The sequence below is a fragment of the Cavia porcellus genome, unplaced genomic scaffold, assembly GCF_034190915.1.
Source record: "Cavia porcellus strain 051 isolate PalLab524CR breed Dunkin Hartley unplaced genomic scaffold, mCavPor4.1 scaffold_3, whole genome shotgun sequence".
Taxonomy (NCBI): Eukaryota; Metazoa; Chordata; class Mammalia; order Rodentia; family Caviidae; genus Cavia; species Cavia porcellus.
The window spans coordinates 85,596,199-85,884,556 of NW_026947486.1; the positions used below are offsets into that span (position 1 = coordinate 85,596,199).

General features: G+C 35.5%; 1 protein-coding gene and 1 non-coding gene across 10 annotated transcripts; both read left to right on the top strand.

The window, feature by feature from the left end:
• The first annotated feature begins 29,377 nt into the window (after positions 1 to 29,377).
• Stag2 (STAG2 cohesin complex component) lies at positions 29,378 to 200,646 on the top strand. Of its 9 annotated transcripts, XM_063246372.1 has the most exons (35): positions 29,623 to 30,128; positions 79,548 to 79,691; positions 83,867 to 83,945; positions 87,923 to 88,087; positions 94,460 to 94,556; positions 98,619 to 98,695; positions 100,672 to 100,876; positions 104,550 to 104,701; positions 107,685 to 107,758; positions 109,024 to 109,147; positions 109,962 to 110,060; positions 110,144 to 110,223; positions 119,529 to 119,636; positions 121,231 to 121,342; positions 124,820 to 124,937; positions 125,296 to 125,399; positions 126,745 to 126,837; positions 126,959 to 127,048; positions 127,753 to 127,956; positions 129,540 to 129,610; positions 130,020 to 130,107; positions 130,200 to 130,280; positions 132,131 to 132,223; positions 134,298 to 134,472; positions 141,248 to 141,387; positions 142,760 to 142,861; positions 145,508 to 145,656; positions 147,044 to 147,172; positions 149,885 to 150,108; positions 152,732 to 152,921; positions 153,012 to 153,122; positions 156,217 to 156,343; positions 157,667 to 157,744; positions 195,408 to 195,462; positions 195,571 to 200,646. In XM_063246372.1, exons 2-34 carry the CDS (start codon positions 79,648 to 79,650, stop codon positions 195,423 to 195,425), a joined length of 3,801 nt encoding a protein of 1,266 aa, XP_063102442.1. In that variant the 5' UTR covers positions 29,623 to 30,128; positions 79,548 to 79,647; the 3' UTR covers positions 195,426 to 195,462; positions 195,571 to 200,646. The 9 variants fall into 9 exon arrangements, with proteins under 9 accessions (XP_063102439.1, XP_063102442.1, XP_063102443.1 ...); XM_063246369.1 differs by lacking the exons at positions 29,623 to 30,128; positions 195,408 to 195,462; positions 195,571 to 200,646 and adding exons at positions 29,378 to 29,528; positions 162,226 to 164,147; XM_063246373.1 differs by lacking the exons at positions 195,408 to 195,462; positions 195,571 to 200,646 and adding an exon at positions 167,283 to 167,486.
• On the top strand, positions 188,424 to 188,610 carry LOC111755578 (U2 spliceosomal RNA). Its single transcript, XR_002790130.1, has one exon. It is a non-coding gene; the product is annotated as a U2 spliceosomal RNA (small nuclear RNA).
• Positions 200,647 to 288,358: the final 87,712 nt, after the last annotated feature.

The window sequence follows — 288,358 nt, forward strand, 5'->3', positions numbered from 1 at the left end:
GTTTTGTTTGTTTGTTTTGGTTTTCTTTCCTCCCAGCATGAGGAATGAAACCCAGGGTCTTCTTACTGAATTACACCCCCAGCCTTTTTTATTTTCTGTTTTTGAACATGGTCTGGTTAAATTGCCCAACAACTTGTGATCTTCCTGCCTCTGAGGGTGCTGGGATTGCAGTTATGTGTCACCATGCCTGGCCCCACAAACGTTTTATTGTTTTGCCATTTGAGGAGGAAACAACAGAATGTAGTATCCCACTTCATTACAAGAAAAATAACATTAAGCTTATCTCCCCTAATGAACTGGGATCTTTAGGGAATTATTTTGTAGTGCTGGGAATATAAACCCAGGGTCTCTGGCATGGTAGGCAAGCACTCTACTGCTGAGCCATACCCCCAACACCCTTCAGTGACATCTTTTATTATTATGACATCTTAATGTTCAAAGGACAACATACTTTAAGATGGCTCCAGAGAATCTGAATGTTTGTTCCAAGATGGAATATGAAACAGAAAGTGAAACTGTGAATATAAATCAAGTCTTTTTCTTCAGCGAGGTTTGAATTTTGTCCTTTATCAAGTTGACAGCTCTGATATATGAATCTCAGGCAAAAAAAGTTTGTTCTTTCGCCTTAGTTCCAAAGTTCTGTCTAAATTACCTGGAGCAAAGTGCTATTCTCATATAGAAAGTACTACTTGACACAGTGTCCATTGCTAAGGGCCTTCAGTGACTATCACCAAATTAGAACTTTACCAGAGTTGGTTAATTTTGCTCTTTTACTCTACTAGTAGGAAATATTTTTTTCTTTAAACAGAGTAAGAAACACAAGAGGGCTTTTGCCCTTCTTGAAATCCTGTAGCACTGCATATGTTTCTCACTCTAAGTGTAGAAAACTTTTAAAAAGTGTCTATTTATATAACATTTTGAAGTGGCAGTATTTAAGAAATGGAGGACAGATTAGTAGTTGCCCTGGATTTGTGAGGGTGGATGGAGGGAGGCAGGTGTGTTTATAAAACAGTAATAAGCAGATTTTTTGTGGTACTGGAATTGTTCAGAATCTTGATTGGTGTAGATACATGTATTGTTTACTAAATCAATATAAGAATAAAATTGATAAAAATTTAAAATTACATATAAATGTACATACACATGCATGTATACATATAAACAGGAATGATGTAGAACTGAATAAAACCAGTGAATTTTATCAATGTTGATAAACTATACTTTTGCAAGATGTTATTGAGTTAGGATAGAAATAAAGATATGTAGAAGGAAGACAAATTCAATTTTGTCTTCTTTTTTTAAAGCGCTGGGTCAGATCCCTGCTCAGCTCTGCACTGGGCATTGTTAATCATTTAAGGAGTGTCTGTATTACATAGTTTATTAGTCCTAAATTTATCTAGCCTATCTCATTCCTCTTTAAGATTGAGGACACCAAGAGTAACTAAAGTAATTTTCCGAATTTATAGAGGTACCCGACTGCCAGCTTTTTCTAGCTCCAGATCCCCAGAGCAATGCCTAGACATATCCAGTCTGTCTAAACCCACAATCACCTCAACTGCAAGAAAAGTAGAGCCTCACAGACCACCCCATGCTGAATCACCTTCCTTATGCAGGAGCAATTACTCCAGGGCAGGACCAAGGCTGCCTCCCTCCCAAGCAAAGAGAGTTATCTCATGGGAAATGAACTGCCCTCCAGCCAGAAGGATTCGTGGAGAGCTATGAAACCAGAACTGACACAATGATGGATCTGACCCTGGCCCACCCTAGCTCATGCATAAAAAGCAGCATTGTGCTTTTGTGAGTAGGCCAGTCGTGATCCACTGCATCGTGATCCGCTGCATCGGTGTGCCCCTGTTACTTGAGCTGGAGTCCTTTCTCAGTCTCCTCCTTACTTTCTAAATCTGCCTAACAAGTCTGCCTATGCATCACATTGCCTTTTCTATGACAAGAGTTAGAAAACTACTGGGCAGGTCAAGTCGAGAGCCCATCTCCTCTTTGCAGGACCTCTTTGGACCCAGTTTGGAGATTTTATCATTAGAGCAAACTGGGAAAAGTGTGCAAAGTGTTCCTCTATATTGCCTCTGAAACTGTAGGCAAATCTAAGTTATCTCAAAAGAATTTCTATTTTTAAAAAAAATTAGCCTATATTTTTCTAGGCTCTGCTCAAATAGCAGAGGCACAGAGGCAAAATGCCTCACAGCTTAAACAAAGAGAAGAAAACTGGACCTTAAGGGAGGAGCTGGCCTCTGAGAGTGAGTGACCCAGTGCCAAAGTTCGGTAAACGAAGAAAGAAGAAAAAAGGTCTTTGGTTAGGCGTAACTTTTGCAGGTAAAAGATGTAGGTTACCAGTTAGTAAAAAAGGAAGCTGAGTAGTTCTTTTCTCCTCCTTTTGCCTCCTCCTGCTTCTCCTCTTCCTCCTCCTCTTCTTCTTCCTCTCTCTCTCTCTTCTTCCCTCTCTGCCACTGAGTTATACACCCACTCCTTTCTTTTTAAACTTGGCCTAAGTTGCAAGAGTGGTATAGTGATCACATACCTGTAATACCCGCTACTTGGGAGACTGAGACAGGAGGATTGTACATTTTTGGCCAAACTGGTCAACTTAGCAAGACTTTTGTCTCAACATAAAAAATAAAAGGACTGGGGATGTAGCTCAGTGTAGGGTGCTCCTTTGTTTGATCCTCAGTACCACAAAAAGGTGGGGGGGATGGCTAAAGCTATAGCTTAGTGGTAGAGTCCCACGATGTGTGGAGCCCTTGATTGAATCCCGTGTGCCAAAAAGTAGTTGCAAAAAGGAGATATGAACTTTTAGCTAGGCATGGTGGTATACGTGTAACCCCAGAGCTCAGGAGGCTGAGACAGGACGGTCACCATGCTTTTGAAGCCATTTTGGCTTCATAGTGAGTTCAAGGCCAACCTGAACTACATAATAAGATACTGTCTCAGAATACCAAAAGAAGTAAATAAATAATAAAAAATAAAGACATGAACTTTAAAGACAACTGAGCTTTTATTTAATTATGTATGTATGTATTTATTTCCTGAGGACTGTGCCTTGGCCTCTCACTGAGCTACATCCCTAGCCCTATTAATTTTTTTTTTTTTTATTTTGAGGCAGGGTCTCACTAAATGCCCTGGCTAGGCTTGAACTTGTAATCCTCTTGCTTCAGCTCCCAGAATGCTGGGATTACAGGTGAGTAGTATTATACCCAGAGAACCACACTTCGTAATACTTATTTAATTGCTTATTTTAGAATTGCGCCTTTATGAATATTTGTGTGAAAGCCATGCTGACATTTGGACAGAATTTTGCCTTAATTCAGGCACTGTCACCACAAAATTAATGGTTTTAATTTGTATTGAGAAACAAATAAGTCTTATAAAGGTTAAATCTTCATCCTTAGAGGATCAAGTGACAAGAAATGTTGTAGATAGGGGCTTATTCTAGAAATGAAGATATATTAAGTCTGTGTGTTGAATACATATTTGAAGCAAAAGGAAGAAGAAGAAAGAAGAGTAGAAGGAGGAGGAAGAGAAGGATCAAATAGGAACAACACGCAATGAGAAAGATGACTTACAACCTTTGATGTTCTCTGTTAGGTAATTATTATCCTGAGGGAAGAAAAGAAGAAAAACCTGCTTAGCCCATCTTTTCAAATATTGAAACTTTCTCCAATTAAATTATTCTGTGTGCATCAACAATGAGGTGATTTTTATAGAATTAAACACCTTGATATAGAACTGAAAAGAATTTTGAGTCAGATTTCTTGGCTAGCATGCAAAAGACCTGGGTCTCATCGCCAGCACTGCAGGGGGTAAAATGGATCAAAGTCAAATCTCTGCTGAGATTTTCTGAGTATCTTAGTGGTATAATATGCAAAACTAGGGGTGACTGACTAGTGAATAACACATATTCTGAAAGTCCAACCGAAGCAGTTAATTTTGTACAAACCCAAGCTCATTGTCCCACAAAGTCAAAGAATGAAATCATGGAAAAAAGTGAAAATAGGAGAGTGTTTACTGGAAATAAGAAGACATATGCCTTCTGGATTTTCATTCAGGAAGGCATTCTGCAAGTGAAATGACCACCGCACTCCCTTTGTTTTGGCCTATATAGATAAGCAGAAGGAAGGAACTTGTTTTAAACAGGTGGCTCTGTGAGTTTTAGGGTTTAAAGAAAATTAGTTCTTTAAATAGCTGAGTTTAAAGGACACCAAGTTTAAATACAAGAAAACAAGTTGTCTTGTATTTTGAAGTTTGTCTAGCGCAGAGGTTAGGGAGGAGCTGTCAATAATTCAGCACACTCGGTCTAAGAAACTTCTTCCTGGGAGGAAGATCCCTTATCCATCCATTTTATTTTACTTTTCATCTTTCTTCCCGTGTTTTCTTTTACAGTTCTAAGCTTGACTAGTTGCATGAGTTGAATTCTCTCTTAACTTGGCATGCATGTTATTTTTTATTTATCCACCAACTACCTTAGCTGTCCTTTTACTGACTGTGTACTTATAGGCTAATTCAACTGTCTCTTACGTTCTAATACACGACTATTGTACACATATTTCTGGGAAATAAAAGATTTGGGGGGAATGTTGGGGATTTACCACAGGACATTCACACTGAACTAAGTCCTCAGATCCTTTTTTATTTTTTATTTTCAGACAGTATCTTACTTAAGTTGTTAATTTGCTTAGGTTGGGCTTGAACTTGTGATCCTCCTGCTTCAGTCTCACACAATGCTGGGATTGCAAGCATATGCTACCATAGCTGGCTCAATATTCTTTTTAAATTTTTTTGTTTGTTTTTTGAGGAAAGGTCTTGTTGTGTTGCCTAGATTGGCCATGAATGCCTGAGCTCAAATGACCTACCTGCTTCAGCCTCCCAAGTAGCTGGATCAACAGGCATGTACCATTGTGGCAGGCTAATTAGTATTCTTTTATACCATATCCTGAAGTCACAACCAGATGATATTTTCTACCCCACGAAGACTTGAGGATATTATTCAACAAGAATAATGTCCTGGAAACAGAGTTGGGGATTTCAATACCAGCCTGGAAAAGGACAAGCTCACAGCCTTAACCTACCATTTCAGAAACAATGAAGAATCCTTATGGAAGTGCTTCCTGTTAGTATAAACTGTCTTACAGTAGTGTTTATATCCCTCCTTCCTCTCTGGGGCCCATTACTGTCATTTCCTACTGCCTGGAAATCTCATCAGACAGACTATAAAGTTCTAGAAGGTAAGATCTGCGGTTTACTTTTCTTTCTTCTTTTTTTGTTATTTTTAAGACATGGCATAGTTATGTAATTCGGTGGCCTTGAACTCACTGTGTAGCTCAGGCTGGCCTTGAACTCACAGCAATCCTCCTGCTTCTGTCTTTGGAGTTCTGAGTGCTAGAATTACAGGCGTGCACCACCACATGTGGCTTAAGTAGGTTTTAGAGAAAATGGTTCACAAATAAAAGGAACAGCCAGACATGGCGGTACATGCCTAGCTCAAAGCTATAGGAAAACTCATTCTTTTTCTTTTTCTTTCATTCTGTTCTGGTGTTGAGGTTTGAACCCAAGGCTTTGCACACGCTATATGTGTGCTCTGTCACTGAGCTACATTCCCAGCCCCCCATCTAAAAAATGGAAATTATCAATTAATTAATTCAATGAAAGGAATACTACAACAGGGTTCCTGTATGATGTTCTCAGGTGCCATATAGACAAAGCTCATTATGAAATTAGCATTGGGAACAGAACTCTGCTCTTCTAGCCTTAAATCCTGTTTACCCTTTTATCAACTACTTTCTGCTATGAACCTTCTATTTTTTTTTTTTTTTTTTTGGTACTAGGAATTAAACCCAGGGTACACTACCACTGACCTACATCTCCCAGCATTTTTTATTTTCTTTTTCTTTTTATTATTTATTTATTTATTCTTGGTGCCGGGATCAACCTCAAGACCTTGCGTTTGCCAAGCAGGCACTTACACCGCTGAGCAAAACCCCCAGCCTCCTTATTTTTATTTTGAGGCAGAATCTTGCTGGGTTACCCAGGCTATTCTCAAACTTGTGATCTTCCTGCCTCAGCCTTCTCAGTTGCTTGGACTACAAGCATGTGCCACCACATGGGGGTTGTTGTTCCTTTAACCACACCATACCATTTGCTACTCCTGAGACAGTGGTATACTTTGCCCTACTGCAGCTGTATTCACAATATTCCCTCTGCTTGGACAGCTCTTTCTTCTATTACCTTCCTGGAGAATTACTATTCACCTGTCCCTTATTAGCTTGTTTCACTTAGTCTACAGTTGTGTAACAAACTTCTTAAAACAACTGATTGACATGTTTTGAAATTTTGTTTTAGTTTGTTCTTTTTCTATTTGAAATAAAATGAAGTTGGAAAAAATAAAAAGAAAGAAAAAGTTACTTTGTTATTTCCTAAGATTCTATAGTTTGGTTGGCAGTTCTGCTAGTCCTGGTTTGGCTCAGTCATGTGACTACAGTTAACTGCTGGGCACAGCTGAGATACTGTCACAGCTGGGCCTATGTCTTCACATGGCCTGTTTCTAGCCAGGTGGCCTGGACTTCTTTACATGGAAGTTGTGTTCTAAGGGAAAAGCAGAAGCTGGAAAAGCCTGACTTGCTCTCGGAAATCCTGGACGTCATATCTGCTACATTTTATTGGTTAAAGGAAGTTACATGGTCAGCCAAGATTCAAGGAAAGGAGAAAGAGACTCCACCTATTTCCTGGAGACTGGCAAAATCGCTCTACAAAGGGGTGTGGACACAAAGAGGAATAACTTATTGGGAGCCATTTTTATGACATTTACATGGCTGGAATGTCACCTCTTTGTTCATTATTTTTGATATGCATAAACACACTCGCGTTTTTCTCATTACTTGTACCTGTGCCTGTTTCGCTTGCTATACTCTGGCATGCTCCTGACAGCCAAACACCTAGACGAGGGAAGAGTTTAGGAAAATAGGTACTGTCTAAAGTGCAGCTTTTGGCAATCTGATGTGGGGAAACCAGTAATTGGAAGATGAATCTGGAAATACAATTTGGAGCCACATCATGGAGAGCCTTGAATACCAAGCTTAGGAATTTGGATTTATTTTACTACCACCTAAGAGTAAGACAGAAACATAGTCTCTCCCCAAGCTGCATCTCTTATGTTTCCTGTCCACATGAACTGCAGAAGTAGGTACCCATGTTCTCCAACTACTTCATTTATCCAAAAGGCTTCCAATTTGTACTTAGTACAATTTCTGAATATATCTTGATTCTCATTCTTCCATTTATACTGGCACAGCTTTGGTTGGGGGTCTTGCACTGCTCCTCTATTACCATCATCTTTTTTTTTTTTGTACCAGGGATCAAACTCACAACCTCGTGCTTGCCAGGCAGGCGCTTATGCCACTGAGCTAAACCCCCAGTCTCCATTGTCTCCTAACAGGTTTCCCCAATATTGGTCTTGGCCTCTTGTCCACACTCCATACCTCCACCCAAATCATCCACCAGTGTTGTCGCTCTCAACATAAGCTCTCATGGATTCCTGTCACTCTCAAGAAAAGCTTCCAAGATTTTAGTAATAATTACAAGAGCCCTTCATGATTTGGCTCCCACAGAATCTCTCTACACTACCCCTTCTCCTGCCCTTTATACTTCAATAACACTAGACTTAGCATAGTTCCTCAATTCATGCTGTGATGCCTGTGTCCTGGTGTCTTTACCCATACTAGACTCTCAAAAATTGTTGCTTCTTTCTCTGGCTGGATAACTCTTAGTTTTCTGTCAAGACTCAATTGTTAGGTACATTTCCCTGACACCCTCTCAGTCTAGGTCAGGCTATCCTTGAACTCAGTATGTAGCCTCACCTGGCCTTAACCCATGGCAGTCCTCCTGCCTCCACCTCCCAAGTGCTGGGATGACAGGTGTCTGCCACCATACTTGGGTAGGTACTCATTTTTTGTGCTGCCATAGCACTTAATGCTTATTGCTGTCGTATTAATAATAGTTAATAGCACTGAGGAGGTTGGCTGTAGGAGGACTGTGTGTTCCAGGCCAGCCTGAGATACATAGCAAGACATTGTTTCAAAAACCAAATAATAATAATGATGATAATGATACTTTTGTTTTTGTTTTTGATTTCAGAGATATGCTCTCACTATGTAGCCCAGGCTGACCTGAAACTCACAGTGATCCTTGTGCCTTGGCATCTCCAGTTCCGGGATTAAAGGTGTGCACCACCACGCCCAGTTAATAATGATAGTTATTGATCACTCATGTGAATAACTCAATTTTCATACCAACTGCATGAGGTATATTCTTATGGTGGCTACTAGCAAGTGATAGCCGGGATGTGAGCATTGGTGCCTGGACCTGTTCCTGAAACCATTATATTACACTCTCATTCAAGTATAGCACTTATTGTGACATACTGTAACTACCAATTAATGTGTAAGTCTCCTCCTGTGAATTTCCGTGAGACTAGGAATTATATACATATTTTTTGGTGCTGAGAATCAATCAAAACCAGGTGCTTACACATGGTATGAAAGTGCATTACCCTCAGGCCCACATACATTTTTTAATCTCCAGAACCTAACATCTACCTGTCCATATACCGATGAATAGACAGATAAATGAGTGAGTGAATGACTTTTGAAATTTATGGGAGATTACTTTTGATCCATTGTTTAGTAATTTTCTGAAGATAAAGATTCCTACAGAATTGGGTGCATTCTTGAAAAAGATTCAAATTATATTAAGAAAAAGAACAGAAGGCTGCTCACAGGTGATAAACGTTCTGTTTACTGATGTCTGTCAGTAAATGAAAAAATGCAAAGAAAATCATTTTATGTTTCAAGAGAATGTATATGACAATGGAGTGAAAAAGGCTCTAGATAATAGCGAGACTTCCTTCAACTCCTCAGTAAGGCCAGAGATGAAAAGAAATCTGTTAAGAGAATATGACTTGTGTCTAGACGTCCCCAAAGCCTCATACAGGTGGGGCTTTTTAAGAAGTGGCTAGATCTAGAGTGTGTGAGTGGTTCACAGTGCAACGCTAGGATTAATGGTGCTAGGATTAAGGGTTGGTGATTACTAAATCAGTCCACTGATTGGTTTGGCACTGCCCTAATTTCAGTAGCCTGGATACAATTTATGGGACAGAAAAAGGCTAGTCTTGTTCCCTTGCTTGCTTGCTTGCTTTGCTATCTTCTGCCCCCCATGAACTGTTTCTCCTATGAAAAGCCTTTCTGCCATTCCACCATGCCTTGGAGCCAGCTGATTATGGACTGAAGCCTCTACAAACTGTGAGCTAAATAAAGCTTTCCCCATTAACTTTGGATGTCAAGTATTTTGTCTCAATAACGAGAGAAAAGTAACTAAGATAGAGAAACTAGAGAGGGACACAATTGCATGAGGTAGATATTTTTTTAATGAGGTAGATTTTTACACATGCCATAAAAACATATAAACTCGGGGCAGGCCTGGTGGTGCATGCCTGTGATCAGGAGGCTGAGGTAGGAGAATTGCTGTGAATTTGAGCCCAGCCTAGGCTACTTACTGAGTTCAAGGCCAAGCTAAACTACGTAGTGAGACTGTGTCTCAAAACATCATATGAGTATAAGTGCATAAGAGTAGTTCAATGGTGTAGTGCTTTCATGTATTACATTTATCATTAATTCTATCTTTAAAAATAAAAGTATGTCTACCCTGCATTTATTTCCATTAATATATAGTGAAAAAGAGACGTTAAATGATTGCTCTGGTCTTCTTCTTTCGCTACCCCATATGCAATATGCAGGGAAGTTGTAAAGACAAATGCAGCATTATAACATAACAGTAATGAGAGCTCCTTGTTAGGACACAGAAATTTAAGGCTTTACAGTTCTTGATTTATTTCCTTCTCACCTTTTTTTCTCAGATCATCCACACCAAAGGAGTGAGCTCCCACATACTGAGGAGTAGAGAGAAGGCACCAAACTGCTTATAAATGTGGTAATTAACCCCAGGCTACTTTCAAGGTTTGAGGATGTGCCAAAAGTTGTCTGACCCCCAGAGTCTGGATTAAATGTTGCTTTGCAGACCATTAAGAATCAATGCTTTAGAAACCTAATTTATGGACACGGTAGTTAAACAGCAACATTTGCAGTGGAAATTTCCTCTAACCCCCAAGTTAAAGGATGGAAATAATTATTCTGGACAAGAAAAAGGTACCTTGAAATATGTAAGAGGAACACAATACAAAGAGGATAAACCTTAACATAAATATTTATAAAATCCCGGGTTCCCTTGACTTTTTCTGAGGAAAGACACACTGACATGAAATCTATTTGGGTGATTTTCTGCTTTACTACATGGGTAAAAAAGAAAATTTTCTTTCTGCTATCAAATGTGGGTCCTTTGATTACTTGTTTTGTTTGTTGTTTATCATGTGTGGGATGAAAGTTAGAAGCTCACTGATGCTGGCAAATGCTCTACCACTGAGCTTTACCTACACTCCTTCCACAGTATTTCAACTTAATTTTATTTTGGTACCGAGGATGAACTCACAGTCTTGCACTTGTCAGGCAGGTGCTTTTGCTGCTGAGCTATATCCCTGGCCCCTCACAGCATTTTTAAATTAAGAAAAAATGACTGTATCTGAGATTTTAGGAGGTCTTGTGTAACTACTTGAATATCTGTACACAAAAAGACTGACTAGTCTCTGTTCTGTTTTCTACTGCAACAATTTTTTGACCTTTAAATTAAATGTTGTAGGGCCAGGGATTTAGCTTAGCAGCATAAGTGCCTGCCTGGCAAGTGCGAGGTTGTGAGTTCAATCCCCGGTACCAAAAAAAAATTAAATGTTGTATTAGTTGTGACACCAAATGCCCTATTATTTAATACAATTATGTACCTTATCAAATTTGGTAGTTTATTGGGATACTTCTGAAAGCTGTTTCCACAATCCTTTTTTCTGATTAAATATGACTTTCTTTAAGCATGTAATGTACACATATAAAACAACAATATTGAATTTAAGTAATTCCAAAATGGTTATATGCTTTTTTTTGGTTGGAATTTGGACACAGTCTCTCAAGAGGCTTTATAGGTGGTGCTTATATGAAAGTATGCTAATAATATTTTATTATGAGATTTTCATTATATTTATCTTATGTAGAATCTAATTTTTCTTAGACTCTGTCACTGAGCTTTTATTAAACATCCTAGTGCATTTCAACTGAAATGAAAAAGGATTTCTGAACATCTTAGAATCTTTATTTTTCATTTTTTGTATAAATATTTAAAATTGTAATCTGAATCGTTCCTTATATTTTAGATTCAAGACAAATACACTGGATTTATATTATACTTTCCATTTTCTTCTTTTTACAATTTTCTGATTTTTAAAATCATTAAATATCTTACATATACAGAATAATATAATAAATCATCACCCAACCTTGTCAAATTTTAAGTTTCCCATATTTACAGATCTTTTTTTTAAAGCAAATAAGACTTGACAAACACAAAAGAGCTTCCTGCCCCCCTTCATTTCCCGTTTCTCTTTCTTGGTAGTCCCAATGGTTGATTTGATGCCTTGATTTCTATGCAGGTTTTTGTACTTTTATAATATACACATCTATCTTCAGCCTGCATATAAGATTTTTCTTTTTTTTAAGATTAGTTTACATACCTTAAGGTTTATATAAATGGTATCATACAATATGTAATATAGGCCATACACATGTATTCATAAGTATACACATATATGAATAAGAACATGAATATTGGAGCCAAAACTGGTTTGGACTATATCCTGTACATATTACTAGCTGTGAGACCTCCAGGAAATTAGTTCTCTCAATATTTCATTTTCTTACCTATAAAATAAGAATTCATACTAGAACTTATAAGGTTGCTTTAAGGGTTAAATGAGTTGGTACATTAGCTTTTTATATACTGTGCCTTGCATTTTTTACATAATATGTTGGTTTTAACCATGTTGATACATATACCATTAATTTATTTTCATTATTATGTAGCATTCCATGAATACACCAAAATATATTTACTCACTCTTTTGTAATGAGCTTTTAGGTAGATTGTTTCCATTACAACGTAGCACAGTTAGGCTGGGATATAGCCCAGTGTTAGAGCACTTGCCCAGCGTGTGAAGCTCTGCATTTCACCCCTAGCCCTGAAAAAAGAGAAAAAATTGGACCAGGGACATAACTCAGTGATAGAGTACTTGCCTAGCATGCACAAGATTCCTGGTTTAATCTTTGGCACTGAACATAAAAAAAAGCTAGGGAGGTGGGAATATAGCTCAGAGGCACAGTGCCTGCCTGGCCAAGTGTGAGGTCCCGAGTTTGATTCCTGGTAACCCCCCACCTAAAAAACTGGGTATGATGTGCATACCTATAATCCCAAACTTCTGAGAAGCCAAGGCAGGAGGATTGAAAATTGAGAGCAGCCTAAGCAATTTAGCAACTTACAGAGACCCTGTCTCAAAATAAAATGTTAAAAAAAAGGTCCTAAAATGTAGCTTAGCGTGAAGGCCCTGGATTCAGTCCCCAGTAACACACACACACATACACACAAACACACAAGCACCACAAAACATTGCAAAGTCACACAACAAACATACACACAGTTCAAAAACCCACAACTATTACAAAAGTGCTATTGCAATTAACATCTTTGTACATGCTTTCATGTGCATAAATATGAGAAAACTTCTCTAGAGTTGTTGATCTTTAATTAAATGTTTCTAAAAATACTTTTACAAATTATGGCTCTGATTTCTTTTTCACAGGCAAAGGAACTATGTCTCATCCATTCCAATGTTTTCAAAATCAGTACTTTTTGTGACTCTAAACATTTGCAACTAAACTCTTTAGCATCAAAATCATGATTTGATTGAAGTAATGATGTTATGACAATACTTGCTTTGTTAATTTTTATTGTATTTTACTTTTAATATACTGCTATCTGCAGATCGAAGGAACAGAACCTGAATTCCAATCAAACACCATCCCATTTTAATATTATGTATAAAAAATCTAATTAATCACTGGACTTCAAAGGTTTTTTTTAGCTTTATCACAACAGTTGTAACAAATGTCTTTTCAAACTTTGCTTTGTTACTTCTTGGGAATATAAAATTGAATTTGCCAAGTGGGCATTTTATTGGTCTTAACTTGCTCAATGGTAGGCCGTAAACCTCAAGTATGTTTCAACAACTCAGAAAGAAATAAAGGCCCCAGTTTTTTTTTTAAAACAAATCTCTAATGATTGGGATCTTAGACTACAAATGTCATTAAGTTTCATCTAGTAGTCTTACTGAAAAATGTAATATTCAAAATTTCTGCCATGGATGTAACTCATTGGCACAGTGCTGGCCTGGCAAGTGAGAGGTCCTGAGTTCGAGAGCTAGTACCAGAACAAAATATGGTAAGGCAGTTACTGATTGATTGATTTAGCAATGCTGCAAATTGGTAGACAAGCATTCTGTCACCAAGTTTTACCCTTCAACCACTAAACTGTTATTTTTTTAAAAATAAGGACAAACGACTTCTGATCAGCTATAGTCTTTGCTGTTTCTTACATTATTAATTAATATAATTTTCCTTTAAGAATATTGAATTAGTTTACAGTGTTTTACTCTGTAAGATGATTTCAAATTGATTCTCAAAATGGTCTATAAACCACATTTAAATCTGAAAGAATAAAACTTCAGTAGACACCAAGGCTGAGCTCATATTATAATTTGGCATTTAGACATTTGGGTATTTCACTATCTTCTGTGGACTATTTACTCTCACTATTGGTAGCCAGCTCTTCGTTTACATCTCTAAGAAAATACATGTCAGGTTTTATAGCTTTGTGAATAAATAAAAACAACTTTGAAAAAAGGCACTATTTGAAAGACATTCTGGGGCTGGAGATTTAGCTCAGCGGCATAAGCACCTGCCTTGCAAGTAGGCAGTCGGGAGTTTGATCTCCGGCACCGATAAAAAGAAAAAAGACAAAAAAAAAAAAAAAAAAAAAAAAAAAAAAGACATTCCAAATGAAAGGATATATCAAGTATTTATTGGTCACCAAGGTTTTTTATTGACTATTGTGTTATGCGGATGTTCCTAATCATGAAAGAAGCATGCCCAGTAAATTTGGCCAGGGAGGAAAGAAAAAACTGTGATCTCATACCTAAATCTGGTCTGGAAAATGTGTTGAGTAGTGGTGTAGAAAAAAAGACTAGGACTTGGGGATAGAAGGCTGGGTGCTGCTCCTAACTCTACTCCTGAACATTGTATCTGGGGAAGTTAATCACTTAATTCTCCATTTGTCTCTGAAAAAAGAACGGGTTGGTCTGGATGCTCTTTTATCTGTCCTATGCACAGTTCTATGAGCTGGAAGGGACCAATGTGGAAGGTAATATTCTAGCGACCTTGTAGGCAACATGATGCTTCACAAAGGAGTCAGATGCATGTAGAGCAAGCAGTCTGTTTGGGCACAGTTATATTGCTGTTCACTTCCAGTGTACAATAAATAACTACAAAGTTAAGAGATTGTATATATTTACTTAGATTCTTTTTTTTTTTTTTTTTTTTGTCTTTTTCGTTTTTATCGGTACCAGGGATCGAACTCACGACTGCCTGCTTGCAAGGCAGGCGCTTGTGCTGCTGAGCTAAATCCCCCGCCCCTATTTAAATTCTTTGTAAGTTTGAAAAAAGAACTTTCACGTGATTCAAAAAAAGGCATATTTTAATTTTTATTTTATACACTTGCAGCACATAATGTTTACATCCATGTGTGGAGTTGGTACATGTACACAAGACATCTTAATTCCTTTTTCATCCCCTTTCCTTCCCCTCCCTCCAACCTCCCTCATCTCTTGATCCCCTTCCTTTTTAGAAATATCACCCTGCTTCCTATCATCTATGTTTTACTTTGCTCTGTATATTTTGGGTTTCTTATATAAGAGCAACCATGCAGTATTCAAGCTTGTGGTTTTATTATTTACTTCACTTAACATGATGGTCTCACTGGGCCTGGTGGTACATGGCTATAATCCCAACACTCAGGAGGCTGAGGCAGGTAGATCATTGAAAGTTCAAGGTGGCATGGGCTGTAGTGAATTTAAGGCCAGTATAAATTACATAGTGAGTCCTTGTTTCAAAAAAAAAAAGACAAAACATTACAGTCTCAGTGTACACTCATTTTCCTACAAATGACTCAAGTTTATCTTTATGGCATTGGAGTACTCCATGGTGTGTAAATAGCATTTTCTTTATCCATTTATCTGTTGGTGGACATATAGGCTCCTTCCTAATATATAATAATAATTATTACTAGGTGTGTAATAACACAAAGGCTTTTTTAATATATCAAATCAGTTTAAAAGCAAAATAGAAGGGCTGAGGATGTAGCTTGGTGGTAGAGAGTGTGCCTAGGAGGCACCAGGCCATGGGTTCAATCCCCAGCACCACAAAAAAGCAAAATAGAATAGCCCATCAATTATAACACAAAATTAAGCCATGCATGGTGGTGGACTCCTGTACTTTCAGTTACTCAAGAGGCTGAGGCAAAAGGACCCAAAGTTGGACTATAGCCTGAGTAACTGTATTGGTCAGCACTTACTTGAGAAACAGATTTAATACAAGACATATAAATAGGGGCTGGAGGTTTAGCTCAGCGGCATAAGTGCCTGCCTTGGAAGCAGGCAGTCGTGAGTTCAATCCCCGTACCGATTAAAAGGAAAAAGAGAAAAAAAAAAAAAGACATATAAATATATAAGAATTTACAAGATTGGCTTACAGTGGCTGCCTTTGGAGTCAGGTGTGGAACAAAAGGTCCACACCTGACTCCACACTGGAGATTGGAAGGATCTAGTCAAAGGCTGGAGCTCACTGCACTGTTCTGTGCAAGTCCGTGTCAGATGGCTGAAGGTCTGTGCTGGAAGCCAGGAGATGATGCCCAAGGTGAAGGAAAAGACTGGCGCTCCTCTGAAGAAACAGAAGACAGCTTGCCCTCCTCTTTTCGCATTATACCACTCAGGAGACAAATCGCACTAGGGTAGATCTTCTGTTTTCAGTAAATCCCCTCAGCTACACCCAGGACTATGCTGATCCAGTTTAGCTGGGTGTTTCTTACTTAAACTGACACAATCAGTAAACTACCACCGGAATTTTTAAAGACCCTGTCTCAAAATAAAATTTAAAAACAAGGGCTATTCTGTAATCCCAGTTTTCAGGTGGCTGAGGCAGGAGGATCACCATGCATTCCAGGCCAGCCTGGACTACATAGTGAGTTCAAGGCCTGGCTGAACTACATAGTAAGACTCTGCTTCAAAAAATACAAAATAAATAAAAACAGTGGCTAGAAATGCAGCTCAGTGGTAGAGCACCCCTAGCTTCAATTCTCAGTTTTAGATTTAAAAAAAAAAAACATAAAGAAGATTTGTACTGTTGTATTTGGGGATTGAACCTGGGTCATACACATGCTAGGCAAGTGCTCTAAAACTAAGCTACATTTCTAGAAGTTTCAATTTTTTTTCTGTGTTGCTAGGGTTTGAATTCAGAACCTCTAGGGCTCAGGATACAGCTCAGTGTTAGAGTACTCGCTTTGTATGCAAGGGCCCTGGGTTCAACCTCTGAAAAAAAGAAAAAAGAAAGAAAAAATGAATTCAGAGCATCTGCATTATGCTACACCTCTACTCTCCCTCCCCTTGATTTTTGAGACAAGGTCTTGTTAAATTGTCCACTCTGGGCTTCAGTTTGTGCTGTTTCTGCTTCAGCCTCCCAGAGTGCTGGTATGGAGACAGAGTCTCACTAAATTACTCAGGCTTGCCTAGAACTTATGATACTCCTGCAGCCATCTGGACAGTTGGGATAATAGTGGCGAGCCAGTTTGCCTGACTAAATTTATATCTTTATTTTTAAACCATTTGAGAGTAAGTTATAGGCTTAACCCTTCATACTTAAATACATGTGTACATGAGTGTGAGTCTGTGTGTGTGTGTGTGTGTGTTTGTGTGTGTGTGTGTGTGTGTGTGTGTGTGTGTGTGTGTATGTGTTGAGACAGTGTCTCAATATGTTGCCCAGGCTGGTGTAGAACTCTAGAACTCCTGGGCTCAAGTGATCCTCTGCCTCAACCTCCTGAACAGTAGCTGGGACTAGAGGTGTGCCACCATGCCTGGATCAGGGTGTATATCTTAAATATAAAGACATGCTAACTGGGTGGGATGGCATATACCCATAATTCCAGCATTCTGGGAAACTGAGGCAGGAGGATTACAAATTCTAGTTCAGCCTGAGCAATTTTTTTTTATTTTTTATTTTTGGACTAGTCAAGTGCAGTAGTGAGAAGAGGGGAAAGAGTAGAACAAGGAGTTCAATCTGTACTGACTGTGAACAATCAATTGAGATAACTCACTACCTTCGGACCAGCCCAGCCTGAGCAATTTAATGATTTAGCAAATCCCTGCTTCAAAATAAAAATAAATACCTGGGCGTGGTGGTGCATGTCTGTAATCCCAGCATTGGGGAGGCTGAGGCAGGAGGATCACTGTGAGTTCAAGGCCAGCCTACACTACACAGGGAGACCTTGTCTCAATAAATAAATAAATAAATCAAGCAAGCAAGCAAGCAAACTAGACATGGAGGAACATGCCAGTAATTCCAGCATTTGGAGGCTAAGGCAGGAAGATTTCTGTGAGTTCAAGCCAGTTTGGGTTCAAAGCTAGCCTGAACAACATACCGAGACCCTTTCTCAAAAAAAAAAAAAACCATGCAAAAATAAATAAAAAGAAATAGAAAAGGGGTGAGGATGTAGCTCAGTGTAAAGGCCCTGGCTTCACTCCAGTAAGGCAAAAGAAAGAAAGAAAGAAAGAAAGAAAGAAAGAAAGAAAGAAAGAAAGAAAGAAAGAAAAGGTAGACAGGCATCCTTCTACATAATCACAAAATAGTAGTTAAAATCAAGAATACAATCTACTAGATCTTATTTAAGTTTTCCCAATTGTCCCCATAATGCCCTAAATAGCTTTTAAAAAATGTTTGGTACAAAGTATAATCCAGCATTTTCTACAGTTTGGGGATAAGATGTATTTTCTCTGGGGTGTCTATCTCTAACCCTCTTCTACTTTGCAGATATCCACTCATACTCTCTTCACACCTCTTTATCTTTTCACAAGCAGTTCTAACATTAATTTCTAGTGTCTAACATTAGAAGTGCTATCAGCATATAACAGTAAACTTGCTACCAATGACAGACATCAAATGCTGACAGTGGTTCTAGTGTTTGAAATTAAGTTAATGTCGGTAGTTACTAGTAACAAATACTGCACTTTAAATTCAAGTAGTAGCTGTTTTTGTTAATGTCCTTCCTATTAAGATGACCTTGGCTATCTAAGTTTGCATGTGTGCCAATAAAAAAGCGTCTCATTGAAAGTTCTGCACAAAGCTAATTTTTACCATGCCCCTTTCAGCAATGTAGGGAAATCGTAAAAATGTGTTTATCTTTAGTGTGGGATCTATTATTCTGCCAACAATGCCTTTGCTACCAACATGATTGCTATTTCTGTTAAAAAATACTAATACCCAGTAGCAGTTCCACAACAGAAACAAACAAAATTAAAAATAATAATCATGGAATGTGTATGGGTTTAAAATTTTAAATGTCTTCTGAATACACTAAAAAATCCTGCATCACAACTGTACTTTTAAAGTAGCTGGTGAGCCTGAGCTGATATGTCTCCATGTGACTTTGTAAGTATTCTTTGTTGTTTATTAAAGGTTGACTGACACTCAAACAATAATGCAAATATCTCCACAAGCAAAACCCATGATAGGTTTAACCACTTAATACACATAACTAGGACCAGTATAAGCATTAGGTGGTGAGAAAATTGGCTGCTAATAGTAATCAATTATTTTGGCTAGTATTTCTCAAACAATTTAGACAGAAAGGTTTTCTCCCTCTTGAAATGTCCAGATAGTTACAAATTCTGCATATGCTTTTATTGAGTTGTGGCCATCAAATGAATGAAGGATGAAGGCCGTGCATCTACCGTATATGCAAAAGGAAAAAAGAAAGAAAAACAGCACACCTGAATGAGTTATCAAATAAAGAAAATATGAAAATGTCTGTAATTCTTTCCCTTTTCTGGTACTAGCCATGGAACTCAGGGCTTCATGCATGCCAGACAAGCTTTCTACCACTGAGTCACACCCATGGCCCTATAATTTTCATCTCTACCTCTTTTCAAAAGTATACAGGGGAGATTCTCTTTACTATTATTTTATTATTTAGATTTTTCAGACAGCGCCTTGCTATGTGATTCAGGGAAACCTCACCTCATTGTCTAGTCCAGGCTGGTTTCAAACTCTTGAATATTCTTCTCCACAGGCTGCTGAGTGCTAGGATTACAGGTGTTTGCCACCATACGAGGCTTGACAAGGGAGATATTAAAAGATCTTTGTGTTTCAAACAAGGTTATACGTAATTAAATGTGTATCCCAAAAACATCATCCTTAAGGTGCATTTTACAAATTTCAGGCCATTCTAAAACAAAGTATTATTCTAAAGCATTTCAGGCCATTCTAAAGCAAAGTTGATATTTCTCTGTAATTCAGCATTGACCTTAACATAAATTACAGGGAGTAAATGGATATGTCTTCAAACTTGACTTATTTTGTAACAAGAGCAGAAAATAAAGCTCCTACCTGACAGCCTAAAACTCTTCTTTCTCTTTTCCCCTTCCAACTCTTACTGGTTTAACTCTGTGGTATTAGAGTAACTAGAGTATTCTGGAAAATTTGTTATGATTTAAATACAAATAATAAGTGCTAATTGGTACCTGCTAGGGAAAATTCTGAGTAATGTATTTATAGTTAGGAACCTCAAACGAAGAATGTTTCTTTATTGCATAGTCTTTTAAATGATAAGTTTGCAACTCTGGTTAAATAAACAACTAGTATTTCTTACATTATATTTCACACCATATGTATACATGAAACTAGGGATGTAGATGTAAATGCATCTGAGGAATACATATGATGTATGTCTGAGCTTTGTCAAAATGTATAAAGATATGTAACTTTAATGCATACAAGGTAATGAGTAAGTGCTCTTTTTTCAATATGCATTACATTTAGACTTTAAACATATAAGATGATCAAAACTTTATGATATTGCTGCTCTTTGTATTTAGTACAATTCAGTCCTACTACTTTTTTTTTCCTTTGGAGACAAAGTCTCTCTATGTAGTTCAGGCTGGCCTTGAACTTGTGATCCTCCTGCCTCAGCCTCCCAAGTGCTGGGATTATAGGCACGCACCACCATGCTTAGCAGTCTTGCCAATCTTTAAAATTTGCTCTATACCAGTGCCAGTGCTAAGTGGTGAAAGAACTTTGACTAAACAAGCATTTGTTACTGTTTAAATGAGATAAACTAGTATACTGGATAATAAATCTATTAGTGGTCACTAACACTGTTTCCTAAATTTGCACATCTAATGCTATCCCCTTCAATTCTTGTCAGTGATGTTATTCTATGTAGACTATTAAAAGATTCTAAATTTCCCCTAACAAGGAAAAACTAAACAGTATATGGTGGCACATGCTTGTAATTCCAGCACTTTGAGAGGCTAAGGCACAAGGATCAGAAATCAGAGACCAGTTTAGGTAATTTGTAACTTAGCATGACCCTGTCTCAAAAAGAAAAATAGATAAAAAGGGATGGGGATGTAGTTCCGTGTGAAGGCCCTGGGTTCAGTCATCAGTACTGCAAGGAAAAAAAAAGTAACAGCTAGGTTAATATGCAACAGAATTCTAGGCAGCTATATTGATTATTGTTGATTTCTTTGTATGTTAAATGGATTGACATTCCATACAACCCTTCTAAAATACAAAGTTTGGCTGGACATGGCGGTACACACATGTAGTCCTAGCACTTAGGAGGCTAGGCAGGAGTTATTGCTGTGAGTGTGAGGCCAGTCTGGGCTACTTGAGTTCAAGGCCAGCCTAAAAACGTAGGAAGAACCTGTCCCAAAACAAAACAACCAAAAAAGCAAAGTTTAAGTAAAAAACTTATATAGATATCCTCCAAACTAAAATGGTAATAATAGACTTTTTCAGGGTTGTGTTCCTGGTTGTTTTATGACTATCATCTTTGAGCAAATATAGTAAGGAGAGGCTGAAGATCATGGTACAATAATGCCTCTCATCATGTCTGAAAGTTCTGTATATCATAGAAATAACTAGATTGTTTTGTCAGTTGCTAAAAATTTTCCTCAATCTTTTAACCGTACAGTAATTATTCTAAGGCACTTTTGTTGTCTTTTTTGTTGTTTTGGTTTTTTGAGGCAGAATCTCACTATGTAATGTAGGTTGGCCTTGAACTTCCTTAGGTAGCCCAGGATGGCCTCAGACTCACGGTAATCTCCCTGCCGCAGCCTCCTGAGTGCTATGATTATAGGCATGTGCCATCACACCTGGCATTCTAAGGCTTTTTGTCATCCACAGTTTTGGTATTTGCAACTAGATTCATCAGAAAAACTTTAACGTGTACTTTTTGATGGAAGTAGACTTCTTTTTTTGGGGGGGGGGTGGTACCAGGGATTGAACTCACCACCTTGTGCTTGCCAGACAGGTGCTTATACTGTTGAGCTAAATCCCCAGCCTGAAAGTAGACTTCTTAATCATGTTTCTTGATTCAGGACTAGTATACTAACAGCACTTATTTTTGCTGTTATTGTTTTTGTTTTACATTTTCCTTATAAAACATTATCTGTTAACTTTCTGTAGACACATGACTTATAACAAACTAAACAGTGCTTCAAAATTATAATTATCACTCATAAGATAGACAGTTTAGGACACTGTTTGGCTTTCCATACCTTTGTCCACATTCCTCTCTGGGCAATGCACTTTATCTTTTGTTTATTTAATGATTACTGTGTTTGTTAACTCCTACCTTCCTTTTAGGAATCCTGCCTACATTCTCATTTGTTTGTATGTCCTTTGTTAATCTTTTTTTTTGTTTTGAGTTTTTTTAGTTTGTGTTTGTTTGTTGAACTAATAGTAAGACCATGTCTCAAAAAACAAATTCACCCCTCAATAGTATAGCTATATTTCAAGTGCTCGATAACTATGTATGGTTACCATACGAGACTATGAATGGTTGCTGAGCCAGGATTGCCGTGAGTTCAAGGCCAGCCTGAACTAATAATAAGACCATGTTTCAAAAAATAAATTCATCCCTCAATATCATAGCTATAATTTCAAGTGCTCAATATCTATGTATGGTTGCCATACTACACTACAGGTTACAGACACTGCCATCATTGCAAAAAGTAGTAATAGTACTGATCTAGATAATTATTTCTTCCCTCATTTCAATTATATATATATATATATATATATTTTTTCCACCATGTTCTAAAATTTGTGTAGTCATAGTGGTCATTACCAAAACACAATTAGTATTATGTATATTATTTGTAAGGTATTTTCCTTCAGAAAAAACTTCAAAGTGAGATGCAGCTGAGTGTGGTGACATATGTCTGTACTGTCAGTTTGACCTCAGGCCGAGCAATTTAGGGACTTTGCCAAGACCCTGTCTCAAAGTTTTGAAAGGGGCTCTGGGGGATACAGCTCATTATGCAAGCCGTGGGTCCAATCCCAGTACTGAGAAAAAGAAGAGAGAGACTCAGGCATGGTACACAGGCCTGTAATTCTACCATTCAGGAAATTGACAAAGGAAGATCTTGCATTTGAGGTCAGCCTGAATGACATAGGAACATTGTCTCAAAAAACCATAACCAAACCAAAACCAAAACTAAAACCGAAAAACCCCAAATGAAATGAAACATAACAAAAATAAACAAAAGATAAGAGAGTATTTCTACATTAAGGACTACAAAAAGGATTTATGGAGACATTCTCATTTAAACTGAGCATTTAAGGTTGGAGAGAATTGGAATGAATGGGGCAAACCTTGGGAAAGCAGAGAAAACAGCAAGAGTATAAATCAAAGGTGGAAAAATCCATACAAAAGACCAAGTTATTTAGTTTGCTTAGAATGCATGGCATAAGGCTGGGAGTAAAGGTCAGTAGCCCTGGGTTAGGGTCTCCAGCACTAGGGGGTGGGGGTGGATGGTGTACAGCATCTGGTATACCTGTAGCCCTTGAACAAATACTTTTCAGGCACTATCTTATTTAAGGCTCTATGCTAAGCATAGGGGATACAACAGTCAACTATATAATTACCCCATCAGAGTTCAGTTAGGAGGGTTGATTTGGATACAAGTGTTAAAGGCATGGAAATCTCCCCTAAAGAGCTTATACTTGGATCTCCAGGTCATCACTACTTAAAGTGTGGAATTTAGATCCAGCAGCATAGGCATGTCCTGGAAGTTTGTTAGAAATTCAGGCTTATATAGGCATAAAACGGCTAAGATGATTACACAACTAATTCTATTAGTTCTTGGAAAAGAAAAGTTAATACTCATATGATTAGATCAATTTTGCATGTCTTTATCTTGTAATCTAAGCAACTCTTTTGAAAGTAACAATATCCAATAATACAACCATTGTTAAAATCCTGTCATCTTGTTTTGAAAGCCTTTTTGTTATTGTTTTGGTTTTTGTTGTCTTGTTGTTTGTAAGTCTGTTGTTCGTTTTTCTTTCTTTTTTTTTGGTACTGGGGATTGAACTCACAACCTTGTGCTTACCAAGCAAGCACTTGAACTGTTGAGCTAAATCCCCAGCTCTTTTCCTTAAAATTAAAATAAAGGAAAAGGAATTTAGTCTCAGATCCCACCCTAGCCCCAAACTTACCAGATAAGCTTTTGCATGTTAGCAACATCCCCAGATGATTCTTATGCTCATAACTGTTAGAGGTGTATTAATGTATGCCAACTGAGCCAATATAAAAGTATGTATGTAAACAAATGAGTCAGAGTGAGAGAGTAAATAAGGGAACAAGTAAGCATAAAAGTATCGTAGTAACCTAATGAGTATTGGACTGGACGAGAAAAGCTGGATGTGGGACTTTTATTGCAGTTCACATGAAAAGTGGAAGGGGTTGAATGTAAGAGATACTGAATCTTTAGGAAGAATATACCTTCAGTTCCATTAATTCATATAGGAAATATTACACATTATCCAAAGTAAAAAAAAATGACAAATTCAGTAATGTGTTAGGATGTCTTAAAAAAAGTACCAATTATTTGTTTTAGACAAGTCCTATTGGTATGTCTATTTCCTGTTGACACTGCAGGTCCAAGGTCTAGTCCAGAGTACTACAGTGTTAGGCTTTACTCATATAGGTTCATGTAAGAGTGATGACAGAGATCTTGAGAATAAAGTCATTATATCCAAGATCATAAAAAGTTGAATTTTAAACTAGAAATTCTTTATTTTTTTGAGATAAGGTCTATGTTGCCCAGGCTGGCATGTAACTCTTGATCTTCCTGCTTCAGCCTCCTCGATAGCAGGAATTACAGGTGTGCCAGTATGCCTGGATGAATTTTTTTTTTTAGGTACTGAGGATGGTACCTGGGGCCTTTGCACTGAGCTGTATCTCTAGCATGTAATAATATTTTTAAACTTTGAGACTAAATCACTATTTAGTTTCTTTGAGACTAAATTGCCCAAGTGGAGCTCAAATTTGGTGTTACTCCTACCTCAGCTTCCCAGTGTTGGGATTACAGGTGTGTGTCAACATTGATGGATTGAGATTTTCTTTTGTTCTTTTGAGACAGGATCTCTTGCTATGCAGCTCATTACTGATCTTGATCTCTCTTACGTAGCATATGCTGGCCTAGAATCTGAGTGCTGGTAGTACATGTGTGTGTCACCATGCCTACATTGGGATTTTTTCTTTTATTAGCAGTGTTACTATTATTTTTGAGACAGGGCCTGGCTCTGCCTAGGTGGTCTGGGCTCTAAATCATCTTCATGCCTCAGATTCTTGAGTAATTGGGCACACTACTATGTCCTGCTGAATTTTATTTCGTTATAACTTTTTATCCTGAAATAGTTCAGGATGTACAGCAGATGCAAATACAGTAGAGAATTTCTGTGTACCCTTTACACACTGCTCAATAACTATCACCATTACACATTGACACACCCAGGAAAGCAACACAATACTATCAACTCTTGTACAGCCCTTATTTGAATGTCACCAATTTTTAAGCGTGTGTCTGAGTCATTTTTCTTCTTTCTGTGACACAATATCTGGCACCTACAATTCAGAGGAGGAGAGGTTTATTTTGCATTACAGCTCGTAAAGCTTTGTCCATAGATGGCTGGCTCCGAGGCAGAATTACATGGTAGAAGGCTGGGCAGAGGAAACTACTACCTCATGGCATCCAGAAAGCAGAGAACCTGGAGGGTGGAGCTGGGGAGGGAAACTGCACCTTCCAGGCCAGGCTCCCAGCACTCCCCACCCCTTCTGACCAGACCCCAGCTCCCAATAGCAAGCTGGCTGCAAGCCCCCATGACCTAATCACCTTCTAAAAGCCTTGCCTCTGAGGGAACCGGGCTCATGGGGGAATCTAGATGGAAATTATAACAGTGTGCGTATGTGTGGGTCTATGAAATTTTATTACACGTGTAGATCTCGTAATCATCACAATTAGGGCATACAACTATTCAGTTAGCACAAAGAAACTCCCCTATGTTACCCCTTACCAGTCATTCCTTTTCTTCAACCCTAATTTTTGTCAACTACAGATCTGTTTTCCCTAACTATGATTTGCCAGCTTGAGAATACTACATTATAATAGGACACTGTACAACTGTCCTATTATAGTGTACAACTTTTTGGAGTTCAGGTTTTTTCAGACTGGGGCAGCCCCTTAGTGGGTGAGGCCATGCTTATTTTCTTGGTGGCAAGTGACGTTGAGGACTGCATATATATATATGGGGTACTGGGGATGGAACTCATGATCTTGCACTTACTAGGCCAGTGTTAAGCCACTGAGCTAAATCCTTGGCTCTGCACACATATTTTTAAATTTAAACTTGGGGTTTGAACTCAGGGCCTTTGCACACAGCTATATATCACCCGCTTCCCCCCCCCACTTTGTGTTTGAGACAGAATTGGCTAAGTTGCCTAGGTTTGGCTAGAACTTGTTATCCTGCTGCCTTCCAGAGTGCTGGCGTTATAGGTGTGTGCCTCTATACCCTGTCAATTTTGTATATTGGCCATCTGTATTTCTTCTCCAGTAAATTGACTGTTGTCCATTTTTCTACTGGAATTTAAAATTGTATCTTGTGGACTTGCTAGTTGTTCATATAGTGTGGAAATTGGCATTTTTCATTGATGCAGCAAATATCTTCTTATAGTTTATAGATTTATGATATTTTAGCATATTACTTTTGAGACAAAGTTTTGCTATGTAGTGCAGGCTGGCCTTGAACTCACTTATGTATCCCAGGGTGACCTAGAAGTCATGGTGATCCTCCTGCCTCAGTCTCCCAAATGTTGGGATTACAGGCATGTGCTACCACATCCAGCATTGTGTATAATTAAAAAAAAAACTTTGTGGACTCAAATTTATCCAAGTTTTTGCTTCATGTTCAGAATGTTACTAGAAAATACAAAATTATAGGTATGCTGTCCAGAGTACGAGACTACTGTATTTGCAAAACCTAATTTATAATCAGAAGTTTGCTCCATTTGCACTGTCAGAACAAAGAGAATTATGGGGTGTTTTACACAAACTAGATAAACCAGGAGGATTATCTGTTATACGATGGGTTGTAAATTTCTAGTGATCAGAATATTTTTGCATAAAATAGTATCTTGCCCTTTGCAGTTTCAAATGTTCCTATTTTAACCATTCCACTTTTCTATTCCAGTATTTATTAGGCACTCAAAGCATCTGCCATTTCAATATTCTCATGAAAGCCATGTTACAAATAATTAAGGTTTTACTAGTGAAATGTTTCATTTAATGGCACTTTTTCCACTTTGCCCTCAGATTTGAAGGGTGAACTCATGTTTTTATGAAATAAAATCCACTTCTTATGATAGGAGCCATATAACATCATGAGCTAAACATATTGATGGTACACACATACACACAGTGGGGCCTCAGTACTTTCTAGGAGGTGCAATGAATACCAAGACAAACAGTTTTGGCTGGAAAGGGTAGCAAGTCAGGGGGCAATGGACAGGGAAAAGTCCCAGCTGTGTGTCTAGTATCAAACAAAGATGAATACTGGGATATAATGTTCATGTCCAAATGCTTCAGTGCCAAACTAGAGATTTAAAGCAATCAAATACCAAGGAATGATTGTGCACACACATGTGTGCAACCCCCCCCCCATATATTTACTGGGGATTGAATCCAAGGCCTGAAGCATGCATGCTATGTAACGGCTCTACTACAGAGCTATAGCGCCAGCCTTTTTTCAATTTTAAGAGGTCTCCTTAAATTGACCAGGCTGTCTTCAAACTTGCTGTTCTGCTTCAGCTGGGAGAGCAGCTGGGATTACAGGTGTACACCACCACACTGGGATTCAATGAATTGCTTTGGATGTGCTCTAGTAAAAATAAAAGGGGCTACTGCGAAACATTAAATATCACTACAAATTTGCCACATAATTAATTTCAGATGTTATGTCAGTTACACTTAATCATTTTCAGTGGCATTTTCACAACATGAAATCCAGTTTACTAAACAGGAACTTTTCAATTTTGTTTAAAGAATAAAATCGTTTTAAAGTTTCAGTTGCTATATAATCAACTAACACCATATAGTTGTAAAACTAATGAGAAACTACCACCTACAATAAATGTGATGTTTGGGGCAGAAAACCATTTTCAGCTAATACTAAGTCAGGAAAAAAATAAAACAGGAAATCATTTAATATCAGTTCATAGTGAACTGCAACAACTAAAGTAAAATTAATCTAAAAAGACACGGTATACACTCCAACTTTTCTATTACTTTGATTCAAATTTTGTATCAACTTATGTATAACTCTGTAGAACTTTCACTACTGACCGTTTAATGTTCTAGCTGCATTATGCTGTAATTTGAACCTATTAAAACAGTACAATACTCTACCAAAGATGAGTCTATAACAGAAATGGAAAAATTTTTTTGAATAGTAATAGTAGTACAGCTTTAGCGCTAAGTAAAAATGTCTCACTTCATTTCTTGCTACTTGTTTAGATTTTTCTATTTAACTTTTGTTGTTCCACTGATTAAATACACCATAATTCTGTTTTTAAATTTGCAGAAAAAAAAACCCCAAAAAGCACAGAGAATGAGAGAAACTAAGAAAGACGTGAAGAAATGGAATTTAAGGACTGAAATAATCTCTATATTACATTAGGAATGCTTTAGTATCATTATCAGGTGAAATCTAACACGGAGCTTGTACTGTTTCTTCTTTGTCTTATTAAATACATTTTATTCACTTTCTTCTAAATGAAATAGTGTAACAGTAGAGAAATATGTTAAAACAAGAAACGGAAATGAGTTTTAAACAAAATTCTCTGTGTCAGGAACTTCTGGAATAGTCCTGGAGATAGTGAACAGGTCACTTTTTCCTGTCCTAGGAAAAGTGGCGCTTGCGAGGGTCAGGCCCTCCCGAGCTCTCCCTTCCCAGAGTACAGAGTTCTTAGCAGTCAAAGGTCCAGCACGCTGGACTCACACAAACAACAAAAAGCAAAGGCGACAGACTTCAGTTACTGGGGGTCAAAGGAGCGGAAGGGGCCCCTTGCTACTTCAAACACCGTGGGGAGAGGGCTGGTTAAAGGAAGCCGAATTCCTAGCGCTGGGGCGATCTCCCGCCCGCCCGCCCGCCCTCCCCCGATTTCCAGGAAGGGAGTGCGTGTGTGGGGGAGGCGCGAAAGGCCGGCCAGGTCCCAGCGCTCCTCTGCCCTTTGCTATTTCCCTGCACTCTGCTCTGCTCTGTCCCTCCTCCAGCGCGGGGAGCCCTCCGAGGAGAGCTTAGCCGGGCCAAGTGGTCCAGTCCCCTAAGTCTGTTAAGACCCTGAAAGAGATCACGTTTTTTTCAGCATAAAACTAGTGTGAGTTGCGAAGGTGGGGGAAAAAACATTATATATATATATATTTCTCTTCCAGGGCTGACTTCCTTATATCAGGTTCGTTTTCTCTAAACAAAAAATACACAAAACAAAAAGCGACCAAAAATCTCGAGCCACGTCTAATCGTTTAGGGTCAGGTGCCAGAGTTCTGGAAGTTAGGTCCTGTGGCCCGAAAGGGTCCTACCGGAGCGTCGCGAGGGTCCGGGGGCACTCGGGTCGCAGGCCCGTCGCTGGGGCGTGTCGGAGGAGGGGACTGGGAAGGGTGATGCCCCACTGGGCAGCAGCCTGGGGCTGAGCGAGGGGCGGAGGAGCCGGGGGAACAAGTCAACAGACAAGCCCGGCCTCTCCATTCCCACGGCCGGGGCTCCGCCGGACATTCCTACTGCCCGCCCTTCCACACCTTCCTCCGCTCGCCTAATAAAAACAGGAACCGCGGCCCCACGGAGTCCGCGGCGGAAGCGCGTCCAAACGAATGAGTAAGTCGATCGCGGGCACAGCACCTTGTTTACCCCACTCGGCGGCGCGCCCCTGCGGGCGCCTCTCTTGCAGGAGGCGTCGGAGACGCTGGAGACGCTGAACCCGGGAGTGGGGCGGCCAGGATTGGCTGGTGGTGGGGAGGAGGACGCTGGGTGGGAGGGCTCAGAGCCAGGCGTTGCAGTACCGGCTCTGTGCCGCTAGATGACGCCCCCTCCCAACGGGAGCCGGGCGCGGGTTCCTGGCCGACAGATGGCGCCTGCGCGTTCCATTCGCCTCCAAGTCGCTGAAGAGCGAACACCCCAAACAATCCCGAAGCGCCACCAAAAAAAAAAAAAAAAAAGAAAAAAAAAGAAAGAAAGAAAAAAAAAAAAAGAAAAAAAAACCCCGCCGGATCCGATCGCCACTTTCAAAACCCCCCACCGTTCTAGAACCGCGGGAGCTTCCGTCCCTGAGTAGAATTCGAGGGTGTAAAGAAGAGGAAGGGGAAAAAAAAATCTTGTACCAGCCCAGGGGTGAAGAAGCCCCCGGCCTGAGAAAGAAGGAAGGAGTGGGGGAGGTGAACAGTCTCGTTGCTGCCTCCGTGTACGCTGAGGGGGGAGGTAAGTTATAAAATGGCGGAGGCGAAGCTTCTAGAAGTTTGGAGGGGCACCCGGAGGGCTCGGGGCCCACCGCGAGGTGTGTGTGGCAGACACAGGGCCAGAGAAGAGTTGGGAGGGTAGAGAGGCCGGGCACTCTGTTGCCATTTCATTTCCCTCTCTGCTTCCTGTGGCCCCCACGGGGGGCAGCCATGGAGTGCGCGGCTACGTCCAGGCGGGGACCGTCTTCCTCGCCCCCGCGTCCCCCCGACCTCCTTTCTCCCCACAACTCGCTACCCCAACACTTCGGAGGAACTTCCAGCCCCCTTCCTCCCTACCTCCTACTCCTAGAGCCGCTTTCTACCGCAGGACTCTCCGACTACCCTCGCTGACGATTTTCTTTCTCTGCCTTCCCTCGCCCCACTCTCCCTCGGGGCCTCTACGGAGGACCCCCCCATGGGTGGCCCAAAATGGAGAACGCGGAGCGGCGCAAGATGGAGGCTCTGCTTCCCTGTGTAGCATTAGATTTAGGTTTCTTTTCTCCGGCAGGCTCTTAAGCCTGAGAGAGCCAAAACTGGAGGTGGGGTGGAGTGCGAGCCTAGGTGGGGGAGGCAGGCCGGGAGGCTGGGGCTGGGGTGGGGGAGAGCGCGCGATCGCGGCGAGGGGAAGGAAGCGAGCAAAATGGTGGTGCTGGCAGCCTAGGGGGGAGGGGAGAGCGAGGAGGCTCAGTTGTGTATATTTGGGCCTCGGACCGAGGGAGGCGAGGGAAAATCTACTCCGATCACACCCCTCCCTCCTGCCCCCTCCCAGCTCCCTTCCCCTCCTTCCTTCCCTCCCCTCCCTCCCTCTCTTCCTCCCTTCCTAGAGAGGGAACAACATTCATGTGACGGGCCCCTCTGCTTCTCCCCCGCCCCACCATCCACAGCGCGTGGTGGGGGAACTGCTTGGGAGAGCGGTTGGCATCGATCTCTTCATCCCTTCCGAGGCCCGAGTTCGGTCAGTTTTCTTAGGGCAACAATTTTCTAAACAGGCGGGGGTCTGGCGGCGCTGGCCCCCGCGCGCAGCCCCTGCCCCGAAGGGGGCCCTGCCTGCCTGGCATGGGCGGAGGGGGAAGGGCGGGAGTGGAAGGCTGTTTGTTGGGGGGTTTTGGCGCCACTTTTGTTTTAGTTTTAGTGCTGCTTTTCGTTTCCACCCCCACCCGCACGTCTTTCTCACGGCACGAACTGAGCTGATCCTTGCCCCAGGTAGGCAGCCGCTGCTTTTTCCCTCCACACTTTTATTCATGCTTGAGGGCGACTTTCTCTTTTCTTCTATCACCTATCCGGAGCTCCGAGGACGGCAATTTTAGGAGGAACAGGGTCGGATGGGCCATGGGAGAGAGAAGGTGTGGGAAACAGCATCAAGTAGTTCCGCAAAACTTTGAGCCCCGTTCCCATTTTCTTCTGGCCTAGAATCGTAAACGTATTGTTGATTTCGGCCTTTTTTCCCCTCCCGTCGCGAGAATGTCTTGTTTTGCCTTTAGTTTTTTATAAACCGCTGTACTTTCGACATTTAGTTTCTGCTCTTCCTCTGTGTATATAACATCTTATTTTTAATCCTCAACTGTAATGGGCTACCTGTGATTTTTTTGTTTTGTTTTGTTTTCATGCTTCAGTGTTTGGCTTTAATTTTTAATTATTGCATTAGTAGTTTCTTTCGGTGTGTGAGACTTTCTCCTCCTTGGCCTAGGATGTTTTTTATATTGTCGCCCACCCTGTCCCTCTCCCTCCTTTCTCTTGGGTATAGTTTTTACATTGAGGGACATGGTTTTTGATTAAACGGTTATTTATAGTTTACGTGCCATATCTCCTAGAAACTTTTGATCTGTAGGGTTAGGTTTAAGTAAACGAGAAGCTTGTGTTGGTTTGCAATGGTTCCTTAAAATGCGCGGGCCGCCTCCCCGCTGTCCTCCCCACCCCCATAGAACCCCATCTTCCCTGCACACTGGAGTGTAAATTCCGTACCCCTTTTCTCCCACGGACCGCCTTATTTCACGGCAGCCACACCCTGTATTTGTCTCTGTGGATTGGACTCATTATCAGCTTAATTTAGTGACTCTTAAACCTCCATGATGGGACTTGCTAAAGCACGAAGCTTCTTTTCCTGTTTAGTTCTAGTGGTTAGTGTCGAAAGAGGAATGATCGAGGTTTTCTTGATGAAACCTGGTGCGGTCCAGGCTCTGCCTTTTTTCTGTTGTCTTTTTTCCCTACTCCGGGCTGTTGGCGGTGTCAGCGCGGCTGCTGGGGGCGGGGGGTGGAGGGGAGAAAGAGTCGGGTTACCGAAGTGCGTCATTCCTGGCTCTAGCAGGGCCTGCTCCGGAGCTGCTGGTGTTTGTTACTGTCCTCGCAGCACTTTCCTGCCAACCTTCTCTCTCTGCGCATTGGTTAGGAGCAAAAGCAGGAGGCGGTCTCCTAATCTGTCTGTAACCTAGCGCGTTGCGTTTAAGGGTATATGTGAACTTATTAAAAAGGGGGGGGGGGCTGGAAAGTGGATACATCGCGGTTTAGTGACGTACAATTCAGGTAGTTTAGACTTGCTTTGATATATTTTCCAATGAACAGTGGTGTTAATTTTGAACATTTTAAACCACATAGGCTAAAATGCGTGGTTTTCGTTCTACATTGATATCAGTCTGTAATTAGGAATCATAAGGACCAGTTAAGGCATAAGTATTCAGCGATTTTTCAAATGATTGAATTGTAATTTTAATGGCACATTATGTTAAGTAGTCGTTTTCATTTCAAGCTAAGATGCTATGTGAATGCAAGCTAATTGCAAATGTTTTAAGTTCCTTTTCACCACATACTCCCATTTATCCTTTTAGGTGTACTTTAAAATGTACCCTTTGGGTCTTGTGGACTTCATTACAGTTCTTAAAGATGGTTATTTCTTTGTTTTTAACTGAATTCTTAAAGACATTTATTATCGTAGCTAAGAGATGGTAGGATGTCTGCGCTGTTATATTGTTGCGTTTTTGACTGAATTTGTTAGTCTTGATACTTTTGGCTACCTTTGAGTTTTTCTCAGTGCACTTGGCGGCATCTTCCTCTTCCTTTTTGAAGATAATATTGAGGGGAAGGAATGGTAGGAGATAGAGATGAAACAAAAGTGGCCTTGAGTTGATAATTGTAGCTGGAAGTAGAGGAGAGCTCATTGTTACTTTGTACTTTTCTGTGTTCTTGGAAATTTCCTTTCTTAGAAAAGAAAAATTCCAAATTGTAAAGTTTATATTTATATTACAGTCATTTACACGGTAAACAACCTTATATGTAAGTACACAATGTGCAACACAAACTTTCAAAAAATAACTGAACCGGTATAGAATAAACAACATACATTTTAATAAATCGATTGGCATTTAAATGTTTGCAATTTAATCTGAAAGTGCTCTTTCAGTTTCCTTTTAAATTCATTGAGAATAGGAAAATTCCATTTGCAGATTTAAAAAATTCTACTTGGTGTCTTGTTTCATCAAGTTGGAGTTAGAATGAGTCAGTATGAAAGGGATTTACTATTAATAGGAGGGGCTTTGGCATTGGTAGTGACAGTGGAAGGAATTGGGGTGCCATAGAGAGCAATCCTGGTAGGAGGATCTAGGTGGCTGAATTCAATTTCAGTAGGTTTAATATTAGACTTAGTAAAGAAGCAGATTGGGAAATGAATGTGGGAAATAAATGTACTTACTAGCCATTCCTTCCCACTAGGAAAAAACTATAGTATGCTAAACTATCAGAAGCTGGCAGGGAGGGTGGAGTGGGTTCTTCTTTTATAGCTGATATGGAAATGAGTGTTTGTGTTTAAAACAATTTAAATCAGCCCCCTTTTTAGTGAACGGTTCTGTCACTAGTTAGAAGTTGATATGTGAACTATTAAAATATTTTCTACTAAGACCATTCTTGTTATCAGTCATCAGTAAAAGTGCATAATTAAAACCCTCTTTAATTAATGTATTTTTGAACTGCTCAAGTCTAAGGTAAATGCTTATTTCCTGTAGTTTGTATTGTTTAGTGTCAGGTTTATTTTTTTCCTTTGAAATGTACTCTTGAATATATGTCAACATTATACGGAATAAAAAATACTGGATTTTTAATTTTTATATTTGGTAAGATGTTTTCCATCTTACCAAAATTCCACTCCAGTCTGAGGATGTGTATTTCACATCTGGTAACATTAGTATGTATATTTTGTAACTGTTTCAGCTTTAGAAAAATGTTAAAGAAAGACAGATTACATATTTCAAGTTTTTATTCTTATACAAATATTCTTAAGTAGATGCTGGAGATTGTGGCATCTAGTTTATTTTATTGTGGCGAAGTAACAGCTAAACTACTAAACCAAATTATGACTTTGGTAACTTTGAAATTTATTTAGTTTGGTTTTTAATTTTATTTTTATTTTTGGCTTTTTAAAGAGTCTTGCTATGCAGTTCAGACTAGCCTTCAATGCATTGTGTAGCCCAAGTGAACCTCCTGCCTCAGCCTTCTAAGTACCAGGATTATAGGCATGTGCCCTCATGCCAGATCGAGTTTTCATTTTTAAAGTAAACACTCCAGATTTCTTCCTTTCCCTTTTTTTTTTTTCTTTTTTTCGGTGGTGCTGGGGATTTAACCCCGGGCCTTGCACATGGTAGGCAAGTGCTGTGAGACTGTCTATATCCCACTCCTTTTAAAAACTTTTTTGTTGAGACAGTTTCTTTTTATATAGCCTATGCTGGCCTCAAAAATCTGTCCTCCTGCCTCAACTTCTGGACTAGATGAGATTACTAAAACTTGACATCATGCCCAGCAGATTTTAATGAAATTCAATGTTTTGTTTTCCTTTTCAACCTTAATGTCTTCTGTGATCACTGGAGTACATGTGAGGTAAATTAGGTAGGTGGTTGGAGTAGGGGGGCAGGCTCAGACTTCATCCTTTGGACATACAGAGTTAGATGTGAAAATATGTTATGGACAGTTTCATAATGCCTAATATTTTGCAAATTTAACTGATACGACCCACTGTCTTGTGTGGGAAGGTAGTACACAGTGAATAGCATATTAGTTTTAGCTGTGGCTTCTTTATAATGGAAAACTTCAGTTTTTGATGCTGCAAGTTAACTTTTAAAATTAAATTTACATTTTACTCCAGTGGAGCACTATTTTGGGAGTTGGGAGAATAGCAAAATAAATGGGTAGTCCAATTAGTGATAAGTGTTTGTGTATATTGAAATGTGATTACTTGTTGGAGAATTAAAAGGAACTTTAAAGTTAGAGCTACTTTAAAAGTTCTTTATGTTTCTTTTGTGATTTTTCTGCATTTGACATGTGTTTAGGCATTTTAATATTCCCTGTATAATTTTTAAAATTTCATTCAGCTATCATAAATGTTATTTAGTACATGATCTATTTGGCAAAGATACAGAGAAGTAAACTTGCTTTCGTTTTCAGTCTCATGAAATGCCTTTCAGATACTGAGGACTGAACACAGGGCCTTCATGTGTCTAGGGAAGCACTCTTCCAGGAAGCCTCATTCCCACTCCCTTTTCATTTTGAGACAGTGTGGCTGAGTTGCCCAAGCTGAGCTTCATCTTGGAATCTTTTTGCCTTGGCCTCCTAGCAGAATTGGGATTTCAATATATGCTTGCTATAATTCTTTAACACCAACTAGTAGGCACCAAGAGATTATTGAAATTGTTTTAAATGGTTTGTTTTTTTAAAATTTAAAAATTTTTAAAAATTTTCATAGGAAAAATACATGACTAGATGAGACAAACTAGGGAGATTTCTGTTAGGTTATGGAGAACTTCATGTACAACTTAAAGGTAAAATTTCTTTTTACTTTGAGACAGTCTTGCTATGTAGCCCAGGCTGGCCTCGAAGTGATCTGGTCTCAGCTTCAATGTTGGAATTATAGGTATGCATCACCACACCTGGCTCCATAGTTTATTTATAAAAAATAAGTTAGTTGAGTGGGATAGTGAGTTCTTGCTACATTTTTTTGCAAGACAAACATTTGTGGTAATAGGATGTGACCTGTAATTTCTTGAATCCTTATATATTTAAAAAATGTAATTGATTGCCGTTTGAATCTTTTGAACCTGTTTTAACACTAATTGTTTAGTCTTCTCTTGCAAGTCCATATCATTTTACTGAAGGGGAACTTGAGGCTCTCAACTACAGATTAAATGACTTGCCCTAAATCACACCCAGACTAGCTTGAATTCAAAACTTTTGTATTTTTTGTTTTTGTTAAACTCAGTTATTTCCTTTATCTGGATTAGATTTTGGCCTGTCTCTCACTTGAGTGCATGCATCATAATTTTTAATTTTTCAAAATCAAAATTTTTTTCGTTTAAAAGGTAAAAGTTTTTAGTCAAGATGAACTGCTGCCAAATAAAGGTTTTATACTGTTGCATACTAATTTTCAGAATAGTTGAAATAAATTTGAGCTCTGCTCTTGAGTATGTTCATTAAAGTTTGTAGGGTATGTTGAATACTTTTTAAAAATATAGGTTGAATACCTGATTATTTTTTGTGGTACTGGGCTTGACACCATTGTCTTCAAACTGAGTTATATTGGGGCTGGGGATTTAGCTCAGTGGCATAAGCACCTGCCTTGCAAGCAGGCAGTCATGAGTTCGATCCCCAGTACCGATAAAAATGAAAAAGACAAAAAAAGTCCCACCAAACTGAGTTATATCCCCAGTCCTTTTGTATTTTTTAGTTTTAGACAGGTTCTCACTAAGTTGCTCTGGCTGGGTTTGAATTTATGTTCCTCCTGGTTTTAGCCTTCCAGTGTGTTGGGATTACAGGCCTGTCCTGTCATGCTGGGTTTGAATTGATTTTTGGGGAGGTCACACTGTAGTATACACAATGGTTTCACCACAGATACTGTTTTTCTTTATATCATTTATGCTCTATCTAAAATGGAAAGTAAGTGTGTCTTCGGTTAGTCCCTCAGTCCTTTAATTTGTTTATTGTGACTGGGTTTGAATTAAAAATTTAGGTAGCAACACTTGTAATACGAGCTATTCTGGTGGATGAGACAAAGAAGATGACAAGTTTAAGCTCAGAGTACAAAATTTAGCAAAATCCTGTCTCAAAAGGGCCCTGGGTTCAATCCCCAGTACTGCCCTCCAAAAAGATTAAAAATCTGTTAATATATTTTGTTAGCTTTTTTTTGTTCTAAGTCATCTTTCACTTTATTGTTTTTATTTCTTTCAGATGAGAAAGTTAATGTCATGGCCCCAGATTATTAAGATTAGAACTTGGTCTCAGTTTTCTCTTGTTTTTCTTCATCCCTGCATTTTATAAACTATAGCTAGGGTTTTCCTTATCTGAAACAGTGGTGGGTGTTGGAATTTATTTGTTTTTGTTTTGTTTTTGGTATTTTGGAGACAAGATATCACTATGTAGTGCAGGCTAGCCTTGAACCTGTTAAGGTAGCACAGATTGGCCTTGAACTCATGATCCTCCTGTTTGAAACTACGTTGTGCTAAAATTATGGACGTGTACCACCATGCTTAGCTCTGAATGTTGAATTTTTAAGAAAAATCTAAGATAATTAGTGGAGATGAGTTGAAACTGAATATACTGTATATAATAGTGATTTTCTCTCTGAATACTGGCAATTGAATCCAGAACTTGATGTATCTAGGTAAGTGTGTGAGTTATATACCCAGCTCTGTTTTTATTTTGAAACAGTGTCTTACTGAGTGTCCAGGCTGGCCTCAAAGTTTGTGATCTTCCTGCCTTAGTCAAGCTTTGATTGCAGGCATGCACCACCATGCCTATTGTATTACTGCTTTTTATAGCCATGAGTCAAATTTACATATTTTATGTTGATCATTTCATAAGCGTCATTCTTTAGGAAAGTTCTCCCAAGTGATGAACAGCAGTTTTAGGAGGTGTAAGTTTGTAATCCCAGCACCCTGGGAGGCTGATGCAGTAAGATTGCAAATTTGGTCCCAGCCTGGGCACCTTAGTGATTAAGACAGATTCTGTTCAAAAAAATGAAAGATCTGGGAATGTAGCTTAGTGCCAACGCCTTGGGTTCAGTCAATCCTCAGTATCCCTCATCTCCAATGTGGGAAGCAAAATTCATAATTTTATTTGTAAAAAGGAATACTGTGGGAGCCCTGTTATTGTATAGTTAAAGCTCTTTCATAACATGTCATTGAAAGACTGGCTAAACACTTACTATGTTCCAGACACTTGCAGATTTGTATGTATTAACTAAATCTTTATAACGCTGTGAGGTAGAATGACCCATGTGATTGTTTAAGGCAGGATACTTTGGAGAATGAAAAGGAGTACTAATCAGATAACATGCTGAGATAATAATGTAAACTAGGACTGTCTCAGAAAAACTAGGATATATTGTGACCCTAATTAATTACCCCTTTTCAGAAGAAACTGAAGCATAGGGAGGCCAGATAACTTGGCCAATTAGTAAGTGGTAAGAAGGGCTTCAAAACTCCTATAATGTTTTACATGGGCATTAAAATGATTTGAATTACTTAAAATTGCTGTATTGTGATAGTTTGCTTATTTTTACTCTTTTTAGGAGAATTTTTATTGGTGCAGAGTCAGTAGTAAAAGACAATGCAGTGGTTTTTAAAACCCAGGTGAATTTCCAGTAGGCTTTTTTCAGGTGACTTGGACTTGGGTGATTATGTATCTTAATGTTGAAAAGTAACTTCCCTGAGGTTCACCTAAGTAGAAGAAAACAAAAACCACGTGCACACACACACCACACCAATTTAACTACATCTGGATTTGTTTTCTTTATGTATTCTTCAGGTTTCCTTTACTATTTTCATAGGAGAACACGTAGATTACATATTCCATGGGGCCCTGAGAACACAGCTGAAAGAAGAGAAATACTTTGTGACTAGGGTGAAGTAATATTAAGACACAAAAGAAAAGGCCCACGTTTAGAGACTTAACCAAAGTTAAACTGATTCTGTAATATAATTGGAGGGTTATGTCTTATAGAGATTGTTGTGTCATTTCATGAAATCAATAGCTCTCTTGAGTCTGGGGATATAGCTGAGTATGTGTTCAGCATTTGCTAGATTCTGTTCAGTCTCTAGCACCAAAACAAACAAGCAACAACAACAAGCCAAAAAAACCCTTCTAATTTATGATAATTTTATAATTATTTAGTGTTTCTCATTTGTTTGTGTGTTGTGCTCCCCCCCAGTTATTAAGGTATATTCAGATATGGAGAAATGATTTTGTCCCAGTTGTGTATTGTACTACTGTATTATAAATAAAGATTATTTTCCAACTGGAAGTTAGTGGTAGAGTTCTGATCTTAAGAGGATTTCCAGTTTTGTTTTTGTACTTGGCTGTTTGTATTTAATTCAGCAATTTGTTTTTTTTCCCCTTAGCTAGTTTTAAGAGTTTTATTGGTGTCACTGTCTTTATATGACAGCCACACCATTAAGTAGACCTGTTACGTTTTTTAGTTTGCTGAAATCATCTGGAGGAAGAGACACAGTCTGAAGGACTGCATTGCTCATCAGTTGAAGGAATTTGTGGGCTAGATAGTGATTGTGGTGGACAAAAAGGTTATTTTGGGGGGTTTATTATACACAATCAGTGTAGTTTTTAAAAAAATGGCTATTAGTGGTATGATATACAGTAGTAAACTAGATTACATAGAGTGCCCTCAGGGAATATTGTTACTTTGATTTTATCATCACAAAAAGATTTAAAGTTTGTATTTTAAAAATATAACTGGTTTTGGGCTGGGGATTTAGCTCAGCGGCATAAGCACCTGCCTTGCAAGCAGGAGGTCGTGAGTTCAATCCCTGGTACCGATAAAAAGGAAAAAGACAAAAAAAAAATATATATATATATATATATATAACTGGTTTTGTGGCACAGGCTGTACTCTCAGCATACTGGGAAGCTGAAGCAGGAGGATCATGAGTTTATTGCCAGCCTGAGCAGTTTAGTGATTTAGAGATCCTGTCACAAAGTAAAAAAGGGCTAGATCTTACTTAGATTAATGCAGAGGCCCTGGGTTAATCTCCAGTACATCCAAAACACACACACACACAATCTCTCTCTCTCTCTCTCTCTCTCTCTCTCTCTCTCTCTCTCTCTCTCTGTCTCTCTCTCTCTCTGTCTCTCTCTGTCTCTCTCTCTCTCTCTGTCTCTGTCTCTCTCTCTCTCTCTCTCTCTCTCTCTCTCTCTCTCTCTCGTTTAAGGAGTGTTAGGCTACAACTAATAGCCATCAATGCTGTTTCACTTTTTCCCCCTCCTTCCTGCTTCCCTTGTGTGTGTGCATGCATGCATGCATGTATGTATGTGGTACTGAGATAAGGGATAGGGACCTGGACTTCATGCTAGGCAAGTGCTTTACTCAATCATCAATGAAGTTTTGACAGTGTCCGTAATTTGAAATTAGTGATACTAACAATAAATAAACAATTCTCTGAAAAACCTTAGGGGGAAAACAATGACTGAGGACTTTAATATGGCTTTGGAAAGTTTCAGCTTTGCTGGTTAATAAATTTAAGAATCCATGATGATCTTATATAACCAGTAATGATAATCCAAATTTTGTCGTAGTAGGTGTTCAACAGAAAGTATGTTAGTGAAGGTCTGTACTTGGGAGTCTGAAGCAGGAAGATTGCTTGAGCCCAGGACTTCATAGCCAACCTGGGCAAAACATCACCACCAATTACTTTGCTATATGGGATTCTCTTATAGGCTCTTACGTTAAAGTCCTAGATGTGTAATTTTAAATGAGAATTTAAAGTGTTGTTGTGGTTTTTTTTTTTTTTTTTTTTTTTTTTTTTTTTTGCAGGCAAGGTCTGGCTATGTAGTTCAGGCTGACCTTGAACTCACTATATAGCTCAGGCTGGTTTAGAACTTGTGATCCTCCGGCCTCAGCCTCCAGACTCCAGAGTACTGGGATCACAGGCATGTACTACTGTGCCTGGCAAGATTTTGTTTGTATGTGTTCCTGTTCTAATTTTGAATTTAGGTTTCTTTGTAATACTAACTTAAAAGTTGTTGCTACCAGTATGAAATACTTATTAATTCATTCTCATCAGTCATAATGGTGCATGTCTGTAATTCTAGCACTCAAGAGAATGAGGCAGGAGGACCTCATTCTAGAGCAGCCTAGAGCACATAGTGAGTTCAAGGCTGGTCTAGCCTACAGAATGAGACCTGTCTCAAAAAACTAAAAAAAAAAAAAGTATATTTCTGGGATATACATCCAATGTGCAATGATAGGTAATATTTGAAGTATCTTTATTTCAGGATTGGAAAGTGTGATATCCTCTTTTGAGATTTCTAAACCTTTTTTTTTTCTTTTCAGAAGCAAAGTAATTTTTCATTCATCTATATGTTGCCTTGTATCTAATTTGCAACTTCCTGGCAACTAGAATATTACTACAAAAATATTTTAATGTTCTCTTGCTCTTTTAGTGTAACACATTTTTCTGGTCTAAATAAATAGTATTAAACATAGGAGCATGTTTGAGAATTTAATTTCTGTACTAAAGGAGAGAAAATTTAGGCAATACTAGCAAAGCTGTAATTCTTTTCTTTTGGGATATGTCCCTCCCTATTTCTATTGTTCATGTAGGCCAAAAGACATTCCTCAAACTTTACGCCTGGCAGAGAAATTGAGGAAGTGGTGGTAGTCACGGCTGGCAGGGAAGTAGAAGCATGAAGGTATGTTTTTGAAAAGCAAATTTGTCAATGACAAATGGATTTTTTCAGTTTTTGAGTGTATGTACTTTCTAGACTTGATTAAATATCAGCTGTTATTCATTGAAAAGTATTAAATAGTTGCATTCATCTTTGGATGTTTTAAATATACTTGATAAATTTCAGAGGAATCATTTGGAGTATGGGATTTTATTAGGAAAGTATCCTTAATAGGGAATTAGTACCTAATCCTTTGAGGTTAGACTGAAGCAGTTATCCAAGTGCTGCAGAAAAATAGAAAACCTAATTTGAACCAGGTGTGGTGGTACATACCTGTAAACTGAAAATTTGAGAGATTGAGACAGTAGTGCAGTGTTACCCCAGTTCATGAACTTAATTTGTTCCATGATTTTGGAAAAGATGGCCACAGTCTTGTCTCCTGATGTAGTATTTGCGAACAGAAACAAAATTTTGTCACTTTTGTTTGTGAAATATTGTTCACAAAGAGAAAACATTCATTAATTGAGGTACTATAGTATTGCTCTGAGTTCCAGGTTAGCAGTGTCTAGATAGTGAGTTTAAGGCTAGCCTAAGCTACACAGTGAAAACTTGTCTCAAAAAAAATGCCCCCAAAATACCAAATACCCAACAAAGGAAGCCTAATTTGAGAGCTAATTGGGTATAAATATATCATATTTAAATGTACAGTTCTGAAAAATATCCATGTTTATTTTCTTATAATTCAAAGATTTACTTTATTAGTCTAGAAACTATTTTTTGTTGTAGTTCTCTATGTGTTTGTGTGTTTGAGAAAGGGTCTCACTGTGTAGTTCAGGATGAACTTGTAATCACAGTGTGTAGTTCAGTCTTACCTGGACTTGGGACAGTCCTGCCTCAGTCTCCCTAGTGCTGGGATTACAAGTGTGTGCCACCATGCCCAGTGGTAACTATGTTTTTGTGACTTTTGATTACTTGTTTCATTATGTAGTGTTTATTATCCAGTTTCTCAAAAAGTAATTAAATTTAAACCTTAGGGTTTTCTAGAAATGAAACCCTAGACTATAATTGCATTATTAGTACTCACCTTTAAGAGTTGTATGTTGTAAGAGTAGTCACTTTGTTCTAGTTCACTGGGCAGTTACAAGCAGTTTGTAGTAGGCTCCTTAGCATTTTTATTTTGTGGTATTGTGGATTGGACCGAGGGCTGCTTTACTATTGAGGTGTGTTCCCAGTCCTGTTTGTTTTTTGAGACAGAGACTTGGTAAATTCTTAAGATGGGCTCAAACTTGTGATCTTTCTGCTTCAGCCTGCTGAGCACCTGGGATTACAGATGGGCAGCACTGCTTAGCTGCTTTTTATCATTTAGGGTTTTTTTTGCAACCACCAAATGTTTAAATGACTTGCCCAAGTTCACATAGCTTATATGTGGCAAAGCTTACACTTGAATCCAATTTATCTAGCTCTAGAACACTTCTTTACATGTTGATACACTGCCTCCCAGTGGGATGATTTATAGATTTCATAGTGATGCCTTCTTTAGGGAAAGAATAGGAGACAAGAATCCTAAATAGATGAGTCAGTAGAGGAAGATAAACTTCACAAAGAAGGCAGAAAAGTTGATAAGTAGAAGAAAAGCTTATTTTTCAATTTGAACTGATAAAGTATAAATCATTTTCATTCTGAAGTTGTATTAAATATTTCTTGTAATTAATATAAATAACATCTAAAAAAGGATTGAGTGGAAGAAAGATGAAAGAAGTTATTATTGTAGGGGCTGGGAATTTAGCTTAGTGACTCAAGTGCTTTCCTGGTAAGTGCAAGGTCGTGAGTTTAGTCCCCAGTACAAAAAAAAAAAAAAGATAAAGTGATATTTGAATTAATCTTAAGTAATTAATCTTTTTATAACAAATTTTTGAAGCACCGTGTTATCCAAAGCACTCCTGGCATATGTATAGGCTCAACGATGGCATTTGCACTAAAGGCCAGTAATTCTAATAGTAACAACCTGTTCATGTAAGCTGATCTAATCAGGCAGTGATACCATGATGCCTAGTTTATGTTGTGTTGTGTTCTTCATCTCCTCCACCCCCTGCACCTTTGAGGTGCTGGGGACAAGCCCAGTTCCTTGCATATGCTTTTCAAGCACTCTCAAACTTTTTTTTTGTGGGTTTTTTTTTTTTTTTTTTTTGAGGCAGGGTCTTGCTGTGTGGCTCAGGCTGGCCTCAAACTCCTGGTGATCCTCCTGTGTCTGGTGATCCTCCTGTGTCAACCTCCCAAGTGCTGGGATTACAAGTGTGCACCACAATGTCCTACCCTTGGCAAGCACTCTCACCCCTGTCTTTGTGTTTTGATTTTTTTTTTTTTTTTGGTAGCACTAAGGATCGAACCGAAGGGCTTTGCCACGAGCTATATTCCCAACTCTCACTTTCCTTTTCTGCTGTTTTTCCATGTCTAGTATCTTTACACTTTCTAAATTCACCATACAAAGTATAAGCATTTTGATAGTTGTTTCTTTACTTTTATGCTTTTACTCCTAAAAGTAGATAACCATGTATGTTGTGCACTGGAATAGAAATGAAGAAAAGAACCACTTAATTTTACCCAGCAACCCTCTGAACTCTCTGTAACAGGTCCTATTATTATTTCTTGTTTATCAGCATGGAAATAGAGGTTCAGGGACTTAAATGTTCCTAAGAACAGGCACCTTGGAATTAGCGGAGCCTTGATGTGAATTCAGGCAATGTGACTACTGAGTCCATATTTTAATGTCACACTATCATACTGCTGATATGTGAATATTAATGTGAATGGTTTTCTCATCCTGCATTATATTTTAAATCTTCTCTTTAATTATGGACAAGGTTTGTGCATCCTTACAGAATTTCAAGGATTAGCAGAGGATTTGGCAAACCTCTGATCTTCAGGTTCCAAAGCTGTCAGGTTCCAAAGCTTTAAACTAGGTTTAATTTACCTGCCTTATAGGTTATTATAGAGGTGAGATACTAGTACTTCTTCTGAGTGCCAGACAATATGCTGAGGGTTTTGTTTACATGATAGGTCTCCTACTAACTAATAATATTTCTATTCATTCTTCATGTTGGATACTTGACATAGTACAGTACCATTAATTCTTAAGTGATAGGGGATTTTACACTTATTTTTCAGATGAGAAAGCTGAACCTAAGCAAATTAAGTAATTTATTAAACTAAAGTAGTATGTCTAAGTAGGTGTTTATCTTCCCAGCCTTTGTACTTACTGGCACCTCTGCCTGCTCTGGTTTCTTATTCAGGATATTTTGCTCAATTATCCTTTGAAGCATTCCTTGGCTATAGCATATAATGTTCCCTGCATTCTAGCTTTCCCAATTCTTCTTTACTCTGTATGACTCTTATTAACATCAAACATACGTTTACATAGGTTGTGTTTTCTCTTACTAGAATGTAACCTTATGGGGAATAGGTGGTCAGTCTCATTCATGGCTGTAACCCTACCATTGAGAACAGTGCTTGTGATTTATAGGTATTTAATATTTGTTGAGTGAATAGTTTATATGGTATTCTTTGATATAGTAGATATATTTGCAAGCTGAGCTGGAAGTAAAATGATATAGTCTATAATAGACCTATGCCAGATAGGTGCTTAGACCTTTTTTTTTTCCTTGAGAACAGAATCTTTTTTTGCTGTGTTGTTCAGTCTGCCCTTGACCTCACTAAGTACGCAGGCTGGCCTTAAACTCACAGCAGTCTTCTTGCTTTAGCCTCCACCTCCTGTGTGGTTGGGATTACAGGTGTGCACCACCATGCCTTGGCTGCTTAGGCCTATTTTGAAGTGGAGGTAGGAAGATGGCTAGATCTCATAGGTTTTAGAGGCCTATTCTCACAAATTGTCCTAAGTTCCATGAGGGAGAAGTGCTCTTGGCAGATCTTGTGGGTTATGTGGAACCTTTTTTGACTTAGTACAGATCTGCCTTAGAATTTCTTCTTTGCACTGTCTTAACGTTTTGATCCCTTTTTGCCTAACAATACTTTGCATGACCATTTGTAGTATATTTGTGATGTACAATGCATGGTACTAAATGTGAAGCAGATTTGCTTTGTAGGAGACAACATATACAGTGTACATAAATCCCTGTGTGTGTGTGTGTGTGTGTGTGTGTGTGTGTGTGTGTGTATGTATGTATGTATTAATTCTTTGTCTTTTTAACACAGAGTTTCACTAAGCATTTCAGGCTAGCCTTGAAGTCACATTATTGCCTAAGCTAGCCTCAAACCCTTGGTGATCCTCTTCTCTCAGCCTCTTGAGTGCTGAGATTACAAGCATGTATCACCATGTCTGGTGATACCTGTTGATACATGTTGATACATTAAATAAATGTATCAACTTAACAATTGTATTTTAGGCAGTGTTTAATATTTTGATGCAATTTTTTCCTGATGTCTTGCAAAACATGCCCTTTGTTTCTGTGTCTCAAGACATATCTTTAAATAATGTATGTAGTTCAAGCACAGTGGTGATAATATTGTACTTTTACATCTGAATGATCTCAGATTTTGGAGAAAAAGGAATATTAGATACTTCAGTCCTGAACTGATACTGTGATATTGTGCAACTATAGGTCAGCAGAGATAAGAGCAGAAGATACTATATTGGGGGGTCATTATTCGTCGAGTGTGTTGACTTTTAGAGGAGAGAACTAAAAGTGAGAGTGTTAGGAGTGAAAACTTCTTTGGGTGATAGGAGGAAGTAGGATCATTGATTCCGAGTGATCAGGAAGGTAGGAGAAAAGTCTAGGATAATGTAGCATCCAGACCATAAACGTCTCAAATTTGAAAAGAATCCATATGACATATTCTCCCATATGGAAGACATTTTTAAACTGTATACAGAATAAAAATTTTCTCCAATTATGTCAGGTTAAAATTGTCTTTAAGGTTGATATAATCAACAGTTATCCCTATGTAGATTGTTTTTCTTTGTGGCATCTCATGGGAGTTCTTCTCTCACAATTGAGTCCCAGTTTACTAAGAATAGGATTAAGCTGTGAAGTGGTCAGGGATAGGAAAGGAGAACATACTTGGCTTAATGCATTCTAAAACATCAAATACAATTTTATTGGGGTCATTTGTATGGAACATTTATGTTAGTGTGGATAATGAAAGAATTGTTGGTACTTAAAGATGTGAGTAGTGTTTTCCTAGAAAATATAATGCTGCAATTTGATGTCTTTCTCAAAATAGCTCTTATAAATATAGTTGGACTTGCTGGAGCTTATTTTGAAAAGGAAACCTTTTCATGTACTTTGTGAAGTAAGTGTATACGCAGTATCTGTAGTTTTCTTCAAGTTTTATGAAAAAGCTACCTTTGGTAGAAATAATGCTAGAGGAAATGAGTATCTTACCAAATCTTATTTCTCTGGTCTAATAAGGACAAAAGATGTTAAATAAGTAGTAAAAATATGTTAAGTATTATAAAACAAGAAGTACACAGTGCCCTGTATATGCTTTATATGCTTCCAATAATATGTATATTGTTAATTGAAAAAGAGAATACTAGTCAGCCATTGTTTTATTCTTGTTTTTTTGTGGTGCTGGGGATTGAATTCAGGGCCTCACACACACTAGGTGCTCTATCACTGAGCTACACCTCAACCTAAAGTGAAAAAAATACAGAATATTAAATATTTTTCCATATTTTAGTATATTTTCTTACAGCACCATACTTCACTGGGCCCATTGTGTGTAATTTTTTCTGCTTTTTGTATATAAAAATTAATGCATCTGGAAATTAATTTTGCTTTTATTTTTTTTAGGCAGGGTCTTACCATGTTGCTCAGGTTGGTCTAGAACCCTTGGGTTCAGTTGAGCCTCCTCCCTTGGGAATAGCTGGGCTTACAGGCATGCACCAACGTGTCTGGCTCTGGAATTTGCTTTCAAATATATTGTCTTTTTTGGCATATCATGAACTACTAGTTATGTTTATTTTTGTACATTTATGTGTTTTCATGCTCTTTATTTTAAAAAATTATTTATTTTGTACTCTTGTGGATTGAACCCAAGGCCTTGGGTATGCGGTCAAGTAAATGCTCTCTACCACTGAGCTATAACCCTAATTCCTATCCTTTGAAATGGCATTGCTTCTATAAGGTTTTTTTTGTCAAATTAGGTCCAACAGCAAAATAATAGTATCAGTCAATTTGAAACCGATTTATCCTCATCCATAATGGGGACCCATGGTCTTTGCACTGAGCTACAAGATTCCAACACTTTTAAAAAAAAGTTTTGTATTTTGAGACATGGTCTCACTAATTTGGAATCCTCTTTCAGCCTTGCGGAATGCTGGGATTACAGGCTTGTGTTACATGCCCTGCCAACATTAACAATTTTTTTTTAAAATCGGTACCAGGGATTGAACTCATGACCTCCTGCTTGCAAGGCAGGTGCTTATGCCACTGAGTTAAATCCCCAGCCCAATATTAACAATTTTAAAGCTCATGGTAGGCCAAATCTGTATTGTTTTCTAATGGGTTTGAACCCATTTTATAGTAACACTAGTGCCGTGATAAGTGGTCACCACATTACTCCTCGTTTGGGGATGTTATTTTTAAACAGTCTTATCCATAGTTCCTGAATTCTTTTGTTTATATGTCCTTGATTAGTAACTAGACCTATTATTTCTCCTTGTTTTTTTTCAGCAAGGTATTTTGAATGTGAATGACAAAAGTTCAGTGTAACCTGAGGGTTTTTTAATTATGTGTATATATAGTAGTAGTTTTCTGATTAATTACTACTGTTGAATTTTATATTAAACAGATGTGTCTATTTTAAATTGGGTTTTTAATATTACTTTGCAATGTTTTCACCTTATTTGTGGTTCTTCTAACTCATTTCTATTTACAAACAGCATTTATTTGGGAAGCCTAAAATGGTCTATCCATTCTTTAGCCTAGTAGTGTTAAATTGCATTCAGTGGTCATCTAGTTTATGGATGAGCTGGATTTAATTGTTTGTAAATAGAATATGAGAGTGTCCTTGAAAAGTGCAGATACTCTTTTCTTATCTGCAGTATAATCTTTTGAACAAAGAAACCTATAGTGAAATGAAATTTTTTTAGTAGCTCAGCCTATTTATTGAAAGTGGTGGTTATTTTTAGTTATAAGGAGGGTGGATAAAGGAATCTGACTGTTTAACACCATTCTTTTAAAAAACCATTGATTCTTTAAGAACCTGATTATAGTTATTGTAATGCCAGGTGGTAGTAGTCTACATAGACTACTTTCAGGTAAGACGTCAATAAGACTTTCCCTTTTTGGAGATTTGTCAATACCAAAATTTTGCAAAATCTATGGGGAAAAAGTCAGCCTTCTTTCTGACAATCTTGAGCATATTCTGGTCTAGCTAATTTTAAGAGTGGTTAACCAGATACTTAGTCATTTAGTACTGAAATTTTTTTCCAGGTCTAGGAAGAAGTTGGGGCAAATGCAATTATAGAATAGTTAATTTTCAACACCCTTTGTAAATTAAAGTATTTTTCTTAGCAAGATAAAAGTTATCGCTTTGCTTAAAATGATCATGTATTTTGAATGACTGGATCCATCTCTTTGACAACACAATCACTTTTATTTTCATGTCAGCACTTATCCACTGTATAGTATTTTTGTTGTTTGTTTCTTTGTAGTTTCTCTTCCCTTCAGTGGACTTTAAGCTCTACTGGAGCAGTTTTTTCTGTATATGCTATAACTTTGGTGTCTCAACTAGTTCCTGATATATAGTAAGTGGTCACAAATTTTGATGTTGTTGTACTATTAGGGATTGAACCCACTTAACTAAATCCACAGTCATATATATATTCAATTTTGAGACAGTTCTTGCTAAATTTCCCAGTCTAGACTTGAATTTGTGGTCCTCCTGAGTGCTAGGATTACAGGCATGTGCCACTGCCTGATAAAGAAGTGTTTGTAGAATGAACAAATTATTTGATGTATTAATTTATCTGAGTACTGATTCAAAAGTTAGAAATAAATTTGGCTCCAGTTGTGAATTTAAATAGACTTTGAACTTTTAGGAGTTCCTAAGATTTTTTTTAAAATTAGCTTCAGAAGCATGAAAAAGTTTTGAGATGTAAAATGATTCTTCTTAATATTACTATAGAATATAAAAAATTGAAGCAAATGTTAGCAGACAGTCTAAATTCCATTGTCTTTTCCTGTATTTAAGTGTGTCTGAACTCATTATCTCAAATTTACCATGTTTTCTTCCAGTCATTTTATGTTCACAAGACAGGCTTTAGCCATCTGGTTTAGTGTAGTACTTCCAAACTTCGACTACTTTCTTTTGCAAGTTGAAGTTAAGATACCTGAAGCAGGTGAGAAAATAATAGTTAAAAGTACATTGCTGTGGGCATGGTGGTGCATGCCTGTAATCCTAGCTACTCTGGAGGCCAAGCAGTATTGAAAGTTCATGGACAGTCCAGTCTAGGGTACTTGGTAAGACCTTATCTCAAAATAAATAAAAGGGTGTGGGGATGTAGCTCTGTAGTAGAGGGACCTTGGGTAATCTCAGTCCTAGTTTTGTGTTTGTTTTAAAACCAAAACAATCTGGGTGTGGTGGTGCATTTCTGTAATCCAGCACTTGGGAGGCTGAGGCAGGAGAATAGTTTACAAGTTTGACACCAGCCTGGGCTACAAAGTGAGCCCCGAGCCAGCCTGAAATGCATATTGAGATCCTGTCCCAAAAAAGACAAAATAAAAAACAAAAATAAAAACAAAAAGTTTACAAAACCAACTTTACTGCTTTTTTGAGTGCCACCAACTTTAAAAAAAAACAAGGTCTTGATATGTAATTCAGGCTGGCCCTGAACTCACTATGTAGCCCAGATTGGCCTCAAACTCACATTGATCCTCTTGCCTCAGCACTTTCCAGTGCTGGAGTAATAGGTTTGTGCTGCTATGGCCGGCATGAGGGCTGTCTTACACGATTTGGAGAGGACGTGTGTTTGCTTACACTGTATTTTCTAGTGTTGCCCAGTCTGGACTTGAAATTGTGATTTCCTGAGTGTTAGGAGTACTAGGATTGCAGTCATATGGCACTGTGTCCTAATATAAAAATTCAAGTGTGCTGCTAATTATGTTTTAATTAAATGCAGTAGCTGTAATGATCCTACCATAGTTTTGTTGTATTATACGGTTTATGTAGCACTTTCACACAGTCCTCATAATAGTCCTTTAGGGATGGAAGGCTGATGTTCATGCCACTTTACAAATAAAGGAATATGCTGTGTACTATTTTACAAAATATCAGATGAAATTCATGTTATTACAGTATGGAAAGGATAAATAAGTTGAAAACACATGTGGGAAAGTATTTGTAACGAATATGACCAAAGGTTTCATATCATGTATTATTCATACAGATTGATATGAGTAACTTATCTTAAATGTTAGTGAACATAAAGTTTTGGTTACTATTACTACCATTTATTGGATTTCACTAAGTGCTTGGCACTTAGCTAGGTGTGTGACATCTGTCATTTTAAATCATTAGTAACCTTGTAAGGAATAAGTGCAAATTTCTGCATTTTATAAGTAGCAGAAAACTGTCTTTCATCAAGAGCCCTAAAATGTTGATTAACTTTGCAGCTAATCTGAAAATAAGGGATAATGGAACATAAAATGTTTATACAGGAAGCATTATTATAATGAAATATTGAGTTCAGTTATGTTTAATAATAAATAATTGTGACTTCTGGTAGAATTTCATAAAACCTCACTAGAACTTTTTATTACGAATATTATAGAAGTTAAATGCATACAGAGATATAAATGCATATGGAGATGAAAATTTACATACAATTATATCTACTTTGTGGCTATAGTTGCCAGTACTGGGGATCCTTGCACATGGTAGATAAGTGCTCTATACCACTGACCAACATCCCTAACCCATAGTTTTAGGTTTGAAAGAGCTACATAGTGGCAAGCATACATGTACATATGGATAAATGCTTGAAGGGAATGAAAATGAGTTGTCTGGTTATTGGAATGCTATGTGATTGTTTACTTTCTTTTCTTTGGCACTGGGGATTGAATCTAGGGCCTTATGCATACTAAGCACAAGCTCTACTACTGAGCTATGCCCCCAGTCTTTTTAATTTTGTGTAATAAATAGGAAAAACAAAGTGAGATACTTTCTGTGTTGTGTCCACTGAAAAACAATAGCATTAAAACATTCAGAAGTTTGACCTACATAACATTGTCCAGTATGTTGTTATTATTACTTTTTTTGAGGGGATGGATTAATATTCTCAAGTACTGGCGTTTTATTCTTTATTAGTAAACTCTCGGTATGCTTACTCAACTCTTTGCATTTTACCATGAAATTTTAGTGTTGCTGTTTTATTTTTGTCTTGAAAATTATAGCCATAATAAACATACGTATAGTATGCAAATATTTTTTATTCTAATAGACTTTTTGAAAATCTTTAACTTGATGTCATGAAGCAGCATGTTTTTAAGCCCATCGCAGGTATTATGAGGGAGGTCTTCTATTACTGTATAATCATGTATGCTCATTAGTTTCTTTCTTTCTTTTTTTTTTTTTTTTTTTTTTTTGTCTTTTTCATTTTTATCGGTACTGGGGATCGAAATCATGACCGCCTGCTTGTAAGGCAGGTGCTAATGCCGCTGAGCTAAATCCGCAGCCCCCAACCCATTAGTTTTTGTATAGTTGGTCTTGTCAATCAGCAATCAAGTACTTTATTGTTCTTTGCCTTCCAAATTACTCCATATATTTTATGGTCAGTATACTTTATGTTATGTGTGTTCTTTTCTGTTTCATTGTTTTCATAAGAAAGACTGGCTGAGATGTTAGATTGATTCCTTTTCCTTTACTCTGTGACTACTGTAAGTACACTAGTGATCTTTGCATTACTCATTTGTATTCTGTTTTTAAAAAAAGTTGTTAAAAAGAATGTGCCTGGGTTAGGGATACTACCATGGTATTGGTGGTTTGAAGACTTACCAGAATGCTTTTTCAGTTGTTTCCAGTTAAGGATATGTTAAACTGACTTGATTTTTTTTTCTCCTCTCTGTGTCTTTGTGTAATGTCTGTGTCCAAACTACCTTTGTATTCCAACAGTCTGTCATTTTTTGGAACCAGTTTTCCAGGGTTTTGTCTATAGGTGAAACTTGTAATGTCATTTGGGAAATGTTTGCCTGTCTTGGGTTGTTAAATATTTTGCAGAAGACTCAGTAAGTTTTGTAGCACATCCTCTTGTCTTTAAATGACTATTTATTTATTTAGTAGAGTTGGTGATTGGCCCCAGGATGTTTCACATGATAGGTAAACTCTACCCCTGAGTTACGTTCCCAGTTTTATTATAAATTTTATTGTGAGACAAGTTCTCACTAAGTTGCTTAGCCCAACTTGGAACCTCCTGCCTCAGCCTCCCAAGTGGGTAGGATTATATACATTTGCCACCACATTGGCCTCAAAGGATTTTTAAGTGTGCAAAAGGGGACTGGGGTATATAGCATAATGGTTCAGCAAATTCTGTTGGGCTTGCAGCCCTGGATCCCACATCTGTAAAAAGAAAAATCAAAAGAAGGGGGGCTAACTTTATTCCTAATTGTATAACGATGATCCTGTCTCATGGTAAAGATTTACTACAAAAGAGTTGTAAAGGGAAAATTCTAACCCTTCTATTCCAAATTTTGAAAAGTAACTGCTGTTGATACTTTTTTGTATCCTTCAGGAAATTTTCTAAGCATAGATGAATGGGATCATATTTTACATGTATTGTTGTTTTTTGTTCTCAACGAAACTATCTCACATTTTATAATACTAGCACATTTTTAGCAGCACGTATTTTTTATTTATAAATCCATTGGTTCCCATGGGTTTTTCAGGGGCTGGGGATTTAGCTTAGCGGCATAAGCGCCTGCCTTGCAAGCATGCTGTCATGAATTCAATCCTTGGTACCGATTTAAAAAAAAAAAAAAGAATTGTAAGCCAGGGGTTTTTCAAAGTTCAGAATTTTGGGGGATATTTGTGATTTAGTGTTGTTTTCTTCTAAAACAGTGGTATTTTATTTTACTTAGTTAGCCTAGACATTTTTTGTTGTGTGGGAAGTTCACAGGGATGTGATGCAGGGCATATCATACTTTGTAGTAAAAGAATAAATTGTGTAGTGTGTATATTTTAATGGTGGGTTTTCCCCCTTAGATTTAATTTTATATAAAATGCAGGCTTTGTCCTTACAGTCTGTGATCCTAATATAGAGGGTAGAAAGGGAAATAAAAATGCAGACTAATTGTTACAGTGATAGAAGCTTGTATAAAGAATAGCAACAGAAAGTGGTGGCGATTATCTGGGACACTGCATAGAGTGTATCTTTCCAGAGGAAGCAGTGATTTAGATTTAGTAGGAATTTACCTCAGAGTTTTCCAAACCAGTCAAACTGCCTTTGTCTCTCATATTTTTGACTAATACCCAACTATATCATGGTAGTTCCCTGAAGACATCACCAGATTGTTCGATGTCTAAATGCTACTTTGCATTCGCTGTTGCTAGTGCTTAGGAATACTTTGTACTAACTTGCCTGCAATAACTGTGGGTGGGGGTCACTTGGAAACCATACCTGGGCTCTCTGTTCCCAGTTAAGAGTCACTTCCCTGTACCCTGGGGCTACCTGTGCATATGTTAGTTTATTTTCAGTGTACTCTCTACTAATTGATTGTTTCTAACCCTTCTATTCCAAATTTTGAAAAGTAACTGCTGTTGATACTTTTTTGTATCCTTCAGGAAATTTTCTAAGCATAGATGAATGGGTTCATATTTACATGTATTGTTGTTTCTTGTTCTCAAACTATCCCACATTTTATAATACTAGCACATTTTTAGCAGCACATATTTTTTATTTATAAATCCTTCTGTGATAACCTCCATTGTACTGCAAACTCATGGAGGGGAGGAAAAATATTTTACTAATTTACCTGAACATTTTGTCAGACAAGCTTGCAATGCATGTAATTGTACAGTGAATACTGGTGTACACATTGCCTAGATTTGACTTTTAGTATGTTGCTACATTTGGTTTGTCAAGTGTCTGTCCATTCACTTTTAGCTTCCTTCACATGTTTTTTTTAAAAAAAATAGTTTTCAAAGTAATTTGCAGAGAGTGTACTTTATTACTGAAGAGCTTTTATGATTAACATCATCAATTTTGAGCCAGGCATGGTATACATGCCTGTGATCTCAGCATGTGGGAGGCTGAGGCAGGGGGATTGCCCGTCTGAAGCCTGTCTGGACAATTTAGCCAAGATCCTGTCTCAAGATAAAAAATTTTAAGAATTGACTGAGATGTAGCTTAGTATGAAGACGCTGGGTTCAAGCATCAGTGCTGCCAAAAACATCAATTAACTTTAATCCTTTTTCACATTTGAAAATGTCATATGCCTTTATTGATTGATTGGTGACAGGGTTTTGGCAGGTAGTTCAGGCTGGCCTTGAACTCATTATGTAGCGCATGCTGGTCTTGAACTTGTGAGACCCTCCTGCCTCATCCTCTTGAGTGCTGGGATTATAGCTGTGTGCCACCACACTGGCTATGTTATGTGTTATTTATATTAGGGCTATCACAGGGCTGGTCCAGATTTGTTTGATAATTGAACTGAAATCTTTAATGTTGTGCCTTTGAGTGTAATATTTTTGCACTTAAAAGAAACAGTTTACTGATATTGACTAGAGAGTTTCATGGAACTGATGTAATTATTATTAGAATGTATTGTTTAAAAGTTGAAATAAAATGTTAAATAAACAAAACGGCAGTGGATTTAGGGATAAGGTGAGGAGTGAGCTATATGGGGAAGTAACCAGAAACTGATCCTGGAAGCTAGGTAATTTTTTATGACATTGGGGATTAAGCTATATTCCCATCCCTTTTAAAATTTATTGTTTTAAATTTTGAAACAGAGACTTACTAAGTTGCCCAGGCTAGGTTAGAATTTATGATCCTCTTGCCTCAGCCTCCCAGAGTGCTAGTATTACAGGCATGTACAAACACACCCAACTTAAAGCTAGGGTTTTGGTTGCCTTCCCCTTAGTGTTTCTTTTAACACAGGGCCTGACTGGCTTTAAACTTGTGATCTTCCTGCCTCAGCCTGTACTGTGATTATAAGAATGTACCATCACAGCTGGCTTTTTACTGGGCCTAAAAGAATTGATTTAAGGTTGAGTTAAAGGAGGCAGAGTTACAGGATGGAGAAGCAGAGATTAGAGTGAATGCTTTTCATGGAACAAATAAGATAAACATTGTAATTGGAGCTGTGGGTTCAGATTTGTTAATGAAAAAAGCATTAGTTTTTGGTCTTTGCAGGATTTTTTTGGGATTGCAGTGGGGATTGATGACAGTAAAATACAAATGCTTGAAAAGGTTACCTTGTGTGCTTTTCTTTAAAGTCACAGTTCAAATAATATACCCTTTTTTCTGGTATTGTTTTTCCAATTTAAACTTTTTTTTTGGACCAGGAATCGAATTCATGACCTTGCTCTTGTCAGGCAGGTACTGTGCCACTAAGCTATATCCCTGGCCCCATCCAACTGTAACTTTTTTCCTGAGCATTTCCAAGAAGAAAAAGGCAGTTTCTAGTGTATGCTTTAGAAGATAGAAAATGCATAGAAAAATCCCAGTGATGATTTGAGACTTATATGGATGAACTTGGAGAGTTTCGTTAGCATAAACTTTGGCAATATTTTTCAGGAAACGCATATTCCTTTCTTGTGAAAAGAGTAGTGTGTAGCCATTGGTGGGTTAGTCTCAAGGAAGCTTCTTAAAGATGTTCTGGGAAATGCAGCATTGAGCTGTGGGTTCCTGGCATTTGAGTGAATAAGGTTCAGATGATTAAGTAGCCCAAGGCAGAAACAGGGAAGTGTGTTTGTTTCTCTTCCTTGCTACTGATACTTTGTGTGTCTCTAAAACTGGGTCATCCTATATATCACAGGTTGTTGATTCCATGAGTAGCTTTTCTTAAAGTAGGGTATGGATCTGTCCATATTAGGAAATTTGTGAATAGTGTAGCTAAGTGACACTTTGTATGTAGATCCACAGAATGAGTCCCTGGAGCCTGGGAACTTGCATTTCTTACAAGCCTTCTGTATGATACCTATATATAATGGAATATTTAGAAAGAACTATCCTCCACACTTAGCATCCATCCTTTCATTCATTTATTGCAATGGTTGAGGATTCAACCTAGTCCTTGAACATGTTAGACAAGTGCCAAATCATTGACATGCACCCCTAGCCCTACAGGGAAGACTACTCATATTTTCCCATCATTTATTGATTAAGGTGGTAATAAATCTGTTTGATGAATTTTGAATAACAAAGAATATATTGAAAATTTATGCTTGGCTTCTGAGTTTGTGAAATGGGATTTTCTTGTAGGACGTTCTCTCATACCCCGAATTACCTTTTTTTTCTTAGTACATTGGCCAGTCAGAGCTACCCAGTGGGTCCTCGGTACTTAAGTCTTGAATTACACTATTGATGACTGTATAGCAACCCAGAAACCTTTATTTATATTTCTAGTAAAAATGCAAATTTGCGTGATTCTTTCATATGAGGGTAATTTTGATGTTATCTGTTAAAATTACAAATGCATGTGGGATTTGGGAAGAATCTTCAATCATATTTCAGTTGACATGACAGTTTATATGTTAATTGATTAAATTGATCACAGCAACATGGATTAAATCTAGTTCTAGCTAAAGTAGGCCATTTTGCTGTTTCAATGCAGATGCTGATCGTTAGAAGGCCTTTGAGAGTCACATGAGGGGACAGTAATGATACATTGTTTTACAAATATTAAGATAGTTACATTGTCCATTTTACTTTTAGTGTATAATTCTGTAAGTTTTGATTTAAAAATGTATGTAGTTGTAACTATCCTCACAATCAAGATGCAGAAGGGGTGCAATACATACATGTCAAAATCCCTCCAGTAATCCTTGGTAATTGCAATTTTTCCCTAACTCAAACTGTTAGCACCATTGACCGTTTTTTATCTGTGTGTTTTTGCCATTTTTAGCTTATCACATAAGTGGAATGATATAATAAGTAGCTTGTTGAGTCTGACTTGATTCACATAGCACAGTACATTTGAGAGTCATCCATGTTAATGTGTATAGCAGAAATTTGTTCCTTTATTATTATTATTTTTTTAGACAGGATCCCACTGGGTAGTTCTGACTGGCCTTGAACTCACTATGTAGACCAAACTGACCTCGAACTCTCAGTGATACTCCTGCCACAGCCTCCCAAGTGCTGGGTTTACAGGCATGTGCCATCATGCCTGGCTTTGTTCCTTTTTATTAGTGATTTGTATTTCATTGTATGGATGTAAGATAATTTCCTTAATATTCATATTTGGGTTGTTTCCATTTTTGATGATTACAAATAAAACCACTTGTAAGTTTGCATAGTTTTAGGTTTTTATACTTGAGTAACTTTCGAGTTAATTTTGCATATGGTACAAGGTATGGATAGATGTTTTTCTTAAATGTAATCAATATCCAATTTTTCATTGACTTGACTGACACTTTTTTTTTTGGTCTTTTCTTTTTTATCAGTACCAGGGATCAAACTCATGACCACACACTTGCAAGGCAGGTGCTTACGCTGCTGAGCTAAATCCCCAGCCCATAATGTTTTGAGTTTTTTTTTTTTTTTTTTTTTTTTATCAGTACTGGGGATCGAACTCACGACTGTCTGCTTGCAAGGCAGGCACTTATGCTGCTGAGCTAAATCCTCAGCCCGATTTGCCTAACACCTTTGTCACAAACCATGCTGTCCTTATGTATGTAGTTCTATTTTAGGACTATACTGATTTTTTTTTTTTTTGGTACCAGAAATCGAACTCATTACCTCATGCTTGCCAGGCAGGTTCTGTGCTGCCGAGCTGTCTCCCTGACTCTCCAAAGATTCGTCTTAATTACACATTACATTGCCTTAATTTCTCTAGGTTTATAGAAACCCTTGATATCAATTAATGTAACTCCTCTCAATTTTTAGATTAAAAATGTGCTATATGATAATATACAATGTAAATCCTTCTTCCTTTTAAGTTTCAGTAATTTTCCATTGTATATTTCATACCATATTTTGTTTATCTGTTCATTTTTAGATGGATGCTTAAATTGCCCTCATCTGTTGACTATTGTAAATAATGCTCAACAGTGGTCATGTTTGTATAAATATCTGTTCAGGAGCTCTTTTTGGGCATATGTGTAGAGTGGAATTACTAGACCGATACAGTAATTCACTGTTTTGTGGAAATGTCATAGCATTTTTCACAGCTTCTGCACTACTTTACTTTCCCACTACCAATTCATAAGGACTTCCCAATTTCTTCATATCCATTTATTTATTTTTTCTATGTTGAAGGATTATTGTTTATTGAATTAAATACTACATTCCTTAAAATTCCGTAACTGATATACATCTGATTTTTAAATTTTCCTTAGGTCAGCACAAATCAGATTTACGTACAACCTTCGATTGCAGATAATACAAAAAAGTAAGTTTCTAAGTGATACTTAGCAGAGATCCCCTTCCCTTTATCGTAAGCAAATGAAGAATTTGAAGTTTACAGATGTACAAAACATCAAAACACTGTAATCAAAATATCTTTTTAAGAAAAGGAATTTTCTCATTATTGGCCTAAATTTTACTTAATTCTTCACATTGGAACTAAAGCCTTTGGAACCCTTTTCAGTGTTATGCATGAACTTCTGTTACTGGATAATAAACCCATTTGTAAATGAGCTGGGCAATTTGATCAACCTTTTTTACTTCAAACTTTTCTTTACCAAAATTAAACAGTACAATGCATTTTCTCTATAATCTCCTTCTATGGCATCAGCTTCAACATTTATGAAGTGTTTGTCAGCCAAGCCAGAACATGGAACTTCTGTTTCATAGCACTCCAAAAGGAAGAGGAGTCTTAATGTCTGTTTTCATAAGAGCTTTCTCCATAGGTAATAGCATATAAATAGGCACTGTACAGTTTGTAGCCAGCAGCACATGCAGACCTCTGCGTTGGGACCTTATCATACTCAAACCTCACAAAGAGCTGGGCCAGGTAGGTGGGCAGGAGGGCCAAAGAAGCAAGGGGAGCAGGGAGTGAAGGGTCCAACAAATGTCTCGGTTACTTAGTTAAATAGTGGCCATTCTAATGGGTATGAACAGAATCTTCCTTTGGCTTGATCCTAGTGATTTGAGCCTCTTTCATGTGATTTGGGCAGATTTTTAAATGTACCTTTAAGGTTAAGTCTTACAAAAGTTGTATGCAAATTGTAGAATATTAGATAAATAAAAATAAGGATACAAAGCCCCTCTTGTTCCTATCTTCAGATTTTGTTTTCCTGTGCATGCATGCATACAAACACACCATTTAAAAAAGAGATTATTTCTGCATGTGCTTTTGTGTTTCATCCTCTCCTTCCTTTCCTCTCCCTCCTTTCTTTAGCTCTAACTTTTCCATGTCAATAAAATTTCTTTTTTTTTTTTAAGAGGAAAACGCTAGGGATCAAACTCAAACCCCTGTGCATTCTAGGCAAGTATTCTACCACTGAGCTATTCTCCCCCCAAAAGTTTCATTTTCTTTTGATTTTTTTGAGACAGGATCTTCCTGTATCTTCCAGACTGGCCTTGAACTCCCTCACTATGTTGCCTAGATTGGCCCTGAACTTGAAATTCTGCTGCTGCTGTCTATCGAGTGCTGATGTGAGCCACTACACCTGAAGGCAAATGTTAATTTTCTTAATGTCCAGTTTATAATTCAGATTTCTCTTAATTTCTACAAAGTCCTTTACAGCTAGTTTACTCAAACCATGTCCATACATCAAATCAAATGTCACTTAAAACACCTGTGAGAATTTATCACCGCCCACTCTGAATTGTTTTATTTTTTTTTTTTTTTGTACTGGTTGGGATTGAACTGATGGTCTTGCACACATGCTAGGCAGGTGCTGTACCACCGACATGTACCTTCAGCCCCCACTCCTTTTATATTCACTATATTGAGGTCTAATGTGTATATTCTGAACCTCACCTGTTCTATGCTTTTGACAATCATATATCCCCTTGTGACCACCAACCACAATTAAGATAGAGAATGCCCCCCATTTGTTCATTTCTTTGCAGTCTTGCACTTTGACTGTTTTCCTTTCTGTCATGGTATATTAGTTTGCATTTTTGACAATTAGTAAAATTTTGTACTGCTAGTAACCAAACTCAGGTACTCATGCTCTTTACAAGTGCTTGGCCACTTAGCTACATCCCTAGCCCAGTTTTGCTATCTGTTTGGGGATTGAACTCATATCTTTTGTACTGAGCTACATCCTTAGCCCTTCTTTTTAGTCTTTTTAATTTCGAAACAGGGCCTCACTAAAGTGACTAAGTTGCCTACACTAGGCTAGGGATTGAACCTAAAGCTGTGCACCTGCTAGGAAAGGGTTATATAACTGAGCATCCCCTCTAGCCCAACAGTGCCCTTTAAAGGAGGATTCTGCTTCGTTATTGGGGTTGTTACCCTGAAATATAATTCATAGTGGAAAGGCAGGTTACATGCTAGGTTTTTTGGGTAGCAGATTTCAAATTTAGTTATTGATGTAGTAATTATGATAATGTGGATTTTCTGTCTTTTTGTTTTATTGCAGATCTTTATTGATTAAGTTTATTGTAAAATACTGTAGTCATTGTATTTATTATTTCTATATTTTAAATTATGAGTTCATATTGATATTTCAATTGTTAATTGTTTTATTTGGTGAAATTATATAATAGTGGCCTTTTTATTTTGTAATACCAGGTTTTGAATTCAGAGTCTTCACACTGTGCTATATCTGTGTAACTTTTTTATTATTTTGAGACAGGGTCTAGTTAAGTTGCATAGTTCCCAGGCTGGGCTTGAACTTTCAATCCTTCTGCCTCAGCTACCCAGTGTACTGGGATTACAGGCATATATACTGTGCCCAGCTAATGTTTAACCATTTTTAAGTATAGGATTCAGTGGTATTAAAATATTAAAAAATATTGTACAGCCAGCTCCATTAACCATCTTCAGAACTTTCTCATCATTCCCAACTAAAATACTATAACCATTTACACTTAATTCTTCATTCTCCATCTGGCAATGCAACCACCATTCTGTTTTCTTTTTGAATTTGACTCCTTTAGGTACTGCATATATAGTCTGTATATTATAGAATATTTGTCCTCTTGTGATTAATTTCACTTAGTATGCCTTCTAGGTTCATCATGTTATGTAATATGTTAGAGTTTTTTCTGTTTTAAGGCTGAACAATCTGTTGTGTACACACACAGAGACGCATACCACATTTTGTTTATCCATTCATCCACTGAAGGACATTTTGGGTTGCTTCTACCTTTTGGCTGTTGTAAATAATAGTGTGCTCTGAGCACGGATGCAAAAATATCTCTGGATTCCTGCAATTACCTATTTTCTGTATTTATTCAAAAAGTTTATTTTATAATTTCATATTATAGTAATAGATTTTTACAGAGTTGAAAAATAAGAGTGAGATTCCACATGTTTGGTTTGTTTTTTTGATATGGGATTTTACTATATAGTCTTAAGCTGGCCTTGAATTTGTGACTCTCCTTAGTCAACCTCCCATGTGTTAGAATTACAGGTATGATTGGCAGGTCCCATACATTTTTTTCTTTTACTCTGTGCATTTTTAACTGTCTTTCTCTCAGTGGAAATATCTTTCTGTAGCTATAATAAAATATCAAGATCAGGAAATAAGCTAGGGTCTTTCATCCCAGTAGTTGGGAAGCTGAGACAGGTGAATTTTAAGTCCAGCCTGGACCACACAGTTAGAACTTGGCTTACCCCTCCCTGTACCCATAAAAAGATCGGGAAGTTGAAATCAATACCATATACATTGATTATTCAAATTTTGCAAGTTAAGGATCTATGTGATGCCGTTTACTTGTGCATAATTATTTCTAATTTTTTTCCATGGCGGTGGTTATTGAACACAATGTCTTGTGAATACTAGGGCCACTGAGCTTGATCCCCAGTTCTAATTCTATGTGGGTTTTTTCCCTTGTTTTTGGTGATAGTACCCATTGAAGCCAGGGTCTCAAGCATGCTAAGTAAGTGCAATGAGATAAGAGTCCAAGTTGTGTAGGCTGGCCATGAACTCAGGATCTTTCTTCTTAGCCCCCAGCATAGCTGGGATTACTTGAGTGTGCTGGCCAAATCTATGCAGTTGTATCACATGTGTAGACAAATGTTACTACCAACTCCCTGAAGATATGAAACTGTTCTGCTACCATAAAGGTATTTGGTGTTACTCTTATATAATCCTGTAAGAATATGTATCAACTCCCCTTCTAGGCCTTTTCTGTGCCTAATCCCTACAGTTTACTAATGTATTAATAATTTTGACATTTTCGGGATATCAAATAAATGGAAATCATATAGTATATAATTTGAGGTTTTTTTTTTTTTTTTTTTTTACTTATTGTAATGCTGTTGGAATCTATCCAAATTGTTACATTCTGGTAGTTCATTCCTTTCTGTTGCTGAGTTGTACTGTGCCATAGTTTGTTTTAACTACACACTCATAGAGGAATATTTGGATTTGAGTTAGTTTTTAGGACTGCCCTTAACAAAGTATTGCAAATTCGATGCTTAAAACAGTGGAGATTTATTGTTGCGGAGGCCAGAAATCTAAGATCTAGGGGTTGACAGTGTTTAATCCTCCTGAGGGATATGAGAGAATATGTTTATGTCTCTTCTCATGATTTTCTCTTGGTCTTTTTGTGTTTCTTGGTTTATGGAAGCATCACCTCCTTCTCCGGATTTTTATATCATGTTCTCCCTGTGTGCCTTTATCTCCATATTGCCCCATTTTGCAAGGACATCATTCTTTTTGCTTTAAAGTCCCATACTAATGACATCATTTTAAAGTCCCATACTAACGACCTCTATAACTTTGAAGATGCTGGCTTCAAATAATGCCACAATCTCAGAGGTACTGGGAGTTAGGACTTCAGTTTATAAATTTTTGTGTGATACAGTTCAACCCGTAACAGTAGCTTCCAGTTTTGGGCTATTACAAGGAAAAGCTTCTGATAAAATTCATACAAAATTTTTTCTGGAAATCCTCTTTCGGTTAATATTTTTAGTTGTATTTTCGTGGCTGGCTCAATGTCCTGAATTGATTTCAAAACATTTACCTTTCACCATCGTTTTGACTTTGAGGAAGAAGCAATAGTTGTATGATACCAGGTAGGGTGATTATGGAGATGAGGATATACTGTAATGTTTTTACAAACCTCCTTTTCTGTGGGAATATACTCTGCAGCATAATTTATCCTATTTTTGATCCTACCTGATGAAGACATTCATGAAAGAGAACTTCCACAGCTGCTTTAGAAAGTGGCAAGAAAGATGGGATAAACGTTTCAGAGATAAGTGGTAGTATTTTGAGGGGATTAATAGTAATGTGTTATACCGTATTGCAATTTAAAAAAATTAAACATTGATCATGTATTTTGATCATACTGCATAATCACTTTGTCAGCTCCTCTCACAGACAATTTTTTTGAACTCATGACCTTGTACATGCCAGGTAGGCGCTTATGCCACTTAGCTAAATTCTCGGCCCTCACAGGCAACTTTTTAAAAAAGTTTCTTTTTAGTCCTTCTAGTGTCTCTCTCTTTCTTTGTTTCCCATCTATTTGTTTTTCTTTCACGTGTATGTGCATGTGTGTTGTCTGGAATCAAACTGAGGACCTTGCTCGTATTAGGCATACATTATGCTACTGATCCTACATCCCAGCAAGTCAGTGTTTATTTTTATGCAGACAAGAGCATACATTGATAAACACACCTTTTATTTTTTAAATCTTAGGTGAAAGATGGCACAACTAATGAAGACACAAATCTTCAGATTTTTTTGTAGTTTTTTCTTTATTTTATTCTTTTGAATTTCATTATAATTCAGGCAGGCCTTGAACTCAATGTATATCCCAGGCTGGTCTCTAACTCAGGGTGATCCTCCTGCCCCAGCCTCTTGAATGTTGGGGTCATAGGTATTCCCTGCCGTGCCCTAAGCTCTTTAGTTTTTGTGATGCTGTTATACGTGATACAAGTGTGAGTTGAATCTGCCAGATCTTAATTTGTTTATTTATTTAATTTTGAGACAGGATCTGCTGTGTAGCCCAGGCTGGCCTTCGAGCTCATGGCAGTCCTTCTGTGTCAGCCTCCTCAGTGCTGAGATTAAAGGTGTGCACACCACAACCAGCCATCACACTGACTTTAGAACTAGTTTGTGGTCTGCAAATTATGATCAATATGAAACAGTAGTTTATTGGTAGATAATTTTAAAAGTATGTAGCTCTAACTATTGTCATCCTGTAGTTTTTGGTAGAAGAATGAACAGATGGAATAGAGTTGAATACCTAGTAAGTTGTTATGGTTAATCAAAGTAGGTGAGTGAGACTACCCTATGTGGAGAGCACAATGAAGTAAAAAATCAAATAAAATCATGTGAGTGTGATATTTAACTAATATCAATGGAATAATTTATGTGATACATTTGGAGAAAAATATTTGTTCTTGTTCAAGATTTATTAATCAGGAGAGCTAACACAACCATTTATGGGAAGAGGGTAAAGAAGTTTATCATCATGAAAATATTTTGAGTACTGTTGCCAAAATAATTACCAAAATAAATGGGAGGTCCTTGCACATGATAAATTACTTCATACACGTTTCTCAGTCTTGCTGCTTTATTTGGCAGATTGCTTTTTGTGTGTGGATCATTGCAAGAAGTTTTTGGGTTGAAAAATTTTTCTACTTGAGAAGTTTTCTTTTGTAATGACTTTGTAGATAAACTACTGTTACAAGAAACCATAACATCAAAGCTTCAATAACCTAACTATGAATCTCTAAAATAATAGTTTCTAGTTCTCTTCATTAGAATATACTTCAAGGTCTAACCAAAACATACAAGCTCTTAGGAAAAAATTATGATGTGTTTTAAAAATTTCATTACAGTAAAAGACACATTGCCATTAAATCCCCTCAAAATATGCCCCCTGGCTTTAAACACACTTGTTTCATCTTTCTTGCCACTTCTGAAGCAGTTCTGGAAATCCTCTTTCATGAGTGTCTTTATGAGATGTGATCAAAATAGGATGAATTATGCTGCAGAGTGCCAACCCATAGAAAGGTAGATTGTTAAAGATATGTACAGTGTGACCTTATTCATCTTCTTCATCAAGTGTGGCACCATGCTCCTTCTGGCTCTTACCCAGAGTCAATGTGACTGTGAAAGGTAAACATTTTGAATTGATTTAAGGCATCCCAGAAGCCATGACAATGCAACTAAAATCACAAAAGAGAACTTGCAGATCTGCTTTAGAAAGTCGCAAGAATGATGGAACAAGTGTTTTTAAAGTAAGGGGGAGTATTTTGAGTAGATTAATGGCAGTGTGTCTTTTACAGTTACCAATTTTTAAAAAATTCAAGTATACACCATATGTTTCAAGCACACCTTATATTTGTGGTAGTTTAGAAATATTTTTTGGCCTCACCTGCTGTAGCACTATGTTAAAAATTATCATTTTAGGGCTTTAGATTGAAAGTTCGTCTGTTTGTGTTAGTATATTATAGTAGATGAAATGTACTCATGGGCATAGAAAGGCACTGAAAATGGAGTAGATTACAGGAAAAATGTGAAGGATTTCCCAGTGATGCCTAGTACCCGTGAGTTAACTCACACACACACACACACAAATAAGATTTTTTTGCTATGTCTTAATAGGTTGTCTATGTTGTGTGAGGTGTGACGGAAACATGTGAGATTTACCTTTCATGGTAATTTTGACTTCGGGAAATAACCAGAAGTCACATGGTGCTACATCTTGTGAATGTGGATTAGGACACTGTTTATGTTTTTACAAGCCTGCCTTTTGTTGGATGCAGCAGCAGTCAACATATTTTTGATCTCATTCTCTAAAAATACAAAAAGAACTGCTTCAAAAATGGCAAGAACTATGGGATGCCTTTTCAAAGTGAGTGGGAGTACTGTATTTGAGGGAAATTAATGGCAATGTCTTTTACTGTAAAAAATTTTAAAAACTATATTTTTCCATTCCCGTGTACATATTTTCCTTTGAGTTTTATGGAAATAAATGTGCATTTTAAGGACTGGTGACTGCAAATTTCCACTGTTTTTGTGAAATAATACGTGTTTTCATTGCTGCAGAGGTTAGTGCTTTTTTGGAAGCTTTGTGTGCTGCTAACTTGTTGGTAACTATGAGACTCTGACTTGTACCATCAAGTTTAGAACATGGAAGAGAAATCTTGAATATTTGTTAAATAGATTTCTTGAATAGTTTTTCATATCCTTTGGTGAGTTAAAAATGTACCTGGGACAGCCCATATTCTACCAATTGCTGCTGGTTTTTGGAAAAGCTATATTAACCAAAGTGGATGAGTGGGAATAACCTGTTTTCTATTTATATTTTGCTGAAAGTTTTATAAGCTTTGGTTCCCTTTTACCTTATTTAAGGAGAAAAAGATATGAGTATAGATATCAGTTCTCAGTGTCATAATTTGTAAAATTACATCTTGAGAATAACAATAATTATGTATTTTGCTTGTGTAGTAGGAAGGTATTCTCAAATGATTGGTGATTGAAGTAAAATCTTACGAATCTGTACCATGTAACAGAAGCTAGTTTGATAAATGGGGGTTTATATTTAAAAATTTTTATTGTAAAAACAGAACAAGATTTACCATCTCAGTTATTTTTAAGAGTACAGTTAGTAGTATTAACTATTCAGAAAAATTGAAACAGACTTCCAGAATTTCTTAACAATCTTTCCTTTTACTCTCTAATCATTCCATGGTAACTACCATTCTGCTTTCTGTTTCTATAATATGGCTGCGTTAGATACTTTGTGAGTGGAATCATGTGGTATTTGTCTTTTTTGTGACTGAGTTATTTCCCTTAGCATAATGTCCTCAAGGTTTATCCATGTCATGTAGTGTGTGTGACAAGTTTCCTTCCTTTATTTGGTAGGTTGGTGAGTCTGTCTGTATCTACCTACCTACCTACCTACCTACCTACCTATTTACCTATTTTTTGGGACAAGTTCTCACATATAGTCCAGGCTGGCCTCATACTTGAGATCCTCCTACTTCTGTCTCCAGACTGCTGATATTACAGTTGCGTGCTACTAGGCCTGACTTTGTTTTTGAGGAAGGGTCTTTGTGTGTAGTTCAGGCCAGCCTTGAACTCACTATGTAACCTAGGCTGACCTCAAATGCAGTCTTGTTGCTTAGGTGCCCAACGGGGATTGTAGATGTGTGCCATCACGGCTTTAGATTTTTTTTCTTTTTTAAGATTAAATAATAAATATTCCATTGTGTGTATAGGCCACATTTTTGTCTATTAATTCATATATGGATAGAAATTTGGCTTACATCCACTTCTTGGCTGCTGTGAACATGGGTGAGCAAATAACTCTTTGAGACCCTGCTTACTGTACGAAACCAGGGCCTTGTATATACTAGGCAAGAACTGTATTACTGAGCTACATCCTTAGCTCCCTTTCAGTGCTTTGGTTACTCAAGGTCTCTTGGGATTCTTTATGAATTTTAAGAAGAACTTTTATGTTTCACTGCTTGGAATTTTATAAGGATTGCATCAAATCTTTTTTGATTATTTTGTCTTTTTGGGTCTCGCTATGCAGTTCAGGCTGGTCTTGAGCTCACTTTGTAGCCCAGGTTGGTCTGGAGCTTGCAACGATCCTCCTTCCTGCATCAGCCTCCCAAGTGCTGGGATTACAGACGTGAGCCAACACGCCTGGCTGCACTGAATCTTTAGATCACTTTGGGAAGTATGATTATCAAAATATTAACTCAAGGTATCTTTCTCTGTATTTGTGTTATCTTTAAATTTCTTTCAGTGGTATTTCATAGTTTTCACTGTAAAGTCTTCTACCTTCTTTGTTGGGTTTATTCCTAAGTATTTTGATTGTTTTTGATGCTTTTGCAATTAGAATTGTGTTATTAATTTATTTTTCAGATTGATCATTGTTAGTACATAGAAGTGCAGCTGAATTTTGTGTGTGTTACTAAGGATTGAACTTAAGGGGATTTACCACTGAACTGCATCCCCAGACCTTTTTAGTTTTAATTTTGTGACAGGATCTCAATACATCACCCAGGCTGACACTGAACTTGTGATCTTCCCGTCCTTGCCTCCCAAGTAGCTAGGAATGTCAGTGTACACCACTGCACCTGATTTGTGTGCTGAATTTTTGTATCCTGTCTGTTGAATTTATTCTGCCATTTTTGTGTATGGAATTTTCTGTATATGAGATCATGATATCTGGTAATACAAATAATTTTACATCTTTTTTTTTCTAATTTGAATGTCTTTAGAAAAATTTTAATCTAATTGCTAAGGATATGTTCAATGAAAGTGTTAAGGATGGATGTCTTTGCCTTGTTTATGATATTAGAGGAAAGGCTTTCAGTCCTTTACTGTTGGGTATGGTGTTAAATTGTGGGCTTTTCATAAATGACCTTCATTATGTAGAGGTAGTTTCCTTCTAGATTATTGAGTGTTTTTATGGTAAATGAGTTTTAACACTTAAGTGCTTTTTCCCTCATTAGTTGAGGTATTCATTTTTTAAAATTTACTGTGCAATATTACTTTAATTTTTGTTTGTTGAACCAACCTTACATTCTAGAATAAATCCTGACTTGGTCATGGTGTATAATCCTTTAAATGTGTTGTTGAATTCTGGTTTGTCAGTATTTTGTTGAGGACTTTGCATCAGTGTTCAGCAGGATTATTGGTATGTAGTATTGTTTTTTTTCTTTTGTTTTCTTTTTTGGTACTGGGGATTGAACTCGAACCTCGCACTTGCCAGGAAGGTGCTTATGCCACTGAGCTAAACGCCCAGCTTCAGTATTGTTTTCTTATGTTGTCTTTTTCCTGGCTTTAACTTGATTTTTAAAAAGTAATTTGCATGATTTCCTCTTTGTCTAGGAATGCTTATTATTAGAATTAAGGTTAGAGCACTGCAGACATGAATGGCTTCCTGTTAATTCCCACTGTCTGCAATAACCAATGAAGAATCAACTTCTTTGATCTGAAATAAAAAATGGAAGTATCTACATTGTGTTCACAAACTAAATTGTGAAAGCATATTTGATTGTCATTAGTTGTATATTGTGATTGTTCGGAAAAATGTGTGTTTTGTGACTATATTGAACGAATTTTAATACTAGATATATTAACAAAGTCTTAGCTAATCAGAAGTGAACAACTGAATGTAGTGGCTCATGCATGTGATCCTAATGCAAGGCTGAGGTAGGAGGATCACAAGTTTGAAGCCAGTCTGGGCTAACTGGAGCCAGTCTTTACTGTCTCCAAACAAGAAACAAAAAATTGGATATGTAATCGTATTCTATTATGTGGTCATGCTAAAATGAAAAAAAATGTTAAACTTTTTAATAGTTACTGGAATGCTAAAGTTTAGTTTAAAAATTTCCCTTATCCTCTATAAAGTGGTTTACAGTATTTTGTATCTTGGTTTTATTGTTTTTAATTTGTGGAACTGTATCTCATTTATGGTTGTCTCCATTAGCATGTAAATTAGCACTCACTTTACTACTTCATGTATTAAAAGATGAAAGATTTGTGTGACCTGAACAGAAACCAGACTATCAGTGCTTCATTTGGATACTTTTTTTATTACCTTGAATAAATATAAAATCTTTTTATATAATCTATTGAAAGTATATAAAATGAAAATTGTATTTCCTTTGAGTCAAAGCAAAATTATCTTGTCTTCATCTACTTTGCTACAAAATCTGCTCTGAGATAGATGCTTTTGCCTGAAATCTAATGAGTGGTGCCTGTTGTAAAACGGTTTTGATGGCAGTACCATAATTGGCTTAAATCATGCAGTATGCCATTTACTAATGTTAATACAGCAGTTTGATTTTTCATATGTTTAAGTATCTATTTATACCAGCTAATTGGGTTGTGTCTGAAATATTGATAGCTACTACATCCGGTTTTAATTACCTGTTTATTCATAGTATATTATCATATAGGACATTTTGTTAATAGGATGTATATCTAGTTTAATTAACTTAGTTTATAAAGTTAAATTTAGAGTGTGATATTAAAATGTAAGTGAAATGTGTTAGCTTTCCATCACTGTAATAAGATATCTGAGATAATTTACCAAGAGAAAAGGTTTATTTTGGCATAATTTTGAAGGTTATAACCCATAATCGATTGGCCCTGTTGTTTGGGCATATGATAAGGCAGCACATCATGCTGGAAATGGCAGAACCAAAATGTTCATCTCATCTTGGAGCTAAAGAGCAGAGAGAGCAAGAGGTGAGAGATATATGGTCCTTCCTAAATAACATGCCCCCAGTGACCTAAAGCCCTCTTACTAGTCCTCACCTCTGAAAGGCTCCTGCCATCCAGTAATGCTACCCTGGTAACAACATATTTAACAGATGGACATTTAGGGGGCATTCAAGGTCCAAACTGTAGCATGAGATGAAGAGTGGTCATTTATGTTTCATTTAAAAATGATTAGCTGTTTGCTTCGCCAGACTGAGACATGATTTTAAGTTGATGGTAAATGATAAGATAGATATTTTATGTGTTTTGATTTTATGTTGGGTTAGAGCCAGAATATATCTAGTCAACTGTTGTTCCTTAGGGCAAACTAGGGAATTAGCAGACTTTAAATTAGATAATAGTTCTTTTCCTAATAAGTCAAGTGTAATGTGGCCTCTGGTGGCATGCAGCCAGTCACAGTATGGTCAGACAGGTGAGAACACAGTATTATAACACTCAGGTTAAAGCAACTCAAGAGGCACATGGAGAGTGTTTTTATGTAGATTTGTGAGCAGGATTCTAGTTCCTGGGATAGAGTGATAGATGTATTGCAGCAAGAATATGTAAGACAGAATATAATGCTTGGAGGACTCAGGAATAGGTTGCAGCTGAGTGCAAGTTGGTAGACTCCTCAAGTGTAGGGTAGAAACATTTTCTTGTTAACCTCCCACCCTCAGATACACCTAGTAAATATATCATTTGTTGCTGAGTTCAAAAGTGGCATGATTTTATATACAATCAGAGCTGATAGTTAAGAACTGGGAGAGTGTGGTATATACATATAGTGAGCCATGTGATCCCAGTCAAGTTAAGGGAGTATATATTTTTTCTTGTCGCGTTGCTTGCTTTTGATTTTTTTTGAGATGGTCCACTGTGTAATACAGGCTGGCCTTGAGCTTGCGGTGATCCACCAGCTTCAGCTTCCTAAGTGCTGGGATTATAGGCATGTACCACCATGAGATACATATTTTTCCCTTTTTGTCTGTCTTTCTTTTTTTTTTTGGAGACAAAGTCTTGTTATGTAACCCAGGCTGGCCTCAAACTCAGAATAGTCCTCCTGCCTCAGCCTACTGAGTGCTGGGATTATAGGTATGAGCAACTATGCCTGGCTTGAGTTATACTTTGGAAGTGTTTCTTTGGAGAATAAAGGAATACAAGGAAACTAGGAAGATTGTCAGGCAATCATAACCTACCGAACTCTTAAAAATAGGAGAGAAACGGGTGTATGTTTCCAGTTTTGTCTGGCTTTAGTTTTTGGAATTGTAGTGTGATGCCCTATCTGTGTAGACTTCCCCAGCCTGCTCCTTCCCCTCTTTCAGAAAATAGAAGTTACTTTTGAATGTTGTGGCCTTAGGCATGTTCAGTTTGTCTACTTATTTGAGAAAGATCTTTTACTTTTGGTCATGACTCTTCCTTTTTTATATTATTTTAAAGTTTTTAAGTGCTGATGTTATACACCTATACTCCAATTAGTTAAGACATGAGCACAGTCATTACTTCTTTGCATATTTTCTTTTCCCATACCTTGTCCAGATTGCCTACTAGAACAAGGACTACCACTGCAACTTCTTGAGGACCCCATCTAGGTTTCCAAAGAAAGTGTGTTTGCAAATGATTTATGTGGTAGCAGTAGTATATGTTGTTCATAAGCTTTTAGATTAAGATTTGTTACCAGTTTGATTATATATATACTCATCACTTGATTTGTCATTTTAACCATGCCGTTTATTCAGAAGACTGTATCACAAATTGAAGCCACAGCTGGAGGGAAGAAGAATACCTTTTGGGTAATGAGATTTTTAAAAAGATTGGTAGTCATCAAAAGGGCAGTAGATTTTTCCCTCCTTTTAAAGTAGGTAGTATTTCAAATTTAAATTTTTGTGAGCTTTTCATTTAGCGTGAATCTAACAGGAATAATAGTAACTTTCCTTTTTGATCAAATATATAATTGGAATAACTTAGCATTCACAACCTCAAATTGTAAGACAGTTTCTCTCCTAAGAGAGTGAGTAGGCCAATGAAAGGAACATACTTTTAGATCTTGTTGTCAAGAGTCTGTAAGAAACTTTGTATTCCCTTTCACAAATGAGTCAATAAATAAGAAAATTCTGTGATAGAATTCAAAAGTTTTTGTTTGTTAAACTATAAAACTATGGACCTAAAATATTAATAAGTTAGGTTTGATCAATATAAGTTTGTAATTTCTCATGTAGTTCAGGTTTTAATAGGATACATTTTACTTTCATATTTTTTTGTACCAGGAATCAAACTCAGGACCTTAGGCTTTCCAAGCAGGCTCTGTTCTACTGAGCTAAATTCTTGGCCCTCATGATTTGTTTTGTGTTAGCAAAATATAAGATTGTAAATTAAAATTTCAAAAATCACATTTCACTACTTTCATGTTAATTTTTTTCTTTTACTTCTTTGGCTTTTGATACTGTTAGATTCCAGTGTATGGTTTTTTGGTTTGCTTTTTTTTTGAGATAGGCTTTCACTGTTTAGTTGAGGCTGGTTTTGGGCTATGTAGCCCAGGCTAGCCTCAAACTTGTGGAGAATTTCTGAGTTTGATACCTGGTACTTTAGTCTCCTCAATACTAGGATTATAAGCAGGCACTGCCATGATTGGGTACTGTGTGTGTGTGTGTGTGTGTGTGTGTGTGTGTGCTTAATGTGTTGAACTTTATCCACGTTGATACACAATCATAAACTTTATATGGTATGAATGTTACATTTATTAAACTGATGTGCCATCCTTTAATCCATGGTTGGGCATTTAAGCAATTGCTAATTTTTTGTATTTATACTAAAATAATGGTGGACTTTTAGAAATGTTATATGCATAAATTAAATATTTTTTATGTAAAAGGATATGACTTTTAGGGGTAGTATTAAAAAAGGGAATTGCATACTATATATCAATTTGCTAGCTTTTAGCCACTGAATAGATCTGCATTTTTTAGTGAGAGAATTAGCACATCAATTACTTAAATTGTTCCCCTCCACAATGTTCCCAAGTAATAAATGGACTCTGAGGGACCTTATTAGTGATGATTCTGTGTTTGTCTTTAGATGACTTGAGATTCAATTGAAAGACACTTGAAATGATCATTCTTTCCAGGAAATAATTAAAATTGCCCTAAGATTGTTTTTTAACAATATTAAAAAAAAGCACGTTTTTTGTGTGTTTAAATTTGGGAGGGCAATATCAGTGAATTTAGCAAGTCAGTTTGGGAGCAAAAGATGTAAGCACAATCATAATTTTTACCTATTAGAGTCTATGTTTTAGTAATGACAACATACTACTACTGTAGAGTTCTGTTATTCGTGAGGAATATTTTACAAGATCCTGAGTAAAAACCCTGAGACCAAGGGTAGAACTGAGTACCATATATACTGAACTGTTTTCTCCCACTATATATACATACGTAGAAATCATAAAGTTTAGTTTATAAATTAGACAAATATATTAACAATAATAAAATAAGGCATTTATAACTATCATACTGTTGAAGGTTTATAAGTTGGCCTTTGTTAAGTAAAATACAGGTTACTTGAAAACATGCACTGTGATAGTAACTCACTAGATTTGATAACTGAGAGAGCAAAGTGACTAATGGCTGGGTATTGTATATGCACCACAATTACTGTGGGATGCCTCATGTAATAGGTGGGATGAGGTGCGATAGCAGGTCATTTCATCCTGCTACTCCAAATGGCGCACAGTTTTAAACTAAAAAATATTTATTTTTCGTGTCATCCCTTGAATATTTTTGGAGAATGGTTGATCAGGGTTAAGTGAAGGTGCAGAAAGTTAAACTGTGGATAAAGGGGAACTGCTATCTAGATTTGAACACTAGTATGTTGGTTCTGTTTTAATATATGTTGTTTACTCTGTGAATGTGACTGCTCAGTTTTCAGTAAGGAAAAACAAGCTGTTGCTGCTGGGTAGGTCCCCTCAAAAGAAAAATAGTGATTGTGAGATGATGTAAAATGCATGCTTCTGCTTTATTTTCTAAAGCTGTTATAAGGGCAGTTCTTCTGTAGTAGTTGTAACGAATTAGTACATGTAAAAAGACCTCAAAGTTTTCTTTGAAAACTAGGTGAGAGCTCCACCTTGTGATCTTTGAGCATATTTTTTAAAAAAATTAATAACCCGAAGTAGCCCAGAAACGACATGGGGATTTTTTTGCATTTGAAACTCATGCTTTTATTTGAGTATTACTTATTATAGTTTTAGGCTTCTCAGTTTAGGTCAGTTGGTTTTAAGCACTTTGAAGGCAAGAATTTCATGGTGTCCCAGTGAGGGAGCAGATTAAATGCAATTATAGATATTTAAAATAAAAATGATACATTTTCAGCACTTTATATAGATTAAAGTTTATATTCTTTAAGAATTCCCAGTGATGCAGTCCTGTAATACCAGAACTGTAGGAGGCAGAGGCAGGAGGGTCTTAAGTTTCAGTGCACCTTGGGCAAATTAGTGTAAGAACTTGTCTCAAAAAAAAAATTGTGTCTGGGATATAGATCAGTATGAAAGCCCTGAGTTCAATCAACAGTACTGCATGCCACACACACAACGAAACCCAATGTCAGCTTAAACATTGTTTTACCACCTTGCTTTTAAATTACAAGGTAGCCTTAATATTTATCATTTTTATTGTTGTGATACACTATTTTAGTAGCAGCTTAGTTATTTGATGATTAAAATAGTAAAAATTCACAATATACATGCATATTACTTTTTGCATTTAATAATACTAGGTGTCCCTAGAGGTGTCTTCTAATGGAGTCAATGTTTTCATGTTTTTTTTTAATATAGGCAGTTACATAAGGTCAAGGATCACTGCTCTATTGTTTCATTTACTAGGTTTCCAGTGCCTAGCACTGTGCTTGACACATGGTCGTCGATACTTTAATGGGTTGGGTGAATTTTTAGAATAGAAAGTTGTCTAGCTCAAGATATTTTACTCTGTGTCAGACCCTCATATAATATGTTTTGAGAGATTCCCATCCCAGATTTTGCTTTTGTGTTTGCCTTGGTTCTTAATGATCAATTTCCTAGGTAGGTATAGTGGCATATGCCTGTAATCCTAGCACTTGGGAAGCTGAGGCAGGAGGATTGCCACAAGTTCAAGACCAAGCCTGAACCATATAGCAAGAACTTATCTTAGAAACAAAACAAAACAACAACAATTATACCCTATTGTCAAATTCCCGTTAGTACAAGTAGGATGTTCATTATCTTAATAGTTCAGATTTTGAAAGTTTTTGTACTTTATCTTAGCCAAAAGGTCAAGAAGTGATTAATTTTTGGAGTTTTTTGGAGTTTAGCATACTTGTGTGGACTTTATTGGTTAAGTGCTCCTGTTCTGAAATTGAAGTGCTCCAAAATTTGAAACTTTTAGGCATTGTGTTGGTGCTCAGAAAGTTTTAGATATCAGGGAATTTTGGGTTTGAGTATTAGGGATGTTTAATCTGTGTAGTCTGTGCTATGCAAAATAAATTAACTAGATAGACTCCTTATACACTAAAAATTAATTCTATGATATTTAGGGGAATGTAGTATGTTACATAATATTTAGTGCTTTCTGCTTTTCAGAGCTGGTACACTTTTTACATTCTTCACTGGTGATTCCTTAATACACTATATTTATTAAACATCTTTTGTTTTCATTGTTTATTTGGCATAGAGTCTCACTATGTATGTTCAGGCTGGCTAGTGCATAGCGCAGGCTGGCTTTGAACTCAAGGCAGTCTCCCTGCCTCAGCCCCCTGAGTTCTGTGGTTACAGGTGTGTGTCACCATACCCACACTATGAGATCTTCAAAGTCTGCTGAAAAGCTGTGTTGCAAGAAAACAGTAAGTTTAGCTGAGATTTTTTTGGGGGGGGTGGTGGCTGCTGGGGATGAAACCCCAGCTAAACCCATGTGTTGTCACCGAGCTATACCCGCTAGCCCTTGCAAATTTGGTTTTTGTGAATTGTTTAGGGAGGTAAACAGAAACAGTGGCACTCACATGACCATATTTTATTTCCATATGCTATTTGGATGACTATATCTATGATCTGTGCCTTCCAGCTCTCTTTTAAAAACAAAATGACTTATAAAATCTGTTAGGATTTTAGGAGACAAGTATCCTTTATATGATAAGCCTCAGAACTCTTGTATATTACTTATATGTTGCTTAAGTTATAAAAATAAAGACAGTGTAAGATTTAGTAGTCTTGGAGGGAAACAATCCTGTGACAGTAATTTAGGGCAAGGAGACAAACATAGCAACAGTTATATCTAAATATTTTACAGTGTGAGTACCTGTCAGAAAAAAAGGATAAATTCAAATTGGTAATGTATGTAATTCTTGATTATCCAGGGTTTAACTTATGGATTATTCATTTTTATTTTCTCCCATTACATCCTTGGTTACTTTGCTATTTGTAGGTGTTTTTGTGTACCGAGAATTGAACTTAGGGCCTGGCACTTGCTGGGCAGGCACTTGTGCCACTGCGGTATATTCTTGGCCCTCATGAAGTATTTTTATAAGCAAAAAGTTATTTTTGTTTTATCTTTAGTAAGCCAAGGAATGTACTCACTGTTTTGAACCTTACTATGTTTAATTGTATGTGTGTGTCTGTCTCTTTTTTTTTCTTTTCTCTTCTCTTTCTCTTTCTCTCTTTCTTTCTTTCTGAGACAGGGTCTCACTATGCAGTTCAGGCTGGCCTTAGGCTCACTTTGTAGCCCATGCTGGTCTTGAATTCGCAGTGATCCTCCTGTCTCAGTCTCCCAAGTGCTGGGATTATGGGAGTGTGCCACCACACCAGGCTCTAGTGACCATTTCTGATGTGTTAAAATACATCTAAAGAGATTTAAAATTAATGAAAAAATTGAACACATCTCTTTCTCTCTCCCTTCTTCCTTTCCTTTTCATCCATTTTGCTGGGGGTGGAACACAGGGTCTTTGTACTGAGCTATATCCCCAGCTCTTTTTATTTTGCACTGTGAGAAAGGGTCTCACTGAGCTCCCCAGGGCAGACCTAAATTTGAGATTCTCTTGCCTCACCCTACAAAGTGCTGGAATTTCACACATACACCGTCATGCTCAAGGCTTGAATCATTGTTTTCTTGTATGATGTCCTCTCTTGGCTGATATAATCAGATTTCATCAGTATGTTATATTTTAGCATTTATTCTTACTTGCTTCCCTCTCTGCTCCTCTCCCCTCCCTTCCTCCTCCTCTTTTTCTCTCGCTCTTCTTTCTCTTCTTCTCTTTCTCTTTCTCTTTCTTTTTCTCTTTGAGACAGAATTTCATCACACAGTTCAGGCTGGCCTCAAACTTGCAGAGATACTCCTGCTTCAGCCTCCCAAGTGCTGGGATTACAGACTACTTTTTTTCTTTAGGTGGCTGCCAAGTGGTATACTAGACTTTTTTGGGGACTTAAAAAATACACATAAGACAGAAAATTATAGTCTGATGTGGTGACATGTGACATGCCTATAGAACTAGCACTTGGGAGGCTGAGGTAGGAAGATAGCAAGTTTTAGGTCAGATTGGGCTATATAACAAGTCCAGGCCAGCCTGGACTACATAGTGAGGCCCCTTCCATTTCTTTAAAAGTAGCTTCAAACCTTAGCTTTGTGTTTCCATTTTGTTATAAACTGGTCATTTGGTTTTAATTTATTATTCTCTCATTTAGTAAATGTATCTTTGACCTTTAGGGTTAGAAATACCTTTTGTGTGGATAGATCTGCAATCACTTGTTCACAAGTAGCATTATACTGTCCACGTTACTCTCCCTGTATGCTGGGACTAGAGCCCAGAGCTTCATACATGCTAAGCAACATATGACATTATTTGTGTTAAAATTAATGGTAAGTTCCTGGAGGGGAGTAGATCAGGTCTAACTTTTTTCCTTTTAACACAGCGTGCTATTATTATGAAGGGGTTGATTATTACTCCTCAAGGATAGAACAACCTGTTTTTAACATATTTAAAATTATATCTTGTTTTTATTAGCTCCTTTTAACCATATCTGCAGACCATCAGCAAAAAACTATACATTTTCAGACATTTCCGCTTTTGGGGTATTATTATTATTGTAGAACTGTAAGAGATCTAACAAATGTATGTCTAGAGAAACAATCAAATGCAAGAGGAAGAACTCCTTATTTACTAAAATGTATTAATAGATACTGGAAAATTAGGCCTTAGTGTGTGGATGTTCCTTTGCAATGTTTTTGATATGTCAACATGTCGTTTTCTCTTTTTAAAGGAATTGTCTTTCTTAGAAGAAAGAAACAATATACCATTTTACTCACGTAAATATATGAGTATATTTCTGATATTGGAGTGTTCCAGAAGATGATAAAGAAATGATAGCAGCTCCAGAAATACCAACTGATTTTAATCTACTACAGTAAGTAATTTATATTGTGGTAAATTTTACCTTTTTTGCTACAAAATGGAAATTAGTAGCTACTTAAATTTATTTCTGTTTGAGAAAATCTAATATGTATAATAGTATGTATTTTTTGAAGCAGTTTTTCAATGTTGATTAGGCTTTGTAGCAGTTAATATTCCATATTATTTTGTGGTATGATTTTTGTATAGTGTGTAATTTATTATTTTTTGATGAGTCATTTAAAATCTATTCTTGCTTTTTAATAGTATTTTTTGAGGGTGCACCATGAAATTCTTAAAAATTAAATGTTCCCATTAGTGGAGAATATATACCATGCATCAATGTTCAGGATATAATGACAGATTTCTGTTACTAAACCAAATGATGATAGGATAAAACAATTCTGTCTAGGACAGTAAGATACACAGTCCATAACTTCTACAAATACATACTGGTCAACAAAGTGATTTCATCATAGATATGATTTTTACTCCTGTCTTGAAAGCTATCTGCATTCCTTAACTTTTATTCTGTTTATTTCTTAGATTGTAATGTACTAAGGAATTTGAACTATTATATCTATGTAACAGTAGTTTTCATACTAAACCCAAGTTTTGTGAGGTGCCTCAGTAGAAAGCGGTCCTTTAGGGGCTGGGGATTTAGCTCAGTGGCATAAGCGCCTGCCTTGCAAGCATGTGGTTGTGAGTTCGATCCCTGGTACCGGTTTAAAAAAAAAAAAGTGGTACTTTAAACTGTCTACAGATACATTTAATTTTATTAACACTCACTCACTCACTGAAATATGTATACATTTTGTTGTTAGGTTCTTTTTGAAACTTTATTTGAAAAGTTTAGTTGCTAAAAATTTTGAGCATCATAGATAGACTGTACATAATGACAATCAGTGTCAGTTTCAAATGGCATGGAAATTTTCATATTTTTAATAATTTTGGAGTTTGAGTCTACTGAGGTATTATCAATATTCAAAAATATATATGTATATATTATAAGAATTGAACTCAGAGCCCCAGGTATGGTATGGAAATGTGTTCTACCATTGAGCCCCATTTTTAACCTTCAAAGTATAATTTTCTTAATGTGATTCCCATGCTAGTGTATGTGTATTTTTTTAGTTTGTTTTTGCTGGTGTTACTGGAGATTGAAACCAAGGCCTTTTGTTATTTACATATAAATAATGCAGGTTGCTTATTACTGTTTTATTATAGCCCCAGCCCTTTTATTAATTTTCAAATTTTGAAACTGCTTCTTGCTAAATTGCCCAGGATGGGCTCTGGGGTTTCCATCCTTCTGCCTTAACCTCCCAGAGTACTGAGTTTACAGACTTGTCTCCATCATACCTGGTTCTTTTTTAAGCTTCTTGAGGAAATTTGTTTTTCTTTTCATTTGAGTACATATGATAACTGAGAATGAAATTAAACTTTGGCTTAGTTAGTCTAAAAGTATCCAAGACTACATGCCAGGAGATAGCTCAGTGGCATGGCACCTATCTGGCAAGTGCAAGGTACTGAGTTTGATTCCTGGTACTAAGAATAAAAAATAAAAATAAAATTATCCAAGACATTGTTTTCCCAAAGTAGCACTTTTGGTAAGAATTGCACGTATTCCAAGTCTTTGTAAATTTGAGTATTACCTTTGATAAAATACCAAGTGTCTCCTGTATATAAGATGCTGTATTGACTCTGTGAGAAATTAAATTAGATCTTTCTGCCTTTATGAGCTCTTACTTTATTTTGTCTTACTTATTTCTTTGTAGCATTGGCAATCAAAACCAATGATGCTCTACTACTGAGCAACACCCTCGCTCTTTTTATTTATTGTGAAACAGTGTCTTGCTGGATTGTCCAAGCTGGCCTTGAACCAGTCATCCTCCTGTCTTAGTCTCCTGAGTATCTGAAATAAGCTCATATTTTAAGAGAAGATAATACATTTCTTTACTGTATTGAGATTATATACTATTAAAAAGCTCACATCATAGATTAGATTAACTTACAATATCTTGATTAATTAGGAACTGAAATAAGATAGTAGATAAAAGAGAATTGATGTTCTGGGGTAGAATAAATCTAGAATTTGGCTAAGAATATGGAATTGGTAAGGGTAGTTAAGACTTATGGCAGTACTTTTTTCTGACTGAGAGTTATTTTATAGCTTTGTTCTGATTTTTCACTTCAGTTTTTTTCCCCAGAAGGTTTTAGAGTTAGTAATCAAACTTAGTACCTCATTTTTGTAGTTGGGATAGCCTAGAGATTTAAGAGTATAACTGAGGCTTTGATTACCTTGTGGCCCTTGGAATATCATGAAAATTGGTGACTATTCACAAATTTGTAACAGTTACTGGGCTAAGTGACTGGGTATGATACAAGTGTTTTGGGAAGGTCAAAATATTTATGCACCAAGATTTTTTTATTGTTAATTCATTTTTTATTTTAAAGAAAAAAATGACACAAAATTTCAAAACAAGATCATAGGAGAGTAACAATGGTTAGTATATTGTGTATTATCTTCAAAGTAGTTGCTCATATTACAAGATCCAGGCATGAAAACTTGATCTAACAATATAGATGCAAACCTTTTCAATGAACTAATAGCAATGAGTAGTGTAACTATCTTATTAATTATTTTGTGTATTTAGTTTTCCTTTTCCATTCTTTCTTTTCTCCTTTCCCCATCTCACTATCTTTTCTTTTTAACAGTTTCTCCCATTTCACAATATCTGTTGTACATTTTGGTTCTTACTTTTTTAGGGGCTGGGAATTTAGCTCAGTGGTTCAGCACCTGCATGGCAAGTTTGAGACCCTCAGTTTGATTCCTGGTAACCAAAAAGAAAAAAAAAAAAAAAAAGAAAAAAGAAGCAAACAACTATTGCTCATTGCTCACAAATGTACTGCCTTCCAACACCATCCCACCAAGACATTTAAAAGCATTTGAAATTTTTTTTTGGCTAGTTTATATAGACACATGAGAAGAATATTGATACCAAGACTTTTTAAAATGTAGCAGGCATAAATTTCAGTGCATAAACTCTGAGAAATGGTATTTATTACAAGCTTTTTCCTCATCATGATAGGACATAGTTAGGATTCCCACTATCTTCAGTAGTGTTTAAATTATTTTGTAGGTAAGTGCTATAACTAGTAATTTTTTCCTGCCAACATCACAACCATTACTTTCCATTTATGAAGTATTTGTATTTCACAGCCTCTGGACAACTGGTGTTATTGTGGCAATAAGAAATCTAGATTGACAAAACTAGCTTTATAAAGATAGCTATTCCATTGGATTCCATTTATTTTAAGCAAAAGTGGAATTATGTTTACATATTTGGTGGGGTAAAATATTTGTCCATTATGGATGATGCCCAATTCTAAAACCCAGTGTGACTCAAATACCAATGTAAGTAGACCATGCTTTTAAGTGTTTAAGTGTGGCTATGTTACTATTTAGATACACCCATGTTTATACATGTGGAAAAGATCACACATATTTATTTAAATCACTGTTTCCTTATGTCTGAGAAAATCAAAATTATACAAAGGTTCAATATATTTTTTTTTTGGTACCAGGGATCAAACTAATGACCTCACACTTGCCAGACAGGTGCTTACACCACTGAGGTAAATTCCTGGCTCAAAGATTCAATTTTTACAAATAAAGATTTACACTTTGTGTTTTAGAGATTTTATTATTACTGATGTTTACACATTATATATGAGCACACTGAGATACATTCACTTGCACAAGATGAGTTATTTAGTGCTAAAACTGGTTGTTCCTCTTTACTACCACTTAAAGGAGTTTATCTGTATTTAACACACTTTTTCAAATGATGCATAGTTTCTTAAAATGTTGTATACATACCCTTTCAGAAATGCATGTTTCATATAGTGATTCACACATAAATTTCTAAATGATTTTTGAGTGAGGTAGGAGAGGTCAGCAGATGAATAATAGTTCTAAAATTCTCTAAAAAATATCCAATTCTGAGTGTTACAATTATTTCCATTAAGTGCAGTGTCTTTGCTGTTACATTTTGGGAAAGCATTTAATTTTAATGCTACTATTAAGTTTTATAGTAAGTTAACCTGCCATTTTAGAAAATGTTTCATAAATAAAAAACTCTGTCTTACGTTTCTAAGGATGGTCTTAAAGGTTTGCTCATTTTTTTTCAGGGAGTCAGAAACGCATTTTTCTTCTGACACAGATTTTGAGGACATTGAAGGAAAAAACCAAAAGCAAGGGAAAGGCAAAGTATGTACCAAATATGTGATTATTCCAAAAATTGTGTGTTTGTGACAGAGAGAGAGAGAGAGAGAGAGAGAGAGAGAGAGAGAGAGAGAGAGAGAGAATTTTATCTTTTAAAAATGGCTTGTTTTGGGGACTGATTGGTATGTTTATAAAACATGTATTGCTCTGCTTTATATTTTGGGAAAAACAGCTATAGAGCTACTCTGTCTTAGAGCAAAAAATTGGGCTGGGCATGGTGGTGCACACCTGTAATCCCAACAGTTGGGAGTCTGAAGCAGAAAGATCACCTCAAGTTCAAGGTCAGTTTGTGTTACATAGTGAACTCAAGGCCAGCCTGAACTATACATTGAGATTATGTCTCAAAAAAGGTACCATATAATTAATTTAAGTCTTTAGTGGGTAATGCATAATAATCATTTTACACTTTATGAGTAACACTAAGTATAATAACTAACAAAGTATAATGACTAACAAAGTTAAGTTTCTCAATCAAATGCAAGTTCAGTGTATGAGTGGCTATAAAAGAGCTATAGATTGTTTTGGAATGTACATTTGACCCTGCATTCATGTCCAGACATTCCTCATTTAAAGACCAAGCTCTGTTACTGCCATTAAGTTGTTAAATGAATTGATTGCAAAGTGAGGAATTGTATATTATACGTATATTTCAGTACTTCAATACAAAGGAAACTCCAACTTGATGACTTTGCTCTTATTTGCATAGCACTTACATGCAGTACTATAATGTATAACAGAACGTAAAACCATAGTACTGTCATGTACAGTACAGTCTTGAGAAATTATACTGAATTAAAAGAAGTCCACTGTACAAAAAAGACACTAAGGCTCTGTAAACAAGATGGATAGAATTGCACCCCAAAAAAGGACAGGTTGTAAATCCTAAAACAGTTGTTAAAGATAGATCATTAAAGCAAGGAATATATGCGCGTTTGACTCTATTCATGTAATATATTGTTCAAAACATGACTTGTTTTTGTTAAGCATTTTTCCCAACATGAATTTTTGGTTTATATTTTTTTCATGACATACATTGAAAAAAGTCTAAAAATAAGAGGGACTTTTCTCATAACTTGTCACTCAGGTAGTTTTTGATGAACATACTTCTATGTATCTATAAAACTGTGTACTATGTATCTATAAAACTGTGTATAGAGTTTTACTTGATGTAATCATGCCATGCAAAGTGTATGAAGTACAGCTCAAAAATGCAGTAGTGTATTGTCAGTAACTTTCCCAATAGTGAATATACCTCTAAATTTTAATGGTGGCACAACATCACATTTTATGTATAGAACATAATTTATTTACCTAACCCATGGAATATTTCTTAGGGTGCTTATAATTCATAAGTTTGTAATCTTTAGGTTGGCTAAGTTTCTTGAGTAGATGTGAGAGAGATGGACAAAAAGAATCGAATGGGATCATTAACCTATGACTGTCCAAAATAAATATATCCATAATACAGTTGTTCATTAGAAGATTGTGTTTTTTAAATGATTCTGCCTTTGATTTAATATACAATTCAGGATAAGATCTTTCATGTTATCTGAGTAGAGGAGTCTGTAAAGATTTTTATTTTCTGGGTAGTGCATGGGAGTGGAACCCAGGGCCTCTCACATGTGATGAACGTGTTCCTGATCACTGTTGCCACATTTTCACCCTCTCTATAAAGTTTTTGTGATGCAATTTGGTTAACTTTGTATAGCCACTGCTGTGAATGAGGTGTTAGGGCTCAGATCAGGAGCTTATAATAGCAACTGTTTTAGTACTTTACTATGTATGTACTACAAAATATGCTAATTTATGTTATTTAATATTTGAACAGCTCAGTGAATTAGAAAACTTCCTTATATTATAGGAAGTTTAGGAAACTTAGATCAGGAAAAGCTCAGTGGTTAGAGTATTTGACTTGAGGTCAGGGCTCTAAATCTACTACCTTCTAAATTAATTTTTTGTTTAGATATTTTTTTCTCTGTAAGGCTGTACCCACATTAGAATATTTACTTCTTATTGTTTCCATGTATTACCACTCCTTGTACATATACTTGCTCTAGCACAGCATATCCATTGAGCTATTTTAATTGTACTAATTAGTTTTTCGTATTGACAGAATATTGAGACTTATGATAAATTGCAAATACATAGCACTGTGTTAACATTATGTACTCTTTAGAGTCTGTTCTTTGTAAAAATCTTAAAACATTATCTACAGAATACTTTTTACTTGGTACAAAAGCCTTTCATTCTGTAATCAGTAATTTCTTAGTTTCACAAAGACTGAATTTCGTTAACACAATAAACTAATAGGCAGTGTCTTTGAGGTATTAGTAAGGGGTTTAAAAGTAACTGAAGTGTAGAGTGATTGAGACTTGATGAAAGAGGAAGGATTGTCTATGGAGTAATGTACAGATTTTCATAGGCTATCAGTGGAAAGAAATTTTGCAGATGTATTAGATCAGGGGTATACAAAATATAGCTGGTTTTTGTAGTGTACACAAACTAAGGAGTATGTAACAAAGATGGTATGTGGGCCACAAAGTCTAAAACTTTTTTTTTTATCTGATAATTTACAGAACATTAGCTTACCTTTATTGAGTAAATCATTAAAATGTGTAGATCTAAAAGACATTGGAAATACCCCAAATCCGGAGGATAAAAGAACTATTTCTCTAAAAATTTTAATTTAGCATTGACATTTAAAAAATTTATGCTGCTGGGGATTGGACCCAGGGGCTTCATTCATACTAAGTAAGTGCTCTATCACTGAATTACATTCTCATCTAGTCCTTTTTAAATTTTGAGACAGCATCTTCTAAGTTCTCCAGGATGGCCTTGAGTTTGTAATCCTGCCATATTATCCTGAGGGATTACAATATGCACCACTCAGAGTCCATGCAAGCTAGGCAAGCACTGTGCAGTAGAGCTACATTTCCAGCCCTGTTGTTTTTCTTTAACCCTGTATAAAAGCTGTGGGAATATTTTATAACTGAGTTATGCAGGTAACCTTTTCATTGATTGATGAAGCTCCTACTGCCATTACTGAAAATTTCTTCATAATGGGATTTTATTTCCACAGCGTTCATTAATTGAATTTTCATAATTGTTGGAGAGAAAGCCCAGGACAAGAATGAGGTTCATAGGCCTATTTAGAGTGATCAGAATTACTCATTTATAGCATTGCATTTAGTAAAAACATTGAAAAATATAAATTGCTTACTTAATACATTTGTTAGTCTTGCTGCCCATTTCACACTTCACCCCAGAGCAGCATAAGGGACTATTATAAACCTTGGATATAGTCACCTTGTTGTACTATTTTCTAGGAATTTCTCTAGTTATACATTAGGTGTCTTTTTGCAGTGATTTGCAAACCTTGTTGATACTTTAAGGGTTTTAATGTGATTTCATATAATTTTCAAAATTGGTTCTTTCTGGAAATTGTTTCAAATCCAGTCTTTGCAGCAGATTTAGATTCAAATAACATTTATTGAGCTGTTTACTGTATATTTTCTCATTTTCATTGATAATAACATTTTCTGATATTAGATGCTATGTATATTGCTTACAAATACTTTGTTTTCATTATCACAGCACGACTTTGAGGAAGATATAATTTTATCCTCTACTTTAAAAATTAGAAAAACAAAATCTCTGAAGCATAGTGGTTAAGTAACTTGCCCAAGGTTACTCAGCTAATAGGAATAGAAATTTTGACCTACACAGTCTGACTGCTGCTGTGCTTCTAATAATTATAATGTAATGTGGGTTTTATTGTAGTGTAAATGAAAAAAAGCCACAAACTGTCACAATCATAAATTTCCTGTGTTGTTAAATAGCATCATATAGGTCAAGTTTATGTTATGTTACACTTGCTATCCTGTCAGTTGCTTCTATAGTAGCTTTGTTTTAAGCTCTCAAAGATAGTGATACAATTTAACCAATTTATATTTTTAATGCAGACTTGTAAAAAAGGCAAAAAGGGCCCAGGAGAAAAGAGCAAGGGTGGAAATGGAGGAGGGAAACCTCCTTCTGGTCCAAACCGAATGAATGGTCATCACCAACAGAATGGAGTGGAAAACATGATGTTATTTGAAGTTGTTAAAATGGGCAAGAGTGCTATGCAGGTAATATTTGTTGAGTTCATTCAGTTTGTGTCTTTCAAACTACGGGTATAGCCTTGTTATTTTTTACTGTGTTTTAAAAATAATACTACTTATTATAAAATATGCTACTTAAAAACTAGTCAGGAAGCTGTCCTTTTGAATATAAGATTTTTAAAAAAATTTTCAAGAGTGGAAGACTTTGTTGAGAGAAAGAAAGCTTTTGTCTGTGTGGAACACAAAGGGGCCCAGAAAGTGGGTTGCCCTGAATATAATATCTTTAAGCTGTGCTTTGTCATTTTCTGCTGCTTTTTTATCTTGATGGCATAAGATAAAAATTATTTGGTTGAAGCATATACTAATCTAAGCCCTGGCAATGTTTTCAATTTCTCCTGAGATTATATAGTTGATATAAAACTATGAAGTTCTTTGACTATGTAGAATTCTTGGAAATCTCTCCTCTATGAATTGAACTATTTTTAGTCACTATCATCTATTAAAATGTTTATATTTGTGCTTGATTTATAGCAGAAGAGTAAAACTTTGGATGCATATCCATGTCAAATTATCCTAATTATGTTTCTTTTACATTATTTTATGCAAGTAGGTATACTTAGGCTTTACATAGTTAGCCAAGTCCATAAGGTTTTCAAATTTATTGACTAATATACTTAAAAATAACTATATTTTTTGCTTGCTTGCTTTGCTGGGTACAAGCTGTCTTCTCATATCAGTTTCCTGTATAACTGGCACTACAGGCATGCACCACAGTGCCCAACTAGGAACATACTATGTTATAGAGATGAGGCCTTACTATGTTGCCCAAGCTGGTCTTGAATTTGTGGACTCAAGTAATGTCTCTTGTCTCAGTCTCCCCCAATAGTTAGGACTATGGATGTGTGCCCCTGTAACTGGCTTAAATTTTTATTTAATCTGTAAAAACTAAAGAGAATAGTTTTTCTTCATTGAATTAACATCAGTCAATAGATGTTAAAGAATAGTTTTCTGACACCTAGTGTTTTTAGGCTTTTTGTTACTAGTAAATGAAATGCAGAATTTGTAAAAATAAAATTATGTGCTTTTGTAAAATATCAATTTGGTTTGATAGAGAACAATTTCTTATGTAAAATCTAAAAATAATAGCCATTTGAACTTCTGTCAGTTTTACAGAGCAAGGAATTTATGTACATATGTAGGTTTTTTTGAGACAGGATGTTGCTCTGCAGTTCAGGCTGCACTTGAACTGACTTTGTAGCCCAGGCTGGCCAGGAAAGTTGCAGCTATCCTCCTGCCTCGGCATTATAGGCATGTACCCCTGTACTCCCAAAGCAAGGGGTTTAATAGACAGCAAATTCATAGCATTTTAATTTACCTTTATTTATCCATCCACTAAAGTTTGCTTCTCTACAGTTGTGATTAGTGTTGACTTTCCCTCTGTCTCTGTTTCTTCAGTCTCTGTGTCTCTGTCTCTCTTTCGTTCTGTCGGTCTCTGTCTGTGTCTGTCTGTCTGTCTGTCTGTCTGTCTGTCTGTCTCTCTCTCTCTCTCTCTCTCTCTGTCTCTCTCCTTTTTGAGCCGTGGTTTCAGTATGCAGTACAGGCTGGCCTTGAATTCACTTATATCCAAGGCTGCCCTTGAACTTGTAGCAATCCTCCTGCTTCAGCTTCCTGAGTGCTGGGATTATAAGTGGTGCCTGGCCCATCATTTAATTTTTTAAATGATCATTTTGAGTACACATTTGGCTTTTGCCAGCAAATTTCAAGGTCTGATGAGTATCTTTCTGGTTCATGGACTGCCTCCTTTCATTGTAATCTGCATGGTTGAAGGTACAAAGTCTGGGATCTTTTGAGCACTAATCCCATTCTTGAGGGCTTTACCTTCATGACCTGATCACCTTCCAAAAGCTCCACTTCTTATACTACCATATTGGTGTTTAGGGTTTAATATACTAAGTTTGGGAAGAGTGATAACAACCACCAGAAATTTCAACATATAGATAGCCACAGCTAATTAGGCTATTCTATTTTTGTCTATTCTGTAGGGGTTTTGTTGAACTTTCTGGCTCAGGAAAAATTTTAATAGAATACAGTGAAGATTTTAGCTTTATATTTTTTGTGTTTAAAGTGTTTAAAGAAATCATTTTCATATCTTTGTGGTTTTTTTAGTTCTGCATTAAGATCGTGCATCTGTACCATACATTTTTCTGCTTCTAGATGTTTGTATTTTACAAAAGAATTTCTATAGTATTTCTCTTTTGAAATTCCTGAATTTTTAACTTCCTGTTCCTTATGTTTATTCTCACTTGTGCTACATTTGTGAGACCAGATTTGATCCCAGGGAGTCCTTTGTTTAGAAACAGTTTTTCCTTATTCAAAAGTTATAGGCTCAGAATTTCTTGTGGCATAGTTTCACTTCTCCAGCCATGGTATGTGTCCTGCCCGCAGGTTATCCATTTCTGTTCTTCTAGATGCCACGGATAGTTTCTTTTGCCTCCTCATATCAGATAGGACTGAATCAGATGTTACTCTTCTTTTGAAAGGCATTCTTTTCCTTTTGAAAGTCTTTCTTTCAAAATTTTTGTATTGTTTTTGAAGGTTTTATTTACCATTTTATTCCATTATAATACTATCATTATGTTTATATATATATATATCTAACTTAGCTTCTACATTATTAATTCCTTGATCAGAAGATGTGTGTTTTTGGTTTTTGTCCCCCCCCCCTTTTTTTTCCTGTTAGTAATTATACCTATTAGTAATTATAAATGAGAATGACTAAGAGATTGACTTTTGGCCTAAAAATAGTTCTTGCATTTTAAGAAATTAGAGACCATGTATATGCCCTCTAATTTTACTAGTTATATGTTGAACTCTATTTGGCATACTATGTTAAATGTTAAAATTTTAACCATTTTAGTGTGACAGTGTATATTTTTTATTATAGTAGTCTTGTGTTCCTAGTGTAATTCTACTTGATCTTCATGAATTACTTGTTAATGTGGATGGCCTGGTCTCTTTGTAAGGTTTTAGCAAATATTTTTGTGTCGTTATTCATGACATTAGAATTTATCCTTATCTATTGATGTATTAACAGACTGTCAAATTTAGCAAAGTGAAACAACTACCATTTTATTTGGCATAATGATTTTTTGGGTCTAAAATTCAGACAGAACTATGTAAGAATAACTTGTCTTTGTTCATTATAGCTGGGGCCTTACTTGGGATAGATGGACTGCCTCTTAAGTAACATTGTTGGCATAATTACCTGAAAGTTTTCCACTCTTGGTTGGAACTTAGTGTATAATAATTGAATGATTGAGCTCAGCCAGGGACTAATTGGTGAACCTACAAATTGCCTTTCCATGGCCTAGACTTTTTACATTATAGCTTTGGGTTTGGAGATACTATATTGAGGGGCAATGTTCAGTTTGCTAGTGCTCCAAGAGATAATGCAGATGCTTCTATCACAATCTCATAATATACTCTTTTACTATTTTTTTTTGCCTGTATCACTTTGGGAAAACTGGCAACGCATTTCTTTTGTGAATTGTGTTGTTAACATGTAGTAACTGTTGTAAAATACAGAAAAAGATTCAGTTGTATAAATCTTGTTAGCTTTCCATTGCTATAACAAATATCTGAGATAGCTTTTCTTATTTTAACAAACATGTGATATAATAAGCTTATAATTTGGAAAGGTTTATTTTTATGGGTTAGAGCTTCAGAGGTTTCAGTCTATATAGTACTCATTTGCCCCTCATGCCTTTGGGCCTGTGTTCATATAGTGTATCATAGAAGGGAATGTGTGGTGGAACCGGCACTTACCTCATGGCACCTGGGAGAGAGAGACAGGTGACAAACTATCCCCTTTGAAGGATTGTCCCTAACAACCTGAAACCTCCCACTAGGCTGCACCTTTTAAAGTTTACATCACCTTCAGCGTCAAGTTGGGGACTAACCTTCAACACACGGGTCTTTGGGGGAACATTCCAGGTCTAAACTACAGCACCAGTAGTTTTAAAAGTGTCAATTCAGTGCTTATGGAATTGTACAGCTACAATTCCATATCACTATCTAATTTTAGAAGATTTTAATTATCCCAGAAAGATACCTCATATCCATTATCAATCACTTCCCCTTCCGGGTCTAAGCCACACTTACCTACTTAGTGTATGTTTGCCTATTCCAGATATTTCATATTCTTGAGTCATAGAATTCGTGATTCTTTGAGTGGTTTCTTTTGATTTCACATAATACTATCAAAGTTTATTCATGTTGTGGCGTGTATTATAACTTAATTCAAAGTATGATACTGTATGGCTATAGCATGTTTTGCTTGTTTGTCCCATAATGCACATTTGTGGTGGTGTCACTTTTTGGCTATTTTGAATATGCTCACAGTGTTTGGACATAATTGTGTTTGTCTTGTGTAGTAAATGCTTGGGAATCAAATTGCAGTATCATATAATAACTATATTTAACTTTTTGAGGCATTGCTACACATTTTCCAAAGTGGTTACACCATTTCATATTCGCATCAGCATTTTGAGTGTTTAATTTATCCACATCTTTACCAATGCTTGTTATTGTCTGTGTTTTTCTATTATACCTATTATAGTGTGTATAGAGTAGTGTCTCATTGTGGTTTTGATTTGCATTTCTTTGATGGCTGTTGCTGGGGTGAATCTTTTCATGTGCTTATTGGTTGTTTGTATACTGTTTATATAGCACTCTCTTCTGACTCTTTTAATTTTTAATTTTCATTTGGGGTGTTTGGCTTTTTGGTCTATACACAAATCCCAGATACATGATGTTCAAACAATTTATCTTGTTCTTTGCATTACTTTTTTACTTGATGGAATTCTTTGAAATGCAAAAGACTTTAATTTTGAATATGTTGAATTCGTTTTTTTTTTTCCTTTTGTTGCTTTCACTTTTGATCTAGTGTCCTAAAGAGGCTTTGTCAAATGCAAGATTATGAAGGTTTAATTTTATGTTTTTTCTAAGAGTTTTATAGTTTTAGATAGTTTAGATTTATAATTTAGATTCATTTTATTTAAATATTGTGTGGACTGTGTGAGGTAGAGTCCAACTTCATTCTTTCTTTTTCTTGTGGATATACATTTGTCCAAGGGAAAAAATACAGTCATCCAAAGAAAAAGTTAAAAAGTCTTTTTTCTCTGTTGAATTATTTTGGCATCCTGTTTGAAAATCAGCCATCAATTTTAGGGTTTATTTCTGAACCTCTAAATTTTGTCCCATTTTAAATCTACATTTCATTTACATTTTCTGTATTTATATCAGTATTATGTTATCTTGATTATAGTAGCATTATAGTAAGTTTTAAAGTTATGACATCTGGGGGTCAGAGATACGGCTCAGCAGCACAGCGTCTGACTTGCAAATGTGAAGTCCTGAGTTTGTTTGCCAGTACAAAAAAAAAATTGTAACATGGATCTTCCAGATTTCTCCTTTTGTAAAGTTTTATTTAGCTATTTAGAATCCCTTGCATTATCATAAGAGATTTAGGATCATCTCTTAATATTTGTAACAAAGCCACCTGGGATTCTGATTGGAACAAAATCTCTATATATCATCAGGAACAGAGATGTCTAAAAATGTTAAGTGTTTAGATCCATAAAGTATCTACTTTTGATGTTTTCTTTTGTACCGGGATTGAACTCATGACCTCATGCTTGCTAGACAGGAGCTTATGCCGCAGAGCTAAATCCCCGGTCCCTTTTTCTGTAGTCTTAAATTTGCCTCTCCTACTTAGGATTAATGCCCATGGTTGAAAAATACTGTTGCTTCATACGTTTTCATTGATTTAGGCATTGACCTCTTAAAAATTTTTAAATTTTGTTCTAAGGCAATATTAACATTTATTCATATTTGACTAAAGTGCTTGAATTGTATATCAGTAGAACTTAGTGTGATTTTTTTAATACATGTATACCATGTGAGTTAATCAAATCTAGTCTCCTGTGAACTGCTCTTTGCATCTCTACTCTTGCAAGCTTTAGTAAATCAGTATTCTGCATTTATATCAATTTTTAAAATATTTAATACAATATGTTAATCCAAAGGAAATATAGATATGACTTTTAATATTTTCTTGAAAATTTTTGAACACACTGAGGATTATACTTTATAGAAATTGAGTCCCACACCTAAGATTATTATAATGCAGAATAAATAGAAGAGTGTCATTTTATGCTATTAGGCAAATTATTACCTGAATTTGATTCTAGTTTATTTTTAAAATTGAACTCTGAACATCATTATATAAATATGATACCTACAGTGTTAGGTTTATATTTTTCATTAGACTTAATTGATTCTTACAATATTAGAAAAAACTAATAATTTCTTTTTAAAATTTTTTCTTCTCTACTGCAGTCGGTGGTAGATGATTGGATAGAAGCGTACAAGCATGACCGAGATATAGCACTTCTTGACCTTATCAACTTTTTTATTCAGTGTTCGGGCTGTAAAGGTAAGTAGAAGTAGAAAGTTTTTAAACAGTCATTTTTTTGTTCCTCCTAAGGAGATATTCGCACTTTTTAAGTAACATAATGTCATACTAGTGAATTATTTCCATTATGCCCATATGAATTGTATAAGGAAAATGGTTAAGAACAAAGAGAGAAGTCCTATTTATTGCCAAAATTATATTCATGTGTGAAATTTATCTGAAAACCTGACAATTTATAATTGCCGTATTTCCTACTTTCAGCATGTGGTTTTAGGAAAAAAGAAATTGATTAAGAAGAAAGGAGGAAATAATATAGATACAGGTTTAAATAGCAGAGAAGTGTAAAGTGTAGGGAATTAGAAGTACCATGAATAACAGTAAATAAGAATATAGTTCTGTTATTGATGAAATTGTCAGCTATTTTTCTCAAAGGTAGAGAAATATGCTTGTTAGTGAGATCTTCTTTAAAGTTTTTTACTTAATAAAATTTGAAGTAGGAGTAGAGAAAGTACAAAATACAGTAATCTCATTCCGAGGACAATAATATTTAGGACAGGAATTTAGCAGTGGAACAAAATTATGTAAGTTGGGGAGTTATATATTGTTATGTAGATCAGTAAATGAGTGAGTCAAGATCATTGACAGGTTGTGGTGTATTGTGTGTCTCTTAATACTTACAACTCATCCTTGAAATTCTAGAAGGTGCTCAGGCAAATAAATTTTATGGAGTTTTCAGGAGTATTAGATTGTTAATGAAAAATGGCACTAAAAATTTGGCCACTAGAAATCAGAAAAAAGAATTATAAAGTTGAAATTCTAAAAATGACTTCAGACAAAAAATGTGAACAAAGAATCGTAAGATACAGTTTAATTTGCATTCACCTTAGAGAATTTGTACATGATATAACTTGATTCTTCTTTTTTTCTCATTCCTCTCCCTTCTCTTTAGCCCTTCTTTCCCTCGGTTACAAACCTTTGTTTTTATCCTTTTCTTTTCCCTTCCTTCCTTTCTCCCTCATGGCTCCCTAGTTCCTCTTTTGTTTTGAACAACTTTTTGCTATTTTATAATATCTACTATACATTTTTGGCTCTTATTTACACTTTCAATGTCTCACACCAGAAAGACAATGTGATATTTACATATTGGTCTTATTTATTTCACTTAAGAATATGGTCTCAAGTGCAACCATTTAGCTATATATGTCTCAAGTTTATCCTTCTTTGTTACTGGCTAGTAGTTCATTGTAGAAAAAATATCTTGTTTATCTACTCATCAGTTGATGAGCAATTTGGGTTACTTCTAAGATTTAGCTGTTGCAAATTGTGCTGCTATAAACATGGGTGCACATATATTGCTGTGGTATGATGCTTTTACTTCTTTTGGGAAGGTACCAAGAAGCGAAGTAGCTGGAAATCAGTGTCAAATTCTGCAGTTTAACTTTTAGTAATCCTAAAATTCTTTTAATAGACTGTAAATGATGTAAGTAGTAATGTTAACAGTATAAATGTAAGTAATAAGACATATGTCTTGCCCTCCAGGACCTGGTAGTCTAGTTGGTTATTAAAAGTTAAGATTAGCAAAGAGACAAAAAGCAAATAAACTATTCAAAGTAGTGTAAAGTATGAACAAGTTTTGAAGAGATATATATGACTCTATGTACATATTAAGCCTGTAGAAGGTTTTGAGAATTGTTTCTTTAGCCAGAGAATAATGGAGCCTTCTTCTGATTTCAAGAAATTTTTATCATTTGATTTCTTTAAGGTTGTGTTAAGTAAGGACTCTTCTGGAGTTCCCTTAGAATTGATCTCACCCAGAGGAGGCAGCATGATTTAGGTGAATAATCTTTGACATCTTGTGTAATTTTTACCCCCTTTCAATTTGCCAATATTTATTAATCATTTTCAAGTCAAAGGAAATACCTTTTTTAAAACTCAACCAAACTGAGTGTTTTCTCTCATACCTGTCAGAAAAACAGATTAAAGGAAATTATATAATTTCTCTTAGCTTTAGTGTCCTTTCTGTGATCATAACTTCATATCTGGGTATATATGTATACAAATACCTGCACGCAAACACATGGATTAAACAAAATGTGCCTCTGGCCAATTGAATATCCATACTGCATTTACTTCTTATTATACATCTTTTGTACTAATGCATTATTTGTTACTTATAGTACTGCTGGGTGTTTGTTAACCAACTATACAGCTCACCAATAAAAATACGTTCTTGTGAAAATCTAGTTTTTTTTTCATTTATATCCTCTTGTTTGTAAATTTTATGATGCCTTGCCAGTAGAAGTTCATGCACATCTTGCATTATCTCCTAACATAACTTTTCCCTAAAAATTCCTTTTCTAATGTTTGATCTTTGCTTGGCTAATTTTACAAATTATAATGAGCATCCCCCTTCCCATTCTTTATTGATGCTATGAAAAGTTCTCTTTCCCTGAAATAGTTAATTCTGGACATTACAGGCCCTCCCCCAATCTGAAGTTGTGTTTCTTCATATTGCCATTCATCAGGGCACTTACTGTATATATATTTTAATAGTTTATTTTATTTAATTTTGTCTCTTTCTTTGTTTAATATAAAACTAGATTATTGGCTTCTGTATGGGCAGGATCTCCAACTAACTTACATGATTTATAGCCATTGAGAAGATGTTAGAATATAGTTGCCTTACTCATAGCAGTACTTACTAAAGAAACCTAGCTATAATGATCTGTTACCTTTCTCTTTGTCTTCTTCAACTTCACGTTGATTTTCGAGGATGTCCTTTGTGTATATGAGATACAGTACCAGAGAAGGAACCTAGGGCCTTGGCCATAGCAGACATCATTGTATCACTGATCTGTATCCCCAGTCCTCCTCAAGGTCTACCCTGGATGCTGCCTCACCCTTGATAACTTATGATTTATGTTAAAAAGTCATAGTTAAGTGTGGGTATTTAAAACAGATATTAGGCCAAAATTGTGCCTGTTCTGAATGTGTACAAATTTTCTCATCGTTATTCCCAAACAATATAGTGTAACAACTGTTATATAACTTTTACATTTTATTAAATGAAATGTGGCGCTGTTTCTATTGTACCTGTTGATTGTAGCATTTGCTGGTGATTTGTTGATATGTTTCAGTATTATCTCAGTTAATTTTCTCATTGTTGAGACAATATATCCAACATTGAAATTTCTCTGCCAGATTAGTCTGCTACCTTTAATCTCAGTCTCAGGCAAAGTCTTTGGACAAGAGCAAACCATAGACAAACTTGCTGCTAAGGCATAACACGCATCCTCTGAAGTCCAGTAGCCAATACAGTCCTTTCCTGCAGAAACCTCCTAAGCCTGATCTTTACCAGCAGCATTTATATCATCATTATGATCTTCTGATTTCTGAGCAGAATCTCCCATGAAGTATAGCTTAAAGCATTCTAGGACCGGTGCTTCAGCTGTCATCTTCAAAACTTTCTAAGCTCTTTCCACAGGCCAATTCTAAAAGCTGCTGAACCACATGGTCAGGTACAGTTATAGCATCCACCCTACTCTGTACCAAATTCTGTCTTTGTTACTTTTCTTGTTACTGAGACAGAATACCTGCTACCCAAAGTTTAAGGAGGAAAGGTTTATTTATCTCAGTTTGTAGAGGTTTCATTTCATAACTCTCCAAGGCAGAGTAGCATGGCAGAGGAGAAAATAGTTCATGGCAGGTAGAAGGCACTAGGTTACAAAAAACAAGTAGCAATAGCAGCTTCTTTCTGTCACTTTATAGTTCATCTAGCCTGCCAACCCTTAGGGCAGTTACTGTCACACCCAGAACTATGTCAAACCAATCACTAGAGTAATTTAGTAATCCCGCATGCTTAATCCCAGCATCACACACTGTATATTCAGCTACCTCTGAAAAGTCCTACATAGGAATCCATTAGGTTTTGAGGGGATCAGGCATAAGTATCATACTAAAAATAAAGTGAGGAAATATACCTTTATTGTGTGACTGTATATTCCCTAATGTTAGAGGCTGATTTAGAAATTACTTTTTTTCCCATTACACCGTGTATTAACTTCTCACACTTGGAAATTTCAGGAGTTGTCACAGCAGAAATGTTTAGACATATGCAGAACTCTGAGATAATTCGGAAAATGACTGAAGAATTTGATGAGGTAATTTCTTACCTTGAATGTTTTAATAATTTTGTACACATGGAGCTTGACTTATTTTTTGATCTTGACTTATTGAAAATTTTTATAAATTTTGAGTAGTAATGTGAATGTGTACTTTGCTACCGATCAAATGATCTCTGTGTGACCTTGAGAAAGTTGTTAAAAGATCTATTTCATCATCTGTAAAATGGAAGTAATAGTTTTCTTATAAAGTTGGCAGAAATGTGTGAAAAAGGTTTAGCATTTTGTTAATTCCTGGCACATAGCAACAACTCAGTAGATGTTAGCCATTTTTTATTGTAAATAATTTAATATTCAAGGAACATTATTTAGAACATCCAGAATATTGGGAAGGGAAGAATTGGTCACCGTATTAGAAATCAAGTATTTCAGCTAAAATAAATACAAATATTTATCTTTTATGATTTAAAAGCTCCTTTGTGTTTCAGTTATACATGTGATTAAAACAATAATAAAATGCTAATTTAGAATTGAGCAAAATATCTCAGTAAATTCTTTGAAACGCTGTTACAAATATATATATATATATATATATATATATATATATATATATATTTGTAGATTTACTAGACTATAAGCTCCTTCGGGGCAGGAGTTTTTATTTGTTCATTCATAGTTGTGTTGCAGCACTGGTAGTTACACTTTTAAATCCTTTCACTGAATTTTCAAGTCAGAAATCCTATCTTATTTGGGCTTTTTTTGGTCATTTTTTTTCTTATTCTTTAATTAAAGAGCTTTCAACTCATTGCAAAAGATTCATGAATTGTTAAAATGGCTTTAATTATCATTAATTGCTATTAATCAGTCTCCAGGTAGTTGAGAAATAATTATGCATAATGATATTTTTTAACCTTTTATATTAAATATTTTAGTGAGAAATCTTCTCAGAGAAACAAGTATTTGAAATTATCATTCTAAAATAATATTTGAAAATCTCAGCAAGGTTGCTAACGAAAATTAAGGTGGCATATTTCAGTGTAATCACTGAATATACTTATTAGAAAATATGGGATTTAGGGCGGAAAAGCTCAGTGATCAAATTCATACTCAGCATATGAAAAACTCTGGGTTTGATCCCTAGTATTTCTCAGACAACCTTTTTTTTTCCCAGACAGAAGCTTTTTGTGGAATATATTAGGATCGTATTCTCAGACACAGTTCACTTTACATATGGAATGTATTAAAATTTTAAAATTCTGTTTGTGACAGAAATAGTTAAAACTTTTCTAAGCAACTGACAAACTGTGTTTAGTGACTTTTGTTAGGCCTTAACTTTTAAAAATTCTGAGTATTGGTGTCTGGTTTTTTAAAGGATAGATTTACTGATTTATTTGTTGATTGCAGAGCTGGGGATCAAAATCCATGGTCTTGGGTATGCTAAGCATGAACTCTATTACTAAGATATATCCTCAGCCCTGCATGTCTTTTAAAATTTATATGGTTATCTGTTGACTATTTGATGCCATGAAGATAATGAAAATATACACATTTCTGTATTTGTTGATGTATATATATCATTCTGTTAGACTATTTGTATATCATTTGACTGTTTATATCATTCTGTTAGACTGGCTGAGAATATGATTTCATTATGTTGAATCAATGTGAAGATAATAATTTGGCTTTTTATTTAGTTTTGTTTTAAATTTAATACATGTGTTTGTCTTTAGAAAAGTTTCACTTTAATGAGGGAAGATTTAAAATACTTAACTATACTTATTGATATGTAATTTCATTTTTTAAAATGAATTTAGGTTATATAATTTGACCTTTAAAATGCAGTGTTCAAAACTAGCTCTTCCTTTGTATATTCTCTTGCTTGATTTGAGAATCTATTGGAAAAATGTAAAATAAAGGAGGCAAAAGCATGAATGAATAGATTAAGGTATATAAAAAATGTGGAATCTTATTTTATGTATTTTAAATGAATTTGCCATTTAACATTTTCGTTTTAGGATAGTGGAGATTATCCACTTACCATGGCTGGTCCTCAATGGAAGAAGTTCAAATCCAGCTTTTGTGAATTTATTGGTGTATTAGTACGGCAATGTCAATATAGTATCATATATGATGAGTACATGATGGATACAGTCATTTCACTTCTTACAGGATTATCTGACTCACAAGTCAGAGCATTTCGACACACAAGCACCTTGGCAGGTCAGTATTTTGGAATATTTTCTGTGTGCTGTTGCATTAGGTTTGTGGTGAAAGACATTTTCATTAAAAGAGAAAGAAAATAATAGTGACATGAATTGATTTTATTTTTGAAGTGATCATCTAGAGAACATTCTCCCTGCCTAACCCCTTGTGAATTATCTGGAATGGATTAGTACTTCCCAATTTTGATTGCTTTCATGCATGTTGTAGGTAGTATATAGTATATATACTATATTTTCTTGAGATAAACCTACTTGATTGTTTTTTGACAGCAAAGGAAACTTAGTTGATTAGGTATATGTCGGGTTCTTGAAAGATGTTTTATCAAGGGACGTATCTACAGCATATTTGGGTGGATTATAACAGTAAATTTTGTATATATGATCTTGATGATCTTATTGTTTGCCTCATGTTTCTGGGTAACTTTAAGTTAGGTCAAATTGTTTGATCTTTAAATGTTAGTGAAAAGAGTTTTATACCTCCCATGGTTAATTCTAGAACAGTCATTTTTTGGTTTGACATGTATAAAATTTTTACCTTTTGTGGTACTGGTAAAATTACTGATGTTATTGAATATGTACTCCTTGACTTGAATTTGAATAAATCAAATAGGCTTTGTTTTTAAAATATTCCACACCTTAAGGATAATTTAGATTTCTACTTTTAAAACTTTCCTCTGTTGGGTATTTTTTTTTTCCTTTAGAGTATTTTCTCAAAGAGATGTCATTAAAGATAGAGCTCACTGGATGTTGTGGCACATACCTGTAATCCCTTCACTCCAGGAGGCTGAGGCAGAAGGCTGTGAGTTTGAGGCCAGCCCGGGCTACTTAGTGAACTCAAGGCCAGCCTGAGCTACACATCAAGATCCTTTAACAAGCAAACAAACAACATAGCTCTCAGTTTTTAATTTTTGAAAAAAATAAAAGTTTTCCCCTATGTTCTGTTTGTTTTTAGATTTGAATTCACTAAATATGAATATACTCTTGCGTTATATAAGGTACCATTCAATATAATTTAATAGACAATAGTCAGATTCTCTTTTCTTATTGAGATTGTTAAATGACTTCTCCATGAACTGAAATTTACGTACGTGAACCATAATATCTGAAAAAAATGATTGTAGGATATATAATATAGAAAAGGAGGATTTAATCTTAGTGTGATAGCAAATTGCATTGTTTTAAATCCTGTTTAACTTGGGAAGGTTTGTTTTTTAAAATTTTATTTATTTATTTATTTTTTATTTTTTTTTTATTTAAGGAGAAAAGAAAAAACAAGTGAAAGGGTACAAGTTATACAGATTTACAGAAGAAAAAAATGAACAGTAGGAAATCACTAGTTAATGGATTACATATTGCCATCTTAAAAATAATTGTTCAAGTCACAAAATTAAAGCTTGTAGAGTGGACATTCCAACAATGATACTGCAAACAGTTCTGTTCAATGATCCAATAAAACTCTGTGATATCATTTTCTATCTTATACACTTAAATATACATGCAGTTATATAGTTTAGAGCACTTTCTTTTCCTCTCTTTTGTACAATGACTATTACACATTTTGGGTTTCATTGCTCCCACGGTTCTTATTGCTTTTTTGGAAGAGAGTAAAACCAAATGAGACATAACAGGACAGAATCGGTCAAGTCAAAAGGGTGGACATAATAGATAATATAAAAACATAATACAAGGTGATCAACAATGGTTACCATAAACCTCCCGCTATCTCTAATAGAATTGCCTATATCATTAGTTGTAATACAATTGAACATAACAGTAAAGAACAAAACCGACAAAACCAAAACATTGGAGACATTGTAGGTCTTCAAAAGTAGATAAAAGTCAACGAGAATGGGCGTTATAATGAATCTCATTATCTTCTCAGCTGATGCCTAAACTTTCGAACCTTAAAATTTTATTGGTACATTTTAGGTATACATTGTGTTTACTTTCATCATATGGAATTTGTACCTGTATATAATATATCTTGATTTTTCTTTTTTGCTCCCTCATTCTCTCCTCTCTCTACAACTCTTCTTATTTATAGAAGCTTCGTTTTCATTTTTTTCCTTCTATTATTTTTTTTCCCTTCCTTTCCCTGCCTCCCCCCTTATATTTACTTCCTACTTCACAATATCTATTACACATTTTGGTCCTTATTTATACTTTCAATTTCTCACATCAGAGAAACAATGTGATATTTAAAATGTGTATGTGATTCATTTTACTTAAGAGTATGATCTCAAGGTGGATCCATTTATCTAGAAATGTCTGAAGTTCATCCTTCTTTAAGTGAAGCAGAATGCCATTGCATAAAAAAACTCAACATCTGCTTTATTCATCTGTTGATGGGCTGTTTTCAAAATTTAGCTATTATAATTTTTGTTGCTATAAATATGGATATGTATGTTTCACTGTGGTAGGATGCTTTTAAGTCTTTTGGGAAGATACCTAGAAGAGGAGTAATTGGGTCAAGTGGAACCTTTAGTTTTACTTATTTGAGAAATCTCTACACTCGTTTCCACAGTGGTTGCACCAGTATACAGTCCCACCACCAGTGTAGATGGATTCCTTTTTTTCTACAGCCCTGTTAGCATTTGTTACTGATTGATTTCTTGATAATAGCCATTCTTTCTAGAGTGAGATGGAGTTTTGGTTTTGTTTTAATTTACATGTCTCAAATGACTTGTGATATGGAACGCTTTGAATTCTTTAATTACTTCTATGTACTGTGTACTCTGTGGTAGATTTTTCTTTTCCTTTTTCCAAATCCATTTTGTGGCAGATTTCTTTTTTTAAAAAAAATTTAAGGAGGATAAAACCAGGGAAAACAAAATAGAATAAAACCACACAATATAAACTAGTATAAGTGATACAGGACTTCAGAATGTTATTAAATTAGCAGTAGTTGCCATAATACCTCTTGTTTTCAAAATAGCTGCAGATGCCTTTGGACACAATGAAAATTGAACAGAACAGAATAGAGCAGAAACAATAAAAACAAAACAATGAATGCAATAAAGAACTTCAAAAGAAGTTAATAGTAAATCCAAAATGGCTACCATAATATGTCTATCTTTTAAATAGCTGCTCATGCCATCAGATTTAACATAATCACACAAAACAAAAGAAATTAAAAGTCAACTCAAGAAAATAATGAAAATCATGTGGTTTCTGGGCGATGATCACCTCCTGGTCAGCCCCCATCCTTGAATGGCCCTGACTCTGACTCTTGACTCACGGAGAGATGATTAGGTCTGGCTGTTCCCACTTCATCACTGCCCTGCACATGATGTTCCCCCCTTCCCCCCAGTCCGTGAATGACTGACTCATGGAGAGAGAGTTGGGTGTGGCTGTCCTCATTCTGGCCGTGGCCTGTGCATGGCTGTTGCAGATTTCTTAATCTCTCCCAGTTTTTGTTTCCTGGCTTTTGTCTTTGAGGCCTGTAATATATAAGGTATAGGATATAATCCATGAAAAATAAATAGCGCAAGTAGTGTATTGACATACATCTAAATATTCTATACAGTATTAGCTGTTGCTTTATTGTAGTCATTTGTAGCAACTGTATTTTGTTAGAGGCTCTACAGTTTTATCTCTACATAATTTGATCTTGCATTATAAGTTTTTGCATCTGTTAGTCTAATTTCAATACTTTACTCTTTTAAAAATAGCTATGAAGTTAATGACAGCTTTGGTGAATGTGGCACTAAATCTTAGCATTAATATGGATAATACACAAAGGCAATATGAGGCAGAACGGAATAAAATGATTGGAAAACGAGCCAATGAGAGACTGGAACTCTTGCTACAAAAACGGAAAGAGGTAAATTTTTGTTTGAATATTCAGGCTGTTAATTTGTGACCAACTTGGCTACTATTAATTATAACTTCTTAACTCCACAGGTTTTTTTTTTAATTCTTAAGATAAAAACACAGAAAAGGAAAACAAAAGAGACAAACAGTAACAATAAGAACAACTAAAAACCCAAAACAATAATTATATAGGCTTTCAAAAGTAGATAATAGGAATTTAATGATTGTCATATTACATATTGTCATCCTCAGAAGAGTTGCTTAGATTACTAGATGTTGACATGCAAAAATAATCAAGTTGTATGAGTATTAACTATTCTTTTCCAAGAACTAATAGAATTAGTAGTACAGTCATCTTAGGTATCTTACATGTATATGTGTATATATATATATATATATATATATATATATATGTGTGTGTGTGTGTGTGTGTGTGTGTATGTATATGTATATACATACACACACACATACAAATTTATATCTTTCACTTTTCCCTTCTTTGTTTTCTCCTTTCTCCTATCCCAGTTGTTTTGCTGCTTTGAGCAGTTTCTTACCCTTTTACATATCTATTACAAGGTTTGGATCTTATTTACCCTCTCTGTTTCTTACACTAGGGGGACAATACAGTATTTATACATGTAAGTCAGATTTATTTCACTTATGAGTATGATCTCAGGTCGCATCCATGAACTTAAAAACACTTCCATGCTATCTTTCTTTATAGCTGAATAGTACTCCATTATATAAAAATACCACATCTTTTTTGTCCATTCCTCAATTGATAGGCATTTGAGTTATTTTCAAGATTTGGCTATTACAGATTGCACTGCTATAAACATGGGTGCACATATATCACAAAAATTTACCTTTTTGGGGGGCTGGGTATTCAACACAGAGCCTTGTACATGCAAGGCAGAGCTCTACCACTGAGCTACATCCCTAGCCCCTCCCACAGATAATTTTTTTAAATATTTAATTTTGGGTGAAGTGGCAGAGATTAAACCTACGACTTTGTATATGCTAAGCATATGCTTTACCACTGTGTTATGCTACTTCAGTCCCGTGAACGATTTAATTTTAAACCATGTAGTTCACATTGTTTATGATCTTGACTTAAAGTTTTGACTATCCATGCCAACAGTACCTTGCATATTTTTTATCATGTGTGGACTAGGATTAAGAATGTTGCAGTTTAAGAAAAGAAGACCTGGGGCTGTGGATTTGGCTCCATGTCATAAGCACCTGTATAGCAAGCATGAAGTCATGAGTTTGATCCTGCGTACAAAAAGCAAACAAAAGGCTGCCACAAAATTCTGATGGAGCCAAGGATTTAGCTCAGCAGCACAAGCACCTGTCTGACAGGTGCGAGGTTATGAGTTCTATCCCTGATTCCAAAACAACATCAACAACAACAACCACAACAACAAGAGACCTTGGTCAGCCTGGAAAACTGTATGAGATTGACTGTGACAGTCTCTGTGCTATTTTCCTAGCAGTCTTGTTCCTAACTAGCTTCTTGTTAGCATGAGATGAGGTTCATAATTATGTGAGAAATAACTTACAGACCATTTGTTAGCATTTGAGTATTTACTACATTCAGATTTGAATGAAGAATTTTTTTTTAAAAAATTGAGTGCTAAATAGTAGTAACTAAAATATTTTAATGTTTCCTTTGAAATTTAAATTGTGCCAGGCATGGTGGTATATACCTTTAATCACAGCACTCTGGAAGGTGAGGCAGAAGGATTTCTGCAAGTTTGGAGCTGTATTTTTAAATGGGTTGTTACTGAAATATTCAATAACTTTTAAATTCTCTGACTGAAGGAAATGAAGAAAAGTCCTATTATCCCTCATGTCTAAAGTCCTCATCTTTTTTAGATAATTAAAAATGAGAAATGAGTACGTTTTCCCCTTAATTTACTTAATGTTTCATTGGTTGATTTATTCGATGAATATGAAGTATGTCTTAGCCTTTGAAATTCTGGCTTTATTCATGGACAGAAATTTGATTGCTATCATAGGATGAGTGAATACATTAAAGGACTTTGAAATTAAATTAAGTTTTTTTGTTGCAGTCGCCTTGCTGGCCATATAAGAAGCACAGACCAAATCTAAGCATGGTGGCACAAGTCAGTAATCCCAACTACTTGGGAGCCTGAGGGAGAGGATTGCACATTCTAGGACATCCTAATCAATTTAATAAAAATACAAAAAGGATAGGGATTGAAACTCAGTACTCTTTAGATTTAAAAACAAAGCCACATGCTTGAGTTACGATTACTTAGAAATGAAAATCATAGTCATGCAGAGAAAAATATTCATTTTACAAAAACATGTAGATAAGTTTATCCTTAGATTGTAAAGAATCAGTGTTTCCTTAATACTTAAAACTCCAAACTGAAAATATATGAATTGATATGTTGATCAGTATCTGAAATATTTACCTGATTGTTTCAGTTTTTAGCCTGTCTTTGCTCAAAAGAATTAACTAGTAATACAGACTTTTTTATGTAGTTATTTTACTGTATTAATCCCTTTTTGTTCCTGAAGTCAGAGCTAGTTGACATGGTTTTTCTTTTGCAGACTGCCAAGATTAAGATAATGAAAAAGTGTGCCTTTTTGATATGGATATATGTTACATAATAAATGCTATGTAATAATAAACCACATAGCCGATTTTTCTACCAGCTCCTTTATACAATAGAAATTTTGTAAACATTAGAAAAATCAGTGGTTTACCAAGCCAAATTTCTTCAGTTTAACATTAGAAGCTAAGTCACATATTTCCAGAATCAAGGGACACTAACTTGGTCACATTGGACTTTTGATTTTTTTCTCTCTAGTTTCTCATGTCTAGTAGAATAAAAACTAAATATGATCATCAAAACACTGGATAAGAAACCTAAAATTTTTTGATACTTGCAGTACCTTTTAGGTGTATTTTGTCTTCCCTTATAATTGTCCTCATTTTACAAGTGTATTTTTCTTCATAGCTTCAGGAAAATCAAGATGAAATAGAAAATATGATGAATGCAATATTTAAAGGAGTGTTTGTACATAGATACAGGTAAGTAAAGACAGTTTGTAAGTAGCACTTTGCAGTTTTTATTCAAATTTGGATATTTAGTGATTTAGGCAATATAAATTAGTGGAAGGAGTATGTAGTAAAATAAGATCAGTGATAGAATCTAAGCTGCACCACTGAGTCACTCTGGTCTAGTCAGTTACCTGCTGTGAACTTGATGTTTCTTGTGAGTACAGTGGGGTAACGCTGTGCTTTACTTGTAGATTCTAAGCCAATTGAGGACATTGTTAATATTAGACATCAGGGTACAAAATACTTAGTTGTCTTTGATGCACATTTTGGTGGTAGTTGGACATCTTGACTCCTGATTTTCTTCTCTCCATTTGAATATCACTGGGAAAATTTGGATAGATTAAGGTGGTATGTTTTTCTTTTGCTATTTTGAATGAGCAGAGCAAAGAAATAGATAAATCTTATAAATTTTGACTATATTAAATCTTAACATTTTATTCATTTTATTCCTTCATTTCTCCAACTTGGCAATTACTGAATCAGTTTAATACTGGGCTTCTAACGTCCCTATTTCCATTCTTTTATTTCTGTTTCTACTATTAACTTAGTCTGTTCCCTTATCATAATTATTGTTAGAGATTACAGGAGTTTTCTTAAAACATCCTTTTACTATGCTTAGCTTCTGCCTTCAGTGACTCACCAGTATCTACCAGTGCAATTAAAATCATTAGTCTGTGCCAGACACAGTGACACGCACCTGTAGTTTTAATTCCTCTAGAACCTGAAGCAGCAGGATATTTGAGTTAAGACCTTGAAATCAACCTGGGCAACATATTGAGTCATGTCTTTAAAAAAATAACAGGCTAAAATAATTTTGTCTGATTAAAATTTCAGTTGAGCTTGGTCTCTGTTATAAAGTCTTGCCTGGACTGCTATAGTATAATGAACTAGTATCTTCTGCAAATGCCAATCCCTGCAGGTTTGAGCAAAAGTTGGGATATGGTCTGGCATGAAAGGTGAAGGTGGCATTTTGCTCGTAGTTGTATTTAATTTTAAATATTTATGTGTTGATCATTTTGCTTTCCCAACTAGTCTGTCAACTGTTGGCCATGTTTTTGTGCTACTTTTTAATCCCCAGTAATATTGTTTCTGAGTAATATTCCATTGTAATCCCCAGTAATCATAATAGTGATTATATATTTATAGCAGATAGGAAATACTCAGCGTTTCTTGAGTAAACCATAAGTTTATGGTATAATGGAACTGATGTGTATTTTTTTCCTTCCTCTGTATAGGGATGCAATAGCTGAAATCCGAGCTATATGCATTGAGGAGATTGGCATTTGGATGAAAATGTATAGTGATGCTTTTCTTAATGACAGTTATTTAAAATACGTTGGTTGGACTATGCATGATAAGGTAAGATGTGCCCTACCGACTGCTTATCTATCTCCACATAAGCATGACTGCCTACAATTCTTTTTCAAAACTGAGTTATCAGCGTGTTCGTATACTTGAGGCCACATCCGTATAAGGTTCCCCCTTACTCTTTTCTGTCTTCTGTGTGAAAAATTGGTTTCTGGCACATAAAGTTCTGTAGAAGTTTTGAATTTTGGCCACTGATTTACTCTTCACTGTTGAATTTTTGCATTGAAATATGAGTTCATGTAGGTACTGATGGTGAGACATCTTGTAGAACACTAAAAAGAGCCCTTACTATGTTATTTGAGTTTTATATATTTTTTTAAAAAACATTCCTCAGTTTTTTCTTGTGCTGGATATAGAATTCAAGGAACCAGTGATGTACCACTGAGGTACATTGCTAACCCTTCTTCACTTTTTAACCTGTTTTGATAAATATATACCTTAGATTTTACCTTACATTGTGGCATATGACCTTTTAATCTTTTTCTTAAACTGTCTCTTCATTAAGCTTTTAGTTCTTTTTACGTATTCCTTCCAAGCATCACAATGTGAAATAATACTATGATCTTTCACAGTAATTTTGCTCTGAACAGACTTTCAAAAATTTATTTGACCTACAGAAATAGTAACCCCATAACTATTTAATCTTAGTCATAGTACTGATTTTACTTTTGCATTACCAGAAGTTGACAGTTTCTGAAGAAATGCTATTGTTTAAAATTTTAAAGCAAAAAGTTCTATATACATCTTTAATATTCAGACTGTAAATAAAGAATTTGAATGCATTTTCTCTTCTTGTTTCTTTTAGCAAGGTGAGGTAAGACTCAAGTGTCTTACTGCTCTACAAGGGCTTTATTATAACAAAGAGCTTAATTCCAAACTGGAGCTATTTACCAGTCGGTTCAAGGTTCGTATTAAGTATTTTAAAATTACTTACAAATTGAAATATTTTATTTTTCTTTTAAAACAGTTTTAATGTTTTGTTCTTAGGATAGAATTGTGTCTATGACCCTTGACAAAGAATATGATGTTGCAGTACAAGCAATAAAATTACTGACTCTTGTTTTACAGTAAGTATGTATTTATTGTGTATTATTAATGTATAGATACTTAAGTAATACATTAGAATACTTTGTTCAGATTCACCTAGGTCTAAATTTTAATAGTTTAAAGTATATCTACTGCTCCATGTTTATTTTATTAATTTTTTTGAAGTGTGACCTCTGTCTGTTGCTCGGGCTGATCTTGAACTCCCAAGCTCAGGCATTTCTCTTGCCTTGGCCTCCAGAGCAGCTGAGGCTACAGGTGTATACCACTGCTCTCAGAAATTTAATTTTGTTCATGTAACATTGATAAGCCACAGGAAGAAGGAACCATTAAACATGAAATTCTGATTGGTTAGGAATTCATGTGTACCCACTTTCTTGGCACTTTTTCTTAGATTCAAGTGTATCAAAATTGATATTACATTTTGTCACATTTTCAGAATATGAGCATTTATTGAATCTTCTGCTTTTGTTTTCTATTATCTATAAATGGTCTGAACTTAAGACATACCATGTTGATGTGTAATACTGATACTATGCTACTTTGCCTTTTAAAAAATTATACTAAAATAAGATGTAAAACTTACCATTAAGCCCAGTTTTAAATATAAGTTGAACTGGTTTTAAGTGTATTTACTTTGTTACACAACTGTTAAGTACTATTCATCTCTAGAACTTTTTCCATCATTCCAGTTCTTGCTTCACTCACTCCTCATTTTGGTCCCTACCCCCACACTCTGATAACCAGTATTTTACTTTCGTGATTTTTCCATTTTCTGAATATTTGATGTAAGTAGACTCAACAATTTTTGTCCTTATGTATGACTTATTTCATTCAGCATAATATGTTAAAGCTTTACCTATATTATAGTATATGTCAGAAATTTTTGCATTTTTTAAAGATTTTTTTTTTGAGTTTTTGAAATGTAAGCAGTTCAGGCTGGCCTTGAACTAACAGAGATCCTCTGCGTCACTTTCTGACTGCTGAGATTTCAGGCATTTGCCACCATGCCTGGCAGGAATTTTTTGCTTTTTATGGTTGAATAATATTTTGGTGTATGTATACATCATATTTTCCTTATCTATTCATTGTTTATAGATCTTTTTTTGTTTGTTTTTGAGCCAGAGTCTCACTGTGTAGCTCAGGCTGGCCTGAAACTCATAGCAATCCTCCTGGCTTAGCCTCCCAAGTGCTAGGATTACAGGTGTGTGCCTCCACATGTTGCCTGTTGATGGATCTTTAGGCTGTTTCCACTTTTTGATTCATATAAATATTGTGGTAATGATACAGGTGTACAGGCATCTGAGATCCTGCTTTCAGTTCTTTTATGGGTACCTAGAAATGATACTGTGGACTATGTAATTATTTTATGTTTAATTTTTTTGTAGTAGAAATCAGATCCAGGAATTCAGATGTGTTTACCACTGAGCTACATCCCCAGACAGTGTTTTATCTGTTTGTTTGTTTGCTTGATTTTTGAGGAAGCACTATACTGTCTACTATAGTGGTTATGTCCTTTTGTATTCCTAATTTCTTCATATCCTTACCACCAGGTTTTTTAGGTAAAATATTTATTGCTAGGTATGATGACTTACATTTTTAATCCTAGGTATACAGGAGACTGCACCAAGAGGATCACAAGTTAGATATCAGCCTGAATGAATTAATGAGACTATCTCAAAAAATAACAGGGATTTAGTTCAACCAGTAGAATGTCCTTGGGTTCCATTCCCAGCAATACATGCATGCATTCATGCATGCATAAATAAATAAATAAATCGACCAACTAGCAGTGTTAGTGCCTACCAATTATTTGGATGGTTATGCTGAATCTCTTTTAAAATTAACCTTAAGTCAAATTAATACAAACATTTTATAACTAGAAATAATTAATGAGCAATGTATATGAACCAAGTTAATCCAAGCAAGGCTAAAGCATACCTGAATTCTCAGCTATTTGGAAGAGCAGCATAAAATTAATAGAATACAACTAAAGAACATAAAATTAAAATGATATTGTCCTTAAGCCTTTATATTTAAGATGATCCACATAATAACTGTAAATGCATCTTTTTTTAAAATTTTAAAGAAAGACTAAACAAAGTAGAAAATGGGTAGAAGCAATACATACGTTAAGAGAAAAGATAAATAGTTGATGTTTACATACTGTTTTACAAATAGCTGTTCAAGATATAAAAGTGGAACATACAAAGTGAGAATTCAAACAGCAAGACTGCAACCAGTTCTGTTCAACTACCCAACAAAAACCTAATAATATGGTTGTCAATTCTATATACTTAAATATACATGCAGTTATCCATATCTTCATTTATGTTGGGATTAAACAAACTAAAGCAGGCTAAAATCATTCTGAACAAAGAATAATGGTATTGCTGGGTTTCATGTAATGACACTCCAGGATCAGCACTGGTTACTTCAGTGTCTTTTTCTTCAAAGTATTTGTTCATTTCATGATGTGTCATAAGATCAGTTCTCATAAACTGTTTATAGATTCTACACATGCATGTGTGTAGAATCTTAACATGTGTTTCTATCATTTCTATATTAGAGAGAGAAACAAAGACAAAACAAAACATATTCCTATAAACACATGAAACCAAATAAGACATATAAGATCGTTGTACAAGGAGTTCTACTATAGTTCCTGTGTTGTCTCTTGTTATCTTCAAGAGTATTGGCTATATCATCAGACGTAGTATAATTGAATATATCAGTACATAACAGTATTAATAAAAACACAACTTTGAATATAGTATAGAACTTCAAAAACAGGCAGTTATCAAACCAGAATGTATATCGTAGTGTCTTATCATCTTCAGTGTAGTTGCCTATAGTCTCAGACTTGATACTGTTGATCATATCAGTTTTGAATAAAATCTGTCAATACCAAACAGCAATCAAACAAACCAGATTTAACTAAGATTAGTCATGATAAAACAGTATAAGTCATACAGGGCTCCAGATTAAGATAATAGGAAATTAAAATGATTACTGTGCTATATCCTGATGTTTTTGGGAAAACTGTCTGTGTCCTCAAATCTAATGCAAGTAGACAAACTGAGACAGAAAAAAAATCTATCAAAAAAAGAATAAAGTCTATCTAAGCAGAGTGGTAAGAGTAATATGGGCTTTAAGTCCTGATACACTATTAGCAATATCTTCTGCCATCTTTTTAAAGACTCTCCCTGCCCTTTTACATCTCTAGGTTGCACTGTGCATTTTTGGGTCTGACCAACACCCTTGGTTTTAAATTGTGGGGGAGGGGGAAACCTGCTATTTACCTAAGGGTTTCTGAACCTTCCTTCTCTAGGACTTGATCTCTAATTGTATTCCTTTACCTATTAAAGCCTGTTTTTACAACCTTTCCACAAATAATGGTCTAGTTGCCTCTATTACTTTCTGATTCTCTGTCACATAGAGCATTGTTTTCTCCTGTTTGATTTTCAGTCCGTGTACTCTAGTTGCCTCTATTACTCTCTAATTCTCTGTCACATAGAGCATTGTTTTCTCCTATTTGATTTTTAGTCCATGTACTTGTTTTCATGTTAATTATATTTCCTATAAATAGCATCTCGGTGGACTCTACCTCCTGATCCACTCCACGAGTGGTTCTTTTTTTTAATTTAGTGTATGAAGGCCATCTGTATTAGAGATTATAACCAACCTTCTCTGCCTCATTTCTGTTATGCTCCTTTTTGCCATGAGTTGTCTGCTTGTCTTCTTTCTGTTTTCTGCTCTATTCATTGAGGCCTGTCTGCCACTGTTCCTGGAATCCTAGTTCCTCTCTCTCCTAGAATCCTAGAATTCTCTCTCTCTAAAATTCCCTGCAGTATTCTCTGTAGAGGTGGATTAATGGTTGTGAATTTCTGAAGTTCCTCTTTGTCTTGGAAGCATCTTGTTTCTCCATTAATTTCTAGAGACAGTTTAGCAGAGTATATCCATCTGGGGTGGAGGTTATTTTCTTTCAGGGCTTGGAATATTTCGCTCCAGGCTCCTCTTGACTTGATGGTTTGTGTTGAGAAGTCTGCCGTTATTCTGATGGGTCTTCCTTTATAGGTTATCTGTTTCTTGTCTCTAACAGCTTTTAATAGTCTGTTCTTACATTTAATTTCTGGGATCTTGATTATTATATGCCTGGGTGTAGCTCTGTTTTGGTTGTAGGTGGCTGGATTTCTGTATGCCTCATACATCTGCGTATCATTTCCTTTTCCTATGTTTGGGAAGTTTTCCTTAATTATTTCTGTGAATAGCCATTGTAGTTCCTTTGTTTGTACCCCTGCTTCTTTTTTTCACATTCTTTATTCTCAAGTTATAGATCCTCTTGTCATCTTCTAGCCTTTGTATTGTTACTGCTTCTGTCCTTGTTATTTTTAAAATGTTTCCTTTCATAATCCCACATTTTGGATAATCTATCCTTAGTTTCTTTCAAGCTGATTTGCCATCTTTCCATAGAGTTTTTAATTTCCTGGTAATCTCTTTGAATCTGCTTCATGTATTCTATATTTTGTTTATATTCTTCATCAAATGGTTCTCTCCTTTGTTTGAGTTTCTCACTTCTTCCATCTGTGTCTTCTTGAGGGGTGCTTAGCATCTCTTTTATTAATCTTCTTATATCTTACTTTCCTTGGCTAAATATTTCATTTTTGAACTTGTCTGTGATGTCCCAAAGATATCTCTTTATGTCAGGCGGTGCAGTGTCTGATATTGCATGTTTGCTGTTCGCATTCTCCTTTATATTTAACCTGTACTTGGTTCAGTGTTCTCAGGGTTGGGACCTGGGGACTTTTTTTCTTGTTTCCTCTTCCCTTTTTTGTTTCTTCCAGGAGGCCCCACTTTCTTTTTTTGTTGATTTTAATACTTCTGAAGCACACTGGCTAGATGACCCTTCCCACTGCAGTGTGATAGTGAGTTGCAGACAGAGACAGCATATGCTAGCCCCTCCCCTCCAGATCAGTCAAGCTGCTGAGGCCTGCACTCTATTGCTGTGTGCCGCCTCCCCCTGGGTCAGTCAAACTTCTGAGGCCTTCATTGCGTTAGTGTAACCTATTGGGTCTCAGACAGGTTGCGTGACCAAGCCTAGCTTACTCCACCCATCCCATTGGGGAAGAGAACAACTGACTGAAGTCACTGCTGCCCCTTGTAATTGCCAGTGCTGCCTGGTTACAGAATGTCATCTGCCAGAGCCCCCCTTTTTCCAGTCCCATCACTTATCACAGGTTGATGCAGGCTCCCTGCCATCTCAGCTCTCTGTTTGGCTGGCCGACCCCCAACCTCAGTGTGACTGCACCTCCAGTGAGTCGAAGCAGCGGAGCCTTGGATGGCTAAGCAAGTCACCCACTGTGAACCTTTAGCTGTTCCAAAAATAGCACTGGGACTGTATGTTTGATTGGTTCTTCTCACCAATTCAATTCTCTCTGTTCAGGATTTCCCATGCTATGTTATGTTAAGCCTCTGTAGCCAGCTGTTATCTGTCTGCCATCTTTGCTTGAATCCCTAAAGGCATCTTTTTAAAAAATCATTTTAATCTAGTCCTCATGTTCATATGGACAGTTTATCAATTAAGATGCCTGGTATGTTGGCTCATGCCTGTAATTTTAGTTTTTCAGGAGACTGAGATAGGGGGAACATAAGTTTGAGTCCTACCTGTGCAACTTAGTGATTTAGAGAGAGAGATTTTGTCTCAAAATAAAGATCTGGTGATACTGTATATGGTACTTCAATGTGAAGGCTGTGGATGCAGTGCCAGTGCTGTGTATAGCCTGCTGTCTTGGTTACTTTTCTCTTGTTGTTGGGACAAAATACTCAACATAAAAACAATAAAGGAAGTAAAGGTTTATTTAGCTCACTGTTTGTCGAGGTTTCAGTCCATAACTGGCTTGCCCCAATGCAGGGTGGCATGGCATGAGGGCAGTACTTCAAGGCAGCAGACAGCAAAAGCAACCAGAGCAAAAGTTGGGAAATAGCAAGTCTCTTTTCCTTCTTTACATTGTACCTAGGCCACACCCCTCTCCAGGCCGTCCTCTTGCATTGGATGGAGATATTTATAAAGTAAGAATGCAGATTCCATGCTGTGTCTCGTAGTTAAACTTCTAAACTTCTCAAGTTGATACAATGTATCAACCATGATACCCACCAAAAGAAAATTTCTGGTAAAAATAAATGATTATTAATCCAATGTGAATTTAAGTTGTATTGTAAAATCATAGTGATTTAAAAATTTTGTTGATGTTACATAAATAAATAGATCATAGGAAACAGTACAAATGTAAATAGATCCAGAGTTGTTAGTATAGGATAAAGGTAGCATTTCTTTAATAAGAATTTGTAAGTTTTTTTGTGGTAACTGGGCTTAGAGGGAGGGAAAAATAATGTTGGATTTCTATTTCATTCCTTCAAAAATAATTTTAAGTGAAAACAAGGGAAGATTTAACAATTTTATTTGTTGTAGAAATATGTATAAACTTTTTCTGAGCTGGGCATAAAGCCTAGACATAAAATCTCAATGAATTAACTTCATCAAAACTCGAATATCTAGTTGCCATAAAATACCATGAATGATCTTAGAAACAAATTTCAGATTAAGTGAAACATTTTACTTGAACAGCATTAATTTCTGTAAATCAATGAAAAGAAATTCAATAGGAAGAATCAAACATGGATCAGATCATTAAACATAAATTTAAACATGAAAAAGTTCAACTATTCTTAGAGAAATGTATGTTAAATAAAACTTTATTTGCTTGAGGAAGATCAGAATTATTTGGTAATACATTAGGTGTTGAAGCTGTGTAGAAAATGTCCCTGATACATAGTTGAAGGGCGTATAAATTGGTTTAAACTCTTTATAGAAATATTAGGCTCTGTTTATGAAAGTTGAAAATGTCTACATTATCTTAATAAACAGTGTATTAAAGAATTAAATTAATGCTCATGATAATAGTTATCATACGTACTTTTCTGGATTATTTCATGTAATAACAGCATTCCTGTAAGCAATGACTTCTTTTTATTTATATGAAATGGCCCACACTGTAGTAATTACAAGGAATGCACTTTTAAAGTTACCTACATTTTCTCATACTTCATTTCTTTTTGAAAACCAGTCTTTTTTTTCAATTAAAGAGAAAGAAAGAAAAAAAGAATCATGCAGAAAAAGGGTAGAAATAATACAGAATTACAGAAAAATAAACAGTAAGAAATCACCAGTTAATAAGTTACATACTGTCATCTTAGAAATACTTGCTCAGGTTACATAATTAAAGTATTTAAAGTGACATTCAAATAGTGACACTGCCAACAGTTCTGCTCAATGATCCAACAAAAACTTAGTAATATGGTTATCAGTCCTACACACTTGTTTTTTATCTTAAGGAGGGTAATATTAAACATATCAAAACAGAACAAAACAGTTCAAAAAGAAACAATTTAAAGAAATACAGATTTCAAAGCAAGTCTACTGGAAATCTTTACTGTCTATGTTATTGTCTCTAGTTTTCTTCCAAATAGTTGTCCCCATCTTCACACACATTGAATACATACTGCATATTATAGAACTAATCAAATCATACAAGATGATGAAGGCTTTTTAGCTCTTCAAAATCTGATATTGGGGAAGACAATAACTACCATAGTGTCTCATTCTCTTTGTAGTAAATAGCTGTCCTTATCTTTACGTATGCTGAAATTGAACTTAAGAGACTAGACTAATACCACTCTGAACTAAAACTAAAACCAGTCTTAGATATTATATTTTCCCTCAATTTTAATTAGATTTAAAATTCAAATAGTATACACTTACTATGAATATATTGACTGACTTTTAGAATTAAAAACTACCAGTACTCTACATGTTTCTATAGCTTCTTTGCCTCCTTCCTAACACTATGAATATAGAAACAACATATTTGTTTCTAATAGTTTTATTCGAGGTAATAGACATAGTTTATTTATGTTGATTTTCAACCATGTGCATACCTAATTAGTAAAACTTGTTAGAAATGTTCCTTCTAAATCTAATGACTACTGCAGATTTTCAGCATTTTAACTGGTGTTTCCCCCCCTCACAACAGTCTGGGTAATTTAAATCAATGACACTTCTATTTGAAACATTATAGAGTTTTTTTAAGAAGTAAATTTTTAGAAACCTAACTTTTTGAAGTCTTTATTACATTAGGAAAACAACGTAAAAAGCATCTGTTCTTTTCTATCTAATGTTTTTGGACTTTTCTTTCTTGGTGGTGCTTCTCTGATTTTTAATTTCCATGTAATAGTAAATACCTAGATTATTTAATCTCATATTAGAGTAGAAGCTTATTAGGAATGAAAAAGTGCCAGTGGCCAAGATTTTGAATGTACTGTCAGCAACTCCGAAACCCTGTGGTTGATGCACTCTAATTCCAATTTTCCAAGAGTTTTTATGGCTTGTTTTGTTCTTTAAAAATAAGATCAGGAGAATTAATACTACATGTCAGACTTTCTAAGGATAGATTACAGTTAATTAACCTTAGACACTTAAATTTTTAACTACTTGAAAAATCTTCTTGCATTTCCTTGTGTGTTGTGCAGTACATGATGGATAAAGTATTCTTACTGTGGAATAAGTAATGATATTTTAGTGCTTTATAATGTCACATTATCTTTCCTAATTATTAGTGTGAGATAAATACAAAGTGTTATCTGTGACTTTAACTGTGTATTTTGCATGCCACCACTTTCTCTACTAGTTTTCATTATTTTGTGTTCATTTTTCTTCAGCATCCATGTCACATTTATTTCTAAGCATTTACATCCTATATTTGCATCCTATATACACTTTCAATTTTACATTATACTTTCTAGCATACTTGGGATTCAACCCAGGGCCTTGTGTCTGCTACCAAGTGCTCTGTGGCTGAAGCTGTAACTCAAACCCTCACATTTTTCTTTGATCTTCATAAAATTCCTAACTTATTAGTTGGCAAAAGATGATTTTTGATAAAAGGCACTAATTTTTTACCAAAAGGTGATAGTGTGTTTTGATTTATTTTAATTTTTTAGATTTGTTAAATGTAACAGTGTGGGTTTTTTGTTTTGTTTTGTTTTATATTTGTTTTGAGACAGGGTATTCCTATGCAGTTCATGCTGGCTTTGAACTCACTATGTAGCCGACGCTGGCCTTGAACTCTTGACGATTTCTGTCTCAGCCTCCAGAGTGCTAGGATTACAGATGTGCACCACTATATCTGTCTATAATGGCATGAATTTTTGCATTCTCAGTGTGCTTAGAATTAAGACATTACTAAAAACCCTGTAATTTACTTCTTTTTAGGAGTAGTGAAGAAGTTCTTACTGCTGAAGATTGTGAAAATGTCTATCATCTGGTTTATTCAGCTCATCGACCAGTAGCAGTAGCAGCTGGAGAATTTCTCTATAAAAAGTAAATTTATATTTATGTTATTCCTTTTCCAGAGTATTCTTTCATAAAAATTTATTGCAATACACTTGATAAGTACATATATATATATATATATATATATATATATATTAAACGTATTTAAAAAAATGGTTGCCTGTTAAATTGAAGCTTTCATACTTTTACTATTTTCTTTAATAGTTTTAATTTCTTCTGTCCAGGCTTTATATTTTTGGTGGGGGGGCAATGCTGGAGATTGAACTTGGTTTCATGCATGCTAGTCAAATGATATAATACTATCCTAATGCAATGCATTATTTCTAATTTACGTAACTATGTTATAATGTAAAGAGTGATTTCTTCTTCCTTTTTTTTGAAATAGGTTCTTGCTATATAGTTGAGGGATGGCCTTGAACTCACTGTGTAGCCCGTGATAGCCTCAAACTTGGCGCAATCTTTCTGCCTTAGCTTCCTAAGTGCTGGTATTAAAGGCATGCCCCACCATACCTGGCAACTGATCTTTTCTTATTTTTGCTCTTCTACTACTTCAGCTTCCAAATATTACAATATTTAGCCTTAAGCGTATTTTTTGTTTTAAGAAAATTTAAGTGCTGTTAGATATAATAATCCTATGACCTCTTTATTTTTTATTTATTTATTTTAGAGACAGAATCTTGGTGTGTAGTTCAGGGTGGCCTTGAACTCACAGTGATTCTCCTGCCTTAGCTTCCCCAGTGCTGGGATTACAGGCATACAGCACCATGCCCAGCTGGTTTATTTCCTTTAATGATGCTAGTTACCAATGAGATTAGGAATTAGGAACAGTAGTGTGAATCTCTGCTCACAAAAAAAATGAATAGCAATTGTTAGATGGTGATTTAAAATAATATTTTGAGCCATGCTGTCTAAATTATTTTAGTAATGTTTACTAACATGCCCATTTGGGGTGCAGCATTTATTATAAAGAGTAGTTGATTTTAAACATCCATCCACCTGACAAGTTTCTATTAGTAATCATACAATTTTAGTTCTCTTTTGTTGTATCTGTGGAAAAATTGTCACATTATTCATAGATAAAGGCCGTTGATTTGGGATACTGTTTCAAGAATAGAAAGAAAAATGTAAGTTCAGCTTTAAAGAGAATTACACATCATAGATTGTTGTGCTTAAATGTCATAGGTTAATGTATTTTTCTCTATGAAATTAAACATTTGTGTAAAGTACTATGAGGGCTCTGAAAAGAAGTGCGTGCGTGCGTGTGTGTGTGTGTGTGTGTGTGTGTGTGTGTGTGTGTGGTAGTACTGGGGATTGAACTCACAACGTTGCACTTGCCAGGCACTTGTTTATGTCATTGAGCTAAATCTGTAGCTCTAAACAAGAAGTACTTTATAACAGTATAATCAACTTCAGAAGGCATTTTAAGACTTGAAAGTACTGTCAAGACTAGAATAGAAAGGGTTCTTGCTAATTTGCTTAATGGCTTAGTGTTGGACAACATATCTACTCAGTTCTCTACTACTACATTGTTAGTTACTTAAATATGAAATCCAAAAGGTAATTTTTAAAAAATTAGCTAGCTTGTTATTGTTTTAAAATAAATACTTTCCTTTGTCTATAGGCTCTTCAGTCGTAGAGATCCAGAGGAGGATGGAATAATGAAAAGAAGGGGAAGACAAGGTCCAAATGCCAACCTTGTTAAGACATTGGTATTTTTCTTTTTGGAAAGTGAGGTTAGTTTTATCTTTTCAGTTCTTATATTCAGAGATTATATGAAAAGCCATTAAAATGATGTGTATCTTGAAGTTTCTAGTTACTAGCACATGTTTGCAGTATGTAATAAAACATTCATTGTGGGGTGTTGGTACATGGACATATTACATCAGAATATTTTATGCTTCTTTTTCCTCTTCTTACCACTTTTTTTTTGCATCCCTAAATCCCCTTTACATCTGGAAAATGTCTGCCTCCCTATTTCCTATCATCTTTTTATTTTTCTATTAAAATTATGCATACTTTGAGTTTCTCATATAAAAGAAAACATATGGTATTTAACCTGTCTAATTCATTTTACTTAGTGTTGTGGTCTTACGCTATATCTATTTTCCTTTAAAAATGCCTCAGATCTGTCTTTAGGGCAGAATAGTACTCCATTGTGTATAAACGACACATTTTCTTTTTCCATCATTCATCTGTTGATGGACATAAAGGACATTTCCAGGATTTAGCAATTTTTGTCCTGCTATCAACATGACTGTGTATGTGTCATTGAAATATGATATCTTTAACTCTTTCAGGAAGATACCCATAAATTAATTAGCTGGATCACTGAATTTCTAATCTTAGTGTTTTGAGCACTCTCCATAGTGATTTCCATAGTGGTTGTACTGGTTCACATTCCCATAAGAAATGCAGAAGGGTTCTTTTTTCCACATGCAACCTTTATAGCATTTTTAAAAATTCATGATGATAGCCATTCTTTATTTTCTAATGGAAGATGCTGAACATTTTTTTCATGTACTTATTGGCCATTTGTACTTTTTTTTAGTACATACTTTTAAGAAGTATATATACTTTTAAGTATATACTCATTTCAGTTGCCCATTTTTGGATCATGTCTTTGATTTTGGGGAATTCTAAATTTTTTAGAAAATTTTTCATGTATTTTAGATATAAGTCATTTGTGAAGTAGCTGGCAAATTTGTTCCCATTATATGGGTTGTCTCTTCACTCTTGGTTGTTTTTGTTGTTGTTACTGTTGAGAAGCTTTTAAATTTTTTTTGTAGTCTCATTTGTTGATTCTTGGTGTTATTTCTCGTGCAGTTGAGATTCTTTTTGGAAAGTCCTTATATCTGTGTCTTCAAAATTTTTACGCATTTTTATCGTTCAGCAGATTCACTGTTTTCATTTTAATTTGTAGGTCTTTGATTGTTTTAGATTTAATTTTGTCACAGCATTAACAATACGGGTCTAGATTCATTCTGCATTTGGCTAACTAGTTTACCCAGTATCAGTGTATGTGTCTACTGTGACTATAATATATCTAAACTATTCCATAAAATTGTTTAAAATATACTTTCTACTTTTAGTAAAATGTTAAAACAGTAGGTTTTATGTGTACTTCCGGGAACATGGATTTTGTAATTGCTAAAGCTTTATTACCAGTTGTCTCCTGTTTACTGTTTATAACTTTTAATGGTTTAGTTACTCAACTTTTCTAAGTTCCAGTTTTCTAGGAAAAGGTAGATTATAATTTCTCAGGTAACCCTGAGATAAATTCAAATATAATATATACCTAGCACATAAGTTGCAGTTTCCTAGGAAAAGGTAGATAATAATTTCTCAGGTAACCCTGAGATAATTCAAATATAATATATACCTAACACATTAGAAATTCTCAGATGCTAAGGCCTCCTGTTAATAGTCTTGTACATGTCAGTTTTCTTTTAGTTGAAAATCTACTTGTAGACTTTTCTAAGAGGGAGCACATTCATTATAAGTGTTCAAATAATGCATTACTTAATTAGCTTCATGACCTTTTAATTTTCTAATTGTTTCTGCATATACATATACATTTGGTTTTCAAATATTGTCTTATATCCTACAACTGTGATAAATTCACCTGGCAATTTTTCAATAGATTTCATTGGGTTTTCTACAATGTATAGTCAGATAATTTGCAAATAAAAATCATTTTTCTTCCTTTCCAACATTTTTTCCAATAATTTTTATTTTTTGCCTGATTGAACTTGTTATAACTGCCAAAACAATGTTGAATAACAGTGATAAGGGTAGACCAACATCTTTGGATTGTTCCTGATCTTATTTAGAGTTATCCAATATTTTAGTATTACTTATGTTGTAGTTTTTAGGTATTTGTGGTGGTGTTTATTATCAGTTTGAGGGTGTTATTTCTACTCCTTCTATTGCTACAAAAGCTTTCAAAAGTGCGTGAGTAGATACTGCAGTCTCTAAAAATGTATTTTTTATGAATTTGTTGAGATGATTGTTTATCTTTCATTAAGTTATTTTGTTGAATTATATTTGTTTTTTTGTGATACTTAGAATTAAACTCAGGGCCTTCCCAGTAAGCTGCATCTCTGGCCTTTTTTACTTTTAGCTTTTATTTTTAGACAAGGTCTCACTAAGTTTCTCATGCTTTGTTTGACCTTGTAATTCTCTTGTCTTAGCGTTTCAGAATGCTTGGATTACAGGCATATACTACAATGCCAGGCTAATGTGTTGAATAATATTGAATGATTTTTCCAGTGTCAAATCAACTTTGTATTCCCATGATACTTGGGCATGATTTTTTTTTTTTTGTGTGTGTGTGTGTGTGTGTGTGTGTGTTTCTGTACCTAATGCAGGGCTTCAAACATTCTAGGCAAATATTCTTTTACTGAACCACAACCTCAGCCTTTATGATCTGGAACATATACATGTGTACAGATTCCATTTGCCAATGTTTGAGAGTATTTCCTCTGTTCATAAAAGGTGTTCTTTATTTTATTTGTGGTGTTGGGAATTGAACCCCCATGGCCTTCAAACTCAACTTGCATCCTCAGCCCTATATTTTACGTTTGAGACAGGGAGAGTCTCACTAATTTGACTAAGTGGGAATTGAACTTGCAGTCTTTCTGCCTCTTCCTGCAGGATGACTACAGGTGTGTGCCACTGGAAAGGGTGGTCTAAAGTTTAAAAAATTGTAACATTCTTGATATGTGATACTATGGCAGGAAGCACTAGGGTCCTTTTAAGTTTCACAGAATGAATTAATTGAGAGTAATAACTAATGTATTATTGGGTCTAAATAAGCAGTAAGTATACCTTTCATCTTAATGTGTGTGATACAGCAGACTAAACTTAGGCCCTTTATACTGAGCTCTCAGACACTTTTTTTTTTACTTTGAGATGGTGTTTTGCTAAGTCACCAAGTTGCACAGTTTGGAGTCAAATTTAATCCCTATGCATGTGTCATCATCCCAACCTATTAGAATAACAGGCATGCACCACAATGTCTGGCTATGCATATAGTCCTTTCATAAAGTACACTTCATTTTAATGTTTTAATTGCTACCATGAAAAATACTTAATGATCCTGCCAAAGTTGACTTACACACACAAGCTACAACAGTTTTTCTCTGTCCTTGTTTTGTTCTTCTGAGTCATTAGTATGTTGTTTCAATGTGCATTTGCTCTTTAAATTTTAGTTGCATGAACATGCAGCATACCTTGTGGATAGCATGTGGGACTGTGCTACTGAGCTGCTGAAAGACTGGGAATGTATGAATAGCTTGTTGCTAGAGGAGCCACTTACTGGAGAGGAAGGTAAGGATATTTAATTGTGGTATTTTTATTGTATAGACAGTTTCAAAAATGGATTTTACTTAGCTGTTTTGTTAAAGTAGTCAATACAAAAATCCTACTTTGTAGAAGATGTAATTACTATTAAATTTTATTTCTATCTGGGTTCATCTTTCCTTTGGATATGTAGATAAGTGTTGGACAGATTTGGAATGTTAAGGGTTTTTAGGAAGGTTTAACTTGTTCTGATCTTTTTCTTTGGTAAGTGATAGCATTTTCCTTTGTACTTTAGGCCAGATTTTGTTCATAGAAGAAACTTACATAATTGTTACAAGTGGCTTATAGGGACAAGAAACAGGTTAACTCTCTGATTTTTTTTTAGCACTAACAGACAGACAAGAGAGTGCTCTGATTGAAATAATGCTTTGTACTATTAGACAAGCTGCTGAATGTCATCCTCCTGTTGGAAGAGGGACAGGAAAAAGGGTATGCCTTTTTTTTAATATACTAAACAATGTTTCTCTTTTCTGAGTATCTCTAAAAAAATCCAACCTTAACCTTGGAACTAATTTTTTTCCTGAACAATTGCTCATATGTATATATGCTCAATGTAAATTTTATTTATTTGTTTACTTATTTTTTTAAGACAGATTCTTGCTGTGTAGCTCAGGATGGCCTTGAACTCACTATGTAGCATAGGCTGGCCTCAATCTCTGGGGTGATCCTCCTGCCTTAACCTCCTAAGTATTGGGATTATAACCATACGCCACCATGCCCAGCCAATGTAAATTTTAAAATATTAATTTTTTAAGCACTAGCAATTTGAGAAATTGTGATTTGTCATGAGTTCTTCATTACTACATGAAATACTGATTGACTGTGCCTGCCTTCAAGACTAAATGTAGTGTACCATTTTAGAATAGTGCATTTGTGTGTTTTGGTTTTTCTTATATCTTTGCTTTCCCTTTCTTATAAAATTAGAAATAAAATGAAAGATCAACTACTCATTAAAATTGCTACTGAAGTTAACTTATGTGGGATATCATGGGATCAAATTTTAATTTGTTATTGCTGAGTTCACACATACTTCCAGTTTGTATCAACAATTCTACAGGCTTTTGATCTTTTTTGATCATGAAGCAGAAAAGTAGGTTTTTATATTATGATCTAGTATACATGAATGTATGTATATTTGTGTACAACTGAAAAAGAATTAGATCTAATTCTAGTGAAACTTACAATATGTGATACATTCTGTATTTTTTCCATTCCTAATTGTGAATTCTTTTTCCCATGTCAGGGATCAAACCTAAGGCTTTTGTTAATGTTAGCAAAGTGCTCTACACACTTTATCCCCTATTTCTGTTTTTTAAAAAATTATGTTGCTGTTTTTTTAAAGGTTATTGCAACTTAACTATTTTTAGTTCATAACTTGTGTTGTGACCCACAGCCTATTGTAAGATAGAGTGGTGTTCAATTTCTTAATAAACTCCCAATCTGCATTTCCTATTCTATTTTTCCTTCTACTCAAAGGTACAGTTGATTAGTCTAATTTGATGCTGATTTTTCCTATAAGACTATTCACTTTTTTGGTGGCTTTGTGGTTCTATTGTTGGTTGTATTTTGTTTTTAAGTAGTTAAGTTATTCTCCTTAGTATCACTTTTAGGGTTAAAGTTTTGTAGTAGAATTTTTTGTAACCATTATTTAAAATAAAGTTTAGTTACTTCATTACTCTGTAATGAAGAATTCACAATCTTATGTCCTAATTAAAACTAAAACATTTGACAGGGATAATGGGCTTCATAAATTCTTATGTCTTTGTGTAATAAGGTGCTGACAGCGAAAGAGAAGAAGACCCAGTTGGATGACAGGACAAAAATCACTGAACTATTTGCTGTCGCCCTTCCTCAGTTATTAGCAAAAGTAAGTTTACGTTAATATCAGAGTATTACTAAGAAATTATAGCTCTTTTTCAGAATGCTGCAGAAAATGTTACAAAGTTTACTTATTGTGATGTTTTTAACATGACTCTTTTATTTCAAAGTACTCTGTAGATGCGGAAAAGGTGACTAACTTGTTGCAGTTGCCTCAGTACTTTGATTTGGAAATATATACCACTGGACGATTAGAAAAGGTAAAAGTGTTTTTGGTGAATGAAAAACCTTGAATACAAAATGTTAGTTTAGTTCCTCTCATCATATTGTTTGCTTATATATGTTAAATATTTAGTGAAGCCTATATCTTTTATATTTTAAAGCGGTTGGTTTTAGAGAATGGTGCTAATGAATTTTCCCTTTGCTTTATGCCCATAGCTATCTATACTTTCATTCTAAATTTATAAGGATTTGCCATGGGTGTTTTTTTTTTACATTATTTAATAAGAGTTAGAAAATAAATGAAGTCAGCAGTTCATTGAACATTTTTAATATATTTCAGAAATTTGTGTAAGTTCTTTATATGTATCAACATTCTTACGTGAGCCCCATGAGATAGATAATACCCTTCCCAATAATGTTAAGTGAATCAGTATGGATGTATCAGTGTGTTTATTTATGCATGTATTTATTTTTGTGCCGGGATCGAACTCACGACCTTGCAATTGCCAGGAAGGTGCTTACGCTGCTGAATTAAATGGTCAGCCCTTATCAGTGTATTTATTGACCATAGCTTAGGTGTTGTTACTGTATCTAAAAATGTTCACTGAGGTGGTTTGGTGACATAGTCACTTTGTGATTGTTGAGTGTACTTTAGTAGCTTTGGCTCACACTAAGGATATGCTCTCCTACTCAATTATATCTTTACCCTGTACTTTAGTTTTAATGAAAATTTATTTTGCAGCATTTGGATGCCTTACTGCGCCAGATACGAAATATTGTAGAGAAGCACACAGATACAGATGTTTTAGAAGCATGTTCTAAAACTTACCATGCACTCTGTAATGAAGAATTCACAATCTTCAACAGAGTTGATATTTCAAGAAGTCAACTGATAGATGAATTGGCAGATAAATTTAACCGGCTTCTTGAGGATTTTCTACAAGAGGTATATGTTACAAGTACTTTGTAAGTTGGGCCCTTGCCCTACAGTAACCTAATTAGTCTTCCTAGTATTCATCCTGGTGATAGTCTAGCAGTGTGTTTTTGAAAATATGTTTTAGTCTTTTAATTCTGAGAATCATCAGACTATTACTCCTATACCAAAATGTGAAAAGCGTATGAATCTGTGCTTTGGAGAAGGTGAAAGCAAAATGAACATCACATCTCTCTCTCTCTCTCTCTCTCTCTCTCTCTCTCTCTCTCTCTCTCTCTCTCTCTCTGGTTTGGTCTTTTTGAGACAGGGTCTTACTATGCAGTTCAGGCTAGCCTTGAACTCACTGTGAACTACACACAGTCTCTCCTTTGCGTTCAGTAAATGTTTTAGTTGAAAATGAGCCTGATAGGAAATAGCCGATTAATGGAACACAAGAGTGGAGCTAGATTGAGACTGATTAGCTCCAGACAGCAGGGAGTTTCTTATTGTTTTAGGAGTGTTGATGAGGGAAACGTTATTACGGTCTTTGATATTATAAAACCTTAATAAGTTTCTCTTACAGTCACTGGTGCTTTGGAGTTTTCCATCTTTTTTAATTGTATTTCCAAAGAGGCTTAGAGCATTGACACTCAAATATATTTATATTTTTATTGTAATTGTGTTTTTCCTTGAAATACATATTTATATTATAATTTGTTTGAATAATCATAATTATCAAATTAATGCTTTTAGGGTTGTCCACATCATGTGTCTTGTCAGTGCTACAAAAATCATGTGGATTTTGTAATTTCCACTTTTCTCATTTTACCAAGCTACTTAGCTGTATATGTTCATATGTAATGTTAGTGTAGGCTTATTAAGTTTTACTAATTGGAGGATTGTACAAGTATGTTTTACGATTATCCCATTCTGAGTGAAACTTTTTAGTGGCTCTTGGCTGAATATAATTCTGATTAAGGCAATTTAATTTAAAATAAAGTAATAGTTTGTTAATTAAGCTTAATTTGTAGAAATATTAAAGCTTAAAAACAAGTAAGTGTGTTTTTGAAAGACCAGGATGGAGTTCAATATAGTAGATTCAATAGTGGTTAAAGAATTTTATGTTTTTTGTAGTAAGGCTTAAAAATATTTTCCTGGACTTTAGTTACTTTGTATTTAAAAGTATATTAGTAAATGTTGATACCCACAAAGGACTTGGCATATCTTCTAGTTCTTCAGAGGGTTCCCACATCATCATGTTTAGTGTACTTAGATTTTGTAATTTAATTGTTACTTTTTAATGATCTCTTGTTATCTAGTGTATTTTTATTAATGCACTAGTGCATGTATTTTGATATAGTAATTTCTTTAGTTTTATGTCATTACTATTCAGAAAAAGGGAAGAAAATATTAGTCCCTTTTTCCCTGGTGAGCATAATGTACCTGTGATAACAGCCTGTGTTGACCCCAGGCATATAACCTTAAATTTAGCCAGATATTAGTATTTAATAATAAAAGCTAATATATTATTGTTTACTTCTTATGGTATTATCACCATATTGATAGCCTAGTATTTTTCACTTTGGTGGTTCTTAATGTATAATCATTATTTATAGGGTGAAGAACCTGATGAAGATGATGCTTATCAGGTATTGTCAACATTGAAGAGAATCACTGCATTTCATAAGTAAGTTCAATGTTTTATATTTCTGATTTCTTAAACTAGCAAAAGCAGCTTGCATATTTTGAGTATAGTTTCATATTCTTTACTTGCTTTCTGCTTTTCATAAAAAAGTACTTGGTAAAGTCATGTTTTAAATTGGAGTTACCAAAAAATTACCTAACATACTTTTAAAAAATGTTTTGTTATAGTGATCTGTTACTATGTTTGCCATGATTATTTTAGCAGTGCTTTGCTAATGTTAACTCAAGTAGTGTATGGCCATACCATCCTGAATGTGCCCGATAGTGGCTGATCTCAGAAGCTAAGCAAGGTGGGGCCTGTTTAGTACTTGGATAGGAGAATGTTAACTCAAGCACAAAACTGTCATGATTTGGCCTATTTTTTAACAACATAATTCTTTTTCCCCCCACAGTGCTCATGATCTTTCTAAATGGGATCTGTTTGCTTGTAATTACAAACTGTTGAAAACCGGAATTGAAAACGGAGATATGCCTGAGCAGGTCTTTATTTATTTAAAAGTTAGATATTTAACTTTGAGAATGAAGGCTTGTGACTTAAATTTTATCTGTATTTTCTTGCTTCTGTTTTACAGATTGTTATTCATGCACTTCAGTGTACTCACTATGTAATCCTTTGGCAGCTTGCTAAGATAACTGAAAGCAGCTCTACAAAGGTCTGTGGTATTCTGCAGTGTTTTTTTTTTTTAGATTAAATAGCATTCATGGTTTTCAGGAGACTTAACATCTTTAATAAAATCAGTTATTTCATTGAGGTTGTACTTGTTTCTAATGTGTATTTCAATGTGTACTCCTTGAAGTCTGGTCCTTAGTTCCCTGTATATTCAATGAGAAGACTTTAATGTGGTTTGTTTCAAGGTGGATTTTTAATTAAAAGTGTTCCCATGTAGGTGGTATAATTTATTACTTTACATATTCTTAAAATCCAGGAGCAGAGATATAAAGATAGGTTTCTGAAAAGCATGTTCAAGAACCATTCAAACAGATGAATACATGTATTGAATTGTTTAAATTAAAGTCAGCTTCTTTAAGTTGTCTTGTGCCCTGCTATCATTTTGAGTTCACCTTCATGTTTAAAATGTCTCTATTGATAAACGAAGTTCATGAGAAGCCATTCTCTAGTTGAGTATAATGTACCACTTGCTAGGACATAGAGCTTTTAAAACTTGGTCCATAATCTCCCATGCTTACATGTTATTAATTTAAGTAGGACTCCTTTTTCCTTTTGTAAATTGGAAGCTTAAGCATTGTACCATCAGTAGTTGATATTGCCTTGAACATTATTTGGGCTCATTTTTATAGGTAAAAAATTTCTGTGAGTTACATATTTAGATGTTCATAAGTATTTTCTTCAAAAAGAATTTTTTGATAATTGTATTGCCTAAACCCATGGAATAATGTTAAATCCTTACAATCTCTTTTTGCTTTTAAGATACCATTATGTCCATTATTTTTTTCTCTTGAGAAATCAATAGAGAGTTGTTAAATAGTATATTTTTGTCATCCTCAGGAAAAAGTTTATTAGGACTCAAGCTTATAATAAGAATAGTAATCACATTAGCATATGTAATTACTTATTTTGAAAAATATATACTCAATATGTGTAGTAGTCTGTCATTTGGTATTCAGTATCAGAAGTTGGCCCAAAGGTTGTAACTTCAATTAGATAATGTGGATAATAATTTTATGTTTCAAATAATCAGTATTTAGAAATATAAAACAATGTAAGAATAAAATTCAGCTTTTTAGTGTATGTATGTCTGTCATTTCAAAGTTTACAGTAATACCACAAAACTGATTTAGCACCGCTTTAGCTTATTTTTTAAGCACTAGAATCTGTATCTTTAAAATAACAAACGGGAGATGCCATATCCAACCTCATTCCCATTCACTGGTTGTATCCAGGACCTTCAATCTGAGATAGATCACAATCCCTTTTGTATTTTTTTTTATTTTGAGACAGAGTCTTGCTGAATTGCCCCGGCTGAGCTCAGACTCACAGTACTACTGCCTCAGCTTCCCAAAGTGTTGGGATTATTGGTGCTAGTCCTTTTTAAAATTACTTTCTTGAATTAATGTGTTTGCCACTTGTCAAATAATAAAGCCAGTGTGGAGTAGTTTTTCTCTTAAAGCATTTTGATCCAGTGACTTTATTATTAAATATAATCATACATGTTGTATGCTTATACTCATGCCAAGTGAAGTCCACTATATTTTATAATTAAGATACACTATTAAAAATACAGTCATATAAGTTTTCTCCTTGTAAATGACTGTGACCACTTAGGATACTATCCATTTATATACTTAAAATTTTAGGTTCCAATTTGATGAGATTTATCAGAAAAATGGTCTTTTTTTTCTAACCATAAAGAAATTTAAATTAAATGCATAAGTACAGTTAATGAAGTTATATATACAATTTTTTTAAAAATTTAAAACATTTTAAGAAAATACTGTGAATGAGTTGTTTATGCAATATCTTAAACTCTTAAATTTTTTCAAGGAGGATTTACTACGTTTGAAGAAACAGATGAGGGTATTTTGTCAAATATGTCAGCATTACCTGACCAACGTGAATACTACTGTTAAGGAACAGGTTAGTAATTGCTATTGATCTTTTGTAAGCAGTCTTATAAATTTAAACTGTACACTAATTTAAATAATAATAAGGTTCAGCAAAGTAGAAATGCCTCTGCCTATATGTACCATGCTTTTAAAAAGCAGATTAATATATTGAACTTACAAATAACGAAATTAAGTTGGGTGTGTTGGCACACCCCTGTAGTTCCAGCATTTGTGAGGCTGAGGCACATGGATCGATGCAAGTTCCAGACCAGCCCGGGCTACAAAGTGAGCTCAAGGCCAGCCTGAACTGCATAGTGAGACCCTGTCTCAAAAAGAGGCATATATCATATATATATATATGATTAACCTTTAATAAGAATTTAAAGTTGTGTTATAGATCATATTGTTTTATGTTGTTTTCTTCCTGATACAAATAGTAAACAAACTCAATACTAATTTTAAGTATATGGAATTATAGACGTCACTCTTGAAAGCAACAAATATAGCAGGTTTGCTTCAAAGAGAAAAATGTCCTTAAGGTTTATCATCTTTGAGAATATCAGATGTTGACATTCAAGACTGTTCTGATTTTGTGTGAAATACAAATTAATTAACATCCATCCAAGTGTATTACCTTCCCATTTTATATGACTTCATTATTGCCAGCTTTCTCAACTCCAAAAATAGACTGTGTGACCTGATTTGATCCTGAAACTAAGGTCATGTTCAGTTCTAATTCTCTGTTGACAATTCCACACTTATTGGGAATATGCTTTTTAAATATGTCTGTTGGGTGGATATTTTGGTAAACATTTTATAAGAAATAATACATATAGTCAAAATGCTAAGGATTGCAAGCTTTTTTTATTTTATATAAGTTAAGCTTTGTTAATTGGATAGAATCTGAGTAATCACTAACCCCAAGTGCTGTATTTGGAAACTAATATGTTGGGTGCTACTTATTTTAATTCAGAGTACAGTTACTTATTAAATTTATCAAGAAAGTTCTTTAAATTTACTAAGAATTTGTTATTTGTCCTTATTTAAAACATTAAAACAGTTTTTCTTTCCAGTACTGAGGATTAAGCCCAGAGTAACACTCATGCTAGGCAAGCGTTCTGTCACTGGGCTACGTCCCCAGTTATTTTAATTTAATTAATTTGCTTTAAAAAGAAATAATAATTTATTTGTTTGGGTACTGAAGATTGAAACCCAGTGCCTCACTGCTGAGTAACCTACATCCCAGCTCTCTTTTTAAAGTTTTTATTTTAAGACAGGGTCTTGCTAAGTTGCCCAAGCTGGCCTCAGATTTGTGATCCTCCTTCCTCAGCCTCCCGAGTACCTAGGATTACAGGTGTGCATCACTATGTATAGTCAAACACAGGTTTAATTTAAAAATTCACAGTTTGGTAGTTAAAAATTTGCAATCAGTGGCCAGCCGTTATTACTCTCTGTGTAATACGTGGGTATATAATCTCTGCTTAATCACTATACAAATGGAAGACAGCGCTTTGCAAATACTATATATTTTTGATCATTATTCTAATACCTGCTTGATACAGTATTTTTTGAATAGAACAAAGAATGGTACTAGATTTATGTATTATTTTTGCGAATTAATAGCATGCCACATTTTGTTATAATGCAGGGTAGGGGATTGGAGTCTGAAAACCTTAGATTAAGTACTGACTGTACATTCTTGCAGTGTTAACGTATTGTATAAGCCACATAACATTGCTGAAAATAATGATTGTGAAATTACCTTGTGTAATAAAGCATTGTGTAAATATTAGTAATTGTTTTTATAGAAATTAAATTTCTTACAGGGCTGGGGATTTAGCTCAGCGGCATAAGCGCCTGCCTTGCAAGCAGGCAGTCGTGAGTTCGATCCCTAGTACCGATAAAAACGAAAAAGACAAAAAACAAACAAACAAACAAACAAAAAAAAGAAATTAAATTTCTTAGCTTTAAGATCTTAGGAAAGCACTAAAGAATGATTTTCTTCATTTTCAAATATTGCAAAGTTGGGTGTTAATTACTATGTTAAATTCAGAAGATATATGGTTGCTAGAAAATTTCTGACATTCTTTCCTTCATTTTAATAGGCCTTCACTATTCTATGTGATATTTTGATGATCTTCAGCCATCAGATTATGTCAGGAGGACGAGACATGTTAGAGCCATTAGTTTACACCCCTGATTCTTCATTGCAGTCAGAGTTGCTCAGCTTTATTTTGGATCATGTCTTCATTGAACAGGATGATGATAATAATAGTGCAGGTAATTTTATTGCCATATTTTTGTTAAATCTTTGTGAATACCTTATATCAAAGTAACAGTGTTCTTGCACTATAGTTTATCTTTAAAACATGAAACACAGATATATGTTGTCACATATTAGTGTTCCTTTGGATAATTGTAATGTTAGTGTGATGTTATAGAGCACAGGCTTCTAAGTTAGATCTCAGCTTATTACTAGTCCAGAGCCTGTGTTTCTAATTTGTACATACCTCGTAGAACTGTGAAGATTAATTACAGTTGAATGAAGTAAATAATATAGTGCCTAAAAAAATTAAATGTATTCAGTAAAACTTATTCCCTCTTTCTTTTGGTAAGACCAATTTTCAGATAATTTGAAAATAAAGTATTTAAGTGACTTTTATTATATATATTGGTACACATTTTCATAATTCAAAAGTGTTAATGTGATTTCTGAATATTAGCAGAATGTTAACAAAAATTTTTGTAGAAATCTAGAATAGCACCCAATGTTCATAAGACAATAATTAAACCAAATTTGCCTAGTGTTGTGTTACTCTTCCATGCTAAGCACACAAACAACTGCTTACTTGAATGTGAGGTCCTGGAAAAAGCAAGCAATATTTGGTGACTTCTGTGTTTGTTTTTAATATGAAGTTACACTGAAGGAAAACAACATGTTATGCCTTTATATAAACTAACACATCATTGCCTGTCAAGGTCTAAACAAACATAATTCTAGCTGTGGCTTACAGCCTATTTTTATTTTTAGTTTTTATTTTCCAAATTAATTTTATTCAAAGATAAATAAAAAAGAAGAAGAAATAAAAGCTGTGACCATCAATTTCAAAGCACATCAATCAGGGAGTAACAATGGTATATACATTGCCTATTGTCATCCCCAAATCATTCACCCAGAACACAAGACATCTGCCTTCAATTGTCCAAACCATACCAGTACAAATGTTTCTCTTCAGCGAATTCAGAGAAATCAGTAGTATATATCTTGTCTTTTTTACATACATATACACACTTTTTTTCTTTCAACTTGTCACACTAATGAAACAATGTGTTTACACATGGGATAAGTATGTTCTCAAGGTCCATCCATTTACCTATAAAGGGGTTCAGTTTTTCCTTGTTTACGGCTGAGTAGTACTCAATTGTATAAAAATACCATATCTGTTTTATCTATCCCCTACCTGATGGGCATGTAGGTTGTTCCCAAGATCTGGCCATTATAAACTGTGCTGCTACAAACATGGGTGCACATATGTCACTGTGGTATGATGTTTTTAATTCTTTTGGGAAGATACCCAGAAGGGGAATAGCTGGATCAAATGGTACCTCCAATCGTAAACTTTTTAGGAATTTCCACACTGATTTCCACAGTGTTGTACCAGTCTGCATTCCCACCAGCAGTGGAGAAGGATTCCTTTTTCCCCATAGCATTTGTTCTTGGTTGAGATTTCTTTTTTTTTTTTTTAATTTAAGGAGAAAAGAAAAAAAGAACAGTGAAAGGGTACAAGTTATACAGATTTACAGAAGAAAAAAATGAACAGTAGGAAATCATTAGTTAATGGATTACATACTGCCATCTTAGAAATAATTGTTCAAGTCACAAAATTAGAGCTTGTAGAGTGGACATTCCAACAATGATACCTCAATCAGTTCTGTTCAGTGATCCAATAAAACTCTGTGATATCATTTTCTATCTTATACACTTAAATATACATGCAGTTATATAGTTTAGAGCACTTTCTTTTCCTCTCTTTTGTACAATGACTATTACACATTTTGGGTTTCATTGCTCCCACAGTTCTTATTGCTTTTTTGGAAGAGAGTAAAACCAAATGAGACATAACAGAATCGGTCAAGTCAAAAGGGTGGACATAATAGATAATATAAAAACATAATACAAGGTGATCAACAATGGTTACCATAATGCCTCCTGCTATCTCTAATAGAGTTGCCTATATCATTAGTTATAATACAATTGAACAAAACAGTAAAGAACAAAACCGACAAAACCAAAACATTGGAGACATTGTAGGTCTTCAAAAGTAGATAAAAGTCAACGAGAATGGGCGTTATAATGAATCTCATTATCTTCACAGCTGATGCCTAAACTTTCGAACCTGATACTATCCAGCAAAACAGAATAGGGGAACATCAGTCAAAAACAAGATGGTGAGAGTAATACAGGGCTTCAAATCGAGATAATAGAAAGTCAAAGTGGGTTACTATATTATATCCTGCTATTTTTTCCCCTTTAATTAAATGGATAAAAATAAAAAAGTAAATAATGGAGTGGAGATTGAGAAAAAAGAGGGCATAACAGTGAAACAGCGCAGATCAAAACATAACCATTTAAGCAGAATAGTGTTTCACCACCAGATAATCCTAACCTAAAAGTAGTTACCATATTGTCTCTTTCTTTGAAATCCTTGAGTATAACTTTGTATACTGTAGCATTAAGTATATCAAAACAATGTAAAACCATTTAAGAGAATGATAGCATTACAGAGTATTTAGAATCGACTAACAGAAAATGAACAATGGTTTCTGTATATTCTCCTTGTCTTTAAAAGGTTTTTGCTTATACTATCGTACCTAATAAAATCCAATAAGATACAACCTGTTTAGACCATTGGAGACAGAAGAACAAAAGCTAGATGAGACTTCAAAACAAGATGATACTAAATCAGTATTACCTATTTAGATGTCATTTTCTCCAAAATAGCTGTTCCTATCATCCAATCTTCTCTGTCTCATTTCTGTTGAGCTCTTTTTCTGTCAGTAGCTGTCAGTTTGTCTTCTTCATTTTGTTCTCTGCTCCATTCGTTGTGGCCTCCCCGCCACTATTTCTGGGTTCTTTGTATTTTTCTTTTTTTTAGAATATCCTGCAATACTTTCTGTAGGGTTGAATTGGTGGTTGCAAATTCCCCCAGTTCCTCTTTATCCTGGAAGCACCTTGTTTTTCCATCAATTTCCAGGGATAGTTGTGCAGGATATATCAATCTTGGCTGGAGATTATTATCTTTCAAAGCTTGAATTATTTCTCCCCATGCTCTTCGTGATTTGATGGTTTGTGCAGAGAAATCTGCTGTAATTCTGATGGGTGTTCCCTTGTAAGTGATCTGTTTCTTGTCTCTGACAGCTTTCAATATTCTGTTCTTGTATTGAATTTCTGGAATTTTTATTATTATATGCCTGGGTGTTTCTCTGTTAGGGTTGTAGGTAGCTGGGGTCCTGTATGCCTCATACATCTGAGTATCTTTTGCTAAATTAGGAAAATTCTCCTGGATTATTTCTGTGAGTAGCTTTTGTAGTTCACTTGTTTGTGTCCCTACTTCTTCTTTTATGTTCTTAATCCTTAAGTTATGGCTCCTCTTATCATCTTCTTGTCTTTGTATTATTGCTGTTTGTTTCTTTGTTATTTTTAAGAAGTTTTTCATTTCATTCTCCCATATTACAAGTCTGCCCTCCAGTTCAGATAGTCTGTCCTTAGTTTCTTTCAAGCTGTTATGCCAGTCTTGGATAGACTTCTTAATTTCTTGATAGTCCCTTTGAACCTGCTTCACGTACTCTATGCTTTCTCTGTTTTCTCCATCAAACAATTCTCCCCTGTTTTTCTGTTCTTCCATTCCACCATCTGTTTTTTCCTGGGTGGTGCTTAGCATTTCTCTAACTATTCTGCATACTTCTAGCTTCAGGTCGTTGATAACTTCATTCCTGAATTGATCTATGAGGCTCTCTATATGGCGCTTAATGTCTATTGGTGCGGTGTCCTCTACTGCCTGTTTCTCAGAATTGGGGGCCAAGGAGCCTTTCTTGTTGCTGCTTTTTCCCATATTCTCTGTTCCTTATATATATGCAAGCTTATATAGGAGGCCCAGCTTCCCTGCCTGTCAGCCACAGCCTGATCAAATTGCGCTGGCTAGGTGTTCCCGCCCACCGCTGCGCACCAGGGAGTTAGGGACTAGGCAGACTACGCGGGAGTCAGTCGCCCCTCCGGGCCACCATCAGGCTCTGGGATCTGGGTTAGGCCAGCCTACCAAGTCCGCCCGCAGTGTCATGCAGGCCAGGCACTTTTCACCAATCCCGTCTGAGAGGGCAATGTGTGGCTGGAGTCACCACCGCGCCCTGCTCTCACAGGACTGCCCGAGCCCAGAAAGTCCTCCGCTGGAGTCAAACTGTGGTAGAGTGTCAGTTTCCCTCACTCACCTCACCACAAGTCAGTGTACGCTTCCTTGTCTGTCCTGTTTTCGACTCCGTTCGCAGACTCCCGTTCCCAGAGCTTCTGCGCGTCTCTCCTTGCCGAGCTGCTGTGGAGGCAGCCAGCCGCTGAGCGGCGGGAAACCCAAATCGCGGTTTCCAATGGCGCGGGGTCGAGTCTCCACACCGAGTCTTTTCTGTTCCTATTTTAGCGCCAGGACTGCATTCCAAGTTGGTTTCTCTCAGCCCAGTTCGTTCCTGAGTCAGCAGAGCATATGTCTACCGACTCATGTCTCCTGAGTCCGCATCATTCCTGACTTCTGAGCTGAGCCTTTCAGAGAGCCTCCGGTAGTTGCTGTTATCTGTCTGCCATGTTCTCCCGGAAGTCCTGGATGAGATTTCTTGATAATGGCCATTTTCTTTTCTGGAGTGAGATGAAATCTCAGTGTTGTTTTAATTTGCATCTCTCAAATGGCCAGTGATGTTGAACATTTTATCAGTACATTTATTTCAGAAGTGTGTATTCATCTCAGATGCACAGTTTTGGATTGGGTCTTTAAATCTGGGAGGACTGATATTATTGAGTGCTTTATATGTTCTCTGTAGTAATCCTTTGACAAATAGCTGCCAGACATTTTCTCCCTCATTGTGTGTTGTGTCTTCACTTTGTTGGTGGTTACTCTTGTTGTGCAAAAGTTTTTAAGTAGGGTGTGATCCCAGTTATTGATTCACCTTTTGCTCTTAACCTTAACCATTAGTTTTGGTGAACATACTTTGGTCAGCAACATACCAGATGCCATGTATATGAAAGTATGGGACAGAGGAATTTAATTCCAGAATTAAACTCAAGTGCAAAAGACATTTGAAACACAGTTATAATGCAATTTTGTAAGTATTGGAGACATGTACAAAGTGTGGATATGTAGAGGAAGTTCTAGTTCTTTTGCATCTTTGAGTGAAGCTATCATCTGAAATGGATCTGAAATATGAACAGCCATGTTTGTTTTAGATTTTTACAAAAGAAATAAAGCTACATTGACAATATCTAGTAATAATAGCAGCTGACACCTATGAAAGGTCCAGTGTGTTAGGTACTTACCTTCCATGCCTTCCATAAGACAAAGATAGCTAGTTTTCAATTAGTAAAAATTTGAAAAAAGTAAAAATTAGAGTTTAAATTTCTTAAATCAGGGTCATTTATTCTGTAAGAGGAATAAGTGTATGCCTGTAGTTCTTGTGAGCAGTACTAAGCAATGTTTGGAAACAATGTCATGTGGACATTATAATGAGAGTTATCAAGAAAAGATTATCCTATGTGTTCACTATATAGTGTTTTCAAAGAGTAAGTATCTTTTAGGTTTCTAAGCAAATAGTTTTCACATATTGGAACATACACATATGATAAAAGTAGTGCATATCAGTAATACAGAATAATGGGGTTTGATTTGATATATTAGTAAGTATATTTAGCACCTTGATTATTTTCTACCTCATTACTTAGGTTCAATTTTCAGCACCAAGAAAATATTTCTAGTTTTAATTAATTAGCAGTTGTCAAGGATTACCAGAGGCAAGATAAAAATCAAAACAAAATTAAATAGATAACAAATTTTTATTGGTTCAGTGTTACCCATCTTAAATTGAAGAAGTGACAAGATATAAACCATTTAATAAAAGATGTGCTTTCAATGGCTAGCAAACATATAGAAATCTTTAACTTTACTAGTTAAAGAACTAGTAACCAAAAAACATAAACAAATACTACATTTTTTTTACTCTATAGTGATAAATTTTAAAATAAGTAATTATTTTAAATTTTATCTAGAGAAAATATCTTTACACAAGTTTTTATAGAAAAGACTTTACCACAGCTGCACTTACCTTATCAGATGATTAAAAACAATCTTTGGGTTGCAATGGGGCTTCCTTTACTGTGTATTTAGAAATAAATCTGTTCTCCTGAAGTTGAGTGGTAAGACTGTCCATAATGAATAGCAGCAAAAAATGTGAAATTATTTTAGAAAGGCAGAATGGTTCCCAGGCCAATGTAACACATTTTATGTGTGTTAAAGAGGCATACATAAATAGAATCAAAGGTGAGAATCAGAATTTTGAGGTTGGTTGGTTTCCGAAAGAAGGAGACTTAATCAGAAGATGTTGAATATGCTCTCACACTGACAAACAATGTTGTTAGAGAAGTATAAAAATGTGTTGAGCAAGCTTAGTCTGACTTCTCTGAATATAATTTACTTTGACTCATTTTATTTCATTTAAAGTATCTTTTTGATACAGTGTTTCACTATGCAGTTCAGAATGGCCATGGACTCACTTTGCGCTTGGTCTGGCCTCATACTTGCTTTGATCTTTCTGTCTCAGCCTTCTGAGTCACTATTTCTGTTTCATGTTCACTAAGCAATCTTCTCATTTATTTTTGACAGCAAAAAATATAATTTTTGGTGTAATTTTAATTTTTTTCCTCCTTTTAAGCTTTCCAGTAAAATTGTTACGATGTAGTGTAAATTAAAAATGATGGATTTAAAATGAAAGATAACTTATTTTTTTGACACTTTTCTCCTAGATGGTCAGCAAGAGGATGAAGCCAGTAAAATTGAAGCTTTGCACAAGAGGAGAAATTTACTTGCAGCCTTTTGTAAGCTAATTGTATATACTGTGGTAGAGATGAATACAGCTGCAGATATCTTCAAGCAGTATATGAAGGTAAAGTTGAAAAATGGGTATAACAAGGTAGCTTTTAAATGCTTAAAAGAAATTGCAACATGCTTTTATTCTTGGTTGCTACTGAAAATTTTAATATTAAATTACTTTAATAACTTGATTAATAGTTATTTTTCTTACAAAATAAATTTATTTAAACATATTTAACATTTCCAGTAACATTTCATCATATCTTCAGTATTTCAGTTGGTAGAATTTGGGGTTTGTGATCATTCCCACTTAGAATATTACACGTTTTCACTATTAGAAAAGAAACTTCATTTATGATTTAAAGATAATGGTGATTTTTTTCCTCTGCATTACCATGTTGTGTTATGTGGAGTCAGGATACCTAGGTGATAATTTTAGGTTGGTTAAGATGGAGCTGCATCCTATCCTGAGTTTCTTCCTCAATTTCACTTCATAGGAGCTATCATGCCTTTTGGTTTTCAAAATTTGACTTGACTGATACTAGATTATTCATCAGTTTTATAAATATATGTGATGCTCTTAATTTGAAACAGGAGAAGATACTGTTAAGTTGCACAGAACATAACTAAATATGGTAAACTGTTTTATAAAATATTAAGTAAAAAACCAATTATACATGTAAACTTATATTTTGCCAAGAAATAAGATAATGTGTAATGAATATGTCAAAACATAGTTCTCTATAATAATTTGCTGTATGAAAGAACCATGGCATAAAAATTATTTTGGAACTTAAATCATTTGGCATGGTAATTTTTAGACTAAGGTTTATGAAATAATTTTATAAATTTAAACTTATATACTTAGATATTCTGTATTAAAGTCATTAGCCATAGGGGCATGTTTAGCCTATTAATCTCTCATAGTTATGTATTTTAATTACCATTTTAAATTAGAAGTTCGTGTGCAATATGTAGTGCATATGTCACACAATAAATTTTATTTGAGATCTTTAGAAGCTGCTAGTGTCTATGTACCAAAATAATAAAGTTACAAGCTACTCATTGCTTAATTCCCCTTAAGCGCTGTATTAGGTTTGAGGGTAAACATGATTATATTCATTGTTTTATAATTTACAAAATGAATTTTATCCTTTGTTACTTCTAAAGCTTTGTATGGCCTAATTATTCTATTTCATGTCTCCTTTATTTAAAACAAAGCATGGTGTTTAATTTGATTAGATCTTAACTTTTATATTTGTGAATTTGATAACATTAAGGATTATATGCCTAGAAGTTATCTTAATGTTTATTTCTTTGAACGCATAATTTTGGCCAGATACATACAGTACTTTGTGACATGCTTATGAGACTAACATAAAATTAGTTTTATTGTCCAGTAGTATTAAGAGATAAAACTCTAAACTATGTAAATTCTCTTCCAGTATTATAATGATTATGGAGATATCATCAAAGAAACGATGAGTAAAACAAGGCAAATAGACAAAATTCAGTGTGCTAAGACTCTTATTCTCAGTTTGCAACAGGTAAGACATTAAGAGTACCAGCTTAACTGACATGATTAATAATTAAATGGGGAAAAGAATATGATAAATAACTCATAAATGTTGAAATGCAAAATATTCAACCTTAGTACTAGATAAAGAAGTATGAGATAATTTGTTTAGTTTCTAACTGGCAAGAATGACAACACTTGTAGCCCTCTAAGCTATAGAAATAGATATGGTAGGTAAATTTGCAATACATGTAAAAATATATAACATGAATGTCATTTGAGGCAGCAGTTTTACTTATAAAATACTCAAAAGTAGGACAAATCTGTAAAAATTGGTGTACAGGTTGTACAGTGCAACCTTGTGTATAATAGCAAGAAGAGAGAAATAATCCAAAACTATCAATAGCTATTACATCAACATACATTTCTGCAGCATCCATTATGTGACACTTAAAATTAGTGTAAGATATGTATTCTTTAATGTATAAAATTTTCTAATACATAGTTTGAGAATAAAATGTATCAGGGATGGCATCTTTATAAAATTATATTTGTCTATCTGGAAAAATAATCACCAAAATGATAGCAGTTGTTAACTTATTGGGGTTAATATCAAGTGAATTTTACTTTTTTCTTCATTATTTCCAGGCTGTTAGGGACCATCTGTGAATTTTACAACCAAAACACAACAGTCTTTTTTTATTTTGACAGCGGCAATGCAGGCTTAATTAGGGAAAATTACTTTTGTCTTCAGAGACAAAATTTGCATGCAAAATATACTCCAACTCTCAATTCCCTTTGATAAACTTTCTTGCTTTCTAGAAATATTAGCATGAAACTTCTCAATTTCATTTGCAATCTGCATATTTTTTGTTAAAATAAATAAAACTTAGATTTTTAAATGAATGTTAACTTTTCCTCTGCTATAAAATAATGGCTACTAGCTATAGAAAGTTTCAAAAATTTCTTTCCCAGCATTATTAAGTTATAAATGACAAAAAATGTATATATTTATGTTATACTATGTGACTTTTTAGTATATGCACACATCATGAAATTATTAAATCTAACATCCATTATTTTGGGTGATTTTTTTTGTCTATTTAAGTTCTGCAAATTTCAAGTACATTCAAATTATTCTTTTTTCTTTTTTGGTCCTATTGATTGAACCTCAGGCCTTGGACATGCTAGGCTAGTGCTCTGTCACTGAGCCAAACCCGAGCCCTGTAGTAAATCAGTGTACTCACGATGCTATATACAGTGGATTCTCAAAAGTTTCTCATCCTGTTTAAACTGAAACTTTGTACTATTAGAACAGCATCTCCTCATTCTCTCTGCCTCTTTGGCCTATCCCCTGAGAACCATCATTCTACTCTTATGAATTCTAATTTCGTAGATTCCATTTTATGTGTAACTGAAATTATGTGATATTTGTCTTTCTGTGTCTGACTTATTTCACTTAATGTAATATCCTCCAGGTTTATAGATGGCTTTTGCAGGTGACTTAATGTCCTTGTTTTGAAGGTTAAATATTACTACTTCATGTATATGTGTATATATACCACATGTTCTTTATTTTTCTATTGACACCTACCTTGGTTGTATTTTGGCTTTTGTGCCTGATGCTACCATAAACACATGAGTGCAGACTGTCTCTTTGACATACTGTTTTAGTTATCTCTGAATATATACCTAGAATTCTTTAGCATTTTTGTTTTTGCAGTCCTGGGATGGAACCATGAGTCTTGCACATGGTAGGCAACTGTGCTACCACCAAATTGTATCCTTAGACCTTTAAAAAATTCAGAGCCAGGCTGTCACTGAATTCCCCACGCTGGGCTGGAACTTACAGTTTTCCTGCCTCAGTCACTCAAGTATCTGGGATATTAGGCATGTACTGCCCTAAGCAGTTTAACCTTCTGCATTTTTTAATAACTGTATTGTATTTTATAAGTGGGCCATAATTTAATCAAGATTTCTTTTTGTGTGATGTTCAGATTTTTTATAATTTGTGCCACTATAACTAACACTAAAACATTTTTGTATATAGTAGTGCACATAGTATTAATTGTTATGGATAAAATCTTACTTGAATTGCTCAGTCAAATGATAACAAAATTTAAAGCTTTTGCTACTTCATGATGAAAATGTTTTTGTTCTTTGTTTTGTAATGAATGTTCTTTATGTGAAAACTAATTCCCTAATTATAAATTATACCTTAGAATGTGGGATGCCCTGGTTTGATCACCAGTACTACCATAAAAAATGTAAATATAAGGTTATTGTTGCTTAGTAATTCGGTGGATTTTCTTTTTCTTTGTATTTTTGTATGCTTAGTATATTACACAATCCCAACAGAATAGCGTTCTGAGGAAACTATCCTAAAGAGTTTCTAAAATCAATATTGATTTGTGGCTTAAATATATGAAGTGCTAAAATCTAAAATCAGTATTGATGTTAAATATATGAAATATTAAAATTTTGATCATTTATCTGTTTGTATCACATTTTTAAAAACCCATGTATTAGAATAAAATACTGTACACCTCATTTACTGAACTCATATTTTAAGTTGAAAATATCTGAAGGATATGAATCTATATGTATATACACACATTATACACACACACACACACACATAACATTTAACATGCTTTCTTTCTTTCTTTCCAAACAGCTTTTTAATGAGATGATACAAGAAAATGGCTACAATTTTGATAGATCATCTTCAACATTTAGTGGCATAAAAGAACTTGCTCGACGTTTTGCTTTAACTTTTGGACTTGATCAATTGAAAACAAGAGAAGCCATTGCCATGCTACATAAGTAATTTCCAATCACTTTTGAAATCTTTGTGTCTAGCCCTTTCATTTATAATGGCTTAATTAAATTAGTTTTATTGATGAATAAATCTATCTATATATTTTAAGAATCAGTTATATTGTCATCATTTGCCATAATAAGTTAGTAGAGCCTAAAACTCCCTTTATAAGAAAGTCTTTGTATTAATTAAAACAATACAAAATCTACAGATTATGAGAAACAAAGCAGCATGTATTCATCAGGCATTAGAAAGTGTTTTACCGTTTTTGTGGTAATCTCATTGCTGGATAGAGAATTTTTTTGAAGTTTGATTCTTTTGTCTCCAGTTTTTTCTTTCTAGTTCTTCATTCTATTTTACAATAACTCTTTCCCTTGTTTTTATCAACCTTTTTATTTGCATATTTTTTCCCTCTAATCAAAGTTGAAAATCATTTGATTTCACATTGAACATATAATTTGTGATCATTTAAACTTTTTAAAGTATTGAGTACATTTTAGGTTTTTAACATAACAAACATTTTTATACTAAACTTCTATATCACTTGACTGTGGATTAAAAAACCTTGTTGTAGAGAAAACAAAGAACCTTAAACTCTTTCATTGAAAGCACCTTTTTTTTTTTTTGTACCAGGTATCGAACTCAGTGACATGGCACTTGACAAACTGGCACTTGTGCCACTGAGCTAAACCCCCAGCCAGAAAACTCTTATGTTTTATATCTCTCTTAATCCTCTTGACTATATAGTTTCTTTTTGCTTTTTTGTTTTTGTTTTGAGACATGGGTTCGTTATGCAGTTCAGGCTGGTCTGGAACTCAGTGATCCTCCTGCTACAGCCTCTTGAGTGCTGGGATTACAGGCATGAACTACCAAATCTTGCAGTTAGTGTAAAGTCTAAAATGTCTTTCCTGTTCTCTTTTCCTCAAATCCTCTACATTTAATTTGCTCTTTCATCTTATTTTAAAACTCTGAAATTCACTTTTGTGCTTTTTATAATGTTAGTGGTAATTTTAGGTAATACTTACGGATCACATGTAGAATTATTTTGAAAATTAATGCATGATTTTCTTTCAGTGTTAGTCTGCCTTCTTTTTAGTCCTATCTGAATTGTTTTTACCTAGTTACATTTTCAATAGAGTATATTGTTGAGCTGCCTTAATTAATGACAGCATTTAATATCATATAAATGTATTTGAAGTACGATCTGATTAGAGTTTAATTTCAAAAGTATTTAAATCAGTCATCACAAATAGACAATAATTAGTTTTACTTCTATATACGACTAAGGAAATATCTTAGTGGAGAGAACATGTAGAGTAAAATTTACTTTCTAAGTTTCCTAGGTTTTTATTATAATCACTAAAACCTTTGTTTCAACATTTTTCTTTGCAGAGATGGCATAGAATTTGCTTTTAAAGAACCTAATCCACAAGGGGAGAGCCATCCACCTTTAAATTTGGCATTTCTTGATATCCTAAGTGAATTTTCTTCTAAACTACTTCGACAAGACAAAAGAACAGTGTATGTATATTTGATAGAAATGTGCTATTTAATTTCATTTTGAGATTCTTTTTCTATCCTCTCCCCGATTCTTTATTTTTGTGGTGTCGGAGTTGAATCCAGTTTCTTATATGTAGTTGCTGCACTTGACTTCTGTCCTTTCTGTAGACACATTTGTAGGATTACATTAGTGTTCAAAAATTTTATACTAAAGCAATTTTATAATTTAAGGATTATGAGTTTTCTATATATTATACTCCATTTTAATGTTTTGAGTTCTCACAGCATAGTTGTAGCTTCTGAGGTGTAACTTAAATGTTTTGGGTTCCTATTTTGTATTCTTGTCACAGCCCATCTAATGAGGGAATGTTTAAAAGACAATAATACTAAGAAACCATCAAGAGCATCCTAATTTTGGTCTGTGTTTTGAGCTGTGACTACACTGTAAAGTGGAAGTCCCTATTTTATCTTTTTACTTTAGTTACTGTTCCTGTTCTCTTAACAAATTCATTTGAATAGTAAATTTCTCTCTTGTAAGTTTCCTAAAATTGTGACTGATAAACCAAAGAATGAATTGAAATTCTCAAAATCTTTCCACTTTTTCCTTGGCTTTGGGATATAAAAGGCCCGAAGACTATAATTATCTCAGTGTTTTCTTCTAAAACATCACTACTATTTTGCTTTTAAAATGAGAATATTAAAGATGATAAGGTTTTTTTGTGTAGGAAAATTCTAAAATAGACAAAAATAATCCTTGGTGATAGAAATCACAACAGTTGTTTTGGGTCATAGGAATATACTGATTCTTTTTTTTTGTCTTTTTCCTTTTTATTGGTACCAGGCATCGAACTCACGACTGCCTGCTTTCAAGGCAGGTGCTTATGCTGCTGGGCTAAACACCCAGCCCCTAGTATACTGATTCTTGATACAAATGCAGGCTACATGGGAATATTCATTTGTATAAGTGATTCAGGTGTACTCTTAATTTTTGTGCATTTTATCATCTATAAATTTATCACAATTAAAATTGCACATGTCTGTTGCAGTGACGTGTGACTGTTGTCTAAGCTGCTTGTGGGACTCTGACAGGAAGATAGCTTGATCCCAGCAGTTTGGAGCCAGCCTGGACAACGTAGCAGGACTATGTCTCTTAAAATATTATATAAAGTGTATTAAATATAAACAATGAAATGTTTCTTTTACAGCAGATTAGCTAAAGTCAAAATATCTGATAATGTTCCATATATATTGGTTGTGACCATGTAAATTGACACAAAACTACTTCATGAAGCTATTTTTCAGAACCTAGTAAAGGTTAGAATTCTTCCTACCTTGTGATCATACTCCACTGATTCATGATGTGTACATATCCTATAAAAACTTGAGAGCTTATGCAAGAGAATCCATAAAGGAATATTGACCTTCGCATTGTTTGAGTGGGAAGGAACTCAAAACCTAAATATCTATGAATTAAATCAGTTAGTAAATTGATAGATCAAATAAAACTGTCACACAGCATTCAAAATATATTTTTAAAAACATAATGTTGAGTACAAATAGGAAATACAAAACTGCAACTATTTTAGAAGTAAGGAAAATATTCATGAGGGCAATAAATAGTGAATTCAGGTTAATCAAACCTCTGGGGCAGAAATAAGCAGAAATGGGACTAGCTCTGGTGAAGGCTTCTTTGCTCTACTCTTAGAGTAAGGTATGTGGTAGATCTTCGATTATTGTTAGATTAAAGTATGTGGCAGAGCTATAGATCTCCTTCAACTACAAACTTTTAGTTCAAACTCTTATCACAGACTGCTAACAGTTCTCAAACTATTAGTCGGTCCATAGTTCACATAGGAGAATACTGTGCTACTGTGTGTGGCTGAAGTTTTTGGTAACTAGAAAGATATACTTAGCACTTGTAATAAAGCAGTATGTTTTATAATTCATGTCTCCTGTGCTGTTCAGCTAATGAATGTTTCCTGTGTTAATAAATGAATTATAATAACAGATATTGGAATTGGACTTAATGGTTAGTTGATAAATAATTGTCTTCATTTATTCTAAGCATAAACATTTAATTGTTTATATTTATTTAATACACTTTATACAATATTTTAAGAGACATAATCCTGCTACATTGTCCACGCTGGCCACAAACTGCTGGGATGAAGCTATCTTCCTGGCAACGTCCCACAATCAGCCTGGATGCAGAATTGTGGTTATGCTACTTATTCATTTTTATGACTGTGGGTACATTATTTCTTCTTAATTTTTTTGTTTTTTCTTTCCTCATCTGTGAAATGAAGTAATTCCCTCACAGAATTGTTAAGAATAGTTAAGTAACTGGGAGAAAAATGCCTAGCATATAGTGGTCATGAATGTTAAGTGAATTTTGATTGAAAAATTACATATGATATGTGTGATACTTGGTCAAATAGTACATTTTCTATTCCATCAGGCCAAACAAAAGCTTTTTGCAGATAAGGACCATATATAATTCATCTTTGTATCTCTCCTCCATGCCTGGGTCATAGTAGATACTTAACAAATGTTAAGCTGAAATGCTCTTAAACCATATATTGTTAGAGGCTTGATAGCAAAAAAGTTACTAATCATTGTCCTTCTAAGTATGAGATTGAGTATTGAAGTAAGATATCAATGCTTCCACAACTAAGGATTGATAGAACTAGCAGCTTTATGTGCCAAAGTTAACAGTTTCTACTTCCTTTTAAGGTACGTTTACTTGGAGAAGTTCATGACCTTTCAGATGTCACTCAGGAGAGAAGATGTGTGGCTTCCACTGATGTCTTATAGAAATTCTTTGCTAGCTGGTGGTGATGATGACACAATGTCAGTCATTAGTGGAATCAGCAGTCGGGGGTCTACTGTACGGAGTAAAAAATCAAAACCATCTACAGGAAAACGGAAAGTGGTTGAGGGCATGCAGCTTGCACTCAGTAAGGCTATATATATACATATGCATATATATATATATAGTTATATATAGTGTATTCTCTTTCTATTTTTCTTGAATGTTTACCAACTGAGTAAAAATTGACCTTATTTTTCTTTGGTATGTGTTTAATAGTAACACTCAATGTGTTAGTAATATGTAAATTTGCTGCTTTAAACATTTTACATATATGAACTTGTGAATAATTTCAGGTACACCCTCTTCTTCAAGTAAAAAAACTAGTACAGAGCAATTAAGTGACTTTCTCAAGGTTACATGAATATTAAATAGAACCAAGCATTCTCAATCTATAGCATTTGTTTTTAAGTGCATTACTGTATGCAAAAGAAATGGACTCAGTATTATAGAGCTAGTTACTACTTAGCTAAGAAATTGAATCACTTAATTTTAAGTGGAAGAACAGATTCAGAGAGTTTGCAACCCTAATTTTCTGTGAAGAAGTCATTATAAAGAATCTGGTAGAAATTAAAAGTGCTATCTTTCATTTTTCATTTCTCATTTTGATGCTTCACAATTTTTGACTTCTAGCATTCTAAGGTTTGTTCAATATGGGGTCCAGGGATTTCTTCTCTTTTCTCAAGAACCCTTAAATACATCAGAATAGTTGTCAAGAATTGTTGTAGTTATTGTTAAATAACAAACTCCTCAATATTTAGATCATAATAAGGATCATAATGTGTGTGATATCTTGGAGACGAAGATTCAAGTGGCTCAAATTTATAGTCATCTCCAGTTACATATTTGACAACAGCTGGACTGTCTGGTAGGGTAGGTACACATGATCTGTCCATATGTCACTGTGTTCCAAGAGAAAGCAAATAAATTCTGCAAGTTTAAAGCATCTTAGAACTTGTATAGTATAACTTCCACCATGGTCCGTTGATTAAGCAATCACAGAGATTCTAGGGGCAGTTATATAATCTTCCACTTCTTACCATGAGGACTGTCAGAGAATTTGAGAATCATTTTTTAAATTGCCACATAACTTACCAGCTATCATTTATCATCAGGAATATAGTGTTAAACTTGATTATCTTATGAATAGTTGTAGTATCTCTAGTCCATTTGGAACATTTTGCTTGTACAGTTTTTTAATTAGTTGATTATGTTTTGCTAGCATTACAGTTGGATGGAGGTTGTTTTCTCTCCAACAAAATAGTTTGAGCTGATGACTTATAAGAAGTTAAAATTTCTTTTTTTTAATTAGAAAGTTTACTAAATTAAAAGATTTTTTTCTGCATATAATTATAAATCTTAAAAAGCTTTTCTTATCTGAACCAATATTTTGGGCCAGGGGTTTAGCTCAGTGGCACAAGCACCTGCTTGGTAAACACAAGATTGTGAGTTCAATCCCCAGTATAAAATAAACAAACAAACGAAAGCAATATTCAGTAGTTATAGATTTATACTGGACCATCAAAATACACCTTTCCCATTAAGATTTGTGAAACATTTGTACATAGTTGAACTCAAAAGAATGATGTGATTATATTACATAATGTTAAATTTGTATCTAATCCATGTATTACTAGGGTATAAGCACATTTTTCTTGCAACTCTTTTCGTTAAAACTTATATTTATGTATGCATATATAATCTTCAATAAAATTTTCCTCCAAGTTCATAGTCACTAACTGGTCTCGAGTTTATATCCCAAATCAGTGATTTAAAAAAATGTTAACTCAGTAACACATGTGAATTTGTTTTTTATTAATGATGGCAACACCTGTAAATATTTGGAAATAAAAACATTTGCAGGTGTGAAACCTTATTATTTTTAGTCCAGTACTGTACCTAAGGTATATATGGATTTGTAGTCCTTAAGTAGCTAAGAATTTCTTGAGATTGTAGCAATCTGCAGCTGATAGTTTGGAAACTACTCTCCTGTTGTCTTCATTTCTAGTACTATGGCTCATTCTCTGGGCTATATAATTATTCTCTGTATGGCTTATTTACCCATAAGTCTTCCTGTTCTTAGGTATACATTATACACTGTTACTTATTTAAATATGAAACACACCAAATTGTTTATGTTCCCTAAAACTTTCAGCAGCAGCTTTGTCATGTTATCATAGATAACAAAACTTTCCATAAATTGATTCCTGGTTTTTAATCCACTCTTACATTTTCCATTTTTTTTTCATCTTTAGATCCCAAGAGAGCAGGCTATTAGTAGAACTGTATGAAGTTGCCATTTTTTGTAGGTCAAATGTCAGTCAACAGATTAATAGGATTTAATCATCATTTCATGCCATGGCATTCTTGCTTATATTTTTCCATTTGCTTACCTTCACTATACACTCGATACCTACTCTTGTTAGGATTTATTTTGGTTACCTGTCTCTGATCTCACTACTCTTATTCTCTAAATTCCTTTTCTCCTAGCGCTTACTAAACTGTATTGTAATTGCCTGTTTGACCTTTCTCCACAGCTAAACTATAACAGTAGGGTGCAGGTGGATCCTTACATGTCTCTGTATCTCCTTGTTCATTGCATGCTAATGTGAAAGGCAGCTGGATGTATATTGGTCTGAAAGAGTTGTATTAAACATCTGATTAATCAAAACTAGTGGCTATATTTCATTGCTGTACATTTTGTCTTTCAGCTGAAGAAAGCAGTAGTAGTGACAGTATGTGGTTAAGCAGAGAGCAAACCCTGCATACCCCTGTTATGATGCAGACACCACAGCTTACCTCGACTATTATGAGAGAACCCAAAAGATTACGGCCTGAGGATAGCTTCATGAGTGTCTATCCAATGCAGACTGAGCATCATCAAACTCCTCTTGATTATAAGTAAGTAGATTTGCTCATTTTCTGTAATAGAACTTTATGAATTACATAGAAAAAAGTTAAGTTAAAAGAAGAATAAAATTCTTCTTGAAGCACGCAGGTAACATGGATGTTAGCTCAAAGACAACAAGAGGAAGCAAGGCAACAGCAGGAGAGAGCAGCAATGAGCTATGTTAAACTGCGAACTAATCTTCAGCATGCCATGTAAGTGAGAGTGCCTTATTGTCTGAGTCTAGGAAGTTCACTAATTCATTTTAATATATTTTAATGTGTGCCTTATCTAAAATTTCAGCAGACTCTCTAGAGTAAGCTGAAATAATCAAGGAACTAAAAATTGGTCTTTCCAACAGAAAAAAATTATTTTAAATATTAACTAGATAGCCAAAGGACAAATCTTAGGTTGATCTGTTGGAAAAATTTAAATATGAATCCTTGTTTATTTTGGTACACAGAATTAAAAAATACATTTCTGTTACATTTAATTGATTTTCCCACCATAGTAGTTCAGGCCCTCATCTCTCACCTGAACTATTGTAGTTGCTTTCTAACTGATTTTCTTGCTTCAAATTCCCATTTATCCTTTCACCAAATCCCTCCCTTTACACCTTCACACCACTCATTATTTACACTACCATTAATAATCACTATTCTAGAATAAAAATATTAATATGTAACTCTTACTTAAAATTTTTTCATGGCTCCCCATTGCCTGCTGGATAAAGTTGACACTCCTTAGCTCATGGCATGCAAGATCTTTCAAAATAGCCCTGCCTACATTTTAGTGTCATATCTCATTCCTTGGTAACTGGTGAAATAATCATGAAAGAACAAGCTCAGGTGTCACCTTAAGTGAGGCTGTGGTCATCTATGCTTCCATAAGACTACTTATATTCATATTTCTTATAGCACTTGCCATGATGTATTACACTTGTTTATGATTTTGTCCCTTTTTCTAGACTGTGAGCTCCTCAAGGGCAGGGACCTCATTTATTGCTTGTTAGTGCTTGGCGCATAAGAGGTGCTAAGTAGATGTTCATTGAATGAGTAAATGTTCAGTACTTAAGAAATTATAGTTTATCTTTGTTTTTACTGGGTTCTTTATGACAGTTTCAAAAATCATCCTGATTAGCTTTGGCTATAAAAGAAATGGACAAGAAGCAGTCTTTAGGTAATATTTTGTGTATCTCGATTGGTATATAGGGGACAGTGTGGTGATTCTAATTAAGGTTTTGAATTTGAAAGCATTGTAACATAGTATGGTATATATTTTGCTCTGTGGGTACCCTCTTTTAAAATTCATATTTCATTTTGTTGGTTTTAAAATAAGAATTTCACTTGTTTTTCTTAATAAATGATCAATTCACCACTAGTGGTAGCACATACAAATTCACTTTAGTTATCTCTGTATTAATCTTAAGAACCTCTATTGTGACAGAAACTAAGTGCTATTGTATTTGTGGATATGTAACCTAACTTGGCTAATATTGTCATCATCTCTACTTACCACTTGTTTCTATTACCATTCTATGTTCCACTTAAAACATATTCTTATTTCATGCTATGTCCTACAGCTGTTTTCTTAGCTTCCTGTCCCAACACTCCAGAATTATGTGACATAATCATTTGGTTTTCATCTCCCCTTTGGAAAGTTGGCACTGATTCTCAAGCAGTGGTGGTGAATTTTGGCACACGTGCCACAGCAGTCTGTTCGTATCATTGACAGCTTTAAGAAGATTCACTGTCACCACTCTAGAGTGTCTCATTACTCAGTATCATTCATCATTATTTTGTTTGTACTTTAATTCCAAATTATATGTAATCTTCCCCTAGACATCTACAAAGGATTATCTCATTTAAATAACTGCCATTCAAGAATTTCCTTTGATTTTGTTGTACCACCATACATAAGTGGTCTGTTTAGGATTTCAGAATATTTTCATTTTACAGTGATTTTTCTGTGATGGTATCTATCCTGTATTGAAAATACTTCCACATTCTCTTTTTTTCCTGTAGTTCATATCACATATATCTTTCTTATACTCCAAATGCAGGTTGGATTTATTGTCTTTGGTATCATGTACAAAACATATATTCCTTCATAATTGTTTCCTCAGAATATAGTGAAATAACCTTTGTTAATCAGGATTGTTAAAAACATTTTCTGTGTATTTATCCAGGTAGCATGGATCAGATAGCATGTGTTGTTATCTTTGTATCTTTTAAGATAAAAATAGTATTGTATACATTATAAACATTTAGTAAATAATTACTGGAATTTTGTTGGGTCTTTTTTTGACTGGAGGGATCTTTGGATAACAGAAGGTAATGTTGAGCAAACTGGAAAACAAGAAGTCATACTCATTTACACTATTGATTTGGTTATTTAATGCTGATTTGGGCTAATTTGTGAACTTAGTTTATTTTCCCCATGATTATATAATAATAGAGTTTTTGGTCTTAATTTTATTTCTTCTGTATGTCTTGGTTTTTTGAGTTTCATAGGGCACAAGAGTTGAAGTTTCATCATGATTGTTGCCAATTTTTTCCTGAGATATTTAAATCCTTTCAATGTATCTTTATAGCACTTGATATATATAGTTCTATTATAAAATTTATTATTTTCTCATCATTAACTGTTTATCTATTTCCCTTGGTAGACTGTGAGCTCCAGGTGGGCAGGAATCATGTTATACTTTTACTCCCGCCTTTCCTACCTTCCTTCTCCCTCTGTCTTTTTGTTTTTGTTCTTTTTTCTTTTTCTTTTCTCTTTCCTTTTCTTTTTTCTTCCTTTTTTTCTTCTTTCTTCCATAAGACCCAATATAAATTTGTCCGTTTAGGCACTATATAAATGAATGATTGAATGCATGCTTAATACACATTAGGAACTGAGTGATTGATGGATAAATTTAGCATTATATGGAATGAAAAATATATACATATATTCTGAAAATGTTATTTTTTGTTCTCTTATTTATTACTTTGCATCCAGTCTACTTTCAGAAGGGATTTGAGGTATCTTATATGTTCCCATGTGGAAAGTTCTCATTAAACCTTGTATGTGGGATATCAGGACTATCAAGCTAAATGTATCAAAGTAATGTAGAATAAACATATTTCCTTACAAGGGAACATTGGATTTTTGACATCATTGATGACATGATCAATGCCTAATCATTCTCCCTGATCTTTAATTCCATCATTTTCCATTATACTTGAATAAAGAGAGCCACATAATACCTGCTTAAATACTAATAGTCATCATTGGTTCAGATCTTGACTTTGTTTTATATTTCTCTAGTCGGCGTGGTACAAGCCTAATGGAAGATGATGAAGAGCCAATTGTTGAAGACGTTATGATGTCCTCAGAAGGAAGGATTGAGGATCTTAATGAGGGAATGGATTTTGACACAATGGATATAGACTTGGTAAGAAAGTTAAAGAAGTAAGACTTTTAATTTGGTCTTTTGGAAATAAAGTTGGATATTTATTAGAGAAATACTTGCTACGAAAAGTATTTTGTGCCAAAAATGTTAAGCAAGTTGCTAGAGGGTTGGGTATATGAGATGGGACTGAGCAGTGAATAAGGTTGGTGAGGGTGGTAGATCTTAATTTAAGATGATAAAAGTTGTTCATTGAAGCCAGGTGTAGTGGCACACACCTGCAGTCTCCATACTTGGAAGTCTGAGGCAGAAGAATCACTGCGTGTGTTTAAGGCCAGTCTGAACTACATAGTAAGACCCTGTGTCTCAAAAACAAGGGCAAAAAATCAGTTGCCTTTGAAATAATTTAGAAATAGAATTAAAGGATATACATTGCTTATCTCAATTTGTTTTCAGAAATCAAATTATATTAATGATTACATATTAAGTCTTTTAAAAAATATTTTGAGTGAATATGCTAAATAACATGGCACCTTATAAATTTCCATTTACTTGCCATTATCCAAATGACATTATTTACATGGTGTCATCCTGTTACTGAGACAAATTTCCATGCCAGAAAATGAAGCAAAATTACTTACATAGAAATGAAATATATATGTATATGGACATCTCTTAATAATTGTAAATTATGATTAGGGCTTAGAGCATACAAACTATACCTACATGTTTTACTTTGCCAATTATCTCAGTCAACTTTGTAAGTTAGATTGAGAGGACCTGAGAATAGTTGTGCTTACACAGTTCATAAAACAAAAGTTGAGACTTATTGTTCATTAAGTCTGTGCCTTTATTTTATTTTATTTTTTTATTTTATTTCAAGACAAGGCCTTGCTATGTCATTCAGACTGGGCTTAAACTCACTTTGTAGTCCAGGCTGGCCTCAGAATTTATGGTGATCTTCCTGCCTCCTCCTCCTGAGTACTGCTATTATAGGTGTGCCACCACCATTCACAGTTTTGTGATTCTTCTTTTTAGTACACCATAGTGTATTCTCTTTAAAAGAAAGAAGTAATCAGATACAGCTTCTCTTTAGTTTGGTGTCTTTCAAGGAAAATTATTTGGCAAAAGGGACTTTTAAAAGAAAAATTAAAATAAAGTTCCTAGATTTTTGTGTTTCAGAATAATTTTCTACAAAGGAATGTTTTTGGACTTTTAAACATTGTGTAGTTTGAGTACACCGTATTTGGAATATTGTATACTTACAGTCATGTAGCCCATGTAAATATCTAATGATAATACAGATATTTTCAGTTACTCTTTTGGTTGTAGTTAGAGCAAATATCAACTTACTTTTTTTTTCCTTAGCCACCATCAAAGAACAGACGAGAGAGAACAGAACTGAAGCCTGATTTCTTTGATCCAGCTTCAATTATGGATGAATCAGTAGGTTTAATTTAAATGTACCCCAAGACTGCCAAATCAAAAGTGTAGATAATCCCCAAGTTTAAGGGCGAAGAGCTGGGGCAACATACTGAGAATTGATGAAAATTATTGGACCTAAGAAAAAAGAGGTTGGCAGGCAGGATTTCAGTGGGAGAGGAGGGCCAGTGCAGCAGTGGTAACAGACGGAAAAGTACCTTTGAATCCTTAGCCAACTGGGACTTGAATGTTGAGGAATTTAGAAGTTTCCTGTAGGTTTAGATTTGAATTGTATTTCAGAAAAATTTCTTTGGGATTTATGGGTAGGTAAAATGAACGGAAAAATAAAAGCAGTAGGAATTTGCATAATGTTTTTGATAATACAGAGATCCATTGAGATATCTAGGATGACAAGTCTGTTACTCCCTTCCCCCCACCCTTGTTTATTACTGAGGCTTTTAAGTTCTTTTTCTTAAGTACTTCTGTACTGTGTCTTCTCTGATAGTGCTGTGCTTCAGTTATGTGACTGTTGCAGAGCCTTTTAACTGATCTTGTTGCCCTAGCCTTTATATCTTTATATCTTCTGTGGTATTATCTTTCTAAAATGTACATCTGGTCTTTTCACTTAAAGTATAAGTTGTTTTTTCCTTGTCACCATTAAGAAAAACTTCTTAATCCTTAACCTGGCATACAAAGTCTTTAGTAACCTAGCTCCTTACTACCTTAACTTTGTGCTTTTCCTTACATGTATCCTGTGTTCTGGCCACATAAAGTGTTAGAATTTCTCTCCAGTGTGCTACATTCTTTGGTGATTCCGTGCCTTTGTATATGTTTTTTTTTCTCTGCCAGAAATATTCATTGCTTTTTCTTGCTAGTTTATTCTTTCTTCGATACTCAATTTTAACATTATCTGTGACATTTTTTCTGACCTCTCCAGATATTTTATTTTCTGCTCCTTTCAACACTGGCTATGGAGTTTCATTATGGTAATTACCAGACTGGTGTGGTGAGATAGGTTATTACATATCTTGGTCTCTCAATAGACTGAGCTTCATAAAGCAGTGCACATAGTAGGTAGTTTTGTCAAATGAGTGAGTCCTTTAAATGCCCTTCATTTTATTTTTTAGTGTCCTGCTTATTATAATCTTTCTTCCTAAAACTCAGTACTTCTGATGACTATTGTACCATCCTGTGAGGCAATATTTCCTCTTGACTAGTCCCAACCTCATAATCTGCTTTCAGATAGCTTTTGAAAATAATTTTACTCAACTAGTTTACACTAACACATTATATTTAATAAGGTCAGTTATTTGGCCTAAAACTCAGAATATTATAGAGCAGGTGGTATGGAAATCTTTAAGTAGACCATGTTAGGATATTTTAAATAAATATTTCTCAATATCTAATGTGCCTTTGAATCATCTGGAAATCTTATTAAAGTGTAAGTAGATTCAGTTTTAGTAGATCTAGATCATGACCTAGAATTTTGCACCTTAACTTGTTTTTACATCTATAAACTATTCTTTGAGTTTGAGTATGAAACATTTAATACACATGCAACCTGTCTTACCCAGAAGTGAATAGTAAAGTAAGTGGTTTTCTGGATAATCTAGTAAAGTAGTAAAATACATCTTAATAAAACATGAAGGTGTAGCAATTATGAAGGGTAAAGGAGAATCTTTTCAAACAGGTATGATTAAATACATTAATTCAGCAGTTCATCAAGCTGAAAGTTGGTGCTAAAATGAATAAGACACTCTCTCTGTCTCTAAGGATTGAATATTGTAATATACCTTGTCTGTTACTTTAAAATGAAAAGTACAAAACCTAGTATTTGAGAGCTTATATGCCTGCCACTATATGAATCATAATTTATTTGTGAGAGTATTAATTTAATGGCTGTTACTTTTGATTTCATAATCTTTTGTCTCTACTATTTACGCTTACGAAAAGTAAAAGAATTCATTTATATGAAAACATCAAGTAATTAGAAAATTAAAATGATTAATTAAAGTCTAAATTGATATAAGCAGTGAGAAATCTCCATATTTTTATGTATTTATTTATCAGCAGGACTTTAAACATGTTTGTTTAGTCACTAGATTTGCAAAAAGGTATTCTTCAGATAGTGAGAATAATGAAATAGCAATATAAACTTTTTCACATTAAGCATTTAGAGAAAACCATAATCTGAGGCTAAAAAACAGGAACCTAATATCATCATTTACAGCAACTTTATGATTTTCTCATATATATTACTTTATTATAGCTGAGAATCATTTTTTAAATTTGATAATAGTTTAGCTGCCACTGTGACTAAAATAAAATGAGCATTGTACTAATAGTTGTAGTTTTACAGAATTCCACATGATGGCAGCAGTCACATAATGAGTGATCAGTAATTTTTAAAAGTTTTGGGTCCGTAACTGTATTTTTTTTTAAGTTCATCTCAGGTTTTTTTTAAAGCATGAATACCCCATAATGTCTTGATCATAACTTAAGAATGGAGTGAAGAAAAATTTACAATATAAAAATACATTTTCTATAATATAATAAATATAATTTATATTGTGAGTCATTAAAATAGAAAAGTTGAATTTAAATCCTTTAATGCCCAGTTCTAAGATTCTCTGATTCTAGGTGTCTTAAAGCACCTTGCTGTAGATACATCAGTATCTGAATAAATCCTAAGTATATCTTTTGTAACATGATTTTCACATTATCCAGGAGTAGCAATATAAAAACTCTTGAGTATATAATTTTGGGGCTACATATACATGGGAGTCTAGATTTGTAGTATAGTTGATTTTACATATGAAAACAAAATTGATTTCTCCCATTGTGATAATTGCTGTTTTCTGCCAGTATTTGTACATTTAAGTATATGCTTAAGTGTTTATTAATGTTAACATCATAAGCAGGTACAGTTTATTCAAACAGAAAAGAGAGTCAGTAATGCTACTGCCGTGTTTATTAATGTTAGCATCAGAAACAGGTACAGTTGTGTTCAAACAGTAAAGAGAATGTCACTAATGTTACTTCCATGTTGAGATTCTCTTATTAGACCTACATGTAGTATAGAATTGGTAAAGCCTCATTATACGGAGCTAATTTAATGTTCTAGCAGGAGAATCTAGTTATAACTAGCCTATATAAAATGACAAAGGGAATTTCAGGAATTCTGCAAAGAGCTTCATTCATCTTTATACCATACTACACCAAGAACTCACTAATTTAAAATTTTATTCTTTCACTAAACTTCAGACTTTTCCTTGCCCAGAGTCATAGTGTTTTGGCTACAAGACACTGTTAAAAATCATATAGGTCTTTTTCATGGAAACATCCAAACCATTAAAACTCTTGATTTTAACCAAAAGAGAAGAAACTTTTTGAAGGGGGCGGGGGGAGAGAAGGACAAGGGATATGTAGTACGGTAGTTATATAGTTAATGGAGGGTAAGATACAGTTAATGGAGGAGTAATAAGTGGAATGAATGAATCTTTAGTTTTCATCACTGGGGATCCAAACAACTTAAATTGATAAATCATTACAAAGAGGCTACATTCAAGTAGTTACTTGTTTTCCTGGTCTGAAAATGCATAATTCCTTCAAATCAAAGCAGGTAAAGTTCTGGCTTTAAGTGAGATTTTTCTTACGGATAAGTGATCTTGTGATCTCAATCTCAGCTCATTTCTGCTGGATTAGACAGCAATTTTTTACCTCCTTATTATAGTATTCTAAAATATTTAATTGGCATAAGTGTTAAAATTTTAATTGAAGCGCTTCACTTAGTATATATGCTAAAAGTAATATGCCTCTCTGATTTAATGAACAAGGTGGAGTCCATCCATTATATGCTAATACTTTTTAGTAACAAGTAATTATTAGAATTTACCTAACATTCTTTACTTACTGGAATGTATAGAAAAGTATCAATGCTGTGTAAGTCATATTTTACCCTTTTGCCTTATTTGATTTCTCAAAATTTATAGTTGTTACTCATTAACTCAGTTTTCTAAAAAAAAACTTCCTATTGTCTATATGCTTATGGTGTTCTTTGATTTTTTTTCTGCATGTTAAAATACTTTAAAAAAATGGTACCTTCGGAGTGAAATGGATATTTCTAAAAGACTTTGTTAACTTCTTTCGAATGAACTTATGCCAGAAATTTTTGTCAAGAAGCATGTTTGTTTGTTCATTCCATAAATGTTGAGAGCCTATCTATGTTTAGGATATTAGGGGTATATATAAACATAAGTAAGCCAAAGTTCTTACTCTTAATATTTATGAGGTAATTGGCATTTTGATTGGTCCTGATGTTACTTCAGTAATGGTCACTTTAATTTTGGAATTCCTTACCTGAAGAGAAAGGAACATTTTCAATGTTTTTTTTTATTAGGATGTTATTTAACATAGTATTAGTAAAGTACTAATATAATATTTACAGATATTTTATAAATAAATGAATGACTATTTTAACAACTTTTTTTTTCCTCTCTCATTAGGTTCTTGGGGTGTCAATGTTTTAATACCAGTACACAATTAAATCTGTGGTGAAGTCATTTTCTAAGTGGAAGAGGAAATTTTAAAATAAAGTGTGGTAGATACAGTGAAATTCTGTACAGATTTTTCTCTAAGGAGAATATGACATGCTTATGCTTACCAAGATCAAGTGCATTGAGGGGCAGTTTTGTTTGCCTGAAAAACATAAAGGACAAGTAAACAATTTGATGATAAGCTACAGTTTTTCTTAGAAAGTAAATATTTTATTTATGCGCTGTTAGTTGGCTTTTAAATCAATTATTTCATGCTTTTTTAAAAAAATAACTATTAACAATCTGAAGAGGCATTTGGTACAGATAAGAATCCTCTCACATTTATTTACTGGTTGTACTAAATAATGATGACCTCTGCTGGATTTCTGTTTACATCCAAGAAAAAAAGTAAGGATGAATTGTTCCCTGACCCTGAAATTGTAGGATAGAATGAATTGTTTTTAGCATTCTAAATTTAAATGCTTAAAACATCAATCAATACTTTGTTTTAAATATTGTAATTGTGGAGAAAAGTTAAACTTATAAGCAGAACTTTTACAATTTTTTCATCTAAAATGTATTTTAAGATATTTTTAAAATCCAAGAGCTTCTCTATACTTTTCAGAACTATCCAGATGTAGTGTACTGCCAGAAGGTAACCAGTCTCAAACATGCTTATCCCACTATCAACCCTGAAAGTTTGCTTGTCCTTTAAGATAAAAATGTAATGTTGTGATATTCCTTCCAGTAGTGCCACTGTATTTTGTCTCCAAATAAAAGAAGCTTATTGTAGTATGTTTGCAGAAAAATTCTAAACAAAAATATACAGCTTATTAGAGTGTGGGAATAGGGATCTAAATTTTAAATAAAATTATATATATATATAAATTGGTGCTGATTTTATAATTGCGCAGTTTGTTTAGTTTTTTCTTACTTTTAAATTCCAACTTAAAATTATGAGGTTTCAGAAATATATTGAAAGTTTAACAATGTTTAAAAATAGAAAAGCATGAGTGTTCATGCTTTAAAATGATTTTTAAATTTGTATTTTATATTGTTTTATCTATCTGTCTTTGCAAGCAGTCTTCAGGTTAAAGATACTTCTAACAGGTTACAGTACATTTCCTCTGTATGTAAATTAGATGGGATAATAGAATTCATAACCCATAATATTCTTTGAAAGCTAAGCTTTAAACTTCATTTTATGTCCTTTCACAAATGAATTAGTTTAAAACAGAAAGTGGCTATTTGCCATTTTGACATCAACTCATTTTGCGAGGCTTAGGCAGCTAGACATCGTTTAAAACAAAATATTAACTTATATCACATGTGTATCTATCTTTGTCAGTCGTCTCTCAGTTCTTGAGGTTATTATTTTAATCATTCCATGCCTTAATATGCTTGCAATACAAGAATATCTTCAGATGGGTGAATACCAAAAGGCTTCCAGTTTTTAGAGTCAGAAATCAATAAGCATTGGGCTGTGGTAGCCAAAAACCATAGGTTAGCTAAAAGACCATAATAAAATACAATTATTTTATTAAATCATGGTTAACAAATGAAACCGGACTTGTCTAACAGATTTTCCATCAAAAAATATTGTTATGTGCAAAAGTATTGCATATGTTGTTTTACACCACTGCATTTACTAGAACTGCTGAGAGGACTGTATATATGATTTTAAACCTAAGTTGATTTTTTTTTCTCATTCTTGAGGGGAGTACTTCTTTGTGAAAGCAGTTCTTACAGCTTTGTTTTCAACCAGCTAAAAATGTTTTATATATTACTCTAACCTGTTGTCCTCCACATTCTATTGTCCTAATTGTACTGTTTTCTGATTTGTATTTATGTCTTGAGACAGTAACTTTTTGAATAAAAATAAACCTACAGTATGTTGTACGTTTTATCTCTTGTAATCAAAAGGGAAGGGTGACTCTAAATGATTTACTATCAGTTATCTATATCTATTACATGTGTTTGGGAATATTTATAGAAAACATCACCATTTTATATTTTTAATAAATCATATTTTTAAAGAGACTAAATCCCCAATTGGGTTATTACTTTAAAAAAATCTATAACCACTATTGCTTTAATTTTTATCTGATGGGGGTTAAACACATTTTGAAATGTCTACATTGTTTACTCAGGACATATTTTGATACCTACTTTGTCCCAGGCATGGGTTAGAGGTCCTTCCTTCATAAATTCAATGCAGGAAACAAAACTTATAATGAGAGTGCTGAAAAGGAAAACATCCAGGGAGTGAAATCTACCTTAGATAATGGGCTATGGTTTGGACATAAAAGCCAACATTTGAAAAAGAGTTTATTCTTACTAAAAACTCAGTCTTGAATGTTAATAACATTTGCATTTGCTTTTTAAAATTTTTATTTATATTTGAGACAGGCTTTAGCTATGTAGTTCTGCCTGACCTTGAATTAACTATTTAGTCTAGGCTGGGTTCAACCTTGTGGCAATCCTCCTGCCTCAGCTTTCCAAGTGCTGGGGTTATAGTTGTGTGCCACCACAGCAACTGATTGGCATTATATTCTTTAAAACAGTCCTATCAGTGGACGTTGTTCATTTAGGGTATTTTTTTTAGATCATATGAGTCTTTAGTTTATTCTTTGGTGTTTCAGAACTGAGTATCTGAAATGATACCAAATAGTTGGTACTACATATAATCCTCATGACAAGAAATACTATTAACCTTCCCTTTCCCTTTTTAAAAATTCCAGAGGAGATAAGGGTAAATGAGGCACAACTAAGTTGAAAATACCGTACAGGTGGTTATATGGTTAGTAAGTGGTGAGGGGTGGTATTTATACCTAGGAAATATAACTGGGTCATGATCCACAAAGCATTGAAACCATTTGATACACAAATGATAGCTTGTTTGATTACATAAAGATAAAATTGTGTATTCATGCTGTGGTGCATCTTTGAGGAATCTTGCTGGCTGTATCACTGACTGGTACAAATAAACATTGTCCTTAATATGTTATCCAGCTGGCTTTTATAAAGGGATAAATTAAAACCGAGCTCAGAGCTCATCAGTACAGTAGTTACTTGTTAATAGTCTTAAAAGTTAGGAGAGAAGGGAAAAAATAAGGAAATCTAAAAGAGATGTCTTTATTTTACTGCTACAAAGGAAACTTAAGGATTCACATGGATGAGTATCAGATGAGATAATTATTCTGGTAACTGATTTCAGCAAAAGAAAAAGCTGGCTCTGGTTATAATCCCAGCTATTGGGAAACTGAGGTAGCAGTGTTGTAAATTTGAGACCAACTGGGGCAACTTCCTGTAATCCAGTCTGAAAATAAAACAGGCTGGGGATGTGGCTCATTGGTAAAGTATTTACCCATCAAGTGTCTGGGCCTTAGGTTCATTCTTTAGTACTGGGGGCTGTGGATAGAGGAGTGGAACACACGAATGAGCCAATAAAGTACATGATGTCTGGTTATGAGGAAAGTAGGTCATACATTTCTGTAGGCTATAAAAATCATTTTTATTATTCCTTGTGTGTCTAAACTTGGGCTACCTGCTGGGCACCCAAATACCAGACAAGTTTGTTTTGAAATTACCGGTAACTCCTAGGAATTGGGTTGCTGATGTAATACTAATAAATGAAGTAAGTATGAGAGCACAGATAAGAGACACTAATAGTGTGTTTAAGCATCTTCCTTTGATACTGACACTTGCGGTTTACTTTATCATTTTACCATGAAAATTTCATGCAATATTGAAAGAATGGGTATTACTACATTTCTATCAATGTGTCTCATCTTTCACATATTTCAAAGTAAGTTGCCAACGTGGGTTCCTTACCTTCTAAATAATTGATCTTACATATTTTTACAAGTTAGCTTTATTTTGTGGGTTTAAATTTATATTTGTACACTGAATACATAAACTGTATGTATATATTTGCTGTTTTTAAAATGCTTAAAATTGTTTTGACTTCAATTACCTGTCAAAGATATTGAACATCACTATCAACCCTGAAGATTCTGTTACTCCCTAACCAGTGTATGCTTCCAAACTTTTTACAAAGACAATGACTGTTAAATTTGTTTCTATCATGGAGTCGTGTGTGTGTGTGTGTGTGTGTGTGTGTGTGTGTGTGTGTGTGAGTGTGTGTGTGTGTGTGTATGTGTCCGTCCGTTCATCTGTCCATGTCCCCATTCATCCGAAGAGTACATTCCTATTATTCCTGAGTAGTAGTAAAGAGATACTATGGTTTGTAAAGAGATACTATTGTAAAGAGATACTGTGGTTTAATCAGTTCAGTAGTTCATGGACATTTGAATTATTTCTACTTTTGGGCTATGAATAAAAGCTCTACTTGAGTTACTTCTTAAAAGATGAGAGATAAGCCAGATTAGAGAGCATTGGGGGTTGGGGTGACTAGGACAGAATTTTAGGCAGAAGCAGTCTGAAGAACTGTCCTGTGTGTAAGAAGTACAGTGATACCTTGCTTCTTGATCATAATTTATTCTGTGATTTCTGGAAAAGGTGGCCACATTTATGTTCATGTGGGAAGGATGACAGTGGTTGTGTTCGTCACTCAATGGAGTTTGTGAACAAAAATGAAATTTTGCCAAACGCTTTTGCCAAATTGTAAGCAAAAGTGTTTGTGAACCAAGGTACCACTGTATTTAGTAACTGCTGAAATACAGGTGAGTCAAGACTGGAAAAATTGTTGGTTAACTTGTACCTCCCATGACTTTTAAAAATGGAAAAGGATTCTCACAGCTGGGAAGTTTGGTAACTTTAGTGGGTTTTCTTTATATAATTTAAAAAATTTTAATTGAGAATTGTACATATTTATAAGGTACAGTGTGATAGTCAAATGCATGTATATATATATATGTAATGCAAAGATCCAAAAGAGTAGTAACAGAGCTTTTAAGTTGCAATAAAATGATTTATCTAATAGTTTGGATGTTTTCATCGTGTTAGGCTCCCTTCTACCAGTGAGGAAAGCACATTTTCAATGTTTCATTATTTGTTTATTTCAGGGCTGGTACTGAACTTAACCTTCCCCATGCTGGGCAAGCATTCTACTGCTGAGCTACACCCAGCCCTCCAAGACTTTATCATTTATGAAATTGAAGCAGTAAATTCCTGAAAATAAGTTCCTCTAGTGAAGTTAATTTTGATAAAATGAAAGGCCAGCTCCTGTATGTTTACTTAATATTGTTTTATAAATTTTTAGTAGAAAAATTGTATATGTTTATCATGTACAATATGATATTTTGAAATGTGCCTGCATAGTGGAATGATTAAATCTGATTACCATGTATTTTTTTTTGTGGTAAAAACACTTCAAATGTACTCTCAGTAATTTTTTAATATACATTGTTATTAAAGATAGTCAACATGTTGTGTAAGTGGTTTTTTATTAGTCCATATTTCTCAAAATGCTGGGTGGGTTTTGTGACATTTCATATATGCCTATTATATTTTTGTTGTATTTATACCCCTATTATCCTTCTTTAAACCCCCTCTTTCATTCCGTTCCTCTTGTCCAATAAGTTGTTTTTCTACTTTCATGTCATCTTTTTTATTTTGTCTTGTTTTGTTATGTTTTCACATTAGAGAAAATGTGCAATACTTGTCTCTCTGAGTCTGGCTTATTTCACTTTAGATGATCTCCAGTTTTCTACTTTGTGGATGACAGTTTCCTCCTTTTAAGTTTACATGTTTGAGATATTAAATCCTCTGTCACAAGAATAGCTAACAAAAATTTTCCCATTTCACTTTGTTTTCCTTGCTGTGCAGAAGCTTTTTAAATTGATGTAGTCCCATTTGTTGATTCTTGGCTATTGTTTCCTGTGTTGTTAGAGTTTCTATTCAGGAATTCTTTGTGCATATCACTTCAGATGTTTCCCCTTTTCTACACTTTCAAAATTTCTTATGCTTAGATCTTGTATTCGTTTTGAATTGATTTTTGTATAAGGTAAGAAGGATCTAGTTTCAATCTCTTGGATATTGAGGGTTTTTCCCTCAGAACCATTTTTTTTAAAAGCTGTCTTTAATGTATTTTCTTGGGTTCCTTTGTTAAGAATTATATGGCTATAGTTGAGAGTTTATTGTTGTGTCTTGTATCCCACTGGTATATGTGTGTTTTTGTTGCGGTACCATGTTTTTATTACTATAGCTTTATTCCATGTCTTAAAATTGTGTACCATGATGCTTTCAGCATTGCTCTGGCTATTGTAGGTCTTTCACGTTTCCATAGGAAACTTGTAGGAATTTTTCCCTAGTACTGTAAAGAATATCATTGATATTTTGAGGGTTGCATGGAATCTATAGACCACTTTCAGTGATTTTATTTCCTTGTGGTACTGCAGACTGACTAAGATTGAGCCCAGTGCCACTTTAATGCTGAGCTACATGAATACCCCTTTTTTATTTATTTTATTTTGACATAGGGTCTAGCTAAGTTACCCAGGATGACCATGAACTTGCAGTCTTTTTGCCTCATCCTCCCAAGTAGCTGGTTTATAGGCATTATCAGGCTGTGGTATGCCTATTTTAACAATTTTAAATCTGTTGATCCCTATTTTCCATTTTTGATGTCTTCAGGGTTTTTTTTTTTTCCCCCCGTGTTCTACAGTTTTCTTTATACAGGTCTTTTACCTCCTTGGTTAGGTTGGTTCCTATATATTTTGTTTCTTTTTTGCAAAAGGAATTACTTTTCTCATTCCTTTCTCAGCTAATTCATTGTTGGTATAGAAGAGCAACTGATTTTTAATGTTGATTTTTGTGTACTGCTGTTTTCCTGAATTTATCCAGTCTGCACAGTTATTTTGTTGCAGTCTTTAGGGTGGCTTAAGTATAGAATCTTCTGTGTGCCTGATCATGTGGTAGGTCTAATTTTAATTTTTTAAGGGAACTCCATACTGTTTACCACATTCCTATGAATAGTATGGAAGGGAATAGTGATCCTTCTTTATTCTTACTAATGCTTATTTTGTTGTTTTGATAATAGCCTTCCGATAAGGTATAGGATGATATCTCATTCTAATTTTTTGTTTTGTTTTTGTTTTTTAGGGGTATTGAACCCTGGGTCTCATATACAATATGCAAGCTGGGTTAACTGTAACTGTGGTCTACATCCCTCAACTCCTGGTGATTTCTATTTGTGTTGCCCCAGTGATTAGTGATTGTGAGCATCATTTCATCTACTTGTTGGTCATTTGAATATCTTCCTTTGAGAAATATTTATTCAGGTCCTTTAGTCATCTTAAAATTGTTTTTTTCTGTTATTGACTTGTATGAGTTTATTATCTGTAATACTGGATATTAATACCTTATCATACCTTACATACCTTGAATACATGTATGTATGCTTACATTGTCTTTTGATGTAACCACATTTGTCTATGTTTGCTTTTGTTTCTTGTGTTCTTCACATCATATAAAACAATAACAGGCTGATGCCATGGAACTCTTCTGATAGTTCCATAGTTTTAAGCCTGGCATTTATGTTTTTAATCCAAGTTGAGTTGACTTTTATGTGCAGTATGAGACAAGGGTCTGATCTCATACATCTGCATGTGAATATAATTTTTCTTACATCTTTTGAGGAGACTGCCTTTTTCCATTATGTGTTTTTGGCTATCAACTGTCCATCATTATGTAGCTTTATTCCTCGTCTTTTCTGCTGTATTGGTGCACATATTTGTTTTTATGCTTGCATTGTACTATTTTGGTTACTATAGGTTTGTAGTATATTTTGAAGTCCAGTTGTATAAACTCTTGATCAGGCACACAGAAGATAAGAGTCTATACTTAAACCACCCTAAAGTATAATGTACTATTTTGGTTACTACAGTTTTGTAGTAAATTTTGAAGTCCAGTTTTATAATCTTTAATTTTACTCTTTTTGGCAATGATTGCTATGGCTATTTGAAATCTTTGGTGATACAAATTTTAGGTGATGGTTTCTATTTCTGTGAAGAATGTCATTTGATTTTGACAGAAATTGCACTGATCTTTACATCACTTTTGGTACTATGAACAATTGAATATTCTTCCAATTTGAGGACCCATGAACCTGAAACTAGGTACAATTTAACTTCTTTTCCAATTTGGTTACTTTGTTTATTTTTCCTAATTTGTCTGGCTGGGACTTTCAGTATTAGGTTAAGTAGAAATGGCAAGAATATCTTTAAGCTTATGTGTAATTTATTTTACTTAAGAGTATGGTCTCAAAACACAAAAGTATGGTCTCAGGGTTCATCCATTTTCCTACAGATGACTCAACTTTACCTTTCTTTATGGCAGAGTGTAGTACTCCATTCCATGTAAATACTACATTTTCTTTATCCATTCTTCTGTTGATAGACCTATAGGTTGCTTCCAAAATTTAGCTGTTAAGACTCGAGCTGTTATAAACATGGCTATGCATGTATCACTTAATATATCTTTAACTATTTAGGAAAGATACCTAAAAGTAATACCTGAGTCAAGTGAAATTTCTATTTTTACTTTTTGAGGAATCTGCATACTTACTTTCATAATGGCTGTAGTGATTCACATTTCTATCAACAATGTAAAATGGTTCCTTTCTCCCCACCCCTGCAGCCTTGCCAGTATTTGTTATAGTTTGATTTCTTTTGTCTTTGTTTTTGAGACAGGGTCTCAGTATGCTGACCTTGAAACCACTGTGGAGCCCAGACTGGCCTCAAACTCCTGGTGCTCCTCCTGCCTCAACCTCCTGAGTGCTGGGATTACAGGCATGTGCCACCACAACTGGCATATTATTGAGTTTCTTGGTGGTTATTCTTTCTTGGGTAAAATGGAACTTTAGTGTTGTTTTACTTTGCATCTCTAATGGCTGGTAATGTTGAGCATTTCCTCATAATTGATCATTTGTAGTTCTTCTCTGAGATATCTATTCATTTCAGTTTTTCATTTTCAGTTGCGTCTTCAAGGAGGGGTCTAATTTTTTGAGTTCTTTATATAGTCTAAATATTAGTCATGATTTCTCTTCTGTGAGAAAACAAATCCTAAATAGCAAAATAAAAACTAGATAATACATAAAGGGCTGATATCTTGCTCAAATTGGAAGGGGATTAGAGGTGAGTGAAGGGAGAGGGAGAAGGGAAAGGAAGATGAAAAAGGAATCAAGATGTATTCTATACACGTACCAAACCCATGCAAGAAATGTTACCATTATGTACTGCAAATCTGTTAATCAAAAAAATTTTAAAAACATTTGTCTTATTTCTGATTTTAGAGGAAAAATTTCCAACTTTTCACTGTTTATAGCTGTGATTTTGTCCTAGATAGCCTTTTTATGTTGAGGTATATTATTTGTATTGCTATTCTGTTGAGTTTTTATATTGAAATTTGTCAAATGCTTTTTCTTTGACTATTTGGATAATCATACTTTTTTATCCTTCATTCTGTTAATGTGTATCACATTTATTGATATGCATGTTTTGAGCCATCATAACATCCCTGGGATAGTGAAATCTCACTTGATCATAAATGAGCCATTTTAATGTTTATATTTGATTTGCTAGTATTTTGTTCAGTGTTTTTCCATCTTTGTTCATCAGTGATATTGGTGTGTAATTTTCCAGCAGAGTCCTTGTCTAGCTTTGGTGTGAGAATGTCATTTATGTCACAAGATTAGTTTGAAAGTATTCCTTGTTCAATTTTTGGGGGAGAGGTTAAAAATGATTGGTATTTTTATTTAAATGTTTGATAGAATTTAACAGTAAAACCAATCAGGTTCCAGGCTTTATGGTTGGAACCTTTTTATTACTGAATAACTCTCTTTGTTTTTTATGTGCTCAGGTTTTCTTTTTAACTCTTCTTGATTTAGGATTCCTTTTATGTGTCAAGGAATTTATCCATTTCTTCTAGGTTATCAAATTTCTTGATATGTGATTGTTCATAGTAGCCTAATATTTTTGTTCACAGAATCATTTAGTAAAACAGGGATTGGCACATAATAGGCCCTCCATTTTTCAAACAAATGACACATTTGTGGAGCACTAGTGGTATTTATTTAGTGCTTATTCCAATTTAATTTTTATTTTTATTTGCTCATGTTTGCAGTACATAAAGATGATTGACATTCATCATGAGGAATTGGTGCATATAGGTAACACATCTCATTTTTCCCCTTTTCCTCCACCCCCACTTTTTTCTTTGCCAGCATCAGATTTATTTTGCTTAATATAACACATCTTATCTCTTTTTACATCCCAATATCCACCTTACCCCTTTCCTTCATTTCCTGGACCCCTTCCCATTTGCAAAAGCTCTCTCTGTTTCCTTTTATTTTGGTTGTGAAGTTATACTCTTGATTCCTTGTTTTTCAATTTTATTGTTTTATTAGTACGTGTTTGTAGTATAGAATGGTCACATTCCTCATGGAGAGCCAGTACATGACATAACTGTGCAATATTTAAGCTTGTGTGTCTGACTTAAATATGATCTCCAGCTGCATGGCATTTTGCTAAAAATGATGCAAATGTATTCTTTATAGCAGAGTAGTATTCTATTGTATATAAATACCACATTTTCTTTATACATTCCTCTAGTGGTGGACATGTAAGCTACTTCCAAGATTTAGCTACTAAGACTTGTGTTTCTAAAAACATGGGTATGCATGTATCATTGTAGTATGATGTCTTTGGCTCTTCGGGGAGGATATCTAGAAGGGAAATAATTGGGTTGAGTGGAATTTCTTTGTCCAATGTTTTGAGAATCTCCATATTGATTTCTATAATTTTACTAGTGTTTTTGGGTTCTTTATTCCAGATATTAGTCCTTTTTCTGAGGAATTGCAGGCAAAAATTTTCCCCCATTCTGTGGATTGTCTCTTCATTTTGTTGGTTGTTTCCTTCGTTGTGCAGATGCTTTTTAATTTGATAGTTCATTACTTGATTCTTGGTATTATATCTTATGTAATTGGGATTCCGTCCTTCCCTATGTCTGTGTTTTCAAGAGTTTTACCTATTTTATCTTTCAGCAGATTGTTTCTGTTTTAGTATTTAGATATTTGATCGATTTTGATTTTAGTTTATTACTGTATATGATATGGTAAGATACATGGGTCTAGATCCAATCTTCTGGATGTGGATAGCAGGTTTTCCCAGCACCATTTCTTAAAGAGACTATCTTTCCATCAATGTACATGTTTGACTGGTTGGTAAAAGATCCAATTACTGAGTGTGTGTATCATTATTTTTGCATCCTCTAGTTTATCACATTGATCCACGTCTTTCTGTGCTAGTTCCATGCTGATTTTAATATTTGCTTTGTAATACAACTTGAAATCCAGGTTTGTTATGCTGCCTGCTTTACTCTTGCTGCTCAGAATTGCTTTTTGTTAGGCTGGATCTTTTCTGGTTCCACATGAATTTTAGGATTGTTTTCTCTGGTTCTATAAAGAATGCTAATTGATATTTGATTGGGATTGGATTAAATCTATATCAGTTTTTGAATTATGGCCATTTTGAGTATATTGATTCTGAATATCCAAGACTGAAGTATATCCTTCCATTTTTTATGTCGTCTTTGATCTCCTTTTTCAGAGTACTAAAGTTTTTGTTATAGAGATCTTTTACTTGGTATGATAGGATAATTCCTAAATATTTGTTTCTTTAGACTATTGTGAGTGTTACTGTTTTCCTAATTTCTTTTTTCTTTTAAAGAGAATAAAGCAATACTAAACAATGAGAACAATACAGAATTTCAAAAACAAGACAGTAGAAAATTAACCGTAGTTACTGTAATGTACATTGTTTTCTTCCAAATAGATGCTCAGATCACCAGACAGGCATGCAAAGTCAAACACCTCAAGCACTAAAGTCTTTTCTTCAGTTGCCATCATCTCAGAAATTTCAGGTGTGTGTTTCTAATTTCCTTAAGGTATGTGTCTCCTGGACTTGTTCTGGATAAGATATAGGCATACAAAATTAAATAATGTAAGCAGTAAGTTGTCTCTTCAGTTGCTATCATTTCAAAAATTTCAGATGTGTGACTTCTAATTTCTTTTGTGTCTATATCTTCTGGACTTGTTCTTGGTGGGCTGTATGTCTGAGATTGCACCTTGCTTCTCCTTCCTAACATGTTCCCGTGTTCCTTTAAATCATCCGGTTGCTGAGTCCTGGATGTTTCCTGCATTGGTTGCTTGTCCTTCAGTGCAGGGGATTGGGCTAGGTACCTGACGTTTTATCATGGACAAATCATGGACTTTGTGAAGGCTTTGTATATATTGAGATGATTACATTTTATTTGTCCTTTCCTATACTTATATGATGAATTATACTTTTGAAGTACATGTTTTGAACTGTCTTTGCATTGAAGGGATGAAGACTACTTGGGCATGATTTATGATTTTTAAAATACTTCGTTGCATTCTGTTTGCCAATAGCATGTTGAGGATCTTTGTATCTGTGTTCACTGATAAGATTGCCTTTAGTTTTCTGTTTTTAATTCAGTACTCATTTGGTTTTGGAATCAAGGTAATGCTAGCTTCCAGGAATGAGTTTCACAGTTCTCCTTTCCAATTTCATTAAAGAGTTTGAACTTCTTCATTAGAAGTTCTTTAAAATTCAGTGGTGAATCCATCAGGTCATAAGCTTTTCTTAGTTGGTAGTGTTTTTTTTTTTTAATTACTGCTACCACATTTTTATTGCCTGTTACTGGATTGTTCAGAGTTTTAAATCTCCTTGCTCATTTTCAGTAGTTTGTATGTATCTAGGAATCTGTCCATTTGTTCTGAAATCTCCAATTTATTGGAGTACAGGTTTTTGAAGTAGTTACTAGTCCTCTAAATACCAGTGATGTCCATTTTGGTTTTGTCTTTTTCATATCTATTTGCATTGTTATGGGTCTTATCTTTTTTTGGTAAGACTGGCTAAGGGTTTATCTTTTTGTTTAATTTTTTAAAGAACTACCTGTTTAATTCATTGATTGTATTTTTCTTTAGTCTTGATTTCATTAATTTCTCTGTAAGCTTTATAATTTCCTTCCTTGCATTAACTTTGGATTTGGATTTTTCTTGTTTTTCTTGGAACTTGAGGTGCATAATTTAATTATGTATTTAGGCTTAGTCTGTTTTTTGATATGAGTATTCATGGCTGTTAAGCTCCCTCTTAGGTGACTTATAACTTTTGGTATATTGTACTGCCACTATCATTTGATGCTAGGAATTTTCTAGTTTCTTTATTTCTTCTGTGACCTATTGATTATTCAAAAAAAGTATTTTTATTCTCAATGGGTGGCATAATTTGCGTGGTTTCTTTTGTCATTGATACCTAGTTTTATTGCACTATAGTATGATCATGTGAACAGGATTATTTTGACTCGTGTTCATTCATTATGTGGTTAATTTTGTTGAAAGTTCCATATTCTGATTAAAAAGATGTGTATTATGTTACACATAACATGGGTGGAACATTGTGTATTAAGTCCATTTGTTTGAAGGTGTGTTTCAATTGGCATATTTCTTCATTTTTTTTTTTTGTCTAAGTGATCTATTTGTGATAGTAGGGTACTGAGATTCCCCACTAAGAGTATGTTGATGTTTATCTGATCTTTTATGTCCAGTAGTGTTGGTTTTATGAAATTTGGCTAGTGTTTGGTGCATGTATTTACAATTGTTACATGTTTCTGTTAAATTATTCCTTTAGTCAATATGTATTAACATTTTTTGTCTCTTCTGATGGGTTTTGTCTTGAAGTCAACTTGTCTGGAACTAGGATATGTATTCCCACTTGTTATTAGGCTCGTATGGAATACTGGTTTTCATCTTTTGAATTTTACAAATTTCTTCTTGGATTAAATTTTTTCTTATATACAGCATCCTGTTGGCTTTTGTTTTTTGATCCAATGTACCAGTGTATTTTTTAATTAGAAGTTGAGACCTATTATATTGTGTTATTATTGAAAGGTATTGACGTATTCCTGCCATTGTATGTTTCTTTTGTGGATTCCTCTTTTTTTTCCCACTTAACTGCTCATCCATTAGACTTTTTAAAAACATATTTACTGTTTTTCCATATTTTTTGCGTATTTATTCCATTAGACATTTTAATTAGTTTCATTGTCTCTAGAATATCCTTGAGAATATTTTGGAGTGCTTGTTTGGTAGTCATGAATTTCTTCAGGTGTTTTTTGTCATGGAATGGCCTTATTGTTCCATTAATTTTGAAAGATAATTTTTCAGGATATATAATTCTACTTTGGAAGTTATTTTCTTTTAGAATTTGAAAAACTTTACTCTGTGTTCTCTTGACCTTTCTGGTTTGTGTTCAGTAGTCTCTCATAATTCTAATGGTTGTATCTTTATAAGTGATTTGTTGTTTTCTCTAACATCTTTTATTATTCTGTCTTTGTTTTGGACTTCTGGGATTTTGACTATGATGTATCATGGAGAAATTCTTTTCTGATTGTGCCTATTTGGTGTTCTATATTGTTTGCTTACCTCTATATTATATTCTTTCCCCATATTTGGACAGTTTCTTTTATTTCATTTTAAATATTTTATTTTTATTAGTACCTGTTTATAGTACAGAATGATCACATTTATTGTGGGGAGGTCTACAGTTTTAATCCACCATTCAACTTTTTTATGTCACCATTTGCATATTTTTATATCATGTTTCCCTTAACAGGTTTTTCTAATATTTCCAATTTTTCTTTTAACTGTCATATATAAATTGATACACCATCATTATACTATTATTATGAACTTGACTATATATAATTTCATTGAGTTTTATACTCTTATATGTCTTCATGTTACTAATTAGCATTGTTTTCTTTCATCTTAAACAGTTGTTAAGATTTCTTGTAAAAGTTCTGGTGGTGATAAACTGCCTTCTTTGAGAAAAACTATCCTTCATTTCTGGAGGATAGCTTTGTTGGATACAGTGTATTTGCTTACTAGTATTTTTCCCCCTTCAACACTGTTTGTATTTTCCTATTCTCTCCTGGTTTATCAAGTTTCTGTTGTGTCTGCTGCTGTAAGTAAATCTGTGGTTGATATGCTGCTTTTCTATTGCTGCTTCAGGATCTTCTCTTTATCTTTGATTTTTTTTTTTAGTTTGATTTTAATGTCTCCTTTTTCTATATGGTTGTTGAAAGACAGGTAAATGCCAGGCAGCCCTGCCATTGTTAATGCATAGCTTCCAAGATCGTTTGGTCAACCTTGGTCAGCGTTTCAGCCCATGAGGTGGCAAGCATCATGTAGGAGTACATGTCGTAGATTTTCATGAGAATTCTTGTAGGTGGCACTGATCACTTCTGTTAACATTCCATTGGAGAGAACTCAATCATATGATCATACCTAACTTGCAAGGATGCTGGGGCATATAATATGACCATGTTCTCAGTAAGACAGCAAAAATGTGTTTTGGCAGATTACTGCTGGCACTCTCTTCTTCTGTCTTTCCTTTCTGTTCATCCTTTGTATGTCCTCCTTGCTGTTCTTATCTGCCCTCCTAAGGCGAAATACCACAAAATCCTATCCAGTAACTACATACGGTTAAGTCCACTTTCTCTGGGTTACACTTACCCTTCTCTATCAGATTAAATGTAGTTAGCCTCTAAGATTTTATCTAAAGCTATTACTTCTTTTGCATAATATCTGAGATAAGAGATTTTATAAAGAATATAAATTTATTTCCTGAGTTCTAGAAACAGGGAAGCCTAAGTTCAAAGTGCCAGCATCTGATAAGGGTTGCTCTTTCTTTTTCTCTTTCTTTCTTTCTTTCTTTCTTTCTTTCTTTCTTTCTTTCTTTCTTTCTTCCTTCCTTCCTTCCTTCCTTCCTTCCTTCCTTCCTTCCTTCCTTCCTTTCTTTCTCTCTCTCTCTCTCTCTCTCTCTCTCTCCCCCCCTCTCCCCCTCTCCCCCTCTCCCCTCTCTCTCTCTCTCTCTCTCTCCCCTCTCTTTTTCATGCTGGGAATCAAATTCAGTAGGGCTCTACCACTGATCTAAATCCCTGGCTTTGCTCTCATTCTTGCTCTGGCTCTCCTCCTCCACATCCCTCCTTCTCTCCCTTTCTCCCTTCCTCCCTTTTCCTCCCTCCCTCTGCCCCTCCCTCTTTTATTCTCCATCCCTACATCCCTCTTTCTTTCTCCCTCTCCCTCTGTCCCTCCCTCTTTCTCTTATTCTGTCTCCCTCCCACCCACCTCCCCTCCCCTATTCTCCCCCTCCTCCCCTCCCCTCCTCTCCTGTCTTGTCCTCTCCTCTCCTTTTGATAGATTATTACTAAATTATCAAGCCTGACTTCAAAGTTTTCAGTCTTTCTGCCTCAACTTCTTAAGTAACAGAATTATGACTGTGCACCACAGCAGCTGGTTTGGTGAAGGTCCTCTTGCAATGTCATGCCATGGTAGAAGGCAGAAGAGCAAATGAACAAAATGGGAAGAACTTGCCTTTTTATATGGGCACTATTCCTGCCCCAGATGATAGAGTCCTCATGACCTAATCTTTTAAAGGATTCACTTAATAATGTATTGAAGGATACCAACATTCACATCATAGTATACTTCATGCAGCCCTAGTGGTATAGTATATGGGAAAAATAACTACAATGTCTGACATTCTGGAAAAAAGAAAGAATGGCAAACAATGTAATCACTAGTTCATATGAATCTTCCTAGAGAAAAATTGGGAAAATATACCCTGAAAATCAAGGAATTATTTTGGTCATATTTGGTTCTTCTCTCTGTGTGAGATATCTTGTTTCTCCTTATCTTTCTTCCGGAGGGTTTTCCTTTTCCATTACCCACCATGGTAACTTCTGAATTAGGTCGTACCAAATAATTGATTCTGTTTGGCAACATTGATTCTGTTTGGTAAACAAATGTAAGTGATATAGAATAAGCTCCTATAGAAGATCCACCAATGGTTTATACAGGATGGCATACAAATGAGATGCTTTTTTGTTTTTCTCAAACTCCAGGAAGCTATTCTAGGTTAGGGCAACCCTATTCTATGTGATCATCTAAAGATACAGACTGACAGTGGAAAGTTCTGTGTTTTTTGTTAACTTTTTCTTAGCAGGCATATAATTTACTAGAGTTCAATGTTTATTTACAATTTTTCTTTTTAAAAATGTATAAAATGTTTTACTCAGAAATAATTTCAGACTTAACAGAAAAGTTGCAAGAGTTACTAAATAATCCCTTTATACCTTTTACCCAGATCCTTTACAAGTTAGCATTTTATCATATTTATCATTCTTTCTCAATGTGTACCAGTATTTTTTTCTGAAATTTTTTAGATATTGACATGATGCCCTATCAATCCTAAATATTTTATATGTATTTTCTAAATATACTAGAGTATTCACTATGTAACCACAGTATAATTAACAAAATGAAGAAATTACCATTGATACACACTGTTAATTAATCTGTGGACATTAGATCTTTTATGTGCTTGTTTTTTTAATCTAGAAACTAATTCATGGTGAGGTATAGTATTTAATTATCATGCCTCTTTCAACTCTTACAATCGGGAGCAAAAATTCCTTAGTTTCTGTCTTTCATGAAATTGACACTTTTTGAAGAGTACAGGCCAGTTTGTAGAATGCCCATCAAATTGCACTTACCTAACATCTCTTCATAATGAGACATTCAGGCTATGCATTTTTAGCAGGAATACTACATAAGTGATATTGTACCTTTCTCAGTGCGTGATAGCAGCAGGAACATGTTGATCTGTCCCATAACTGATGATTTAAATTTTGATTACTGTACTTGACAGTGGTGATGCTGGTTTTTTCCACTGAGAAGTTATGACATTTTTCTTGATAATGGATATCTTTTGATGAGATACTTTGTGTTTATTATGCAAATTTCCTGTGACTTCCAACTTCCACCTTAGATGTTCCTTGCCTAAATTATTACTATTTGTGTCAATAGGGACAGACTTACAGATACTTTAAACTGGTTTCTGTGTCTCTGATCGAAACTGCTCCTACTCCCATGATTCATTGTTTCATTACTTTTTTGTACTTCAAGATATTCCAGGCTCATCTTGTTATTTTCCCTGCCCTAGCTCTGGAATGAGCCATTTTCCCGTGGACTATAAGTTCTTTTATCAGACAATGGTATGTTAGAAACTTAGAATGGCATGTTAAAACTTAGTGATTATACTATAGTTTAACTACTTTCCTATGTACACACATTTTGGTTGCTTTCATTGCTTTTCATGTACAAAAGAAATGCTACCATGAATGTTTTTGTATTTTACAAGACATCTTTTCAGCATGAATTTCTCGAAAAGTAATTTCTTTACAAATGGCAAGTGCCTGTGTATTTCTGTTGTATTTTCCAAAATTTTCCCTAAGGGTTATCCTAATTTGCATTCTCTTCAGCATATGGTACTTAATATGTGAGAGCTTATTTCTATACAAGCCACACTGACTGTGTCATCGTTTTGATGTTGCTAGTCTTAAAACTGCAAAGTTTTATCTCAGTATGGTTTTAACTTTTATTTTTGTTACTGTATATTTATGTTGTCTTATGACCATTTTTGTATGTCTTTTCTGTGAGTTATTTCTTCATGTTCTGTTTATTTAGCTTTTGGACATTTTTGCCTCAGTTTTTCAGAGTTCTTTTGATAGTGCTTTTTATCTGACATACATGTTGCAAATATTTTCTCCCAGTTTGTCATATGTCTTTGACTTTTGTTATACTATTTTTCCCTGTAAAGATTTTTGGAAAGTTCAGTGTGGTCAAATAGTGTTAATCTGTTGTTTCATCTGAATTTTAATTGACAGAGAGCCTTTTCTACCAGATAATAAAGGAATTCATCTGAATTTTCTTCTATAATTTAAACTTTAATGTCTTGACTCAGATATCTATTCCATTCAAAATTTATTCTTCTGTGTGATATGAGATATAAATATAATTTTATTTTTTCCAAATTGATATTGAGCACTATTTATTTAAAATGATCATCTTTGAGCCAGGTGTACTGGCACATTCCTGTAAGCCCAGCTGCTTTAGGAGACTGAGAAAGGAGCATTGGAAATTCATTGCTAATGTGAGAAGTTTAGTGAGATCCTGTCTCAAAATAAAAAAAGAGGGGGGGATGGCTAGGATAAAGCTCAGTCATAGAGCACCTCTGAGCTATCCCTAGAACTACAAAAATTAATCCTTTCCAGTAATTTGAGATGTCACCTTCATCCACTTTTACCATATGCTAAATTTCCCTATATCATTAGTATACATTTCCAGACTTTATTTTCTGTTTCACTAGTCTGCCTGTCTCTTCATACAGGTACCATCACATTATGTTAGTTATAAATGTTTTTAAATCTGCTTTAACACTCCAAATAGAATTTTCTTTTCAGTTTATTGCAAGGTATGATAGCATGCTTATTTTTTCATATAGGAAAAATAAAGGACTGATGATGCTTGGCTATTCTATTTAAGAATAGCAGATATCTTCCCATGTGTTCACCTTTTTTGTGTCTTCCCGGAGTAACATTTTCTCACATAGGCTTTGCATATTTTACGTTAAACTTACTTAATGTTCATTTCCACTTACTGAATAAAATAGTGTTGGATAATTTTATAGAAAATTTTAAGCTCAACCTATATTTCACTGTGCTCAAAAAACAATTTGATGTGAATTATATATTAAAATATGAAAACTAAAATTCAAAAGTTTTTACAAGCACACATGGGACAATCTTTTTGATTCGGAAATAGGTAAAGATTTTTTAGGATTCAGATAAATGTCAGAGAGAAAGCTAATAAACTAGACTTCATGAAAATTTAAAATTTCTGCTATTGAAATGACATCATTAAGAAAATATATAGGTTAGCTCCAGACTGGGAAGAAATGGTACAAAACATGTATAAAAAATGTTTGGCATTCAAAATGTGTAAAGAAGTAACAACTCTGTGAAATAAATACCCAATAAAGGGAAATGAATCAGACACATGAGCTTAAATACTGCATGGTATCTCTTATATGAGAAACACAAAATATTAATAAAGAACAAAAAGATAGATAATAAGAAGGAGATAGATCTTTTGCACATGGGAAGGAGACAGGGACCAAGAAATGGATAACAATTTTAACGTTACGTACAGGTACCCACATTTCACAAGGAATACAAACATTACGTGCTGCAAACATGTACTAATAAAAACTGAAAGCAGTTTTTAAAAAATGGATGAAAGATTTGAACATATTTCACAATGGGGGATAAAAGATAAGCACATGAAAAACATATTCAACTATTTGTCTTGAGGGAAAGTAGAAATTAATGCCACACTACTGTGCACACACCAGAATGGCTAACATAATACTAAAACCACAAAATATTGTCATGATTGTGGAAAAGTGAAATTCTCTTACTGTGTTTTGGGTAACATTCTGATCTGGCAGTTTCTTATTAAGCTAAATAAATGCATACCTTGTAATCCAGCAATCCACTGCAAGGTGCTTACCCACGACAACTGAAAGCACATGTTCACAAAATGATTTGTAGGAGAATATTTAGAGCATCTTTATTGATATTGACCCTAAACTGGAAATAGCCCAAGTTCCATCACCATAAAAATTGATAGATGTGTTGAGGTAAATTTATACAGTAGAATTTTTTAGCAATAAAAATGAACTACTATCTGTACAACACAAGAGGTCAAATTTCAACGACATTATACTGAATAAAAAAACTCATGCAGAGGAGTACATACTGTATAATTCCATTTTATATAAAGTTCTAAGAAAAATGCATCTTCTGTGATGGGAAAAAGTCATTACAATGGTTGACTCTGGCATATAGAGGCCATTTGGCTGGAGAGAGTTGGAAGAACTTTCTGTGATGATGATAATGCTCTACCACATAAGTTTTGACCTGTGTAATTTAAGCCCCCTGTACTTGAGATTTGTTCACTTCACACAGTTTATCTGACAACAAAAATAATAAAAAATTAACTCTAGGTGTGGGGGTGTAGCTCAAAAGTCTTGAATTTGTGAGACCTTTGCTTCAGTCTTAGCAACACAGAAAACAACAAAAACTACAGTTAAACAGTGTACTAGAGTCTTTAGGTGCAAAAGATACTGATATCTTTAACTTCAAATGTATTAAATAGGACTAATTTATGGATGAGATGAATAGAGACAGTGAAAATTTTAGTTGTATACAGGATCCCAGTGAGGAATACATGGATTGTTCATTGTAAAATACTTTTTGCCTCTGTTTGAAATTTTCCATAGCAAAATGCTGAAATTAAAAAAAAAGGGAGGAAAGAGAAAGGGATAAAGAGCAAGAGAAGGAAGGAAAGAGAAGTATTAAGTTAAAACAATTTGTTCTGTGGAAACAGACCTAAAGCAGGCAGCAACCTGTTCCTGGTATCAAACGGACAAACTCTGAGGTGATTATACATAGGCAGTATATGGTGGCTTTGGAAGACCACTTAATTTATTGTTATTTTTAAAATATGTATAATTGTAATTAGTACTTCAGTGACAACAGCAACAATATTTTTTTTCAGTACTGGGCCCCACAAATGCTAGGCAAGTGCACTACCACTCTAGTACATCTTCAGCCCAAGAGTAAAAATCTTTAAAAAGAAGGAAATCCTTCCATTGTAACAAGAATGAATTCAGAAAACCATATATTGAGTGAAATAAGCTAGACACAGAAAGACAATGCTGAATGATTTAACTTTAAATGAGATGTGGAATGTAATAAAGTCAAACTCATAGCAGAAAAGTGTAGAAAGGTGATTTCCAGGAACAGGGTTTTGGGGAAATGGTGGGATTTGGGGTCAAATGGTATAAACTTTCAGTTATTAAATACATGCTGAATATCAAGTATACAGTCTGGTGAGTATACATTATATATGCTTGAAATTTGCTAAGATACCAGATTTTACACATTTGCACTATTAAAAATTGTAACTATGGTTATGTTAATTAGCTTAATTGTAATAATCACTTCAAAATATATATGTATATCAAAACAATATGTTTTACACATTAAATATATACAATTTTTTATTTGTCAATCATACATCAAGAAAGCTGGAAACAGAATAAAGCAAAAACACTAATGGTGGCTTATTTGCTACCCTTGTGGCAGAACTCACATTTTAACCAACTCTATTTAAACAAGGTTTTGCCTTGTTAACTAACTGGTAGGTTGGGTGCATTCAAAATCTTGTTTGATTTTTCTGGTTTATAGAATGGTAGAATTGTGAGTAACTTCAGAATTTATAATCCATCTTTTACACAGAAGGAAGCATGATGAGGGACTTTACATAGTTGGCTATAGCTAGGCAAAAATGTGAACCTAGGTTTTCCTGACTTGTCTCTTTTCTTTACTGCCAAGGCTCTTGAAATCTTTGAAGTGAAATATTGCACAGAACTGCTATGTGCAAAACAAAAATATATGGATTCTGGAGGTTACTTAAGTCTCTACGTCTGGTAGAAATAGAACCTCTTAATATGCGTAAGACTCCACTTTAGAAAATGTAGTTAAAGGCAAAGGATAATTTTTTTCTTGGTAGCTTACAGTTTTACTGCTCTGCTCTGAATGCAGTTACTGAAATGAAAGAAGGAGGATGTGTGTTCTTCTGCCCAACTGACTTTTGGTTGCTTTTTGTCAATTCTGGAGGCCCTATTTCCCATGTCCTGTAGATTGGGCCACAAATTTTTATGCCCCCATTTTGTTTTTTTAAAACACAGGCAAATACTACTAATATATAAATACAAGCAAATCCTAGGGGTAGCACAAAATTATAATCCCAGATACTTGAGAGACTGACGCACAATTGCAAATTCAAGGCTACCCTGTGCAACTTTCCGGGATCCTGTCCCAAATTTTTTTTAAAAAATTGTTAAAATGATTGGAAATGTAGCTCAGTAATTGTGTGCTTGCTTAGCAATGCTAAGGTCCTGAGTTCCATCCCTAAGACAGCAACAATAACAAGAAAGCAAATATTAGGTTTAAAAGGTGATATTTTTATACTGAGGATTGAGCCATGGGTGCTCTGTTGCTGAGCTACATCCCAGGCTTTCTGTCTTGAAACAAGATCTCCCTAAGTTGTTCAGGCAGGACTCAAACTTGCAAACCTCCTGCTGCAGCTCCCCAAGTTCTGGGATTACAGGCATAAACCATCTGCCTGGCTAAAAGATGATTAACAATCAAAGTCAGGAGTGAAGTCCTACAAATCTGCTGGAAGTATGCAATGAATTTGTTTCTAAGCATTCTAAAGATGAACACCAAGAGTAGAAGTGATTACAGAATTTACAATGTCTGTAGGCATACAAAACACAGGAAGTTTTCAAATTAAATCAGTCTCTTAAAAATTGTCACCAAAAGCATCTTGACCATTAGAATCTGACACTAGACAACGCCTCATGTTTCTAATATATTTTTTCAAGATATCACTCAGGATAGACTTAGTGTAATGCCAAAATGTAACTTATTAAAAGCAATTCCATAATAGTATTTTTTTGGTACTAGGGATTGAATTTATGACTTGGCACCTGCCAGGCAGGCACTTATGTCCCTGAGCTAAATCCCCAGCCCTCCGTAATAGTATTAAAACAGCCAAAAGGGGTAACGATTTAGATGTCCATCAACTGATGAATAAATGAATACATTAGTTGTATATCCATGCGATGGACTATTACTCATTCCATAAAAAAGAATGAAGTAGGGTCCACACAACAAAATGCATGAACCTTAAAAAGTTATGTTTAATGAAAGAATCTAGTCACAAGAGATCATGTAAATGTGATTTCACTTACATGAAGCATCCATTATAAGAAATGTAGGCAAAAAGAGATTATCATTTTCTGTGTATGGGGGTGATTGTGAGGGGAAAGGGGTTATGACTGCTAATGGGTGTGGAATTTTGAAAGAAGGGAATGATGACTGCACAATTCTATGAATATATTAAAAATCATTGAATTAGGGGGCTGGGGATTTAGCTCAGTGGCATAAGCGCCTGCCTTGCAAGCAGGCAGTCGTGGGTTCGATCCCTGGTACCGATAAAAAAGGAAAAAGACAAAAAAAAAATCATTGAATTCTACATTTTAAGTAGGGGAATTCTATGTTATATTGATTACATCTTAATAAAAAAAGGCTATTTCCCACAGACTAGGAAAAAAATATCTCCAAAAGACATTTCTGATAAAGGACTGTTACTCAAGGTGCTCAAAGGATGCTGAACCAAAATGCCCATCAACTGCAGAATGGATGAAAAAGATGTTTTATACAATGTAATATTACTCAGCTATAAAGAAGAATTATCTTGAGGCTTTTATAGGTAAATGGAGACCACTTGAGACTATCCTCATAAGTGAAATAAATCAGACTCACATTTGTAAATATTATCTCCAGTATAAAAATAATAAAAAATGAAGGAGTAATAAGATCCAAAATGTATAATAGATTTTGAGATAATGAAAGGGAAAGTACTCTAAAGGATGTAAATATATGTGTAAGTGTGCAAGATAGATAACCATACTATTAAGATTTTGCTCATCAAACAAAATAGTTTGTACTGTCACTGTTTGATTGTCCACTTTTTATGCTTTGATTTTGTGACTTGAGCAACTACTTCTAAGATGACAATATGTAATTTATCAACTAGTTATTTCTTACTTTCTGAAATTCTGTGTTATTTTTATCCTTTTTTCTGTTTTGCTTTTTTCTCTAAATAAAAAAAGTTATTTTAAAAAAACAATAAGAAAAAACTTTTTTTAATTTCTAATTTTTTGGTTTTTTTGAGACAGGGTCTCACTATATAGTTTAGACTGGTCTTGAACTCACTATAGAAGCCAGACTGACCTCACACTCACAGCAATCCTTCTGCCTTGGTTTCCCTACTGCTGGGATCATAGGCATGTGCCGTCATGCCCAGCTCAACAACCCAATGTAGAAATAGCCAAGATATTAACAAACATCTCATTAAAAATTATGTATTATCAAGTTGGCAAATAAGCACATGGAAAAATTTTCCACACCATATGTCATTAGGTAAATGCAAATTAAAACAGTAGTATTATACCATTAAATATCTGTTAGACTGGCTGAAATTCAAAATAGACCACCAAATACTGATAAAGATGTAGAAATCATAAATTGCTCATGAAAATGCAAAGAAAAACAGCTACTTTGGAACATAGTTTGATATTCTTGTCTTACTATGATCTAGCAATTGTTTTCCCTGGTGACTGATCACAGGAGGTGACAATGTATGTCCACACAAAAACATTCACTTGTGTGTTTATAGCAACATCATTAATAATTGCCAAAAACTTTGGAGAAACTAAGATGTTCTGTGGATGAATAGAAGAAGCAGGGTGCATCCAGACAATGACATATTATTTAGTGTTTATGAAAAGACACAGGGGCTGGGGATTTAGCTCAGCGGCATAAGCGCCTGCCTTGCAAGCAGGCAGTCGTGAGTTTGATCCCTGGTACCGATAAAAAGGAAAAAGACAAAAAGAAAAAAAAAAAGAAAAAAGAAAAAAAGAAAAGACACAGAAGAAATTTAAATGCATATTACTAAGTGAATGAAGACAATCTGAAAGACTACCATATGATTCCAATTTTATGACATTCTGGAAAGGGCAAAACTAGGGATGGTAAAAAAGATTAGTGCTTTTCATGGATTTGGGAGTAGTAGATAAATAGGCAAAGTACAAAATTTTTAAAGCAGTGAAATTACTCCGTATCGTACTATAGTAGTACATACATGTTATTATACATTTGTCCCAACCCATAGAATGTACAAGGTTACAAGAGAACACTCATGTAATCTGTGGATTTTGGATGATAACAATGTATCAGTGTAGGTTCATGATTGTAACAAACACACCACTGTGGTAAGTGATGTTGACATGTGAGAGACAGCATGTGTAGAGGAAGTGGTACATGGAACATCTTTATCTTCCTCTCAGTTTTACTATCACTCTAAAACTTCCCTGAAAAATATAGTCCTTTAAAAATAAAAAGGCAGTTCCTTTGTGTGTGTGGGTCAAATCAAGTTAGTCAACAGATAGTTTTCTTGATAGGCTTTAAATTCAGGTCTAAATTGTATTTTACAGCATTTTTACTTTTTTTGGCATGGGGAGGGTACCAGGAATCAAACTCAGAATCTTGAGCATGCCAGACAGGTGCTTATGCCACAGAGCTATAATGCTTCTCCGCCTTATAGCTAGGATCAAGCGTAGTATCTGTTCTTATCAGGTCTAAATTTTAGGACAGAGAAATAAACAGACTTGTTTATCTTTATCCATATTATTTTTCACAGCTGAGGTTTTTTTTCCCTTGTGCCAGGAATCAAACTCGGGACTTTTTGCACTTGCCAGGCAGGCACTTTACTGTTGAGCTATATCCTCAGCCCTACAGCTGAGATTTTGATAAATAGTGAGCAACTGAGTTTGAGGGTATGCTCTCTGACAGGTCCTTAGAGCACAAATATTCTGTTTGCCAAATTACAGAGCCATGTGTTTTAAAAGTCATCCCAGGTGAAAGATGAGCCAAACAAGAATTCATCCTTAAGTAGAAAGCCGCTCCTCCTTTGTGTGGAGACAGGTCACTCTTTTAAAAAGTCAATCACTGTCAGGACCAATATAACTCTTCTTGGGTGTTTTTATTTTGTCAGATTGTCTCAAGGTCATTGAGGATTTGGTAATAAAAACAAGGAAAACAAGGAATATATACAATTCTGAATAATTCATATACTACATTACCAAGATATTTTGTATGAAAAAAAACTATGGTGAATGTTTAAATTAAAAAAAATTACAGTAAAAGACATGTTATTAATCCTCCTTAAAATACTGCACCTCAGTTTGAACACACTTATCTTGCCATTTTCTGAAGCAATTGTGGAAGTCCACTTTTGTGAGCATCTTTAGTTGTACTATTGTGGCTGCCTCAATGTCCTGCACTGATTCCAAATGTTTACCTTTTATGTTCATTTGGAGTTTGGAAATGAGCTAGAAGTTGCATGGTGCCAGATCTGTTGAATAAGATGGATGACAACATACAAAAATATTTTATGAGCCTGTCTTTCCATGGAATGGCACTCCACAATGACTTTCACCCCCTTTTTGACCAGAGGTCTTACTAAAGAGAACTTCCAGATCTGCTTCTGCAATACGCAAAAATAATGGGATAAGTGTCTTTGAAGCAAGAGGGAGTATTTTGAGAGGGATCATAGCAATGGTTGTTCCACTGTAGTAAATTTTAAAAAATGAATCATTCACCATATATTAGGATCATATCTCATAACTCTTGGGAAGCTAGTTATGGTCTAATTTAATACAGAGATGAGCCAGACCCCAACATTGTAAACTACAGAGCATTCTCACAGCAATTTTTGGCTGCAAAAATTTAAAGCAATACCCAAATTTGAGTCATACAAAAGGTCAGGAAAAATTAGCTGTGATCAATAAATTCCTACTGGGCCAGATGCCAAACAGAAACTAGTTAAAACGGTGTGCTTATGTTTACTAATGAATTAACTTTCATGATAGGATGATTATTAGTGTTGAACATGACTCATATTGGGAAATCTCTTCCCAGAATAGTGACTTTGAATTTTTAAATGTTGTTTTGAAGCCCCTTTTTATAGCTGTCATCCCAGGTTGCTGGCAATAAAATCTATGTATGGGGATAGAAAAAAGTATCTTCTTACTTCAAAGTGATGCTAAGCTTTGAAGATTCTGTTGACATTTAAGAGGAGCCAAAACACATGCCCTTTGGATGAATCAGAAAGTTTATAGCAGGTTAAATGCAGTACTCCTGTAAATCTGTTGTTCTTGTTTAATAGGTGACTAGACATGACTGAAAGCACATTTAGGCAAAATACTCAGTAGTCAAGTGTTATAGACAATATTTACCAGAAGCCAATGCAAATGTGAAATAATTCTTTCATAGAAAATTTTCTGACCTGGCATGGTAGTACACACCTGTAATCACAGCACTCTGGAGGCTGAGGCACAAGGATCACTACGAGTTTGAGGCCAGCCTGGGCTACATAGTGAATTCAGTGCCAGCCTGTAGTACACAGTGAAACACTATCTCAAAAAATTTTTTTAAATTTCTGGAATATAAGATTAAATCCAAAATTGTGTTAAAAATTATGTATTTTTTCCTCGAGGCTTTCAGACTTATCATTTTATTAATATTATTTTAAGTTGAAAATAAATTATATATAAATTTTAGATTCAATGTGATGTTTTACTAATTATCTACAATGTAGAATTATGTAAAGATGATTACTTATTTATTTATTTTTGGCACCAGGAATTGAACTCATGACCTCACGCTTGCCAGGCAGGCACTTAGGACGCTGAGCTAAATTCCCAGTCAACAAAGACAATTACAGTACTGGAACTGATTTCTTAAAACTAAGAGTTCTGGGCACTGCTTGAAGAAAATGCTTTCTAAATATTTTCAGAAACAGTTTTAAGATTGTTACTGTCTTTTACTTTTCTATTGCTATTTGGTGTTCTTGCTGTTTATTTTTCTTTTTATTAGCACGTTTGCAGTACATAGTTTGCATCCTTGTGTGGTTGGTATATGTACACAATACATCTTAATTCCTCTTTTATCCCCTTTCCTTCCCTTCCCTCCATCTGTTGATCCTCTTCCCATTTGATAAAGATCTATCTCACTGCTTTCTATTATTTATCTTTTATTGTGCTACTTATTCATATTTTTGGTTTCTCATATAAGAGAAACCATGGATATTTAATCTTTGTGTCGGATTATTTAACTTTAACATTATGGTTTCAAGGTGCATATGTTTTCCCACAATGACTCAAGTTTATATTTAAGGCACAGTAGGACTCCACTGTGTTGATTTTAATTTTACACTGCATTTCTTTATTTCTAATATGTCGTATATTTCTAATATGCAGTAAACTTGAAAGTTTTTGTTTTACAGTTCTCTAAGGGGTTCATAAACAATATATGGGATCATTTTATTGAGCCCTTCCCTCTCTGCCATCTCCCTGGTACTTGAAATTCTCTAGGAATTCCATATTCACTCCGAGCCAGAAAATGGGGAGTTTGGTTATCCAATTCTGCTATGTACTTCTTGTGACAGAACCCATGTATGACAGGAAAGAGCAGTTTAAAAAAGCAGTGAGGATTCATTGCACCCTCTTGGTACCATGTGTTTTTGGTAAAAAGGAAGGATCTTCTCACTCAGAATTGTAGGCTCCTCTGAGCTCCTGATACTGCTGATGCCTTTATATGGTTGTTTATAGAAGCCAGTTCAGTGGTTCTTTGAATTCTTATTTACTTTTCAAAGGTGTCTGCTACTACATTCTTTTCAGAGTTCTCAAATATCTGCTCTGTGCATTCTGTCAGTGTCTTACAGCTTCCTTCAATCTGAGAAAAGGAAGAGTGTGGTTTTATAGTGTAACTGATCAGAAGCTAGCCCTTGCTCTTTTATGTAATCTTTAGAGAAAAAATTATCTTTAAACTTTATATATAGAAATGTAACAGTGGAGCAATTTAAAGGTCTTTTCCCAAAATGTATTGGAATTTTAAGATATGAAAATCATCTATAGGTCTGGGATATAGCTCAGCGGCACAAGCACCTTCCCAGCAAGCATCAAGTCATAAGTTTGATCCCCAGTACAAAAACAAAACAAAACCATAAAACAAAGAAAGAAAATCATCTATGAATTTACCCCTTCATCTCAGCATTTATTGGCTTTACACATCCAGTCATAATCTAAAAGCATACTTGATTAGTTGGCCCATGGTTGACCATAAACACTGACCCTTTGTTAACCATAAATATGAGAAGGACCAAGTTGAGCTCAGGATAAACTTCCAACATGCAGAATTGTGAGGCAAATAAATGATTGTTCCTTTAAACTGCTAACTTTTAAACATAGCAGTAGCTAATTAATTCTGTAAGCAAGCAAAAAACATTAATCCATTATGATAATATAAAAACTTCTGGTTGTTTTTACATTTCCAGGTAACAATAAGGAAATTCTTTAAAGTATGTTGTTTTTAAGTTTTCTTAGGGACAATCAAATTTTAGCTTCTGCACTTATCTCTAATGCCCTCTTTTTATAGTCATTACATTCTTTGTTACTAAGTTTGGATACTGTGTTAGCCAGTTTTCCCATCAAGGGACACAATACCTGACACCCACAATTTAAGTAGGAAGGGTGTATTTGGCTCATAATTTCAGAGTTTTCAGTCCATGGCACACTAATTTCAAGACAGAAATGTCGTGATGAAAGGGCATGGCAGTGGAAATTTGCTCACCTTATGTCATCCAGGAAGTAGAGAAGGAAGGTGTCAGGGACAATACACCCTTCCAAGTCACGCATCCAGTGACCTGCCTTTTCTAACCAGGTACCACCTCTGAACTCACAAGACTTTGAGGGGACATTTAAGATTTAAACCATGACATTCTACCCTTGGCTCCCAAAAGACTCATGTCCATTTTATTTTACAAAATGCATTTAGTCTATCTCTATAATAGTCACCAGTTCTCAACAGTTTCAGCATTGCTGACAAGTGTCAGTCTAAATTTGCCTGAGACTCAAGACTCACTGAGCTGTGAGCTTCTACAAAAGTCAAAAAAGAGTTAAATACTTCCAACATATAATAGCACAGGTTAAATATTTCCATCCAAAAAGGAAGGATGGGTGATGGACAGGAATTAGTAAAGCAAGACTAAAACTCAGCAAGCAAGTTGTGGTAAGTTGTGAACTCTAAAAGGTTTGGGAAACTCCTCCCTTAAGGCTTGTTGACTGTAGTCACATGGCCTGTCTTGGGATGACTCTGCTTACTGCCTGTGGACTTCCTCAGCAGATATTCCATGTTCTTGGCATCTACTTTTTTGAGCCTCCACTATAACTTTAGTTTCACTTCCACAGCTTAATGCATTGCACTCCCAGGGGCTCCTTGCCTGTTCTCCTAGGCCTTCTTTTGAAATCTAGTAGAAGCCTCAATAATCTCATAACTCTTGCATTTTGCATGTATGACAAACCAACAAAATGTGGATGATGCCAAGGTCTACCACCAGCTTAAGCAACAGCCAAGCCCACTTGAACCATGGATACAGTGACATCTGAGTGCCTCACAGATTGAAAATTTCCTTAAGTGACCCTGAATGAGCAAGGTACCCTGGAGCTCTCTCTTGTTCAAGCAAAGCCTTACAAAAGAGTTTAAAAATGCATGGTGTCTGGACATTTCCTGTGACACCCAAAAGTCATTTTTCCTACTGTCCTGATTCAAAATTCTAAACTTCCCAGTGCTATTCTTTTCAGTAGCCATTCTTTTCTTTTCCCTAACTTTGCAGGGACTTCTTTTCTGGTGAAACCACAAACTTCCATTTTTTCATCTCTACTTTTTGCTTCTGATTCTCACTATAAATCTTGATAAAATTATCCAGCAGTACCTAGTGCACAGTATAAATATTGGGTTGACTTGACATTTTCTCTGCCAAGTAGATTAGACTACCATCTTCAAATTCAGCTTCACACAGTTTTAGAATATAAACAAAATGTAAACAAATCGTTTGCCAGATTGTAATATGCATGGCCTTTAGTATAATTTCCAGTGAAGTCCTCGTTCCCATTTAAAATCTCATAAACGTGGCCCTTAATATCCATATTCTTAGCAGCATACTGGTCTTTCAAGGTCTACCCAGAACCATCCACTGGGCTTTCTTACAACATTCCAAGTCTTCTCAAGGTACATGTCCTAACCATTCCAAACTCCCCCTAAAAACCCATTTCAAAGACTTTTAAACCATATGGGCAGGTGTAGTCACTTCTTGTGCTGATTTCCTATATTACTTACTTTTCTGCCACTGGGACAAAATACTAAATACTTTCAACTTAAAGGAGGAGAGGTTAATTTTGACTCATGATTAGTTCATAGTTAGCTTGCTCCAAGGCAGAAAGGGCATAGTGTAACGGTATGGTGGAGAAAACTACTCACCGTATGGCAACCCAGGAAGCAAACAGAGAAGTGAGGAGCCAGGGATAAGAATATAATTTTTTATGTCACACCACAAGTGACCCACCTATTCTCACCCAGTCCTACCCCTAAACACATGAGACTTTGGGGCAACATTTTAGATTTAAACTATAGCAGATGGAATATGATTTACCATGGCTCTTGCATGTGATTTTAGTCATTTCTCCTCATAAAATTCTGAAGTAAAATTCTACAACAATATTTCATCTTCATAAATTATAAGGATTTTCAAGTAGGACTTGTCCTATAATAGTTTTTAAAGATTATGCTATTTTTATTGAATATTAATATACATGAAAATTCCACAAAAATAAGGATCATGATATCCAGTGGTCGGTGTGTGGGCACATGCTTGTAATCTCAGCTAACTGAGAAGCTGAGGCAGGAGAATATCAAGTTTGAGGCCAGCCTGGACAACTTAACAAGACCCTGTCTCAAAATAAAATTGAAAGTCCATATACATGCTAGGTAAATGCTCTCCCACGGAGCTATAGTCCCATGCTTCTTAAACTATTTTATTTCATTTTGAGAAGGGGTCTTACTATCTTGCCCAGGCTGGTCTTGAACACCTAGGCCCTTTCTATTTTCCTGCCTCAGCCTCCCAAGTAGCTCTGATTATAGGTATATTCCACTATAATGGGTTTAAACAAAACTGTGGTGTGTTTGTACGTTTTTATAGTGCTGGGGACAGCACCCAGTGCTTTGTGCATGCTAAGTGAGCATTATAAGACCTGCAGCCTTAAGCTTGTTAAGATTAATAGGGTGGTTAAGGACGTGGTGAATATACCTATACTAAGAAAAGAGGTACCAGTGAGAAAGATAAAAGAACTTGACTAGGAGATAGGATATGTATTATGATTTATATGTAGATGTCCTTCAACAGCCTTGTGTGCTCATAGGTGGGGCTTTTAGAAGATTGTGGAGTCTTTTTAAAATCAGATTTTATTGGTACATTCTAGATACACATAATGATCATATTCATCACAGAGAATTTGTACCTGTTCATGATATAACATGATTCTTTTTTTTCCAATTTCCCACTTTCTCTTCAACCCTTCCTCCCCTCCTCATTTACACAAACTTTTTTTTCATTTTTCCTTCTTTTTCACTTTTTTTTAAAAAAACTTTTTCCTTCTTTCCTTTCCTCCTAGGATTATGGGGTCTTATAGCTGACTTGCTGTTAGGAAGTGGATCTGGTCAGAAAAGGTGGGTCACTGGGGACATGACCTGGAAAGGTTTATCTCCCTCCCCAACTTCCCCCTTGACTCTTTCTGCTTCCTGCCTACCATAAGGTAACTACTTTCTTATTCCTAGGCCTCTCTGCCATGCTGTCCTGCCTTGAAGCCAGTGGACTACAGACTGAAAATAACTAAGACAATATAAGAGAAATGACAGAGGACTGTGATTCTGTTTACAGAAGAGAAAGTTCCATAGGTGAAGCGTCATTGGAGTCATTGAATGATTGTTGGATATTACTCATTATTTCTAATTTATCTAAGTTATGGATATGAAGTTTTAAGAAAAACAGTGTGTGATGGAAAATGTTGGAAACAGTTGCTGAGGCAGGATATCAAGAGTGGAAAAGAACTGCTAGACCAATGATGTCCTCTGAAACCAAAAACACACAGAAAATCTAAAAACTTCCTGGGGAAACTTTTCCATTTAACTGCATTTTATGGTTTTGGAAAAATTGAGAACAGATTATTCCACTACAAGGGATATCTTGAACAGCAGATAGGTTGCCCTCAAACTTCTAATTGTCTATTTCTGATTAAAAGGAAGGTCAGCTGCATCCGATACATATTATGGATTGCATTTTAGAAGAGAAAAAAGATAAAAAGTAGAAAAACTGGTCAAACCTAAATCCCCATTTTACTTAATGTTAAGGTATCAAAGTTGGTTTCTTGGTTTTGACAAATGTACTATGGCCATATAAGGTGTTAAACTTTGGAAAAACTGGGTGAGAACATATAAGACTTGTCTGCACTGTCTCTGTAGTTATCTAGGAATCTAAATTTATTCCAAAATTTTGAAAAAAATTAAAAATATCCAAAACTAAGAGAAAATAATAAATGAAAGCAGGCGGGTGAGCTGGGCTTGGTGGAGCATGCCTATAATCCCGGAGACTGAGACAGGAGGTTCATTGCAAGTTTGAGACCAGCCTGCGTTACAAAGTGAGCAAAATGTCAACCTGAGCTGCAATGGCAAGATTTTGTAGAAAGAAAGAAAAGAAAGGAAGGAAGGAAGGAAGAAAGAAAGAAAGAAAGGAAGGAAGGAAGGAAGGAAGGAAGGAAGGAAGAAAGAAAGAAAGAAAGAAAGAAAGAAAGAAAGAAAGAAAGAAAAAGAAGGAAAGAAAGAAAGAAGGGAAGGAAGGAAGGAAGAAGGGAAGGAAGGAAGGAAGGAAGAAAGGAAGGAAGGAAGGAAGGAAGGAAGGAAGGAAGGAAGAAAAGAAATATAGCAGGCTGGCGGGTTTATGTAGGGGGATATTGCCCTCAGGACAAGACAGAATCAACAGCGGTCAGACATGAATGATATAATGATCATGCCAAACATGGAATGGAAAGTTAGATAATGGAACACAGTTAAAGGAAAAAAAGTAAAAAGAATCGCTTCAGGATAATTATTGTAAATTTTGAGAAAATTATCTCAAAAACAATAAAATGTGTACTACAATAAAACAGCATTGATATAAACACATTCTCAAACAGGTTATTCTTTAGTCTTTAGGAATGTTCAATTTACATGGAATTAGCATATCCCATCTTTGGTAAAAGTTACAAGAAATACAGATGTGATTTTCCTCTTCTGTACAGATGTTATCTTTGGGTTTTTTTTTTAAACAGGTACATGTTTATTGTACATAATGATTATATTCATCGTGGGGAGTTGGTACAGATGCGTAATGCATCTCTTCTTTGTTCATTTCTCTTTCTTTCCCTTTTCCCTCTGCCCTTGGTCTCCTCAACCCCTTCCCTTTTCAAATGATCTATCTCTCTATCTCCTATTATTGGTCTTTTATTTTGTTCTTAATTTATATTTTGGATTCCTCGTATAAGACAAACCATGTGATATTTAAGCTTGTGTGTCATTTATTTCATTTAACATTATGGTTTCAAGATGAATCCATTTTCCTATAAATGACTCAAATTCGTCTTACTTAATGGCAGAGTAATACTCCATTGTGTATACGTACACATTTTCTTTATTCAGTCTCTTGTTCATGAACAGATGGGCTGCTTCTAAGATTTAGTTTTTGTGAGTTGTGCTGCTGTAAACACGGGTAATGTATGTATCACTGTAATATGATGGCTTTAACTGTTTCAGAAAGATACCTAAAAGGGAAATATCTAGGTGAAATAGAATTTCTAGTTTTGTTATGCTTTGTAGTTTTTGAGAAATCTCAACACTCCATAGCATTTGAACTAGTTTGCATTCCCACCACCAACAAAGAAGGGTTCTATTTCTCCTGAAGCCTCACCAAGCATTTGTTACTATTAGAACAAATGGCTATTCTTGATGATAGTCATTCTTTCTAGAGTAAGATAAAATTTGAGTGCTTTTAAATATTTCATCTCTCCAATGACTTAAGATGTTGATCACTTTTTGATGTATTTGTTGGCTGTTTGCACTTCTTCTAAGAATTATCTATTCATTTCATTTGCTCATTTTCTGATTGGATCTTTTATTTTGAGGAGGTCTAATTTTTTGAGTCCGTTATATATTCTAGATATTAGTCCCCTGTCAATGGAATAGCAGGCAATTTTTTCCCATTCTATAAATTATCTCTTCACTTGGTTATTTCTCTTGCTGTGCAGAAGTGTTTTAATTTGCTATGATCCCATTTGTTGATTTTTGGTGCTATTTCTTGTGGAATCCGGCTCTGTTCAGGAAATTCTGTGCCTGTGCCTATGCCTTCAAGATTTTACATATTTCATCTTCCAGAATATTGTTTGGGTTTTATCATTTCGATCTTTGAGTCATTTTTATTTTAGTACATATAGAGTAAGTCTTCTGCAGGTTGATAGCCAGTTTCCCCAGAATCATTTGTTAAAAAGCCTGTCTTTCCTCCAGAGTATATTTTTGGACCCTTTGTGAAAGCTCAGATGGTGGAATGTGGCTGGAGCTGCTTCTGCATTCTTTCTCTTGTTCCATTGATTCACATATCTGGATTTGTGCCATTACCATGCTATTTTTATTCTAGTGTAGCTTGTAGTATAACTTGAAGTTGGATTATGATGCTTCCTAGTTTACTCTTGTTGCCCAGGGTTAGATTTGCTATTCTGGGGCTCTTGTGGTTCCATATGAATATTATTTTTGAACTGTTATTCTTCTTATTAGTACATATTTGTCATAAATGTTGATTGCATTCATCATAGGGAATCTGTACCTGTACATAAGTCATCTCAGTTCTTTGTTCCCATTCCTCTCTCCTCCTTCCAGCCCTTCTTCCTCTTCCCATTTACAGAAGCTTTGTTTGTGGAGGACCACTTGGATGATGCTCCTTGAAAGAACAGTTGTCTTCATTTTATCTAAAATTTTCATGTATTGACACATACAGAGCTGGCTAGGACATTTCCTTATCCCCTCAATTGGCTTTAAAAAATGGACTAGCCAGGTACTGAAGTATATAGTCTTTGAAGCAATGGGACAGATCAGTGTTGCCCTGCCTGTAGCTCCCAAGAAATATGTGAGCCAGGCATGGAGAGCCAGAGTCACATTATCTGCAGATTAGTCTCTCCGTATCTCTTTCTAACTGCATATTGCAGAGGTGATTTTAGGGTTCCTACCTTGCCCACATGCTCACATGCTTCCCCTACTGTTATAGTCACTCATCCCCAAGCCACTCCCCTATTCATGAATTAATAAAATCTGAATTCAACCATGGATTGAGGCCTTTGCTTTGGTTAGCCATTGTAGTAGTTGGACTGAGGACTTCCTTGACTCCCCACAACTACAAAATATGCCCTAGTGTCTTTATTCTTGCCATGTGTCGTGCTGGAAGTGGTACACTGGAATTAACTTACTAGAATTTCAGTAATTTTTCCATGGGATTACCAATGTGGATTTGCTGCACCATGATGAATTCTAGAAGGGCTTTCTATATTTGCTGACATTTTCCTTCTGTTCTCTTTTTTCCTTTTCCTTTCCTTCCCTTCCCCCCTCCCTTCTTCCTTGAACAAGTTCTTCTTACTTCCTAATACCCATCATCCATTCTGCTCCTTATTTATACTTTAGGTTTCTAACACAAGAGAAATCATAAGATATTTAAATTTGTCTGTCCAATTTATTTCACTTAAGATTGTAGTCTCAAGGTACATCCATTTTCCTACAAATTATTCAAATTTGTCTTTCTTTATGGCAGAGTAGTACCCTGTTGTATATAAATACCACATTGTGTTTATCCATTTACCTTTTAGTGGGCACAGGGGCAGCTTGCAAGATTTAGCAATTATAAATTGTGCTGCTATAAGCATAAGTATCCATATATCACTATGATATGAAGCTTTTAACTCTTTCAGGAAGATGCCTAGAAAGGGAATATTTGGGTCAAATGGAACCTCTAGTTTTAGTTTTTTGAGGAATTCTATACTGGCTTCCATGATGGTTGTATCAGTATATATCCCCAGCAATGGAAAACAGTTCCTTTTCCCCTACAGACTCACCAGCATTTGTTTGTTGATTTCCTGATGATAGCCATTCTTTCTTGGGTGAGATGGAATCTGTGTTGTTTTAATTTGCATTTTAAGAAAGACCAATGGTTTTGAAAATTTTTTCATATATTTAGTTGCTGTTTGCATATCTTCATCTGAAAAATGTCTGTTTATTTCAGAAGGCCATTTTTTGATTGGATTTTTAAAATTGGGTTTTTGATTTTTTTTGCAATCTTTCTATATTCTAAATATAATCCTTTGAAGAGTAACTGGTAAACTTTTTTCCAATCTGTGGATTGTCTCTATACTCTTGGTGGTCTATTTTGCTTTGCAGAAGCTTTTCAATTTGAGTCTTTGTAATATTTCCGTACAATCAAGATTTTGCTCATAAAGTCTTTGTCTGCACTTATGTCTTCTAGAGGTTTATCTATTCTGTCTTCCACCAGATTATGTTTCTGTTTTAATATTTAGACCTTTAATCCACTTCAGTTTTACTTTACTGCATGATGAGAGACATTGGTCAAGGTTCAATTTTTAGCATGTGAAAAGACAGTTTTCTCTCCCCAATTTTTTTTCTGCACAATATTTTAAAGGGGCTATTTTTCTTTCAGTGAAGGTTTTGGCCCCTTTGTCAAAAATAAGGCAGCCAAGTGTATCTGGAATTTTTCCTGTATCTGTTATCCTGTTTCATTGATACTCAGCTTTCATTTGTTTGTTTTCTTTTTGCCATTACCATGATGTTTTTATCATGGTACTATAGCTTCAAAGTGGAAATTGTGATGTGCCTACCTTGCCCTTATTGGCCCAGAATTGCTTTTGCTAGTCTTCTTCTGGTTCCAAATGAAATTTAGAATAGTTTTATCTAGTTTTGTGAGGAATGCTATTGATATTTTGATTGAGATCGCATTAAATCTTTTGGTTTTGGAAATGGCCATTTTCATTATACTAGTTCTATCTTTCTAGGAAAAGGGGATAACTTTCCATTTTCTGATATTCTCTTTGATCTCCTTTTTCAAATTACTGTAGTTTTCAACATACAGACATTTTACTTCCTTTGTCAGACTGATTCCTAAGTATTTCATTTTTTAATGCTTTTGTGAAATGTGTTGCTACCTTAATTTCTCGCTTAGTGAGTTTGATATTTGTGTACAGGAATGCTTCTGATTTTTGAGTGCTGAATTTGTATTCAGCTAAGCTACTGAATTTGATTATTAAATCTAGAAGTGTTTGCTACAAGTTTTGGGGTCTTCTGTGTAGACTATCATGTCATCTTCAAATAATAATTTAACTTCTTCCTTTCCTATAATTATTCCTTTTATTTCTTTCTCTTGTTTTATTGCTCTGGCTAATGTTTCCCGAAGTGTGTTGAATAAGAGTGGTAACATTGTTGCTTTTTTCTTTTTCCCTTTCACTTTCCCCTACTCTAATTCCTCTTTCCTTTTGAACAATTTCTTCCCATTTCACAATATCTATTCTACATTTTAGACCTTATTTATTCTTTCAGGATCTCACATTTGGGAGACAATACAATATTTATATGTGAGTCTGTTTTATTTCACTTATGAGTATGGTCTCAAGTTGCATCCATTTACCTATAACTGCCTCAAATTTTCCTTCTTCATGCCTGAATAGTACTCCATTGTATAAAAAGGCCACATCTTTTTTATGCATTTCTCAGATCATGGGCATGTGAGTTGTTTCTATGCTACTAGTTTCTCTTATTTTGTTGAAAACAAAGGTTTGTGTAAATATTGTGCCCATATCCTGTACTCTGGTTAACTACTTTGAAGGTAACAATATGCAATGAATTAACTATTATTCTTCTTCTATTATTTTGTTTCTTCCCCATAAAATAAAAAAAAAGAAACAAAAAAGAGTTGTGACAGTGGACATCCTTATCTTATTCTGGATTTTAGAGTGAAAGATTTTAATTTTTGACTACTTAGTATGATATTGGTTGTTGGTTTGATTGCTTTAACAGATTGAGATAAGGCCAACTATTTCAATTTTCTGTAGGGTTTTTATTGTTATGGATGTTTGACTTTGTTAAATACTTTTTCTGCATCTATTAAGATTAGTTGTTTTTGTTCTTGGCTTTGTTAACATGGTTTATTACATTTATTGATATATGTAGGTCTTACCATGTTTGCCTCTTTATATATTCTAGATAGTATTCCTTTGTCTGATGAAGAGCTGGCAGAAAATTTTTCCCACACTGTGGTTGTCTCTTCACTCTGTTGATAGTTTCTCTTGCTATGCAAAAATTTCTTAATAAGATAAGACCCCAGTAATATGTCATACCAGATCAGGGTCTGTTTATAAAGTCTTTGCCTACATCATTGTTTTCTTTTTTTTTTCTTTCTTTTTTTATTTAAGAGGAAAAAGAGAAAAACACAAAACATAACAAAGCAGTGTAAGGTTACACATAATACAGAACTACAAAAAAAACATAACAGTAAGAAATCACCTGTTAATAGATTACATATTATCATCTTGGAAATAGTTGCTCAAATCACAGTATCAAAGAATACAAAGTAGACATTCAAACAGAGAGACTGCAAACAGCTGTGTTCAATGATCCAAAAACATTAATATAGTCAGCTATTTAACACCCCTATACACACTTGCTGTTATATCCGTTAGAGCTCTTTTTTTTTTCCCTCCCTCTCTTTTTTACAACAAAATTTACACATTTTGGATTTTATTACTCCTTAGTTCTTATTACTTTTTTGGGGGGGGAGAGAATAAAGTCAAATATGGCAAAACAAAGCTGTCAGTCAAAACCAAGGATAGACATAGCACATGATGTAGAACAGAGTACAAGGTTATTAACAATGGTTATCAACATTGTCTCTTGTTTCCTTAAAAGGAATTGTCTATCTCATTAGATACTATAAAGTTGGACAAAACAGTGGAGAACAAGACCAATAAAACTTAGGCATTGTGAACATTACAAGACTTCCAAAGGAGACAATAGTCAAACCAGAATGGGCATCTTTGCGAATCTTATTGCCTTCAAATTAGTTGCCTATACCCTCAGACTTGCTACTATCGTTTTTAACCATTAGTATGGTGTTGTATGTATAGTCATAGATTGATTTTATCAGCCTGAGATGAGGTTTATGTCAACATTCTGTATTTTTTTTATCATGAATGAGTGTTGGACTTTGTCAAATGCTTTTTCTGCATCTCTAGGGTGATCATGTGGTTTTATCCTTGGCTCTGTTAAGATAATGTATGACATTTATTGATTTGTACATATTGAACCATTCCTGCATCTTTGGTATGAATCCTACTTGGTCATGATGTATAACTTTCTTGAAGATTTGCTGCTTTCTGTTTGCTAGTACCTTATTGAGGATTTTTGCATCTCTGTCCAGTAAGGAGATTGGGCTGTAGTTCTCTACAGTAGTAATGATATTGGGAATGTTGTTTGTCTTTCAATTTCAATAAATACTTTGAGGAGTAGTAAAAATAAATCTTTAAATTTCTTGTAGAATTCAGCTGTGAATCAATCAAGACCTGAACTTTTCTTTATTAATTGTTTTTAAATTTCTACTTCAATTTCATTGACTGATACTAGCTTATTTAGAATTTTTATATATTCTTGATTTTAGCTTTGATAATTTATATATTTCTAGGAATATTTCTGTTGTAGTTAGGGGTTGTACACAGAGAACAATTAGAATCAGGACATGGAGTTTATAATATTGTTTTATGATGTTCATCCAGAATTAACACAAGAAACTACAGGAAATGTATCCGCAACACCAAAGACATAGAATATTTAGCCAAGGGCCTGAATCCCACAGCAATGTCCCACATTAGTCCAGATGAAAACCCAGAGCTCATGACAGTGCCTCCCACAAGTCCAACTGGAGGTCAAGAGCCCACAAGAAGGACTCACACCAGTCTCTTTTATGGATCCGTGCCGGGAAGGCCCAAAGGTCAGTTGTGGAAGCCAGAAGGTCTATGCCAGTGGGGTAATGGAGCTGTGCTGGTGGGATGAGGGTTCTATGCTAGAGCCAAGAAGCCACACACGTAACAAAGACCAGAGCTGTCCTGAAAAGCACTACAGCCATCCTCAGCAACACAGAGGCCCCGAGCTCCTCCGATGATAAGCACAGTTGAGTACATGCTAGGAAGCCAGCATGACGAGTTCATCCTGGAGACTAAGTGGTACACATCTTCCCCTCCAGAGCCAGGAAGCAATGCTCGATGTGAGGACCAGAGCTTCTCCAGGAGAACCAAATGGCTCAAACAGCAATATGTAGGAGAACCCACAATGCCTCAAAGCCTCAATGCAATAACGCATTAACACCTTCCTTCTTCTCCACCTCTCTATTTATGCTGGTAACTTTCCTCAGGTGAAACATCTATGCTCAGTGCCATGCTGATAAAATATAGCTGGTGTTAAATGGACCACCAGTTCTTAATCCATAACACTGTCCATTTCGCATGAACATACCATCTTATTAGAATATACATTTTCATAGTACATACTGATGTTTTTTAATTTCTGTGGGATCTGTTGTGATTTTGCTCTTTTCATTCCTAATTTCATGGATTTGGGTGTATTATTTCCTTTACTTCATAAGGTTAGTTATATGTTTGTCAATTTTATTCAAACTTTTGAAGAACCAAGTCTTTGATTCATTGATTCTTTTAATGTTTCATTAGTTTCAATTGCATTAATTTCTTCTGTGATCTTTATAATTTCCTCCCTCATATGAGCTTTTGGCTTGACTTACTGTTTTTGACCATAAGAGTATGAAGATTAAATTAGGTTATTTATTTGAGCTTGCTCTGTTTTTGTGAAGTGTGAATTTTCTCCTATAAATTTCTTATGGGCTGATTTCATTGTGTCCTATAAATTGTGGTGTGTCATATTGGCATTATCATTTAATCGAAGAGACTCTAATTTCTTCTTTAATTTCATCTTTTACCCACTGGTTGTTCAGGAGGGAGTTATTTATTTTCCATGTGTTTATGCAGTTTTTGTGGTTTCTTTTGCCATTGATTTCCCATTTTATTTCATGGTGGCCTGATAATATGCATGGGATGCTTTCATTTACTTTCTATTTAATTACCCATGTTCTATGAGTTAGTATGTGGTCTACTTCATAGAAAGTCCCATGTGCTACTGAGATGAATGTATATTTTGTTATTGTAGGGTGAAAAAGTCTGTATTTATCTAAGTCCATTCATTCAAAGTTTGTTTCAGCTTTGATATTTCTTTGTTGATGTTTTGACTTTTTGATGTGTCTGTTTGTGACAGTGGAGTATTAACATCCCCCATTACAATTGAATTAGAAGTTAATTTAAATTTTTTTCTTTATTTTAAAGAAAGTAAAATACAACAAAGCAAGACAGAACAAAGCCAATCAAAACAATGCAGCAAAGTTGGTACAGAAATTCAGAGCAAGATACTGGGAAAACAATAATGGTTACCATAGTAACCATTGTTATTTTCACAATAGTTGTCCATTCCATCAGGTACAGCAAAATCAAACCAAAACCAAAACACTATAAAACCAATTGAAACAAAATATTGATAAAGCAAAACAATCAGAACAAAGCAAAACAGTGAAAACAATATTGGACTGTAAAGATAAGATAGAAGGCAATCCCCCATATTTCCTATACTACATACCATCATCCTCCCAAAAGATACTCAAACCGCTGGCCCCAGGCCTGCATAATCAACCAACCAATACACACCTTTAGTGTTTAGTCACTTTATGTACCTTATTTGCTACCAACTCAGGCTATCCTCAGAACCATCCAGTTGCTAACCGGGCAGCGGCGGCTGGGTTTAGGGTGTTGTTGATTCTCAGCCTGCAAGCCTGTAGACTTGTGCTGCTTGCCAGAAAGGCTGGATCATTGCTTTCTTGGTTGGTCCCCCAAGTCCCCAGCACGGTGGATTCTCCAGAGATGCTGGCTTTTCTCTTCCTATCGCACACCCAGCTTGGACTGCTTACCAGGAAACCTGGATCCCTGAGTTTTTGGTTGGTCCCACAAGTCCCGACATGGTGTATTTTTGGGAGATGCTAGCTTTTCTCTTCCTGGTGCATGCACAGCTTGTGATTTTTACCAAGAAAGCTGGATCATTGCTTCCTTGGTTGGTCCCCCTAGTACTGGCGGTGGATTCTTGGGAGACGCTGGCATTTCTCTTTCTGGTACACAGGCAGCTTGCGCTGCTTACCAGGAAGGCTGGATCTTAGGAGTTACTTTTTGATGTCCATTAATATTCATTTTATATAGTTGGTGTGCTGATATTTGGTGCATATATATTTATGATTGTTATCTCTTCTTGGATTGTTCTCTTAACAAGTATGTAGTGACTTACTTCATTTTTTTTTGAACACTCGACTTGAATTCCACTTTGCAAATAGGATAGCTATCACTAATTTTTTTGAGTTCTTGTCACATGGAATGTTTTTTTTTCCATCCTTTCACTTTCAGTCTATAAATTAACTTTTGAGGTAAAGTTATGCATCATATTGTTGCATCTTGTTTCTTGATCCATGATGCCAATTTGTTTCTTTAGATTGGTGAATTGAGACCATTTACATTGATGGTTTAACTCATATGTATTGACTTACTCTTGTCAGATTATTTTGCTGTTGTTGGTTCCCTTTCTTTTTCCTCTGTTTAATTACTTGTCTTGCTTGATGAATTCATTCTATTGGGATTCTTGGAGTTGTTGTCTTTATTTTATTTTTGTAGAATATCCTTCAGAACTTTTCAGAGTGCTGACTTGGTGATCATGTGTTTCTTCAGCTGTTTATCATGTAAGTATCTTATTTCTCCATCAGTTTTGAAAGATAATTTTGCAGGGTACATCAATCTTACTTGAAAGTTACTTTCTTTTAGGGCATACAATATCTCACTCCTGGCTTTTCTTCACTTAAAAGTTGGAGTTGAGCTGAATTATTTTTTTCTCTAACAACTTTTGGTATTCTGTTCTTCTGTTAAATTTTTGTGAATTTATAGCTGAATTATTTTTTTCTCTAACAACTTTTGGTATTCTGTTCTTCTGTTAAATTTTTGTAATCTTGAGTATTATGTGCCTTGGTATAATGTTATCTCTGATCATGGCTAATTTGAATTCTGTATGCCTCACTTTATTTCTATTTCTTTTTTCATACTTGTGAAGTTTCCAGCTATTACTTCTATGAAGAAGTTTTTAATGCAATTTTTACTTTCGTCTGATTTATTATTGATTGTGATTAATCCTATATAATTTTTCTTTGCATTATATAACAAATATTGCATTGATTTTTTATGGGCCCTTGCTATTTTTAAGAAGACGTTCATTTGATGATCATTAACCACAAATCTGCCTTCTAGACCTGATATTCTATCTTCACATTTGTTGATCATTGTTTTAGTTACTTTTCTTGTTTCTGAGCCAAAATACCTGACACTCAAAGTTAAAGAAGCAAAGTTTTATTAGCCCATAGTTTACAGAGGTTTCAGTCCATAATTGGCTAGGTCCAAAGAAGGGTGGCACAAGACAGAGGGACAAGAGTTCTTGATGGTGGAAGATAGCAAAAGCAACAATAAGATAGAGGAAGGACAGATACGTTTCTTTCTGTCCCTTATATTGTATACAGTCTACCCACCATAAGGCAGGTATAGCACTCACACCCATAATCCCATCTTTGGATCATGAATCAATCCCAAACTCTAGATTTAGTCACCTATGAAAATCCTATCTTCTATGACTGTATCTTTGAGGGGGACATCTAGACATAAATAATAACAATCCTACTGTGTATATTTCAATAGAATTTTTAATCTCATGGATTTAGTTAGAATCTGTTTTATGGAATCCAGGTCTTTCCTATGTTGTGCATTTATGATTTCCATGACTTTCCTAAGTTCTTTATCTGCTTTAAATTCACTAACTGTGTCTTTTATTATGGCCATCATCTCTTTAATTATCCATCTAATTATATCTGCTTTTTTCTGAGAGTCTTATCTCTTTACTTTGCTACTTCTGCAGCTAATATTAGAAAGATTAGCTGGGTGGCTTTTGATTTCTTTTACCTCAGTGTCCCCTGGATTTATCTTTGGTAAGCTGGAGGTTAGAGTTGCATATTTCTTCCATTTTTTTATTTTCTATTTTTAAAATTTGTTATCTGCATTGATGCTTATAAATTCCTTATGGTATGTAGCTATATTATTAGTATCAAGACCTCTTTAGAAAATGACTACTTTTTAGAGTTATCTTCAAGGTATACCTTGCTTTTGGATTTTGAGCCTGTTCCAAGATCTTGAATCTTTAATTTATTAGAGATAAGAGGTTGCTGTCTGTTTGACCTAGCACCCAGTTCTTTGGTACTGGAGTGTGGCATTGTTTATGGCCACCAGAAAATCTCATTATTGGCCAAAAGTGAATAATAACTGATCATAACAACTATGTCACCTGGACTAAAGTACTACAATCAGCAATAACAATACCATTAAGCACAGTCTAGAAAATCACAAACTGTTAATTTGCCAACTTTAATCATAAGTATACAATTTATTGTTATGTAACAAAATCTAAAACAAAACAGAACCTTATATGCAGTACATATTTATTTAGTAGAATATTTTTAGCTGCAGGAGAAAAAATTTAAGAGATGAGCAAAAAATAGAGAAGTAAAAGAAACAAATATTAAAAGCAAGGCTGAAAGACAAAGGGAGATTACCAAAGCATTGAGAAACTGTTGAAGAGGACAGGGGTAGGGAGAAAGAAAGAAAAAACAAAAGCAAGAACACAACAAACAAAATCTAACAACAATGTTCACACTTGTGAAAAAACAAAAACAATTAAGAAAAAAATCAAATGAGTGATAACAACAACAAAATCCAGAAGCAAAGAAAAACAAAAGATTTCTCTGTGATTTCAAGCTTCTAATTATCTTCTCTTTTCTACAGTTTTGTGGTAATGTCCAATTCATGTTGTGTCTCCACTGTCATTGGTAGACAAAGGAAACAGACAGAGCTCAGATCCATGCAGGATGTTCCCCACAAGCCTGAAATAGAATTAGGGTGAGGTGCTGTTTCTGGTGGGTTCAATTCCACAGAATTTCAGGCTAATCCTAGCTTTTGACTGTGGAATTGGGGCCTGAATTTTTCAGCCTACATCACTGTCTGTTTCTATTGCCTATAGGACCATGGGTCCTGACACTGAATGTGTCTCGTGGTTGTCCCTCATGCAGTCATTGTTAGATTTCAACACTGGGAACCATGAGATAAAGCCAACTCATGCATGTTCCAAGTCTTGGATTCAATTGACCCTGCCTTAAGTGGCGCCTGACCAAGCACACACTCCAGTGAATGTAGCAGTTGCTTAGAATGGTGTCACCAGCTGAAGAAGTACCCAGCATTCACTGCTCCATTCCACTGATGTGCTTCTCCTTGGAGACCTCTGGAGTCACCCCTACTCCCTGTGTTTTTGTAGATTTGATCTTTCTCTCACACACATTCAGTGTCTCATGCCACAAGCCTAGGATCTGGGGAGTAGTGTGGATTGCCTTGCCTTATTCTGTGTTGAAGTCTGTCTTCAGACTTTCTCTGTGGGCTCATATTTTCTCCTCAGATGCTTCTTGGGTCATGGTGGTCCATGTCCCTCTTTTTCCTCCACCAAACTGTTATATTCCACAGTCTTAAGTCCAGATCTTGGAGGTGTTGATTTGTTCCTGCTTACCTGAAGCTCATTCTTAAAGTTTTTATCTTCTGAGTCCCCAATTTACAAACAAGCTGGTTCTATATGAATTTTAGGATTGTTTTCTCTAGTTATGTGAGTAATACAGGTGATATTTTTATTGGGTTTGAATTATGTCTGTATATAAATTTTGGAATTATGGTTATTTTGACAATATTGGTTTTTCCTATCCTAGTACAAAGGATATCTTTCCATTTTCTGATCTCAGCTTCCATTTTTTTTTGTCAGAGTACTGTAATTTTTTAAAACTTCCTTGGATAGGTTAACTCCTAACTATTTTTTGAAGCGATTGTTAAGGTCACCATCTTTGAAGTTATCTAGGAAATTATTTCTGATTTGATTTTTTCTAGTGTCTCATTCAATGTCTTTTTTCACTCCTGCTGTTACCATTTCAGAGAATCTAGGTAGCTGGCTTTCAGTTTGTTCCACCTCATTGTCCCTTGGGTTTGCCTTTGGTGAGCTGGAAATCTGGGGTTTCTTCTTGCTTATGTGTCTTCTCACTTTCTGTTTTGTTTAGTTTAGTTCCTGAATTGATGCTAGTAAATCACTTATAAGAAGTAGCTTTATTGCTAGTGTTTAGAACCTTTTAAAAGAGAATATTTCTCACAAATTGTGTTCCAGGAATAGCTTGATTTTTGGAATTTAAGTCTGTTGCTAGATTGTATCCCTTCACTTTAGTGAGGATGGGGAGTTTCTGCCTATTTGGTTTAGCCCTGTTTCTTTGGTACTGGCTTATGTTATTGTTTATGACCTACAGGCAATCTCAGTCTTGGCAAAGCAGGAAGAACAACTGATGAGAACATATTATTACCTTGAATAAAGTAGTATGATTGGCAATAACAATAGCATCAAACACAGCCTAGAAAACGATACATTTTGCTAACTACTGATTTTCTACCTTTAACCACATGAATTATATTTGTTGTTATATAGCCAAATCTAAAATGAACTAGAAAATTATATACAATAAATATGCCCTCAATATGGGAATTTTTCCCTCATGGGAAAAATTTAAAATGAGTTGGGTAAGAAATAGAGAAAAAAGAAGAGGAAGAGATTAGAAACAAGGCTACAGGACAAAGGAAGATTATGAAAACTTTGGGAAAATGGCGAAGAAGACAGGTGGGAAAGAGAGGGAAGAAATATAAATAAGAACAGAATATAACAAAAACAATATTAGAAAGTATCACACCCAAATAACCAAATAACAGTGAAAAACCCCAAAGGTAAAACAAAAACAAAAATGAGAAAAGAAAAGAGAAGAAAAGAAAAAAATGTCCACTCCAAGTTGTATCTCTGCTGTCACTGGTAGACAAATTGGGCAGACTGAGCTCAAATTTATGTTGATTGATTCCAGCAAGCCTGTCATAAATCCATGGTAGAGTAGTAGATATTCCCAGAAAGCCTCCACCTTTAGTTTTACTGAAGTTCAGGCTGCTTTCTGGCTGTGAGTCTGGAACCTGATTTGTTCTGCCTTCCACATTCCATGTGCCTCTTGCCAGCTTCAACTCACATCCCTTCCACTTTGAAGCTGGCTCTTCGACCTCCTGCCAATTTGAATTTGGTTCCACCTTGCATTGACATTGGGAGCCCCTAGATGGAGCTAGCAGTTGCTCTGAGTTCCAAGCTCAGTTGGCCCTTCTCCAAGATGGCTACCTTCCTATTGCCCTCTCCTGGGTGGGGGGTGGCTCTGAATAACTCACCAGCCACTGCAGCCCACTGTGTCCACTGCTCTGTTTCACTAGTGTATTTCTCTGTGGAGGCCTCTGGGATTGACAGCAATCATCATGTGTCTACAGGTTTGGGCTACCCTTTTCATGCAATGAATCAGGGTGTAAGGTAAAAACACCACCTGCCTCATCTTTCTTTTTTACTGAGGTTTCTCTTTGCAACCTCCATGGACTTCAATATTCACTTCAGATCCTCCTGGGTCCCAGGGATCCACTCCCCTTTGTTTTCTTTTCCTCATATTGCTATATTCCATCCATCACACTGAATCTCAGAGCGGCTGTTTCTCTACTGTTCACCACTCCCCCTCAAGCTACTGTGAGAAATATTGTTTTCCTAATTTTTCTCTCAGTGAATTGTTTGTGTAAGTGATGTTATTTTTTGTGTATAGGTTTTGTGTCCTGCTTTGTTATTGAATTTGGTTACTAATTCTAGGGATCTTTTGGTGAAGTTTTTTCTTTTCTTTTCTTTCTCTTCTTTTTTTATTTTTTTGGTACCAGGGATAGAGCTCACAACCTCATGCTTGCCAGGCAGGTGCTTATGCAGCTAAGCTAAACCACAGCCCCCCCCCCCCCCGGCCGCTTTTGTGGTGAAAAAATTTAAATCTTCTATGCAGAGCATCATGTCATCAGCAAATAATTTGGCTTCTTCTTTGCCTATATGTATCCCCTTTTTTATTTCTCTTGCCTGATTATTCTAATGGTTTGGGTACTATATTGAACAGGAGTAGTGGCAGTGGACATACTTGTCTTGTTTCTGATTTTTTAAATTTTATTTTAAAAAAATTTATTTTAAAGAGAATAAACCAAAATAGAACAGAACAAAGCAAATAAGAACAGAACAATGCAGGCAACACAGCACTTCACAACAAGACAACAGGACATCAACAGTACCTACCATGTCTTTTTTTCTTGAAATAGTTGAGCATACCTTCACACATAATAATATTAAACATAACAAAATAGTATAAAACCATTCAAAAGAATGAAAGCACTACAGGAGTTTAAAACCAAATAACAGGAAATGAATAATGGCTACTCTAATATCTCATTTTCCTCAAAAAATTTGTCTATACAGTCACACATAATAAAAGCAAATAAACACAACAGCATAGAACCAATCAAAAAAGAAGAACAAAAGCATGATAGGACTTCAAAACAAGATGATAATAAATCAGCAATTGCTACTATAATGTTTTATTTTCTTCAAAATAGCTGTTCACACCATCACACATAATAAAATCAAGCAAAACAAAATAAAACCAAACGAATGAAAACATTATAAGACTTCAAAACAATATAATAGGAAACCATGATTACCATAATACATCCCATTATATTCAAAATAGCTGCCCCTAGCATCTGACAGCATAAAATCTAACAAAACAAGACAGAACAAAGCCAAACCTAACAAAATTGTGAAAACAATGCAAGAGTTCGAGACAAGACAATAAGAAATTAACAGGTGTTTCCTCCCTATCATTCTTACATTAATTATTTTGCTTTCAGATCCCATTAACTCCTTCTGATTCTTATGCTAGGGTTCACACATATCAGTTTGAACTGTTTCACCCATGAACATGATTTCCAGTTGCATCCATTTACTAGAGGAGCCTTGAGATTATTCTACTTTATAGCTGGGTAGCTTTCCACTGCATGAAAATACCACATCTTTCTTATCCATTCTGTGGTTTATAGGCAAGTTACTCTTGATTTTTTTGGTCTCCTGTCACATGGAACAATTGCTTTCTCTGCTTTGATTTTCAGTCAATGAATTTCCTTTCCAGTTAAATGTGCTTTTTGTATACAGTATATCCCCGTGTTTCTTTTTATTGCTGATCTGAGGCCATCTACATTAATGGCTAAAACCAGCATATACTGGTTTGTCTCTGCCATGCTATCCTGCTGCTATTGGCCCTCCACTTTTCCCCTTCGTTCAGTTGTCTTTCTTGTTTGGTGTGCCTCCTCTGCTGCTGTTCCTGGAACTACAGTCATCTTTATCTCCCTCTATAATATCCTTTAGCACTCTCTGTAGCGTGGGTTTCATAGACATGTATTCCTTCAGTTGTTCTTTATCATGGAAGTATCTTATTTTTCCATCAATTTTGAAAGATAGTTTTTCAGGGTGGATCAATCTGGATTGGAAGTTGTTCTTTTTATGGATTTGAAGTACTTCACTTCAAACTCTCCTTGACTTGATGGTTTGTGTTGATAAGTCTATTGTGATTCTGATTGGTTTTCCTTTATAGGTGATGTGTCTCTTTTCTCTAACAACTTTTAATATTCTGTTCTTGTGCTGAATTTCTAGGATCTTCATTATTATATGTCTGGGTGTAGATTTACTTTGGTTATAGCTAGTTGGAGTCCTATATGCCTCACTTATCTGCATGCCAGGTTCATTTCCATGTTTGGGAATTTTCTTCTATTATTTCTGTGACTATCCTTTTAATTTTGTTTGTGTTGACCCCTGCTTCTTCACTGACATCTATCACTCTTAAATTATGCTTATTTGTGTCATTTGCAGCTATTGAGTTGTTATTTCCTGATTCCATGTTATTTTTGAGAGATCTTTCCTTTCATGATCACTAGCTGCAATCCTATCTTCAAGGTTTGAAAGTCTACCTTCAGTGTCTTTCAAGTGGTTTTGCCAGCTTTTGATTGAATTTTTAATTTCCTGGATCTCTGAATCTGTTTCATGCATTGTAATTCTTTATATATTCAGTCAAGGTTTCCATAATTTTCCTATGCTCCTCTTTTTTGTCTATGTCTTCTTTAGACCTGCTGAACAATTCTTTTAGTATGTTTGTGATTTCTTCTTTTACCTGAGACATTATTTCTGATTTGACTGCTTTTATAATCTCATAAAGTTGTTTCTTTATTTTAGTTGCTATCCTTTCAGAAATTTCAGGTGTGTGACTTCCATTTTCTTCCATGACTGTATCTTTCAGACTTGTTCTGTGTAGGCTAGAGGTCTGAGTTTGCCTTTTGCTCATTCGTCTTGACATTTTCCTGGGTTCTTCTCAAGAAGCTGTTTGTGAGGCCCCAGGTACTTCCCATATTGGCTGCCCCTATGCAGTGTAGGGGGATGGGACAGGCACCTGAGTTCCTCTAACTCTAGATTTACAAGAAGTCAGCAGGGCATGGAGTGAGCTTCTTCAGATCTGTGCAGCTACACTAGGGCTTCCCTGATGATCAGGGGTGCATGGAGGTGGGGCTGCTTCTCTCAGCCTGTGTGTCTACACTGGGACTCCCATAATGGTGGCAGACACACATGGTTGTGTTTGTCTGATTCAGACACACATGGTTGTGTTTGATTCTGCTAGTGGGTGATGGCTGCCTGTGGGAATCAAGGGGCCTCCAATGGTGGCCTACAGATAGATGCACAGGGCTTACCTGGCTTTGTGTCCCTGCTCCTGCTGGCTGCCTGCAGGAAGGGGCCTTCTGGAGGCAGCTCCCTGAATGTGAAAGCAGATCTGCTGGTTCTCCCACACTGGCTTTCTGCAGGACATGACCTTCTGATGGTAGTGCCCAGCAGGCAGAGGCAGAACTGTCTGGCTCTCTCTGACCACACTGGGCATGCAGAGGAATGGGCCTTCTGGTGATGGTGCCTGGCAGGCAGATGCAGATCTACTGGTTATTTCTGCCTGTGCTGGGCACACAGAGGAAAGGACGTTCTGGTGGCAGCTCCCAGTGTGCAGAAACAGATATGTCTGACTCTCTCTTCCCACACTGGGTATGCAGAGGAAAGGGCCATCTGGTGGCAGTGCCCTGCAGGCACAGGAGGGTCTTCTGGCTCTCTTTGCCTACACTGGGCTCGTGGATGAAAGGACCTTCTGGTGGCAATGCCTGGCAGTCAGGGGCTTTGTTTCTGATTTTCAGAGAGAAAGCTTTTACCCATTCCCATTTAATATGTGTAGTAGTTGGTTGATTGTGTCAACTTGAGATATTTAGAAGCTGTTAGGGATTAAGATCTAGTGGGCAAATTAGTGCCAGCTGGATTACATCAGCATGGAGCTGAGTGTATATGTTCCACCTGAGGAAAGTTGCTAGCATAAATAGAGATGTGGAGAAGGAGGCATTATTGCACTGAGGCATTGTGGGCCCTCCTACATGTTGCTATTTGAGCCATCGGTTCTCCTGGAGAAGTTCTGGTCCTCACATCTAGCATTGTTTCCCTGGCTCTGGAGAGGAAGATGTGTGGCGCTTAGTCTCCAGAACGAACTTGTCATGCTGGCTTCCTGGCATGTACTCAACTGTGTTTATGGTAGGAGGAGCTCGGGGCCTCCATGTTGCTGAGGATGGCTGTGATGCTTTTCAGGACAGCCCTGGTCTTTGTTGTGAGTGTGACTTCTTGGCTCTAGTGTAGAACCCTGAACCTACTAGCACAGCTTCTTCACCCTACTAGCACAGGGTTTCTGGCTTCCACTGCTGATCTTTGGGCCTTCCTGGCACGAATCCATAAAAGTGACTGGTGTGAGTCCTTCTTGTGGGCTCTTGACCTCCATTTGGACTTGTGGGAGGAATTGTCATGGCTCTGGGTCTTCATCTGGACTCATGTGGGACATAGTTGTGGGATTCATGCCCTTGGCTAAATATTCTATGTCTTTAGTGTTGTGGATAGATTTCCTGCCTCTTTTTGTGTTAACTCTGGGTGACCATCATAAAAATAATATTATAAAATCCATGTCCTGATTCTAATTGTTCTGTGTACAACCCCTAACTACAACAGAAGCTTGACTAACTAGGTTTAGCAACTCTACATCCTAGGGTGCAGAAGACCCACCCTAGGGTGAGTGGCTCATCACCTGGAAGTATTAGAGGGAAGGAGGAAAGATGAATGCATTCTATTCTTTGGAGAAGCTCCAGTCTTCACCTTTGGTTTGGACCTCGTCTCCTGGCTTCCACTATAGACTCTTCAGCCTTCCATCATAGATCTTTTGGCCTTCTGTCACAGACCCATCAGCTTGCTGGTGTGGACTTGCATGAGAAACTAGGGTGAACTCCAAACCTCGGATTCAATCCTTCAGCCTCCAGCATGCAGACACTCTGCATGCTTCCTCATTATACTTTGGCTAACCATCGTAAGCCAATTTTGTCATTTCTTACATTTGTATATCTCATGTTAGATCTGTTTTCTCTAGTAAAACCCTGACTAATACAATGTGATATTGGCAGTGTGAATATCATAAATAACTTTTATCAGATTAAGATAAATCTTAATACATCCTTCTCTGCCTATTTTCTCCAGGTTTTTTAAAATCAAGAATGGAAGTTGCATTTTGTGAAAAGATTTTTCTCTCTATATTAAGATGATTATGTAATTTTTGCACTTAATTATTTTATATGTTACTATATTAATTTATTAGTATATGTTGAACAGTTCTTAGATCCTTGCGATTAGGCTGCTTAATGAAGATGAATGCTATTTTTGAAGTTTTGTTGCATTCTGTTTGTCAATATTTTGTTTAGGAGTTTTGTGTCTATGTTCACTAAAGATACTGGCTCTTTTTCAGTTGAGTCCTTCTCTGGTGTTGGTGTCAGGGTAATATTAGCTTCCAGGAATGAGTTTGGTAGTACTTCTTTCCCTTCAATTTCATTGTGGAGATTGAGAACTCTTCATACATATTTTTGTAGAATTCAGTGAAGAATCTATCAGGCTCTGTGCTTTTTTTGTTGGCAGGTTTTTTATTACTGCCTGAATTTCATTGTCAGTCATGAGACTGTTCAGATTTTTAAAATATCTCCTTGTTTCAGTTTAGTAAATCATATGTGTCTAGACATCTATCCATTTTTTCTAGATTCTCCAGTTTATTGGATTATAGGATTTCAAAACCAGTTACTCACAATCTTCTGGATTTCAGGATGTCTTTTTTGATTTTGCCTTTTGTTCCATTGGTATGATATTTTCATTTGTTTTTTCCTTAAGTTTGGCTAAGGTTTTGTCTATTAGTTTATCCTTTCAAAAATGACCTCTGATTCACTGACTTTTTTGGTCTTTTTTTGGAGAAATGGTTTCACTATGCAGTTCAGGCTTGCCTTGAACTCACTTTGTAGCCAAGGCTGGCCTCAAACTCATAATGATCCTCCTGCCTCAGCCTTCTGAGCAATGTGATTTTGATCCATGGATTCTAGATGTTATTTTAGTCCCAGATCCCCATGATAATATAATTATTATGTACTATAAGCATGTGCTAATAGTATTTTTTTATTTAGAGGAAAAAAGCAAAACAAAAAAAGGGTAGAAATAATACAGAATTTTAAAAGGAACTAACAGTAAGAAATTACTAGTCAAAAAAATAAGAGTAAGAAATCAATACTTGATAAATTACATATTGTTATCTTAGAAGTAGTTGTTCAAGTTACAAAATCAAAGCATAAAAATGGACAATCAAAAAATTTTTATAAAAAGATCATGGACAAGAAGGTTGGTTCCCAAAAGTAGGAGATGAAATCATTTATGTCTTACAATTGTTTCAAATTTTTCAGTAGCTGAGATTTTATTTATTTACTTACTTATTTTGCAGTTCCAATAATGGAACCGCGAATCTCACATATGAGAGGCAAATACCCTACCATTGAGTTATGCCATCAGCCAGAAATTATACTCAAAGTTCTAGTGTTAGAAGGATAGCTTAGTAGTTGAACACTTGTCTGGCACTCACAAGGCCTTGAGTTTGATTCTCAGCACTCCTAAACGAAAGAATGGGTGAATGAATGAAGAAATAAACAAAATAAATAAGAGTTTAACAGCTCTTTCTTGTGTTTTATTAATAAATACTACAATGTCATATGTTGTGATTACAAAATTTGATTTCAAATCTAATCACTTTTTTTTATCTCAAGCACAGTATTTCTTTTTTTGTTTTTAAATTTTATTTAAGGAGAAAAAGAAAAAAAGCAGAGAAAGGGTAAGTTATACAGATTTACAGAAAAAAATAAACCGTAGGAAATCACTAGTTAATGGATTACATATTGTCATCTTAGAAATAATTGTTCAAGTTACAAAATTAAAACTTATAAAGTGGACATTCCTACAGTGAGACTGCAAACAGTTCTGTTCAATAATCCAACAAAACTCAGTGATATCATTATCTATCTTATACACTTAAATATACATGCAGTTATATCGTTTAGAGCACTTTCTTTTCCTCTCTTTTGTACAATGACAATTACACATTTTGGGTTTTATTGCTCCCACAGTTATTATTACTTTTTTGGAAGAGAGTAGAACCAAATTTGACATAACAGAACAGAGTCAGTCAAATCAAAAGGGTGGACATAATAGATAATGTAAAAGCATAATTCAAGGTGATCAACAATGGTTACCATAATGCTTCCCGCTATCTCTAATACAATTGCCTATATCATCAGTTATAATAAAATTGAACAAAACAGTAAAGAACAAAACCGAAAGAAGCAAAACATTGGAGACATTATAGGTCTTCAAAAGTAGATAATAGTCAACCAGAATGGGCATCATAATGAATCCCACTATCTTCACAGCTGTTGCCTAAACTTTCGAACCGGTACTATCAAGCAAAACAGAATAGAGGAACATCAGTCAAAACAAGATGGTGAGAGCAATACGGGGCTTTAAATCAAGATAATGGAAAGTCAAAGTGGGTTACTATAATATATCCTGCTATTTTTTATTTATTTTTCCCTTAATTAAAAAGATAAAAATAATAAAGTAAATAATAAAGTGGAGATTGAGATAAAAGAGGGCATAACAGCAAAACAGCGCAGATCAAAACATAACCATTTAAGCAAAATAGTGTTTCACCACAAGATAATCCTGACATAAAAGTAGTTACCATATTGTCTCTTTCCTTGAAATCTTTGAGTATAACTTCATGTACTGTAGCATCAAATATATCAAAACAATGTAAAACCATTTAAGAGAATGACAGTATTACAGGGTATTTAGAATCAACTAACAGAAAATGAACAATGGTTTCTGTATAATCTCCTTGTCTATAAAAGTTTTTGCTTATACTATCATACATAATAAAATCCTATAAGATACAACCTGTTTAGACCAATGGAGACAGAACAAAAGCTTGATGAGACTTCAAAACAAGATGATACTAAATCAGTATTACCTATTAAGATGTCATTTTCTCCAAAATAGCTGTTCCTATCATCCAATCTTCTCTGCCTCATTTCTGTTGAGCTCTTTTTCTGTCATTAGCCATCAGTTTGTCTTCTTCATTTTGTTTTCTGCTCCATTCATTGTGGTCTCTCTGCCGCTATTTCTGGATTCTTCGTATTTTTCTTTTTTAGTATATCCTGCAGTATTCTCTGTAGAGTTGAACTGGTGGTTGCATATTCCCCTAGTTCCTCTTTATCCTGGAAGCACCTTGTTTTTCCATCAATTTCCAGGGATAGTTGTGCAGGATATATCAATCTTGGCTGGAGATTATTATCTTTCAAAGCTTGAATTATTTCCCCCCACGCTCTTCATGATTTGATGGTTTGTGCTGAGAAATCTGCTGTAATTCTGATGGGTGTTCCCTTGTAAGTGGTCTGTTTCTTGTCTCTGACGGCTTTTAATATTCTGTTCTTGTATTGGATTTCTGGAATTTTAATTATTATATGCCTGGGTGTTGCTATGTTTGGGTTGTAGGTGGCTGGGGTCCTGTATGCTTCATACAACTGAGTATCTTTACCTTTTGCTAAATTAGGAAAATTCTCCTGGATTATTTCTGTGAGTAGCTTTTGTAGGTCATTTGTTTGTGTCCCTACTTCTTTTATGTTCTTAATTCTTAAGTTATGGATCCTCTTATCATCTTCTAGTCTTTGTATTATTGCTGTTTGTTTCTTTGTTATTCTTAATTTTTTCATTTCATTCTCCCATATTACAAATCTGCCCTCCAGTTCAGATAATCTGTCCTTAGTTTCTTTCAAGCTGTTATGCCAGTTTTCGATAGAGTTTTTAGTTTCCTGGTAATCTCTTTTAACCTGCTTCATGTATTCTATGCTTTCTCTATTTTCTCCATCAAACAATTCTCCCCTCTTTTTGTGTTCTTCCATTCCACCATCTGTTTTTTCTTGGGTGGTGCTTAGCATTTCTCTAACTATTGTGCTTATGTCTAGCTTCAGGTCATTAATAACTTCATTCCTGAACTTGTCTGTGTGGCTCTGGAGATAGTGCTTTATATCTATTGGTGCTGTGTCTGCTGTTGCCTCTTTCTCAGAATTGGGGTCCAAGGGCCCTTTCTTGTTGCTGCCTCTTCCCATATTCTTTGTTCCTTATATATGCAAGCGTATATAGGAGGCCCAGCTTCCTTCCCTGTCAGCCACAGTGTGATTGAATTGAGCTGACTAGGTGTTCCCGCCCACTGCAGCACACCAGGAAGTTGCAGACCAGGCAGCCTATGCGGGGCCCGCCCCTCCAGGTCACCTTCAGGTGCTGGGATCTGGGTTGTGCTAGCCTACTGGGTCTCAGCCAGCAGTGTCACATAGGCTAGGCACTGCTCACCAATCCCGCTTGAGAGGGGGATATGTGGCTGAAGTCACTGCAGGGCCCTGTTCCCACAAGTCTGCCCGGTCCCAGAATGTCCTCTGTTGGAGTCTCCTAAACCGTGGAAGACTCCCAGGTTCTCTCACTCACTGCAAGTCAATGCACAGCTCCCCACCCATCCTGCTTTCAACTCCGTTCACCGATTCCCATTCTCAGAGCTTCCGTGCGTCTCTCTCCCTTCCGAGCTGATGTAGATGCAGCAGTGGTGGCAGGAAACCCAAATCGCGTCTTCCAATGGCACGGGCTCCAGCTTCCACACTGAGGCTTTTCTGTTCCTGTTATAGCACCAGGATTGCATTCCCAGTTGGTTTCTCCCAGCTCATTCTCAGTTCTTGGGTCAGCAGGGCATATCTCCACTTGCTTATGATTCCTTACTCCGCACCATTCCTGAATTCTAAGCTGGGTCTTTCAGAGAGCCTCCGTAGCTGCTGCTATCTCTCCGCCATGTTCTCCCGGAAGTCTCAAGCACAGTATTTCAAGATAATCATTGCAAGTATGGTATTTTTGTGTGTGGTACTGGGGATCAAACTCATGACCTCGCACTTGCCAGCCAGGCGTTCATGCCGCTAAGCTAAATCCCCAAGCCACAAGTACAGTATTTGAAATTAATCATGATGGTATAATTTTCAAAACACCCATTTAGTCAGTATATGAGTAGCTTGAATACTCCTAAAAAGCTATATTAGTAGCAATTAGATGCAAACGCATGCATATGTGAAGACATGTATTTGATACTAGTACCCAGACCTCCACCCATGTGCCTTTCCTTGATTCTTGCTGGTTGGATGATGCTTTATGAATATTCAGCATGAAACAGTGGGGCAATAAGGGCCATTCTCCTTTTCTTTTTTGTTCTCCTCTTCTGTCTCCCTCTTTCTCTTATTCTCACTTTTCTTCTTCTCCTTCTTGTTCCTTTGCTCTTCTTCCTTTCTTTCCTTTCCCTTCTCATTTACCCTCCCCCTCCTCTTTTTTCTACTGACACCCTTCCTCTCCTCCCTCTTTTTTCTTACCATTCTCCACCTCCCCCTCTTCCTCCCATCATCTCTCACGTCCCTCCTCCTCCTCCTCCTCCTCCTTTTCCACTTCCTCCTCAGTTTTCTTCTTCTTCCTCTAGTTCTAGCAATTGAGTCTCAGGCACATCTAAGTTACCCCGGCTGGCCTCAAACTTGCAATGCTTTTGTCTCATCCTTCCCAGTGACTGGGATTACAGGCATACACCACTGCACTCAGCATCCAGCTAGCTATCTTTGAAGACCAGAATGCAGAATTCCATATTCTCTTACAAGATTTTCCCTTTGAATAATGGCCCAACTATGTTTATAGCAGATTGTATGGAGACTCTGTTGCTCTGCCTGACTGCTCCACATCATGAGAGATCTGTAATTCTTGACCTACTTATAAACATTGGTTTAGCTATTAAATCTCTCCCTAAAACTACACAAGGAGAAAGGAAAAAGTCTCATCTTTCTTGGCCTTAACTAGGGGGGCATCCTTTTTATACTAACATTCTCTCAATCTCTTTCTCTAAAGTCCTTCCACAACTGGTTTTGCAGTCTCCCAGCATTTTTGTCCTCCTCCTAGGGGAATTATACTCTTTGTGAAATTATATATATATAATTTCCAAGAGGGAACAGAGAGGACTACAGTGTTTTGTATTCTTTCACTGAATGCAGGTAGAAGCTTGCCACCTCCCAAGCTTGCAGGCCTGGGAGAATATAGAGCTTGGGTTTATGGTCAGGGTGGCCTGCTGTTTCTTCTGTGGTTGCCATTGACAACTCAAGAAACTCCCGTGCAAGTTGGAGCTAAACTGATGGACTCCAATCAATGCTGCATTGTAACAACTGCAATAGCAGCTGAGGAAAATATAGTTCCTGTGTGGACTGAGCAGGCTTCCAATTTTCTTTCCTTAAGATATCAGAAGCCAGAAAACCTTTTATCCTTTCAAATATGTTCTTTTACAAAATATAATAGCCTCAAGTTATTATGGGCTTCTAGCACAATTGACCTTAAGTTAGAAGTGATACACTAAAATAGTGAACCAAAATGGGCTGCTCACTCTTTTAATCTTGTCTGCTATGGACTTTTAATCTCATTGCAAACCTTACTTTCCTCTGGAATTTCTTTACTAATCCCTATTCTGGCAGTTTCTATGACCCTAGATGCCATTTGCAAAGTGGAGGTATACTCTTTAGTTTTTGTTAGATTTGTTAGTTCAGAGTTATAGGTTTAGTGTACCAGTAATGAGTGAAGTTAGAAGTATTCTTCCTCATGTAGCTGTTCATGGGGAACATAAAGAAAAGCATCAAATATAAAGGAATGTTGGATCTAAGGTAAGAACCCTTAGATTTACCTTCTTTTCTTCTTTCTAAAATTATAAATAGTTAGGTCATGGAATTGTTGTTGCCTGTATAAAGAGCCAAGCTGCTGTCTACCCTCACCTGTGCTGGCGTTTCAGCTGCTCAATCTTGCTTTTTCTTACTCCCATGTTTCCTCCTTTGTGCTTCCCTAAGAGCTATAAATTTTCTTAATCTAGAACTTAGCACTCTGACTACTTCTATGTCTTTCTTATTATACTAAAGATCCAGGAAGATAGGGCCTATGGCAGCATTGTTCTCCACTGTATCTCAAACACCTTGCAGAGGTTTTGTCTGGCATAGAGTCAGCAGTTAATAAATATTTGTCATTTGGATGATCCATATTCTATTTGACTTTAAAGCTTGTACAACTTTTTCTTTCGCTAAGTGTCAGTTTTCCTATCCACAAAATGAGAGTTAAGTAGATCCTTCCCAGGGACCTTTTATTTTTTAAAGAATATTTTAATTCATAATGGCACATATTTATGAGACACAGTATGATGTTTCAATACATATATACATTGTGTAAAAGTCAAATAAGAATATGTATCTTACTCATCATCTAAAAGTTTATCATTTTTCTGTAGTAAGAACATAGAAAACCCTCTCCTACTTATTTTGAAATATACACTGCAATGTTATTAACTACAATCACTTTTTATGGTCCTTTCAGTTTTGACAAGTTATGGTTTAATTTCCTCAAACTTCAATCCCCTCTCAGTAACATTTTTCAGTAGTGATTTCACCTTTTACTTTGATGATCCCAAAACTGCCCAAAATGAGATCTTAATGATATCTTTTCCATTTCTAAATTATTTTACATAGATACCTCTTCTTCCTTACATTACATATTTTTTTAAAAAATAAAGACTTTCCTTTCAAAGCTCACCCTATCCTTTTCTTCTTTTCTCTTTTGGAATCTTACTTTGATCCATTCATTTTTAAAACATTCACTGAACACCTACTATATGCTAAATGTTATACTGTGCACCTAGGACAGATATTTTAGCATGTCTGATACCTAAATTAGAAAATGGTATTTTCCTTCTACTCTGTCTACAAATTTCTCAAATTTTTATCAGCATCCTGGATATCTTTCCAAAGCTTTAAATGCTTTCAAATGCTAACATTCCAATTTTCTTCTGGGCATTTCTGTATAGATATATCATAAATTTCTCAGATATTTGTAATATGCTCCAGACTAAACTTTTCCTCCAAACTCTTTCCTTATTGATGCTTTCACTTTGGTAAATGCTTCTATTATGACTTCAGCCATCCAAATTTAAGCCCTTAGTTGCCATTCTTTTTACTGTCTATAGTAAACTAAATAAAGGTTCCTCAAAAGGTATCTACATCCTAATTGATGAAACCTGTGTGGAAAAGAAACATTATCCTGTGGACCTGATGTAATCAAAAGTGCCCTTAAAAAAAGAGGCTAAGGAGATTTAACACCAACAGAAGGCAGTAGGACACAGAGGCCAAGATTGAGGTGATGTGTTCTTGAGCCTAGGAATGCCACCAGTCACCAGTAAAAGTCATTAAAAACAAGGAACAACATTTCCCCTGCAACTTGCAGAAGGGACTAGTCCTCATAACACTATGATTTTAGCATAGGGAAGATTCATTTTTCAAATCTGGCTTCCAGAATTGTGAGAGAATACATTTCTATTGCTTTAAGTCATGGAATTTGTGAAAAACTGGTACTACATAATAGGAAACTAATACAGTCTCCTACATCATATCAGCTCTTATGTTCCTTCAAGTCTGCCTCTATCAGGACTTTCAAATCCATTCTCCCCTTAGCATCCATAACTGTTCTAACTCAGGGTCTCATTACTTTTACTCAGAAGTACTAAAATAGTTTCCTAGACAGTTTCCCTGTTATCAATCTCTCCAATTCCTGTACTAAAGTGAACATCAGATATTACCTCACTCCAGGAAGAATGAACAATATCAAAAAGATTAAAGACAAAAAGTCCTAATGAGAATGAGAAAAACAGACCATAACACATGGTTATGGGAATGTAAATTAAAAGGCCATTATGGAAATCAGTATGGAGGCTCAAAAAACAAAACATAGAATTACCATATGACTCAACAACCCCACACTTGTATATAAGTCAAAGGGAAATAAAAACAGTAGGTTGAAGGGCCATCTGCACTCCTGTGTACTTGCAGTATGATCAACAGTAGGCAAGAAATGGAAACAACCTGTTTCTCAGATGATGAATGGATGAAGAAAAAGTGCTTTCTATCTGGAGGACCTTGGAAGGCGGGCAAGAGTGCAAGTGAACCTTCCCCTCCCAGAGGATCTTGGTGGGCTGGCTAGAGCATGGATGAGCCCTCCCTCCAACCAGAGGACCCTGTCCAGACCTGTGAGAGTGCTAGTGAGGACTCCCCCAACCTGGAGGAACCCAGGTGGCCATGTAAGATTGTTAGTGACACAGTAGGGCCCTAGCTGGGGTGCACACCATGGACAGGTCAGGTGGCCTAAAAAATCTGAAACAGCAGTAATAACATAATATTTGGTTCACAGAAATACTCATAGGCTAGTCAACTCAAGCAGAACACAAGTCTCACCCAACTTGCGATACAGGAGGAAATCAGGTGACTGACTCCTTCTCTACACTGTGGAACATGGCAGCTGCGTGAATGCCAGCCATACAGTAGTGCACTGACTAAGATGCACAAGACAGACAGGTGACATTATCAAGATTGAAAAGAGTGAAATATGAACCAAGAGGTAAAAATGACAAGATGAAAAGCAAAATGCAATCTTAGACCTCCAGAATATCTGGAACAAGTATAGGAGACATTGACATAGAAGATACTGGAAGACACATACTTGAAATTGCTGAAAGTATAGAAGTAAAGTAAAGAAACAAATTTAGGAGGCTATAAGGGAAATTAGATCAGAAATGATCTCTCAGGTAAAAAATAAATGACTATTTTAATGAAAGAGTTGCTCAGCATAGCAAGAAAAGACAGATTTAAAAAATACAGGAGCATAGGAAAATGATGGAAACCTTGAGCAACAACATAGGAAAGAAATAGAATGCATGAAATAGATTCAAAAAGATATCAAGGAAGGTAAAAATTCCATTGAAAATTGGCAAAATTGCTTGAATGAAACTGAAGATAGATTTTCCAGACCTTTGAGACAGGATTTCATGATTTTCCTTTTGATCACAAACTTTGATCACAAACTTAAAAATAACAAGGGACCATGAAATAACAACTCAACACCTCCAAAACAATGCAAAGAAAAATAATACAATACTGATGGCATCAATAAAAAAGGCAGGAGTCAACACAAATGACACAAAAATGATTTGCAGAAATAATAGAAAATTTCCTAAGCATAGGAACAGAATCTGACATACAGATAAGTGGGGAATATAGAGCTCCAAGCATCCATAACCAAAATAAATTTATACCCAGATATATAATAGTCAAGATTCCAGAAATGCAGCACTAAAACAGAATATTAAAATCCATTAGTGAAAAAAAAAACCCATAAAGCAAAGTCCGTTAGAATCACAGATAACGTCTCAACGCAAACTGTCAAGTCAAGGAGATCTTGAAGTATTTCATCTTCTGAAAGAAAACAACTCAGATTGATGTAGCCTGGAAAGCTATCTTTCAAGAAGAAATATGATACTTCTATGATAAAGAATAACTGAAGAAATTCATGTCACCTAAACCAAATGTAGAAAGAGTATTGAAAAATATTCTAGGCAGAGATAAAAATGACCACAATTCCAAGGACAATAACAGACAGAAATCACCAGGCAGGGCAAGTAATAAAACAGAGAAGAAAAGCAGGAAAACAACATGACAAAGATAAATCAACACATATCAGTCAAAACCATGAATGTAAGTGGTTTGCATTCACCAATAAAAGAAACAAGTTGACAGAATGGATCAAGAAACAAACAAGAGCCAACAATATATACAAGAAACACCCAAACTGTATATAAGAAGCACGTTTAACTCAGCAAGAATCTTGTGGATTGAAAATCAAAGGATTGAAAAATATACTCCATGCAACTGTAACTCAGAAAAAAGCAGAGGTAGCTATTTTGTTTGCAGACAATTTGAAGTTCAGACTTAAAATGATTAAAAGAGGTAATGAAGGTTACTACATACTTGTTAGGGGAAAAAATCAAGGGGAAGAAATAACAATCATAAATATATATGCACCAACTATGGGAGCACTCAACTGTATTAGACAAATATTAATAGATGTGAAAAACCAAATAAGCAATAACACAATTGAAATGAGGGACCTTAATAACTCATTGTCCCAGAGAGATAGATCAACTAGACAAAAAAATCAGCAAATAAATAAAATAACTGAACCAAACCTCAATATCAGTAAAGTTCAAAGTGTACTTCAAGATTTACCAATAGAGAAAAGCCCAGGTCCTGATGGATTCACAGCTGGAATCTACAAGAAATTTCCATAAGAATTAACACCAATACTCCTCAAACTCTTTAATGAAATTGATAGAGAAACAATATCCCCTAACTCATTCCTGGAGGAAAGTATTACTGATACTAAATATTCCTGATACTAAAACCAGGAAAAGACAGAATCATAAAAGAGAACTATAGGCCAATCTCCCTAATAAACATTGATGCAAAACTCCTCAATAAAATACTAGCAAACAAAATGAGGCAAGTCATCAAGAAGATTATATACCATAATGAAGAGGGATTCATCCCAGGAATACAGAGATGATTCAACAGACAGGAATCAATAAAGAAAATACACTATGTCAACAGAGTCAAGATGAAAATCATATGACCATTTCAATAGATGCAAAATAGGCTTTTGATAAGGCCCAACACTCATTCATGATAAAAGCCATAGAGAAAATAAGAATATATGATCACTACATCAATCTGATGCAATAGAAATCTATGACAAGCCAAAAGCCAACATCATACTAAATGAACAAAAACTGAAAACTTTTACTCTAAAATCAGGAATAAGACAATGATGTACACTATCACTACTTCTATTCAATATAGTTTTGTAAATGTTAGCTAGAGCAATCAGAAAAGAGAAATAAAAGGAATAAGGATAAGAAAGTAAGAAATCAAATTACCATTATTTGCAGATGACACGATACTCTATATATATAGAAGATCTCAAAACTTCTACCCAAAGACTACTAGAGTTAAAAAGCAAATTCAGCAGGATAGCTGGATACGAATTCAACACTCAAAAATCAATTGCTTTTCTTTACAGGAATAACAAACTCATTGAGAGAAAAATTAGGAAAACAATATCTTCTACAATAACATCCAAAAAATAACAGAAATGAAATACTTAGGAGCCAATCTAACAAAGGATGCAAAAGATCAATATATTAAATAATATAGTACTCTGAGAAAGGAGATTAAGGAGGATATCAGAAGTTGGAAAGATAGCACTTGCTTATGGGTGTGAAGAACAAACATTGTGAAAATGGCCATACTCTCAAAAATGGTTACACAGATTTAATGAAGTCCCAAATACAATACCACTAGTACCTCAGAGATCTATAGAAAACATTTCTTAAATTCATTTGGAAACATAAGTGACCTAGAATATCAATGGCAATGCTGGGCAATAAAGACAAGGCAGGAGGCATTACAATCCCTGACTTGAAATTATACTACAAAGTTAATGTGATAAAATCAGCATGATATTGGCAAAACAAACAAACAAACAAACAAAACAGACCCATAAGTCAGTGGAATTGATTAGACAATGTAGACACAACTTCAAATACACTCAGCTACATTATGTCTGACAAAGGGGCCAAATATGTTCACTAGAAGGAAAATAGCCTCTTTAACAAACACTGCTGGAAAAAGTGCCTCTCTACATGCTGAAGACTAGAGCTAGACCCATGTTTGTCACCATCCAAAAAAAAAAAAAAAAAAACAATTCAAAATGGATCCAAGATCTAAATATTAAAACAGACACATTAAATGTAGTGGAAGAGAAAGTAGGTAAAAATCTTGAAGACAAGTATAGGCAGAGAGTTCATGAACAAAATTCAAACTGCATGGGAAATACTTCGTGGAATCAACAACTGAGATATCATCTTATAAAAAAGCTTTGTACATCAAAAGAAATCACCAACAGAGTGAAAAGAAAACCCACAGAGTGGGAAAAATTTTACCCAATTGTGCCCCAGACAAAGGGCTTCTATCTAGAACGTATAGAGAATTGAAAAGCTCAGACACCCCAAATACAAAGACCCGATCCAAAAATGGGCATCTGAAATGAATACACTCTTCTCAGATAAAGAAATACAAATGGCAAATAAATATATGAAAAAATGTTCAACATTATTGTTCATTTGATAGACGCAAATTAAAATTGCTGAGATTCCATTTTACTCCAGAAAGAATGGTTATTATCAAGAAATCAACCAATCACAAACGCTGAAGGTGTTGTGAGGGGGAAGGAACCCTTATTCACTGTTAGTGGGAGCATAGACTGGTGCAACCAGTATGTAAATCAGAATGAAATTTCCTCAAAAAGCTAGGATTTAGAGGTTCCATTTGATTCAGTTATTCCCCCTCTGGATATTTTCCCAGAAGAAATCATACTACAGTGATATATGTGCATCCATGGTTATAGCAGGAGAATTTGTAATAGCTAAATCTTGGGTACAACACAAATTGCTATCAAAGACAGAATGGATATAAAATATGTATTTATTTAGAGATGTATTTATTTATTTTAAAAAGATGTATTTATTTATTAAAGAGCACAAAGCCAAGCAAAATAAATCAGAATAAAGCCAATCAAAACTAACCAGTGTAAGTGACACAGGACTTCGAAACAATATGACATTAACAAAAGTTACCATAATACCTCTTGTCTTCAAAATAGCTGCAGATAACTTTAGATATAGTAAAAATCCAACAAAGCAGAATAAAATAAAAACAAAACAATGACTGCAGTAAAGGACTTTGAAACAAGATAATAGTAAATCCAAAATGGTTACCATAATATATCTGGTTATCTTTGAAATACTTCCCGTGCCATTGGAGTAACAATGACTACCACCTTCAGAAGGAAATCCCCTATAAGATGCTATACTGCGTAATGTTATCCTCTCAATAGATGATCAGATTACCAGTTTTAGATCTGCAAAGTCAGTGAAACACTAAACACTACAAGCATTAAACTGCATTTTACCTCAATAGCTATTATCACAGCTGGTCTCCAGGTCAGCTGGTCACTTATGGCAGGGGGATGGTTGGCTCTTCTTATTTCCCAGCCCACACACTAGCAGGGGCTAGCATCTGGCTCTCCCCGCCGTGACCCACACATGGCACTGATTCAAAGGGAGGGTTTATTTCTTATTGTCTTCTTGTTCTCTTTCTCCACAGTCTGTGAATGATGCTGACTCATGAGAAAAGGCCGGCATCTGCCTGTCCCCATAGTGGACCGAGCATGGCCCCAATTTATAGAGAGGGCTTGCTTCTTGGTGACTTCTTGTTCTCTTCCCCTGCAGTCTGCAAATGGTGCTGACTCACAGGAAAAGGCTGGTGTCTGGCTATCCCCCGCAGTGGTCTGTGCATGGTTCTGATTCATAGGGAAGGCTTGATCTTTGGTGACTTCTTTTTCTTTTCCCCCAAAGTCCATGAATGATGCTGTTTCATAGGAAAAGGCTGGCATCTAGCTGTCCCCCCAGCAGCCCACACATGACGCCAGTTTGCAGGGAGGGATTGCTTCTTGGTTATTTCTTAAGATGTGGTATTTTATACAATGGAGTACTACTCAGCAATAAAGAAGGATGAATTCAAGGCCTTTTATAAGTAATTGGATGCAACTACAGACCATACTCATAAGTGAAATAAATCAGATGCACATGTGTAACATTGTATTGTCTCCCTAGTGTAAAAAACTGAAAGAGTAAATAGGAACCAACAATTCCAAAAGAGATTATGAATGTGAAAGGGGAAAAAACTGGAAGAAACTGCTGAAAAAGAAATAACTGGAAAATTGTGAGAGAAAGGAGAAAAGAAAGTTGGGAAAAGATTATATATATAATATACAATATAGATTATATATATAATAAATATACACATATGTACAAGATAGATCGTTACATTACTATTCTCTATTAGCTCATCAAAAGGCATGGTTGGTGCTTTATTCTTTGATTATTTTTTCAGGCCTAAATCTTGTAATTTGAGCAACTATTTTGATGATAATAACATGCAATATATTAACCATTGGTAAGTTGTTTTCAAATTCTATATCATTACTTTGTTTTTTTTTTCATTTTAAAATAAAAAATACTTATGGATATATAAAACTGTTGCACATATACACAATGATGGGATATTATTTAGGCATAAAAATACTATAATCCCATTATTTGGGACAACTTGGATGGATGGAGATCATTATATTAGATAAGTTGAGCCAAGCATACATACAAAGACAAGTGAATACATATTCTCTCTCTCTCTCTCTCTCTCTCTCTCTCTCTCTGATACCGAGGATCAAAACTCACGGCTTTGCACTTGCCAGGCAGGCACTTGTGCCACTGAGCTAAATCCCTGGCCCAAGTGCAACTTATTTTCACTCATATCTGGAATCTAAAAAAAAAAAAAAAAAAAAAACAAAAAAAACTTGATCTCAGTAGACAGTACAATGTTGGTAACCAAAGGCTAGGAGAGTAGGGAGGAATGGAAAAATGCTGACAAAATGTTCCAGGTTAAAATTAATAGGGACTAAGAAGTTGTGATGTGCTATTGCACAGTGGCCATAGGCAACAATAAGTATTAAAGAGTTAGAAAGAAGAATTTTGAAAGTTTTTACAATAAAGGAATGATAAATGTTTGAGACAATGGATATGCAATCTGATTTAAACATGCAATCTATATATGTATTAAAATATTATGTGGCCACATTACTATGTATATTTTATGTATTAGTTAAAATTAATTTATTGTATTAAGGTTATGAATGTATCTGCAAAATGTATATCTTTGTGTTTCATTTCTTTTATTTTTTATTTAAAGAAAGAAAAAATAGGAAAAAAGGTAGAACAGTACAGAATTCAAAAAAATTAACAATGAGAAATTGCTAGTTGATACATTACACATTGTCATTACACACTTGAACAAATAGTTGTTCAAGTTATAAAATCAAAGCATAAAAAGTGGATAGACACTCAAACATTGACAGTGCAAACCATTCTGTTCAATTATCCAACAGAAATTTAGTAATGTGGTCATCTATCTTACATACTTACATATAGAGTTATATCCTTTTATATTTTAAAGACATATGTTTTATCTGAAAAGTAGCTGGATAATTTTCTCATTTTGTAGGTTTTCATTTCACTCTGTTTTCTTTGCTGTGCAGAAACTTTTTCATTTGATACAATCCCATTTATTGATTCTTGGTGCTATTTCTTGTGCAATTATGATTCTGCTCAGAAAGTTCTTGCTTATCCTTAGGTCTTCAGGATTTTTACCTGTTTCATATTTGAGCATTTTGTTTGTTTTAATATCTAGGTCATTGACTTATTTATTGTTTCATTTTGGTACATGGTGAGACTCATGGATCTAGATTCAATTTATGCAAGTGGGGAGCCAGTTTTCCTTCACCATCCTTTAAATATCTTTCATCCAGCAGATGTTTTTCGGCCCGTTATCAAAAAGCAATAGCTGAATATAGATGGAGTTTTTTCTGCATCCTCCGTTGTGTTCCACTTATCTACATGTCTGTTTTTCTGCCAGTACCATGTGTTATTTTTTTCTTTGGTATCGGGGATCAAACTCATGACCAGGCAGGCAGTTGTGCTGCTGAGTTAAATCCTTGGCCCTCATGCTGTTTTTGTTATCACTGTACATTTGTAATAAAACTTGAAATATAAAATAATGATGTCTCCAGCTTTGGTCTTGTTCCCTAGGATTGATTTTGTTGTTTTGAGTCTTTTTTGAATTCATGTGAATTTTAGAATTTTTTTTCTACTCTTGTGTTAAATGCTGTTGATATTTTGATTGAGATTTCACTGTCAGTATATAAGTTTTGGTAATATGGCTATTTTGATTATATTCATTCTGCCTATCCAGGAACAATTGCTGTCTTTCCATTTTCTGATTATCCTTTTTCATCTCCTTTTATCAGAGTACTCAGCATTTTTATTATGGAAGTGTTTTACTTCTTAGCTAGGCTAATTCCTCAGTATTTAATCCTTTGAAGTCATTGTGAATGGTATTATTTACCTGATTTCTTTCTTGATGAGTTTGATGTTGGTAGACAGGAGCAGTATTAATTTTTGTGTGTTGATTTTGTATCCTACAATTTGCCGAATTTGATTATTAGTAATAGAAGTATTTTGCTGGAGACTATTGGTCTTCTATATAAAGGATCATGTCATTTGTGAATAAGAATAGTTTATTTCTTTTCTTTCCTAACATATGCCTAGTATTATTTTGTTCTCTGATTGCTTTGGCTCATGTTTTAAGTGCTATATTGAACAAGAGTGGTGATAATGGACACTTTTAACTTGTTCTTAATTTTAGAGGGAAAGGTTTCTGTTTTTCCCCATTTGATATAATTTTAGCAGTGTGTTTGTCATAAAGAGCTTTTATCAGATTGAGATAACATCTTTCTATTCATATTGTTTCAGTTTTTATTATATTTGGATGTTGGACTTTGTTAAAGGATTTCTATGCATCTATTGAGATGATCATATAACTTTTACCTTTACTTCTTCTTATGTGTTATTATATTTATTTATTTACATGTGTTGACCATCCATGCATCACTAGAATAGAGTCTATTGGGTCAGGATGTGTGATCTGTCTAATGATTTGTTCTATGCTGGTATCAGTATCTGCTTTAGTAATTTAGTATCTGCATTCGTTAAAGAAGTTGGTCTGTAGTTCTCTGTTTTAATAGGGTTCTTGTCTATTTCTTATAATTAAGTTTACTGGTGTAGTTTAGATATACATAATGATCACACTCATCATAGGGAATTTGTACCTGTACATGTCTGTCTTTTTGCCAGTATCATTCTGGTTTTATCACAGTATTTTTAAAGTATAATTTTGAGTCAAGGATTGTGTTGCTCCTTGCCGTGCCTCTGTTGCCCAGAATTGCCTCTGTTCTTCTAGTCTTCTCATTCCAAATGAGTTTTAGGGTGTTTTATCTAATTCTGTGGTATATGCTGTTGGAATTTTGATCAGAATTGCACTAAGTCTGTATAACAATTTTGGAAGCATGAATAATTCCAATACATTGGTTCTTCCTATCCAAGAGTAAAGGATATCTTTCCATTTTCTGATATCTTCTTTAATCTCCTTAAAAGAGCACCGTAGTTTTCTACTTCCTTTGTTAGATTTAGTCCTAGATATTTCATTTATTTGGATGTTATTATGAAAGGTATCGTTTTCTTAACTTCTCTCTCAATGTGTTTGTTACTCATGTACAGGAGGGGTATTGATTTTTGTATTGACTTTGTATGCAATTCCATGACCATATTCGGTTATTAAATATAGAAGTCTTTTTTTTTTTTTTTTGTCTTTTTCTTTTTATCGGTAACCGGGATCTAACTCACGACTGCCTGCTTGCAAGGCAGGTACTTATGCCGCTGAGCTAGAAGTCTTTTGCTGGAGTTTTTGGGGTCTTTTAGTAGCATATCATGTCACTGCAAATAATGATAATTTAACTTCTTTTCCTTTCTTCATTCCTTTTCTCTTTTCTAATTGCTCTGTCTAATGTTTACCGAATTATGTTGAATAGGAGTGGTGACAGTGAATATCCTTCTCTTGTTCTTGATTTTATTCTGTAAGCTTTTAGTTCTTGTCCATTTAATGTGATGTTGACTGTTGTGTTATCACAGATTGCTTTTTAACAGATTGAGATAAAGACCATCTATTCCAATTTTATGTAGGGATTTAAAATCATGAATGGGCTTCTGACTTTGTCAAATGCTTTCTCTGCATCTATTGAGATCATCATATGATTTTTGTCCTTGGCTCTGTTCACTTGGTATATTACGTTTATTGATTTGTGTATGTTGAACCATTCTTGCATCCCTGGAATGAATCCTACTTGTTTATGGTGTATAATCTGCTCAATGATTTCATGCATTCTGTTTGCCAGTACCTTATTGAGGATTCTTTTTTTTTGTGTCTATGCTCATTAAGGAGATTGACTTGTAGTTCTCTTTTTTGGTTGGATCCTATTTTGGTTTTGGCAAGGAATGCATTTAGGAGTAATTTTTTGCTGAGTTTTTTTAAAAAAAATTAATTTTAAAGGAGTAAAAATTAAACACAACAAAACAGACCAAAATAGGACATAAGACAGAACAAAATGAGGAAGGCGTTTTAGTTCTTCAAAACCAGACAATATGGGAGTATTTTATAACTCTCAATTTCATTAAAGATTTTGCGAAATAGGGACATTAGGTATTCTCTAAATTTCTTGTAGAATTCAGCAGTGAATCATCCAGGTCCTTTCTTTGTTGTTACATTTTAAATTACATCTTAAGTTTCATTGGCCAACACTCATTTATTTTGAATATATATATATATATATATATATACATTTGATTAAGAATTGGTAATTGATATATATATGTGAATCTGTCATTTATTCTGTGTTTTTCATCTTACTAGAAAACATATTGTCAAACAAGATAGTGTTGGCCTTCTGGATTTCTGCAGGATCTGTTGTCAATCAAAACTTTTTTTTCTAGTAACATGAATTTGAGCCTTTTCTTTCCATTATTTCCCCATAAGTTTGACTAAGTGTTTGTCACTTTTATTTAATCTTTCAAAGAATCAATTCTTCAATTCATTGATTTTTTGGTATTGTTTTCTTACTTTCATTGCTTTTATTTCTTCTGTGATCTTTATAATTTCCTCTCTTGTATGACTTTTGGGCTTGACTTGTCCTTCTTTTGCTACAATCTTGAGGTTCAACAATAAGTTGTTTATTTGACCTTTTTGTGTTTTGCTGATATGAGTATCTACCACTATAAATTTTCCTTGCCGGACTGTTTTCAATTGTGTACCATAAATTCTGGTAGGTTATATTGGCATTATTATTTAATTGTAAAAACTGACTAATTTTTTGCTTTAATTTCATCTGTCACTCATTGTTTGTTCAGAAGTGTGTTGTTTAATTTTCATGTGTTTATGAAGAGCCAACTCTTTGATTCATTGATTGTACTTTTTTATTTGCATTGCTTTAATTTCTTTCATGATAATTATAATTTCTTCCTGCATACAAGCCTTGGCTTGACTTGCCTGTCTTTTTCTAGAAGCATGAGGTTCAACATTAGGTAGTTTATTTGATGTTCCTCTGTTTTCCTGGCATGAGTATGAGTTTCCCTCATAGGATTCCTTTCATTGTGTTCTATGAGTTCCAGTATGTCTTATTGACATTATTATTTATTTATAGAAACTATCTAACTTCTTCTTTTTAATTTCATCTGTGATCTATTGGTTGTTCAGGAGAGTGTTATTTAATTTACATGTTTATGAAGCTCTCATGATTTCTTTTGCCATTGATTTCCAGTTTCATTGCACTATGGTCTGATAATATGTATGGCATAATTTCAGTTCCTTTGCATTTACCTAAGCATGTCCTATGAGCTAGTATGTGAACTATTTTAGAGAATATCTCATGTGCAGCTGAAAAGAACATGTATTCTGATGTGAGGTGAAACACTCTGTAGATATCTACTAAAGTCCACTTGTTCAAAGCTTGGATTAATTTCTAACATTTCATTGTTGATTTTTATCTAGTTGATTTATTTGTGCTAGTTGAGTATTGAGGTTCCCCAGTACAATTGTATTGTTTGTTTTATGTAATTGGGTGCATTGTATTTGATGATTTTTATCTCTTCCCCTTGGACTGTTTCCTTTTCAGGGATGTAGTGCCCTTTTTTGTCTCTCTTGATCAGTCTGGGGAATTGAGACCACTAAAATTTAGGTTTAAAACTTACATGTATTGAGTTGTCCTTGTCATGTTATTTTCCTGTTGTTGGTTCCCTTTTATTTCCCTGTGTTTAATTGCTTACCTTGCCTAGTGGATTCACTATTTTAGGGTTTATGGAGTTGTAATCCTTGTCATATCTTTCTAGAATATCCTTCAGAACATTTTGTAATACTGGTTTGGTGTTCGTGAATTTCCTCAAATGTTCTGTGTCATGAAGGTATGTTATTTGTCCATCAATTTGGTAAAATAGTTTTGTGACATACGTCAATCTGTGTTGGAGGTTGTGTTCTCTTAGGGCATGGAGTGCTTCATTCCAAGCTCTCCTTGATTGAGGGTTTGTGTTGAGAAGTCTGCTGCAATTCTGATGGGCTTTCCTTTATAATTGATTTGTTTATTTTTCTCTTACAGCTTTTAATATTTTATTCTTATCTGTAAAATTTATGTATGCCTCTTGTATTCTGAATGCCATAAATTTATTTTTTGATCCAATCTACCAATCTGTTTCTCTTCACTGGAAAGTTTATACTGTTTACATTGAGAATTATTACTGAATGTCATTGAATGATTCTTGTGATTGCATTATTTTTCTGTTATTGGTTCCTTTTTTTACCCTTTTACTTAACTACTCAGCCTGCTTGATGGTTTCATTAGGTCCTTTTATGTTATTACCTCATTATCTCTGTCTGGGATATTCATGAACATTGTTTGTAGTGCTACTTTCCTTCAGCATACTGTTTGTCATTCAAGGTCTCTATTCTTCTACAATTTTGAAAGATAGTTTTGTAGGATGTATCACTCTAGGTTAAAAGTTGTTTTTTTTATAGGACTTGAGAAAATGCTAAGATCTCTTAGCCTTTAAGTTTTGTGTTAAGAAATCTGCTGTAATTCTAATAGGTTGACCTTTTAAATGATTTGTTACTTGTGCCTAACAGCTTTTAAAAATTTGTACTTGTTTTAGACTTCTAGAAGTTTAGCTATGATATGTCATGGAGAGGTTCTTTTCTGATTGTGGATGCTTTTGGTTTCATATGTCTCATTTGCCTGTATGTTGAAATCTTTCTCCATACTTGGCAGATTTCATGGTATGATTTTTGTGAACAGAGATTTTATACTATTTGTGCAAGCTTCTAATTTTTCTATAAATCCTATTATTGTAAGCTTAGCTTTTGAGTCATCTAGCAGCGTTAGATTCATTTCAAATGATCTCTTATATTCTGAAGTTATCTCTAAGTACCATAGTCTTCTGCTTCATCCCTATCTTTCTTTACTGATACTCTCTCCTCACATCAGTAACTACTTTTTTGGTACCAGGGATTTAACTCATGACCTCACATTTGATAGGCAAGTGCTTGTGCCCTAAATCAGTTACATCCACCCATACTCTTAGTAAATTTTTCATCTGAATTTCTGCTTAATACCTTTTCATGGACTATAATTCTTTGATAAATTGTTTATTCACATTTTATAACATTTTTGGTTATCTCAGATAGATTTTTGTGTATTCTCTAAACCCACTGATCATTTCATCAATAAAGTTCATTGTCTGCTTATTTGTATCATCTTTGATCTTGCTGAGCACCTTTGGTTTTGTTTTGTTTTTCCCTTTACTCCTTCATACATTTCAACCATTTGGTTATTGGTGGTGTTTTTAAATTTTTTGTTCATTGATGGCCACTGGATCAACTTTGGAGGAAGTAGGAGTTTTTGGAACCATTTTGTTGTACTGCTTTTTCATGTTTCCATTGGGGGGTGTGTGTGTGTGTGTGTGTGTGTGTGTGCACATGGTGAGATCTGAGAATCAGATCAGGCTCAGTTTCAAGAAAGAATTCTTTAGTTAGTTTATGCTTCCCAGTGATACGATCTTAGCTTTGGCTGTCTTTTGGTATTTACCTTCTCAACCTACTCAATTTAATATGATCAGACCTAGTTACTGTGTTGAAGGAGACAATCCTACTCATTGTATCAATCTCAGCAGATCACATTAACTCATGTAATTAAAACTTGTTTTAACAATTTCAACCTTTTATCAGTGACCAATAAAATGGTAATATACTACTGACAGGCTGAGAGATGGTGAGTGGGAAAAGGAGAAATGAAGAGAAATGGGAATGGGGTTAATCAGAAAGAACAAAAAGAGACATAGCAGTAAATGAGAGAAACAGAGATCGAACTCGATATTATTTTCATAGCTAGAGAAGAGGGCTGTAGGACTGCAGGTTTAAAAGAATATTTGTGAGAGTGAGAGAAGGGATGCAGAAGGGGAAAGGATAATTAGAGATTGAGGGAGGCTGTGAGAAAGCTGGGACCTGCTAACATGCCGGTAGCTTGTGTTTGAATCATCTAAACATAATTTTGGTGAAGGTTACCCTTACTTTCCCAAGAAAGGTACTATTTAGGTCAGATCACTGGTTAATTCTTATTTTCCTTCACACAGATAGAGAGGCCTCACTTATATATGTGAGATGAAAGGAGGAAAGAAAATGGAGGGATATAAAATAATCAGAAAGAGAAGAAAAGAGAGAGGGGAAAAAAGCAACAACCAAAAAAAAAAAAAAAACCCCACCAAAAACACCCACATACATTTGAAAAATTGACATGATCACAGTCCTGTTTATATTGACATCTTGATTCAACCAATAAAACTATTGCCCTCCACATTCTCAGGTGTGGAAGCTTTGGCCAATAGTAGGTATCTGGATGGATTTTTAGGTCTGGTTTTTTCCCACACTCCACTCTTCTCTGGGTGTCACTGTGAATACATGATGTTTGTCCCCACCCTTCTCAGCCTATAGCCCACTTCTGCAAGTCTCATAGCTGGTCCTTCTAATGATTTGTTTAATCACCTGTGTGTGAGTGAGGAGGGTTGATGATCTGAATGGAAGCTGAATCTGTCTCTGTACTACAAGGATTCACAGAAGGCACCATGGCCAACAAGATGCGCCGTTGCATGTGGGAGGCTCAGAAGAGATGCTATGGAAAGACAGTAGGTACTCAGACATAAAGGCAACAAACCAAAGCCAGATATTGAAAGTCAAACTAAAGGAAAAATACCCCAGATGTTTAGAGAGTGGGTTAAAAAAGGAAGCCAGCTGCCCTTGGCAAACTGCCAGGCCCTATATACTTGCCATATTGGAAGAGAACTTAATGCCCTGAGGGAGGTAGCCTGCACTCCAGCAGAAGCCAGCCTGCTCAAATAGACTCCTAACCTTCGAAGCCCGCCCAGCAGGGAAAAACAACACAAAAACAACACAAAAATGTGATATTCATACAACAGAGAGAGAAACTCAAAGCTGGTAAACAGTGTCTAAGAAAGCGCCAAAAGACCCTTGAGAAAGTTGAAGACAAGCAAATGATTCTGATTAGGGCCTGGATTTGAACACAGAGTAAGCGGTTGCTTCAGTGGTTACATAAGCAGGCAGGGACTATGAACAGTGAGACACCCTGGGGAGATAAACAATCAGACTGGTCCAGATAATCCCACAAGAAAATGTGGGACACACACTGCTTTTAATTTCCTACTCCTCAAAGAACTCAGACAGAGTATCTTCAATAATGGGGTTCAAGGTCCTTATACTTTAGGTTGTTTAGTTAACAAAATACAAGGTTTTCAAATGGTGCCAGGTGACATGACCCACCTAGCTTGCACATGTCTTTCACCCGCACAATTTCTACATTTCAAATTACAATTAAGGACACTGATTTCAGAACAAGTAGAAAGTAACCAAAATAGTGAAGATGAAAAACTTCAGGCTATAACACTAGAAATGCTGTCTGGTATAGGCAAATATACTGATGTAAAGGCTCAAGCGCGTGCCCCAGCTCTTCTTTTCATGCAGTATAAAGAACTGCTATATCACACATGGATTTCCATCCCAGAGAATGGTATGCCTAATAAATCATTTACCCAGATTTTGCAAGGCCCTACAGAAACTTACACACAGCTTGTAGCTAGACCTCAAGAAGCAATACATAGACAAGTCTCTCATGAAGAGGCCTTGTCATGGTTTATGTCTGTGTCCTCCAGGCCTTTGAATTGTGCCTTTGTTATTCATTCATTGTCTAGTGCTTGTATTGATGGTGTCAGTGCTCCACCCACAAAGGGGTGGAGCCAGGATGTGATGTAATGGCAGCAAGAAGGTGTGTCTTGCTCTTTGCTGGTTCCTGTTTGCTGTTTGCAGCTGCCAATGAACTGCAGACCAACCATGCCCGCCTGCCTTGGAGCCAACTGAGTGTGGACTGAAACCTCCAAAAACTGTAAGAAAAAAACCTTTCCTTTCCCAACTTGGGCTTCAGGTATTTTGTCTCAGCAACAAGTAAAAAGTAACGAAGACAGGCTGCTAAAATTATTTTTCATCAATTAGCATATGACAATGCTAATGAAGACTGTAAGAGAGCATTGGCATCAGTCCTACACACTAAAGACTTGCCCACTTATATTCAAACATGCCAAAATGTTGGATCTTCCACTCATACTTCAGTGCTTATAGCACAGGCTATATCCCAACATCTCCCTGATAGATTAAATGTTATTATATGTTTTAATTGTGGCAAACAGGGTCATACCCACAGGCATTGCCTTGAGATGCTAAAGACAGTAGCACCCACAGATACACAGGCCAGTCATAAACCAAACCCTAATCTACCACATACCCCATGTCCACATTTTATGAAAGGACTTCATTGGGCAAAAGATTGTAAGTCTAAATTTCATAAACATGGAACACCCTTATTTCAGAGAAATGGAATCGGCCCGTCCTTGGGGCCAGGCACAAACACAGGGGAAAGAATCAAGCAGTGTCCTACTGTCCCAGACACAGTTAAACCAACTGTATCCAGTCCAGACAGATGACAACTCCCCCATCACCAGGATGGGTGCACAGCGAAACATTACATCCCTCATATGAAAAACCAACCAGAGTGCAGGATTAGATTTACCAGCAGCCTCTCAGATTCATTTATTAGGGAGCAAAAAACCTACCTTAATTCCCCCAGGCATATATAGTCCTCTACCAGAAGGATTTGTGGGGCTTATTACAGGAAAATAAAGCTTAATTCCTGAAAGTCTTACCTTAATTCCAACTCTTCCCAGCTAGCCAGCTGTCATATGCTCTCTACCCTTTGCCTAAGCCTGATTTAGAAAAGCCACTGAGTAAGGGAATTTACTTTTCTCAAAATATCTCAGCTGGTAGACCTACCTATACTGTTAAATTGAAAGGAATACCTTTTGCCAGTTTGTTGGACACAGACTATGATGTCACAATAGTCAGTAGCCAATTCTGGCCATCTTCTTGGCCAACTAAGCCTGCCCTCCACAGCCCTAAGAGGCCTAGGCTCTCCTCAATCTGTCTCACAGAGTGTACTGCCACTTCCATATGTTGGCCCTGATAGACAGACCGGCATCATAATACCTTTTATTGGACCCGTTCCAGTCAATTTATGGGGGAGAGACCTATAAGGTGGGATACTGTTTTAATTACTTCTACTTCTCAGGAGTATATGTCATCCGCCAACAAAATAATGGCTAAAATGAGGTACCAAAAAGACAAAAGGCTTGGTAAAAACCTACAAGGCCACATTCTTCCAATGGCGCCCTTAGTAAAACTAGATAAATCAGGGATTAGATATGATTCAAATTTATAGTAGGGGCCATTAATTGTTCTCCAACTATTTTAGCTCTCCCAATTCAATGGAAAACAACAGAGCCAAAATGGGTTTCTTAATGGCCCCTGATACAGGAGAAGTTAAAAATCTTAACAGCGTTAGAAGAATAGATACTACTAGGACACCTCATACCCTCTGTTAGCCCATGGAATACCCCAATGTTTTTCATTCCAAAACAATCAGGCAAATGGAGACTAATATTGGACTTAAGAACTGTAAATGCTTGCATGCTGCCAATGGGGGCACTACAACCAGTCTACCTAGTGATACTGCTATCGCACAAGATTGGCCCATGATCATTATTGATCTGAAAGACTGTTTATTTAATATTCCTCTCTCCCCTCAGGATAGACCCTTTTTCATGTTTTCAGTACCTAATATTAATTTTCGAGAGCCAGAGAGATGTTTTCAGTGGACAGGACTTCCTCAAAGAATGGCAAATAGTGCTACCCTATGCCAGTTATTGTAGCACAAGACTTCAAAAGATATAGGACTCACTTTCCTCAAGCATATATAGCCAAATACATGGACAAGATTTTAATTTCTATGTCTTTTAAGTCTAACCTGCTTACATCTTTAAGGAAGTCAAAAAAGATTTAACTGTTTTTGGCCTCCAGCTAGCTCCTGACAAAGTATAAATGATAAGTCCTTACAATTGTTTGGACACTATTATTTCTAAAACAGCAATTAAACCACAAAAGATTCAAATAAGATCGGACAAACTACAAACTTTAAATGACTTTCAAAAACTGCTAGGAGATATTAATTGGCTCAGACCTAAGTTAGGCATTGCAACTTATCAGTTACAAAATTTGTATAGTGTTCTTCAAGGTTATACAGATTTAAATTCTCCCCAACTACTCACAGAGGTAAACAGGAATTAAAGTTAGTTTAAAAATTTTTTTCATTCTAGGCAGTGTTTTAAAATTGACACCAACTTGGCTCTTTATCTGTTTGTACTACAAACTCCTCATTCTCCCACAGGAATGCTAGGTCAGTGGGATAATAAAAATCTTTCACCCACGGAGTGGGTGTTTTTATCCAATCACCTAATAAAATCTCTCCAGGTGTATGTAAAATAAATAGCTAGAATTGTGACTAAAGGGAGAAACAGAGCATGCCAGCTCCTTGGACAGATATTATTGTGGTTCCTTTAGATATTCAACAAAGACAGGCCTTAATTCGAACAGCCTTATTCTGGTAGGTAACATTTGCTCAGTTCCAAGAGGTAACACATAATCATTTCCCGAGTGACCCTCTCTTACAATTCTTCCTACACACTTCCGTTATACTCCCAAAGGTTACTCAAGTAAAACCTTTAGCTTGAGCTCCTACTTACTTTTGGTTGGCTCTTCATAAGGAAAAGCAGTGATCTAGAGCTGCTCCTTCCAACATTCCTTCTCCACACAGGGAGATTCAACACAATGCTCAGAAATTAAGGCTACCCTATATGTCTTAAAACAGTTTACAGATCAACCCCTTAATATACTGAGTGACTCTTCTTATGCAGTTTATCTTACTCAAAAGATTAAGACTGCCTCTATTCGCTCCACGTTAAACCCACTTTATTGTAGGTATTTGTAAAACTACAAAAAGCTACTACAAGCAGAACTGCTCCATTCTTATCATATCAGAGCCCACTCCCATCTCCCAAGGTCCATTATCATTAGGAAATTCTAACGCAGATCCTCTAGGCAGTGTAATTTCCATTTTCGATAAGGCAAGACAATCCCATGAATTCTTTCATCAAAATTCTAAATCTTTAAAAAGGGAATTAAACATTTCCAGAGCACAAGCTAGGCAAATAGTGTTATCATGTCCTTCTTGCCAGCTCATTCCTAGACCCATGCCTCAACAGGGTTATAATCCCAGAGGTCTTAAAACTAGTCAAATATGGCAGATGGGTATTACCCATATGGCCTCCTTTAGTAGACTTAAGTATATTCATGTCTCCATAGATACTTTCTCACACATGATCCATGCCATTTGGCCATTCAGGTGAATAGAGTCGACATGTCATGCAATATTGTATATTGGCCTTTGCTACATAGGAGTACCACAAAAGATAAAAACTGATAATGGCCCTGCTTATACTAGCAAATTCTTTAAAAGCTTTCTTAAATGTTGGAATATACAATATAATACTGGGATACTCTATAATCCACAAGGTCAAACAATAACTGAGCGCACTCATCTTAGTCTAAAAAATCAACTGCTCAGACAAAAACAAAACAAAATACAGAGTCAAAATTTACCTTACATGTATTTAAATTTTGCTACCTATGTTCTAAATTTTCAAAACCCAGTACCTGATTCTGATTTACCACCGGCCATGTTACACTGAGGAGAAGAATCAGACCATTCCCCTAAATCCCTGCCCCCTATCGCATGGCATAACCTCCAGACAGGTGTTTAAAATGGCATCACTCTTAACTTGGAGAAGAGGGCATGCTTCTATTTTCATAGAAAATAAAAACACCATATGGATTCCATCCTGATGCATATGTCCATGGACCGACCACCTCCACAAAAAACCCTCAGCACCACTCCAGGTCACAGAGAGTTTCCAACACTCTAATTTGAGCCTTTCAGTGTCTAAACATCAAGAGTTCCCCTCTCACTTGACAGAGGAGGAAGAGGAAGACTCGCCATCGCCTGTTAAGACAGTGCCATGAAGAGAGTCCAACCCACACCTATAGCACATCAAATCCTCTACCAAGACTTCAAGTGCACAACATGACCATGCATCACCCATTATCCTGGGAAGGCCTATAATGGACAGTCCGTGAGGCTGATTGTTTATCTCCCCAGGGTGTCTCACTGTTCATAGTCCCTGCCTGCTTATGTAACCACTGAAGCAACCGCTTACTCTGTGTTCAAATCCAGGCCCTAATCAGAATCATTTGCTTGTCTTCAACTTTCTCAAGGGTCTTTTGGCGCTTTCTTAGACACTGTTTACCAGCTTTGAGTTTCTCTCTCTGTTGTATGAATATCACATTTTTGTGTTGTTTTTGTGTTGTTTTTCCCTGCTGGGCGGGCTTCGAAGGTTAGGAGTCTATTTGAGCAGGCTGGCTTCTGCTGGAGTGCAGGCTACCTCCCTCAGGGCATTAAGTTCTCTTCCAATATGGCAAGTATATAGGGCCTGGCAGTTTGCCAAGGGCAGCTGGCTTCCTTTTTTAACCCACTCTCTAAACATCTGGGGTATTTTTCCTTTAGTTTGACTTTCAATATCTGGCTTTGGTTTGTTGCCTTTATGTCTGAGTACCTACTGTCTTTCCATAGCATCTCTTCTGAGCCTCCCACATGCAACGGCGCATCTTGTTGGCCATGGTGCCTTCTGTGAATCCTTGTAGTACAGAGACAGATTCAGCTTCCATTCAGATCATCAACCCTCCTCACTCACACACAGGTGTCCAGGCACTCACCCATTATTCCTCTAAAAACAGGCCTCCTCCACTACGTGCTGCCACAGCGGTGCACTGTCCCACCACAGGCCTAACACAACAGGGCCAAGCACTGCATGAACTGAAAACTTCTGGAACCATGAACCAAAATAAACCTTTCCTCATTTTAAGTTGATTATCTTCAATAGTTTGTCACAATAATGGAAAGCTGACTATCACAATCACTGGGAACTTATAATCAGCTATGAGGAGAATATTCATGTGACAGAAACTGACAAATGCTAAAAATCAGAATTTTTTGTGCTGAATAGTTTGTTACTAAAAAATTTATTACCAGATTATCACTGGCAATATCATTTTGATAAATTTCCTTTTTACTCAAATTAACTAGTTTTGGATTTCATTCCCCCTCTTCCAGATTTTTCATGTAAAATAATCAGTAACAAGTTTACTGTGCAGAGAAAGGTAACTGCTTCTGTTTCTAAATGCTAAACAAGGTATGGGACTCTTTAAAAAGTCAGTGACTCCACAGATACTGATAAAGTGTTTAATTTGTTTTCTAATTGTTAAACTGCTTTTGGGGGAATTCTATCAGCACTGGTTGTTTTAGAGAAGGGCAAAAGCTGCCACAGTTGTGTACAGCCTGATGTGTGTCAGTATCTCATAACAAGACACTGGCCTTCTGTTTTTACTGAGATGGAGGGCTGGATAAGCCACAACTGACTTCTGGAAGATTTCTCACAATTGTTAGTTTTTTTATTTCTATTGACATGTCACATTTTCCCTCTGGTTTTCAAATATAGTTTTTTTTCTGTAACATTAAGGGGACCTAGATTTTATCTTTAACTCTGTCACCAACTCACTATGTCAACTTGGGCAAGTCTTGTCTCTTAAAGTTGTGATCCATAGGGGCTGGGGATTTAGCTCAGTGGCATAAGCGTCTGCCTTGCAAGCAGGCAGTTGTGAGTTCGATCCCTGGTACCAACAACAACAAAAAAAGTTGTGATCCATAAAGTTACTCAGGCTCTGGCATTCTCTAACTCTGCTGGTTATTATTGTTACTAGACTGAAGGGGGACTATTACTAATCCTCCTATCCCAATTTTCTTTATTATCCTTTTAAAACTTTTCTTAAATAAGGTTTTTAATTAGATGATTTTTTTGTCAGATGAACTCATTCTTATTCCAAAGGTTCAAATAACACAGTGGGAGAAACTTTCGTTCCTTCTCCATTCCTATTTTTCTTCCTGTGGTAGCTCTGGTAACTAGTTTGGGTGTTTCTTCGGATTCTTTTAAAGTACATTGATATGAATATAGTTCACATATACATGAATATAGTTCACATATATACACATACAGGTATAAAAAATGGCATCATACTATACACCTACATTATGACTTCCTCTCATGGATTTAATCTGAGATTGAGCCAGAGCACTGGATATTGGGGGATCCATCTCTAGTTCCCTACTTCCCTCTATGTGATTGCCTGAAGTATTTCTGTCTGATTATTTCCCTCCCTACAAGTCTGAAATTCCCTCACCTTCCAGTACTATAAGAACATTAACCTTTCTCATCTGAGATTTGGGTGAAGAAAAAGTGAATTATCAATAATTTAAGGAGAGAATTTCTGTCATAGACTGTACATTATAATACCGTAATTTAATTACTCTCCTATTGAGCACTCCTGCTTGTTTTCAAATTTTCACTATACAATCTTGCAAAATACATCCTTGTAAGTATACTTTTATGCATGTATGAAGATGTTAATAAGTTAAATTCTTTGCTATAGAATTAATGAGTCAAAAGGATTGCACTTTGAAAAATTTGCAGGATGCTGCCAAATCCACAATTGCATGCTCAAAGTTCTTAATTTATCTACTAACAATAGTATATGAATAGTATCCATTTACACATGTATTTTTGAAAATAGATACACTCAATTTTTAAATTTTTATTAATCTGAGGTACACAAATTAATATTTTCAACAGAATTTCTCCAAAAGCTAGTGGGTTCAAGAAGTATTTATTATAATCGATTACCTTTTTCATCTTAAGTATTGCTTGAATTATCAGTGAAATGGCACAATATGGAGCTCTAAAAATTCATCTCTCCACAAAAGCAATAAATAAATTGACAAAAACTGTCAGAATCAATTGTTTTCAGAACTCTTGAAAAATACTAAAAAGTTTAAAAAAAAAACAGGGGGAATGCTTAGTCAAGAATATATACCTCAATCTTAGTAAGAGAGCTTTGTGGCATTTAAACTTAACTTCATACCATTACCTACCCTCATGATTAACAATGACTTTAAAGGTAATAGCTCTCGTCCCTCAGGTATAAATATCAAGTACTAGAGAGAGTGGAATGAACCTTATTCTTAATCAACTATTTTTGCAGTATCCTGCAGATTGAACCCAAGGCCTGCACATTGACCTACATTCCCATTCTTTTCACTTTTCATTTTGAGACAGGGTCTCGCTAAATTGCTAAATTGCTCAGACTGGGTTTGAAATTGTAGTACTTCTGTCTCAGAGTTATAGGATTATAGGAGTATGCCACCATACCACGCTTGTTGAGTGCACTGATCAGACTGGTGACTCTCTTGAAGATTAAATAAACAAACTGACTTTATTTTACTGAACTTGAAACTCTCCCAAAGCTAAAGTGACTAGTCTGATTCATATTTACAAAAAATATTTAAATAAAAATATGTAAGCATTTTAGATTATCCTTTACAAGACTAAGGGTAACAGTTGGGGCAGACAATAGAAAATTGAAAAATTTGGGATGAGGCTGGCAAGTGACACTCTTTGGGGGAATTAAAGACTTTGAAAATCTATATGTTCCTGGGAATCTGTATGGCTACATGTCATGGTTTATGTCTGTGGCCCCCAGGCTTCATGAGTTTGCATTGTGCATTTGTGATGGTTCATTGTCTAGTGCTTGGATTGATGGTGTCAGTGCTACACCCACAAAGGGGTGGAGCCAGGATGTAATGTAATGGCAGGAAAAAGGTGTGTCTTGCTCTTTGCTGGTTCCTGCTTGCTGTTTGCAGCTGCCATGAACTGCGGTCCAGCCATGCCCGCCTGCCTTGGAGCCAACTGAGTGTGGACTGAAACCTCCAAAAACTGTAAGAAATAAACCTTTCCTTTCCCAACTTGGGCTTCAGGTATTTTGTCTCAGCAACAAGTAAAAAGTAACTAAGACACTACATATATGTCCAGGGATGTGCACACATTCAGGAAAGATCTGAGAAGGTCATAAGGCAATAGCTTACCTCCAGGCTTTGTATAATGAGGTAGTAAAAGCTGAGGCAGATTTGTAAACTATCTGTGTGCTAAAAATGTATCTCAAACATACAGAATTCCTTAGTCAAGACTAGAATGTTATTGATTTTTTTAATGCCAGATAGTTTTGGAATTCTGTTGTATCATTAGCTGACTCTCAAGTGTGGAAAAAGGAACTGAGTAACCACACCTAAAAAAAGATCCAGTCTTTAAGAATTAGTTAAGAAAAGTCACTAAACAAAAACCCAGTACTGATAAAAAAAGAAGACAAAAAAAATCCATGAGCAAAATGTATTTGATTTCCAGAGTTGCCACAGTATAATATACAAAATGTCCAGTTTTCAACAAAAATATAAGACATGCAAACAAACAAGGAAGTATGGCCCATGTGCAAAAAAAAAAAGATAAATTATAGAAACTGCATGAGGAAATGTAGACATTGGAAATATCCACAAACATTTAAACTAATTATTTTAAATATATTAAAAGATCTAAATGAATAAACAGTGAAGATTTAAAAGTAACTAGGAGAGCCGACATGGTGGCACACACCTATAATGTCAGAACTCAAGAGACTGAGACAGGAGGATCACTGTGTGTATAAAGCCAGCCTGAGCTAGATGATGAGCTTAAGGCCAGCCTGAGATGTCTAACAAGGGCCTGCCAATAAACAAATAAATAGATCTAGGAGAATAATATTTCAACAAAAGAAAAATATAAAGAACAATAAAATGGCAAAAATAAAACCATTAGATAGGGTCACCATGGGTATAGGTCAGTGATAGAGTGCTTGCTTAGCATGCATAAGAGTGGCAGGTAAATTCCTATCACTGCTAAAGAAAAGAGGAGAAAGAAAATGAATAGAAATTCTGCAAGTGAAAAGTACAAATGAAACAAAATTTCATTATTATAGAGATTTTGTAACTTATCTGAGTGGGCAGAAGAAAGAAACAGCAAATTTCAAAATAGTTCATTTAAGACAATCCAGTTGAAGAACCAGAAAGAAAAATACATGAAGAAAATTCAGCAGTTCCTAAGAAACCTTTTGTACCACCATCTAGAACAGTGTTGGCAAACCTATAGCACGAGTGCCACACAATAAGCTCTTTGTTATCATTAAAATCTCTAAAAGGTTTGCCATACTGATGGTATATCCAACAAACTGGGTGTCTTAGTTACTTTCTCATCCCTAAGGCACAATACTCAACACCCACAATTTTAAAGGAGGACAGGTTTATTTTGGTTCATGGCTTGTAGATGTTTCAGTCCTATAGTCAGCATTGTCTAATGTAGGGTAGCATGGCAGAGGAGAAACAGTTAATGGCATGGCAGGCAGGAAGAAGAGAGGGATTAAAGGAATAAGAAGGATACTTATGGGCTATGTCCCTAGGGACCCACATTTTCTCATCAGTTTTCATTCCCAACATCACACAGCTCTAAACTCATCAGTGTTTTAATCCAAAGCCCCAAGTATGAGTGTATGAGGCTTATAAGGACATTGAGATATAAGCTATACCACTGAACATGGTGGCACATGCCTATAATCTCAACACGGAGAGAAGCCAAGGTAAGAGGATCACAAATTCAAGCCCATCCTGGGCAGCATAGTGACTTAGAAACACTGTCTCAAAATACAAAGTAAAAAAAGGGGATAGCTGGGGACATACCGCAGGTGAAAATGTTGAGTCAAATCCCAGTACAATAAATAAGTATTTTAAAAAACTGATTATATAACACAAGCACAATTTTAGTACTAGAAGGAAAGAGTGAGAAAAAGGGACAGAGAGAATTTTTGAAGACACAATGGCCAAAAACTTTCTAAATCTGGTGAAAAACTTTAATATTCATATCCAAAGAACTTGATGAACTCCAGGTAGAACAAAGACAAAGACACATATACTGAGATATATTAGAATAAGAATTTATAAATGGAATGATATATTCAAAGTATAGAAAGAGGAAAACCCTTTACCAACCAACAATTCTATATCCAGCAAAACAAAATTTCAAAAAAGAGAAATTAAGACATTCTTAGATAGATAAACAAAAACTAGAATTTACTGCTATCTGGCCTTCCTTTAAAAAAATCCTAAAGGGTTTGTAGCCTGCCTATGTCACCGGGCTTCTCCCACGTCCTGCTGCACAGCCCACCACCCTCAGATGGACCTCTTTTCAGCCCAGCCCACCTATGCCATCACTCTCCACACACCCCATTGCACAGCTTGCTGCTGGCCCACTGCCCTCAATGACTCCCCCCCAGCTCCTGGACCTAGTACTGCTGTTGATCTTTGGCTCTCACCCCTTATCCCAGAACCTTGGACTGTAGTGGATTAACTATGCTGGGTTGATGGGAGATTCAGTAACTCCTCACCCAAACAGAAGACCTTGATAGGCTCCAGTAAGTGTGGTGAATTTGCTCCTAAAACAGGGGTGTTCAGTGGGTAAATAGGAGCAGTAGTGAAGCTCCCTCTAACTGTAAGACCTTGGCGAGCTTGGCAAGAGTGTGAGTGATTCCCTCCTCCACACAGAGAACACCATGCAGGCTGAGGAGTGTGCCAATAAGGGCTTCCCCAACTTGGAAAAAATGTAAAGGGCTTATGAGACACCCAGTGACATAGTATTGTCCAGCTGAGACAAACACTATAGACAGGGAGACCTGGTGATCTGGAATAACCTGAAGACATAGTAATAGCAGGAACTAAGGGTTGATGTACATCAATATTCTTAGGCTAGTCAGTGCAGGAACAGTATAGGACTCACCCAATAGGCCCTACAGGAGAAATACAGGTGACTGGCCCTTCTGTACATTGTGGCCCTCAACAATCAGACAAACATCAACCACACATTAGGACCCTAAGGTACACACCACTGACAGTTGAGACCATGGGGATTGGAAGACCAAATATTATCCCAAAAGGTAAAAATGATAAAATGAAGATAACAAGGGACATCATGGTAACCATGGTAGATCACTTTTGTCCATACTTTTGTTTTGTTTTCTCATTTGGTTTTATTCTTTTCAAAATAAAAAAAATTACATGAAAAAAATGAAGAAACAAAATACAATCTCAAATATCTAGTCCATCAGGAGCAAGTACAGGCAACATTGAAATAAAGGACTTAAAAATTCATACACCAGAAATCTCTGAAAAGATAGCAAATGAAATAAAGAAACAAATCCATGAGGCTATAGAGGAAATCAAATTAGAAATAGTTTCCTAAATAAAGACAGAAATAACCTTAGTAAAGGAGTTACTTAACATAGCCAGAAAACAAATAGATTAAAAAAAAACATGGGAAATTGATTGAAAACTTGAATGAACAATATAGAAAATAAGCAGAATCCATGAAAGAAATTCAAAGAGATAGCCAAGAAACCAAAAATTCTATTGAAAGCTGGCAAAAGTATTAAAATGAAGCTGAGGATACAATTTCAGGCCTTGAGGACAGGATCACTGTTAGCGGTCATGAAAGGGTAGAACTTATAAAAACAACAAAGCAGCATGAAATGACAATCTAGCAGCTTCACGATGATGCCAAGAGAAACAACATAATACTAATAGGCATCAATGAAGATGCAGGAGTCAACACAAATGAGATCAGTAAACTATTCACATAAGTAAGAGCAGAACATTTCCCACACATGGGGAAAATGTCTGATATACAGATAAGTGAGGCATATAGAATATGAAACAGTCATAACCAACATAAATCTACACCCAGACATATAATAATTAGGATCCCAGACATACAACATAAAAACAGAATACTAGTAGCTATTAGAGAAAAGACACAAGTCATCTATAGGAAAGTTCATCAGAATCACAACAGACTTTTCAGTGCAAACCTTTAAATTAAGATGAGCTTGGGATGAAATATTTCAAGCCCTGAAAGAAAACAACTTTCAACCCAGACTGATGTACCCAGAAAAGCTCTTTCAAATTTAATGGAGAAACAAGATACTTTCATGACAAAGAACAACTGAAGAAATTCATGCCCACCAGACCAACCCTAGAAAGAGTATTGGAAGTCATACTAGATAGAGATAAAAATGACCACAACTTCCTGAACAAAAACAGAAAGAAACCACCAGCAAAGCAAGCAATTAAACAATGGGGAAAAGCAGAAAACAAACAGCAGGAACATAACATGACAAAGTTGAGCCAGTGCATATCAGTGATATCCATAAATGTAAATGGCCCCAGTTCATCTATCAAAAGAAACAGATTGACAGAATGGATCCAGAAACAGGATCCCACAATGTGCTGTATACAAGAAACACAGCTGACCTCAAAGGTAAAATTCATAGATTAAAAGTCAAAGGATGGAAAAAATGTATTCTATGTAACAGGAACCCAGAAAAGGCAGAGGTAGCTATTTTTTGCGGACAATTTTAAGTTCAAGCCTAAAATGATTAAAAGGGATAAAGAAGGTCACTACATACTTGTTAGTGGAAAACTTCAAGAGGAAGAACAAATAATTATAAATATATATGCACCAAATACAGCAGCACCCAACTATAAGACAAGTACTCATGGGCATGTAAAATTAAATGCAAAAGTACACATTTGTAATAGGGGACCTTATTATCCCACTGTCACAAAGAGATGGATCAACTAGACAAAAAGTCAGCAAAGAAATAATAGAACTGAATCATACCTGTGAGCAAATGGCCTTAGTGGATGTTTACAGTGTTCCACCCAACCACATCAGAATATACATTCTTCTCAGCTGCACATGGGACATTCTCCAAAACAGACCATATATTAATCCATAAAACATTCTTACATAGATGCAAAGAGGTTGAAATTATCCCATGCATAATATCTGACCATAGTGCACTGAAATTGGAAATCAATGGCAAAATAAATTGCAAAACCTGCATAAATACATGGAAATTAAATAACAACCTTCTCAGCAACCTGAAGGTTACAGGTGAAATTAAAGAAGAAATAAAGCAATAGCTACAATTCAATGAAAATGCAGATACAACATACTATAACCTGTGAGATGCAATGAAGTGGTCCTTAAGGACATATATAGCAATAAATTGTCACATCAAGGAAACAGAACAAGCAAAAATAAACAACATAATGCTATATCTCAAGCTTCTAGAAAAGAAAGAGCAAGTCAAACCCAAAGCTCATAGAAGAGAGGAAATTGTAAAGATCAGAGCAGAAATTAATGGAATTGAAACTAAAAAAAAACAGTACAAAGAATTAATGAACCAAAGAGCTGGTTTTTTGAGAGAATAAACAAAATTGATAAACCTCTAGGCAACCTTATCAAGAAAAAGGAAGTAAAAACTCAAATTCATGCAATAAGGACTGAAAAGTGAGAAATTACTAAAGATCCTATGGAAATTCAAAAGATCATGCATATCCTATTTTGAAAATCTCTACTCACATAAGGTAGAAAACACAGAGGAAATGGACAGATTTGCAGAAAAATATGAACTACCAAAGCTCAATCAAGAAGATATAACAATTTTAAATAACCCGATATCAGCTACTGAAATTGAAAATGTGATTAAATCTTACCAACAAAGAAAAGCCCAGGTCTGATGGGTCCACAGCTGAATTCTACAAGAAACTTTAGAGAAGGTTTGACACAAATACTCCTTAAAAACTTCAATGAAATTGAAAGAGAAGCAATCCTTCCTAAATAATTCCTGGAGGCAAGTATTACTCTGACAACAAAACCAGAGAAAGACCCTACAAAAAGGAGAACTATAGTCCAATCTCACTAATGAACATTGTTGCAAAGATTCTCAATAAAATACTGGCAAATAGAATGCAGCAAATCATCAAGAAGATTATACATCATGATCAAGTGGGATTTATACCAGAAATGCAGGAATGGTTTAACATGAGTAAATCAATAAATGTAATACACCACATCAACAAAACCAAAACAAAAATCATATGATCATCTCAATAGATGCAGAAAAATCTTTTGATAAAGTCCAACACTTTTTCATGATAAAAACCCTACAGGCTAGATGGTATCTACCTCAGTCTAATAAAGGTCATCTATGAGACACCAACAGTCAACATTACATTAAATGGACAAAACCTGAAAGTCTTTATTCTAAAATCAGAAACAAGACAAAGATGTCCACTATCACCCCTCTTTTCAATATAGTTCTGGAAATATTAGCCAGAGTAATCAGACAAGAGAGAGAAATAAAAGAAATAAAGAAAAACAAGTTAAATTATCATTATTTGCAGATGACATGATACTCTATAAAAATTCAAAAAACTCCATTAAAACACTACTAGAGGTAATAAATTCAGCAGCATAGCTGGATACAAAGTCAATGTATCATTTCTGTACACAAGCAAAAAACTTCATGAGAGAGGAATTATGGAAATATTGCTTTTCACAATAGCATCTAAAAAAGGAATCAACCTAATCAAGAATGTAAAAGATCTATATGATGAAAATTATATTACTCTGTAAAAGGAGATTGAAGAGGATATTAGAAAATGGAAGGATATTTCTTGCTCTTGGTTAAGGAGAACCAAAATTTTAAAAATGACCATACTCCCAAAACTGTTACACAGATTCAATGAAATTCCAATCAAAATACCATTAACATATCTTACAGATCTAGAGAAAAAACCTCCTAAAATTCATTTGGAAACAGAAGAAACCTAGAATAGCAAAGGCAATTCTGGGCAACAAAGGCAAGACAGGAGGCATCTCAATTCCTGACTTGAAGCTATACTACAAAGTCACAGTAATAAAATCAGCATGGTACTGGCAAAGGAATAGACCTGAGAATAAATGGAACAGATTAGAAGATGCAAACACAACTACAAAGACATCAGCCACCTTATATTTGACAAAAGTGCTAAACATGTTTGCTGGAAAAAGGATAACCTCTTTACTAAATGATGTTGGAAAAGTTGGCTTTACGATTAAAACTTGACCCATGCCTATCACCATGCACTAAAGTCAAAATGGATCAAGGACCTAAATATTAAAACAGAAACACTAAATCTACTGGAAGACAAGGTAGGTAGAAATCTTGGAGACATAGGGCTATGTAGAAAAGTTCATGAACAAAACGCAAACTTCATGGGAAACATTTCAAAGATTCAACAACTAGGACCTCATATTATTGAAATTTTTTGCACTTCAGGGGCTGGGGATTTAGCTCAGCAGCGTAAGCGCCTTGCAAGCAGGCAGTCGTGAGTTCAATCCCTGGTACCGATAAAAACGAAAAAGACCAAAAAAAATTTTTTTTTTGCACTTCAAAAGAAATCAACAAAGTGAAAAGAAAACCCACAGAGTGAGAAACAATTTTAGCCACCAATCCCTCAGGGATATATATACACACACACACATATATCCAGGATATATAAAGAATTAAAAAACATCAAGCCCCCAAATTCAAAGACCATGTCCAAAAATGGGCATCTGACATGAAGAAATACAAATGGCAAATAAATACATGAAGAAATGTTCACCATCATGGGTCATTCGAGAAATGCAAATTAAAACAGCATTAAAATTTCATCTCAATATGGAAAAACTGGCTGCCATCAAGATAACAAATGTTGGCAAGGCTGCAGGGAAAAAGGAACACTGCTTCACTGTTGGTGGGAGTGTAGATTGGTGCAGCCACTATGGAAATCAATATGAAGATTTTTACAAACTAGGATTAGAAGTTTCATTCAACCTAGCTATTCCCCTCCTGGGTATTTTCCCATAAAAATTGAAAAAATAATGTCACAGTGATACGTGTGCACCCATGTTTATAGCAGCACAATTTGTGATAGCTAAATCTTGGAAACAACCAAAATGCCCATCAACTGCAGAGTGGATGAAAAAGATGTAGTATTTTTATACAATGGAATATTACTCAGCTATAAAAAAGGATTATTTTGAAGCTTTTATAGGTAAATGAAGGCAACTTGAGACCTATCCTCACAAATGAGATGAATAAGATTCCCATTTGTAAGTATCACATTGTCTTTCTAGTGTAAACAGTAATAAAAACTGAAAGAGTAATAAGATCCAAAATGTATAATAGATATTATAAAAATGAAAGGGAAAGAAAGTGATCTAAAGGATGTAACTGTATGTATGTTTAAGTATGTAAGATAGATGACCATATTACTAAGTTTTCATTGGATCATTCAACGGAATGGTTTGCACTTTCAATGTTTGAGTGTGTATCCACTTTTTATGCTTTGATTTTGTGACTTGAACAACTAGTTCTAAAAGGACAATATATAATTTATCAACTAATGATTAGTGTTAATATTTTTTGAAACTATGTATCATTTCTATCCTTTTTTGTTTTGCTTTTTCATTTTTTCTTCTTTCTTTCCTTCCTTCCTTCCTTCCTTCCTTCCTTCCTTCCTTCCTTCCTTTCTTTCTTCCTTCCATCCTTCCTTGTTTATTTTTTTGGTACCAGGGATCAAACTCATGACCTCACACTTGCCAGGCAGGCACTTATGCCAATGATCTAAATACCGGGCCTCTCCTTTTTTCTTCAAATAAAAAAATGCTAAAGTATATCCTGCAAGATGATACATAATTACCATAGTGTCTTAGCTATTTTTCTCATTGCTGAGACAAAATGCCCAATCCCCAAAATTAAAGATAGGAAAGGTTTATTTAGCTTTCAGTTTGTAGAGGTTTCAGTCTATAATTGGCAGGCTTCAAGGAAGGGTGGCATATGGCAGAGGGGCAACAGTTCATAGCTGTAGAAGACAACAAAAACAACAAAAGGATGGGGGGACAAATCTCTTTCTGTACCTTTATTGAATGCAGCCTACCTGCCAAAAGGCAGGTGTGGCACTTACACCCTTAATCGTAGCCAGAACTATGCCAACCAGTGAATGGATTGATTTACTAATCACACACCCTTGATCCCTACATCATACACTCTAGATTCAGCCACTTATGAAAAGTTCTATGACTACATGAAGCTTTGGGGGCAAATGTAGACACAAAGCACAACACATAGACAATAATTCAGACCCACATAAAGAAATAAAGAGCACCATTAAATATAACTATGTAGGCAACCAGTATGAATACGTTTTTGTTTATAAACCCCTTTTACATATCATTTAAAAGATAAAGGCCTTAGAGTATAAATTACAATCTATGTTGGTGAATACTCAATGTATCAAGATATAATTTGTGAGAATAACAATTTTAAGATATGAAAGATTGGATTTTTCTACAGCATTGAAAGTAAGTTGGAGTTGGTAGTAATTTGAAATAGATTGCTATTATTTAGCATGTTAGTTTTAATTCCCAAGTTGACAAGTGTGATTTATATGTAGATGCCTGCCAAGAACCTCATGTATTCACAGGCAGAGGTTTTGGAACAGGACTACACCACGATGCTTTTATAGCTCATTTGCTGTTAATAGGTTGGGTCTGTTAGGGGAGGCAAATCAGTAGTACATGACCTGAAAAGATGGATCTCTATCCCTAGCTGCTCCCATCACTTTCTGTTTCTTAGCCACCATGACATGAGCGGTTTTCTAGGTCATTTTACAATGCCTATCCTGAATTTAAACCTACTGAACATGAACTGACACTTCTAATCTGGAAGCAAAAAATAAAACTTTTTCTTTAAATTGTGGATGTTGAACATTTTGTCCAAGCAACAAGGAAACTAAAACATATTTTGGTACCAGAGAAGTGGGGTTGTCACTCTCACTGAACCTGACCATGAGGTTTAGCAGCATTTGAAACTTGTTTGTGGAAAGAATTTGGAAAGTTTTGGAGATGCCATTTAAAGAAGCCCTAGACTGTTGTAACCCAGCTTTATAGGAGATTCCCATCAGAGCACAGAAGATCAGAATGCTAAGAGAAATGCAGATGCTAAAGAGTAGGCTCAGGAGGTTTCAGTTGGGGATGAAGACTTCATTGGCAGTTGCATATGAGACCATGTGTATTATAATCTTGCAAAAATTTTGCCTATATTTTACTCATGTCCTGAGACTTTGTGAAAAACTGAAATTAAAGACAGTGGACTAATTAACTTGGTGGAGAATATTTAAAGTCAGTCCAATGTTTGGGCTATAACATGAGTACTGCATTCTTTTGTGAGACTTACAAGCAGGAACATAAAGCCCATTTGAAAAATTTCAAGTTTTCCCAAAAGGAAGGCCTGAAAAACTAGCACAGAGGCAAAGTTAATTGATGAAAAGACTAGCATTAAAAAAGAAATGTGCTTTGCATCAGGGTAATAGAAAAGGTGTCTTGCTCAGTTCACAGATAAAAGCAAGATCCACCATTTCAAGGCTAATTGGCATGAAAATGAATGACTTTGCTTTGAGATGAGAACCCCAAGGAGCCCAGCTCATTCAGGCCAAATATGAAACAGTATTTCAGTGTTAAACTAACCAGTCAATTAGATTTTTCTGGAGCCATGATCCAAGGGGCCTGGTGACTGTCTGATATGGCAACAGGATGGCATGAATAATGTTAATGGTGGGGTCAGAGAAGCTCCCACTCAGATTTCAGAAGAAGGGCCTTGCAACCCAGGCAATGAGATTCTGAGAGTGTAATGTGTGAAGTAGTAAAGGTTAAGCTAACAGTGCAATGGACATCCCAGAATATTGGAGATACCAGGAACATAGAATGTATGAGGAAAGCTGCAAACAGTAAGCAAAGCCACCACAGGAGAGAACTCATGAAAGCTACAACTAACAATGTTATATGGGTGAGGCTACCCAATACATTTGGAGTTCCTGTTTTTGCCATATATGCTAGACACTGAGCTATAGATTTAATATCAGACCTGCTGAGTTTTGGTCTGGCTTTAGTCACTTTGATTTCTATACTCCTATTTCTCCCCTTTTGAATGCAAATATTTACACTATGCCATTGTATTTGGCATTTGTTTAACTTTCTTTTTATTTTTACAGGGACCCACAGCTAAGAGTTTGCCTTAATCGTCAGGAGAGACTTTGGACTTTTCAACAATGTGAGAACTGTTAAAAATTTGGCAACTTTTAGAGATAGAGTAAATGCACTTTGCATAAGAGCTGTACATGAATCTCTTGGGAACCAGGGGCAGCATATTCTAGCTTATATCTACATGTATTCCTAGAGCTCATGGGTGCAGAGGAGTTGCTATTGGAAGGTTGTTGAAACATAGGAACACTATACCTGATTTGCAGTTAGGTGAGACCTGGACAGGGGAAGCATGTTGCTGAAGCATGACATGGGAGGGTGTATCTCTCTGCTCAGGTACTCTCTGTTTCCTGACTACCATGATACCAACAGCTTTCTTCTTCCCAGACCCTTCTGCCATGTAATTTCTCTGTGTAAGCCTGCTGAACACAAACCAAAACTTCTGGACTGCGAACAAAAATAAACCTCTCCTCTTTTCTATTGTGTTGGGTATTTTGTCCCAGTGACAAGGTCAGTGATTAAAACACTGTAATAGTTAACTGATTGTGTCAATTTGAGTAAGAAACACCCACTTAAATTGGATTCACACAGTTTAGGGTTTGTCTGAGGGGATTTATTGAAGATTTTCTGGGATTTACTGGGTTTGGGTGACAGCAGCCAATGGGCTTGCTGCTTTGATGGTATAAAAGGGAGACAAGGAATGCTTGCTTTTGTTTCTTCTGATGAGCTCCAGTCACCTTAATCTTGGAGGCAGTCTTTGCCTTCACCTTCCAGTGCAGACACCTGAGCTTTCCTGCACAGACCCTTTGGCTTCCTGATGCAGACTTACATGGCATACTACAAAGTGAGCCCCAAGGATTTGACTGGATTCTATAGATCTCCAGTGCATGGGCAGACCTTTGGCACTCTTCCACACTAGACCTTGTGGGCAGCCATTTAAGCCAGTCTTATAAATTCTTACATGTTTGTGCATCTTGCATTAAATCTATTTAGTAAGCACTGACTGATACAGACAGCCACCAATCAGGTACTCAAAAATGTAAATATATTTATAAAAGAAATCTATAAAGAAAATGATAAAGTAATTAAAATGACACACTATAAAAGTGAATTAAATGAAAGGAAAGCCAGTTACATGAATTAAGGGCTATAACCCATATGATACAGAGAAAATAATCAGCAAAGTATCAGAAATAGATTCTACCTTCCCAGATCTTTACATATATATTAAACTCACTAATTAATAGAGATGGACAAAATGGATAAAATACTTTATTCAGTTAAATGCTGTCTATAAAGGACTCAATTTGATTCAGAGACAGAAATAAGTTTAGTGGAGAAAGATGGAAAGAGGTATTCCATGCTAAATGCAACTAAAAGATTTTTCAAGTAGCTATATTAGAAAAAAATAGACTTTAAGACAAAAATTTTATAAGAAACAAAAAGACATAAAATGGTGAAGAAGTGAAGTCAGCATGATAACAGTCTGAATCATGCATCTAATAAAAGGGATGAAAATAGAGGAAGTTATAGCTGACGGAACTGATGAGAGAAGTAATTTGAGAATCATGGTTAGAGACTTTAACACTCTTCTCTCAGTAATGAGCAGAACAATGAGAAAAATAGAGGACTTGAGTAACATTAAAGGAATCAAGAAGGAAGAGCTAACTACACTCAAAGCAAACAAAAGGAGAATAAAAGACTGGAGAGGAGATAAAATAGAGAAGAAGCATATTAGAAATATCAACAAAATTTGCTTTTGGAAGACATCCATAAAATTAATGAATGTTCAAATATGTTGATAAGGAAAAAAGAAAAGATTCAAATTACTAAAATTGAGACTAAATATTAGAATATTAATACAGACCTTAGAGAAATTAAAAGGATTATAGGAATGCTATGAATACTTTACACAATAAATTAACGTACCTAGGTTTAAAAGACAAATTCCTACAAGCACACTAACTACCAAAACTAGCTGAAGAAAAAAATAGAAGGCCAAATAGAGCTATAATAACATACAGACTAAATCAGTCTTCAAAATATTTCCAACAAATAAAAGCTCAATATAAGATGACTTTACTCATTAATTCTGTCAAATATTTAAAAAGTAACAGTACCTGTCTTAGTAATGTTTGGCCCATGATAACCATACACTGGATTGCAACATACATTTCTCAGAATTCTGGAGGTCAGTGCGTTAGTCATTTTTTCTTTGCTGAGACACAGTACCTGGCATCTGCAATTTAAAGGAAGATAAATTATCTTGCCTCACAGTTTAGAAGTTTAAGTCTAGCTGGGTGTGGTAACACACCTGTAATCCCAGAACTCAGGAGACTGAGGCAGGAGAATCATCATGAGCTTAAGGCCAACCTGGGCTACACAGTAAATCTGAAGGCAACCTGAACTGCATAGCAAGATCCTGTCTCTAGAAGAAGAAGGAGGGGGAGCAAGAGGGGGGGGGGAGGAGAAGGAGGAGGAGGAGGAGAAGCAGAATAAAAAGCAGAAGCAGAAGGAGAAGCAGAAGCAGAAGGAGAAGCAGAAGCAGAAGCAGAAGCAGAAGCAGAAGCAGAAGCAGAAGCAGAAGCAGAAGAAGAAGAAGAAGAAGAAGAAGAAGAAGAAGAAGAAGAAGAAGTTGTTTGAGTACATGTTTGGTGGGCTTAAACAGAGAAATGGCATGGCAGAAGGGTGCAGGCAAATAAACACTGATCACATCAAGACCACGAAGCAGAGAGGTGAGGAGCTGGGGAAGAAGATACATCTTTACAGGTCATATTTCCAGTGAGCTGATTTCATCATCCATTCCCCACCTCCTAACAGCAAGTCTGCTACACCACCCCATGATCCTACCAGCTTCAAAAATCCCTTACACTCATGAATGTGTGAGACTTTGAGGGGACATCTTGATATAAACCATAACACCTTGAAAATCTAACATCAAGTGCTAACAGATTTGGTGCACCTTCTAATACATTATATTACAATCACATCGGCGATTAGGATTTAACATGTTAATATCTGGATAACATAAATACTCAGGTTACAGCATGTCACATATATAAAGAAGAATTAACACTAACCCCTCTCAAGTTCTTCTACAACACAGAACTGAGAGAAACCTTTCCTAAGCCAGTTCTATGTGATAACAAAATCAGGCAAAGATACCAAAAGAAAAGAAAAATATGGACCAAGGTTCCCCATGAATACATGTAAAAATCATGTTTCTTATCAATTTTCCCCCTCTATCTTTACATAATTCTACAAGTATCCTCATCCTCCCAAATAAGATTCTTTCTACCACTTCTTTCTCTTCCTTTTTCATATAATAGAGTTTAAGGTTTCAAGGTTTTCCTCTTGAATTCTCCCTTTTCCAAACTCTTTAATATCTTTAATAGTATAACTATAAAACTCTGTTAATCTTTTTTTTTTTTTTTTGGTACTAGGGATCAAACTCATGACGTCACACTTGTCAGCCAGGAGCTTATGCTACTGAGCTAAATACCCAGCCCTAGCTCTATTAGTCTTTTTATAGTTAACTCTATAAAATTACTGTTAAATTCCTCTCTACTATTATTATATGCACAGCTGTCACATTTAGTACATATTAGCTATAAGCCAATATCTAGGTTTTCTTGATGTTTATATCATAATTTCAGAGTTCTATAGGCTAAAGGGAAACTGCATTATTGATTTTTATCACGTGTCAGTATTCAGTTTGTCTTGGGTGATAATACTACAGCTGATTCACATGATATTAAGGCTCAAAAAATTCTCATTATATCTCTGTAAGACAATACTCAGATAAGCTTTGGACATTAACAGTACTAGAGTTCTTTCCTAGAGATTTTGTTTGTTGGGCCAAATGTATTGCATTTTCCTCTCTCAAGTTAATTAAAATGGTCAGATCTTAGGGTTATTGCAAAGGATTATATAGCTAGCCACACCCAAAGTATATCACTAAAAAGCAACTAAAGAGATCTTTATACCAGCGAAAAAATCTTTAGACAATAAGCCTCAGTAAAGCTCAGCACAATACAATTCAAAAAACAAAAAAGTAGAAATAATAGAAGACCACACAGCAAAATGTATTGCAAAGCTCCCAACTCTCTAAAAGTCAGTCCAAAGGATATTGAAAGGCAGAATACCATAAGCCACACACTTGATATAATTGACAAGGATAACAGATTAGAAAATAGATCAAATAAGAACTCAGCAGAATCAGAAAAAATGCAACTAAACAGGAAATGAAAGTAATAACCAAAAAGATACAGGAGCTTTGAAAAGACACTAATAAATGCCAGACGAATGAAACATAATGATATAAAACATGAATTATTACTTTATGGAACAGCTAGAGTCCACAAAAAGTTTCAGTCAGAAATATAGATTAAAAATCAAATTGAAAGTATGGGTAAAAGCTGACCAACGTGAGGACAGAATTTTAGAACTAGAAGACAATGATGCCTTCAGAAGCACCTACATAAACACAAGAGAACAAGCAAAGTGGATATAACAGTTACTAAACAATGCAATGAAGACTAATCTAAGAATAACTAGAATAAGTGAAAAATCAGAAGACAACACAAATAACGTAAAAAACCTCTTCATAGAAAGAATTTCAGAAAACTTTCCAAATATAGGGGGAAATAAACCTATGGATAAGTGATGCATGTAGAATCCAAATAGCTGCAATAAAAATAGAACCTCTCTGCACTACATTATATTCAAAGTTCCAGAAATCTGTCACAGGGATACATTTCTTAAAAGTTATTAGATACATGCAATTAATCACATATAAAGGTAAACTCATTAGAATTACAGAATGGTTCTCATCACAAACTTATAAAGCTAGGAGGAATTCAAAGTCTAATTTATGTGTTTTTTTTTTTTTTGAAAAATTTCCTTCCAAATTGACAGAGAAAGAATGTATTTCCATGAGAAGAAGCACCTTAAAAATTCATGATCACCAAACTACCATTACAAAAATTTTCAAGGATATCTCAGTAAGAGACAATGAAGTCAATAATGCCAACATGTCAAAAAAAGAAAAGAAAAGAACACACCTGTTGGGATGAGCAGCTAAGAAAAATGAAAAAATCCAAATAAGGAAATCAGCAACAGGAAAAGAATGTGATGATATGAATTAGTCAGTACTCTCAAGAACAACTATCAAAGTGAATGGTCTCAATTCCCCAATCAAAAGACACATTTTGGCAGAATTCATCAAGAAGAATAACCAACAACTTGCAATATACAAGTAACACTTTATTTCAAAAAGTAACATGGATTAAAAATCAAAGGATAAAAAATGTATGTTCATCACAGGAACCCATAAAAAAGTAGGAATAGCTTTCCTAATTTCAAGCCAATTTATTTCAAGCTTACACTGGTCATATGAGACAAAGAATGTCACTACATATTGGCTAACAGCACAAATACAATAGGATATGATAACAATTGTAAACATATATGCACCAAACACTGGCACATGCAACTTCATAAAAAAAAAAAAACACTAATCCTTATGAAAAATCAGATAAACACAAACACAAATGCAGTGGGGGAACATCAATATCCCATTGTCATGCATGATAGATCAACTAGAGAGAAAAACCAACAAAGAAGCCAGATATGGTAGTGTATGTCTGCAATCCCAACAGGAGGTTGAGGCTGATGGATCACTGCAAGTTTGAGGAAAGCTTGGGCTACCTAAGCAAATTCAAGGCCAGTCTGCACTATATAGCAAGGCCCTTGCACTATATAGCAAGGCCCACAACAAAAAGCACAACATAAAGAAGTATCAGAGTTGAACTAAATCATGAAGATACCTACTGAGTATTTTATCCAGTAAAACACAATACATATTCTTCTCAAGAACATGAAACTTTCTCCAAAATAGATCACACACTGGCCCATAAAGCATACTTAAATAAATGTAAAATAATTGAAATCCTCCCATGCATCTTATAAGATCATTGCACAGTGAAACTAGAAATCAATGGCAAAAGATAGCAGAGACAAGATATCAAACTATATCCCTGGCTCAAGAAACTATACATGCAAAAAAGCTATGCAAATACATGGAAATTAAATAATGCAATCTTTAATAATTAATTTTATATGAAATTAAGAAATTACAAAGTTGCTACAATCAAACAATAATGTAGTACAACATACCAGAACCTGTCAGACACAACAAAAGGAGTCTTAAGAGAGAAGTTTATAGTAGTGAATTCCCACATGAGGAAAACAGAGTGACTTCAATATATAACATTGCACCTCAAAGTCCTAGATAAAGAAGAATGATACAAATCTAATGCTAGCACAAGGAAAGACATTATAAACAACAAAGCAGTAATTAACAAAATTGAGATTAAAAACAATATAAATAATGAATTAGTTATTTAAATATTTAAAAATTTTGGCCTACCATTATCTAATCTTACCAAAATCAGAAAAGACAAATCCATGTGATTAGAAATGAAAAAAGGGGGCTGGGGATTTAGCTCAGCGGCATAAGCGCCTGCCTTGCAAGCAGGTAGTCGTGAGTTCGATCCCTGGTACCGCTAAAAAGGAAAAAGACAAAAAAAAAAAAAAAAAAAAAAAAAAAAAAGAAATGAAAAAAGGCAAAATGGTCTACCAAAATCTAGAAGCTGACTGAGAACTACTTTAATAACTGGTATCTTACTAAAATGTAAAATTCAGAAGAAATGGATAAATGCCTAGATATACATGAAGTACCAAACCTGAACCAAAAAATATGGAAATCTTGAATACATCAATATCCATCAATGAAACTGAATTAAAAAAAAAAACAAACTACCAACTAAGGAAAGGCCAAATCCCAATGAATCCACTGGTGAATTGTACAAGAACTTTAGAAAAGATCTAATAACAATACTCCTCAAGCTCTTCAGTGAAACTGAAAGAGGAGTAACCCCAAAGTTATTCCCAGAAGCTAGCATGACCTTGACTCTAAAACAGGGAAAAGATCCAACCAAAAAAGAGAACCATAGACCAAGCTCTTTAATGACTATAAATGCAAAAATTCACAACACTATACTGGCAAACAGAATGAAATCAACTATCAAATAGATCATACATCATATCCAAGAAGGATTCATCCCATTGGTTCAGGGATGGTTTGGACTATGCAAATCAATAAATACTATATACCACACAGACAGAAGCAAGGAAAAACTTACAAGATCATCTCAGTAGACACAGAAATAGAATTTGACAAATGTTGGTTATGCTGTGGGAATATAACAATTCTTCTCCATTACTGGTGGGAGTGTACAACCCCTATGGAAATCAATATAGAGATTCTTCAAAAAAAAAATAATAAAACTAGAGGTTCCATTTGACCCAGCTATTCTCCTTCTAGGTATCTTTCAAAAACATTTAAAAGCATGATACCACACTGAAACATACATATCAATACTTCTAGCAAGAAAAATAATTTTTTTGATACTGGGAATTGAACTCAGGACCTCATGCTTGGCAGGCAGGTGCTGTGTTGCTGAGCTGTATCCCTGACCCAAGAAAATTTTAATAGCTAAATCTTGGAAATAGCCCACATGTCCATCAACAAATGAATAGATAAACCAAATGTGGTATTTATACACAATAGAGTACTATTCTGCCATAAGGAAGGCTAAACTTGAGATATTTTTGTGTAAATCAATGCACCTCAAGAGCATAATCTTTTTTTGTTATCTTTATAATAGTTGTTCTTTCAATCATGTATATCAAAATGAGATGAAATACAGAACATTATAGAACTTATCAAAACAGAATATTGAACAGAGCAGTACCATTAATCAGAATAGAGCAAAACAGTAATAACAATGTTTGCCTTCAAAGAGATTGTAGAAGGAAGTCCCCCTTATTTGCTATGGCCAACCTCCCAGGAGACACTCAGATTTCTGGTTCCCATTTGCTAATGGGGGGATAGGAGAAGGGGGGGGTAGGGGAAGTGGGATGTTTGACTGTAGGCCGTGCATCAGTAGATTCACTATTGCTTAGCAGGGAGGCCGGCTGGTTGTTTGGTTTCACAGCATCCTAAGTTCCAACATGGCGCGGATCTCAGGAGCTGCTGCTGGTTCTCCCCATGGAAGGGCCGCAGTCTCAAGAGCATAATATTAAGTAAAATAAATCAGACACACAGGTTTAAGTATCAGATTGTTTCTCTTGTATGAGTAACCCAAAATGTAAATAAGGTGCAAAGCAGAGGACAGATATTAGGAAGCAGAAAGAACTTATTCAAATGGGAAAGGAGATGAAGAGGAAGGGCAGGGTAAGGAAAGGAAGGGAAGGAGGATTTTAAAGAAAGAATTGAAGGAAAAAACTGGAAACATAACTTTTGTTAATGAGGAGAAAAAGGATTGAATAGAGGGGAGAGTAAAGGGGAAAAAAGCATTAAGATATGTTACATACAGCTATAAAATTTCCATAATGAATATGATCACTGTGTATAGCAAACATACACTAATAAAAAATAAATTTGAAATAGCATTTGACAAAATCCAACATCCATTTATGATTTTTAAAAGGCCTAAATAAAATAGGAATACAAGGTCTGATACCAGCCATCTATGACAAGCCAACAGCGAATGTCGAACTAAATAGAGAGAAGCTGAAATCTTTTCCTCTAAAATTAGAAAGAAGACAATGATGTCTGCAGTTACTAATCTTGTTCAATACAGTTTTGAAAACATCAGGCAGATAAATTAGGCAATAGAAACAAAGGAATATGGATAGGGCCAGGGATTCAGCTCAGTGGTTCAAATGCCTGCCTGTGTGAGGTTGTGAGTTGGATTCTCAGTACAAAGAAGAAGAAGAAGAAGAAGAAGAAGAAGAAGAAGAAGAAGAAGAAGAAGAAGAAGAAGAAGAAGAAGAAATATGGATATTCATTATTTGCAAATGGTGTGGTCCTCTACATAGAAGAACACAAAAACTCCACTAAAAGATATTTACAATTAATAATCAAATTCAGTAGAATTGCAGGAAACAAAGGCAACACCTGAAAACTCAGTCACATTTTCTATAACAATAACAAATTCACCAAGAAAGAAATTATGTAAATAGTACCTTTCATTATTGCATAAAAAAGAAATACTCAGAAATTACCATAACCAAGGAAGTAAAAGACCTTTACTATTAAAACTATAGTACTCTGAAAAAGGAGATTGAAGAGGATAGCAGAAAATGAAATGTTATCCCTGTTTCTGGATAGGTAGGAAAAAACTATAGTCAAAATTCATGCTTCCAAATTATATATATATGATGTATTGGAATCCCAATCATAATACCAATATTAGAACTAGAGAGTGCAACAAGGGACTGTGGGGAACAGGTGAAGCTGAAGATCAATCACACATACAGAGCAAGAGCAGGGCAAGAGCAGGGCAAGTCCCAAGAACATGGAGCACCTGAGGCAAACCAGGTGAACAAGTTGAGGCAGCCCTGATAACACAGGCCACCCAAAGCAAGCTAGGCAAACAAGTTGTTAGGCAGAGGGGTTTCATCTGATGTCAACCTGCCATGTGTATAAATAAACACACTGCAGTCATTGACTGGATTTTATTCTCCCATTAAGAGAGGCAGCTCCACCTGACCTCAGCTTTCTGAATTTTTAATTTTTCCTGAATTTATTCATGCTCTTACCCCTGGGAGTTGTAGAGAGCTGTGTTAGATGCAGCAAGGGATAGGCAGGTGGCATCACAATCCAATACTGCAAGTTATACTGCAAAGCTACAGTGATTTAAAAACAAAAACAGTATAATATTGCCCAAGAGACAGAGACAGGGAGACAGGGAGACAGGGAGAGAGAGAGAGAGAGAGAGAGAGAGAGAGAGAGAGAGAGAGAGAGAGAGAGAGAGAGGAATCAACAGTAAAGATTTTCAGTGGAAAAAAAATAGCCTCTTTAATAACAAATGATACTGGGAATACTGGGTATCCACCGGCCAATGACTGAACCCAGACCCATCTCTCTCACCATGCACTAAACTAAAATAAAATGGATAAAAAATCTAAGCAGAAACAATCTTCTGGAAGACAAAATAGGTAAAATTCTTGAAGACACAGGATTAGAACTTTCTGAACAGAACACTAGTTGCACAAGAAGAAATAATACCGAGTATCAACAAATGGAAATTCCATCAAGTTAAAAAGCTTCTGCTCAGCAAAGGAAACAATCAACAGAGCAAAGTGACAAGCTACAGAATGGGAAAAAGTTTTGCCAGATACTCCTCAGGGAAAGAACTAATATCTGAAATATACAAAGAATTAAAAAAATTAGATTCACAAAATTTTAAAACCCAATGAAAAAATAGGCATCTGAGATGAATAGACATTGTTCAGATGAAGAAGTACAAATGCCCAATAAACACATGAAAAAATGTTCAATATCACTGGCCATTTGAGAAGTACAAGTTAAAAAAACCACAGTTTATATCTCACTTTAAAGAGAATGGATATAATCAAGAAGTCAATCAATAAAAATTTCTGGAAAGGCTGTGTGTAGGGGTAAGGAACATTTCTTTATCATTTATGAGAGTGTAAACTGGTACAACAACTATGAAAATCAGTGTGAATATTTGTCAAAAAACTAGAAATAGATATCCTATTTGATCCAGCTAGTCCCCTTCCAGGTGCCTTCCCAAAAGAGTTAAAGGTATCATACCCAGTGCTATATGAATACTCATGTTTATAGCAGCACAACTTATAATAGCTAAATCTTGGAAGCAGCCTATGTGTCCATCAGCAGATGAATGGATAAATGAAATGTAGTATTTATACACACTGGAGTACTATGTTTTCATAAAGAATGATTAACCTTAGACATTTGTAGGAAAATGGGTACACCTTGAGACATAAAGTTAAATGAACTAAATCAGAGTAAATATAGTTTCTCAAGAGTAAATGCAGGACTCAGAGAAGATAGCAGATCGATAAGTAGCAAGGTAGGGAGCCTTTCTGTGAGAAGCAGCTCAAATGCTGGAATTTACCACCATGATGAAGACCAAATGAAAGGAGAGGGATTCTCATGACCCAGGATGAAACTAAAGGGGGAAAAAAAAAAAAGAAAAGGAAAAAAGGAAAGGAAAGAAAAGCAAAATGTGGACACAAGGTTAGAGTGAGACACATTCTGACCAGAGCAAGTCTGACTTGTGGTCACAGTGCTCTCACTGGAGCCAGTCAGACTCAGAGTCATGGCACTCTCGCCGGAGCTGCAGTTGTGCTGAAGTTGGGGGTTGGTGAGCCCAACAGAGAACAGAGCTGACATGGAGACCTGCACTAACCTGAAGTGAGTGCTTGGAATTTGATCCTCCCAGGAGTGGGTGTGTGTGTGTGACTGACTGGACGACATATTGGAATTGGGCAGGATGGACCTGAACAAGGAATGGCAGTGACTTCAGTTGGCTGCTACCTGACCAGAGAAGATTGGTGGGATCTGCTCAGGCCGGTCACACCCCTGGCCAGGACCCAATAGCCAGGGACAAAATTGTCCCTGATATTGTCCCGAACCAATTCTGTCCATGAAGCACACACTAATGTGGTGACAGCACCCACTGGTTGACTGGCTCAGAGGGGAGGGGCCAGCCTATACTACCCTTGCTTGCACCTCAGTGACCAATAGCAAACTGGAGAGGATAGAAATCCCTAGAAGAACCATAATGAATATGGAAAGGGGCTGGGACCTCCACCATACATCTGTATGGAAGAAACTAGAAACATGACAAGAGAAAGAAATAAGAAAAAGCCTCTAGCACCCCAACCCACGGAAAATGGGTCCAGGAGAGGTAAATACAGAAGAGATCAAGGGCAGCAAACATGCAGTACCAGACATGACATTCAGTGGACATAAAAAATATCTTTGTGACATTATAGATGGACTCAAAACTGAAATTCTAATACAAGTAGAGCAAGATATAAGAAGACTAATAAAAGAAATGCTAAGCATCCCCCCCAAGAAGGCACATATGGAAAAAAGGAGGAACACAGAAAAAGGAGAGAAATCTTTGATGAAGAATATAAAAAAAAAAAAAACTAGAATTCATGAAACAGATTCAAAGAGACTACCAGGAAATTTTTAAAAACTCCATGGAAAGCTGGCAAAATTGCCTGAAAGAATCTAAAGATAGATTAACAAAACTTGAAGATAGATTTGCATTATGTGACATGAAAGGAAAGATTTCTTAAAAATAACAAGGAAACAAGCAGTAACAATACAAATGATAGAAGATGAAAAGAAGATCTATAACTTAAGAATAAAAAATTTGAGTGAAGAAGCAGTGGTAAACACAAGGGAAATACAAAGGCTATTCACAGAAATAATTAAGGAAAATTTCCCAAGCATAAGGAAAGGAAATGATATTCAGATGTATGAGACATACAGAACTTCAGCCACCTACAGCCAAAACAGATCTGCACACAGACATAGAATAATCAAGATCCCAGGAATTCATCACAAGAACAGAATATTAAAAGCTATCAGAGAAAAGAACAGATCACCTATAAAGGAAAATCAATCAAAATCATGACAGACTTTTCAACACAAACCATCAAATCAAGAAGAGCTTCAAGCAAAGTATTCTAAGCCCTGAAACAATATATTATAACCTCCAACCCAGATTGATATAACCTGCAAAACTGTCTCTCAAAATTAATGGAGAAACAAGATGCTTCAATGACAAAGACGAACTGGGGGAGTTCGTGACCACAAATCCAGCCCTACAAAAAATACTGAAGGACATTCTAGAGAGAGAAAAGAAACACACCAGGATTTCAGGAACACTGGCAGAGAGGCCTCAGTGAAAAGAGTAGACAGTGGAGTGAAGGAGAAAGGTAGACAACCAATAGAAAAATAGCATAGCAGAAATAGGGCAGAGAAGGTTGGCTATAATCTCTAACATAGATGGTTTTTATACACTAAAATAAAGAAACACAGGCACAGTAGATCAGGAGATAGAGTCCATTGAGATGCTCTGTATAGGAAATATAACTAACCTGGAAGAGGGTTTATGGACCAAAAGTCAAATATGAGAAAACAATGCTCTACATGACAGGGAGCCAGAGAGAAATAGGGGAAGCTTGTCTAGCAGCTGCAAATAGATTGGAAAGACATGATATTTTTAAATTTTTTTAGACATGATACTTTTGTGTAGTGGAGAACTACTCAACTATAATAAAGGAAAACCTGGAGGCTTTTGTAGGTAAAGGAGTACAATTTAAGATCAAGCCCAGGGATAAAAAGGTTCAGAACCACTTAGGTAAATAGCAGGTTGCCCCACTAAAGAAGTTAGTGGGACCCAAAATGTACAATGCACCCTGTTAAAGTGAAAGGGGAGGAATTGTATAAAAAAGGAAGGCAGAGGACATTGTTAATAATGTATCAGGATTTAAAATTATATTATTCTCTTTGCTCTGTTTTGTTTGATCATATTCTGTTCCAATCTGCCTACTTGTACTAGATTTGAGTACACAGAGAACTATTCCAAAAGTAGCAGGATACAGTATGGTAACCATCCTTAATTTCCTATTAATTTAATCCGAAGCCCTGTGTAACTTACACTGTCTTATTATGACTGATCTTATTTTGAATATGGTTTATTAGATCACTGGTTTGTCTTGACTGATTTTATTCAAATCTGTTATGATTGATATTATCAAGTCTGAGAGTATAGGCAAATACTATGAAGATGACAAGATTCACTAGGATACTCCCTCTGGTTTGACTATTACTTGTTTTTGAAGTCTTGTGGTGTCTCCAGTGTTTTGTTTTTATTAATATTGTTATGCATTTCCATGTTCAATTATACTACATTTGATGAGATAGACAGTTCTGTTGAAGATAACAAGAGACGTCATAGTAACCATTGCAAATCACCTTGTATTAAAATTTTATATGTATATTTTGTTTCATGTTTTTCTAGGAATTTGTTTTGCTTTGTCTTGCTTTGTTTTTCCCTCTAATACAGAAAGGATAGATATACATGTAGAGACTCATGCATGTTTAGAATTTCTAAACAGTTTATGAGAACTGATTACATAATGCACGATGAAATGAACACATACTTTGAAAAAAAAAGAGACACTAAGGTACCCAGTGCTGATTTCCTAGTGCAATGATGTGAAATCCAGCAATACTATTATTCTTTGTTCAGAGTTATTTTAGTCTGTTTTGTTTAATTTTGACATATGCGAAGGTTTGGACAGCTATTTGAAGAGAATGAGAGACAGTATGACAGCCATTGTTGACTTCATTGTTATCTGGTCTTGAAGACCTAAAATGCCTTCATCATCCTGTTCTGATCAGTTTTATACTATGTTGTTTTGTATGAATTCACTTTATGTGAAGATATGAACAACTATTTGGAAGAAAACAAGAGATAATATGATAGATAGTGAAGATTTCTGGTTGTCTTGCTTTGAAATCTGTGTCTCTTATATTGTTTTCTTATGTTCTGTTTTATTTTACCCTCTTTAAAATAAAATTTTTAAAATAGTAAATGAAAAATAAGAGAGAAGAGGAAAAAGAGAGGGAGGAAAAGTTATTACAATCCAGCAGGTAGAATGTATCTAAAAGTGTGCCATGATTTAGAATATTTGTCTTATGTGTTTTGGCCTGTTAGTCTGGCTGATAATCTGTATATATGATAATTAACTTTGTAATTTTGTATAAATAAATGAATCTGATGTTGACAAAAAGAGGAGTGGAGGGGAAAGGGCAAAAGATTTAAAATATATTATATACACATACCAATTCCCCACAATGAGTGTAATCATTATGTGCTGCAAACATGTACTAATATTTTTTTTAATTTTAGAAAGATTGTAAAGAATGAAGTATATCTCAGTGATAGACTTTTCCAAGCCTGCATAAGGCCCTGGTTTGATCCTAAGCACAGAAAGAAAAGTGAAAAGATTATAGACCACAACAAGTAGAATATAGCCAAAGAATACAAGGTATTTGAAATACAAATAAAGAATACAAGGTATATGAAAATTGAACAATGTAATGTACCAAGCATATTGATAGAATAAAAGAGAAAAATAACACATACTCATATCAATTGATGTAGGAAAAGCATTTGACAAAATCCAGCACCCTTTCATGAGAAAAACAAAACTGGGAAGAAAATGAAACTTTCTCAATGTGATAAAGGACATAATAAAAATTTCATAACTAACATTGTACTCAGTGGCAAAAGACTGAAAACTCATTTCCAAGGTTAAGAAAACCAGCCCTGAAAATTCAGACTCCAAAAATGGGCATCTGAGGTGAACACACAGATGAAGAAATACAAATGAAAAATAAATATATGAAGAAATATTCAACATCACTGGTCTTTTGAGAAATGCAAATCAAAATAACACTGAGATTCCATCTCACTCCAGAAAGAATGGCTATTATCAAGAAGTCAATTGATAACAAATATTGGTGGGGCTGAGGAGAAGAAAGAATACTTCTTCACTGTTGGTGGGAGTGTAGGCTGGTGCAACCACTGTGGAAATCAGTGTAAAGATTCCTCAACAAACTAGGATTTGAAGTCCCATTCAATCCAGCTCTTGCTTTCTAGGTATTTTCCTAGAAAAATTGGAAATATCATGTTACAGCAACATATGTGCACCCATATTTATAGCAGCATAATTTGTAATATTTAAATCTTGGATACAATCCAGGTGCCAATTACATTAAAAAAATGTGGTTTTTTATACAATAGAGTACTACTCAGCTATAAAAAAGGATAATCTTGAGGCTTTTATAGGTAAATAGAGCCAACTTCACATACTCAAATGTGAAATAAGTCAAACACACATTTATAAATACTATATTGTCTCCCTAGTGTAAAAATAATAAAAATAAAAAACTGAAAGAGTAATAAGATCCACAATGTACAATAGAGCCAGGGATTTAGTCAGCATTATAAGTGCCTGCCTTGCAAGCATGCACTCATCAGTTTGATCCCTGGTACCAAAAACAACAACAACAACAACAACAAAAACACCTCCCAATGTACAATAGATATTGTAATAGTGAAAGGATAAGAAAGTACTCAAAAACAAAGAACAACTGGCATAGGGAAAAGGAGAAAAGGAAGAAAGGAAAAGATAATATGTATGTAGGTATACATATATAAATGCATGTATGTAAGATAGATAACTATACTACTAATTTCTGTTAGTTCATCCAAAAAACAGTTTGTGCTGTCAATGTTTGATTATTTTTCACCATTCTGTCAGTTGTCTCTTTGATGTGCTAAATGATTCTTTTCCTGGGTGGAAGATTATAATTCCATATGGTCCTATTTATTGATTCTTGTTATTATTTCTTGTGCAATTGAGGTTCTGTTTAGAAAGTCCTTAGTCATGCTTATAGAGGTCTTCAAGTGTTTTATTTATTTTTCAGGAGATTCTTTCTATTTTAACATTAAAGTTGTTTGTATTGTTAAAAGAATGATTTTAGTTTAGTATATTTTGCTTTTAATTTAGTACATAGTGAGAGATATGGGCCAAGGTTCAGTCTTCTCCGTGTGGATAGCCAGTTTTGCCAGAAGTTTTCTACCAGTGAATGCTTTCGGGTTGTCAGAGATCAGATGACTGAATGTGCTTGCAATTCCTTTTATTTTTCAAATTAATTCCTCTTTTGCCCATTCCCTTTATCTCCCTTCAACTCTTCTGCTTATTTACGAAAGCTTTCTTTCCATTTTATCCTTCTTTTCCCTTTCTTCCTTTCACTTTCCCTTGTTCCCTTTTACTTTTGAGCAATTTGTTTCTCTTTCACAACATCTATTACATATTTTAGTTCTTATTTATGCTTTCAGTTTCTCACAACAGAGACAACATGTATTTATACATGTGTGTCCAATTTATTACACTTAAGAATGTTGTAGCTTGGCATAACTGATGCCATCTTGAGCCCTGTATTTAACTAGTGCCCTGTATTTGACCCAGGAAAATGGAAAATTACCTAGAATACAAGGCCCATGAGAAAAGCAGAATGAGCTGCACCCACGAGAGAAAAATTAACCTGCTCAACAAAGAAGCAGGATACAGGTGTCAACAAAAAAATTAATATAAAATTCTAGCTAAATTTTTTCCAACAGGATTTCTGTTGTAGTCAGGGATTGTGCAGACAACAATTAGAATCAGGATATGGAGTTTATAATATTGTTTTATGATGGTCCCCCAGAGTTAACACAAGAAAGTGCAGGAAATCTATCGACAATACTAAAGACATAGAATATTTAGTCAAGGGCCTGAATCCCACAGCAATGTCCCACATTAGTCCAGATGAAGACCAAGAGCCCATGACAATGCTTCCCATGAGTCAAAGTGGAGGTCTGGAGCCCACAAGAAGGACTCATGCCAGTCTCTTTTATGGATCTGTGCTGGGAAGGCCCAAAGGTCAGCAGTGAAAGCCAGAAAGTCTATGCCAATGGGGTAAAGGAGCTGTGCTGGTAGGTTGAGGGTTCTACACTAGAGCCGAGAAGTCACACTCAAGTAAGAACCAGGGCTGCCCTGAAAAGCACCACAGCCATCCTCAGTGACATGGAGTCTCTGAGGCCCTCCAACGATAAGCACAGTTGAGTGCGTGCCAGGAAGCCAGTGTAATGAATTCATCCTGGAGACCAAGCAGCACACATCTTCCCCTCCGGAAGCAATGCTTGATGTGAGGACCAGAGCTTCTCCAGGAGAACCAATGGCTCAGAAACAACACATAGGAGAGCCCACAATGCCTCAATGCCTCAACACATTTCCTTCTCTTTCTCCACGTCTCCATTTATGCTGGTAACCTTCCTTAGGTGAAACATTTACACTAAGCAGCATGGCGATGCAATTCAGCTGGTGTTAAGTTGACCACCAGTTTTTAATCTATAACAATGTCTTTTGTGGTTCTTTGTTTAAAAGCTTTGTAAGTTTCCTGTTCAGGGCCACTCGGTGGGACTCTGAAACAGGGGTCCATGCCAGTGGTTGCTGAGTTCTGCTAATTAAATTCCAAATTTAACAATTTGGCTGCTTGGATTGCAATATTGTTAACAAACCCACTTCAAGGAGTATGGTCTTAGAGTGCATTCATTTACCTAGAAATGGCTCATGTTTATCTTTCTTTATGACTGAGTAGTATAACACTGCATATATAAAAAGATAACCTTTTCTTCCTGGAGTGCAATGTGTCTCAGCATTGTTTTAATCTGCATTTCTCAAATGACCAGTGATGTTGAACCTTCTTTCATGTATTTATTTGCTGTTTGTACTTTTTCATCTGAAAAATGTGCATTCATCTTGAATGCCCATTTTTGGATTGAGCCTTTAAAATTTGGGGGTGCCTGGTTTTTTTCAATTCTTGTATGTTCTAGCTTTTATTATTATTATTATTATTATTATCATCATCATCATTATTATTATTGGTCTGGGGAACAGCTGGCAATTTTTTCTCACTCTGTGGGTTATTTCTTTACTATGCTGATGGTTTCTTTTGCTGTGCATAATCTTTTAATCAGATGAGACCCCAGTTGTTGATTCTCTATAACATTTCCTATGTCATTGGAGTTTTGTTCATAACAAAAAAAGTCTTTGACTTCAAGAGTTCTACCTATTCTGTCTTTCAGGAGATTTAATGTTTCTGTTTTAGTATTAAGACTTTTGATGCATTTTGATTTTAGTTTAGTGCATGGAGATAGACATGGGTCTAGTTTTAGTCTTGAGCATGTGAAAAGCCAGTTTTTCCAGAATCACTTATTAAAGAGACTATCATTCTTCAAGTGAACATATTTGACCGATTTGTCAAAGATAATGTTGCTAAGTTTGTTTGCAGTTCTTTCTGCATCTTCTGATCTAGTCCACTGATCCTTGGGTCACTTATTTATTTATTAATTTACTTTAGTGAATATCTTCTAGTGTCTTTCTTTATTATAACACTTTCTCAGAGGACCGTTCTCCAATTAAAGCCACACTGAGGGTGGGTTTTAATACATAAATTACATAAGAACACAAACACTCCTTAGAATACAGTCCCTGTCCTCCAAAGTTCATGTTCTTTTTTAAATTTAACTTTAAAGGGAATAAAACAGCAAAATAAAATGAATCAAGTAGTTGCTCAGACTACTGGTTTGAGACTTGCAAACTCAAGCAAACAATACAGTTCTTCCAAATCAGCAGGTTGTTCATGATGAGCGGAGGCGGGGATTGTTGCTCTCCCCAGTTCACACTCCAGCTGGCTCACAGATGGGGGCCTCATGTTCTTACATGCAAAATACTCCATCCAAATCCCACCACCCTAAACTTTACTCATTGCAGAATCAGCTCTAAAGTCTGACATTGGAAGTCTCCTCCAATAATCAGATATGAGACTCAAGGTTCCATTCACTGTAAGAAAATAATCATCTCCAACTGTGAACCTATGAACTCAGGTAAGTTATATATATTTCAAATACATTTGTGGGACAGGCATAAAATAGGCATTTCCCATTTCAAAAGACAGAAATTAGAAGGAAGCAGAAGATGAAGGATTTCAAGCAAATCTAAACCCTAGCAAGGCAAATTCCATTTATGCCTTAAGACTTGAGATTAATCCTCACATTTAAAACTTACTAAGGCTGTGGCCTTTCTTCCACAGCTCTAAGCCCTACACTTGAGGCTCTGCTGGCGGGTGTGGGGATCTTGGAAATCTCTGATTGCTGAAGTCTGACCTGTTGATACTTCACAGGTGTGGTGACTCTCTGAAACCAACGAGAAATCCGTCTTGGGCCTAAGGCCTGTGTGGAGTGTTGCAGCCCTGATGATCTCTGAACTATCTTTGAAGTCATTTATTTGAAAGAAAAGTTTTCAGCTGGTAGCTCTAAGTCTCATTCTGTAAAGTCCAAGAAGTCTGACAGCTTCCCCTCATTTCATCTATTCTCTGTGCTTTACACTGAAAAATAGAAGCATTTTTGTTTATATACTATAATTGCTTTATTGAATGGTAATTCAGCCACATACTTAGTGTTCTCAGCACACATGTTTTTTCATTTGCAATTTGTTCAGAGTAAGATGATCAAACCTTTAACTTCTGGTTCCGTTTTGCTTAGCGATTCCTTTTTCAACTAATCATTCTTTTAATTTTTACTATATGCAGTTAGGAGACTCTGGCCATACCTTTAACATCTTGCTTGGAAATCTCCACAGCTCTCTGAACGTGGTACTCTGTCTCAAATAATTCAGTGTGAATGCCCTGTGTTCAATCATTAGTCCTGAGAAAGAAAGAAAGAAAGAAAGAAAGAAAGAAAGAAAGAAAGAAAGAAAAGAAAAGAAAGAAAGAAAGGAATCTTAGCTAAATACTCAGTTTTATAATTCATGATTTCAAACTTTCACTTTTAAAAAATATTTGAACAGAATTCAGCCAGGTTTTTTGCTAATTTATAACAAGAGTCACCTTTTCTCCAGTTTCCAGCAAACTTTTTCTCATTTCTATTTGAGATCTTACTATAATGGCCTTTAACATCCATATTTCTGCCATCATTATGTTCATGATCATTTATGTACAGTGTTCTCTAAGTGATGAGACATTCTCTGCAGCTTTTCTCTTTTTTCTGAGCCCTTGCCAGAATTACTTTTAACTTTCATACTTCTATGAACAATCTTTTTACAGCAACGTAGGCTTTTTTCCAGCACATACCTTAAAACTCTCTATCCTGTATCCATTATCCACTTTCAAAGCCATTTCTGCTCCCACTGTTTTATATATTTGTCAAAGCAACACCCCATTTCTAGTTGAGATTCACCAGAGTAATAGAGCCAATCAGTTGGTTGTTTGTTTTATTTAGTATAAGGCATAGGCTCATGCAATTATGAAGGCTGACAAATTGCACAGTCTGTACTAAGCAAGCTGGACACTCAAGAAAGTCAAGTCTCCTGTTTTTTTTCAGGTCTTAAACTGATTGCATAAGGCCCACTTACATCAAGAAGAACAATGAGCTTTGCTCACTCTACCAATTCAAATATTAATGTCATCCAGAAACATCCTCATAGACAGACTCAGAGAAATGTTTGATCAAATGTTTGTGCATCCTGTAATAAGGAACTCTTATTCTGTCTGTCTTAAAATAGGATGCTGAAAACTTCCCCCTGATTTCAGACTCAAATTGGAACAACTGTTCTTTCTGGGTCTTAAACCTGCTAGTCTTCAGATTGGAGCTTTTTAATAGGCTTTCATGGGTCTCCAGTTGTATGCAGATCCATACTATTCATTCTTTTTCTTTGGAGAACTCCAACTTATACAGTGGATGAAACAAATATTATTAACTACATTTTTTGGTGCTACGTTGGAAGCTCAGCAGAGATTGAAAATTGTATGTTAAGATTTTATAAAGTAAGTTACAAATTTGCAACAGCAAACAGAAGCACCAAAATTACACCCAGGATTCTGAAGTCCTGATCTCTGGTGGTATAGGGTGTATATGAGATTAAAAAAAAAAAAGCAGGAAGTACAGAGGTGGAATGGCTTGCCAGTTGGGAATTAGTTTATACAGTATGTATCATAGTGACCAGCTGTACATCACAGTGACCAGTCATTAGTAAGAGACAGGTGCAACCAGACCTGGAACAGAAACTGTTACTTGGGCAACTAAGAAACTGAAGTCTACTGGTTGGAGGGGGCTATTTTCTGTTACAAATTAAGGTTAAGTCTTTTAATAATAGTCTCTGGTCTACTTTGCATCACTAAGAATGTACATAGTGAATGTTATTGTCTGCTCATATTTTATATATATATATATATATATTATATACTCTTGTAAACCAACACATCTCTCCATCCTTTTCTTCCTTCTACATTTTTCTACCTTTTTTGGAAATAGCACACCAATTTCAGTTTGCAAAACATTCTCTCTCCTCACTAAACAAAGTGAGGAATATTATACAAGATACCCCACTGTCACCTAGTTTAAAAGCAATTAAACTAAGTCAATTAAAAGTTTTCTCTTGATTCATGAATGAGATGATAAAAACTCTGGATGAAGCATTAAGCAGTTATTGCTTGATACTACTGGAATTACCAGGTTAATTCTCTGGCTTTGGTAGACCTGGATTTTCCAGTTTTTTTTTTTAATCTATTTGCTTCTTGTGTCCTTCAAATGAAGTACACTTTTTTCTAAATTAGACAGAGTTGGATATTGTATCTCATAATTAAAAAATTCCAAGTTTTATAAAGGTAATTCATTAAATCACTACGAAAAAATTTAAGACTTACTATTGTGCTTAACAGGCTGTTTTGTCAAGAAGAGAAAACAAAAGTAAACTCTACATATCTACATCATAAATGCTGGGAAAGAGACAGACTCTAGGAACCCTCCAGTGTTTCACAGCAGAATAAGTAACTATCATTAAATCAACTTTAATAGAAATTGTTGAAATTGTAAAAATTTTCTGCAGTTGAAATAATTAGTTCAGAGCTGTGACATTTACAATTTTCTAACAAATGTCTTTCGTTGTCATATTTATTGTTATGCTCTGGAGCACATTTGAGTAATTCCTCATTGCCCTCCACCCAGGAACACATTATAGGACACACTGTTGGCTATGTGAGAAGCAGCACTGACATAAGCCAATGCCAATTATTTAAGGCATCTGCACTTGAAATTTATTAATAGCCACTGGGTGATAGATAGTCACTTGGTATTTCAGGCATTTAAAACCTGAAGGAGTAGTTTGAAGAAACTAGTACTGCATTTTGGAGAGCTAAATACAATTTCCTTTCTATTATACTCCATTGAAATATAGTTTAAATTATAATTTGTGTTTTTATTTTTTCTACACAATGTTATTAACTTAAATATTGAGATTGTGGTTACTGTTTCATTAATAATGATTTTTAGCAACTTCAGAGGCTTACAAATTGGTTGTGATGTGACCTTTTCATCAGAACATTTAGGCTTTCCTTTCAGATTCCAGACATGGGACTGGCGGAGAGTCTTTGGCACAAATGATTTAGAGCCCACATTTAAAGTACCATTTTCTCTAATAGAAGCATCTGAATTTATATCTCACATATCTCCTGGTCAGCAGGCAAATATCTCTTTGAGCTGGACTTTGGTTTCAGCTGCTTGTATAAGAATATCAGTCTCCTGATCTTCCACCCAGCATTCTGCCCACTGTGTTTTCATTCTCCCTTTGAAAGAGCCTGTTTTGTCCACTAGCCCTTGCATGGCTATTTCTGGGTCTCCATTTCTGTAAAAATTTTCATTTAAAAATGCTCTTGGTTTTTTACAAGTAAGATTTATTCATCTTTGGGATGTATTTTGTGGATTTACGTTTTTCAATGGATAGAAAAAACATTAGTTAAAGCCAATCATTTTGAAAAATTAATGAAATTTTTGAGGTCTTCTTCAATTAATGGCATTTTAGAAAAATTCAGAATACATACATTTCTTGGGACTGGGGATATAGCTTAGCTTTGGCCCTTGCTAAAATGTGCAATCTCCAGTGCTGTATGTAAAGTTAATTAACTAATTAATTTGCTCACAGAGATCTATAAAATGATAGGCCACATACTTCCCAGTGAATTTTGGAAAAGCATAACCAGGGTGCCATATAAAGTACCTAAAGTAAATGTTATCAATACAATATATTTTAAATCAGACAATTATTTCAAACATAACTTCTAGCCAGGTGCAGTGGAGCTTGCCTGTAACCCTAACTAATTAGAAGGCTAAGGCAGGAGGCTGCTGAGTTCAAAACTAGCCTAGGCAACTTAGTGAAACATGTCTCAAAAAAAAAATTAAATACTGGGTGTTTAGCTCAGTGCTTTCTGGGTTCAGTCCCCAGTACTGCAAAAACTAGATGCACAATCTCTAAATTTGGTGAAAATATATCGAGCTGATTCCTTCTCATGGAGAAGTAGACAAAATTGTGTTAGCTCCATGAAAATAAGACCTAGAGTATATGTACAGTAAGTGAGGTCCCTTGCCTTTCTTCCCTAAATCCTGCTACTCATGAGTGTGTCCACCAGAGGGCAGGCAGTAGAAAAGAAATGAAAAGAAGACAAAAAAGGAGGCTCTTGCAACCCAAAAAAGAGCTCAAAATTACTTCAACCCATCACTGAACCCATTCTCCTAAAGTCCTGGTAGGTCTAGTTAATGTGAAGACAGCATTATAATGCTCAGACAGAGACACTGGTTCCAAATCATGATTCAGCCACCTCAAGCGCTAAAGAACTACATATTGCAATGTCTGCTCTATTAGGTCATTGTTCTAAACACTAGGGATACAGTAGCAAACTAGAAGAAAATGTTAAGTTTGTGGAATTAGTAGTATTTTATAAGGCTCTGTTTCCTTGTCTGTACCATATGGACACTAATAGTTTCTGTTAGCGTTTACATGGGATACTTAAGAACATAACTGAGTTAATTATATTTTAATTTATATCCTATAGTGCCTATAAAATTTTATTTGATTACATTTTACAGTCCATATATAGTTTTACTTATTTACTATATTGTTACAATTCACAGGCTGTACATAGTCTTACATAGTGCCTATAAAGATTTGTATTCTAATGACATCATTTCTTAAATACTTATCAATGAGTATTTCTGCTTGGTATTTTAATGATTATGTAACATTATATTGAGTCATTTTATCATAATACTTAAACATTGTCCGGAGCCGCTTTCGTCCCGCGGAATGGAGCACACGAACACTTAGCCTCTGCAAGCACCTTTATTGACTGGGCAGCAACCTCAATACATGTCCGTCCTCGACGGCTTCTTCCGTGTTGTGCGTCAGGCACTTCCTATACTTGGGCTTATATAGCTAATGTTATCCAATCATGGGATTACACGTGGGGACAGGCGATTGGGCGGCAACAAGGAAGCAATCAATCATTACCATATATGGCGGGGACAGTAAGCCAAGCAAGAACCAGGAAGCAGGATGTGTGTGCCATCTTGGGCACACGATGGGCGGGGGAGCAGCGGAGGCGGCAGGCAGGTGCCATCTTATGAATATGCTCTCATGAATAACATGGCAGGCTCCCAACATCTCCCCCTTTCTTATTTACAAGCAAATGACAGCGAGGTCTTCCAAGTGACTACAGTGGTCTGTACCCCGCTGTGCATGGCTCTGAGGTCATCCCCCGGCACAGGTTGGCCACCCCCGCGTCGGAAGGGACCTCCAAGCCTCATCCTTTTGCGCAGGGCTAGGGTAATTCGGATGAAACCTAGATGCATACAGACATATAGCCTGACATCTCTCTTCAAAAACCCCAAGAGTAGAATGTCATGCAGTACCATCTGGTCTCGCACCTTGGTGCCTCTTGCTGTCATTGTGTGGAATGGGGCCTGTCTTAGGTTGAGCAAGGTGGGGTACCTCAGTCTTACCCGTCTTTGGCTCACCCATCCAGCATTTTATAACTGATGCTCTGTGACATGGAGGAGATATGCAGCTGCCTGGCTACCGGATGGGCCCCCCTCCACCAGCTGCATTGCCGCCATAGCTGTGAACTTGACCTGCTGCTGGGTTTGCATCAAGCGGTCTAGCAAGCATTTGACGACCACCAACCCCACCAGTATGGCAACAACAATCAGAATCCAAGTAGTCAAATTGGGCCAAGAGAACCAGGAAGTGACATGGTCCCACAAACCTTTTAGGATGTCCCTCAGGGTAGACAAATCAAACCTAACTGGGTTTAATTGAACCTTTTCTATCTCGTTTAACTCGTGATTAACAATCACAGACAGATTATGAAATTTTGGCAGATAAGTGTCCTGTAACCACGCGGTCATAGTTTTGTGGTTTCAGTCAAGTTGGTGCGAATGGGAGTGACACACACCCGGAAGGACAGCCACCTCTGGTCGCAAAGTTGAGTGGCGACCTGCCACAGGGCATCGATCTCTTGTCCGATGAGTTGGATTTCTTCTTGTAGCCGGAGTATTGCTTGGCTGTTTAGCTCTATCTGTTGTTCCTGGGCTCTAATGGTTTCCCGTGTGGCGTTGCTCAGCCGATTGACCGCATCCATGGTCAGCGCGAGCTGCTCGGAGGTCCATGCCTGCAAAACAGCCTGTCCCACTGCAGGGACAAACAGAGAAGAGACCACCCCCGCTGCCTGCCACAACCAATCTTTTATCCCTCCTTTTGTTCCGGTTGGCAACGAGGAGAGTGTGCTGGGCTTGGACGGGAACCCAAAGATCAGGGAGAGAACAGCATAGGCTGCTCATTTTTTTTTTTTTTTTGTCTTTTTCATTTTTATCGGTACCGGGGATCGAACTCACGACCGCCTGCTAGCAAGGCAGGTGCTTATGCCGCTGAGCTAAATCCCCAGCCCCTTCCTGTCCCTCTTAGTGAGGGCGGGCACAGGAGAGGTATTTCCTTGCAATTTGATGTCCAAGCCTTTGCCAGGGGTATAGCCCATCCGTTTCATCGTGTTTTGAGCCACCTTGGAACATCCCGTATTCAGGGTGATGTCCATCTGAACTAATATATCTCTGCCCCATAGGGTCACCGGAAGGTTGAGGACATAAGGCTGAAATGTACCAGCATGTCCTTCCTCATCCTGCCAGGGAAGGGACTGCGCACTTATACTGGGTGAATGCACAAATCCCAATCCCTGAAGGGTCTGTTCTGCCACATTGAGGGGCCAGGAGGCCGGCCAATCTTTATGAGCAATGATAGAGCGGTCAGTGCCGGTGTCTAGCAACCCCTTAATTTTCTTACCATTGATTGAGAGGAGCAACATGGGTCGTTCCTGCAAGGTCATATGAAGGCCAATAAAATTTTCGCCTGTGGACCCAAATCCCTGGGCACCCCGAGACTGTTGCTTAGCTGGATATTGACCATGCAAGCTGGGCAGAATAAGTAACTGGGCTATCCTATCCCCTTTGTTTATAATCAGTGTTCCTTGTAATGACTGAGCCATAATCTTAACCTTGCCCATATAATCAGAATCGATGACACCTGGCACAACTGTAAGGCCACGAAGGGCCACTGAAGAGCGCCCTAAAAGCAGGCCAACAGTATTCGGTGGCAATGGCCCCTTAAATGAAGTTTCTATCAATTGGACTCCCATTTCAGGTGTTAGTATGAGTCCAGAGGCAGCACAGAGGTCCACTCCTGCTGACCCTGGGGTAGCCCTGACTGGCTGTTCACTCCCGGAAAGGGGCTGCTGGGGGAAAGGGGGCCCGCCTTGTAGGAGGGCCCCCTCTGGCCGTTTTTTGACTGGGACTCTTTGCGGCCAGTTAGAGAATTGCCCTCCTTATCAAAAACGGAACGACAGTCCTTGGCGGCATGGTAGCCCTTACGGCACCATTGACATAGGCCCGCTTGTCCTCCGCTGGGTGTCCCACTTGGTTGAGGGTGGTCACCTTTGCTTTCTTTATTTGGACAAAATATCCTAACATGTCCTGTCTGGCCGCACTCAAAACATTTTTTATTTCTTTGTGTCTGTTGTTGTGTTGCTGGGGTGCGAGAGCTGAGGGCGGCATTAATAGACGCGCTCACCAGGGTTGCAAGGCCTGAATTGGAAAGCGGCCCCCCTACCTCTCTGCATAACTTGGTCCAAGTCTCTAGACTCTTATTTTTGTGCGGTGTAATCACTGCATGGCAATCCTTGGTACACTGTTCAAAGACTAGCTGTTTTACCAGGGGCTGCGCCACACTGAGGTTGGGGAAGACCTTGCCAGCGGCATCTAACATCCTGGCCACAAAATCAGAAAATGGCTCTGTCATTCCCTGCACAATTTTGGTAAGACAGGCAGTATGTTCGCCTGGCTTGGCAAGCTGTTTCCAAGCGGCAATAGCGCACTTGGTAATTTGATCATAAACTGCCTGAGGGTGCCGGATTTGATCCTGCGCATGGGCTCCCTGGCCTAATAACATATCTTTGTTCTACCTGACATTGCGCTCTCTAGCGTT

Bases quoted from the DNA above. Each gene is read 5' to 3' on its own strand.
- Stag2 (XM_063246369.1), top strand. From the start codon at position 79,648: ATGATAGCAGCTCCAGAAATACCAACTGATTTTAATCTACTACA. The intron at 94,557-98,618 runs GTAAGTAGAAGT...TGGAAATTTCAG, and splicing joins TCAGTGTTCGGGCTGTAAAG to GAGTTGTCACAGCAGAAATG. The intron at 142,862-145,507 runs GTAAGACATTAA...CTTTCCAAACAG, and splicing joins TTATTCTCAGTTTGCAACAG to CTTTTTAATGAGATGATACA.